The sequence below is a fragment of the Protopterus annectens genome, chromosome 14.part0, assembly GCF_019279795.1.
Source record: "Protopterus annectens isolate FY-2018-M chromosome 14.part0, PAN1.0, whole genome shotgun sequence".
Lineage (NCBI taxonomy): Eukaryota > Metazoa > Chordata > Ceratodontiformes > Protopteridae > Protopterus > Protopterus annectens.
The window spans coordinates 503,089,209-503,377,566 of record NC_056748.1 but is presented as its reverse complement, the minus strand read 5'-3'; the positions used below and the strand labels follow the sequence as shown (position 1 = coordinate 503,377,566).

Sequence of the window (288,358 nt, the reverse complement as noted above, 5' to 3'; positions counted from 1 at the left end):
TACAGGATGATATGGGATACCAAGGGCCTTCTAATGACAATGGTGTTAGAAGAAGTGAGAGGTTGGCGAACCAAAATGAAAGGTGTACCAACAATAAAGACAGAGGCAATAATGCTGAGGTTAATGAGAGGGTTCCTCAACAACAAAATTTTCACCTTGGTGCCTCCAATCAGAGGGCATCGAACAACAGGAGGAAAGGAGCCAGGAGGAAGAGGTGGTAACACCAGGGAACATAAACCTTAACAATGGTCTAGATTGTAAGATTCTGGCTAATAAGAGTGGTGACTTTAATGTATTTAACTACACTGATTATTATATCAGTAGTGACATTATAGAACTACGGAACACCTTTGTTCCTTCCTCCCATTTTGACTTGGCACATACGTTAATTGACCTGAAAATGTTTGTTAGGAAAATCAATCTGTCATTACTATTGGGTAATGACCTTGGCCAGAAGTCTGAGCTTTATGTGTCAAGTGTCTATAACCCGCCACTACACCCCACCTTGCAACTATTTGAAAAGGTTACTGAAATGGACTTGAGAAATCTGAACAGACAAACAAATAGGTTTGTTCGGGGGGAAAAGAACATTTCAAATAGTGAAAAGGAGGAATTCCAGTTTTTAAGAAGGGCTCCTGTGCACTTAATGAAACCTGACAAAGGTGGGGGTATCACAATAATGACCAACGAAGACTACAACTGCAGAATGAATCACATACTAAATAGTGAAACTTACACCAGAGTATCCCTAAACGAAATGAATGGGGCATACCAAAGGGTTAAGGGCTTTATTGAAGAGCTCTATGTGGAATCTAGAATAGATAGGGGAACCTATATATACATGCAGCAACAAACACCTAGAACACCGGTGTTGTTCGCATCCCTAAGATCCACAAAGACATCAACAACCCCCCCATGAGACCATTGGTGGATGGGAGGAAGAGCATTACGTATACTTGTAGTAAAGTTCTTGACAAGATCTTACAGAAATATGTTAAAAAAGAAAGTCAAATAACCAAAGACTCATGGAGTTTTTTGGAAACTATTAATGCAGTTGACTTTTACCCTGATTCTTTGTTGGTCACTATTGATGTAAAAGATCTATATTCATCCATCCCTCACGATATAGCGATGGAATGGGTCGGTGAAATGTTGAGAATTCTAAATGCACCAAATGACGAAATTCAATTGGCGGGGGAGTTAATTGACACTATTCTCTCATATAATTTTTTGATGTTTAACAACGACCTATTCCATCAAAAATTGGGGTAGCCATGGGATCCCAAGTGGCGAGTATAGCCAACTTAGTTATGGCGTATTGGGAGAGGAGAAACATTCTAACAGCAAAAGCTACCTTGTTGAAACTAGCATTATATTGATGACATCTTTCTGATCTTTAAAGGGACAGAATTAGAGATAAAAGATCTAATGTCGACTCTCAATACTAGTTTTCTTTCATTTACCTATAAATTTAACAAGGACAGGATAGACTATCTAGACATAGATCTGAGAAAGGACTATACTAACAGGAGATGGCTATCTAAAATATACCGTAAAGAGATTTAACTCCATGCTGCACTATTCACCCTATGCACCAGAAGAAATCGGTGTTGAAGGGGCAGCTTGTTAGAGCAGCACGGATGACTAGTGACGATGATGACTTTATGGAAGAATGTGGTACCCTAACTCAATTCTTCCTAAAAAGCTGAGTTTGTCCTTGAAATCACGGACGAGGTTAAGCACAAAAGAAGGTCAAAGGAATATGTCCCATTGCTAAACAACGCTAATACAAATGGGGATGGGACAAATGTACTAAGGGTAATGGAGGAAAACAACTCACACTTCTTCCATGGTTTCAGTTGCACATTTAATTTAGATTCACACTTGATTAGAAATATATTTCTGAAAAATTGGGAGTTCCTGTGTAATGACAATGAACTCCAAGCTATTTTGCCACCAATGCCTAAAATAACATACAAACGAGGAAAAAACCTGAAGGAATTACTGGAGACGCTGGTTCCATTAACAACCCATTTAGGGATGTTCAAGTGTCAAATGTGCAAATACTGTAAACACATTGATAAAGGACAGAACTTTGTGATAGGAGACCAGAAGTTTCGAACTCACTCTAAATTTAATTGTAACAGCAGACTAGTGGTATACTTAGCTAAGTGCTCGTCTTGTCCAGCATTTTACATTGGGAAGACCGATAGGAGACTTAACGAGAGGATATCACTTATACAGTATTAGGAACAACAAGATGACTAATGCCTGAGCAAGGCACCATGTCGACAATAATGGCCATGATTTTAAATTTAGAGTAATAGACCAACAAATAAGGGACATAAGAGGAGGCTACGACTCTCTAAAATTAGAAAGGAAAGAACTGCTTTGGCAGTTACGGACTAATGCTAACCAAAAACCTGGTATTAACGAAATGTCCTCTATTGCATGTATTCTAAAATTAAAAAACCTAGAGAGGTGAACTTGTAGACATTGAATACTAACTTGAGGCTATCAATTATGATATGAGGAAAGGTTATTTTAAAATTGAGGACCAACCTAGTACAATATAATGATAGATAAAACACATGCACTATCGAGTGGAGAGAACTAAACACAAAAATAAAAATAAAAATAAAAATAAAAGGGTTCATGATAAGTGAACTCAAAAGTCTAGGAAATGACATGTGTTTCAGGTTACTATCAAAAGAAAACCTTCTACACTCAACAAACATAACAACAAATTTGAGTTCATTTAGATTTCCACCCAGTGACAATGCGTGCCTTATAGACACAAAATGTTTGGACATAAATGTTTGTACACGTTAAACTCGTATGAGAAAAGAGGGGTTTAAATGGATACATGTCAATAGGTGGAACTTTTCTATAGTTAAATACTTATACATATTTTTTAATGTATACATTTTTTGTATATTCTTTATGTATATTTTGTACTTTTTACTTATTTTTTACGTATTTTTATTTATTTTTTATGTATTTTTATGTACCTTTATGCATATTACGCTTATTCTAGAGTTTTAACGTCTGAGAAGCGGACATATAAAGTGATGTTAACTTTATGTTTAAGTCAACTACATTTTGAGGTTAACTGGCTTGTCAAAAGTAGGGGTACGGACTTGTGCAATAACTACATGTGGTGTTTTCGATGTTTTTTAACAATACTAACTTGTAAATTGTACTTTTAATATTACTGCCAAACTGCTTCTTTTGGCGCTTTGGAGTGTTGCTGGCTGGTGGGGTGGATTTCTGGTGGTTTAGTGTAACACCAACTACCAGAAAACCCTACAGAGTTACTTTAAAGTTAAATGAGACAAGGGGGTGGGAAAATATTGAAGCAATCAATCCCTATAGTAACTATCTGTGAATTAAGGGAAGGACCAACCCATTAATTAAACCAGCTAGCATACTTATTGTGGAATTCCCATTGTTACTTGATGATTGTTTTTTACTTCTGAAGAAGTCGGATATATTCTCCGACGAAAAGTGTACTGAAATAAACGCACTTCAAGTTAATTAAATACGTTTTTAGTGAAGAGGACTGCCTGCTCCTGGTCTTTTCTATTAATAAGCATGTCGAGGTTTAAGTCTCCCGCCCTTGTGGCTCTGAGGGATCTAGATTTTTTGAGATGAAGCATGTTCATCAAATCTGGGTTTGACATGGCCTTGTATGTCAGGCATAGGTCACCTCTGAGCAAGCGGTAAGCAACTGAATATAACTGGAGTTCTTTCAGTCGGGCAGCATAAGACAGATTTTTGAGACCCTTTATCCTTTTGGTGAGGAACTTTTGTGGCCTCCAGCTGCTGCAAGTGTCGGGTCAGATACATTCCGAATGGGGCATTGTACTCGATCATTGGTCTGATGAGTGATGAGTATAGGGAGACTATGACTTCCCTTGATCTAGATGTGAATCCCTTCATGATAAGGTGGGCAATGTAGAAGGTCTTCCTAACTACTTTAGCAATATGAGTGTCGAATGAAAGGCTACTGTCAACCTAGGTTCCCAGGTCCCTAATAACTTCTTCTGTGTTCAGGGATTGCCACCTATATGGTAGCTAGGGGTAACCTTATTTTTCCCGAAGGGTATGACTATGCATTTCTTGGCATTTAACTTTAGGCCATGGCTCTGGCACCAGTTATCCGTTTCTGTGAGACCCTTCTGAAGGATATCTGTGTCGGATGTGTTTTCAACTACGGCGTTTGCAGTCATCTGCAAACTTTGTCAGCCATAACCCTCCTGTGTTTGCTTGTACTTCAGAAAAGTAGATGCCAAACAAGAGTGGGCCCAGGACTGAGCCCTGTGGGACACCACTTGTGACAGGCTTTGAGTCTGCCATGGCGCCAGCAACTCTGACCCTGTGGGTTCTGTCACTCAGCCAGTTTGCAAACCATCTTGTAATGTATGGGTTTACATTTAAGTTGATGAGTTTTTCAATGATACCCGAGTGAGGTATTGTATCAAAAGCCTTCGCCAGGTCTAGGTAGGCTGTATGGACTGCCTTTCCCTCATCAATGGCCTTGGTGACTGTTTCAAAGTCAACCAAGTTTAGAAGGCATGATCTGCCTTTGACAAAGCCAAACTGGGTTGGATCCAAAGTCTGCAAGTTCCCTATGTCTTTATTTATGAGATCCATTATGATCCTCTCCATGGCTTTGCAGATAAGGCTTGTCAAGCTAATGGGACGGTAATTTCCAGGGTCGGTGGAGGCACCGCCTTTGTGGAGTGGGACCACAGTCCGCCATTCCCTGGGTATGTATCCGGAGGTGAGACTAAGATTAAACAGCTGTCCTAACTGTGGGTTTAATTCCTCGTTGAGTTCATGGAGCACACAGCCGGGGACACCATCAGGTCCCATGGATGCTGTGTTCTTTGCCTTGGAGAGAGCAATTCTCACCTGGGCGTTAGAGATGTTTGGGGGGCTACAATAATTTGGTATAGATATCTCTCCTTTGGGAGAAGTTTGTACTGAACCTTTCAGCCAGTATGTTGGCAATGTCTGTAGGATCAGTAATCTTCACATCATTTTGAACTAATTCTGAGCATATCTGGGAGTTTCCTCCTAGGTTTCTGACATAGCTAAAGAATGCCTTATGGTTGTCTTTAGAGTCCTTAGCTATTGTTTCTCAAAATTAGCTTTGGATGATTTTATGAGAGCTCTTAGCTTTTTACTTATAGTGATCAGCAGTGTCTTACCTTTTAAGGATTTTGCTCTATCTTATAGTAGCTTTCTCCTTTTGTTGTAGAGTTTGTTTATGGCTGGGGTCCACCAGACTGGACGCTTGCCTTTGGTACAAAGAGTCTTTGTTTTGCTTGGGATTGCCTGATCCATGCAGCCCTGCAGGTGCTGGTAGAAGGCATTTGTAAGTGATTCAGTGGTTTGAGTAATGTTACCGGCTCAGGGGCCTTAAAGGAGACCACACTAGTCTTTAGAAGTGTGAAGTCGGCTTTCGAGAAGTACTTTACTGTGTCTTTTTCATTTCGGGTGGGGGCGGGATGAGGACCTCCAGCGAGATTAGTTTGTGATCAGATCTCACCAGTGAGGGGTATACTTCCGGCGTTGAACATTGTGCTCCCATGTTCGTGATGATGAGATCAAGTATGTTTTCTCCTCTTGTGGGGATGGTGACTAGTTGTTCCATGGCATTTGAGTTTATGAATTCCAGGAACTTTTGGGCTAGAGTGTTTGGGCTTGAGTAGTGTTCCCAGTCTATATTAGGGTAGTTGAAGTCACCTAGTATGATGGTGTTCGGAGATACATTTATCCCCTCCAGTGTTTTCAGGAAGGCCATATGAGGTTCCTGAGTTTGCGATGGTGGCCTGTAACATGCTACAAATTGCAGAGCAGTCTTGCCTATGGTTAATTGCACCTGGATGGTTTCCGATGCATCGTGCGATGCCACCAATCTTGAGGTGTGGGTGTCCTTGATGAATATGGATACCCCTCCTCCTTTCTTGGTATTGTCCAGGTTTTGGGGCCGAACGCATGATATGAGGTAAAACCTGATAGTGCTGGGGTGCTCTCAGGAGCCTTGAACCAGGTTTCTGTCACAGCACAGACATCGATGTTCTCCATACTGAGAAGGGCCTCGCATCTTGAGGTTGAGACTTCTGGCATTGAGCAGCATTACCCTTAGTTTTTTCTTTGTTTTGTTCTAGGGTGGTAGGTTTAGAATTTGAGCCTTGCCTAAAAGGCACTATGGGGTGGCAAGAGCCTTTGCCAAAATCCGGAATCCCAGGGTGACAAGTGCAAGCCATCCCTTGAAGCAGTGTGGCTTGTCCAGCATGTCATCCCAGGCAGACAGACATTGGATCCCCTTTGAATGACACCAGAGTTTAAGCCAATTGTTAAAGCTGATCATCTTATCTCTGTATTGTGGCATCATTCTTGGTGAAGGTAGGATACTGCTCAAGGTCAGGGTCATACCTGCTTGGGCTACATAATCAGAGAGCTCCTCTATGTCTCTTTTCATGTAGTCCAAGGAGGTACGTCTCAGGTCGTTAACACCAGCGTGGACAATGATTGAGTCGTACTTGTACCTGCTGTTGAGAGACCTGAGTGCATGCATTATGTGGTGGATTCTAGCACCCGACAGACAACTTACTGTGACCTTCTCCTTACTCAGTCTGGTGAGCGGGACTTCAGTGTGTCTGACTATGGAGTCACCATCCTGTTGCACCCCTCCATCTTACAATGTTTTTCCATGGCTACCCTTATGTATGGGATTTTCATATACCTGTTCTGACTTTCCATAGGTGGATAAGCTCACAATCTGCCTTACCATAACATAACATGACAATGACATGACATGGTGCTGTGTCCCCACTCATATTTACCTAATGTTAACTATCTCATTGTTATTACTGTCCACCATAGGTACTGATTACAATGCCAAGGTACATCACTAAATAATTGTTCTACAATCAGTGAGTTAAAGCTCTCTATTCCTTAGACTTTCATCTGCATTCTCATGCACAATGACACCAATGCTTTATAGTCTGCTAATAATGGCCTCACAGCATGGTTATTAGGCTAATGAGTCAGTTTTATGTCACTGTCTCTAACACCATCATGATGCAATATTGTATCTAGTCTAGCTGGTATGAGTCCTATTCAGGAAGATCGTAAGGAACAATTATGCTCTTGCACATAGTCTGGGTGGACTGTAGTACCACAGGACATCACATAATGCCCAGATATATATGTCTTTATGCCTGGGCCTCACATTTCACTCTGAATGAATCAGTACAGTGGCCACAGCATACACAGGTGCTGTTAATTGCAGGAGTCCTACATAGGTTCATAGGTTCATAGGTAAGTACTAGGCTATCTGCCTGAGGGCATCTGTAAGCCTAGCCAGAATGTATTGGCTTTTGCTGCTCCCTCAGATTAGTTCCCTGTGCCTCTGTCCAGCAGAGCCATTAGTTCTGTGTGCCTCTGTCCAGCAGAGCCACTGCAGTGATCCCTGGGGTAAATTTTCTGTTTCCCATCCACTCGTCAAGATTTCTCTTGAAGAGTGTTAGTGAGGGGCTCTGCCTAATGTAGATTGGAATCCTGTTCCGAAGCATGGGGAGTCGCTGGGACAGGAATCTATCCCTCCAACATGTCCTATTTATCATTGTGGTGAGGTTTAGATCCCTAGAGCATGTGGTTCTCGGGGATTTGTTTTTTTTTTTTTTTTAGGTGGAGCATGTCCATCAATTCTGGGTTGGACATGGCCTTGTATGTCAGGCAGAGATCACCTCTGAGTAAGCGGTATGCAACCAAGTACAGCTGGAGTTTCTTCAGTCAGGCTGCATAGGGCATCTGTTTGAGGCCAGTAATCTGTTGGTGAGGTACTTCTGTGGTCTTTCCAGCTGTTGCAGGTGTCTTGTAAGGTACATCCCAAATGGGGCACTGTACTCTATGATGGGTCTGATGAGTGATGAGTAGAGGGGCACAATAACCTCTTTTGTTCTAAATGTGAACCCTTTTGTGATTAGGTAGGCCAAGTAGAAGTATTTTCTAACCACCTTGGCAATATGATTATCAAAGGAGAGATTACTATCTACTTGGGTCCCCAGATCCCTTATTACATTTTCTGTATTTAGGGGACTACCACATATGTGGTAGTTATTGGGTACTTTGTTTTTTTCCAAAGGGGATAACTATGCACTTTTTGGCATTTAGTTTGAGGCCATGATTTTGACACCAGGTGTCCGTCTCAGTGAGACCCTTCTGGAGGATGTCTGTATCAGCTGAAGAGCCAATTATAGCCTCCAGTTTGCAGTCCTCTGTGAACTTGGTCAGCCATAGTCCTCCTGTGCTTGCCTGTATCTCTGAGAAGTATATACCGAACAGGAGGGGTCCCAGGACTGAGCCCTGCGGGATGCCACTTGTAACCAGTTTAGAGTCGGACCTAGAGCCTGCAATTCTCACCATGTGGGTTCTGTTTGTGAGCCAACTGGCAACCCATCTCGTGATGTAGGGGTTTATATTCAGGCTGGTGAGTTTGTCTATAATACCAGAATGGGGAATGGTGTCAAAAGCCTTTGCAAGGTCTAGGTAGGCTGTGTGGACCTCCTTTCCCTCATCTAAAACCTTGGTAACTGTCTAAAAGAAGTCCACCAGATTTAGGAGGCATGATTTGCCCTTAACAAAGCCAAACTTGGTAGGGTCCAATGTTTGGAGGTTCCCAACGTCTCTGTTAATGAGTTCCATGATGATGTGCTCCATAGCCTTGCAGACCAGGCTAGTCAGGCTTATAAGGCAATAGTTCCTGGGGTCCATTGTGGCTCCACCTTTGTGGAATGGGATAACTGTTGCTGTGTGCTACTCTACGGGTGCATAGCCTGTAGAGAGGCTGAGTTTGAACAGTGTATTTAGGTGAGGGGTTAGTTCATTTTGGAGTTCGTGTAAGATACAGCCTGGGACACCGTCCGGTCCCATTGAAGCTGTGTTTTTGCTTTGGATAGGGCTGTTTTAACCTGTGTGTCAGTGATTGCTGGGGCTCTACATTCTTCTGGTATGGTTATGGGGCCTTCAGGGGGTGAGAGGGGGTGAAGTTTGCACTAAACCTGTCTGCCAGATGTTGGCAATATCAGTCAGTTCAGTGTATTTTGTGCCATTCTGCACTAACTCAGAGCAGATCTGAAAGTTTCCACTTAGGTTCTTGATAAAGAATGCTTTGTGGTTATCTTTGGAGTCCTTGGCAATTTTTCTTTCGAAGCTAGCCTTGGATGATTTTATGAGGGATCATAGTTTCTTGCTGATAGTGATCAGGGATGTCTTTCCTTCTTGGGATTTTACTCTTTTCTGCACTAGTTTCCTCCTTCTATTGTATAGCTTGTTTATGGCAGGGGTCCACCAGACTGGTTTCCTTTTCTTGGAGGAGTGAGTCTTGGTTTTGCTTGGGATAGCACAATCCATGCATTCTTGCAGGGACTCATAAAGTACCTTTGTAAGGGATTCAGCAGCTTGGACAGCATTGTCCTTTAGCATGGGGTCTGTGAACCTTTCCACCTTGGTGTTAAGTAATGTGAAGTTTGCTTTTGAAAAGTTTTTCACAGTGGTTTCCTTGATTGGGGGTGGGGGCGGAATGTGGATATCCAGCATGATTAGTCTGTGGTCTGATCTAACCAGCAAGAGGTTGACCTCCGGTGTAGAACACTGGTTGTCCATGTTGGTGATGACCAGGTCCAATATGTTGTCACTTCTGGTGGGAGTGTTGACCAGTTGATCCAGGGCGTTCGAGTTTATAAATTCTAGGAAGAGTTGGGCAAGGGAGTTTGTGCTTGAGTAGTTCTCCCAGTTAATGTTTGGGTAATTGAAATAACCCAATATTAGGGCATTGGGTAGGACCTTCATATTTTCCATATTGTCTCCAGAAATGCGGAATGGGGGTCCTGGGTCATGGTGGGTGGTCTGTAGCAAGCTACAATTTGAATTGCAGTTTTGCCCTTTTTTAGTTGCACATGGATTATCTCTGAGACATTGTGCTATGCCACTAACCTGGAGGTGCTAAGAGGAGCAAGATATTATTGTTCTTCCTATACAAGGATTTCCCTGAGCACCTGTTGGGGCTGTATGATGGCCCTTCTTCAAGGTGGATGAGCTTGCCAGGATGGTGAATAATTTTGCTACTATTGCCTGTTTTGATGATCAGTGCAGCTATCTGCAGTGGTGATAATTTGTTGTGCTTCTACAGTGGGAATCAGAAACTGGGGGGAGAGAGAGGGGGCAGGATAGACAGACAGGCTGGTGGTATTGTGGATTTTTTTTTCTTCTCTTATTGTATTACCTAGTGTACCTTTGTGCTGAGGTGTGCATGCCTTCTTTTACAGCAGCAAAGGAGTAAGAGCTGAACATAGCTTTATAGGTTCATAGGTGTGTACTAGGCTAATGGATCTGGAGCCTTTACAAGCCTAGCCCGTAGAAGTGACCTGGCATCATGCTACCCAGTGTTAGTTCCCAGTGTCTCTATCAAGTAGAGCCACTGCAGTGATCCCTGGGGTGAACTTTCTATTTCCCATCCACTCATCAAGATTTCTCTTGAAGAGGGCCAGTGAGGTGCTCTGCTTGACATGTATGGGAAGTCTATTCCAGAGCATGGGCAGTCTCTGGGTTATGAATCTGTCCCTCCAGCATATTCTGTTGATTGTGGTAATGAGGTTGAGGTCTCTGGAGTGTGTGGTGTGGAGGGATGCAAAACCTTTGGTAATGAGATGTGCCACATAGAAGGACTTTCTAACCACAGTGGCAATGTGGTGGTCAAAGGAGAGGTTGCTGTCAACCTGTGTCCTCAGATCTCTTATAATGCCTTCAGTGTTCAGTGGGCTCCCATCAATGTGGTAATTAGTGGGAACTGACTTTTTCCCAAAGGGGATGACGACACATTTTTTGGCATTAAGCTTAAGGCTATGGTTTCGACACCAGACATTGGTCTCAGTGAGGCCTTTCTGTAGGATTTCTTCATCACTTGGGGAGTTAATAATGACTAGATAAACAACCACAAAAAGTAGACTGATAAACAAAATCTAAATAAGTTCCAGGCAGGCAGGTAGATCGGACTCCAGGTATAACTTTAAACCAAAATAAATGTATTTGTATAAAGTGCTTTTCATCCAGTTCTATACAAGAACTTCTTTAGATACACTGTTACTAAAGAAAATGCTGTTTAAAATACCCTCCCTTACTAGTCATGTGATTTTTGCCCTTATTTCTGGAAATACTATATAGGTGTTCATAAATCCTTTCACGTAATTTTCGTTCTGTTTTTCCTTTATAGACTTGAAATATTTTGGAGAACAAAAAATTAAATTGTATAAGAATCTGGGTACTTTTAAATGTGGTGGTTGCCCCTATTGTAAATATATAGAAGAAGGGCATTATGTAGAAGTCAGGGGCATGAAACTGAAGAACAATAATAGATGCAATTGTCAATCTAAAATGGTTGTGTACCTGGCTAGATGTCAAGAATGCCCTTCATTCTATATTGGAAAAACAGAACGAAAATTACGTGAAAGGATTTATGAACACCTAAATAGTATTTCCAGGAATAAGGGCGAAAATGCCCTAGCAAAACATGTCACTCTGAACCCAGGGCACACTTTTAAATTTTGGATAATACAGCAGATGTGGCCTAACTCGAGAGGTGGTCCAATGACAGTATTGTTGGAATTATCTGAATTGCTGTGGCAAATACTCCTGGATGCATATACACTAACAGGTCTAAATGAAGTGTTTTGTTCACAGCATCTTAAAATTGAAAAATTTAAAAAGATAATATTTATGAGTAGTTGAATAGGAATTTAGATTTTCATATTCATGTTTTTACTCATGTTTAACATTTATTTGTTTTAAAAAAGTTTTCGTATATGCTTTTGTATGAGAAATGTCTGAGTAATATAAGTGTTGTTATGTAGAGGGTACTTTAAATCCTTGATTGGTCTTTTGATCACATGACTAGTAAGAAAGGATATTTTAAACATCATTTTCTTTAGTAACAGTGTATCTGAAGAAGTTCATGTATAGAATTGAATGAAAAGTGCTTTACACAAATACATTTATTTTGGTTTAAAGTTATACCTGAAGTGTGGTCTAACTGTCGGCCTGGAATTTATTTGGATTGAGTTAATAATGGCTCCCAGCTTACAGTCATCTGTGAACTTGGTTAGCCAGAGTCCCTCCATGTTGGCCTGGACTTCTGAGAAGTAGATGCCAAATAGGACAGTACCCAGGACTGATCCCTGTAGGACTCTACTCGTGACTGGTCGGCAGTCTGACTTGCAGTCCTCTACTTTCACACTGTGGGTTCTAGCTGAGTCAATTTGCAACACACCTAGTGATATAGGGGTTGATGCCTAGTTTGGTGAGTTTATCAATAATTCCTGAGTGGGAAATGGTATCAAAGGCCTTGGGCAGATCAAGGTAAATTATATGAACTGCCTTGCCCTCAACCACAACTCTGGTGACTGACTCGAAGAAATCAACCAGGTTGAGCAGGCATGATCTACCTTTCACAAAACCAAATTGCGTGGGATCTAGAGTTTGGAGATTCCTTATATCCTTGTTAATTAGGTCCATGATGATGTACTCTATAGCCTTACATATCAGACTAGTCAGGCTAATGGGGTGATAATTCCCAGGGTCTGTAGTCACTCCCCCTTTATGGAGAGAGATGACTGTAGCAGTGCGCCGTTCGGTAGGGGCAAAGCATGAGGAGAGGCTGTACTTGAACAGGGCACACAGATGTGGTGCCAGTTCACTTTGTAGTTCATGTAGAACACATCCAGGGATATTGTCGGGTCCCATGGAAGCTGTATTCTTGGCCATGAACAATGCAGCTTTAACCTGTGCTGCAGTAATGCTGGATGCCTGGCATTCCACCGGTATTGTGATTGGTCCTTTAGGGGGGAAGAGAGGGGTAAAGTTGGCACTGAATATGTCAGCCAGAACATTGGCAATATCTGTTGGCTCAGTATAGGAGATACCATTGTACAGTAACTCATAGCAAACCTGGGTATTGCTGTGGAGATTTTTGATATAACTATAGAAGGCTTTGTGGTTGTTTTTAGTGTCTGCCACAATTCTGCCTTCATAGCTGGCTTTAGAAGTTTTGATGAGGGATCTCAACTTTTTATTGAGGCTAATAAGGGAGTTTTTCCAGTCTTGGGACTACACCTTTTTCTGCAACAGTTTCTTCCTTCTGTTGTATAGTTTATTAATGGCAGGGGACCACCAGATTGGCTTCCTTTTTTTGGAGGAGAGCGTCTTGGTTCTGTTGGGTATGGCTAGTTCCATGCATTTATGTATGTGTTCATATAGTGCATTGGTGTATGATTCAGCAGTCATGCATTGGTGTATGATTCAGCAGTCATGCATCTATCTGCCCTTGAGATGGGTGCAGTGAAGATAGGCACCTCTGTTTTTAGGAGCCCAAAGTCAGCTTTGGAGAAGTTTTTCATGGAGGTTACCTTTGTGTGTGTGTGGGGGGGGGGGGGTGTGGGTGAGATGTGGATTTCCATGGTGATTAGTTTGTGGTTGGATCTAACCAGGGACTAATTGATTAGTGTAGAGCAATGTTTGCCCATGTTAGTAATAACCAGGTCAAGGATGTTGCTTCCTCTAGTGGGGATAAGAATGAGCTGGTCCGGGGCTTTGGAAATGATGAATTCCAGGAAGCGTTGGGCCAGTGTGTTGGTGCATGAGTAGTTTTCACAGTTGATGGAGGGGTAGTTGAAGTCACCTAGTATGAGAGTGTTGAGCTGGACCCTAATAGCTTCCAGGGTGCTTAGTAACATGGAGTGAGAGTCTTCTGATATGGTAGGGGACCTATAGCAGGCTACGACCTGAATCACCGTCTTACCCAATGTTAGTTGTACCTGAAGTATCTCAGATGCATTATGCTGGGCTACTAGTCTGTAGGTGGGATATCTTTTATGAATATAGAGACACCACTGCCTTAGGAGCTTTGGTCCATGTTCTGGGGCCGAAGGGTGTGGAATGAATTATAGCCTGCTAGCGCAGGGGTGCTTTCTGCTACTTTAAACCAGGTCTCCATTATAGCCCAAATGTCAATGTTCTCCATTTTGAGGAGTGCTTCGAGCAAGTGCATCTTGAGATTTAGACTTCTAGCATTGAGCAGCATGACCTGAATGGCAGCATGTTGCAGAAGGTGGGGTCAATGTTCCTAAGAGCAAGCTGGATATATGATGTGTGGTACTGCACTGCATAACTGAAACTTATTGGTACTGTAAATGTGCACTAATATATTGTTTCCTTATTGTTCTACAGGTCCAATTGTGGTCAAAGTGAGATGATCAATTCTTCTGTTTCCTAGTTGCATGTGGTTGTCAGGTAGAAGGATGAAGATCACACTGCTGAAGCTTATATGTAGGGATGGATGATGATGTAGGATTTTCTACTGTCAGCAGTTCAGAAGGTTCACCCATCATGTTTTGCTATCAGTTGCAGATGTTAAGGTCATCTAAAGAATGCTAGCTGCTATGCACTTGCTTTGGCACCACCTCCTGGGGCAGCCTGCTGAGTCCTGTATTTGGCAGGCCTTCAACAGTGGACCACCAGAGGTGCAGCCACAAAGACAAATGATTGTTGGGTATTGCCCCGAGTCACACTGGCATCTCTACATGGTCCCTATCCTATTCTCTATCTAGATGTTTCCCTCACTATTGTATCACTCCATGTACATTGCCCAACCCTCCCCATCATAAGTTCTCAATCATGTGTCAGATTGTTTGCCTCCATTACCATCCTTATGTTGTGTGTGTTTACACCCCCCCCTTTTGTCTGTCTACATTTTCTGCTTATTTGTATGTCTCTTCTCCCTCTAGCCTTTAACTTACCATTTATTCTTTTTACTTCCCACCAAGCCTTCTTCTTTATATATTGATAACTGGGCTCTCTGCCACACACACACACACACACACACACACACACACACACACAGACACACACACACACACACACACACACACACACACACACACACACACACACACACACACACACACACACACACACACACACACACACACACACACACACACACACACACACACACACACACACACACACACACACACACCTTTCCTTTCCATTCTATGGCTTATGATTATCCTATCTTGTCTTCCTTTGTTTGCTATTCTCCTATTGGCTACCTTCCTATCTCATCCCTTTTCTTCCTCATTTCAACGATGAACTGCTTTGGCACTTTTCTCTGCCAACCACAGTGCATTATCTGGAATGGCAACTAGGTAGTGCTCTTTGCTGTACATATCAGCATGGAACTGGAAGCTCTCTTTTACTATGCAGTCTCTTTTTCAGTATGTGAGTGTTACACTGGCCCTGTTACATATCTAATTAGCATTTAGGCATGTTGCTCTACATTACTAACTCCATTTAGTTCTGTGCATACATGCAACGCTTAGTGCTGGCAGAGTTCTCCAACCACCCTGAATGTATTTGACTTCACAACTAAAATGCAGATGCAACTTGCACTCCTGACTGAATGGCCAGGACAAAATCCAAATTGCTCTTACTAAAGCAGAAGATCAACTATTAGATGGTTTCCTTTTCAGCATTCTGGTATATGCTTTTCCAGGGAAGCTGAGAACAATGTTTCGTCTATTACTTGAAAACATCCTGCTTTCCTCTTTTGTAAAAATGGGGACCACTGCATCAGTTTGACATTCCTGAAGTACTATCCCAATCTTCCACAGAGGATTGTAAAGGTGTATTTACTAGGAAACCCCAACAAAGTCAAGCACCTTCCATATTTATAGACTGATCTCATCCTCTCCAGAAGCCTTGTTACTGCGGTACTGTTTAATTACCACAGTGATCTTATCTTTAGAAATGGATCTAATCTCATGATTTGCTTTGCTTCCTTTCTTTCCAGAAGTAGGCATGTTGTCTGGATTCAGGAATTCCTCAAAGTGTCCATCCACCTCTCCAGAATGTCCCCACTTAAGGTCAGCATTTCTTCAGCCTTGTTGAGAATAGCCTATGCAATATCCAGGCTTCCTAATAATATTGATTTGCAACTCAACAAAGCTGAATTTCATCACATCAATGAGATTTTCGTGGTTTGTTTTCTAAAAAAAATTCTAAACTGGGAGGGGCACACTAACTTATGTACATAAACTCCAAGTCACATAATATAAAGGTAAGGGGGGAAATGACATGAAACATTCATCAGTGTAATGAGATGTGGCTTTGATGAGTTTTGTCAAGATGAATAATTACATTTTCCAATATTCTGCTTCATGCTACCTCTCAGACATTAGATGTTTACCAGAATGAGAGGTTGTCTAAAACTCATTCTGCACAACCTCTTAAAACCTTTCCCGCATCCAAACCTCCTCTTTGGTAACTATTATAGTTGTTTTCTTTTTACTTGTCAATACCGATCTGCCATACCAAGCAAACACTCCCAGCTCTAGTGTCATACTTGGCATCTACCTGCAGGTACTATGGTTATTGCTATGACAAGTAAGGATCTTGCTCCCTGCAATTTGATTGGCATCACACATGACCCCCATCCTTCACCATGTAGGTGTTGAGTACAAACTGCAGCTGTAACTATTCTGGAGGAGCAGTGTGGATTCTTTCCTGATTATGGAACAGTGACAAAATGCTTTTATCTTGCACAGATATTGAAAGGGGGAATGTGAGATCACTTTTTCTGTCTACTTATGTTTTATGTACTTGGACGAGGCATATCACTATGTACCCTGGAATGCATTATGGGACTTCTATAACAGTACAGGGTCCTAGGATAACTGCTGCATGCCATCTGGTTTGATTTTGCTGTGACCACATTCTTGGCATTAAGATGGACACACACAAGGTAGGCATAGGATTCTGACAAGTGTCTTGCCTTCTGTCCTGTTTGTCATTTTCATGGTAAGAATAACAAAAAGTAGCTAAGGCTGGCGAGTATGCTTTTTGAGGATATAGGGACTGCCTTACCATTGTCTGCAATGGAGAGTGGGAGTCAGTTAAGGACGTGAAATGCTACAGCATTTAAAGCGTGTATAGATTTTTCCACTCTTGGGACAGGGGGAGGGGGTTGAAAGGTAGTAAGCATCATGAGGTTGTCTCCTACCCAGATGATCTGAAGTCAATGTTAGATGAAAGAAACTTTGCAACAGGAATACATGGTTGTACAGACAAAATTTTACTGTATGTATACTTGGTTATGCAAACTGCAGAGAACTGACATATATGAGATATATTAAGTATAAACAGAGGAGATCATCTATATGGGAAAGATCAGGTCGAGGGTTCATATGGGGATAATGAGGCAGGAAAGGTAGCTTGAGGCAGAAATGAGTAAGCATGAAAGATCAAAGGGACAATCAAATCATTCATTGCACCATGTTTTACTATCAGATAAAAATGAAACATTTATGGCCAAAGAGGAGTAAGAAACTGAGGGTGATGGGAGTATGGAAGAACCCATAAAAGAGGAAAGGAATGGAATTGGGAAGGGTTAGGCTGGGGAGACTGAATAGGTAAATTAAGCAGGGGAGTGCAGTTGACAGGTAATGGTGTCGAGCAGGGGTACCCAACAGGTGGCCTAGGGCCACAAACCGGCCCACCAAACCATTTTATCTGGCCCTCAATGTGTCCTATAACAAACTGTTTTGAATGGACAGATACATATTGACATAGTAATGTGCCCCCACCAAACCTTGCCAACTATGGTAAGTGGCCCCTGAGCCAAAAATGTTGGACAACCTGGGTTGAGTGTTGACATAGAAGGTGGGTGATAGAAGACAAAGATTATTGACGAGCTAGGAAGGATGGTAGGAAATGAACATGAAACTGTCTCAAGATATAAAACCTACAAGGAGAAAGCAGGTAGGCTAAATTTTAGAGGTGTTGTAGTACTTGACAGTGACTGTTATAAGGATGGAGATAAAGGGAGAGTAGCACTGCTGATTGCAAAGAGGCTGAGGTAGGTATCAGACTAGGTGGAATGGAGTGGGTTATGTAGATACATGCTGCTGAATGTTTGCTTGGAGTACTAAGGAATTGATCATGTTTTTTGAGGCGTTATTGGGAATATCTTTCTAGCAAAGCTAGCTGCAAAGTTATCAAGATTAAGGAGGTATAATTATAGTGGTATTGTGATAGGGGATTGTAATGTACTTCTGAGTAGTAGGTAAGATAAGATATTTGGGATGGAAAAGCCTACTACTGTTGTCAAATGAAGTGCATCAGCAGATGTGGTAGATGGATGTTTGGGGAAGAGAGAGATATGGAAGAAGCAGTTACCTTATCAAAGAAGGTCAGCTGTTGGGAGTACATTTTGATTGAATAATTGGGGCTGGAGGACTTGGTTTCAACTGGTCTGTTATACAAAGGGTCATCTAGTCATGTTCCCTTTGAGGGTGGTTGAGATAATACAGCCTTGGTGGAAATGTTAATGATATGAGTTCAATATGGTGTAAAAGGGTAAAATGCTTAAAAGTTGTAATTGGACAGCCTAGGAGGCTAGGGATTTTGTTGAAGTACATCTATTGTGTCATGCAGAGGAAAGATTAAAGAAGTGAGAGAGAGCGAGAGGGGGCATAGGAGATAAAAAGAAGAGCATATTGTGTTTATTTTGAATGAAATATGAGGCTGCTTCAGAGGAAGTTAAAATGGAAGTGGTGGAGAAGGAGTTTCTAAAGAAATATACATGGCTAAAGGGTAATAACAAAGGTGAGATATCCATTTAGATGGTGGTAGAAGAAGCAGGAAAGTAGAATCTTGGTGGCGTGATGGGAGTGCAATAACCACCTGAAGGCAAAAGGAGAAAAAATAGAACTCTGATTCTGACAGATGAGGATGATAGACAAAATACTTGCAGTGAGGGAAATTTAAGGATTCTTATCAGAGGAAAACTAAAGATTGAAAAGCAGAACAAATATGCAGAAGGCTGTCGTGATACACAAAACTGGTTAATAGCTATAAATAAAGGAGGAGGGATGGGTATGCTACATTATGTGACATATAATATTGATTTTAGTATTACCTAAATACAATAAACATTGATGGGAAATAATTTGGGGAATGTGTTATTAGACAAATTAACAGCAAAGTTAAAAATGAGCTGAACTTTATCCAACTACTTTTACTGTATTTGCACTTATTCCTGCTTTATTTAACTTTTTGCTGCACTTTTTTAAATTGTTCAGCTGCATTTAATCATGCTGTATTTATTACTGCTTATCAGCAGCCTGATTACATTGTAACTGTTATTTTAAGCCTCTTAGTTCTGATTTAAGTACTTTGGCTCCAAATTAGTTATCTTACATTAGGAAGGTTTGCATTCTGCACTCTTGTGGCAGAAGAGGTTAACCTATGCCCTTCTGAGCTAGGGATTGCTGGTGTAAATCTTATTGTGCCTTTATTTCATTGGCTAGAGGGCTAACTTGTTTAAAATTTGAATCTCTGTGCCTGAGGTATTTGTAGATGTTTGGTGACCACGCTACTTGAGAAGAAGAGTGCTGCTGGTTTCTGCTAAAATCTACAAAATCTAAGACTTACATTACCATATGCATTGTTTCAGCACTTGTTTTTTGCTCCATTAATTGAGTGTTTCTATGTTGAAAATCTGCACTTTTTTACCTTTTTTACAGTCTTCTTAGAACTGCCTTTGTTCCACTTTAGTGAGAGTAGAGGGGACAAGAGTCATTTTCTGGCAGGTTTCTATTAGAAGACCAAAGACGCATTCAATGCATCTTGGTCAAACTTAAAAGACTGAAACGGCAAAATATCGAAGCGGCTTTTAAGCAAATTCTTTCCCTGGGAAAGCTTGGTCGCTTTGTTACTTTGCCGTTTTTGGCACTGTAGTGCAGTCTCGAAGTTTGGTATATTTAAGTACGGGGTGTGTGGGGGGCACTTAATGTTATGTTTAAAGTGTTTTGTTTTTTATTTTATTTTTTTTGTTCTGACAGTTCGACATTGTAAGCTTAATTAATCACTGTTCGCTTTTTTAAGCGTTCGGTGATCTAATATAGACCCTTTTCTGGCACGGGATTGTGTAAAAGAAAGAAGAATGTGCTGTTTTTGATTGGCCACAGGGCTTTGTTTGTATGTTTTTTAATTGAATCTCCACTGCTATTTAAACATCTCAGTTGCGCAACTGTTTGCTCATAATCTACAAGCTTTGAGGTTTTTGGTGATGTTCAGCGACCATCTACTTGAGAAGAATGTTGCTGGTTTCAGTTACAAAAGCTATGAGTTACATTACCATGTCTACTGTTTTGGCATTTGTTTTTCACATTGTTTTTGTCACAGCTGCATTAACTGAGTGTTTCTGTGTTGAATATCTGTACTTTTTCACCTTTTTTATGGTTTTTAGTTTGAACTGCCTTCATTCCACTTTAGTGAGAGTAGAGGGGACCTGAGTCATTTTCTGGCCAGAGACTGTGTCAGACGTGTCCAACCTGCAGCCCGCGGGCCGCATGCGGCCCTCAGAGCTCTTCCATGCGGCCCTCAACCTCTAACTGCAACATCGATGTATGCATGCTACAAAACACTTTGTTTTGTTTTGTGATTTTTGCTCCCATGACCTGTAACGCTAATGTCGGTGTCCGCATGCGCCAAAGCACCCTTCTAGTTTTGTTTTTGAGCCAAAAAAGGGTCAGTGTGTTTATGCCATTATTTTGTGCCAAACAATCAGTGTGTGTGTGTGTGTGTGTGTGTGTGTGTGTGTGTGTGTGTGTGTGTGTGTGTGTGTGTGTGTGTGTGTGTGAGTGTGTGTGTTCTCGCTGAAAAGGGACTCATGTATGGATTTGCCGCTGTTGCCTTTGAAAGGGACAGCAATTACCTGTGTTAATAGGTAAGTATGGAGTGAGAGAGTGCATGCATGAAAGCAGAATTGTATGCGTGAAAGTAGAAGAAGAGTGTGTGTGTGTGTGTATATGTGTGTATATGTGTGTATATGTGTGCATGACAGAGAGAGACGCATGCACAAAGAGGCTAACAATGATCAGTCTACCTACTGAACACAAACAAGTTAGCTCACAAATATATCGTACATTAAAAAGTACACTTTCATTAAATTGCAGCTTTCCTGACAAGGGAGAGTGTTGTATTGAACATGAACTCATACCTCTTAACTGTATGGATTTTCAAAGAATGTTTGGATTTTTGCCTCATCTTCCAATTTGTCTCTTTTGCTTAGGAAATAAAAGTAGTCATCCAATGTAATGCAGTTCCAGGGAGTAGGAATGAGACAGCAGCCTAGTGTTAATGGGTCAGTAGTGGACTGACTATGTGGGACTGTAGCATATAAAGTTGTATTGTTTTTTCTGACAAGCAAAAAAGCACCTAGTACTGTTTTTTCATTGGTGGGTTCTAAGCAGTGGCAGATTGGACAACAGTAAGCATAGCTTTGGCGGATCATCAATACTGGCAAATAAAGTGGGTACAATGTTGATTTTTAAATGTTGGGGATTTTAGTGTGTATGTGTGTGCTTATGTGTTGGGAGTGCTGCAACAGTAGATGATTATTAAAGACAGAGACTTACGGACTGTGGAGAATATGTTTCTTTATTTCAAAACCTAACACTTGGGTACGCATGCCAGAAGTAGATTTTTTAAGACATAGCTTCTTGCCATTTACAGTGGATGGATATTTACATTTAATGGACAATGTATTAGCGTGGGCCTGTGGGGTTCTGAAGGATGCCAAGTCTACCACTGCCAATGTCTTGTAAAGTGACCTGGAAATGGATATTGGGATGTTACTGAAAAATTATAGTAAGTGGGCTTAGAAATATAGTTTAATTAAACAAATGTACTTTCAATTTACAGGCCATAATTTAATTTATTTCAGGTAGTCCGGATACTGGTAGATTGTATACCATTAGACTTAATTAGGGAGAGCTGTCATTCTGGGGAAACAAGCAGCCCTAGTTTTAGTGAAAGCTCTGTGGTTGCTTGCAGGTAGGAAGTTGCAGGATGTTGATGCAATGTGTTTTATTTATTATTTTTAATGCATTTGTCATTTCAAAGCATGGTTTTCTTTGATGCAAAATAAGGCAGGACTGAATGAGCCATATAATGTTTAACTGACAATAATGGGATAGAAAGATTATAAGTGATGTATAATGTTTGCAGCTATAGTTGTTTCAATGGTGTCTGTGATGCATAACTATTTTTGGGCCTGTGTCCCACTTTTATTTATGGCTTTGTCCAGATTTCTTGCTCTAAGGTTGAGAGGTATGGTTCCATACTAAATCAGAAGTTGTATTTACCTTGGAAGACTTTTCGGCATAATTATGAAAAACAGAGCCTTTTTAATATCTCTGCTTATTTCCAATATAAACTGCCATGTAACCTTGCAAATAACCTTCTTATTAAGCTACTTTACTTCTTTTGGAATTAACAGGTATGATTCATCTGTTCCGACATAAACATAGAGTGCTAATGTGACTTTGATTTCTTGCAGCACTCTGTGGTTTACATAATCACAATAACTTTTCTGTGTTTCTGGGTGTGTAATCAATTTAACAGTTTTAAAGATGTTTTCCAAAAATAAATAAATATATAATAAATAAATAATCCTCTCTACTATTTGAGCTATTGACAAAGTCTGGGAATTTTTTTTTTTTCAAAAGCAAAGGTCAGCATTACAGTTCAGTAAACTGTCAGTCTGTGAGTAACTTCTGCACAAATTAAAATGTCTGAATGTCAAATGGCTTTAGATTGGAGGGAAATTTATTTTTATTTATTTTATTTTACATTTGTTTACCGGGAAAGTCCGACTGGACACAGGTCCATTTTCAGCAGAGGCCCGGGGAGAAAAGCTCCAAAAATAACACAAAACAATATAATACAATACATGAGAGAGAGAGACAGCAAATTATGGATGTAGTACTCATACAATATGGCAGAGATTACATCTTGGTAACAGTGAGAATCATTGAGGTACAGAATAAACTTAAAAACATTTTTTTTTACAGTTATAATTACAGCAAGGCAAATATCAATGAGTTAAGTTTTTAGGAGAAAGCTGTTTGTACATAGCTGAAGCTCTGAAACAATCTTTTGGTATGGATTAACCTGGGGATTGACACAAGTTTTATGTTTACACCAGTATGTAGCATTATAGTTTATGGTTTTCTTATTGATTTACTTTTTGTCGAGCAGTTGTTTGTTGATTTATTGATGGTCCTTCTGGTGGTGGGAAATTACATGGATGAATTCATCTCTATTATGATTTTTTTTCAGATATTTTGACTTCCAGACAATGTCATTCAGTGAGTGGGTGTCATGTGATTACTGAGGTTGCACATTTTAAAAGTAGGGGCTTTTTTTGTGTGATGTGTGTGTGTGTGTGTGTGTGTGTGTGTGTGTGTGTGTGTGTGTGTGTGTGTGTGTGTGTGTGTGTGTAAGAGAGAGAGATTTAATATGTATATACTGAATATAATTTTGCAAATGGAATTCTTAGTAAACATGCCCCTCTTCTTGGGCAACTAGACTTGAGTAACCAATGTTAGATTTTAGCCATCCAGCTGGAAAAGGTTAGTAAGCGGATTTTCCATCTGGTTTGATGAAGGCTATGCTACTTACCCAAGGACTACATTTATGGCTAGCCATCCAGCCATTGTGTTGCTGAACTACATTGTTTGATAATGAGAGGAGCTTTTTACAGAAGTTGAAGGTTTTTGTGTCAAGAACCTGTCCATAAAAAGTGGCTTGTTTATGTTGCAGTGAAGGCTGTGGTCTTTGTAGTGAGCGTTTTAAGTATAACCAGTATTTCTGAGGTAGAGGAAGTCTCTTAAGGCAGGATCTTTCTTAGCCTGGAAAGCAAGCCAATGATGAAATTTATAGGGGCCAGTGAGAGACAGAGGAAAGCAAGAAGCTTTTTGGTCTGTTTGGATAACTAAGTGAACTTAGTCCTTTGACCTTTTTTGTCAGAAATGGTTGTAGTCTTTCTTTTGGCAGGGTGTTTTGCTGAGGCACATGCCAAAAGGGGCACTGCACTCAATAATGGCTCTTGTAAAGGAAAAATACAGGGATGTTATGATGACCTTGTCCCTGGATGAGATACCCTTACTAATGAAGTGGGCCATGTAAAAAGCTTTCCTTTTGGCAGAGTGTTTTGCTGAGGCACATGCCAAAAGGGGCACTGCACTCAATAATGGCTCTTGTAAAGGAAGAATGCAGGGATGTTATGACCTCCTTGTCCCTGGATGAGATACCCTTACTAATGAAGTGGGCCATGTAAAAAGCTTTCCTTACAATGGAGACAATGTGGTGGTCAAAAGTCAGGTTTCTATCAACCTGGGTGCCCAAGTACCGTATGACTTATTGGGGCTTACAACATTGTTATTAATGTGATAATTTGTGGGGACATCACTCTCCTCAAAGGGAATGATGATGCATTTTTTGGCATTTAGCTTGAGGCCATATTTCTGGCACCAATTATTTGTTTGGGTGAGACCTTCTTGTAGCTTATTCAGAATTGTTTTATTAAGTCAGTAATGTGAATTCTTTACTTTATTGCATATTTGTTGGGTTATTTTTGTGGATTATAGTATTGTAGGACTGCTGATGTTGACATTTTATGTAGCTGGACTGCTGCAATTGTTTTCCCAGTGAGAAATGCTAGTGCTGTGTAAAAAAAAAAATATATATATATATATATATATATATATATATATATATATATATATATATAAACTAAGATGTTAGAGTTAACTGTTAGATTAGAGAATTAGAATGAGAATTAGAATTTTAAGGCAAATATTAGGCGTTTATTACATTTATTCATTGTTCAAATGCACCTACAGTGCAGCCAGGAGGTTGACTGTGGTCTTCCGGAGCAACAAAAGAGTTAACTGTATGATATATTTTATATGCGGACCCAAGAGCATTTCTGTTCACTCAGTGAGGCCCCAGCAAGCCAAAAGGTTGGACACCCCTGAAAGAAGAGTGTGCTGTTTTGATTGGCCACAGGGTCTTCTTTATGTTTGTTTTTTTCAAATCTCCTCTGCTATTTAAGAGCCACAGTTGCACAATACTTGGCTCACAATCTAAGAGCAAGCTAACACATTACCATATCCACTGTTTTGGCACTTACTTTTCACATTGTTTTTGCCACAGATGTGTTAATTGAATGTTTCTGTGCTGAATATATGTACTTTTTTACCTTTTTTACAGTCTTAAGTTAGAACTGCTGCTCTTCATGCATTGGCACCTAGCAGTTCTCTGTATAGACACCAATATCTTGTAGCGTAATTCCTCCTTGAATCTGTGCAGACACTGATCTCTCTCATGGTGTAAATTTCCCTTAAAATACCCTTACTGTCTAGACTGTTATTTTTTAACTATTAGAGCATCTAATTTGTGTATAGCTGAGTGTTGCTAATCAAGTTCCTTGTGTTACTGACCTATTCAACATTTAAATTTCTGTCACCCCTCCCTAGTAGTCACTAGCCATGGATATGCACTTCCTGACTCTCTATGTGACCATTCTGGTTGAGATAGGTACTCTAAGGCATTGAGGCAATTGCCTTATGTACACTGATAACCCACTTATTCTTAATAAAATGGATAAAGTATGCAAGAGGTATGAATACACTTTAATGCTGGAGGCAAAACTCTCTCATACAACCAAAATTAGTCGATAGAGGTTTTTAGTGACATTTGCTCCATATCTAGCACACAGGGTAAAGACCCTACACATAAACCTACTTATGCTAATGTACTTACAGGTAACCTTCCTAAAAGAGCTCCTGCACAGCACATTGAAAAAACAGGTCTTCAGTCATCATGTAAACACTCTGTTACAAAGTCACCCACAGCTACACATAGTAAGACTATAGCCAATGCCTCTATTATTAAGTCCTTAAGGCAAATCAGCACACAGCCGGATATCCTGGTTATTGGTGATTCTGTAGTGAGGCACACCAATGTCCGCCTCACCAGACTGAGTAAGGAGAGAGTCATGGTTAGCAGCCTTTCAGGGGCTAGGATCTGTCATGTAACTGCAGGTACCAGTATGACTCTGTCATAGTCCATGCGGGTGTTTATGACCGTACTTCCCTGGACTATATGAAGTGAGACATGACTAGGCTCAGTGAGTATGCATCTCAGGCAGGTATTAGCCTAGAACTGAGCAGCATACTAACTTCTCCAAGGATGATGCCATGTTACCAACAAAAGATGATTGATTTTAACAATTGGCTTAGCTTCTGGTATCAGTCCATGGGAGTAAAATATTTGATGATCTGACAGGACATGGTTGACAGTCCATGCTGCCTTGCCAGGGATGGTCCGCATTTATCACCTCTTTGCTTTTAGATACTGTCAAAGATCTTTTCCACTCCATAGTGCATTTTTCTAGGTAATTGCAAACTGATAAACCTCACAACTTAAGTGAACCTATGAAGAAATATCTGAAGGTGGTACTGATCAGTGCTAGAAATCTTGACAAGAAACTGCACTCCTTGCAAGTGTTCCTTGACATGGAGAGTGTAGATATCTGTGTACTAATGGAGACATTGTTTAAAGTTGTGGAGAATACCCCTGCAGGGCAAGGCTATAATGTCTTTAACAAATTTAGACCAGATACTGCAAAGAAGGGAACTAAAGGTGGAGGATTCTCAGTCTATATTAAAATCGATCTCACATCCAAGCTAGTTAAAGTGTATGACCAACTGGAACTCATACATGTGCAACTCACCATACTACTTATCTCAGTGTACTACAGTCCCTCACTATTCACCCAATATGATCTTCATGGGAGATCAACTACCCCTCTATAGATTGGGAATCCAACATACCTTCGAATGCGCAAGCCCATATATTCCTAAATTTTATTAATACCAACATCCTGGATCCATTCCCCTACCAGGGAAACAAACATCCTTGACCTTGAGCTAACAAACATGGGGGAGCAGTGTTCCTCACCCAATGTAATGTCTTCTCACATTAGATCTGACCATAAGGCAATATTGCTTGAAATAAAATTTAAATCTGGGGAACCAGCAAAACCAAAAACCTTTAGGGACTATTCCAATGCTAATCTAGCTGTACTAGGTGACACCTTGGCTAAATTTTCAAGCACCCCCAAACTCAGTAAAGACCACAGTATATGCTGAGCTACTTACAAAATCCCTGTGCAGCCATATTGATAGCTGTATAGAGTGAGCTGTGCTCACTGATATTAAGAATAAGACAAACTCAAAAGATAAACCACTCTATGGGTAACAATATAAATGGGTTATGATGGAGAAGCCTTGGAGGAAAAAACCTAAAATACAAAAAGCCCCTGACCAATTTAACAGGCAGCTATGAGGGTTAATTAAGACTTCAAAGGCTAAAGTTGAAGAAAAAATAACTTCTCAGGCAAAGGGCAACCACAATGCTTTGTACAGCTATGTCTGTAACCTCAAGGTAAACATGCAACAATGCACAAAAATTATTGTAAATGGCATCATCCACACTGAACTGGAGGCCATTGCCAACATTTTGGCTGACAGGTTCAGCCCAAATCCCATCCCCCCCCTTGATAGTTCAAAGGAAATACTGTATATCACAACCCCCTTCAAACATTATTAGGGAACAGGTCATCATTGCACTTTCCAAATCCTAAAACACTGCATCGATAGGCCCTGATAACATCCCAGGATACTTACTAAATAGCATGAAACATGACCTCTCCAGTCCAGCTAAATCACTTTTCAACTGGAGACTGCAGTCAGGTTTTGTGCCAAAGGAATGGAAGACGGTTACAGTCATTCCCCTGCACAAAGGAGGTCCAACCACCAAACCGGGTAACTACAGGTGCATATGTTTGATGAGCATCATACATAAGGTCATGGAAACAATCATCATGGGCTTGATAAACAGGGACATAGGTAACCTGCAAATGCTGGACATGTCACAGTTCAGTTTTGTTAATGGAAGATCATACCTATTAAATCTGGGGACTTCTTTGAGAGGGTCAGCAAAGCAAAGGATGAGGGAGTGATGGTCCCTACTCCAGACCAGTAATCAAGGAACCTGGGAAAGGCTGGCACAGATTTACCAGCTGTGCCCCATCTGCCCAGACTATAAGGTAATTATGCTGCCACTAGTCAGCTACTCTAATGCTCTTACAAGGGTACCCAATTATACTGAGCAAAATTAATACTTTTACAAATGGTAGAGTTTGACCAAAGCAGCAAGGGTTGCAGGAGTGGCCACGGTGTAAATTAAATAAGCATAAGCACTCTTATGATGTTAAAAGTATTCTCTAAAAGACCAGCCACAATGATAAGTATAGAAATATTTAATAATAAATAATAAAATAGAAAACATGAGAATACTGAATATCTAGTTAGAATAAGCACTAGAATTAAAATCACAGGAGATTCACTCAGATGCAGAAAAACAATACTTAACTAATCTCTCTATATTTTCCTGACTGACTAAAGAATTATTGTTCCCTAGTTAAGTTACTTACTACAGCAAGGCAAGATGATGAGTGTTGAGTTGCTCACTATAGCAAGGCAAGATGAGGTGTGTGGTTGTGGGAAATATCTTTGAGAGATATTTCCTGTCAGGTTCTGAAAAATAAAGTGAAAAATAAAGTGCTGCTGTGAGAGTTCCATCCTACCTCTCACTAATATCTAAAGAATCATTTCAGTGCTGGTTATAGAATGACATCACATCTGGTCACCTGACCCTGGTGCAATACACAGCCAGAACTTTGCTAGGATCTGTTGCAGCATCTGAAAACTATGATACAATTTCAAAAATGTCGACCCTTCCAGGGTAGCAACCAACTCGCCCATAAGGACAATACAATAAGATTCCTAGCCCTGGTTTTCCCAGACATTTTTGTCTCTGGCTGGAATCAGACCTGTAAGATAAAATATTTATGGCCTAAACCAAACCATTTAATTTTCAACCTATTTTTCAAAATTTGCTATACTGAGATTAACCTCTTCTCTTCCAGAATTCTCTGCTAACACACATGCATTTATACAGTTATAATAATCCTGTCTGACATGCATGTATATCTATTTTCTTTCCAGCAGGACCCATTGTAGATGCACTTTTAACACAATCAAACTTTCAAATACATTTTTAACAGAAGTATCTGTACACATCAGTGTAATAGTCAAATAACATAAAATTCTTTACAATATTCCAGCAAGCTATGCTGGCATATGTTGCACAAGCACTGCCCTACTCTGTCTGGCATAGTTGGGACTACCTCATATCATCACAGAGGGCAAGACTGTGCACACAGTGTACCTCAACTTGGCCAAGACATTTGATACAACACCCCACTCAGGCATTATAGGCAAGCTGACTAAATTAGGTATAAACCCTTTTATCACCTGCTGGATAGCCATCTGGTTCACTGATAGGACCCAGGAGGTCAAAAGAGGTGAGACCACCTACAGCAAGAGACCAGTCACTAGTGGAGTCCCCCACAGCTCAATATTGGGCCTACACCTTTTTGGCATGTATTTCTCTGAAGTAGAAGGAAATGCTAAAGGTTTATGGCTGACTATGTTTGCAAGCTGGGAGTTATTATTGACTCATCCCACAGAAACTAGCACTCTTCAAGATGGCCAGTCTCTGACTAACAAATGGTTCCAAAGCTATGGTCTTAAACCGAATGCTAAGAAATGCATAATTTTACCCTTTTGGAAGTCAATCATCCAAGCTAATTACCATGTAGATAATATGCCCCTATTAGTCAACCCAGTGGTCAGGGATCTGGGTACATATGTAGGCAGTGGCCTTACCTTTAACTACCATGTGGCCATAGTGGTGAGGAAATCCTTTTATGTTGCACAACTTATAAGTAAGGGCATGGAATCTAGATCCAAAGTGGTCACTTTCCCATTGTACTCTGCTCTTATCAAACCAATCATAGACTACAATGTTCCCTTTGGTATGTAGCTGACAAGGTACTTAAGAATCTCCTGCATATTTGTAAGTCAAACAGTACCAGAAATACAAGGTCTGTGGACCTGAATTTTGTCTGTGACTTGAATAGAACATGCTGGAGAGACAGATATGTGTCCCAGAGACTGTCCTTCCTGTGAACAGGCTTCCCATCCATGTGAAGCTAAGTTTGCATGTTACCAAATTTAAGCATAACCTAGACCAGTGGATGGGGAATAGGAAATTTACATGGAGCTTGGAATCCAAATACCTTATGGACAGTGTTAGTTTATAAATGCCTTGTCCTCGGTGTCCTATTTGGATATAGAATGTCATTATTCTTTTAGGAAAACTTGGCTACACTTAGAAAGCCCCCCCCCCCCAGGTTGTTAGCCTAGTACTAATCTGTGAATCTATGAAAACGGTGATGAATAAAATGGACAGTGGGACTGGAAGGACTAAATAGTAGTTTGCAATTTAGCAATGCTAAAAAGGTCACAAAGCAAAAGGCACGACAAACAAAGTAAAACAGGATCTGAGGAAGTCTAGTCACAGACTAGATGAAAAATGCTTCATCATATTGTGCATTTATTTTATTTTATTAAAGTCCAGAGGTGTTTGTTTGGATTCCAGCTTCTTGTTTTACTTTGTGTTTAATGATAAAAAGGTGATATATATGAAGTAAGTTAGTAATAATAATAATAATAATAAAGGCAAATACAATACCATCTCACTGGGAAAACAGAAGAAGATGAGAAAATGAAAAAGAGGAGAAATATGCACAAACATAAGTCAAATGAAAAAGTATCAATATGTGAAAAGATTTAGAACAAAGATAGGAAATTAATGAAAAAAAATAAAGACGGAGAGAGAGGGGAATGAAAAGCTGTATGCAGAAGGCATCATATAATAAAATAGATATATATTAGATCATTAGATGAGAACATGTCAAAGCAAAAACTTGTATAAAGAAAAACAAAATTATACAATACTTGCTAGAGATGTGGAACATTATGTATCTTTAAATATGTTCTTTGACTATACAAAAGTAAAATATTTATGATTTATGCTATGTGCTAGGAGAATAAATATTTCAAACACAGAACAGAACTGTGTTGGACTGTTTTCTGTACCGTAAATAGGAAGAAATATTAGGACGGACAAAAAGATAAGAAAAAAATACTTACTTAAGGAGCTTTAACTATATCAATTCATAGCTAAATAATGGAAATTAAATTTTGAATACAAAAAAAAATCTACACATAAAAACATATATTTAAACTTATGGGAAGAATAATTAAAATGTACACACTTCCACAAAGGTTTTGTGAGATGAGCAATAATTGGAAATAGGTTGTGGAATGCTTTAGAAGAAACAGAGATACAAATTTACCTTAGAACAAAATTAATTTCAATCTTTAGATTCTGTATATATGAAATCAGTTCTTAAAATAGTTAAGAAATATGTTTTTAAAAGTCCATTAATATCAAAATGGATTTTTTTGTGTTTTTATATTGTACATATGTCTAGATTTAAGGAAACTCAGAACAATGTTAAAATTAATTTACTAAAATGGAATGGATTAGTATTATGGTCTGATTGCTTTGAACAAGGAAAAGCTAAGTTACCACAATATTTAATGAAAGAATGTAAGTTGGATGAATGTACTAACCAGTTAATATTATCCATCAGTAAAAATTTAATTAATTTGTGGATAATTTGAGTGAACAGGAACCAAACATTATTCTTCCATTTTATAAATACTGTTATCAAAGGTAGATTGACATACAAAGGAAGTTCTCCAAGCTATATAAGTTAATTAGAAATAATAATAATAATAATTTTGATGCAAAATTATGGAACTTTTTAGATACTGGTGTACTGAGTTACTTAATAGCTGATAAGCATAAAGCTTTGTCACTTAAATTAGTTAGTCAAACTTCTTCAGGTTTATACTGGAAAGCATTTATGTGGAAATATACACATTGGATGTTTGTTATTCCCTATAAAATCTTAGTGAAATGACTTCTTCAGTTGGTTGGAGATGTAGTAAAGATGCAAAAGCTGATTGGACACACATGTTTATGGATTGTGAAAAATTAAACATATACTAGGGTAAGAGAAGTATGTTTTTAAGGGGTTATAGTCTGATTGTTGTTCTTTAACTAGATCAGTAATACTAATGAATGTTCAACTTTTTGTATCTGTAAAAGCCAAATGACCAAAACAATGTTGGGTTCTGTTGAAGGTTGCCAGAGAAATTATTACAAAAAACTGGAAATCTAACTCAGTTCCTATGTTCAAAGTATTTTTTAAATTTAACAGCAATGTTATGTAAAACTGAAAAAGAATGATCAGAATAAGATCTATAAATCATGCTAAGACCTTTAGTTGTTGGAATAACCTTGACATGTTGCTACTGAAATACCAAGATTCTTAATGCATTTACTGTATAAGATCACCTTGATGATTCAATGTGTTCCTATCATTGTATAACAATATATGTGAAGCTGAATTTCTTCCTTTCTGTGTATATATTGTAAATACGTTAAATTCTTAAAAAAGAATAAACAGTGATATTTTAATATATATATATATATATATATACACACACACACACACACACACACACACACACACACACACACACACACACACACACACATATACACATATATAAGTTTCTTGCAAAGAGCTTGCATATGAATTTCTAATACAATTAATCTATGTGTCTTGATTTCTTGAGTGGAGTGGCTGTTATTTATTTATTTAATATTTGTTTATTGGGAAAGTCCGACTTGGAACGAAACCAGTTTTCAGCGAGGCCCAGGGAGAAATGCTCCAGATGCATGTCTCTGTAATGTCTTTATAATTCTGTGCCTCTGTGCTTGGTTTGGGACTTAACCTTTTTGCTGATCCTTATTTTTGCTGTGGTACAGGAATTTACCAGGTTTTAGATGGAGCATTCACTATTGTAAATGCAAGACACATAAATATGATGCCTACAAAAAAAAGTGTAAGTTCAAAAGCAAAGATTACAAATCTTCACAACTATCTGTACTTCCATTAGATCAGCCACTGCAACTTACAGAAACTAAGACCAAGATTGCTGCAACTTGTAGTAAAGGGAATGCTCAAAGGTACCACTTTCTTAGACTTCATATTTATTTCGGTCTATATTAAAAGCTCTAAGAGGTGTTACATCAAACATCTCTTCAGCGACATGTAAACACCGACTGCACTAAACTGCAAATGCTCAAAACAGTGATTTCTTTCCCTGGGAAAGAAATCGCTAGCAGCAAAAACACATACACACAATTTCAAACATAACTAAGTGGGGGCTTCACCCCCACACCCCCCAACATGGGAGCCTGTGTCCAACCCCCCTAACTAAATATACCAACTCCGAGATCACACTACAGTGGTGTAAATGGCAATGTCATGGCTCAGTCCAAGTGATTTTTTTCCCTGGGAAAAAAAATCACTGACCTGAGCCTTTGCTATTTTCATATTTCGGTCTATATGTATCAGCATTTTGCCGATTTAATATAGACCCATTTATTCCCTGTTTTGCAGAAATAGTGCCAGTGTTTTATTGATCAAAACTACAGTCATCCCACTTTCAAAAGGAACCTTGGAGGGAGGCAAGTGTGTAATATCATCGCAAATGTTCAGTAGTAGTAGAGGAGAGTGAAGCTTCCAGAGATAAACACAATCAATTTGAAAACATTTGCTTGAAGGTATAGCCAACAGTACAGGACACCATAGACAGGAATGAGAAGAGAATATGACAGAGATAGTTGATGGATGATGGGAAAAGTAGGTTCACTTTTAGAAATGACTGGGTGATCAAGAAGATGCTGTTTGTAGCAAGGTGTATCCTGACTTGGCAATGGGCTTCCAGAATAAACGAATTGCAGAATTGGAAGAGCAAAGCTGTAGGTACAAAGGTCAGAAAAAGGATGGAGAACCTTGATTTTGGCTATAAAGCAGTGGCTAGTAATGTGGCAGTTCAGATGAGTTTGTGTGTGACTAATATGATTAAGTTCATGTATTTATTTATTTACTTATTTATTCTTTGTTGACTGAGTTGGTCCTACTATACTAGTGACCTTCTTTTAATGGAGTCCATAAGTAATATTTATACTACTAAGGGAAGTTTGGCCAGGACATTGGGAACTTTCCCTACTCTATTCCAAAGGGGGATGCATTTGTGTGTGACATATTTTGCTTCCAACTTCTGTTCCAGGTATGAAGGTGGTGTGGACAAGCAGGAAGCAAGGGAAGTACTGATGGAGCAGGAGAACTCTTTGGGAAATGGTGATGGTGATGGTATTTCGGGTGCTGTCAGTCAGACAGCAGATAAGTTTATTGAGTTGGAAAATGAGAAGGTGTGTGAAATGAATAACGGAGTGATGAAGATGGTAGGAAAGGCAGTTGAGCCTTTTCAGAAGCAGTTAAAAGCAGTGAATGTATCTTAGGGAATTCAGAAAATATCTTTCAGTAAAAACCTTTTGAGTCAGAGAGTACTACACAAGAGTGTGTTTCTGCAACCCTCCATTCTGGAGGGTTGTGGGGTGATATATTGCTAGGCATGGTCAATGAAAGTGAGCCGGAAGATGGTAAGGACATGTCATGGTAAGAGATGATAGACAGGATACAGAACGAGGAAGTACAGCAGAGTGGAGGCATGAAGGCTGAAAACATCATATACAGAAATGGTCAAAGAAGGAATGCATGGTAAGAAAGAAAAAAAAGAAGTAGGTTTGAGGAAAAAGAAATTGTTTAAAGTGTGGATTGAACAGAAGGAAGATACAGAAATGGACAGATATAAGGTATGGAATGAAGTTATTAAGACACTTAGGGTTAAAACTAATGAAGTAAAATAATTTATTCATATTAACAGAGAGAGTTTTTGTGACATTATTTTCAAGACTGGGCAGATAATGGAAAGATTTATAGAAGAATATGAAAAAAAAGTTGTACGCCATGGAACTTATATATGTACTTAAGTCCTCTTTTACGAAAACTAAGAAAAAAATTAATATTTAATTTAGAACTGAAGTGAAAAAATAGACTTTAAAAAATTTGATTATATTTATGTAATGCTGTACTGAATTTATCAAAATTGAATGACAATAGAGGTTTATGGACTGGGGTGTGGGATTGTAATGTGATATTGAAACTGGAAAAATGACGTTATTGTACATACTCTAAGTGTTATTAATGTTGAAGGTGATAAAGGCCTGGTTAGATATTGGGAACAGCTAAAAACTTGCTTTTTGTGTGGAAAATGGATCATTTAATTAACAAATGTGAAAAAAAAGATAATATTTTTCATGTAGTGGCATGGGACATGATGCAAAAAGTTCTGAACCATAATGTTATAAAGGTAAAAAAGTGGGACATTTGGGGGGTCTGAAGAAAAAGAAGATGAATTAGTTTTGGAGATAATAGAAGAAGTGAAAGAACAAGGTAAGAAGGATACATTTATTGAAAAGGAATTAGAAGTGGAAAATGGGAAATAAAGACAGTATTACTGATAGAGAACAAATAATACAAAAAGGTAAAGTGAAAGAAGATTTTAACATAAAAACGTTGACAAAGAAGAGTAAGATTTAAGAGAGCGTGATGATGTTAAATGGAATATAGTAAAACAAAAGAAAAATTCAATTGGTAAATGAGTCAGAGAAAGGAAAATGAAAGCTATAGAAGCTTTTAAAAAAGAAAGCAAAAGAATGAATACATATTGTTTAAAGTAGAGGTATGTGTAAAGTTTTGTCATTAAATGTCAATAGTTTTAAGAGGTTGGAAAGAAGGATATGAATATTGGAATGGTGTAAAAAGCTAGATAGTGATGTTAATATATTAGAAGATACTAGATTTTTGACAAAGAAAGAATTCAAACTGCAGTATGGTATGGAAAAATGTGATATGGAATTTTGGGAAAGAGATCTGCTCAGGAATACTGGTATTATACAAATATGCAATTAAAGTGTTAGATGCCACCTTTGTCATAAAAGGTAGCATTAGTTTTATGTATGTAACATGGAGGGAACATGCTATGAGAATTATTCAATATATGCATATGTAATAAAAAAGACAGGGAAGAGGTGTTTAGAAGAATAATACAATATGAAGCAGTTAACACGGAGATAATTATAGTATGAGACTTTAATTGTACTTTAAGACAGCAAAACAAGAAGACTTATGATGTTAAATTAGTGAAGGATATCATAAAATATGGACAGTTAAAAATATGGAATCCAGAGACTTGGATGTACAGAAGAGGGAAACAAAGAACAGAAATAGATTTTTTTATTGCCAGAAAGCTTAGTAATAGTTAAACAAGGAGTGTTATTGACAGGGTTTTCAGAATACAAAAAGGTATAAAAATAATAAATAAAGTGAAATGGGATGCTAAAGGGAGAAAAGAGGTTATGACATTATGGCAAGATCATGTAGAAATGAGACAATTTTATAAAGATTGATCAGAATGGTAGGTCATTTTTTTAATTGAAGTATAGAAATGTGACATGGGAGAAAGAGAAGATATATATATATATATATATATATATATATATAAATGGAAAAAAATGAAATATAAGAATTTAAACAATGACATGATTAATTGTCTGGAGAAGAATGATGACATTTTCTTATTAAGAAAAAATATATGATTTAAATAGGAAAAATAGAACATTTATTGTAAAACCAAATATATTTTTGAAAGGGAAAAGAGAAGAAATTGCACCATATTTAAGTAAAATAATTAAAGAGAATAACACTGTAATGAGGAAAATGAAAGATTTTTCAGGTAGAATGCATAATATACAAGAGGAGATTATGACTGTAGTAAAAGAAGATAAGACATTATTTAAAGAGCAGATAACAAAGAGATGGAACAAGTGGAAGGTATGTACATTTTCTTACATGGAGAATAAGGATTTAGAAAAAGATATAAGAATAGAAGAACTAGAATAGGCAGTAAAAGTAATGAATTTAGATTCAGCAGCAGGACCAGATAGAATAGAAGATATATATATATATATATATATATATATATATATATATATTGACTATAGAGCAAAATAAATGGTTTATAAAGGTATTAAATGAATGGTTAAAGAAAGGTTTCATGTATATAGAGCTACAAATAGGTATCATCAGGTTTATATGGAAAAAAGGAGAGAAGGAAGAAATATAGAATTGGAGACCAATTGTGTTAAATAATATGGATTATAAGATTTTTATGAAAACATTACAAAAAAGGATGGAAAAGTGGGTAATGTTGTAAATGAGCTTGTGTTTGGCATTAAATAAAAAAGTTAGATTTATTGTTAATAATTAGGGAGCTAGTAGGTGGTATAGTAGTTAGAAATGTTCAAGCAAAAGTAATGGTAGAAGATTTAACCAATGCAGTGGATTCAATTCATCACTCAGTATTGTGGGATATAGTTGATAGATATAATATAAGTAAGACCTTTAAAAATGTGCATGTCAGCATATACGTATAATATAGTAAAGGTTATGATAAATGGATAGCTTAGTGAAGATATAAAATTAGAAAAGGGTATTAGACAAGGGTGTCCACTGAGATGGATGTTATGAGCTATATTTTGAATGAAGGGATACAATACCCATTTTGTTAAATCACACAGATGATATTATTATAGCAAATAATGAAGCAAGTATGACTACAGTGAGAAAACAATTGCAAGAAATTATTCAGGTTATTGGTTTCATATTAAATAAAGACAAAAGTCAGGGTTTAGGTTTGAGGGAAAGATTAGTGGAATTAATTTCAATAAGGATAAAATTAAGCTTCTTGGGATAAACTTTAAGAAATGAATTGTAAATCTGATATGAAAAAATAGAGAAAATAAAACACTTATGTTTGTTTTGGAAGTATTTTAAGCTTTCTTTTAAAAAGAAAGTTTATTTAATACATTCTGTACTGCTAGCACCAATTACTTATTTAGCTGGTCTTTATACTCTTCTATTAAACTTAGAGAAAGATTTATATAATATAATATTTTATTTGGGGATTGAGGATGAAATATGTAAAAATAAGGATGTTGTATGTGAAAATAAAAAGGGAGGTTTAGGGTTAATAAACCTTTTAGTATATATGTTCTCATTAAACTTATATGCATTAATGAAATGTTTAAAAGAAAATGAGGGTTTATTATTAACAAAAGTATTAAGTGTGAAATATAAAACAGAATGGTTGATCTTTTTTAGTTTAAGAAAAAGGATGCTTTATTGTAACAAAGAAATGGAAAACTATAAAGATAAGATTATATTGTAGAAATTGAATGTGAATGAGATTTTTAATAAGAGAAATAAATGGCATGATATGATTATGGAAAAATATTATAGGATATATCCTTAGAAGGGATTAAACATTGAGAAAAGGAGCATGATTATAGCAAGAATGAAAAGATGCAAAACACATATAGAATGTCAAGACTTTTTACAGAGATTGTCTATACAAAAATTACCAGTGAAGGCAAATATGCCATATAAAAGTATGAAAGACAATGTTTGTTTAAATTGTGGGGAATTTGAAACTCGTGAACATGTTTTTTTTGGAATGTAAAACATAAAAAACATTATGGAGAAAAATTATAGATAAGAAATTTGTGAATGAATTTAAAGATGTGAACAATTTAAACATGGATATAATTGAATTTGAATATTATAGGAATAAAAGTAAGAAAGAGGTTGAAAGTCTCAATAAAAAAAATATTTGCTGTATTATGTCTGACCTGGAATCAGGGAGTTATGGAAATCATGCTTAATGAAAAATGGTACTTAGCAACGGTGTTGAAGTGGGGGTCTAAAATGAAAAAAAAAAGTATGTAATTTATATGATGAAGCTAAATGTAAAAAGAAGATATGATTTGTAAATAAATATTGTGTGTATATGGGTCTACTTTAGTAGACTGAATGTTCACTTACCCGACTTTCATGCTGCCGAAACGAAAAGGCCGACAACTGCATTTTTAAATCGAGTTGCTGACTACTGAGACTTGTCTGCATATATCAACTGGACACAAGCTGATTTAAGTTTATTTTTCTCTGCACTTATTTAAGATTTGAGTCAATAAATATTGTGTGTCTTTGATTCAGTAAATATTGTGTCTCTGTCTCTCTGCAGTTAAGTTGCCTGAAGTGTGAAAAAGTGTAGCCATCTGAGCTCACTGAAAGTTGTTAGACTGCTTTGGAATTCCTTTGCTGTGTTAGTTAGATTGGGGGTTTCTGCTAGCATTAAAATCTATTTTGATTACATTTCTAGTAATCATTTTAAATCGAGTTGCTGACTACTGAGACTGGTCTGCATATATCAAACTGGACACACGCTGATTTAAGTATATTTTTCTCTGCACTTATTTAAGATTTGAGTCAGTAAATATTGTGTGCCATTGATTCTGTAAATATTGTGTCTCTGTCTCCCTGCACTTCATCTGCCTTACTGTATTTGTGTTTCTTCCTACTTTATTACCTTATTTTGCTTTTGCCTCTTCTTAAAAGTACTCAATTGAATTTCTTCTGCTGCCTTTATTACTGCTTGTTAGTAGGCTGATTAAATTGTAACTGTTATTCTAAGGCCCTAGGTTTAAGCACTTGGGCTTTAAACCAGTTGTTTTACATTAAAAAGGTTTGTGGTCTGCACTGTTGTGGCAGGATAGATAGCGTACATCCTTTTAAGTTGGAACTGCTGATTGAAGGCTCAGTGTTTGTTATTCTAAAAGTGTATTAGTTCTGGGTTAAGCACTTGGGCTTCAGGCCAGTTATTTTACATTAAGAAGGTTTGTGGTCTGCACTCTTGTGGGAGGAGAGGCTAGATTCTGCCCTTCTGAGCTGGGAATTTCTGGTTAAAGGCTTATTGCGCATGCTTACTTGAACTGTTTCTTTCTGAAATCGGTACGCCTTGTTTGCTGTAGCATAGACTAGATTCAGGCCGGCTGGATCTAGCTTTGTTTGTATAACTTGTGCACTGATCCAGGCCGTCTTTTTTGGAGAAGGTTTCTCTGTACCCTAGTGGCAGGACTGTGCAGTTAGAACTTGTCTGATTGAAGACTGCTGGAACAGAGCTCAATTTTAAGCTTTTTAACTGGTTAATTGGGTAAAGTGTTGTTTTGATTGTATCTGCTGTATTTTCTGGAATATATATATATATATATATATATATATATATATATATATATATATATATATATATACTTGTTTCTCTCCTTTCTGAACTAGTATAGTCCAGTTTTCAGGTTATTGCTGAATCCAGGGCTGTGTTACAAGTTTCTGTGTTGCCATACCTTACTTGGATAGAAGGAAGTTTCTCTGTTCACCTGTGAGAGAGGGGAGCTTTGAGCAGGCTATCTGTCCCTGGAGGAGTGGTTTCAGCTCAGAAGTTAGTAGTTTATTGGCCATTTTGGGCTAATTTTGATTATATCTGCTCTATTTTCTGAAAAAAAAAACTTGTTTCCCGCCTTTCTGAACTAGTATAGTCCAGTTTTCAGGTTATTGCTGAATCCAGGGCTGTGTTACAAGTTTCTGTGTTGCCCATACCTTACTTGGATAGAAGGAAGTTTCTCTGTTCACCTGTGAGAGAGGGGAGCTTTGAGCAGCATATCTGTCCCTGGAGGAGTGGTTTCAGCCCAGAAGTTAGTAGTTTATTGGCCATTTTGGGCTATTTTCTATCTCTTTCACTTCCCTGCTATAAAAACCTCATTTGCACAGTTTTTACGCTTGTATTCCGCTTAGCAAGTGCCTTCCAGGTGTTCTGCAGAGTCTACAGCAGCAGAGAGACAAAAGAGTGACTTTGGAATGATTAAGTATCACTTTTCTGCTTTTCTTGCTGTCTTAACTAATTCTGCCTAAAACGCCAGTTTTTTTAGCGAATCTGTGATTTAAAAAGTTTGTTATTGCTACATATTGTACTTATTTGCTGCTTGCACTTGAATTAAGTCATTTTTTTGTTTAAATAATCTGTTTAACTGTTGTAGGCTACACACTAATGTGCGATAGCCTTTTCTGTGCATTTAAAGTGTTGTTTTGATTGCATCTACTCTATTTTCTGAAAAAAAAACATATACTAGTTACCCGCCTTTCTAAACTAGTATAGTCCAGTTTTCAGGTTATTGCTGAATACAGGGCTGAGTTACAAATTTCTGTGTTGCCCATATCTTACTTGGATAGAAGGAAGTTTCTCTGTTCACCTGTGAGAGAGGGGAGCTTTGAGCAGCCTATCTGTCCCTGGAGGAGTGGATTCAGCCCAGAAGTTAGTAGTTTATCAGCCATTTTGGGCTAATTTCTATCTCTTTCACTTCCCTGCTATAAAAAATGCATTTGTGTGGTTTTGTGCACCGGGGAGCACCATTTAGCTAGAGTTAAACTATTCTCGGCTCCACAAAGTCTCCTCTTCAAGTTTTCCCTTGGAACTAGACAAACCTTCAACTTTAGCACTCAAGCCATTCATTTCACAGTCAAGCACTTGCTTAAAACTCATAGCAAGCACTAATTAACCCTAGCACTAGACCCCCCCTATACTGTCCAGAAGGACAAGGCTCTCTATTTGTCCCAACCAGCCAATCAGAAAAACAGATTACTCTACCTATTCAGGCATGTCTAAAGAGCAGTTTCCGGTGTACTCTCCAGTCCAACTGGTGAATCTGGGCATTTTGAGGCAATGTTACAACTGCCTCATGTACACAGACAACCCTCTCCTCCTACCACCAAACACTAATATATGCAAGAGATGCAATTATACAGCCAAACTGGAGGCAAAACTCTCTCAACCCAAGACTGGAACTGACAGTCAAGAGGAGAAAGGTAATACTTGAAACACACCACCAGTCTCACACAGACCTAATAAACCAACACCGGCAAATAACACACATGAATACATGAAAACATACTTGGAGGCTCTAAATAAAAATCTGCAAAAGCAACAGCGACCTCCAAAGCAGACATCCAAGCAACCTCAACACCCCATCACCAACCATGAAACACATACTTCACATAATCAGTGTGCCACGCAATCACAGCCCTTAACGCAAAATAACATACCCAACACACTAGTAATAGGCGACTCTATAGTCAGGCATACTGATGTCCCACTAACTAGGCTGGACAAGGAGAAGGTTACAGTTAACTGCCTGTCAGGTGCCAGGATCTGCCACATAACACAAGCACTCAGGTCACTCCAGAACAAGTACAAATACAACTCTGTCATTATCCATGTTGGTGTAAATGACCTGAGACGTACCTCCCTGGACTACATGAAAAGAGACATGGAAGAGCTCTCTGATCATGTAGCCCAGGCTGGTATGACCCTGACCCTGAGTAGCATCCTGCCCTCACCAAGAATGATGCCACAGTATAAAGAAAAAATGATCAGTTTCAACAATTGGCTAAGTTTCTGGTGTCATTCAAAGGGGATCCAGTATCTGTCTGCCTAGGATGACATGCTCGGCAAGCCACTTTGCTTCGCAAGAGATGGCTTGCACCTGTCACCCTTAGGCTTTCGAATACTGGCCAAGGCTCTTGCTGCCCCCATAGTGCCATTTTTAGGCAAGGCTCAAAAGACAAACCCACCACCATAAATAGCACAAGTAACCAAAAACTGAGGGTAATGCTACTCAATGCCAGAAGTCTAAACCTCAAAATGCACGCACTCAAGGCACTCCTCAGTATGGATAACATCAACATCTGTGCAGTAACAGAAACCTGGTTTAAGGCTGCTGAGAGCACCCCAGCACTACTAGGCTATAACTCATACCATACCTTTCGGCCACAGAACCAGGACCGAAACACAAAAGGTGGGGGTGTATCCATATTCATCAAGGATACCCACACCTTCAGGTTAGTGGTGCAGCACAATGCATCAGAGATCATCCATGTGCAACTAACAATGGGCAAAACTACAATCCAAATTGTAGCTTGCTACAGATCACCCACCATGGCCTGGGACCCCCATTCCACATTTCTGGAGACACTGGGAAATATGAAGGTCCTACCAAACACCTTAATACTGGGTGATTTCAATTACCCAAACATAAACTGGGAGAACTACTCAAGTACTAACTCCCTTGCCCAACGCTTCCTAGAATTTATAAACTCGAATGCCCTGGAACAACTGGTCAACACCCCCACCAGAGGGAAAAACATATTGGACCTGGTCATCACCAACATGGGCGACCGGTGTTCCACACCGGAGGTCAACCCCTCACTGATTAGATCAGACCACACACTAATCACTCTGGATATCCACATTCCACCCCCAATCAAGGAATCCACCATGAAAAAATTTTCAAAAGCAAACTTCACATTACTTAAGACCGAGGTGGAAAGGTTCACAGCCCCCATGCTAAAGGACAATGCTGTCCAAGCTGCTAAAACCTTTACAAAGGCACTCTATGAGCATCTGCAGGAATGCATGGATCATGCTATCCCAAGTAAAACCAAGACTCACTCCTCCAAGAAATGGAAACCAGTCTGGTGGACCCCTGCCATAAACAAGCTATACAACAGAAGGAGGAATCTAGTACAGAAAAGAGTAAATTCCCAAAAAGGAAAGACATCCCTGATCAGTATCAGCAAGAAACTACAATCCCTCATTAAATCATCCAAGGCTAGTTTTGAAAGAAAAATTGCCAATGACTCCAAAGATAACCACAAAGCGTTCTTTAGCTATGTCAAGAACCTAAGTGGAAACTCCCAGATCTGCTCTGAGTTAGTGCAGAATGTCACAAAATACACTGAACCGACTGATATTGCAAACATTCTGGCAGACAGGTTTAGTGCAAACTTCACCTGCCTCTCACCCCTAAAGGGCCCATAAGCATACCAGAAGAATGTAAGGCCTCGTCAATCACCAACGCACAGGTTAAAACAGCCCTATCCAAAGCCACAAACACAGCTTCAATGGGATCGGACGGGGTCCCAGGCTGTGTCTTACAAGAGCTCCGAAATGAACTAACCACTCACCTAAATACACTGTTCAAACTCAACCTCTCTACAGGCTACATACCCATAGAGTGGCACACAGCAACAGTTATCCCGCTCCACAAAGTTGGAGCCACAACGGACCCCTATCGCCCTATAAGCCTGACTAGCCTGGTCTGCAAGGCTATGGAATGCATCATCATGAAACTCATTAACAGAGACATTGGGAACCTCCAAACCTTGGGCCATACCCAGTTTGGTTTTGTTAAGGGCAGATCATGCCGCCTAAACCTGGTGGACTTCTTTGAAATGGTTACCAAGGCATTAGACAAGGGAAAGGAGGTCCACACAGCCTACCTAGACCTCGCAAAGGCTTTCAACACCATTCCCCATTCTAGTATTATAGACAATCTCACTAGCTTGAACATAAACCCCTACGTCATGAGATGGGTTGCCAACTGGCTCATGGATAGAACCCACGTGGTGAGAGTTGCAGGCTCTACATCCGACTCTAAACTGGTTACAAGTGGCATCCCCCAGGGCTCAGTCCTAGGACCCCTCCTGTTTGGCATATACTTCTCAGAGGTACAGGCAAGCATAGGAGGACTATGGCTGACCAAGTTCACAGACGACTGCAAACTAGGGGCCATAATTGATTCTCTGGCTGATACAGACACCCTTCAGATGGGTCTCACTGAGACGGATACCTGGTGTCAAAATCATGGCCTCAAGCTAAATGCCAAAAAGTGCATAGTCATCCCCTTTGGAAAAAACAAAATACCCGTGAACTACCACATAGGTGGTAGTCCCCTAAATACAGAAAATGCAATAAGGGATCTGGGGACCCAAGTAGATAGTAATCTCTCCTTTGATAATCATATTGCCAAGGTGGTTAGAAAATCCTTCTTTGTGGCCCACCTAATCACAAAAGGGTTCGCATCTAGAACAAAAGAGGTTATTGTGCCTCTCTACTCATCACTCATTAGACCCATCATAGAATACAACGCCCCATTTGGGATGTACCTTACAAGACACCTGCAACACCTGGAAAGCCCACAAAAGTACCTCACCAAAAGGATTACTGGCCTCAAACAGATGCCCTATGCAGCCCGACTCAAGAAACTCCAGCTGTACTCAGTTGAATACCGCTTACTCAGAGGTGATCTCTGCCTGACATACAAGGCCATGTCCAACCCAGAATTGATGGACATGCTCCATCTAAAAAAAAAAAACAAATCCCAGAGAGCCACACGCTCTAGAGATATAAACCTCACCACAATGATAAATAGGACATGCTGGAGGGATAGATTCCTATCCCAGAGACTCCCCATGCTTTGGAACAGGATTCCAATATACATCAGGCAGAGCCCCTCATTAACACTCTTTAAGAGAAACCTTGATGGGTGGATGGGAAACAGAAAATTTACCCCGGGGATCACTGCACTGGCTCTGCTGGACAGTGGCGCAGGGAACTAATGGCTCTGCTGGACAGTGGTGCAGGGAACTGATGGCTCTGCTGGACAGAGGCACAGGGAACTAATCTATGGGGGTGGCAAAAGCCAACACATTCTGGCTAGGCTTATAAATGCCCTTGGGCAGATAACCTAGTACTTACCTATGAACCTATTACACTGATATCCTGGGACACTGACTTTCCACTCTAGGTAAGTAACCACTTGGCCACCATGTTGAACTTTGTTAGTTACCCCCATGGTAGTGTGATCTTGGAGTTGGTATATTTAGTTGGGGATGTGTGGGGAGCAAAGCCCCCCACATGGGTTGGTTTACTTTGCTAGGGTTTTGCTTTTTTTTTCAGGATGGCCAAGCAGTTACTTACCTGGAATGAAAGTTGGTGTTCCAGGATGTCTGTGTTATGCAGTTGTTGGCCTTTTTGACTGAAGCAGACCTGTGTGTGTGTGTGTGTGTGTGTGTGTGTGTGTGTGTGTGTGTGTGTGTGTGTGTGTGCGTGTGTGTGCGTGTGTGTGTGTGTGTGTGTGTGTGTGTGTGTGTGTGTGTGTGTGTGTGTGTGTGTGTGTGTGTGCGTGTGCGTCTGTGTGTGTGTGTGTGTGTGTGTGTGTGTGTGTGTGTGTGTGTGTGTGTGTGTATATTATCCATATCTATATGAATCCACTTCAGTTGATTGGCCTTCCAAAATGCCAAATGTCATATGGTCAAGGGCATATAACTGACATTTTGGAAGGTTGAACACTGTGAATGGAGATCGCTGTACACAACGGAATGGGTAATTTGCCATTTTCCTCAGTGTAGTGCATTCTCAGAGTTGGTATATTTAATTAGCAGGGGGTGTGAGGGTGCAGTGGTATGACAAGGAATTACTCAGGACTCTAGCACACCAAGAAGAGGAGGAAATAAGTGGAGTTGAACAAGAATAGCAGCAGCTAAAAACAGCATGTGTTAAGAAAATATATGGCCAAGCCAGGTATGGAAATAAGGGACATAAGGAAAGCTGGTGGTGGAATGCAGAAGTCCAGGAAGTCATCAAAAGAAAGGAGTGCAGGAAGAAGTGGGAGATAAAAAAAAGACTGACAAGGCAGGGAGGACTACTGGCTGGCTAACAAAGAAGCTAAGAAAGAAGTTGCAATAGCAAAGAATAGGGCATTTGAGGCACTCTACCAGCTTCTGGAAAGTGACTCAGTAAGTGGCACTAGAAACTATATCAGGTTGCAAGGCAAAGACAGAAATATAAAGAAGGTAGTCAGACATCCTTCATAAGGGATGCCAGCAACAACTTGCTCACCAATTCACAGGGCATCAATGGCAGAGTATTTCCAGCAACTTCTGAATGAAGGAAACCCCACAGAAGCTGTCCTGTCCCACAAACAGCCTATGATGAGAGAAGAAGAGGAGCCCACCCTAGAAGAAGTAAGAACAGCAATAAGGAAAATGAAGTCAGGGAAAGCAGCAGGGTCAGGTGAGGTCACAGAAGATATAATAAAGAAGCTGGGTAACATAGGGGAGAAATATCTCTTGAGGGTATAATAGCAGTATGGAGAGAAAGGTGTATCCCAGATGAGTGGAGAATAAACATACTCGTGCCAGTTTACAGGAACAAAGGGGACATCCACAACTGTGGGCAGTACAGAGGCATCAAACTTCTATCACATTGCATGAAGTTCTGGAGAGGATGATTGACAAATGGATACATAGACTACTAGAATGTAAGATGGGAGATGAGCAGTTCAGATTCAGATCAGGGTGCAGCACAATTGACCAGATGTTTGCAGTGAGACAGATACTTGAGAAAAAGCTAGAAATGAGGAGAGAGTCCAACTGGGCATTCCTAGACTTGGTGAAAGCATATGACAAGGTCCCAAGAAAGCTGATCTGGGCAGTACTGCAGTGGTTTGAAGTGCTAGAAACATTGGTAGAATTAGTATAGGCTATGTACAAGGACCCAAAGACTCAAGTACAAACAGAGTACAGAGGGGAATCCCAATGGGATTGAGTGTACACCAGGGTACAGCTCTGAGCCCACTTCTCTTTATACTGGTAATGGACTACATTAGCAAGTAGGTTGGAAGGGAGAGATCAACAAAGTTGCTGTATGCAGACTATGTGGCATTACAGGCAGACTCTGAGCAAGAACTTCAGCAAAGGATAGGAGAATGGAATGCAAAACTGAAGGCACATGAATGAAACTAAGCACAAATAAGACAGTGGTAATGGCAGCAAATTCTGAAAATCAGAAGAAGCTGAGACCTGAGATAGAAGGGAAGATAGTGGAACAGATAAACAACTTCAAGTATCTGGGGAGAGGTAGTTGAGGAGAAGGGAAGTCTGAATGATGAGGTTAAAGCTAGAATCAGAGGGGCTGCAGCCAGCTGGCATAGAGTGTCAGGCATAGTCTATGACAGAAGAATGCCAAAGAAGCTGAAAAGTAAGGTGTACAAGACAGTTGTGTGACCAGTACTACTGTATAGTACAGAAACCTGGGCAGTAAAGGCAGAACATTTGAAGAAGCTAGAGGTGATGAAAATGAAGTGCCTGAGAAGGGTAGTAGAATGCACACTGTGGGACAAATGAAGACATAAGAGCAGATGCCAAAGTAGCTCCAATTGCAGAAAACATCAAAGTGAACAGATTACGGTGGTTTGGACTTGTGCAGAAAAGCAGAAGACTATCTGGTGAGGAACATTTGAGACAGACAGGAAGAAGGTAGGAGGAAGAATGGACATCCAGCCAAGAGGTGGATGGGTTGTGTGAGAGATCTGAAACAGCCAGGCATGAGTATTGAAGAAGGCAGGCGTGTGGAACTGAGTCAAGCAAGATGAACATGATATCCTGACCCCATGTAGAAAAAAATAGGAAAAAGGGGACTAATGATGATGATGATTATGATGATGATGATGTGGGGGTGCAGGAGGGCTTGCCCCCCTACAAAATGTAAAAAAAAATGGTTTTATTTATTTATTTTTTTGTTTCGACCTTCTGAAATCTCAGTTATATGACGCTCGGCAATTCAGGAGGTCGATCAACTGAAGGGAATCCATGTATAGGATTACATTTAAATTGCCGAGTAAAGTTTTGGTGACCATGGGTTGTCGAATGGCATTTGGCTAACCCATGTTGCTGATCCTTCTCTTGTGCGAGTTCCGTTTAAGCAAATGCTTAATGCATTTGCAAAGATGAGGTCGGTCATTGAAATAGAGATCATGGTGCAATGGGGATCGGCAAATGTACCCTTTTCCCCACTGTAGTACAATCTTGGAGTTGTAATATATATTTTGCAGAGGGTGTGGGAGGCACAGCCACCCACAGGGGGTTGCAGGGGGGCTTGCTCACTGCAAAATCCTCATGTTACATTTGGTGCAGTGTAGGACTGCATTCTACTAATGTTGACTAAGGTCAAATTTGCATATTAATATGCGGATTCGACATTTTGCACATTGGTACACTTTATTTTCGGTTTTCCAAGTCAATGTTTCTGCATTTCAGCAAGTAATTGAAAATATATATATCTATGTGTGTCCATGGTTCCACTTGAAACCATTGAATGTTCAGAACATCGAAGTTCTAATCATCGAGACCAGAACATCAATGTTCAGAACATCAAAGATTCAAAGTGAACCACAGAAAAAGAAATAAACATTCAAAAACTATTTTATGCAGGGGGACTTCGCCCCCCTGCACCCCCATGTGGGGGGCTGTGCCCCCTACTTTAATATTCCAACTCCAAGATTGCACTACAGTGGGATAAGGGAAATCTCCTGTTTACCGCTATATGTGGTAGCTAAGCGGAGATTTCCATTTACCTGCAATGCCAACACCCAGATGGCACACACACAACATGCAGGGCACCTTGCTGCCCTGCATATACACCCAAAAATTACCATTTTTACTTATCTGGCACTTCCACTTTGAACCTTTGATGTTCTGAACATCGATGTTCTGGTCTCAATGATTAGAACTTCGATGTTCTGAACATTCGATGGTTTCAAGTGGAACCGTGTCCACTATATAATTTCGAAATACTGAAATCCCAAATTTCAGTATTTCAAAATTATATACCCTACTCCCAAAATCACGAAACCCCAGAAGTGGAAAATTCAAAATCCTGAAGCTTGGAGATGTTGAATTAGCACTTCTGGTAGTGCGGTGTGTGAATGGATGGGTGGAAGTTTAGGTAAGTATGTATGTGTAAGTGTGTTGGTTGGGGGCTTTAGTGTGTGTCAGTGTGTGTTGTGACTGATGTGTGTGTGTGAGGGACTGTAAAATGTGTGGGTGTGAGTTTCCTTTGTGTGTCTGTGCAATTTCGAAGTTAGTATATTTAAGTAGAGGGTGCAGACACCCACGGGGGGGGTGCAGGGGGCTTGCCCCCTGCTTATCTGTAATGTAGGGTTATATGTTTGATTGTGGGGGGAAGTTGTGTGTATGTGTGTGCTGTATGTGTAGTGTACGTTCGGGATTTTATATTTCGCGGTTATGGGGTTTTGGGATTTACTGTTTTCATCTATGTAATTTCAAAATACTGAAATTCGGGATTTCTGTATTTCAGGATTACATAGTGAATCCATATATATATATATATATATATATATATATATATATATATATATGTATATATGTATGTGTCTAGGACTATTCACTGAAAGCACATTTCACTCAAACACATTTGACTGTGCACAATTCACTGAAAGCTCAATACACTGAAAAGACAGTTCACTGAAACACATTTCACTGAAAGTTATATATGGCCTTTTTCCCACTGTAGTACGACCCTGGAGTTAGTATATATAGTAAGGGAGGTGTGGGGGGGATAGCCCCCCCCACCTATTTTAAATGTTTTGAAGTATATACATGGATACTTGCAATTGCAATAAATTACTCTTTTCTGAACTTAATATATATCCAAACTATGTGGGGAGCTACGCCCCCCCACACCCCCTAATGTGGTGGGCAGTGCCCCCCACACCCATCTTACTATATATACTAACTTCAGGGTTGCACAATAGTGGGGAAAAGTCCATATATAACTTTCAGTGAAATGTGTTTCATTGAATTGTGTTTTCAGTGAATTGAGCTTTCAAGGATTTGTGCACAGTCATTTGACTTTCAGTGAAATGTTCTTTCATTGAATATTCCTAGACCCATATATATATATATATATATATATATATATATATATATATATATTTATATATATAATTATATATATATATATATATATATATATATATATATATATATATATATATATATATATATATATATATCATGTAATTAAGTATTGACTGTGAAATACTTATGGATTATGTAAATAAAGAAACCCTACTCTTTGGAACTGCCAGATGGTGCCTGAGGGCCCATACAACAACAAGAAAGAGACCTAAGAGAAGCAGCATCATGGAGGAGTTGGAAAGAAAATCTCTGGAGAGTTTGGAGATGGGAAATGAGAATCTGGAAAAAAAATTGTTGGATATGGAGTTTCAGAATGTAAGCAAAGATTCCTGTCTGGTGGATGTTAAAAATGAGCAGCATTTAGCTCTTTCTGTGGAGAAGGAAGTAATCAACTCTGTTGAAGTGATGCAGATAACAGAACTGGCATCAGGAAGACTTGCAGATGATGTTCTGTTAAAAAAAACAATACTCAAGCAGGCTGAGCCAGGTGGCAGATAACATTTTTCTGAAGTGCTGAGGATTGTAATGTAGAAAAGGAACCAGGTGATGTGGTACCAGGTAATGCAGCAGTTAAAACTTATTCATAAGTTACAGAAAGTAAAAGAGGAAAGTAGCAACATACTGAGAAAGTGTCTGGTTTTGGAGCAGCAGGTAATACAGTAACTAAACCATATCCAGCAGTGACAGTAGGCAAAAAAGGAGAGCAGCAACAAACTGCAAGCAAAACTGATTTTAAAAAGAAGAGAAGACCAACCGTGAGAATAAAAACCAAAAGATGGCATTGTAATAGACAGATATTATGTATGGAGCAATTTGGTAACTGTTCTTCATTTTAAAGTTCAAGAAATAAAGTGTTTTATGGATCCCTATCAGATGATTTGAGTTTTCAGAAACTCAAACTTCATGTGGTCAAGGCCATATGATCAAGTTTCAAAAAACTTGAACATCAAAAAAACCACACACACAAATATCTACCCCACCACACCCCTTGCAGATGATATATACCAACTCTGAGATCGCACTACAGTGAGGAAAAGGGTACATTTTCCAATTTGCACTTAACCACAATTTCCATTCAAAACCTTTGAGTTTTCAAAAACTTGATCATATGGTATTGACCATATGAATTTTGAGTTTCTGAAATCTCAATCATCTGATAGGATCTGCATTTTATAATTAGTGGGGCAGAGAGTTTTTGTGACTTAACACTTAGAACTGAAGGACTGATGATGAAATTTCTAGAACTGTGTAACAAAAGGGCATTTATCTGTGGAACAATTATTTTTCTGGTAGTAACTTTATTGTTGAAACAATGTTACTTTGCTGTTTAGAACTGATGAACTGAAAAAGGACAATGTAAAAAAAATACATGTAGGGTCTATGTGAAACTGTTGATAATATGAAAATTTGAGATGCAAAAATCTTATGGAATGGAGAGTGAAGGTTGGAAGCTGTTTCCAAGTGTGGAAAAAAAAACATGGTGAAACACTTTCCTAGTGTTATTTTTGTGGCTAGCCATACAGGGACAAGAAGATAGTCTTGGCCAGCCTAAATCATGTTTCTTTTGAGGAGAATAAATAATAAAAAGAACTTTGTAGCTTTCCTAAAAGAAAAGGAACTTAAGCATTGGTTAAGTGATGTGTTATGTGCCTTTCAGGACATATATAGTAGTTAGTTGTCAGTCTGATGAAGTTCTTTGTTGTGAATGAAAGCATTTACTGAACTGTTATTTTATTAAATCTTTATTTTATTCAAAGTTTGTTGTTTTGTTTTGTTTATTCTTGTCCATTAGTAAAGACATTCATTTACTTGCCAAAGCTTTTCTTTGAATTTCCAGGGATAACAAAGACAGGTGAATTGCATATAGTAGTTAGGAAAAATTTTGCGATGAATGGATAAGGAAAGATGTAGGAGAGATTATTGGAAGTTTTGGTAGTTGTGGATCCAGGGTCAAAGGTTGGAAGAAGAAAAAGAAGAAGAAATATGATTCTAAAGGCAACTTTATGAGTTTGTTTTGGCCATGGCATTTAATAACCCACTTCAGCCACTTACTATTTAGAAGGGGTTAGAGGAATCAAGCAAATTATATGAAAGGGAAAGAGATAAAGAGTGATTAGAATAAGTGAACAGGCATAGATGTAGGGACAGTACTGGGCAGATGTAAGACAGTAATATCAGGTAGGCAATAAGGATGCTGGATGTGTGCCAGGTAGGAGATTTTATTCTCCCGCTCAACAGCAAAATGTGGGTATGGTGAAGAGCATCTTTACTGAAAGTTAGAGTAAACATGAGTTTCTCAGAGATGACTGGATACAGAGTTAAGTGTCTGTGAATTTTATTTTAATTTAATAGTGACCCTCAACCAAGCACAGCAGGACTCAGTGCTACTCCTGTAATACTACCTGAGAACTTTTCCTTAACAGACCATGCAACTGCACTCTTCCCCCTCCCTGCCTGACTGCTGTAGTACTGTGGTATCTAATCAAACCACAGTCACCTGGGTTGCAGATACGGCTCCATCACTCTGCACCACATATCCAGGGTGGGACAAGTTTTCATAGTGTAGTAAGTATTAGTGACAATAGACTTAGATGCCATACCTCTGTATATAAGTTGCAGAACATAGAATGATTTCCTCAATAGTGTAGACACACGATGGTCAAAGTCTAGATTACTGTCTATGTGTGTCCCCAAGTCCCTGACTATGGGGTCAACTCTTAGGGGTATGTTGTTAGTATGATAGTTTCCAGGGAGGGATGATTTCCCAATGGAGGCTATTATGCATTAATTGGCGTTTAGTTTTAGTCCATTGCTGTGACACCAGTTGTTTGTCTGTATCAGCCCTTCCTGCAGAACATTTGTGTCAGTGGGGGATTCAACGACAGCTTCTAATTTGCAATCATCTGCAAATATAGTTAGCCAGAGGCCATTGGCATTAGCCTTCAGAGAAGTAAATGCCAAAAAGAAGCAATCACAGGACTGGTATCTGAGAGACTCTGCTTATGACTGGCCTCTTTGTAGAGGTGGACTCTCCATTTTTAACTTCATGGGTCCTTTCTGTGAGCCAGCTGGCTATCTACTGGGTTACATAAGGGTTTCTACCTAACTTCTTGGATTTGTTAACAATGACTGAGTGAGTTAAAAGTGGAGTATTCTGGATTAGAACCCTGGCTTACCTGTGTTCTGGCCATGAGCTTACACTTGGTTCCACAGGGAAAGCTCTATACACCCTTATAGCCATTAATGAATTTCATTCATTTTTTTCCTTGGCAGAGGTTGCATTGTAAAAAGTAATTTTTATTTTTGTACCGTTGGAAACTACTAAATAACCATATAGGTGTGCATTCAGGCCTTCCATCCATCCATTTATGTAAAATTAGAAAAGTTTTCAGTTGTCATGAAACAGACCATTCATTAACATTTGTAGTACAAACCTAGATTGTGTTGTAGATACTCATTCCTACCATTTCAGGCTTTGAATACTGATTTCCAGATTTCCTGTTCTTTCAGCTGGTTTAGGACAGTACTAGTGAAATGAGGCTCACACATCGGCTGCACTGTATCTGAGCTGTAACTTAGTCCATATTCAGGTGACCCTATCTCATTAAGAATAGGTTTTACTGCCCTGAAAATATAACAACCATTAATAATCATACTGCTTAGCCATCTAAGATGATCTACAATTTCCATTGTGAAAGGCTGTTGTAAAAATGTGATTTCTAGCTGTATATGTAGCACTTTTTTGACAAATGTGATGTACCTTTTTTTTAGGTATGCTTGACTGTACAGCATGTCCAGAAGATCAGTGGCCAAATGAAAGACACGATGGTTGTGTGCTAAAACACATTGAGTTTCTGAGATATGAGGAGCCTTTGGGGACAGCTATGACTGCAGTTATCATCCTTATGTCAGTCACCACAGCTTTTGTTTTTTGCATATTTATTAAATACCGGGACACTCCAGTAGTCAAAGCAAACAACCGTGCACTTACCTACCTCATCCTTCTAGGACTCATATTTTGTTTTCTTTGTGCTTTGTTGTTCATTGGTCAGCCAATGAATCTCACATGTCCACTGCGCCAAATTGTTTTTGGAGTAATTTTCACCACCATGGTATCTTCTGTTCTGGCAAAAACCATTATAGTGGTCATTGCCTTTAAAGCAACAAACCCCAGGAGTAAGTTACGAAGCTGGATGGGATCCAAGACACCTTATTCCATAGTGTTTTTCTGCACATTTATACAAACTGTAATATGTATCACTTGGTTACTGGTTTCTCCTCCTTTTCCAGAACTAAATATGGCAGCTAAAAAACAAACTGTGATATTTGAATGCAATGAGCAGCAAAAAACATTTTTCTATTTGATGCTGGGATACATGGGCTTTCTAGCAACTGTAGCTTTTATGGTTGCCTTCCTAGCACGGAAGTTACCCGATTGTTTTAATGAGGCAAAATATATTACCTTTAGCATGCTGCTGTTTGTTAGTGTCTGGCTGAGCTTCATACCAGCATACTTAAGCACACAGGGAAAATATATGGTTGCTGTGGAGATATTTGCCATTTTATCTTCAAGTGCTGGTTTGTTCAGTTGCTTATTTTTTGCCAAATGTTATATAATTGTATTAAGGCCTGATATAAACACAAAGGAGCATCTCATAGGCAAAGGAACATTCAGAAATTAAACATAAGTTAAAATGCTTAGCCAAAACGTTTCTTATGTAGCACACTCAGTTATCTACACAAACATAAAATAAAGTTAATAATATTCATGAAAAAAGTAATAATAGCATAGCCATCTCAGTTGTATTTTTAGTACTTCTTTAGTGATATTCAAATGTACCAAAATATGCAGTGTGTTAGTTGCCTGCTAGTAGAGATAATGGAGGAGAAACACTGGTCATATTTTTAAAACGTCGGTGCTTTATTTTCTTTAGCACTAGCTAATTTTGAATACATTTTTAATCATGTAGCTTGGAGATAATATGATAACCACCTTTCTGACCATCTAAGCAATAATTTATGCTACAATTCAAAGTTGTTTTTAGGTATCTTTTAGCATAATGTAGCCACCCTTCTGTCAGGATGAAAAAAAAAAGGAAAACATAAGTTGCATCACAGGCTGCAAATACAGCATTACATATGCTCAGAATGTTCAGATTTAGTTTCTATTATAAGTGAACTGAAATGAAGAAGGGAAAAATTATAGGGTGAATTAATTGTGGCCTTGTGTGGTTCATTACTGTAAGATGATTTTTTAAGTGTCTTATGCATTCACATTTTTAGCATCATTTTACATTAGTTGTTAATATGTCAGAGCACCGTGGTTTTAAGATCTAGATTGTATATCTGGATGGGCAGGGAAGGTGTTATATTTAGTGTCTATATTATAAGAACGAACGCTTAAAATTTCGAACACATCTTTGTTGACACGTTTTAAGTGAATGATCTTATAAGCGAGAGCTAACAAAGTTGAAACTGACATACTCGAAATATTTTAGTTGTCCAGCACCAATCCCCCACTGCCGCATTGCACATGAACTGCAAACACAGTAAATTTCACTTGTAATGAACACCCTGAATATACGCTACAGTCCTTCCTGTTTGTAAAGTAAATGAAGTAAACATACCAATTGCCAACAGTAAATCTCCAAAATTATACTTGACCAAAATGGCACTTTACAGAAACACAAACCAGTTAACACACATACACTAATTTTACTCTAATTTTTGTAGGGGGGCTGTGCCCCCCACACCCCCTGCTAATTATATATACCAACTCCGAGATCGCACCAAAATTAAGGTAAACATGCATAATTCATAATGCACACATCTTTATGTCACTGCTACATTTGCGTGTGTTGGCCAACTATGATATTTCGAACTTAACGTTTTAGATCTTTAGAGCTTTTGCTTATAAGAGCATTTGATTAAAACATATCGACAAACTGGTGCTCAACATTTTAAGCATTCATTCTTATAATATAGACCCTATATTTAAACTGCAATCGTTCACTATTTTATTGGTTCTGATGAAGTCCTGAATATAAGTGGGATGAAAGAGCTTAAAAAGGTTTTTCACTATATTCTATTTTTATACTATATTATTTTTAAAGTGTAGTTTTTTGTGTATTCTTGGTATGTTCATTAAAATTGCTCAGCAACTCTACTTGGACCAGTGGGTAGGTTGTGGTTTGGTTATTTTGCATTGAGTCTTGACCTGACTTATTCCATTTGTTTCAAAATTTTCTTGGTTATTTGGAAGTTACCAGTACATGGTTTAAAGCCACAGAAAGTACACCAGAAGTACAATGCTAAAGTGTCTTTCACACATTCAGACCATCACCTGCACAGAGAAAGACTAAAGGTAGAGATTTCTTGATCTACATTAGCATATCTCAAGATTCGTTGAACTGGATGATAACCTGGAGTTTCTTCACATGCAAATCATCTTAGATAGAATCACTTATACCTTAGCAAGCTATAGGTCACATCTATGTCTCAAGAATCCCACAACTCTTATGTAGACCTACAGGAGGCACTCTTCATCCAACAAAATGCTCTATTCATGGGAGACTTTAACTACCCCTATATAGACTGAGGAAATATACACTGCCTCCAATTTGCAGGCACAATGTTTCCTGGACTTTTGTAATGCAAATGCCCTTGATCTGTTAGTGTGCACTTCAACCAGAGGTTCAAACATACGAGACCACCAATACTGGGGAGTCCTGCACCTACTCCCCTGTATGACATCCTCTCTGGTGAGGTTGGATCACAAAGCTGTCTGATTCAAAATAAAAATCACTTGTAAAACCAGTAAAACCTGTCAAAGTTAAAAACGATTCTAAATCGAGCTACATACTATTAAGTGAGAGTTTGAAAAAATTCAGTGCCCTGCCCAATCCACAGTTTACAGCAGCCTGTGCAGAATTATTCACAGAAACACTTTACAAACATGTAAATGGCTGCATAAAGGCTGCTGTACCTACCAGAAGTAAGCCAAAAACAAACCACACTGGTGGAATCCTAATCGTAACAGGGCATATAACAAAAAGAAAAATGTCATGCCCAAAGTCAAAAGGAGCAATTCTCATTAAGACAAAAGCTCACTAATAAAACTAAACAGGAAACTAGGAGGACTACTTAAATCCAGCAATGCTAATTACAATGTCAAGATAGCTTCTCGGGCTAAAGACGACCACAAGGCCCTCTCCAGCTATGTCTGAAACCTCAAAGATAACACACAACAGTGGGCAGAACTGGTAGTAAATGGTACCAACTTCTCTGAACACAGTGACATAGTGACTCTGCTGGTCAACAAATTTAGCTCAAATTTTACCAGCCAGCCACCCCTTGCGAAATCCCTACCAGTATAATGCCCCAGGTATGAGCATGATTAGTCATAGCGGCACTCACTAAGAGTAAAAACACAGCCTCAGTGGGGCCGTATAATATCCCAGGTTCCTTCTAAATAGCCTGAAACATGACCTATCAGGACCACATGAGTCACTTTTCAAAACCTCCTCAAACCATCCTCAAAACAGGATATGTTCCAAGCGAATGGAGTATAGCAATGTTTAGCCCCCTAGACAAGGGCGGACCATCAACAGACCTGGGAAACTAACTTAGTCTGACTAGTCTAATATGCAAAGCCATGGAATGAATTATCTTGGAAATGATCAGCAAAGACATTGCCAACCTACAGACACAGGACCTATCCCAATTTGGTTTTGTCATAGAAGGCCATGCCTACTTAACCCGGTAGACTTCTTTGAGAAGGTAAAGAAGGCAATGGATAAAGGGAAAACAGTGCATACCACCAACCTAGACCAGACTCAGGTATTTTGGACAAACTCACTGAACTATGCATAAATTCTTATACAACTTGCTGGATTGCTAGTTGGCTCACAGATAGGGCCCAAAAAGTTTGGTTTTGTATGACCACCTCCACGAAGAGGAAGACCACCAGTGGAGTGCCACAAGGCTTCATGTTGGGCATCTGCTTCTCAAAGGTTAAGGTTAATGTCAAGGGCATCTGGCTCACTAAGTTCACAGATGACTGCAAACTGGGAGCTATCATAAATTTTCCCATGACACTAACATTCTGCAAGAGGGTATTACACAGACAAATGACTGGTGCCAAAGTTGTGGATTAAAATTCAATTAATAGAAATGCATTATAGTACCTTTTGGGAAAACATCTACCCAGTCAAATTACTCCATTGATAAGAGAACCCTAGGAATTGACCCAGTAGCTAGAGATCTTGGGAACATATATAGATGGTAATTTGGGCTTTGACCAACATGTAGCCAAGGTAGTACAAAGAATCATTCTATGTCACCCAGGTCCAAGGAGGTTATAGTAACACTCTGCTCATCCCTTATCAGACCCATCATTGAGTACAATGCTCCTTTTGGTATGTATCTGACTAGGCATATGCAAAAGTTGGAATTCACACAGAGGTTCCTCACCAAGACAATCCAGGGTATTAACATAGTATCCTATACAGACTGCTATAGAACCCTGTCTCTATACCCTGTCTCCTATAGGTTGTTGATAGGTGATCTGCGCTTGGCATATAAAGTTTTCTTAGATCCAGCCCTGACCGAGCTTTGCACAAAAATTGAGCAGCACCAGAAACACTATATCCAGGAATTTGAACTTTGCTTGTTACATGAATAGAACATGCTGGTTCAAAGGACCCCCTTGCTTTGGAATAGGGTATCCATCGATATTGAGCAGAGTCCATCCCTAACCTACAAGTCCATCCCTAACCCCATTCAAACGTAACCTTGAGTATTGGATGGGAAATCAAAAATTCATCAATGGCCTGGCATCCATGTCTCTTATAACATAACCCCCACATAACATTTTAGCATACCTGTCCTAACAAATATACCTCTTCTAACAAACAGAACCCCCAAATTAAGATCACATATTATAAGGGAATGCAACTGGGTTGGGTTGCATAGCTAGGCTTATAAAAGCCATGAAGGTCATCAGCCTAGCATATACCTTTGAACCTTTGAACCTTGCTGTGATTATTACCATGTTACTGTGTCTGTACAAATTCAGCATTTATAGCTCGTTTCTGATATGGAGATGAAATTGAAGCCTAGGAGCTTAATAAAATCTTTAGTCATTGAGTTAGTATGCATTGTTTGCTCTGTTATGGTCTGACACATATTACAGAGTGCAATATTAGACTGGAAGGATGGTTCAGATTTTGAAACTGAAGATCATATTTCATGAGACATAACATTTGAGATGAGATACCCAGAATCTAATATACATTGTGGAGGCTACTTTAGTGGAGGACAAAAATCTTGTATCCTCCTGAAAAATAAAATATGAATTTTAAATACATTTCCACTCACTAAAAGTAAAGCTGAAAGATTTTCTAAGTGAATTTTAACTCATTTCTTTTTGCCTCATTGTCTTTCTTTAAATGATTATGATAGGTTGAGTTACTTAATCTATTAATAGCTAGCAAAAGCTACATTGCATACTCATGTTTCTTATTCATTCACTAAACAGGAGAAAAGTATGCAGTGATGCAGCGTTAATGCCTTTTTGTAAGCTAGGTCTTTTGCTCCTTATTGGTATCTTTAGGGCTCCATTTCATAATGCTGAGACTCAAAAAAGCGAGCCCTGAAATGAACAAAAATTAAAACACAGGAGAACAGTGAATCACAAACATTGCTTTTCTCCATTAAATTATTTTTTTACAGGGGAACATGCTTCCCAGCACCCTGCATGGGGGGTGCACAAGTTTCCGCCCAAATATATATATATACCAACTCTGAAATCACAACATCTTGGAAAAATGGGAATATTCTGAGGAACAACAATTTCGGACTTAGCATACTTAATTCTGCATTTCAATTACTGAGTTTCATTATACTGGAACTCACACTAGTGAGTCTCAGCATTTGAAATGGTTACCTATTTGCAGTAACTCCACCATTTATTTATTTTTTTATGACAGCAACACTGAGACTCATGAAACTACTTATTAGAGAAGTGTTGCTACATCACTGGCAATGCCAATATCCAAAATATTGTGTATGTACATAACTGAAGGTCACTGAGCACCATTGAAAAATTCTATTGTTTGCCTTTCAGGCTGATGGTATCTCAGTTTGTTCTTGGATGCACATGCAGTTATTTTCAGGAGTGACTACAAGCATAATGCAAACAATTCCTGGTGTAATTTATGCCCTATTATAAACACACTGGGTATCGTATTCATAGTCTGTGACTTTGCAGCTACTTAGCAGTTATTTGTAAGGAGCAGCAATACGTGTATGCAAATAACCTAAGTGAAGGTTATTAGAGGTGAATAGTAAAAGTAAAAGCATTTTAAAAAACACACCTACTTATCACAAAAAAATAAAGTAACTAAACTTAAGTGTTAAGGACATAAGAAGTAATACATGAAAGCTGCAGGGTTCGTATTACTTTATATGTATTCAGATATTTTGGATAGATGCTACTATGTGCAGCCAAGCTTGGAAGACCTAAGCAAGTGGTGGACTGTGCAGCTTTTCTGTTAACATTTAAAAAAATACAGAGGTTTAATATGTTTTATATAGGAATATCCTTATTTGGACACCCTTTGGATGCTTTATAAATAGAAAGGGGGATGCAGAAAAGATTGAAAAAAGGGAGACAACAAATAGGGATTCACAGAAGGAAGACATCAAGAGGATTGTGGTGGAGGAGGTGGGAGTGGAGAAGTACAATGTTTTTGGTGGGGATAGCCCCCCCCCCCCATTTTTGCTGTATATATAAGAGAGTAGTGCGGTGGTAAATAGTTAAGAGGGTGTAGGAGAAAGGATAAGGGAAGAAGGGCTGTGAAGGTGATAGCAGGACTCTGAGTTTACACAGCCTCTAACATTTCCACTGCTGGATGATGGCGCAGTGAGGGACCCTGATGTTGCCGGGGTAGGGACCTATGTTGGTACAGTGGCTCGTACTAACTGGGACATACACGTTGAAGAGTGGGCCTGAGTGGCTGAATCAGTCTGCTCACCACCTCCTGTTCAGTGAGGCTTGCTAGGCTGCCATGTCCCAGGGTGCCTGCAGGGCAGGTGCCACCACTCTGATCCTGTGAGGATTTCCCCAGATGGGCAGAGCATGAGCACTCCCTAAACCTGGAGGGTGTTACTGGGCTGCTTCACAGGATTTTGAATCTGTAAAAAAATTGGCATAAATGGGACAACAAGAAAGTAATAAAACAGAAAGGAATGCATAATTAAAATATGAAAAAGTCAGAAATGTGGAAGGGAGACAAAAGTGAAAATACACAATAAATTCACTCATCTCATTACATAGCAATGAATTTCTTACTTAAAAAAAATAATTGTATAAATCTTTATTGAAGTAAAACAGAATGTGAAGGAAGTGCCTATGCAAACTTTGGATGAAATTTTTTTTTTCTCAAAAAAAATTTTTATTAATTATATGAATAGCAAGACAATTAAAAGATTATACATAACAAGAAGGCATAAATGAACATATAACAATTTATCTAGTGATAACAACCTTCATGAGATTTTGATAAGTTATTTAGAAATAAAACATACACCATATGTACACTATATACAAGTTAGGCAACCTGAGAGAAAAAAAAAATTTAACATTAACTATTTAATATGTTTAGAACCTTTTCTAACACAACCTTTCTAATAGCTTTTTTTTTTTGGACTTCCACCTAAGTATCTTTGAGCATCAATAAATTTAAAAGCCATTTTCTGGAAAGTAACCCATTTTAATTTAGAACGATCAATCCAATTTTGTATTATATAAAGTTTTAGTAATGAGCAAATAAAAATGATAACATGAATATCAACTTTTGAAAGATGAATCAATGGAATATGTAGAATAGCAAATTCCCGTCAACGTGGATTTTGATATCCCATTTTCTGCAGTCTGACTTTCAAAGATGTCCACAATCTGTGAGAAAAATGACAATACCATAGAATATGAAGGAGGTCTGCTTGGGGATGAGAACAGCATGAACACGAAGGGGACTTATTTGGGTTAAATTTGTTTAATTTGATTGGGGTAAAGTAGGCATCATTATTAATCATTAATTGTGTGTATGCTAATTTTTTAAAAGGGATAAATTCCTTAGTGTGTCTAATAGCCAGGACTTTCTGAGATTCTGACAATTGGGAATTATAATTCAACCAAACATTATATAAAAGACAGTTGTGGTCCATCATTAAAGAATTAATTAATTTATATGAGTTTGAGAGCATTTTATCAGATGATGAAAGTATTTTGATAATCGTGTTAAGGTTTTTCAATTGTGAGTCTATGGGGACCAGAGATACAAATTTGTTTTTAATTATTGCTCTTAGTTGTGTAAGAATTGGTGAGTAATTCCAGTTTACTTTCAATAACTTATGCCAGTCAGATAAAGACAAGTCAAGATATTTCAAAACATCTCCTACTTTTAGATTTTTAATTAAAGGATAGTTTGTTAAGTTCAAAAGTTTATTGTCCAATAATATATTTGGGTTTAGATGAATTGGCTGAACATGGTGCGAGATCTTTTCTAGTTTACACATTTTGAGTAAGGTTTGGAAATCTCTAATCTTTTGTTTAAATACTGTAGATATATTTTTAATAAATAAACTATCCAGAGAGTTAAAGGGAATAGCTTCAGGATTTAAATTATTAGAAATGACATAATTATACCATAATTTTATCCATAAAGAGTGATTTGGATAAGAAGTGTTATTGAATTTAGAGATAGTAAGAAGTTTATTGGATGAGACAATCAAATAATAGAGATAGAGATTAGGTAAACCCAAACTTCCCTTGTCCTTCAAAAATGCCAATCTAGAATAGGAAATTCTAACAGATTTAGGGAATCATATGAATTTTGCCAAAGCTTTATTTACAGACTCAAAAAAATTTTTTGAAATTATCTGATCAGATGATGAGAATTGGTAAAGAAATTTAGGCAGAATATTCATTTTAATAATGGCCACCCTTGAAAGAAATGAAAGGTTTAGATGCTTCCATCTGTCCATATCAGACAATATAGAGTTCCATAATTTATTAATATTATTTTGAAAGGAAGATTTATTATTGTGTTCTAAATTGATTCCTAAATATTTTATATTATAAGTAAACTGAAAATGATCGTCTGGAAACAAAAAGATTTGTGTGCTAAATGATTTAAGGGAAAATATGAGTTTTGTAGAATTTAAAAGATAGTTGGAAACCAAAGAAAAATAATCAATAGAATTCATTATTTTTCTGTAATCAGATAATGGAGTTTGAAAGTAGATTACTAAATCATCCGCAAAAGCAGAGAAATGAATATTAGTATTAAGAATTCTAGGGATGTTATGAAAAGTATTTTGAGCAATAAACAATAGCAAAGGTTCTAAGTAAATGTTGAAAAGAAAAGGGGACAATGGACAACCCTGTCTTGTTCCTTTAGTGATCTTTATCGGAGCAGAAAATTGACCATTAATGTATAGTCTAGTAAACATATTCTTGTATAAAATTTTTTAAAAATTTATAAAGAATAAGGGAATATTAAAACATAACATAGTTTGAAATAGAAAGTTCCAACATACTCTGTCAAAGGCATTTGATGCATCTATAATCAAAGCATATATAGGGTTTGGATTTTTCTTAATGAGATGAAGTATAGTCTCTAAAGATAGAGTATTATCCCAAGCATGTCTCTGAGACATAAAACCTGATTGATCTGACGAGATAATTGAGGGTAAAATCCGTTTCAATCTGTTAGCCAGAATAGATGACAGAATCTTAATATCCACGTTAATTAAAGAAATGGGTCTATAATTTACTGGGTCAGATTTATCTTTATTATTTTTAGAATTAGAATGGTTTTGGATGTGTTCCAATGAATATCTGAGATATCATTAACTCTTATATGATTGTAAACTTTAAATAGAAAGGGAAGAACTACCAATTTGAAAGTTTTGAAAAATTCTGGAGTAAAACCATCAGGTCCCGGAGATTTACCCAATTTAAGATTATCTATTGAATCCGAGATTTCTTGTATCGATATAGGGGTAGAAAGTAGTTTTTGCTGATTATCATTAAGTTTAGGGAACTGCAAAGAGTCTAAAAAGAGTTTTGAGTGATTATCTTTAACAGAATTAGAAGAACCTGAATATAACTCAGTGTAAAGAGAGGTGAAAAGTTGAATAATCTCTTCATCAGTATTATATAATCTGTTATTATAAGATAAAGATGTAATATTTGGATTTCTGAAGTTAACTTTAATAATTCTCGCTAACAATTTAGATGGAACCTGGGCCCACTCTGAATATGAAGCAAGTAGCTTTTGTTCAGCTAAGGAGAGGTTATTTTGGTGAAGCAGAATTAAATCTTTCTGACAATCAAAAATTTGTTTTTCTAAAGTAGCATCATAGTTCAGACTAAGATGATTTTCCAACGAAGAAATTCTTGATTTTAAGAATTCCTCTTTCTTAAAGTATTTTTTTGAAAAAAGCAGCTTTACTAATAAATAAACCTCTTAATCTTGCTTTACATGCAGCCCATTGTATGTCATAAGGAATGTCTGATGATTCAAGACTATTCACCATTTCATTTAGGATTTCTGAAGCTTGTTTGCAAATATCTTCATTTGACAATAAGTTATTATTTAAGGTCCACTTATTAAATATAGTTTTATTTTTGATATTGGGTTTTATGTTCAATTTTAGTGAAATTCTTGAGTGATCCGAAAAGAATCTGGGTTCTGTAGTAAAGTCCACAATATATTTTGAAATATAATCTGAAATTAGAAAGAAGTCTAATCTGGACCACGAATGATAGCACTTAGAATAATAAGTATATATATCATTCTTGTTTATATTTTTAACAGTGCGGAGGGGATCTATTAAATTATATTCTGTCATCAAATCATTTATAGCCAGAGTAGATTGAAGATTATAGGTGACAGTGGAGCGGGAACGATCAATTACAGGGTTTATAACTGCATTCCAGTCACCACCCACTATAATATGATGATCCTTACAGGATGCAAGAATAAAATTTTTAAAATAAACAAATGTTGTGAATTACATGGGCCATATAGATTTAAAATTAATAAGGGTTTGTCCAAACCAGCAATAGAAGCGGTAAATAAGCACCACCTCCCCTCATCATCAAATTTCTCATCAATAATATTCCCAATGAATTTTTGTTTAATGATTATAGCTACACCTCTGGAGTTAGATGAGTCACCTGAAGCTATAATCTTTTTGATCCATTTTTTTAACTCTTTATTCCAATCAATACGTGAAATATGGGTCTCTTGAATAAAACAAATGTTAGCCTGTGATTTAAAGATCATATGAAATAATAGTGACTTTTTCGCTTTATCTTGAATGCCTCTAACATTCCAAGAATCTAAAATTATATCAACAGGCATATTCTACAAGTATAATCATTATTGATGCTATAAAAGTGAACTCAAGATGCAAATCCAACACAACATTAAAAAGAAGAAGAAAAAAAATAAAAGTAAAAACAGTCTTTAAGTATTCAAGCAAGTCATCAAATAACATTTGTTGAAAAAAAAAGAAAAAAGTTTTTTTAAGAACCATGAAATGTATAATAATAACCTTTATCCTAACCCTAGTGCCTACCCACCAATCCCCCTGTGATAAAGGAAGAGCAGAAGAACATGAAAAAAACATTGTAATTATAGATAATAATAACCTCAAGTTAGAATACAAATTACTCAAAGGAAGCCTAACATAACATAAAGTCCGAGTAATACTACTAAAAATATATACAAAATTAACTAATTTCAAGACGTCCAACATGCTTAATCCCTACTTCTAATACTAATCTAAAGCTCCTATCCTTAAATTGAAATTTATAGTGATTAAATGTATTTCCTCAAGTATTTCAAGAGAAAGAGAAACAAGTAAATAATAAATAAATCACACTCTGCTTAACTAGAACACTCTATCATAAGAAGTAATACAATTAAAACTGAAAGATATGTAAGATAACATATATAAGTATAACAAAACCAACTGGTAACATTATAATATAAGTAAATAAGCATAGCATTACTGAACTAAAGATAATAGTCATGCACTATCTACTGAACCTTCTTTAGTACTTTAGTGATAATTTCATTAATCAACATGACCATTAGTATGATAAAAGCACTGATACCTGTAGAATGAGTATTTAGTTATAGTTCAAATAAAGCAAAAAACAACTACCAAGCAATCATATCTCAAAATGAAAAACAATTCAGTCTGGAGATGCATCTATTAACTAGATAATAATAGTACAGGAACTATTCAAAATGAAATATTATAAGCTGTAAGGTTTTAACACTAGTTAATACACATGAATAAAGTATAATTATATTATTAAATAGTAACTTAAACAGCATCATATATATTGGACTGAATGTACAACAATGTGCATACATATAATTTTAAATCTACTTTTTGAATATTTTACTAATGACTCTGTTAGGTTATGTAGCCATACTATTCTTCTAAGCTATAGATGTAACATAGCAAAACAGCATGAAAAGACAAGGCTTTTAAAGTAAACATTTTGAACATCTAATTAAAACAGAAACAAGCAAGCTAAATGCAGTAAATCTAAGGGCTTAAATATATACATGTAGATTCAGCTAATCATATTAAAGATAGTTATTTCAAACCTTTCAAATAAGTAAAGGCTTTCTTAAGCATAAACTACTAATCATAAATATCACATCCAGCCTCTGAGAAGAGAGAGAGCAGAGAATAGAAAGAACATGAAACTTTCATATGAACTGGTATACTTTGTAACATTTGTCAAATTAAACACTTCAGTATAATATAAAATATTGTATGAAAAAATATTCTGAATAGGAAAATATGTTCATTTCTTTACACATCCTTTAGAATTTAATATATAAAACTAACCTGTTCATTTGTTTCCAGAAACATTTTCACTCTGCTTTATGAAAGTAGCAGCTTGCTTTGAAGTCATGCAGACACACTAAAAGTCACTGAATATATTATGTGACATGAATCTGTTTAAATTTAAAAAGCAACCTTCATTTATGAAGAGAAAACACTTTAAATAATAGCCAGATCTATTAAAAAGTTAGTGTTATTGAATACTTGTTGAAAACAAGCAGACTTGTGTATTTGAAACTGTCCTTCTTTCCTCACAAATGATGACATCACCATCCATCTCAGAGAGACTGTAGTGTGCGCATGTTCATGCAGAGCATCAGCTGGAACTCTGAGGGGAAGATTTTCTTGCTAGAATGTTGAGATGGAATGTTTTTCCCTCCAAAAATCATTTAGCTTACACAGAAGGCTGTAACTCCAAAGCTTGTAGTACAATTAACATATTATCTATTTACACAGCAAGCATATGTGAGAGAAAGAGAAAAAGTAAATACAGGAATTTAAATGCTTCTATTAATCCACACAAATCTAACAAGCATATATCCTGTCACTGCACACTGTCACACCAAATCCATCATGTGTAAATTACATGACAAGTTCTTAAGGTAATATAATTATGTCACACCAGAATTACAAATCATGTAACACAAATACTGTCAGATTAAAGTAAAGAAAAGATCAAACCTTATTGTAGTTCTTTAACAGTAGAATATTAAGATACAGTGTCAGGAAGCTTTTTAAATGTTTTAAGAAAAATGTCTTTTGCATCTTTAGGATCTGAACATACAAATCTTTTGTCATTAGCTGTGAAAGACAAGGTATTAGGATATGCCATTCGAAATCTAATCCCTCTTTTTATCAAGTCAGCAGAATAGGGGGCTAGTTTTTGTCTATTTAATTTGATCTGTGCAGGAAGATCTTGGGAAAATGATAGTTTGTGAGACTTCCATATGAATTGTTTCTTTGTTTTAGCAGTTTCTAGGATCTGGAAAGTGTCTTGAAAGTTTAGTAACTTAGTATAAATTAACCTTGGTGTGGAAAAATCTTGCTTTGTACGCAGTGCTCTGTGTGCTCTCTCTACAATTATAGATTTTGAAGAAGCTTCACAATTTAACAGTGTTTCAAAGATATTTTTAGTCACAGATAACAAGTTTTTATTGTCATAAGATTCAGGTAAACCACGAATAATGATGTTATTTCGACTCCTGGCTTCCAGATCCAATATTTTAGCTTGTAAATCTGAAACAGTTTTATCTCTAGATTTAAAGTCGCTTTCCAATAAGTCTGTTTTAACCTCCAAAGCTAAGATTTTATTTTCAATAGTAACAATACTATCGTTTATTTGCTTTAAAGATTTACTAAAGTCTGCAAACTGTTCTGAAAAGTTTTGTATAGCACTTTGGATTGGTTTTAATGCTATTTTTAGTTCTTCTAAAAGGAAATTTGAGCCATTTAAATCTTTATTACTTACATTAAAAGTTTCTGTAGGTTGTCTAGATGATTTCAGTCTTTTGAACCTGAATCTTTTTCAGGAGAGAGCATTGAAGTATATTTGGCCTTTGTAGGCTGAGTCTCCATGGAGTCAGATTTTGTAGCCATGCCCAGAAATGGAATGCAGTTAACAGGATACCAGGAACCAGGAACAGACTGGAGCAGTAGGAGTCCCAGCAGCAGAGAAACCAAGAATGTTCTGAGGTAAAATAAATCCCAGGATAATAATTCCAGAAGAAAAAATAATCCAAATGCGTAGAAAAAGATTTATAAAATCTTTTAGTATAAAAATTTGAGGAAAAAGGTTGATGTAAAGTTGTAAAAAAAACCCAAAAGTTAAATAGCTGTGAGGAGCTCAGAGAGTAAGGACTAGACTAGTCGGCGGCCATCTTGGAATCAACTTTGGATGAAATTTTATGGTTAGTACTTATATGTGTGCTTAAAAGGAGAGTAGAGTGGCATAAAGATTTGGTGGGGTTCATATGTCGTAGTCGATTACACAAGCATAATGATTATATTTGTGCCTGGTACACATTTGTTCGTAATATAGTACTGAAAACAGCCTTTATAAATACTTAATCTTATAAAATCAGTTAAACACAGAGTACTGCAGTTTATATATTGACATATCCTTTATATTTGGTTGCATTAAAGTACTGAATGCATTATACTGCTTTGTTTGCCATGCTTTACAAATGCATTTCCTATATATATATTAATGAAATCAGTTAAAGGCAGAACACTGCAATTATATACTGACATACAGTGGATATAAACAGTGTGCATACCCCTGTTAAAATGCCAGGTTTTTGTGATATAAAATAAAATGAGACAGCAATAAATCATTTCAAAACTTTTCCCACCATTAATGTGACCTATAACCTGTACAATTCAATTGAATAACAAATAAATCAGTTAGGGGAAGAATATAAAAAATAAAAAATGTACAATAAGCTGGTTGCATAAGTGTGCACACCCTTAAACTATTATTTTTTTGAAGTACCTTTTGATTTAATTACATTTGTATATTTAAATGAAATCAGTTAAACATACAACTTACTACTTAATTCATGCTTACAACTTTCAACAATTCTTGCTGTTCTTCGTTGCCTGTTGCCTGTTGTAAGCAATTTATTCCTCAGCTATGAAGAGAAGACATAAGACATATCATGTTTACCTGTATTTTACCTTTTTTTCTTAATATTAGTTTTACCGCTAGTACTTATTTGGAAGGCATTTCAATCACTACAATACTTGCTTAGTATGCATTTATTGAAAAATATATTACTTTCTAAATTCTCATACTTTGCCAGTCTTCTCTTTACTGCAAGTTATAAGGTAATTGTTACAATTTTAGTGAAATGGTGTTTTAAAATATTATGCATTGCATGTAACGTCTCTGAATTGTGTTCACTGGAAGGTGCACACACAGAAAAATATAGCAATTCATGAATGTTTTCACTTACTTAGTAGCACAAAAGTGGGTGCTTTGATCATTTTCTTCCCTAAGAATTCTAAGCATATAAAAGGATGATTTAATAATGCATATAAAAGAAATAAAGAAGTAATATAACTGGACATTTGTCATTGAAGAATGTGCTGGACATTCTCTTGACACTGTAAACCTCATCTCCCCCCACTGAAATAGACAAGAGGCTAGGTGAAATACCAAGCCTCAAGGATAATGTAGCAAGACCATACTTCTCAGAGAGGGCGGTTGAACAAGTTTATGTGGACAATCATGTTAATATTAGGGAGGTGAGGGTCCCACTATTTTATACTGCTGATGTCAATGTCATTACAGACATTATTAGGAAACACTGGGGGATCCTGACAACAGATCCAGACATTAGACAGATTATAGGTGACACACCAAATTTTCTATACAAAAATAAACTTAATCTGAAAAGGATGCTCTGCTATCCAAAAGATTTGGTGGTATCTGGTGGTTACCTTAATGGATCAGTTACAAGTCCATGTGGACACTGCAATTTTTGTGAGAGTATAAATAATAGTGGCTTTTTATACATCCGGACACTGGACACAAGTATGTATTCAGTGTTAAGGCTGATTGCTGCACATTACATGTTGTATATTTAGCACAGTGCACATATACACAACAAGTTGTATATTTAGCACAGTGCACATCTTGTCAATCATTCCATGTAGGGAAGACTGACAGAATGCTGAAAGACAGGATCAGAGAGCATCTTTGCCATATTAGGGTTGGCTCAGAAAAAAGTGCACTATCCAAACATGGTTGACAACAGGGTAGTTTACATATATTTAAATTTTTAGTCATTGGAATGGTTTTCCCTAACAAACATGGTGGTGATATTAGGAATCATACAGAAAGCAGGGAAGTTAAATGGATAATCAGACTAAGGGCAGATTGTGGACTAGGTCTTAATGACAAAGTCCCATTGAAACCCATACTGAAATCAAGAGCCCTGCAAGTTAGGTAATTCCCTCTGTAAAATATATTGACCATTTTTATTATGTTTATTACTATGCTGAAGTTTCCTCAAAGTTATTTTTCTGATGCTGTACTAGTTTTTTGACATATTTTTAAAGTGTATGTTTTTAATGTCTACTGTCTACTGTCTCTTTAATGTTTGCTGCCTCAGTGGAAGAACTCTTTTTATTGTTTAATTGATTTCTTTATGTGATTGGCTTTTTATAATTATATAAGTGGATGAAAGGGAAGCTTGTGTGTTTTTTTTATTTATTTATTTTACATTTGTTGACCGGGATATTCCGACTGGATGCATATCTATTTTCAGCAGAGGCCTGGGAAGAAAAGCTCCAAACATACAAACAAAAACATACATGCATACTACGGGTTTTACAAAGTAACAGTGGAGAAAAGCTCCAATTGTGCAAATAAAAACATACATCCCAAGCAACACATAAATAACAAGCAGATATTACAAGTAAGCATGGTGTGTCCCTCAAGAGGGATCCACAATTTAACAGTAAGTAGTAGAATATAATAAATAATAAACAGGTGGATTACAGCAACACTTTATTACAAAGAAATGTACAGAACAAGATTGCCATTGCAAGCATTTGTGACCAAGAAGCTAGTACATTGCTGTTGAGTTAGGGAGTTGTTATGGGTATTAATCAGGGTTGGTACATGGACAGAGCCAGTGCCTTTTATAATACTGTTTGAGGAATTTTTTAAAGAGGCTTAGAGAGGGTTCCAGGGTAATGTCTGCTGGAAGTAAGTTCCAAGCTTTCCCAACGGAGTTGGGAAATAGGGATTCACCAGCTGAGTTATTAGCTTCCAGTGTTTGGACTAACAGCTTGTTGGATGAGCATAATGGTCTGGAGTTACTATATGGTTTTATGATAGTTTTAAGGGCGGCAGTGTTTTCGGGTTGGTTGAGAATTTTATGTGCTACTATTAGCAGATTGAACTGTATTAAGCTTGGCAGTTCTAGCCACCCTAGGAGATTGAGGTTGTGGCAGTGATGTGTTCTATATGTTGATCCAGTGGTGAATCTGGCAATATGGTGGTAACAATGAGAGAGTTTGGTAAGCTCTGAATTGTTTAGGCTACAGAGTATAGAGGAAGCATATAGAAGGGTGGAGAGAAGATGAGAGCGGGCGATAGTGATCCTAGCTATAGGGGTTCGAAAAGGTTTATTTCTGTATAGTGCGCCGAGCTTTTTGTTGATGGTTTTGATAGTCTTGTTGATGTGCAGGTCGAATTTGAGATTATTATCTACTATTGCCCCTAAGAGCTTGGTTTAGATATCCGGTGAAATAGAGGTGCCATTGTTTGATGTTATAGTAAAAGAAATTGGGGTGGACCTACAAGTGGGGGTAAAGAGTAACAGTTTGGTCTTATTGGGATTCAACAGAAGATGGTGATTAGACAGCCACTTTTCAACCGTGTTGAATGTACTCTGGGTTAGGGTTTACAGGGCTGTTGTGGAGGAGGCTGAGCAGATCAGAGTGGAGTCATCTGCATATTGGATGCAGGATGCATCTGGGATGGCAGTGTGTAGATTATTGATAAAGATGGAAAAGAGTAGAGAACTTAAAATGGAGCCCTGAGGAACTCCAAGAGTGAGAGGTAACAGAGTGGATAGTTTGCCCTGCCAAAGTACTGCTTGTTGTCTGCCATTCAGATAGGATTGGAACCACTGTATAGTGTGGTTGTCCAGGGAAATAGATTTCAGAAAGTGAATGAGTAACTGGTGATTGACCATATCAAAGGCCTTTGAGAGGTCTTGGAAGAGGGCTGATGACAGCAAGTTATTATTTCTGTTTAGATTTATGGCATTAGTGAAGGAAAGGAGAGCTGAGGTGGTGCTATGATGTGGCCTAAAGCCATGCTGAGAGACGGCCAGTATATGGTTTTGAATGAGATGGTTCATAATTTGTTTTTGAATGCACTTTTCCATTGTTCTGGCCAGTGATGAAAGAATGGCGATAGGTCTATAATTGGATAATTCTGTTGAACTTCTACCTTTGTGGAGTGGGATAACATGGGATATTTTCCATATTGGGGATATAGAACCAACAGTTAGGGACGTGTTGATCAGGATAGATATGGGAAATGCTATAACATCAGCAGCTATGTTTAAGAATTCTGCTGGGAGCAGGTCAGCAGATAGGGTGGTGAGTTTCAATTTTTTGATTAGTGATCGAATTAGAATGGTAGAGACAGGTTGGAAGTTGAAGGGGGGATGAGTAGTGGGTGTGTTAGTGGAGGAGCTAGTCAAGGGTGTATTAGTGGTGGAGTTAGAGTGTATGGGATTGAGTTGGTTAGCAAGAGATTGGATTATTTCAGTGAAGAAATTATTAAAGGCAGGTGGTTTTTGGGTGCAATTTATTGGGGTTGGAGTGGTAGATTGACCTGGATGAAGAAGCTGGTTTATAGCTCCACAGGACTTTTTGGGATTGTTTTGGTGCTTTTGCTGCAGGTTTTGGTAGTGTTTTTTTTGTCTTGTTGAATGGATTTTTTTGTGTCATTCCTAAGTTGACAGTATTTTAGTTGGTTGGGAGGGGCTTTAGTTGCTTGCCAGATGGCCCAGGCCTTATTTCTGAGTTTGATTTTTAGTTTGGTTTCCTTAGTGCACCATGGTGCTTTATTTGTTTTGGTCTTAATATTATGAGATGGGGCATGGGAGTCCAGGATGTTTAGAAATTTAGTATTAAAATATGCCACTGCCTCTTCCAGTGGTATATGTTTTAGGATTGACCAGTTGACTGAGTTAAGTTCATTTTGGAAATGTACAGGATTGAAGTTTTTGGTATTTATGACTGTTCTATAGGTAGGTTGATGGGAGTTCTCACCCTTATCCTTAATAATGTAAGTTAGAGAGTGATCACTTAGGTCATCAGGAAGGGTTCCAGATTTATACAAGTGGTGGTGACTATTGATAAGAATCCAATCAAGAATACTTTCTCTATTGTTGGGTTTGCTGATCCTAGTAGGCGTAGTTATAATTTGACTGAACCCAAAGCGTTTTATGTGGGTGAAAGGGAATTCAGCTGCACAAGTGGACCAGTCAATGTTGAAGTCACCAAGCACAATGGTTTCTTGGGGGTGGTTAGTAGATAACCATTGAAGGATATCTTCTAGGGTGGTTATATTGTTCCCTGGGGGAATGTAGATACAGACAATATTTATGCATTTGTTATGGTTAATTCGAAGTTTAGCTATAAGGATTTCAGCATTATTAAATTGGTGTGGCTGTATGGAATCTCTATTAACACTTAGTGTGCTTTTGTAGAGAACTGCTACTTCCCCTCCCTTTTCAGTAGTGCGGTTTAATTGGTGAACATTATACCCTGGTGGTAATATCTCATCATCAGCAGTAGCAGGTTTTAGCCAGGTTTCTGTGAGACACATTATGTCTGGGGAATGGACTGCTAATAGGGCGTGTAGGTCATGTATTTTGTTGTTTATGCTTCTAATGGTTAGGTGAAAGGTGAGAAGAGAGTTAGTGGTTCTATTAAGTGGTGGAGTAATGGTGGGAGTATTGTTGTAGGAGTTAGTGGCACTATGAGAAGAAGGGCCAGTGTTGGGATGTATGTCCCCGTCTATTATGAGGTTGTAGTGAAGTCTGATAATGAGTTTTAGAAATTTATGTAGAAGTTTTAGATAATGTTTGTTTTTGGGGTTGGAGTTTAGGGTTTTATGGTTAGACAAAGCCCTATGGTGAAAGCGCTTACCTGTTTCTAAAGTACTGAAGGTTTTTGCTTCAATAAAACAGCTTTAGTTTATGCTCTGGTTGTTTTTATGGTTCCCTATTATATTGGTGAAAGTTTAGCTTGTCAAAATGCGAAACATCGACAGCTAAACTCCGAAATGGCAAAGCCGTGAACAGCCACCTAAACAAATTTTTTTCTCAGGGAAAAAAATTCACTTGGCTGTTACAGAGAATTTGCCCTTTTTTCCAATGAAGATCGATCTTGGAGTTAGTATATTTAGTTAGGGGGGGTATGGGGGCACAGCACCCCACATGGGGGGGTCTGTGGGATGAAGACACCCACTTAATTAGGGTTTAAAGGCTTTTGTGGTGTCCATCGGCCAAGCACATTTTTTCCACGGGAAAAAAATTCGGTTAGGTGGCTGTTCGTGGTTTTGACATTTCGGAGTTTAGCTGTCGATGTTTCGCATTTCGACAAGCTAAACTTTTGGCAGTATAATAGCGAAGCATTTTTACATGGTCCTGTGTTGCCTTGGATTGTTCTGCTGTTATCTTGTCTTATTTTACATTAGAATACTTTTATTCAGCAGAACATTTACTCTCTTGGGACTTTCCTTGGTATGTTTAATTTGACCCAAAACAAAAATAAACATACTTACCATAGAACTCTGAGCTTCTCAATGCTACCTTGTCAAACCACTCAGACAGCTGATTGGGTCTACTGTTCTATAGGTTGTTGTGCCTGTGGCAGGACTTTTGGCCAGAGCAGCTGATCCCTGTCAGGGGTGACAGGTGTTCAGCCAACTCCTTTTTCCAATCTGAGTCACTTGTGCATGCCTAGATCTTATCCAGTTACATCTCCCTAAGAAGATGTACTATTATCAGGGTCTCCTTGTCTCACCAGCTAGGAGTATGGACTCATGCTTCTAAAGGTGATGCCACTTTTGTGAGGTACATGATCCAGATATATGAGTAGGGCCGTGGTTCATAGGTTTAGATCCACTCCCTCTGGGATGTAACATCATCTTAACCAAATCCAGTTAACCAGAGGACATTAGACCAGGTACTGTTATTACTGTTAAGTTATAAATCTAATTTGTGGGTCACATCTGCATTGCACAGCTAGGCTTATAGGGGCCCTAATGGGTATCAGCCTAGTATACACATATAAACCTATGAAGTTTGGTTTAATCAAAACTAATTTGTTACATACATGCTTTTTTAAAAGAATACATTCACATTTAATTTGTATGTTGGATAAAAAAACAATATGCAACCATACTTTTTCTTTGCAATACTTAATTTCTGGGCATTTCTTTAGCTAGCTTTTTTGGAGTATTATACCTGCATGTCATTTATTCATTCAGCAGAGCAGCAGTGATTATTAATTTTTTTTTGGGGGGGGTGCAGAAATACATATTCCTACGTATATGATTAGCAGCTTTTATTAAATACTGAGTGGAATGCTGGCAAGAAATGATTACTTTAAACACATGACACTGTTAATAAGTGAACCTTCTACATCTGCACAGAATGACAATGAAGGTAGTAAGCTCCACACTTCCTTAATAAGCATATTAATATTATTAGTAATATTTTCAAATAATTTTACAGGGTCAGCAGCAGAAACAAACAGCTCATATATATCACTAAATGACATCATCAGCAGAATGCTTGCTGAAGATGATGGTGATAACATAGTTATGTTTATGAAGCATCTGAGGAAAGTGGCACACAGTCCCCAAGTTTAATGGCAGGATCTCACACTTCACAACATGTTAGTATCTCTACAGGAAGTGACAGTGGAATACAAAGTCAAACACATGCTGACATTACAATCATACAGGAATAAAACCTATGCACTTCCACACCAGTATCTGCAAACCCCAATAAACATTTTGTGAATTATAGCAAATATTCACAAGTAACAATGTTCACAGTGACACCTTTACGAAGGGGAGGCAGGTACAGGACTTTATTATGGCTACCCCAGGAAACATGTAAAGCATTGTCTGCCCAGCAGCAAATATGCTGTGAGATTGTTAGGGCTCATAGCACTGCCACAGATAGTTTGTTAGGACTTATAGTACTGCCATAGATAGTTTGTTAGTGCTCATAGCACTGCCACAGATAGTTTGTTAGGGCTAATAGCACTGCTACAGACAGTTTGTTAGGGCCCACAGCACTGCCACAGATAGTTTGTTAGGGCTCATAGCACTGCTATAGTTAGCTGGAAATGGTCAGAGTCTTCTAGTGTATGTATGAGTATTTCCAGCACTACTTGTAAATGACACAGAGTAAGGTTAATGCCATGATCACACTGATGCATAGTATGATGGCACAACAAGCACCCATAGCCACCTTCATTCATACACTAAATAGGATCTATCAGACTCAATTAGGTGTCAATCTTAGAAGAGGAAGTGGTCATGGTATTGTCCGAACATGTGGAGGCAGATCAAATGAAACCACAAATTCTTCTCAAGAAAGTCCTGTAATTAATTTGGTGGTAGAAGCACAACAAATTTCATGTAGACCATGCCAACATTCATCTACATCTAGCAGAACCTCTCATTCGAGGTCCTAATCATATTCCTGAAGCAGTGTCAGATCAGATTCTGCAGGATCACCTACATGAAGTAGGTCACATCAAACTAACTCAATAACCAGCTCTCATTGCAGTCTCTTTTCAAAATCACTTCCACTATCACCTAGCCTATCTTTAGGGGAGATGTATGACACATTTGACCTTGACTTACTGTGATTCAAGTGAGACTTACAAACATAAAAGGTCATTAAAAGGGGGGTGTTTAGCACACTTTTCAACTGCATGCAATTCATTGTTGTAGTGATACTCCTTAAAACCTCATGGGACTGTGAAAAGAAATCTACATGTCAGAACATATGATTGCAGTCATGAACTCCAATGATCTATGCATTACCAGTTACCTACAACTTAAAAATAGTAATACTCAAGTTTTCATGGGAACACAGTAATGAAAAGATACATATTAAAATGTGTATCCCACCATTTAAACAAACACTGCCAACCACTTCACCCTCACCACTACTCAAATGATGATATTTTGGTCTCTGACTGCACAAATTATTGTATATGTAAAATAAAATAATCTGATGTGTGGTACCTCAACAAAAATCATACTTTAAACTGAGATAACAATGTATAATATAAAAAATAATTTAATACAGTTTCATTCAAACGAAAGGTATGCACTTATGTTAAATACTGAACTATTCAAGTAAGTTGATTATTGATTCATTAAAACAGTTGATAAGGGTCCATATTTGAACTTTGGCTTGCATGGGTGGGTGGTGTTAAAATTTTATCCCATTTTTAAAATATTGTCATGGTTGATCACTGGGGTAATAATTAAAGGAAAATCACATATAATTGTCCCAGGTCATTAATGCTTTGTTCAAGGCAATGTTCATATGAATGATCCTATACTGTAACTTTCTGGAAGTGTTATAGAAGTTTAAATTTCAGATGTAAATTTAAAGGACATATTTCATTTTACCACTATTGACCTCCATATTAGGAAACTTTCAAGATGGTGAATGAACATGATCAAACGTGGATATTCAGCAGTAAAATTAAATCATTCTGAGAGGACCTTAAAAGGACTAATTCAACTTAAATATGGGATAGACCACAGCAGATGAAAGTCTATTTCTTTGAGTATTATTTGGAACTTTAGAATTAGCAGGGGATTACAACAAGCCCCCACTCCAATTGATAATACAGGATGCGATAAAGAATGAGTGAGACCACGTGGGCAGCCAGTTTCATAATGAATTAAATACTGAAGATGAGTAAGCTGGATGGTCTGCCATTCTTATTGTTAAAGAATAAGTAACACTAACATCCCCTTTAGTTTAGATGCAGCCAAGGCAACTACCACTCCAATGGACCTCTGGATTTATACAACTAAAATGCTAAATAACTATAATTGTATGAAGAAATTGGACCACCGATGTTGCCCCATAACATTCACATTCCCATAAGGTTAACATAATCTAGGAACATTTACGCATCCACCGCACCCTCCCAACTGAATCACAATTTTTTTCTTTCTTTTGTTAATCCGCCTCAGACACCTTGACCTCTCAGAACATAGGTAGGAATTAGCATATAGTCTGAGATAATGCAGATTAGAAGGGTCCTTGGGAAAGGTAATAACCAGGAAAATCAGCCTCCAGTTGAACATGAGCCATGAGTCTGCTAAATAAGGCACCTCCACCTTGCCAAGACATACTTACTGCCTTTGCTGGAAAGGATGGCCACATGGATGCTAAGCTTTACTGAAAGTTATAGTATAGGATCTTTCATATGAACATTGCCTTAAGCAAAGCATCAATGACCTGGGACAATTATAGGTGATTTTCCTTTAATTATCACCCCAGCGATTAACCATGACAAAACTTTAAAATTGGAATAAAATTTTTAACCCTGTCTACCCACACAAGCCAAAGTTCGGATATGGACCCTTATCAACTGTTTTAATGAGCCAGTAGTCGACTTACTTGAATACTTTAATGGCTAAATCCATGGTTAGAAATGGAATACTCAATTCCAAATAGGGGAAATAATGTAATTATCTTTTCTCTTAATTTCTCTCTATATAAATACTGACGTAATGTAGTAAATAATGGCAGATCTGATGAAGACAATAGCAAAAGACTGGCACATCTTAGTAGACTGATGGTAGATCTCCTGCTCCATAAAATAAAGACCATGAGAGACATGAGTTTTTCTTAGAATAATTTAGTTCTAGCTGTGCATGCAAGATAACTATTTTCAGAGACTGGATTTTTTTTGGCAAAAACAATCTAATAGACTGTTTGGAAATCAAGTGTTAAATCTGAAATAAATAATAAAAAATGATTGTGAATATGTTTCACAAGGTATGGATTGAATTTAAGGAGCATGTAACATGGACAGTAATGGACTTCTATTATAGTTTATTATAATATAGTGTATCGAGTATGAACATTATAACAAGTTATAGGAATTATATGGTTGGGGACAACTTTTGTAATTGTGATTGTATTATATCTATGTATAAGATCAAATAAGAACTATGACCACCAACACCCAGACACACAGGGTTCCACTCACCATGACACCATAGAGGCTTCAGTTAAAATAAACTCTCCCCCTCATTAAAGACAACCTTCCCCCTCAATCCCCCTATGATGTCAGTGGGAATCTCCAACCCTATAGCTTCCATAAAAATCCCCAGTAAAAGCTCTGCTTCAATCCTACTGTACTCCGTCAACTAAGGAGTGCTCACCTGCCAATAAAGGAGCTTCCACTACTGAAGAAAGTGGAGTACTCATTTTTATTTTTATTTTTTATTTAGTTTCTTTCTAACTTAAGGGCTATAAACAAAGCTCATTTAAGCTCAAAAGGGCAAAACAGAATTCCAGACAACAAGATCTCCAGACCCAATTGGATGGACAAGACCTAGAGACATTAAAGGAGGCACCAACTACCCAGGGAGTTTTTCCCAGTCGAGACTCTCCACACCACAGTACTCAACAAAAACAAAAAAGATTCGGAACGGTAGTCGGAACCAAAAAATAACATGAAAATGTCTATTCAGACCTTTAGGCAATCTTCCAAGAAGGAAAGAATTCCAAGTAATTCCAAATCAGGGAATAAAGTTGATAAAACCTTTATTTGAACAAGATAGGGTTACGACACTCAGTTTTATCAACTTTATTCCCTGATTTGGAATTACTTGGAATTACTTTCCTTCTTGGAAGATTGCCTAAAGGTCTGAATAGACATTTTCATGTTATTTTTTGGTTCCGACTACCGTTTTGGAGCTTTCATTCAACGCAAGGTCTGAATTAGACTTGACCAGTGACTGGGTTTTGCTTGGACTGTGTGTCGCATGGTTTGACTCTGAGCAGTAACCTCCTTTTTATATATTTGTATGCTGAAATCTTTTTATTTCTTGCTTGGAGTCATTCACTTGCTTGTGGTATTGTGTTTTATTCGATATAAAAACAAAAAAGACAAGGTTATTCATTTATGTTTGCACTTAGCTACCCACATGGTTACTAAGGATTATGCTTGCCATTTATGGAGTACTAGGTCTCAGATTGGGACCTTGTTTTCACTTTACTTTCTTACCCAGGAAAAGGGGTACCATTTAAGATTATGCATGTGTGTATCGTGTGTGTGTGTGTGTGTGTGTGTGTGTGTATGTGTGTGCATGTGTGTGCATGCACTGGGAGCTATTATCAACTTGAGCAACCCCCCTCCTATGTATCCCCTGATATAATGGTTCAATCTATGTATATAGTGTCCCAGGTCACAAAAACTCAAAAAGAGTGTATTTAGTAACAGAGTCTGTATACCCTTTGCACTCAAACACAGACAGGTAGTCAGGTAAGAGGGAGTAACCACAAGTAACTTAATGCCAGGCATGTAAATTGTACTTACATATACACACCCATACAACACACACACACCCTCAAAGACACACACACACACACACACACACACACACACACACACACACACACACACACACGCACGCATGCACACAAATGCTTTTCAGATTTATGCCCTTATGTCCTTGGGATTATAATATAACAAGGAAAATAAAATATTTATATTTGAAAACTTAAATGATGAATAAAAATATCATTGTAAGGCCGTGCCTTATATAAACTGCCTGCCCATAAAGAAAAGAGATAGCTTTGTTTCAAATTCATTAACATTTAAACTACTTAACAGTGTTGACTGTCCCCACTAACAAATTAACTCCACTTGAACCCATCCATAATCAAAAAATCTTTCTCCAAAATCAGCCCAACAACTGGAATGTACCACCACATCATACTAGATGCCCTGTTGATTATGTATATAGTTAACACCTTACTGAGCATCAGGCTGAAAAGCATAAGTGTACTGCTTCCATGATCCTGGACAAACTATGACCTAGATTTCCTGATCCTCATATTCTACTAAAACAGTGACTGTTTCCATATTTAAAGGATTTTAGTTATTTTAAATGTTTTATATTTTATTTATTTATTTATTTATGGACATTTGTATACTGGAAAAGTTATCCATTTTCAGAGGAGGCCATGGAGAAAAGCTCCACAATAACCTTGATAAGATCCTAGCTTGAAAAAAGACTTCTGTCTTCAGAGTTACTACCAGGTAGAAAGATGCAGTTTCCCTGGCTTTATTCCTTATTAGAAAAGGGTCTACATTGAAATATAGAATATCACTGATTCAGTGGTACAATACATCACACACATTACATAGAGATGCAAGAAATCATAAAAAAAATCAAAAAAGTCCTCCCCCCACTAATTAAATTTACTAACTCTGAGATTACACAACAGAGGAGAATAAGGAAAAACACTTACCCCACTGTTAATGATCTTGCAGTAACAGCCATCAGCTTTCCCAGAACCCAGCAGTCACACACACAGACACATAGACACACACACACACACACACGCACACACACACACACACACACACACACACACACACACACACACACACACACAAGTATGCATTCAGACTCATGCACACACTGTTAAATGTGTACTTATTCACACATATTCAAACAAACATGATCCATTTTCACTTAATTCTACATACATCCACCAAATAAATTTGAGATAATGCTGAATCCAGCAAAAATTGACCATCTGACTTTCAAACAAATGAAAGGCACAAATGTGCAAGTACAACAGTAACACTGACTGAAAAGGTGCTGAAATAAGTCTAAACTGTTTACTTCAAATGGACTTATTGGTTCTATTCTGTTTTATAAGGACTGAACAACAATAGAAGGTAAGACTTTGTAGTAAAATTAATTTTACTTATCTTGCATACACTAAAACTTCTTGCCTTATAACCTCTTCCACACTAGAGATGCAAAGGCATAAATGGCACTTCTGTTTTTTTTCATGCAGAAAGCACACTGTCACTCAATTACTGCAACATTTGTTTAACAAATGTAATAGCTGTTGGAAGTAATGCCATTGGATGTTCAGTTCCTCAAGAAGTGACAACTAATATATACATTAAAACTAAACTACAGATTGACAGCAAGGTATGAAAGAAAACTGCAGTTAATGGTGATGATAACTTTTTGCTGTTATTTTGTCAATAATCATTCATTATTTGTACTCCCTGGACCCTCAGGCCATGAATCTGATTAATGAATGAATAAATAAACTAATTCTTTGTTTTGTATATCTTTTTTTATTTATTATTTTTATAGCATCAGACACAATGAGATATAACAATCCAATCAGAATCACGTATTCAAACAAAATAAGAGAATATCTATGAATGAATAAAAGATAACCTTAAAAATGTTAATTATATTTTAATATGCCAAATTATCATACAGTGGAGATAGTAAAACTAATTCTCTTTTAGAAATCTATGTCTGGAAATGTACAATAAAGTTGAGATAAAAAAAAGATCTAGATAAAAAGTAAGAAAATTCAATAAATATGGAGAGGATATGATAATTTAAGGCTGAAACCCAAAGCCATCCAGATGAGCCACAGGGTTCTGTACTGTCCTCCATAGTTTTCTTATATTTATTAATAAACTTCCAAAAGGCCTACCTCAAACTCCCATCATTCTATATGCAGAAGGCATGGTGATTTACAGATCTATCACTTCTGCTTCATTTATTCAAGACTAAAAAAAGATCTGAATACAGTGACTGGCTAAATGCTCACAAACTCATACTCGGAACTAAGAAAGCTAAGACCATGCTTTTTGAAACACCAAAAAAGATGGCCAAAATTCCAAACAATTGAACTGCTTTCCATTTTAAACAAGAACCTATTGAAACCATTAAATATTACAAGTCTCTGGACATATGGCTTTTGTTTTAATGCTCAACTTTCAAAAGGAGGTCAGATTTACTAAGACCAAACTAACACTGTTTTGCTCTGAGCCAAGAAAGTAACACACATTCTCTCACCAAAAGGGAGAAAAGCCATTGGTAAAAAGTTACATTATCATGACTTGAGTGTGGTTTACCAGTAAGTGGTACAGCATAAATAAAAGATTACAGTGCATCACTTTTTGTCCTAAAGAGGGACGATTCTTTAAATGAAGCATTTGTATATCATTTCCATTACTAACCAGAAAACCTATATGAGAAATCAATGCACCAAAACTTAAGCTCACTCTTAGCATCTACCACCAAACTGCAACCCTCAAATTCAAGAGCACATTCCACAAAAAATTAATTCTCTATTTTCACCCAAAAGCTTGGATTTCCATGCCTCCTTATATTAAATCTATCCTCCCCTTCTCAAGTTTTACCCAGAGCTCCAAACCTTCCTAACCAAACAAGCTCATTGTAACAGAGGTCACCAACATCCCATCTCTCTCTCTCTATCAAAGCATCCTACCTCCTGGACTAAAGTGCACTTTGAGAATTCAGATGTTATTCCCCCATTCCCAACTTCTTTGCCATTACTCTCTTCCGGTTACACTTTTTAATCCTTCTTCCTACCCTCCTCACCTTCTTCCCAACTTTTCCAGTTATCTTATCTTTCACTCTTTCTCTTCTACTATTCCCTTAGATGTATATGTATACTTTTTTTTGTTTACCCCTCTTACTCCAAGTTACTAGCCAGTTCTCTCCTGTCTTCCTTGCATAATTCAAATGCCTGTTCTGTAAATATGAACTATCTTCTAAAAGTGCATATAGTCGCAATACAACTCTAGAAACAATTTGTTATTGTAACAATGTAAGATTTAACCTGTTGCTGCTTCTTCTTGCTTTTCTTTCACTTTGTGTACAATTGTTATCCCAAGGCTGAACTTGAAAATGGTCCAGGTGGAGCAATGCTAACCCTGGTTAACAAGTACTTATTATATTAAATGAAAATGTGTCAAAACATCATTTAAATTTACTGACTTTAAATGTACTTACCTTGAGATGATCTTTTATTTCATCTGTAAACACAGAAATAAGTTAAGTCAGCACCTTCAGAACATTACTTGTTTATTTATCAGTTTTCAGAAAGACGTTATACTAAGTTTCCATCTGGCATTGGCATCTGGCAGGTTTTCAAAAGAATATACATATGACCTCTAAGATTTATAAAATTATTCAATGCTCACAGTAATTGCTAACTGCTGGTAGGTCAATTACTGTGTCTCTGAGAAAATGTGGTTCATAGACAGCTATGGCTGCGTTGAAAAATACTTCATTATTGGCTCATTAGCATCTCTGAATCAAAGTCTAGAAACTGGGTTCCTATTATTTTAGCGAACTCAATGAATTGCGAATGCTGTTTAGTCGAACGTCATTATGCAAAATGGCAAAATACCGAAAGCACAGAACAGCAATTTTTTTTCCTAGGGAAAAAAATAACTGGGCTGTTTTCGGGACTTTGCCATTTCCTCCACTATGGTACGATCTCGGAGTTGGTATATTTAAGTAGGGTGTGTGTGTATGTGGGGGGCATAGCCCCCACATGGGTGTGTGTGTGGGGCGAAGCCCCCCACTTTATTTTGTGTTTTGATTTTTTTTTTTTTTTTTTTTATGGATTAGCGATTTGTTTCCCTGGGTAAAAAATCCCTGATCCATGTGTTCGACATTTTGGTTTTTCGGGGATTGAGGGTCGATTATATAGCATTCACAATTCATTGCATTTGCTTATATAATATAGACCCCTTGAAACCACTAGTACTACATGACCTGAAGGTGGCATTATTATCCCAAGCAGCTCATACATCTCAATGGCATAGGTACTCCCTACACTGATGCATGCACACATTCCCAGGTCATTTACACACACACACACACACACACACACACACACACACACACACACACACACACACACACACACACTTAACCTACACTATTTCTTAAAATTGAATTGGATTGATATTAGATAGGTTACTACTTGTTGGACAGACTTCTACTATGTTGTTATAATGTTTCTGTATGCTGGCTGCTGTACTGAACAGACATCCAGTACATTAGACAGACTTCTCTGAAGTTATAATGCTTTTCTGCATGTTTTATATTGCAGTTTTACTCTTCATTTGTACTGTAAATTACTTCTTTGTCTGCCATTACTTTGTACTCACTTTTCAAGGGATGAGCCTGGAAATAGTCTACTTGGATCAGTGCGCTAACCCAGTCAACAGATGACTGATAGATAAATAAATAAACAAAAAGAGCAACTAGGAAGATAAAGGGTCAAAACTGTGGATGATACAGCCACGCAAGTCAGGCAGGTAATCAAAAATGTCTTCATACATACGGGAACAAAGCAAGTCGAAAGGATAGTGCACTCAAGTCATATGGATGGAGATGAGAAGATATAAATGTTGAAAAAGGCGAAGTGACTGAATAAATATTTTTAATTATAACTTGAGAAGGAAACACTGTAGCTTTATCACTTCTATTTGAAAAAAGGTGTCAAATTTTCAGGCAATGAGCAAGAAAGTAAATAAGAAAAAAAAGTAAAATAATAGACAAGTCACAAAGGCCTAATAGGATTTATCACAGAAAAGTGTGGAGAGAGCTATGACCACCTCTAAGCAACAATTTTCAGCAAATCATATAAAAAGTATCTGGTTCCTGAAGACTGGAAGAACCATTGTGATTCAAAAGTTAAAACTAGTTTAAATGCAGAAAATAATGAAGTGTCAGTTTCACCTGTATGGCAAGAAAGTTCACTGAAATAATGTTGAGAAAAAGAATTTTGTAATATGTGAAAGTTAATGGAGCAAAATAATTAAAAACAGCATGGAAGGTAGTGCCATAGAAATTTAAAAGACATTCTTTACCTATAATCCAAGGGATATACCAGAAAAGGGTTATAGGCGTTACCTACTTCACATAGTAGAACATGAAATGCTGCAGATAAAATCAGGATGACATTAAAGCAGGCCTCAGCACTGTAGGGCAGTTAAGTTGTTATGTGACAAAAATAAGAAAACACAGTCTATTAACATGGAAAGATGGTTATCAATGGAAACAACAAGGGGCAGAAGTTTGGCTGATTTCATTCAACAGCTTTAGAGATGACTTTGGAGAAGGACTGAAATTAAAAGTTTGTTTTTCTACCAATGACAAAATATGTACAAAAGAGGTGCTAGGAAGACAGGCAGAAAAAGGACAGGGAGGATGGGCATGATACACCGGGAATAAGATCTTAAACATGGCAACGTACGTTCAGTGTAACAAACCAATTATTCATTAAAAAGCAGAATCTTGTGACTGCAGTACAAAGATGCAAAGAAAACAAAATCAACAACAAAAGTTACAGTACATAGACACAAAGAAAATAAAATCAACAACAAAAGTTACAGTACATAGTCACAAAGAAAACAAAATCAACAACAAATGTTACAGTACATGGTCACAAAGAAAACAAAATCAACAACAAAAGTTACAGTACATAGACACAAAGAAAACAAAATCAACAACAAAAGTTACAGTACATAGACTCAAAGAAAACAAAATCAACAACAAAAGTTACAGTACATAGACACAAAGAAAACAGAATCAACAACAAAAGTTACAGTATATAGACACAAAGAAAATAAAATCAACAACAAAAGTTACAGTGCATAGACACAAAGAAAACAAAATCAACAACAAATGTTACAGTACATAGACACAAAGAAAACAAAATCAACAACAAAAGTTACAGTACATAGACACAAAGAAAACAAAACCAACAACAAAAGTTACAGTACATAGACTCAAAGAAAACAAAATCGACAACAAAAGTTACAGTACATAGACACAAAGAAAACAGAATCAACAACAAAAGTTAAAGTGGATCTAGGAATCATTATATAAGGTGATATAAATCTCAGCAAGTGATATAAGATACTGAGATTTATAAACAGGGCAATCACCACTAGAAATGAAAAAAATGCTAATCCTCTTTACAAATAGTTGACAATCCAAGGATATATCATGCAATGAATGGTAAGGTAGGCATCCTGTTTTCTGAATATTCAATCACTGAAATCACAACAGTTGAATATTTTTATGCATATTAGCTCTACTGAGTAATCTAAGTTATATGAGCCATTTTTCTCCTTTACTAGGAATTTTTGATTCCCCCCAAGGTTGTATGATCATGGAATTAGTGTATATAAGCAAAGGTTGTTGCAGTGCACTTTGATTCCCTAAAAAAACAACGGTGTTGCCAGTCAGAGTTTTGGTGGGTACAGGTTTATAGGTAAGTATCATGCTAGCTGCCCTTGTGGGCTATATTAAGTCTAGCCAGTTTTCCTTTTTGTGCTCAAAATAACCTATCCCATTAGTTTATTGATTGGCCTTACATATCCTATTGTTGATAATTTTATATTACCCCTAATGAGAAAAACTGGGATTATACTATAGATAATTTGACTGGACCCATGCGTGGGATAAAACATTTAGGAGCTACCTTTGTCCATTAGTAATATAGAGGGCAGATATGGGGTAAATCTTTTGTGCCCCATCCATAGATCTAAGATGCATTTGAAAATGGAGAGGGATGAACTTTGTTTTATATGGATGGGGAGTCTGTTCCCACAGCTGTGGTATCCCCTGTGAGCTATACCTGTCCCTTCAAACCATTCGATTGATGTTGTAGAAGAGGTTTAGCTTCCTAGACCAAGTATTTTTGATGCCATTTGACTTGCTGATGTGCAGTAAATTAGTCAGTAATGGGTCAGAGGATGCCTTGTATGCCAGACACAGATCACCTTTTAGAGTATAGTGACAGGGCATTGAGTAGGTCCATGTAGAACATGCTGTTTGGGTCTTGTATACTTTTAGTAAAGTATCTCTATGGGTCTTTCCAGTTGTTGCATATGTCTCGACAGATGCATGTCAAAAGGAGGCATTATATTCAATGATTCGCCTAATGAGTGTTGAGTAAAGGGGGGCAATGACATCCCTAGATCTAGGCACAGTTCCTTTGTTTATAAGCTGTGGAATATAGCAGTACTTTCTTACAACAAAAGTTAGGTCACTGTCCAAATAAGTTCCAAGATCCTGAACGTATGGGTCATCTCTTAGGAATGTATTGTCAATGTGGTATTTCCCTGGGGTAGAGGACTTCCCAAAGGATACAATAATGCATATTTTGGCATTTAGTTTCAGTCTGTGATTTTAGCACCAGGTATTTATTTGAGACAAACCTTCCTGCAGGATAGCCAAGTCATTTGGGGATTCAATAACTCCTCTTAGCTTGCAGTCATCTGCAAATATAGATGCCAAACAGGAGACGTCCACAGAACCCTGGGGGCTCCACTGGTAACTGTTATCTTTGTAGAGATAACCTCCCCTATTTTGATTATCTGCCCCCTATCTGTGAGCCATTTGGCAATCCAGCTTTAATGAGTTTGACACCTTTAATGTTCTGTAAGGGATTTATAATCCCACCACTTCTTGCAGATTCTTGGCAATACCCTATAAAGTTCATCATAAATTCTGAGCCATTACTGTAGGACATAAACACCAGAAAAGTAGCTGGCATTGTCTCCCACAGCTGCTACATGGTGTTGGTTTACTTATTTACTTATTTATAGTTTTCATTTGTTTGCCAGAGCAGAGCACTGATCACAAGGACCATTTATCATGCTCAGCCCATGGTGTGCCACCAGAACATAAAACAGTAAATATCATTATAAATTTAACACATGTAAATGAATTATAACAGGCATTTAGTCTCAGAACAGAGAGATTATGGACTATGTAGGTAAAATATTAAGCAGGAGAAGCACAGATAAATTCAGGAAGAGAGAGTGAAAGATGCAACAGCAGGCTTAGGTTGTGAGCAGGGCTGTCCTTAGCAACTGTGGAGTCCAATTTGGTGAGACTCCTAAGTTGACCAAACTACCTACAACTCCAACTGCTTTCCACCTTCTGGTACCCTGGATACAAGGTTATTTTAAACTAATCAGGAATGCATGATATTGCTATATATTAAAAAGAAAATAACATACTTAGCATCTTTTATTTTATTAAAAAACACAAGCTAAAAAGACCATGTTACTCTGAAGGAAGCTCAATTGAAACATGAAACCTGGTAAAACCTTCCCACTCATCACATTCTTCAGGGCTCATCTCCACACACCTGTGCTGAGTTGCCAGGATGTCTGGACAATTGAGTATGTGAGGATGGGCTTGGCTGTTGTGGGGAGTTAGTGGGCCAAAAAGAACATGGACATTTTCTAAACTCAGTTATACGTTTTGAAATCATAGTACCCCTTTCTTCCTTCACGGGTTTCTAATCATCTCCTGCACCTGCTCTGAATTGCTAAGTCTCTTGCCTAATTAATTTTCATACCTTGCTGCAGTCATAAAACTGTTCAACATCCTCAGAATGATTCATTAATCATAACCATCCTCATCTCAGGTGTCTCCTTAAGAATAACCTTCTTTCACACTTATAACACACTTACAGCTATTTCTGAAAGTTTATTTTTATTTACTTAATTATTTGTTAAACCATAGCTTAGACCACAAGAGCAACAGTAAAGATTACATGCAGAGGAACTTTATGGTAGCCTCTAAGCAGCATGTTTTGGCATATGGGAAGTAACCAGAGTGCGTTAAGGAAACCCATATTGATCTAGGGAGAATGCACAAAATTCAGTTTGTTTAGGTTTCTGCAACACACTCCTCTCCAAATCTCCTCCCCTGTTAAGCCTTGACATTTTTTACTTTTAAGTTTCTATTTTTCTGCCCCCCCCATTTTATATGTGAATCTGAGCCTGTTATCTTTTTACTTAACTTTATGAGTCAAACTGTTTTTTTTTTTTACTCCTTTCCTGTTTAATAGAATAATTGTTATGTCCATTTCTGTCTCCATCAACTAAAAATACACACCCTGTGTTTCTTTTCTCCTGGATTATTTGCTCCTATCTGCATCTGCAACAAGTGTTTCTCTATCATATCATTGTTCAAGTAACATTCAGTCATATGTCTTGGCGATTAGAAGTTACATCATAGAACAGTATCTCTTCATTTTGTGTTTGTGTTTATTAGTGTTTGTTTTCATTCTGCCTGATGCCAACTATTCCACATTTATTTTTTGTAATTATATTTATTATAAACCAGTCATATACCACACATCAGCAAGAGAAGCAAAAGAAAACACAGTACCAGTCAGTTTTTGTATTAAACATGGTCTTACTATTTTTTGCAACAGCAACTGGAAAAATGGACAAAACCAAATGGAGAATCCATCCTCAGCTTTGGGTTGAAAACCCAGGATGCACACCCAGGAAGAGCAACTAACTTCTAATGGAGAATGAGCAGCTAAAACAGACTCATATGAATGTCACAGAGTTGCATCACTAATGACAATAATAATATACTAGATTCTCATGCAATGCATGGCAGGAAATGTAGTCCAAACCAATGACTAGAGTCAAAGCTACTACAGAAGGCAGGCCTTGCAGGTCACAGAAGGCATAATTACCCTACCATTGCCAGTGAGGGGGGGGCCTTGAGGCTGAGGTCCTATTGGACCAAATAGTTCAGCAACAGGTGTTAGTAGTGGTGAAGAAGATTGGGAAGTAGAGATCCAGAAGATGGGGCTATTGTGGAAATATTTGCAGTGCTCCTGTTTGAATAGATGCTGTTTTAATTCTTTCTGGAAGTTCCTGATGGATGAGATGGATTTTAAGTTTTTAGGAATGCAAGTGGGGAGAAGGTGTACTCAGCACATTTTAGGTGGGAATCTGGATTTTGTAGGTGGGGAGTAGAAATGACTAGAGATCTAAGGTTGTATGATAGAAAGGGTCTCTTAAGAATCCTGTGTGAGAGAATGGGAAGCTTTGCTCAAAATGAGCTTGATGAGAGAGAAGAAAAGCTTAACAGTTATTAGTTTTTGGGGAAAAAGAAACTGTGTAGGTATGTAAGCATGATGGTAGATGGGGAGGGCGTTTGTAGCATCTTATGAAAAGAATGAATGAGTTCTTGAAGACACCATTTTAAAATATGCATATACTAGATATGTAACAGCTCAAAAGATATACAAAGGAACATATTTTCACAGAAAATGGTAAATGTCTGCAGTGATCCTCCTCTAAATAGAGGAAGGAGAAAACAGAGACAACATGCAGGAATCCCAAAGATAAACATATACCTCAGAGGAGATACAAAGAAGCATAAGTTTCACAGAAAAGATGGAAAATATCTACAGTGACCTTCTTGTGAAGAGAAATGGGAGAAAACAGAAACAACATGTAAGAATCATGTGGATTATTATATAACATGGAGCAGCTACAATTGAACAAATTGTTTTACGTAAAAGATGATAAATATCTACAGTGACCTTCCAGTAAAGGGAATAGGAAGGAAAGAGAAACAACATGCAATAATCCTTTGGATGAGCATATGACATCATTTAGACATTGGAATAAAATTACTGATTTAGCTTGTTAAGTCAGAGCACTACCTCATTCATTTGCTAGGAAAACTTGTAGATTCTATGAGTAACGTAGTCACTATTTTCTACCATAATGCAAATATCAATCCTTCTATTGCTTAGGGAGATAGCTTCTGCATAAAAAGAAGTATATGTAAATATACCTGACTCTGTGACTGTCATATGCAATAATTTGCTCTTGAGGTAAATTTATTGGCATCCATATCTCAAACCCATTTGGGTTATGATCATAACCCTCTCTCTCTCTCTCTGTATTTATATATATATATATATATATATATATATATATATATATATAATATTTTATGGTTAAGCAGTCCACCATGGGTATATGGGGTTACTAAGTTCTGTTTCTGTTGCACATCAATAGTGAGAAGCTGAGCATCTATAAAATACTGTGAGGAGTTTAAAACATCACATATACAATCAAATACATTATCAGGTCACCTTTCACTACTACCTTTGTGTGTACAACAACAAAAAACTCTCAGCACTAGCAATGATTCTTGTGCACTGACAGTTATGTAATACTGTATAATTAAATGAAATATCTTATCTTTACATTGTGATAATGCCATGAGTATCTTCCTTTAATTTAACTGGGAATATATTTTAGGAGGATAACAAGTTGGCAGATTTTTAAAAATACCTTACAGAGTACTTTCCTAGAAATGTGAGAGCAAATGGCTATAACTAATATTGCAAACAAAACTTTTGTGATTGTTGCAAAACAGAAACTCTTCTATACTCCAAAATTTAGAAAAACTTCATTTGGCACAAAAAAGCAACTTTATTAGAAATGTAGAGAATAGAGAGATGGTGGAGCCAAGATCCCAAAAATATAAGTATAAATGTAGATAAAGAGACTTGTAGGCTGGAAATTAAAATAATTGAAATGTATTACAAAACACAGATTTAGGTAAGCGCTTTTGAGGCAATCCTCTTCTTCAGACCTTAATATAGAAATAAATTAGCACACAAGGTTTAAATAAAACCAATAACCAATAAAAATTCTTTAAAAATCAGTGACGCAACCTTTTTTTTTTCAAGAGAGGTTTTAAAGATACTGTACTGTTAAGACCAGGTGATAGGTATGCCTTAAAGTCCACTATCCACCTTAATTCAGCATATTCAGTTTCACTGTTAATATCACCTTCTCTAAGGCTCACATTCATTTTCTGCAAGACCAAGAATTTAAAATTGTGCTGATCACCACAGTCTAAGACATGCTTAGCTAATGCATTAGTAAGTTTGCTGTTCCTGATATCATTAAGATGTTCCATCACTCTTTCCTTAATACTTCTATTGGTTTTACCAATATATAATGCACTACAAAGATTACACTTGGCAAAATACACAATGTTTTTAGTAGAACAATCTGCATAAAATAAAAACTCTACAGGTTTCTGATGTACAGGGTGTAAAGTCATGCAGGTGGACCAAATGTTATTGCATATTCTGCAGTTTCTACATGGGAAAGTCCCACTACATTGTGATACAAACCTCTCACATGTTTTATTCTGTTTATAGCAGAGTTTATTTTTCAAATTCTTGCTATTTTTAAAACTACAACTGAGTGTAGAACCAACAACCCGGCTAATCTCGGGGTCAGTGAGAAGAATGGACCAGTTCTTTTTAATGTTGTCACATGTCTTGTAGACATCATTAGAATGGAATCTAGATTTATTATTAATTATAGGACTCTGTTTCCCAGTGGAATGAATTTGGAAATTTGATTACATTTATAGATTTGATATAATTGTATAAAATGATACTGTTGGTATTTAATTGAATGAGTAATTGATTTATTGTATTATTGATCAATTGTTTAATTACTGTGAATTAAATGGGTGTATATATACTGGTTTAAGCAATGTGATGATATTCCATGTGAAGGCGAAGGCCGAGGTACCAGAATTGCAGTAAAGAAAAATCGACAAAAATCCAGTTTGGCTGCTCTTGTTTGTGTTCTTTTTGGTGTTGGAACTTATTTTGGATGTTCGCATCCTAAAGTGTTTTTTCAAGATGAATAGTAATGGAGCAACAGGAGCAGCTGGAGCACCGGGGGTCACCATTAGGACCCCAGTCAATTTGCATTTTTCTTCCATTTGGAAAGACAGGGAAAACAAATTTGCTTCATCTGACCCATGGTCTCATTTTCCCAACGAGGTAATAGCACATTTTGGAGAACTTGAAAGGTTAATGATCAAAGAGGCAACTCTTTTTTATGACATTAGACTACTTGAAAAATATGTTGAATCTAATATCACCCCTAGGGGTCTCAGGGTGGACCGCTTGCCTGCTTATGACTTTTCCGATGAGGATTCTGATTTATTCGAGGAATGGAAGGATGTGTCCTTAAAATGCACCTTGGGCTGGTTAAAGATACTAATTAAGCACAACGGAAGAGCGCTTACCAAAATTCGTTCAGACATCATGAATATGCAGGGTGAGCTGTTTTCTAAATATTCTGAATCGGAATGTGAACGTAGTATTGTTGAAATAACTACTAAAGTGTCTAAAATTGAGCAGCAGGTGATTTCACGTAAAAAGAAAAAGTTTGCCAGGGATAAAAATGATTATACAACTGGTAAAATCTTTTCGTGGCAGTATAACTTTAAGAAGGGGCGGGGAAGAGCACCTTTGAAGAACAGCAGAAACAGATCGCGCGACCCCAGGGACACTTCTGCTTCCTCTATGGAAGCCAATTCAACAAACAGAAAGAGTGTGTCCTTTGAGGACTTAAACGCTGAAGGAACTTTAAGTTCGGATGGAATAGCTGAATCGAGTACTTCAATGAATGAAGGATCAAACCAACGCAAGGGACAAAATTGGTGTTTTCAGTCGAGGGGAAATAGGAAATAGACATGGACTGACTGTTAACAGGTCTGTTACAAAAAGACTCAATTCTCCTTTTGTTCAAAATGTTCCAGTTAATGCACACAATGTAGTTTGCACAGATGGTGGTTTAAATATTATCAATTTATCTGAATGTTTGATTACGGATAACATGAAAAAGGTTTTGTATAAGGGCACAAAGTTTATACCCACACACATTCCGTCCTTGGCGGAAATTTTATTGGAAGTCAAGAACTTCTGTAGAAAATTACGTTTAAAAGTCTTTTTTCATAGCAAACGAAATGTTTCAGACACTGATGAAAGTGATAATTCTATCTTAGAGAGTTCTTTAATGGACATTTCTATTTATGAAAATGAATATGTAGATATTTATGAAAGGGACAAGGAAGATAGTAATGTGGGTTCTGTGTTTAATACGGGTTATTGCAAATTTAACGTTCCAAAAGTTCCATGTGTTAGTGAATTTAACCCATTGTGTAATAACTTTTGCATTAACTTGTTTGAAAAAAGTATTAAATAAGCAGATTACCAAAGAATATTTTTTGTTTAAAAAAATAAATGAGGAAATATAACTTGTGTAGAGAAGAATGGCAAGCTTTGTGTGAAATAAGAAGGATGAGTGATGATTTCATTTTTTTGGAATCAGATAAGGGAGGCAATTGGGTTGTGTTTAGTAAAGAAAGATGCAATTCAATAGCCTTAAATATGTTATCAGATAGAAATGTGTATGTTTCATTATCTACAAATCCCATAACAGAATATAATGATGCTTTATTTCAGCTTTTGGAAAGAGGTGAAAGGTTAGGATTTTTTTTCCCCGGAGGATGTTAGAAAGTTATTTATAAAAAGTCCAAACAATGCAAGTTTTTTCATTTTACCGAAAATACATAAGAATTTGATAAATCCCCCTGGACGCCCAATAGTGTCAGGCAGGGGGGCATTCTTACAAAATGTTGGTATTTTTTTGGATTCAGTTCTTAAACAACATTTGAAAAGAATTCCTTCACATGTTAAAAACACTAAAGAAGTTTGTGATAATTTCAGGGGGAAAATCTGGCAAGACAACTATTATTGGGCTAGTGTAGATGTAATTTCTTTGTACACTTCCATTTCCATAAGATGGGGTTTGGAGGCCATATATATTTTCTTAGGGGAAGGACCTAGGACTCATTTTATAATTTCACTTTTAGAATTTTGCCTTACACACAATGTTTTTGAATTTGACAAAAAGTATTTTTTACAGAAAGAAGGAACAGCTATGGGTGCTAGTTTCGCACCGTCCTATGCTATCATTTTCATGGGATATTTTGAGAATTTATTTATGCATACAAATAAGTTTTTTTCAGGACAATGTATTAATTTATAAAAGATTTATAGACGATCTTTTATTTTTGTGTAGAGGAAATCCTAATGATTTTGATGAGTTCATTTTTAGTTTAAGGTCAAATCCATGTGGCTTAGATTTCACTTATACAGTAGACACCAATACCATCCAATTTTTGGATGTACAATTTTATGTTGGTTCAGATGGAAAAATTGAACATAAGCCTTTCCACAAGAGCACGGCAGTGAATAATTTTTTGCATGCTACTAGCATGCATAGTGTTCATTTGATTAGTTCATTGCCCTTGGGAGAATTCAAACAAATAGCGGAAAATACGTCTGAAGTTATTAATATTTCAAGGGAATTTGATATTATCTGTCAAAAGTTAAGTGACAGAGGTTATTCATGGGACAATATTCAAACACATAGATCCAAGGTTGAAAAAACATTAAACATCAAAGATAATGGACGTTGTGATAAGTATAAAAGGAAGAGAGTTAATGAATCATTATATAATAATCGGATCAGTTTTATGGAAATGGATAAAATATTTTTCGTGAATAGATTTTCTCCCTTTTCTTCAGTTTTGAAAAAAACTGTGTTAAATATGTGGCCCATTATTATTAATGACGAATTTTTAAAAAACATAATACCAAATAATATAATTTTCTCTTATTCCAGATGTAAAAATTTGAAAGAACTAGTTAGGAGCAAGGGCAAGAGAGAAAAAGTAAGTAATGCAGGTGCTTTTGCTTGTGGAAAATGCAAAGTTTGTAACAAAATTATTAATTTGGATGGTCAAAAAATCAATGGGGTGTTATATCAAGCGCTGGATTATTTTGATTGTAACTCCTTTGGGGTTATATACATTATAGGATGTAATTGTGAGGATAGAAAATGGTATATAGGACAAACTAAACGTAGGGTCAAACAAAGAATCATGGAACATTTAGGAGACATTAGAAATAGCAGACTGGATAGTCCCGTGGCTAGCCATTTCCATCAATTCCATGGTGGGGAATGCACGGATTTTAAATTTAGCATTTTGGCTAAACCTTATGGGGGAGGGGAAGCAAATATTAATTTTCAACGTAAGTTGTTAGATATGGAATCTAGATTTATTATTAATTATAGGACTCTGTTTCCCAGTGGAATGAATTTGGAAATTTGATTATATTTATAGATTTGATATAATTGTATAAAATGATACTGTTGGTATTTAATTGAATGAGTAATTGATTTATTGTATTATTGATCAATTGTTTAATTACTGTGAATTAAATGGGTGTATATATACTGGTTTAAGCAATGTGATGATATTCCATGTGAAGGCGAAGGCTGAGGTACCAGAATTGCAGTAAAGAAAAATTGACAAAAATCCACTTTGGCTGCTCTTGTTTGTGTTCTTTTTGGTGTTGGAACTTATTTTGGATGTTCGCATCCTAAAGTGTTTTTTCAAGATCATTAGAAAAAGTAAGACATAGCGTATTGACAGGTAATGAAGATACTTGCTTATCTGGGGGTACATTCATTAAGTGCTCATCTGAGTAGTAAGGTTTGGTTTTGTGACTTTCATGTAAGTCTGCTTCAGCTATCACTCTATCAATATCAACCCTCTTGTATCCTCTCTCAACAAAGTCTGTGATGAGATGACTCATAGCATGTGTTAATTTTTCCCTGTCTGTATGCAGTCTCTTGCAACATAAGACTTGGTTCTTGACTATATTCTTAGTAATGTGCCTAGGATGCATACTGGAACGGTGAAGAATGTTCTTCCTACAGTCCTTCCTATGTATCCTTGTCGAGATGTTGCCAAACATATTTTTGTTAACATTTACATCTAGAAAGTTGATTTCCTCTTTGGAGTAACTAAGGGAGAAGAAAAGGTATCCAGTGGTGTTATCAGGAAACTTAACAAATGTGTCCAATTGTGTCTCATCACCATGCCAAGCAAAAAAGATATCATCCACGAAACATTTATAAAACATAATGTGATGCTTGTACATGTCAGAGGTATACACCATTTCTTTCTCCCATTGAGCCAAAACAATATTGGCATATGTATTGGCACATGCTGTGCCCATAGCAACTCCCACTTTTTGAAGAAAGAACTCTCTTTGAAATAAAAAAAAACATTGTTCTCAAGAATCAAGCCTAGAAGAGCACATATCATATTGATTTTGGTATTGCGAAATTGCTCTCCTTGATAAGAAACTGCCTGACATTCTCAATCCCTTCATCATTGGGGATAATCGTGAACAAAGAGTTCATGTCCATAGTAACAAAAATCACATCACTTAAATTTACAGCTTGTTGAGTCTCAGCCCAGTCATAAAGATGTTCTAAAAACTGCTTGCTGTCATGAAGGACAGCAGTTATCTTATTCAACACAAACCTTAGCTGTTTTTCTACATATATAGACATTGGCTCTGTGAGCCAACCTCTTCCTGATACAATGGGTCAAAAGGGGGGATTACTTGTATCCTTGTGCACTTTTGGAAGACCATTAATTGTTTGTAAAGTTGGATGCTTTACACTAAAATAGTTAAAAAGACTATAATCTATTTGGTCAGTCATAAGCAAATCATATAAAAAGAAATTCGGTCTGTTGATAATACCATTAACCTGAAACTTCTGTAAAATGATATACACTTTTTCATCATGAAGCATATTAAACATCCTATCCATATAGTCTTCAGTATCAAACATGACAATTCCACCCCCTTGTCTGCAGGTCTAATGACTAAATATTCTGCATTAGTTAGTGTTCGTAGAGCCTCATTCTCTTTGATAGTCAAATTATAAAATCTATTACTAGGTCTCAAAATAGCTGTTTTCCTAAGGTCATCTCCACACATCATTACAAAGGCATTCATAGCAGGGGAATTATTAGGAACAAAGCAACTTGGTTTCTTAAAAATGCATCCATCAACATTATTCACATTATTATCATAGGTTCATAGGTTCATAGGTAGGTACTAGGCTATTGACCCTAGGGCCTATATAAGCCTAGCCAAAGGTACCCTGGCTTTCTCCACCCAAGAAAATTATTTTCCTGTGCCACTGTCGAGCAGAGCCACAGAAGTGATCCCCGGGGTGAATTTCCTATCTCCCATCCAATCATCAAGATTTTTCTTGAACAGTGCTAATGTGGAGCTTTGTTTGATATAGATAGGTAGTTTGTTCCAGAGTATGGGAAGTCTCTGAGACAGGAATCTATCCCTCCAGCATGTTCTGTTTATTGTGGCGATGAGGTTTAGGTCCCTAGAGCATGTAGCTCATAGGGGTTGGGATTTCTTTAAGTGGAGCATGTCTAAAAGCTCTGGGTTTGACATAGCTTTGTGTGTTAGGCAGAGATCGCCTCTGAGTAGGCGATATGCAACGGAGTAAAGCTGCAGTTTTTTGAGACGGTCTGCATAGTGCATCTCTTTGAGGCTGGTAATCCTCTTTGTGAGGTATTTCTGTGGCCTTTCCAGTTGTTGTAGATGTTTTGTGAGGTACATACCAAAAGGGGCATTGTACTCGATAATGGGTCTAATGAGTGACGAGTAGAGGGGAACAATGACCTCTTTTTTCCTGGATGAGAAACCTTTTGTGATGAGGTTTGCCACATAGAAGGATTTCCTGACTACTGTGGCGATGTGATAATCAAAGGAGAGACTACTGTCCACCTGTGTCCCAAGGTCTCTTATCGCACTTTCGGTGTTAAGTAGACTACCACCTATGTGGTAGTTCATGGGTACTGAGTTTTTACCAAAAGGAATGACAATGCACTTTTTGGCATTGAGCTTGAGGCCATGGCTTTGACACCAGACATCTGTCTCAGCAAAGCCCTTTTGTAGGATGTCCACATCTTTTGGAGTTTTGATTATGGCTCCTAGTTTGCAGTCATCTGCGGACTTTGTTAGCCAAAGACCTTCTGTGTTGGCCTGTACTTCAGAGAAGTAGATACCAAACAGGACAGGAGAGGACCCAGGACTGAACCCTGTGGTACTCCACTTGTCACTGGTCTGAAGCTGGATTTGGAGTCTGCTACTTTCACAGTGTGAGTTCTGTCAGTGAGCCAGTTGGCAACCCATCTTGTGACATAGGGATTTATACCTAGTTTAGTGAGTTTATCTATAATTCCAAAGTGGGGGATGGTGTCAAAAGCCTTGGCAAGATCTAGATAGGCTGTGTGAACCACCTTACCCTCATCTACGACTTTGGTGACTGCTTCAAAGAAGTCTATCAGGTTTAGGAGACATGATCTGCCTTTTACAAACCCGAACTGGGTGGGGTCCTAAGTTTGGAGATTACCAATGTCATTGTTTATAAGTTCCATGATGATACGCTCCATAGCCTTGCAGACCAGGCTTGTTAGGCTAATGGGGTGGTAGTTTCCGGGGTCTGTGGTGGCTCCCCCTTTGTGGAGTGGGATAACTGTCACTGTGCACCATTCAGTGGGCACATAGCTTGAGGTGAGGTTATGATTGAACATGGTACTTAGGTGGGGTGCCAGTTCGTTCTGTAGTTCATATAGAGCACAGCCTGGGATGTTGTCAGGTCCCATGGATGCTGTGTTCTTGGCTTTGGATAGTGTGTTGTTTACCTGTGCAGCTGTGATTACAGGAACTTTGCATTCTTCTGGTATAGAGATGGGCCCTTTAGGGGATGACAGAGGGGTAAAGTTAGCACTGAACCTATCTGCCAGGATGTTGGCAATATCCATTGGTTCTGTATATTTAGTGCCATTGTGCTGTAACTCAGAGCAGATCTGAGTATTGCCATTGAGATTCTTGACATAGCTATAGAATGCTTTGTGGTTGCCTTTAGAGTCAGTGATGATTTTGTTTTCATAACTAGCTTTGGAGGATTTTATGAGGGATCACAGCTTCTTACTGAAGCTGACCAGGGAGTTTCTCCAATCATGGGCTTTTCCTCTTTTTTGCAACAGTTTCTTTCTTCTGTTGTAGAGTTTGTTTATGGCAGGGGACCACCAGATTGGCTTCCTTTTTTTGGAGGATAGCATCTTGGTTCTGTTAGGGATTGCACAATCCATGCACTTGTGTAAGTGCTGATAAAGTGCATTTGTGTTGGATTTAGCAGTCATGCCTCTATTGTTCGTCAGCATGGATGTCTTGAAGTTTGCCACTTCTGTCTTAAGAAGCGTGAAGTTGGCTTTGGAGAAATGTTTTACTGTGGTTTCCCTAATGGTGGGGGAGGGATGTGGATGTCTAGGGTGATTAGCTTGTGGTCGGATTTGACCAACGAGGAATTGACCTCTGATGTGGAGCACCGGTTGCCCATGTTGGTAATAACCAGGTCTAGGATATTGCTGCCCCTGGTGGGGGTGTGGATAAGTTGATCCATGGCATTGGAATTTATGAATTCCAGAAAACGTTGAGTACAAGATTTGGTACATGAGTAGTTTTCCCAGTTAATGGTAGGGTAGTTGAACTCGCCCATTATTAGGGTGTTAGGTTGTACCCTAATATTTTCCAGTGTATTAAGAAATGAGGAGTGGGAATCCTGGGACATGGTGGGAGATCTGTAGCAAGCTACAATTTGGATTGCAGTCTTGCCCAGAGTTAGTTGCACTTTGATAATCTCGGATGCATTATGCTGAGCAACTAGCCTGGATGTGTGGATATCCTTAATGAATATGGACACGCCTTCGCCTTTAGTGTTTCGGTCCAGATTAGGTGGCCGAAAGGTGTGGTATGAATTATAGCCTGGTAATGCAGAGGTACTCTCTGGAGCCTTCAACCAGGTCTCTGTCACTGCACAGATGTCGATGTTCTCCATTTTATGGAGTGCCTCGAGAGAGTGCAATTTGAGGTTTAGACTTCTAGCATTGAGTAGCAATACCCTCAGATTCTTCTTGCCTGTACCTGTTAGGGTGGTGAATTTGTCATTGGAACCTTGCCTAAAAAGGCACTATAGGGGTGGCTAGAGCCTTAGCCAGTATCCGGAATCCCAAGGGCGACAGGTGCAGGCCATCTCTGGCAAAGCATCGTGGCTTGTCGATCATGTCATCCCAGGCAGACAGATACTGGATCCCCTTAGAATGACACCAGAAGCTTAGCCAATTGTTGAAGTCAATCATTTTGTCCTTGTACTGTGGTATCATTCTTGGTGATGGCAGGATGCTACTCAGGGCTAGGGTCATACCTGCCTGGGCTACAAGATCAGACAGCTCCTCCATGTCCCTTTTCATATAGTCCAAGGAGGTATGTCTCAGGTCATTCACACCAACATGGACAATGACAGAGTCATATTTGTACTTGTTGTGGAGTGACCTGAGTGCATGCATTATGTGGTGGATCCTAGCACCCGACAGGCAGCTGACAGTAACTTTCTCCTTGTTTAGCCTGGTGAATGGAACATCAGTGTGCCTGACTATAAAGTCACCTATGACTAGAGTGTTGGGTACGTTGTTATGCCTAATGGGCTGTGGTTGAGTAGCACACTGAGTTTGTGAGCTATGTGTCATTTGGGTTGTGTTGGGGGAGTGGAGGTTGCTTGTGTTTCTGCTTTGGAGGTCCCTGTTGCTTGGGCATGTTTTTACTGAGAGCCTCCGTGAATGTAGGTGTGTGTTTTGTGTTTCTATGTGTGTGTTTTGGTGGTGTAGGTTTTGAGGGACTATGTGCTGAGTGTGGTGTGCTGCAAGTGTTTAACTTCTCCTCTTGACTGTCTAGTCCCATCTTGGGTGAAGACAGCTTTGCTTCCAGTTTTGCTATATAAGTGCATCTCTCACAGGTTGTAGTGTTGGGAGGTAGGAGGAGAGGGTTGTCTGTGTACATGAGGCAATTACTGCATTGCCCCAAGATGCCCAGATTCATCAGGTAGACAGGAGAAAACACAGGGGGCTGACCCTTAGACATGCCTGGATAGGTGCTTATTTGTTAAGTAATAGAAACTGTTTTCCTCTAGACAGTGAGGAAAGTTGAGTGCTGTAGTAATTTGTAGCTTATTTAGTGCCTACAATAAGTTCTGAACAAGTGCTGAAACAAACAACTGGCTAGTTCTAAGAAACAAAATTAAACTAGAAGGCTTCCCTCCAACACAGAAAGGCTTGCATCCTAGAAACCTACAAATAGTCCTGGACACAGCAAATCTATATCCAGGCTAGACTACCCACAGGAAAGGCAGGAAACAAGCTTAGAAAAATGTTTTTTTTTCTTTTAGTGGAAAGAGAGAAAGGAGTAGCAGAAACTAAGCTGATTGGCCTTCTCAAATGTTCTCTGTGTACTGGGTAGAATGAGGTAATGACACTAGACTGGGAGGAGGGTCCCAGATCAAATTTACACCAGGGGCGGGCAACTGCAAAGCCACCAACTATAAAAACACTATACCAACAGGGAGGGAGGGTGGGAAAAAAACTGCAGAAATGTTTCTCACAGCTGAAAAGCAGCAGTGAGCCTTTAAATGAAAGTTTTAAACAGCTAAAGGAGCCTCTAGAAAAAAGAGTTTAACTGCAACAAGTTATCAGAAACAAACAACTCAACAGATGCTTAATAAAAGTGGACAATTTCCAGTTAATACCTCACACACAGTGAAACTAGCTAGAAAAATACACAGTACACAAAGTGCTATAAATAACAAAGAAATAAAGAACAAAATAAACAAAAAACAGGATACTTAATGTTATAAATTATAGCTCCGAGTTTGCTCAGTGTCCTTCCTTCGATTAGCTCAGTGTGAAATATCAGAACACTGACAACTGAATTTCTTAGGTAACAGAAAATTGAAACCTGAGACAGCTTTTAAGAAAGAAATCTCAAAAGAACCAATGAGGTGCTTAGTCTAAGCTGTAGTCCAGGTGACCTCAGTCAGCCAATGACCTCAAACAATTCTCTCTCAATGAAATGCCTGATGGCTTTGGCTAAACCAAGATGGCCCTGAATAAGTGCTCAGACACACAGCCTCCACAAACACTCGGACCAAATACAAGCCTGAATATGGAAATGCTACAAATATCCTCACTACGTAGAACAAACTGCAGAAATGTTTCTCAAAGCTGAAAAGCAGCAGTGAACCTTTAAATGAAAGTTTTAAACAGCTAAAGGAGCCTCTATAAAAAAAGAGTTTAACTGCAACAAGTTATCAGAAACAAACAACTCAACAGATGCTTAATAAAAGTGGACAATTTCCAGTTAATACCTCACACACAGTGAAACTAGCTAGAAATATACACAGTACACAAAGTGCTATAAATAACAACGAAATAAAGAACAAAATAAACAAAAAAAAGTATACTTAATGTTATATATTATAGCTCCAAGTTTGCTCAGTGTCCTTCCTTCGATTAGCTCAGTGTGAAATGGCAGAACACTCACAACTGAACTTCTTAGGTAACAGAAAGTTGAAACCTGAGACAGCTTTTAAGAAAGAAATCTCAAAAGAACCAATGAGGTGCTTAGTCTAAGCTGTAGTCCAGGTGACCTCAGTCAGCCAATGACCTCAAACAGTTCTCTCTCACTGAAATGCCTGATGGCTTTGGCTAAACCAAGATGTCCCTGAATATGTGCTCAGACACACAGCCTCCACAAACACTAGGCCCAAATACAAGCCTGAATATGGAAATGCTACAAATATCCCCACTACTTAGAACAAAATGCAGAAATGTTTCTCACAGCTGAAAAGCAGCAGTGAACCTTTAAATGAAAGTTTTAAACAGCTAAAGGAGCCTCTAGAAAAAAGAGTTTAACTGCAACAAGTTATCAGAAACAAACAACCCAACAGATGCTTAATAAAAGTGGACAATTTCCAGTTAATACCTCACACACACACAGTGAAACTAGCTAGAAAAATACACAGTACACAAAGTGCTATAAATAACAAAGAAATAAAGAACAAAATAAACAAAAAACAGGATACTTAATGTTATATATTATAGCTACGAGTTTGCTCAGTGTCCTTCCTTCGATTAGCTCAGTGTGAAATGGCAGAACACTCACAACTGAACTTGTTAGGTAACAGAAAGTTGAAACCTGAGACAGCTTTTAAGAAAGAAATCTCAAAAGAACCAATGAGGTGCTTAGTCTAAGCTGTAGTCCAGGTGACCTCAGTCAGCCAATGACCTCAAACAATTCTCTCTCACTGAAATGCCTGATGGCTTTGGCTAAACCAAGATGTCCCTGAATATGTGCTCAGACACACAGCCTCCACAAACACTAGGCCCAAATACAAGCCTGAATATGGAAATGCTACAAATATCCTCACTACTTAGAACAAACTGCAGAAATGTTTCTCAGAGCTGAAAAGCAGCAGTGAGCCTTTAAATGAAAGTTTTAAACAGCTAAAGGAGCCTCTAGAAAAAAAGAGTTTAACTGCAACAAGTTATCAGAGACAAACAACCCAACAGATGCTTAACAAAAGTGAACAATTTCCATTTAATACCTCACACACAGTGAAACTAGCTAGAAAAATACACAGTACACAAAGTGCTATAAATAACAAAGAAATAAAGAACAAAATAAACAAAAAACAGGATACTTAATGTTATATATTATAGCTCCGAGTTTGCTCAGTGTCCTTCTTTCGATTAGCTCAGTGTGAAATGGCAGAACACTCACAACTGAACTTCTTAGGTAACAGAAAGTTGAAACCTGAGACAGCTTTTAAGAAAGAAATCTCAAAAGAACCAATGAGGTGCTTAGTCTAAGCTGTAGTCCAGGTGACCTCAGTCAGCCAATGACCCCAAACAATTCTCTCTCACTGAAATGCCTGATGGCTTTGGCTAAACCAAGATGTCCCTGAATATGTGCTCAGACACACAGCCTCCACAAACACTAAGCCCAAATACAAGCCTGAATATGGAAATGCTACAAATATCCCCACTACTTAGAACAAACTGCAGAAATGTTTCTCACAGCTGAAAAGCAGCAGTGAGCCTTTAAATGAAAGTTTTAAACAGCTAAAGGAGCCTCTAGAAAAAAAGAGTTTAACTGCAACAAGTTATCAGAAACAAACAACCCAACAGATGCTTAATAAAAGTGGACAATTTCCAGTTAATACCTCAAACACAGTGAAACTAGCTAGAAACATACACAGTACACAAAGTGCTATAAATAACAAAGAAATAAAGAACAAAATAAACAAAAACAGGATACTTAATGTTATATATTATAGCTCTGAGTTTGCTCAGTGTCCTTCCTTCGATTAGCTCAGTGTGAAATGGCAGAATACTCACAACTGAACTTCTTAGGTAACAGAAAGTTGAAACCTGAGACAGCTTTTAAGAAAGAAATCTCAAAAGAACCAATGAGGTGCTTAGTCTAAGCTGTAGTCCAGGTGACCTCAGTCAGCCAATGACCTCAAACAATTCTCTCTCACTGAAATGCCTGATGGCTTTGGCTAAACCAAGATGTCCCTGAATATGTGCTCAGACACACAGCCTCCACAAACACTAGGCCCAAATACAAGCCTGAATATGGAAATGCTACAAATATCCTCACTACTTAGAACAAACTGCAGAAATGTTTCTCACAGCTGAAAAGCAGCAGTGAGCCTTTAAATGAAAGTTTTAAACAGCTAAAGGAGCCTCTAGAAAAAGAGTTTAACTGCAACAAGTTATCAGAAACAAACAACCCAACAGATGCTTAATAAAAGTGGACAATTTCCAGTTAATACCTCACACACAGTGAAACTAGCTAGAAAAATACACAGTACACAAAGTGCTATAAATAACAAAGAAATAAAGAACAAAATAAACAAAAAAACAGGATACTTAATGTTATATATTATAGCTCCAAGTTTGTTCAGTGTCCTTCCTTCGATTAGCTCAGTGTGAAATGGCAGAACACTCACAACTGAACTTCTTAGGTAACAGAAAGTTGAAACCTGAGACAGCTTTTAAGAAAGAAATCTCAAAAGAACCAATGAGGTGCTTAATCTAAGCTGTAGTCCAGGTGACCTCAGTCAGCCAATGACCTCAAACAATTCTCTCTCACTGAAATGCCTGATGGCTTTGGCTAAACCAAGATGTCCCTGAATATGTGCTCAGACACACAGCCTCCACAAACACTAGGCCCAAATACAAGCCTGAATATGGAAATGCTACAAATATCCCCACTACTTAGAACAAAATGCAGAAATGTTTCTCACAGCTGAAAAGCAGCAGTGACCCTTTAAATGAAAGTTTTAAACAGCTAAAGGAGCCTCTAGAAAAAGAGTTTAACTGCAACAAGTTATCAGAAACAAACAACCCAACAGATGCTTAATAAAAGTGGACAATTTCCAGTTAATACCTCACACACAGTGAAACTAGCTAGAAAAATACACAGTACACAAAGTGCTATAAATAACAAAGAAATAAAGAACAAAATAAACAAGAAACATGATACTTAATGTTATATATTATAGCTCAGAGTTTGCTCAGTGTCCTTCCTTCGATTAGCTCAGTGTGAAATGGCAGAACACTCACAACTGAACTTCTTAGGTAACAGAAAGTTGAAACCTGAGACAGCTTTTAAGAAAGAAATCTCAAAAGAACCAATGAGGTGCTTAGTCTAAGCTGTAGTCCAGGTGACCTCAGTCAGCCAATGACCTCAAACAATTCTCTCTCACTGAAATGCCTGATGGCTTTGGCTAAACCAAGATGTCCCTGAATATGTGCTCAGACACACAGCCTCCACAAACACTAGGCCCAAATACAAGCCTGAATATGGAAATGCTACAAATATCCTCACTACTTAGAACAAACTGCAGAAATGTTTCTCACAGCTGAAAAGCAGCAGTAAGCCTTTAAATGAAAGTTTTAAACAGCTAAAGGAGCCTCTAGAAAAAAGAGTTTAACTGCAACAAGTTATCAGAAACAAACAACCCAACAGATGCTTAATAAAAGTGGACAATTTCCAGTTAATACCTCACACAGTGAAACTAGCTAGAAAAATACACAGTACACAAAGTGCTATAAATAACAAAGAAATAAAGAACAAAATAAACAAAAACAGGATACTTAATGTTATATATTATAGCTCCGAGTTTGCTCAGTGTCCTTCCTTCGATTAGCTCAGTGTGAAATGGCAGAACACTCACAACTGAACTTCTTAGGTAACAGAAAGTTGAAACCTGAGACAGCTTTTAAGAAAGAAATCTCAAAAGAACCAATGAGGTGCTTAGTCTAAGCTGTAGTCCAGGTGACCTCAGTCAGCCAATGACCACAAACAATTCTCTCTCACTGAAATGCCTGATGGCTTTGGCTAAACCAAGATGTCCCTGAATATGTGCTCAGACACACAGCCTCCACAAACACTAGGCCCAAATACAAGCCTGAATATGGAAATGCTACAAATATCCCCACTACTTAGAACAAACTGCAGAAATGTTTCTCACAGCTGAAAAGCAGCAGTGAGCCTTTAAATGAAAGTTTTAAACAGCTAAAGGAGCCTCTAGAAAAAAGAGTTTAACTGCAACAAGTTATCAGAAACAAACAACCCAACAGATGCTTAATAAAAGTGGACAATTTCCAGTTAATACCTCACACACAGTGAAACTAGCTAGAAAAATACACAGTACACAAAGTGCTATAAATAACAAAGAAATAAAGAACAAAATAACCAAAAAAACAGAATACTTAATGTTATATATCATAGCTCCGAGTTTGCTCAGTATCCTTCCTTCGATTATCTCAGTATGAAATGGAAGAACACTCACAACTGAACTTCTTAGGTAACAGAAAGTTGAAACCTGAGACAGCTTTTAAGAAAGAAATCTCAAAAGAACCAATGAGGTGCTTAGTCTAAGCTGTAGTCCAGGTGACCTCAGTCAGCCAATGACCTCAAACAATTCTCTCTCACTGAAATGCCTGATGGCTTTGGCTAAACCAAGATGTCCCTGAATATGTGCTCAGACACACAGCCTCCACAAACACTAGGCCCAAATACAAGCCTGAATATGGAAATGCTACAAATATCCCCACTACTTAGAACAAAATGCAGAAATGTTTCTCACAGCTGAAAAGCAGCAGTGAGCCATTAAATGAAAGTTTTAAACAGCTAAAGGAGCCTCTAGAAAAAAGAGTTTAACTGCAACAAGTTATCAGAAACAAACAACCCAACAGATGCTTAATAAAAGTGGACAATTTCCAGTTAATACCTCACACACAGTGAAACTAGCTAGAAAAATACACAGTACACAAAGTGCTATAAATAACAAAGAAATAAAGAACAAAATAAACAAAAAACAGGATACTTAATGTTATATATTATAGCTCTGAGTTTGCTCAGTGTCCTTCCTTCGATTAGCTTAGTGTGAAATGGCAGAACACTCACAACTGAACTTTTAGGTAACAGAAAGTTGAAACCTGAGACAGCTTTTAAGAAAGAAATCTCAAAAGAACCAATGAGGTGCTTAGTCTAAGCTGTAGTCCAGGTGACCTCAGTCAACCAATGACCTCAAACAATTCTCTCTCACTGAAATGCCTGATGGCTTTGGCTAAACCAAGATGTCCCTGAATATGTGCTCAGACACACAGCCTCCACAAACACTAGGCCCAAATACAAGCCTGAATATGGAAATGCTACAAATATCCTCACTACTTAGAACAAAATGCAGAAATGTTTCTCACAGCTGAAAAGCAGCAGTGAGCCTTTAAATGAAAGTTTTAAACAGCTAAAGGAGCCTCTAGAAAAAAGAGTTTAACTGCAACAAGTTATCAGAAACAAACAACCCAACAGATGCTTAATAAAAGTGGACAATTTCCAGTTAATACCTCACACACAGTGAAACTAGCTAGAAAAATACACAGTACACAAAGTGCTATAAATAACAAAGAAATAAAGAACAAAATAAACAAAAAACAGGATACTTAATGTTATATATTATAGCTCCGAGTTTGCTCAGTGTCCTTCCTCCGATTAGCTCAGTGTGAAATGGCAGAACACTCACAACTGAACTTCTTAGGTAACAGAAAGTTGAAACCTGAGACAGCTTTTAAGAAAGAAATCTCAAAAGAACCAATGAGGTGCTTAGTTTAAGCTGTAGTCCAGGTGACCTCAGTCAGCCAATGACTGCAAACAATTCTCTCTCACTGAAATGCCTGATGGCTTTGGCTAAACCAAGATGCCCCTGAATATGTGCTCAGACACACAGCCTCCACAAACACTAGGCCCAAATACAAGCCTGAATATGGAAATGCTACAAATATCCCCACTACTTAGAAGAAACTGCATAAATGTTTCTCACAGCTGAAAAGCAGCAGTGAGGCTTTAAATGAAAGTTTAAAACAGCTAAAGGAGCCTCTGGATAACTTTCAACATTGTATTCCTAGCAAAGAAATTAATATCTAAGATGGTATCTACCAAATTCATACCACAAGCTGGTATGAAGGATAATCCTTTGTTAAGGACAGAGAGTTCCTCTTTGGTAAAAGCAACAGACGATAGATTAAAGACCAGGTCATTTATCTGCGAGCCCATGTGTTTGGGCCTCTGCTCTGCGGTGCGGGGTTGGAGTCTATCCTTCCCCATCTCCTGCGACTTCTGGTCCTGCTCTTGCATACATCCTGCCTTATAGGCAGAGCCTTGTCCAAAAAAACGTCTGATTTACGCAGACATTCAGCCCCCTTTTTCTCTTGTAATCCTATGCTTACTGAATTACCATTGTTGAAAGAAAAAGTTTTCGGTCTAACTACAGGTGCATTGACAGTTTGTTTTACTGTGTCCTTTACCATATTAAAATCATTAACTGAATTCTGACTGCTATGCACTTTTTCAGCATTTTGAGTCATAGAGTCATTGTCAGTGTCATTAGATAATACTACTACAGCATCATTATCGCAGATGCTGTATGTATTTACACTGTTACCCATAGAAACAGCTGCAACATTAGAAGCAGTGGGTGAAGGCATATTCTGTTTAGAAATAATAACATCAACTTTGGTGTCTATCTCTACAGTGCCAAATACTGGTGGCATTTCAGTAGGATTAGTTAAAGAGTCTTTATGTTTAGAAAGATCAATGTTTACTTTACCTTCATGTTGACGATTATTAACAGCCGCTACGTCAGGGGTATTTTCTACTCCACGCACTTTTGTGCTAGCCGGAAGATGGTTTTGTGTTGTTCCCGAGCTTAAAAAGCTGCTGCCTCCTTCAGTTAGTTGTGAGGTGTGTGCACCTGCTCTCAGACTGCTATTTACTGTTGAATCAGGAAGAAGTGCTCTTTGTCCTGCCCCTTCAACATTCCCCTACATTCCTATAAGTCGAATCTCCCTCGGCCAAGAGAAGACATTCCCAGCTTGAAAATTGGAGAAATCTCTACGGAGTTTCTTCGTTTTCTCCTTCTCCATTCTCCTTTCGTATAAAGAATCATTTAGAAGGACATCATTGAGGTGCTGAACACAAATCTCATATGTATAGGAATCCACAAGCATATTAGTCATATTATTAATGTTAGTGGATAAAGAGTCTTCTTCAGGCAAAAATAACTCATTTATTAAAGTCATATAATCAATACTTAACTGCAAATTGAGTATTTGCCATCTTTTTAAACGTTCTGGATATCTATCCCCATAGGAGGGCATTTTTAGTACCCTGAGCCCTCTGGGTATCCCTTTGTAGAAGATAGCAGAAAAAGAAATTCTGCTATAAACAGAATAAAACATGTGAGAGGTTTGTCACAATGTAGAGGGACTTTCCCATGTAGAAACTGCAGAATATGCAATAACATTTGGTCCACCTGCATGATTTTACACCCTGTGCATCAGAAACCTGTAGAGTTTTTATTTTATGCAGATTGTTTTACTAAATACATTGTGTATTTTGCTAAGTGCAATCTTTGTAGTGCATGCTATATTGGTAAAACCAATAGAACTATTAAGGAAAGGGTGATGGAACACCTTAATGATATCAGGAAAAGCAAACTTACTAATGCATTAGCTAAGCATGTCTTAGACTGTGGTGATCAGCACAATTTTAAATTTTTGGTCTTGCAGAAAATGAATGTGAGCCCTAAAGAAGGTGATATTAACAATGAAACTGAATATGCTGAATTAAGGTGGATAGTGGACTTTAAGGCATACCTATCATCTGGTCTTAACAGTACTGTATCTTTAAAACCTCTCTTGAAAAAAAAGAGGGTTGCGTCACTGATTTTTAAAGAATTTTTATTGGTTATTAGTTTTATTTAAACCTTGTGGGCTAATTTATTTCTGTATTAAGGTCTGAAGAAGAGGATTGCCTTGAAAGTGCTTACCTAAATCTGTGTTTTGTAATAAATTTCAAGTATTTTAATTTCCAGCCTACAAGTCTCTTTATCTACATTTAACTTTATTAGAAACCAGGAACAATGTGTAAAAACCAAAAATGAACTAATGCCTTGGCATACACTTTCAAGGTTCAAAAGTTTTAAACACAGTAAAGAACTTAAATAGTTCATCAATTGCAAAATCACTAAATAGAGGAATAGAACAATAGAATGCACCAGAATGCATATGAATTTAAAGAAACCATAAAGCAAAAAGAATTCAGTTAAAACAAATGAGTTCATAGAATAACAATAATTATAACAGCAACAATAATAATAATAATAATAATTTATTGGCATTTGTTTACTGGGAAAGTCCACTGGGCAAAGAAGAACCCATTTTCAGTGGAGGCCTGTAGAGAAAATCCCCACAAAGGCAGTTAGTATAACAATTCCATAATACTGGAACAGTTTGTATTAACATAAAGCATAGTCATAACAGGCATTATAAATACAATAAAGTACAATATGAAACTGTAGGTGGTACAGAGAAATAATGTAAAAACACAAGACATAGAAGTAAATCCAAGGAACATATTCTAGTACACTCAGTCGTTAGTGTACACTCCAGAGTAGACTCTGTTGTGAGTGTGGAAGTGCTTAATATAGGTAGAATTAGAATAATTATCTAAAGGTATATATGTTAGTAGTGCCTTCTGTGGAAGGTTGGGCGCCAGGCAGGCAACTCAACACTGTAAAACTCCACTGCCAATCATGAGTGGACAGGTGATCCACTGTGGCAACCCCTAACCGGGAAAAGCCAAAAGAAGAAGAAGATATATGTTAGTAGTTGGGAGAGATTAGTAGTAGGAGCGAAGCGTGTGGAGAAGTAATAGAGTCATGTTTTGGAGGAATGAAGTAGAAAAAAAAGGTTATTTGATGTAGAGAAGAGGAGTCAAGTCTGAGGAAGATGGAAGTTAGAGCATCTACAGTGCCAGAGGGTGGACAGATGGTGTTTCAGTGCTATTTTGAAGGAGGAGATGTTACTGATAGTCCTAATAGCTAGTGAGAGTGCATTCCATAGTTTGGTGTTAGAGAAAGTGTAGAGCATTTGACCTGCTGGGAGTTTTGGTGTGCCAACTTGCAGGAGAAATTGGTTTTCAGATATGAGTGATCTATGTGGTTGGCAGTGAGTTAGGACTGGCGATAGAGCTGGGCAATCTGAAGGATTATATGCAATTTTATGTGCTGTGGCTAGTTGCAGGTGTGTTAGGTGATGTGGGAGTTGAATTCAAAAATGCACATATCCTAACTTCTATGAAATGAAGTTCCAAGATACTTCCAAAGCTGTTATATTAAATATTTCATATGTAATTAATTATTAAGGAATTTGGTTGCAAAGTTTCATAAGTGAAAATAACCAAGCCCTTTTCTGTAATAACATATCAGAATGATCTAAATATAAATTAGAACATGTCAAGACATACATTATAAAGAACCTCAATAAATCTGAATTATTATTATGATATTTGATAAAATGTGATGCTACATGGCTGGTAAGAGAATTATTTTTGACATCTTGGATGTGTTCACGTATCATCATGCTAAGTTAATATACGGTCTTACCAATGTAAACTTATTATAGGAACAAAGTAACCCTGGAACATTGAACAGCTTCCCATTAATGACGTGCAGACTTCATGGATTTGTGTTTTATAACTATATTATAATTACTCATATGAATTACCTATATATCTGTTAAGGCCTTATAAAGTGTAATACTATTGCCTGGCAAAAATTAGTTACTAGAAAATAAAAATCAAAATCTAAATGAACTGTAATTCAGGTAATGAATATTGTAAAGAACTGAACTGGGAGTGGGAAATTTATAAAAATGGTAGTAGCAAATTACATAGAAATTAATGGAATTTGTGGGAAGAATACATGCAGAGTAATGTTCAGGAGGAGAAAGAGTCAAGTTTAAGGGAAGGCAGGAAATGAGTAATTTATGTAATGATGGCATGAATGATAAATGTTGAAAGGAAAGAAAGTGTATGTAATGAACAGCACAGGAAAATGAGAAAAAGTTAATAAGGTTTGTTTTCTTTTCTATTTATGTATGTGTGCCTGTCTTCAGTGATAATTTAATAAAGGTGTTTAAAAAATAATATAGTGGAGTAGATTATGTCTGTCCTGAAAAACATGTTTATTCTGTTTTTTTTTGCCTTTGGACAGACTGAACATTATTATTATTACTGAATGCATTCATTGTGATAAACATTATTATTTTGTAGAGTATGGGAAGAAACATTATAAGAATGCAAACTGATTATGTTGGAACATAATGACTATGTTATATGAACAATAAAGTGTTTATGCTTAGTCATGCAAATAATAAAGTACATATATATACAGCCTCCCATTGTGAATGTACACAGCATGATCTCAGCAGCTACAGTTCTTTACAATGCCATACTGAATAATTTATTAAGGTTATTCTTTAGCTATACCATTTAGAAACACTTCTATGAACTTCTAATTTTCTTGCTATATATTTCTCTTTATATTTGTGGATAAAAAATAATTTTGTTACATTTATGCAGTTTGTGAACTCATTACTGGAAAACCCTGTTTGGAGTAATTTTTCATTCTATCTACTTTCTGTAACCACATACACAATTTAAGGTCTATTCTTTATGCTTTATATAAAAGGAATTGAAAAGGTTTGGTAAGATAAATGTACTTATTTTCAACAACATGTGCAATGTTTTCATGTATATTTTTATTTATGATTAATACATATATACCATTGCTGTTCAGCTTATGCTCAATTTGCATTACTACTGAGACACCCATATTGCGTGCATGCCTGCTAAAGAAGGATAAGATGGAACTTTTTTTAGAGAAGGGGATATTCGCATAGGTGGGATATTTTTGGTTCATTCAAAATCCTTGTATGAAGAATGCAGCTTCAAAGAGCAGCCTCAGCCTATAACTTGTCTAGGGTAAGAGACATTTTGTTTTAAATTTCTTCTTATACGTGCATCACAAATCTATACACATGTGCATGGATGCAACTATATAAAGATACTTGTATACACATTCACACTTGCATACATGCAAGGACACAAAGCCATGTCATTTGAAATTATTACAGTGATATCCGTTTTATAGTCATTAATCACTGGGGACTGAATAAAATAGGAAAAGTAGAGAATCTAAAATCTGGAGCATATCATTTGCTTCGTAAGTGTGACTGAATATAAAGATAATATGAGAAGGCAACATGCCAGCTGCCTGTTTGTGGAGTTCTTTTGGGCACAGTCAAGTATTTGTAAAAACTATTAGTACAACACAATCTGAAGGAACTCATTGCTAACATCAGAACCCCTTGAAAAATAAATTATACCAAATATGTTATGAAGAAAGATAAATAAAATTATCTGGAATAGTATTAAAGTGGCCAGCTGTTTTAATAATATCTTACTTAACAGATACATAATGGATATAAAATATTTACATTTAGTTCTCCTTATGGCAGTTACTTGAATGAGTGGAAAAAATTCCTGATTAATGGCACTGGTATCACAGGAGCAAGTAATAAATATATATGTAGCCTTGACCTGAGTGAAAATACTCAGTACATATACCCATTTTATGTTTGGGTCATACAAATGATGACTATTTGTATTTTCCTGGCTGACGTTTAAAAGTAGTTCCAACTGCCAGTTGTTGAAATTCTGTTATGCTATTATATAGGTTGTGAGAACTTACACCACTGAGTAGAAGGGTATATACAATGAAAAGGGTGTCATGACAGCATTTTTATGAGAGTGAGCGAAAGAGAGGGTATTTTGTCTCCACTCATCATGTTTACAATCTGCATATGTCATCAATCACCAAAATCCAGCACTATTTACACACACATATGCACACACGCACACACACACACACGCACACACACACACACACACACACACACACACACACACACACACACACACACACACGCGCACAAACAAACAAATCACATTAGAAATATTCCTGCACACCCTGTGGGAATCCTCAAATGATGTAAACACAAGGAAAAAACTCTTACTTTAGTAAAATACAATAAATAAATAAGTAAATGAAATTAAATGGACTATCATGATCCTACACATTTATCTATTGTTAACATATACCTCATTAGACTAGTATGACAATAGCAGAACATTATCAAAAACAATAAAACAAAATTACAGGATACACCAAAACTACAATAGAAAAGTATCTAATAGATAACCTTTTCTTAAAAAAAAAAAAGAAAAAAAACTCAAATAACCAATGTAAAGCCTTATTTAGAAGACAAATTGTGGGGTTATTGCATTCCATTGCTACACAATCATTCTTTAACAGTTCAACTGTAAGGTTTGCATTGAAATTCCTTAACATACATTGTACCATCTTACATAGCACACACATACTGTATGCCATATAGTTGGGCAAACAGTTAAATGAAATACTGTACTATATTATCTGAGCACGAAATATTACATGTGTATTTTATAGATGTTTTATGGAAAAGGACACAGCTAAAGAGCTTTTCCCATTACTAATATTTTACACAGAAACAGTATTGTTTAGCTGGGAAGGGCTCATTGTTGAGGGTTTTGTACTGCACAAGGGTTCTTTAAAAGAGTCTTTTATAATGTTTGCGTAAAAGTTCTATGACCTATAAATAACTGTCAGTCTGTTTCACCAAAAATGGACAAGTTATACCAGATAACAGTAAATAAAGTTTGTGTAGTTGTGTACGTGGGTGTATATATGTAGGGTGGGAGGGGTTGACAGAAGGCACTGAAGATCTATGTGCTGATTCACTCTGTAGTCCAGGGTAAGATGCAATTCTGTGCAAGTCTCATAAACAGACAGTGTTACTAGGTCACCAATGAGGCATAGGCCTAATGGATTTACTCAGTTAACAAATTAATTAAAAAATTTACTTTGTGAGCTATGTCAGACTTAAAATTGTTACAGATACATGAGAAAACACTTTTAGAAACTAATTCTTAATTTCTCCTTTTGGAAAACATCTGCTGTAGAATCATTCATTGCAATAATAATAATAATAATAATGATTTCTAAAATTATGGTACATCAAACAGTAGGAAGCTTTTATTGTTTGTTGTCATTTATTTATTTATTTATTTAGCTGACATTTGTTAACCGGGTTATGCCAGCTGAGCACTAGCCCGTTTTCAGTGGAGACCCGAGTAGAAAAGCTGCAGTAATACATATACAATTACAACACATATACAATTCTATTATAACAAAGGAAAAACAATGTGCAGCTCAAGGAGGTACACCAAGAAAAATTTATTCCAGGACAATCTGACTTTATACAGAAATAATAAAATACTAATGAACTACATGTACAAAAGTTAATGAGAAAATGTATGTGTTATCTTATTTCTTGTAAGCCCATATAAAATCTTAGAAAACTGGGTAGTAGCACATGCTCTTATTTTTTACCCTTATCTTACATTGCTTTTCTTGAAAGTGCAAGTACCTTTTAGAAAAACAAGGATGGAATGAATTCAGTTTTTATTAATAAAATAACGAAGGAAACTGAATAATACCAGTTCGAAAATAACTATTGTACTCCTGAAAATAATTTGTTAGAAGACAAATACATTATAAACAAAACACAACTGGGGAAGTATTTCAAATTATGTTACCTAAAGTAAAACAAAGGTACAATGTTATTAGATTATACAGATTCTTTGATGTTTATATTAAATAGTGTTCATTAAATTTTACGAAATGGAGCAATACTAGCTCACACTGAAACTCTTCCTCAATGTGGAAATCTATTAACTTTACTTAAAAATGAAATAGTCATGTTTCAGAAATGTTTTTGTTTGAATTTTTTATTAAAATTGTATCAGTGACATTTGTCAAATGGACAAGAAACATTCATATCAACCATAACCCTGAAAAGTGATTTCTAAAGAAATTGGCCTATCCACAAAACACATTGCTCAGCAATATACATATATCCAATTTCTCATTGAAAGAGATACATTTAACTCTGCCTAGTGCAGGATAATAAAGGAATTGTTAGAATTAAAAAAAAACTCTTTTAATCAATAAGGAATGTGCCTGAAACAATTCCTGAAATTATTGCACTTAATAAGTGAAACATAAAAAAAAAAAAAAATATTCCATGTAGGACATTTACATTTGTCATATACTTTCTCCTTTGAATTATACTAAAATTCTGTTTAACCATTGTACATGGAGTAGAGATAATCATGTTCCACTCTCTTGAAATCACACCGTTGGGTATATACATAAGCTAGCTCTCACAGTACTTATACCTGCCTACTGTCCCAAACATTATGACCTTGTTCAGGCCAAAAACATTCCCCTCCTATGATAATTATGCTGATACAGAAGCAAAATATTCTATATCTTTTTAGCCTGATATGATCAACATTTGGTGCATGTACATTCCCAAAACTTCTGAATAAAGCTTGGAACATTTTTTTGTAAATTTTTCTATGTTCTCTAAATACTTTATGAGAAGCCAGATGTCATTTTGTAAAATGTACACATACCTGCCCAAGTAAAGGCCCATGTCTTTAAATTATAAGTATGCTTTCAGGCATCTTCTCACCATTCACCCATTAAGTACAAATTCTTGTATAATTTCCATCTATTCTGGGGCTCTGTTATATTCATTTACCCTTTTATATCGTTTAAATCCATGTAGACTATATGTATTCTACCTTTAATTATACTGCCCCATTTCTGCCAAGGGGTCATCTCTACTTCAAACTGAAGTGTAATTTTATGAAATATCTTGATTATTGAATACATTTTAGTATACGTGTACTGTAGAATAGCAGGTGTGCTGTACTTTAAAAAGTATTTCCACAATCTGTGTGTGCATATAAATACCAAGCACGCGTTAGCTTCAGTGTCATTTTGAAAGTACAGCCAGAGTGTTAACATCTATGTACATGATAGCTAGTTTGTTTATAAGTTAAAGTTACTTAACCTCATTTATGATGTGTTTGTATACAATAAAGCTGCTTGAACAAGAATCAACGACACTCACCTGTTTTGTCATGACCTGGCGAGTGACATGGTGTCAGAAAAAAGATGGCAAAGACTATTCTTTAGAGCCATGAAGTGCAGAGGTAATGGTGAAGACAACCTAAAAGAACCAAGAGCAAAAAAGGCCAGAAACAAGTCAAAAGTAAAGAGAACACACACAAAATTTTTTATTTATTAAAAGAGGTAAATTAGAGCATTACAAGGGCACAATACATATGGTTAAGCAAACGAATAGCACAGAAACATTTATTAAGCAAACAAGAAACATAAAAAAGCTCATTGATAAAATGAGTATCAGAAAAGTATATAAAGGGTACAGAATTACCTCAGAATTGTAAAACGAGCATGTTTAAAATAAAATGAGCATGGTTAAAGTGAAACAAACAACTTTAGAGTTAAAACGAGCACAAGAAAGTGTAATGGGCATGAAAAGAGATTAAATGAGCAAAATGAATATAACAAAAGAGTATAAAGGGTACATTATGAGATTAAATGAGCAAAATGACTATAACAGAAATGGCAGAAAAGGGCACATTGAGTATAAGTAAAGCAGAGATGACTGCATGTGTTTTTGCAAATTACTGTGTTTTGGCATAAATTGCCACTTCGCATTGACTGAAGCCTTGAATAGCATAACTAGAGTTGTTTGAAGTATTTCAAAGTGTGCAAAAGTGGTTATGTATGTGCTTATTTCTGTGCATTTATTCCAAATAGTTGGTTATGTGCAAAGTGCAACTATTTTGTGAAGTGCAGTAAACTGCAGCCATTTCCAAAATTTCTTGTGGATGGGTGTCTGTTTGCAGAGTGCTACAATTACAGACTGTTTCTTGCACTATACAGAGTTGTCTGGCAAATTGCCATTTGGGGGAAATTACAGTGTACTGTGTACTGTTTATTCACAAAGTGGAGTTATTTTGAGTTGTTTCTCACTCTGAACTTCTTCTGCCCAATACATTCACAAATTGCAATTACTTTGAAACAGTTTATTTGTAGAGTGCCATTACTTTGAGATAGTTTATTCACAAAGTAGAGTTACTTCAAAATGTTTCTTGCCCTCAGTTTTTATTGCCCAGTTCATTCTCATTGTGGAGGTGTTTGAAATGTTTCTTAAAATTATGTTAAATAACGTTGACAGTAAAATGATGATAAATGGCTTTGGCATTAAAGCAATTACAAGATAAAGGCTTGTACAGTAAAATAATGATGATAAATGACTTTAGCATTAAAGCCACTACAAGATAAACGACTCATGTAGCAAAGTAATTTTAAGTCAAGTGTTTTTTTTTACAGTAAAGAGATTTCAAAATGTTACAGTGCCCAGGAAACTTGTTTTGTAAAATTCAGTTATACAAAGGCTCGTGTTATTACAAGTACTAACATACATTTCAAGCACATGTATATTTGTATGTACAAGTGTGTGTGTTCATGCATATTTGCAAGAGTCTTCACTGAGATATGTTAATATGGCAGATGGATTTCGCAAGCCACAACCACTTGTGTTTGATCAGAATATTGCAGAGAACTGGAGGATATTTGAGCAAGAATACAATATATTTATACAAGCAGCTTATTCTGATAGAGATGCATGCATCAGGGCATTCATTTGCTGAACTAGCAGGGTCAGAAGCAATTGAAAGGGAGTGTTCATTTGTCTATGCACCAGCAGTGTATGAATGTGTAGGAGAAACTTGTATTGTTGTGCAGGCTAAATCAAGGGAAGACCCCGAATGTTTGAAGTGCAAATTGAAAGAAATGTGTTACTCCCAGACTAATGTTACACTAGAGAGGAATTTGTTTTATACAAGAGATCAAAAGCAAGGGGAAACTTTTGAAGCTTATATTACTGACCTGAGAAACAATGCTAAAATGTGTAGGTTTGGTGATTTAAAAGATGAGTTAATAAAGGAAGGACTTGTGTGTGGTATTAATAATGCTGCTATGAGAAAGATTTTGCTTCATCACAGTGATTTAATGTTGAGTAAAGCCATTGAGATTTTTCAGATTCATGAAGTTACAGAAAGGCACACAAATGTGCTTGCTAGTGATAAGAGCATGGTTTCAGTAAGCTCCAGAGCTAATGTAGACAGCATGCAACATGTGACAGGCAAAAGTAGTCCTAAACATATGGCAGCAATAGCCCCTGTAGGACTTCCAGGTAAAACCTGTAGTCTTCTAACACATTCCAAGACCAGTTCAGTTAAAGGAGCATGGTCAGTGGACAACTAAGGGTACATACGGCAAAACAGATGTTGCTCAGTACAGCATGAGTAAATCCAAAAATCCCAAATCAAGCTTTATTGTAAACTGTCACAGCTGTGGTGCCAACCTTGAATCCAGAAGACAAAGGTGCATAGCATTTGGCCAGCAATGTCATAAGTGTAAGAAATGAAACAATTTTCAAAGATTTTGTAAATTGAGTAAGCCTCACACAGTTACAAAGAAGGGTCACTTCAAAAAGCAAGTTAATTAAATAGACCGATAAAAGTCTGCTTTCTATGTAGATGACATGTCAGTAATTGGTGAAAGGACTGATGCAGTACTGATAGCTATGCAGCATGGTTAGAATAAGCAAAAACACTTTATTCAGCTGCTTTTACAATATTTGTGTTTCCTCCTCCTATTCTATTATTTCAGCTTGTTTTTTCTGCTACTTGTTCTCTAAAGTGTTCAAATCCATCTTCTCTGCTGCATTTATTACTGCATGTTTTTAGCCTGTTTAAATTTTAAGTGTTATTCTAAGCCTCTTAGTTTTGGTTTAAGCACTTGGGCTTTAGGCATATACCTTAGCTCTCCCTAGCCTCTCTCCCTCAGATTCTGACCAATATGGATGGAGAATGTCCTACTGTTTCTCCTGCCAGCCAGGTTGATTTGGGCATCCTGAGACAGTGTAGCAACTGTCTCATGTACACAGACAACCATCTACCTCTACCACCTAGAAACACAAGAGATGCAATTACATAAAGAAACTAGAGGCTATGCTCTTTCCCTCACAAGCCAGTATATCTGGCACTGAAAAGGTTTTCAATACAATCACTACACCTCAGACACCACTAAAACTACACAACACACACCCACATATGTGGAGGTTCTCAACAAAAACAAACCCAAACAACATATTAGTCATAGGAGACTCCATTGTGAGACACACAAATGTGCCTCTCACCAGGCTGAATAAAGGGAAAGTCACAGTTAGTTGTTTGTCAGGTGCCAGAATCCACCATATCACACACACACTCAAGTCCCTCAACAATAGGTACTGTTATGACTCTGTCATAGTCCATGTTGGTGTGAATGATTCGAGATGTACCTCCCTGGACTATATGAAGAGAGATATGATTGCGCTCACTGAATGTGTGTCCCAGGAAGGTGTGTCCCTAGCCTTAAGCAGCATTCTACCATCACCCCAGAATGATGCCTCAATACAGACAGAAAATGTCTGACTTTAACAATTGGCTTAGTTTCTGGTGTCACTCCAGGGGTATCCAGTGCTTGACAGCCTGGGAATATATGATCGGCAGACCATGATGCTTTGCTAGAGATGGCCTGCATCTGTCTCACTTGGGCTTCAGGCTTCTGGCAAAGGCCCTTGTCTTTTCCATAGAGCCTTTTTTAGGAAAAGTCATGATGTCGATACTACCAACATAAAAATTTCAACAAAACGCAAATTAAAGGTTATGCTGCTAAACGCTAGGCATCTAAACATGAAACCACTAATTTCAAGCATTCTTAACCCTGGTAGATGCTAACATTTGTGCAGTCACATAAACCTGGTTCAAAGCTGCAGAGAGCACCCCGGCCTTACCTGGTTACTCATCCTATCATACATTCAGACCCCAAACTGTGGGCAGCAAAGCCAAGGGAGGTAGAATTTCAATATACATTAAAGACACACACACCTCCAGGCTGGGTAGACAGTATGATGCACAGGAAACACTCCAGGTGCAGTTAACCATTGACAAGACCACTATTTAAATTATAGCTAGCTGCAGGCCCCCACATTTGACTCAAGATACCCACTTCACCTATCTGAACCTCTTCAAATCTATCAAGATTCAACCCTTTACCCTGATCATGGGTGACTTTAATTACCCAACCATAGACTGGAAAAACTACTCATGCCAGAACAGAAATGCCCAGAGATTTCTCAATTTTATCAATGCAAATGCCTTGGAACAGCTAGTCAGTACCCCCACAAGAGGGGGTAATATCTTGCACTTGGTATTAAACAACATGAGTAACCACTGCAGCACCCCTATGGTATTATCCTCCCTGGTAAGATATCACCACAAAGCGGTCACTTTTGAAGTCACCATCTCCCCTGACCTACCCTCTAGCTAGGGTCAAACAATAAAAAACTTCTCCAAAGCTGATTACAACCTCCTGAGGGATGGTATAAACAGCTTCACAACCCACTCCCCCATTGGTGGAACTGGCACTAATGTCCAAATCTACACCAAAGTACTACATGAGCATTTATATAGATGCATGGAATCAGGAATACCCAACAGGACAAAATCATCGTCTGCAAAGAAGAGTACATCTGTTTGGTGGACATCAGCAATAAATAAACTATATAAACAAAGGAAAACATTGCTGTCCAGGACCAAGAAGGAGCAGGTGCCCAACTGGAAGCAATATTTTCTTAGCCTGAACAAGCAAATATGAGCACTAGTGAAATCCTCTAAAGCCAACTGCGAGTCCAAATTGGCCGCATGAGGTCTTTTTCACATATGTCCGCAATCTCAAAGGAAGCGGCCAGATCTGTTCAGAACTGGTGGTCAAGGACATCACATACACAAATGCTGTAAATATAGCCAATCTACTGGGTGACAGATTCAGCAAAAACGTTTCCCCTTTGCCCCCCATCAGGAAATCAGGACATCCCCAGTACCTGCCCCCCACCCCTTATCTCTAGGGAACAGGTCATCACTGCCCTCTCAAAGGCAAAAAATATAACCTTCATGGGACCTGATAACATCCCAGGCTGCATCCTACATGAACTCAGACCTGAACTTGCATCACCATTAGGCACCCTATTCAACCAAATCCTGAGTACCAGCTTTGTCCCTGCCAAGTGGAGGACAGACACTGTCATCCCTTTACACAAAGGTGGAGCATCCATTAATCCAGGAAATTATAGACCCATCAGCCTAACTAGCCTGATCTGCAAGGCCATGGAATGGATTACCATGGACCTCATTAACAGGGACATTGGCAACCTCCAAACACTTGACCCCATACAGTTTGGCTTTGTCAAGAGGAGGTCATGTCTGTTAAATCTGGTCAACTTCTTTGAGACAGTCACCATACCCATGGACGAGGGGAAGTCAGTGCACACTGCCTACCTTGACCTGGCCAAAGCCTTTGACACTATTCTCCACTTGGGCATAGTAGATAAACTCTCTCAATTAGGCATCAATCCATATGTTGCCAGATAGGTAACAAACTGGCTCACTGATAGAACCCACCTAATCAAACTAGGGGAATCCACCTCAAGCAGTAGACCACGTAATGTGCATCGTACCACATGGATTGGTCATGGGGCCTCTGTTATTTGGGATATACTTCTCTGGGGTGCAGGCCAAAGCCAGTGGGCTATGGCTGACCAAGTTTGCAGATGGCTGCAAGGTGGGCACATTCATCAATTCCCCAAGTGATGTGGACGTCCTCCAAGAGTGTCTCACCTAAACAAATGACTGGTGCCAGAAACATGGCCTCAAGTTGAATGCCAAAACATGCATCATCATCCCTTTGGAGAGAGTGACATCCCCACATATTATCACACTAATAACAATGTTGTATGTACACAATCAGTAGTGAGGGATTTGGGCACCCAGGTTAATAGCAACCTGACTTTTGGCCACTGTGTTGCTTCCATTTTACAGAAAATATTCTACATGGCTCACTTCATAAGTAAGGGTATCTCATCCAGGGACAAAGAGGTCATAAGATTCCTGTATTCTTCCCTTATAAGGCCAATTATTGAGTGCGATGCCCCCTTTGGCATGTACCTCACAAAGCACATGTAACAGCTGGAGCGACCACAGAGGTTCCTCACCAGTAGAATCCAGGGCCTCAAACATCTACCCCTGCACAGATTGGCTAAAATCCCTTTCCCTCTACTCAGTTTCATACAGACTCCTCAGTGGTTACCTCTGGCATACAAAGCAATCTCAAACCCCACCTTGATGGGACTTCTCCATATCCACAAGTCAAGCTCCACTCGAGCAACCCATACACGCAGTCTCAACTTGGTCTGTGATATCAATAGAGCTTGTTGGCAGGACAGATTTGTGTCCCAGAGACTCCCCCATCTGTGGAATAGACTTCCTCTCCATATCAAGCAGAATACCCCATTATCCCTTTTTGAGTGCAACCTGGATAACTGGATGGAAAACAGAAATTACACCCCTGGGATTCCACCTGTGTCCCTGCTGGACAGGGGCTTTGGGTGCTGACTTGTCTAAACATGGGCTAAACTCTTGGCTGGGCTTATAAGGGCCTTAGGGCCAATAGCCTAGTAACCTCCTATGATCCTATAATCCTCAGTTGGACAAAATGGTGCAACAAGGTGTAATTTGTCCAGTTACAGAACTTACTGAATGGGTCATCCATGGTAGCAGCTCATAAAAAAGGCTCAGGTGACATCAGAATATGTATTGACCTGAGAGAATTGAATAAAGCATTGAAGAGACTGCATCATCCCATGCGTACAGTTGAAGAAGTTGCAGCCCTGATATGTTTTTTTCTGTATTAGAGGCAAATAGTTCATTTTGGCAAGTGATGCTTGATCATAAATCTTCATTACTGACTACATTCAGTACTCCATTTGGAATATATAGATTCATCAGGATGCCATTTGGAATAAATTCTGCAAGTAAAGTCTTTCAGAATGCAATGGAGCAAAATTTTTCAGGTTATTCTTGTGCCATAATAGTAGATGATATATTGGTTGGTGGCAATGGTGAGGCAGAGCATGACAGAAATCTTAAGAGAGTTCTAGATAAATCATGTAAAGTGAACTTAAAACTCAGTCCTCTGAAGTGCAAATTCAGATTACCAGAAGTTACATATGTAGGCCAATTGTTTACAAGTATTGGCTTGAGACCAGACCCGTCCAAGCAAGCAGCCATTCTTGAAATGCCAGCACCAGATAATGTGCAAGCTCTACAATGTTTTCTTGGTATGGTCAGTTACTTAGACAAGTTTATACCAGACATCAGTGAGTTGACAGCATCTTTGAAAGAGCTCACACTTGATCATGGCTAGATCAGCACCAGAAAGCCTTTGAAGTTCTTAAGCAGAAAATTGTTACCCCACCAACATTACGATTCTATGATGTCACTATACCAGTAACTCTTTCCTGTGATGCTTCATAATTTGGTTTAGGTGCAGGTATTCTTCAAGAAGACAGGCCAGTAGCCTACACATCTAGAACATTTACCCAGACTGAAATGCAATATGCTCAATTTAAAAAAGAACTTTTGGCAATAGTGTTTGCATGTTCCAAGTTTCATGATTATATCTATGGTTGAGAAATCCAGATTGAAACTGATCATCTACCTTTGGTCACTTTTTTAAAGAAGCCTATGCATTCAGCTCCAGTGAGATTACAAAGAATGATGCTTAAATTGCAAAAGTACAACTTCAAAATGGTCTCTACGAAAGGCAAACTTCATTATCTGGTGATACCTTATCCAAATTGCCCAGAAATACAGTGGAACAGCTTGACACATAGAATTTTGACTTTGATGTCATGGAAGTATGTCATTTTTCTACCACAAGACTTGAATTGCTAAGAGATCGTACAACGACTGATCCAGTTTTGCAAAAGTTTGATCACTATATCCGTGTTGGATGGCCATCAAAGCAATCTAGTGTACCACCAGAAGTGCAATCTTTCTTTCCTTACAGAGATGAGTTGTTGATGAAAGATGGTATTATTTTCAAAGGTCCTAAAATTGTTGTTCCATTGTTCCTGATTCTTTACAACAAGAATATATCCAGATTTTGCATTGTGGTCACACAGATTCTGAATCTACTAAGAGAAGGGCGAGAGGACTAGTGTTTTGGACTTCTCTATTGAAAGACATTGATAGAGTCCTTTCTTCCTGTTATGTGTGTAATAGTACTGAAGCACATTTGCAAAGGGAGACACTTCAGCTAAGTCAAATCCCTGATCTACCTTGGTCAATTGTAGCTACTGACATATTCGAGTGGAACAATCAGCATTACTTAGTATTGGTAGACTCTTATTCAAATTGGTTTGAGATCGATCTACTACCTAATCTCACTTCTACTACAGTCATTACTAAGTTGAAACACCATTTCTCAGTCCATGGAAGTCCACAGAAATTACTCTCTGACAATGGTACACAATTCACAAGTCAATTGTTTCAGACATTTGCCAAAGAATGGGACATGTTACTAGTAGCCCAGAGTATCTGCAATCAAATAGACTTGCTGAACGTGCAGTACAGAGTGCAAATCAATTACTTGAGAAGTAAAAGTGTGACAAAACCGATGTTTTTTTGAATTTACTCAATCTTAGAAACATACCCCATGATGATATACTTGGCTCACCTGCTCAGAGACTTCTGTCTAGGCAAACAAGAACAACATTGCCTATCAGTTTTAGTTTGTTGAGGCCTAAAGCTAAGAACAACTAAGCAATCAAAGCCCAGTTATCTAGAAAGCGTCCCTTTCAAAAGTCCAGCTATGACAAGTCGAGTAGATACTTCACATAGCTGGGTGTTTTTTGCCAATGTTCTTTCAAACCTAGAATATTTAATAAGACTGTTGCCTCTGCATTTCTGATCTTCAGTTTGGGAAAGCTTTGGTTCCTTGTATGTGTGAAGAAATGGCAGGGATGCCTTTTTGTGATATAGTATTGTCATATAACTTTAGTATGTATTTTACATCTGTTCTTTCTCAGATTAAAACTGATTCTTTGGACTAGATATGATTGCATTGGAGAGAAATCATCAGTATCTTTTGTACAGACTAGCATGCTCTCTTGTGACCACATATGATCTTAGTTCATCTGCTTAACCAATTTCCGTAGCTTTGGGCTATTGATTCTGAACATTGGCAAGATAATGGAGTCTTACTTTGTCTCTTCTCTGGAGGGTCAATAGTATTTTCTTTAGCATCTGACTTCTTGACTGGGTAAGTGCAATAGAGTCAGTTTTGCACATTAAGCATTGGACACAACTTATTTGATTCATGAAGGTAAAGTAAGAATGTATTTATTATCTGACTGATGATCTCTGTGTTGGGCAATCTTTTATCTTCACCTGTTTCAGTAAATTCATTTCTTAACTATATCAGTGTGTATCTGGAATTTTTTACCCTTTTCCTCTTGTCAATAATAATTATGATATTACTCAAGAACCTCTAGTCCTTATAGGACTGGTCTGTCCTTGTATATACATTATGCATCCACCCTCAGACAACTAAACAACTTATCCACATTTTAAAGACATGCTAAAACAATGCTTTAAAAATACTTGGCTCTGTTTTTGCACCTCTCAAGGCTAGACCTCCCTGGCCCCTGCACATCTACATGACCCCTATATACCTCAACAATGTAAATTTTCAATGTAAATTTCCTTCTGTCTTTTTATACCTTCACCCTTGTAGCCACTTCTACTATCTCCATTTACCTTCTGACATGTTTCCTCTTCAGCAAAATTCAAACTTATATCACTGCATTCTACATCTACCTCAACTTCACCATCACTTTTTGTCTCTATATCACTTAGCAATTATGCACACTACTTACCTTTCTTCACTTACTCTCAGTTTTCTACTCTTATCACCTCCTTTCTGCTTTCTACTCATATCTCCACATTCTCAATTATTTCTCCTACCCATAAAACTAAAACTGTAATTTGACATTTAAATCTCAGCATGTATGTCAATTTGTCATATATTAATACACATGACTCTATATTTTGCTGATTTAAGATTTTTCCCTAGTATGGCTACATTTATTGTATGTCTATATTGTAACTTTAAGCTTTACATTTTCCTGTTGTATAAAATTGCCTATTTTGTGACTGGAACTTTTCCCCGCAGTCCTCCACTACAAAATGGGCTAACACAGCTGAGTCTGGCTACCCTGGTCAACAAAAGCAATAATACATAAGTAAGTAAATAAATACATCAATAAATAAATAAACAGATACATGATTCTGTTATGTTTGTTTCATTGCCTGTGATTAACTTTCAGGTCATATTTCAGTGTGATTAATAAAACTAATGAAGAGCTATCCTTTGTAACAAATCATAGAGCAAATATTAAATTAAAAGTTGGAGAGTCTTCTGATTTGGTCAGAAATCATACACTTGTAATTGGAGATGCAATTATTAGAGGAACTGATACTTGAATTTGCAGAGAGGATAATGAACATTGAATAGTGTTATGCTTGGCAGGAGCAAAATTACAGGATGTGAGAAAGGTCTTGGAATGCCTTAATGTAAGGAAGCATGTACCTGTTTTTATTCATGTTAGTACAAATGATCTCATTTGCAAGGACTCTCTGACTGTTAGTAGGGAAATTACAGCCCTTAGATAACGTAGCTCACACAGATGTTAGGATGAATTTTTCATAAATCACATATATTAAGTAGTCAGGTCTGCAGGAAATGAAAGGATTTTTTGGGTGAATACCTGCATAACAAAAGTATCCGTTTTAAAAAATGGAAATGTGTAGAGCATCTAAGCCTTATTTTGGGCACACAAGTTTAGACAGGATGGTGTGTACTTTTCAAGACAAGGGAAGAAAATTTTTTGCAGCAGTTATGTTACAATATTTGACTAACACAAGACAAGATTTTTGCCAGGTCAGACATTTAACACTTCACAGATAGCAACATTTGATGTATCTTTGATGGTTGTTAACACCAGAAGCATTAGTAAATAAGTTTTTTTTTGTTTGAAGATTTGCAAAATTTCCATAAGATTGTCGTTGTTTGTAAAACATGGTTAATGAGCAATGACTGGAAACCAGTTTTGCCAGGGTATAAATGTTATTAGTGTAACAGACATTCTAACAAAAAATCAAATGGAGCTGTTATGATAGGGATTAAAGATTGTTATGAGACATGTGATTATTAAAAGTTCAGTGATAATACCAATGCTGTAGATTGTGTAAATGTGACAATGAAGACAACACTAAAACATATAATAATTGTTAGTGCATATAGGCCATCAAAAGCAAGTGTTGATGACCTAGGGAAAGTCATACATTTCTTGCATACAACAAAGAAGGAAAAAGCATTAGTAGCTGGTGACCTAAGTTTACCAGAAACAGCCTGGGATAATATTGATTCATCAACATTAGTAAGGAAAGGATTTACAAAATTTGTTCAGGAACATTGCTTGAATGGAACATACTTGACATTGTTTGTGCACCAAACTAAATGACTGTTACATCATGTCAAGTTTTATCACTGTTAATGTGCAGCAATCATGGGGTTATAAAGCTTAAATTGCTGTTAGATAATTCTGCGAAAATGAAATCAAAACCAATGCACACAAGATTAAGAACAGATTATATGGAAGCCAAACAGTTACTGTGTAAGCAATTGGAGTGATGTTTTCAGTGGAAAAACTGTAGAGGGAATGTGACCCAAGAACAATTCCACATGAGCTTACAGTATGTTTATATCTGTTATATACTAGGTCATTTAAGTATGGTGAGATTCTTCAAGACTTGAGACATGCTTGATAAACCTATCTTTAAGGGAAAGGGGAATAGGATAAACCCAGAGTCATACAGACCAATATGTTTACTTTAATTTTATGGAAAAATAACAGAGAAGGTTATTTTGGATAAATTATTGTCAGAAATGAAAAGGGTTGGCCTAGAAACCATATATCAACATGCATATGTTGAAAATAGATCAATAATCACCTGTAACGATGCTCTATAAAAATATAATAACAGATATAAATGAGACATTTTGCTGTAATGAAATCTATACAGACTTAACTTCAGCATTTGATATGGTCATACACAAAATACTGATCAATAAATTAGAACAACTAGGTATTGATGTAACTTGATAAGATGGATAGCTGCATGGCTGGCAAATATGACAAGGCAAGTGCCATACAGCAATTAGACAGGTGAACATCTAGATTACAGTCGGGGTGCCCCATGGGGAACTATCATAGGCTCATACTTGTTTAGGGTGTATCTTTCAGCTCTATCTTTTTCATTTGAGATGTTCTACAGTTTGTATGCAGGTGACTTAAAATGGGCAAAATGATTATATGTGTTACAGGTAGGGCATGTCTGCAAACAAACTTGACTAAATTGACCATTTGGGCTCAGGAGAATAATATGCTGATAAATACATAAAAAGTAGATACAGAAGATTTGGAAGACATAGATTGAAAGGCGAACATTTAATGCAGCACACAATGATTGAAACTCTAGGCTCATTTAAGGACCTGGTTATATTTGGGTAGATCCCTCTTTGAGTTTTTCAGTTATATCAGCTGATTGGATAATGATAGTTATAGAGCTAAATTTTGTCTAAAAATGTATAAAGTCTAGGAAATCTGAAATGATGAAATCATTGTTTGTTAGTTACATTAGACCCACACTTGAGTATGGAATAACAATATGGTGAACATATAAGAAAACAAGAATGAATAATCAGGAAAGAGTACAGTGGAAATATACTAAAGGCATCCATAGATGTGAAAAGCTAAGTTATTCTGAAACACTAAAAGACCTGAACTTGTACAGTGCCTTGTATAGACATTTAAGAGGAGTCCTTATTCAAGTATATAGGGAATTTAGAGACAACTACCTCTGGCAATGTTTGGGGTTATCAAAACATAGCAGAGCATCATCAAACAACATATTCATTTATTTACTTATTTGTTTTCTGGGGTAGAGCACTGATCCCCATGAACCTTTTTTAGACTCAGCTCAGGAATGGTGTCTGGTTAAGTGAATTGCTCAAAGTCACACAGTAAGGCAGTGGAAGCTGAGGGAATCAAACCCTGCACCCCTGGACCACAGAAAGCAACTCATTAACAGTTCCTTAATCCTCTAAGCCAACTGCCAGACATTCTCAAGCCAACTGCCAGACTATGTAGAAGATTAGATAGGACTGAGAGGTGTACTAATTGGCTTCACAACAGAGTAGCTGATACATGGAAATGAGTACCAAATTACATTACGGTAAACACTATTTTAGATATTTAACAACCTGGGCACTTTTTATGGGAAAAACTGTTTTGGTATATTGGCAAGCTAGAAAGGCATTGTTGTCCATCCATGAAATTTTTGCATGTATGTATGAATTTATGTATGTATTTCTGCAAACTAAGTGACATGTTGTGTAATGTCATATATGTCTAAAGACTAAGTATGATTTGCAAGTGTTGTGATCTGTTTCACTATATAGCGCTTTGCTATAAAGATGCACATGGAATTTTTTTGCATTCATACATTATTGCTAACAATTTCTTCCTATGAGAGCCTTAACTAGGCTGGGTGCAGGTTCAAACTGCTAGGAGTGAGATCAGCAAGTGCCAATAGTACATGCATGCAATACTGCATTAATTTATAAAGCTGAAGGGATATCACACTTGCCCCATAGGGGTCTTAATTTAGAAATGAATTTAAGCTTATAATGTTTATGTATGGAAATGTATTTTACCATGGTTCTTTAAATATTTTTTAAGAAACAGTTAATTAATTGTTTAATTAATGTTGTTATAAAAAGTACTGCTGAATGTTGTGAATTTATTCCTGTGAAGGCTTGTGTAGCCGAGGTACCAGAAGACATTAAATTTCAGCAGCTTCCAGCTCCGGTGTGTGGTTGTTTCTTATATGGTTTTTGAATATATCTCTTGAAGGAGCTGCAGCATTTCCTTCAATTGTTTGTACCGAAAAAGATGGTAATGATTTTCTTTTTGCCAACTTACTACGTGAGAGGGAGGAAAAGTTGGCTCGTTTTGATCCATGGTCATTTTCTGAAAACTGTACATTTGATAAGAGATATGATGAGCTTAAGAGACTTATGATCAAGGAGATTTCCCTGTTTTATGATACTCGTCTCCTTGAAAAATATGTCAGCCTCTCTATGATGCCCAGAGGGCTTCGTGTTGATAAATTACCTACTTTTCGGAGGATGAGATGGAATTTTTTGAGGAGTGGAAAGCTGTTTCACTTCAGTGTACATTGGGTTGGCTTAAAATTTTGATTAAACGTAATTGTAAAGCTCTTGGCGCCATCCAATTACAAATATCAGCATTAAAGGAAGCTTTATTTAAAGATTTTTCCAGCGAGGTTTTTAACTCTACCATGAAAGACATTAAGGGTGAACTGGTTAAAGTAGAAGGTGAAGTCATTGAGCATAAAAAGAAGAAATTGAACAGAGATGTTAATGACTTTAAAAGTAATTTGGTTTACTCTTGGCAACGAAAACGGAAAAATGGTAGATTCCAAGGGAAAAATGCGGAAGTGAGATTGCGCAGTGTACGTAATTCTTCAGTCTCCTCAACTGACACGGTTGCCAGCAAAAAGAGTGTTTCATTTGAAAGAGTGGATTTGGTGAACTAATCAGAGGTACAGCTGGAAATGGAGCAGCAGAACAGAGGGAATTTTTGAGAAAACAACAAATGCAAGGGTAGAGCAAAGGGACACAATAGGAAATACTGAACTATTGACTGTCACTGATGAAACTATTGTTTCCTTTAACTTGGGACTTATTGCTACTGAAAATGTAAGTGTTACAGATTTACGTGTAGTTAGTCTTAGTGACTTTATTGTCACACCAACGATGCAAAAAGTGTTAACGAAAGGTGGCAAGTTTGTCCCAACTAAGTTTCCTGCACTTACAGATGTTTTGTTAGATGTCAAACGCTTCTGTCGAAAGTTATATTTAAAAGTTTTTTTCAACAGTCAGATTATTTCTAATGACATGGCTTCGGATAGAAACGTTAGTTTAGATGACTCTCTTTTGGAGTTATCTATATACGATTATGAAAGTCTTGAAAATGAATTTGATAATTTGGTTTCTGCTGATTCTGTTGAAACTCGTTTTTTTTTACTGGTTACGGTAAATTATGTGTACCTACTTTGCCTAGCAAAAGTAAATTTAACTCGCCTAAAAATCTTTTTTTTGGCCATTTTTGAAAATGCATTGTGTAAATAAGTTGAATTTGAATATGGTGAATTTATGAAACAACATAAAAAGTTCAATTTGGATAAATCAGAATGGTTAGCTATTAAGGAGATGAGAAGTGCTACTGATAATTATGTGTTATCCCAGGCTGATAAAGGGGGAAACTGGGTGATTATGGGGAAACTATGGGGAAACTACACTATTATAAAATGTTTTTTGACCTATCTGATGAACAGTTTTATACTGATTTATCTTGTAATCCAGTCTCTGAGTTTAATGAAGCCCTTTTGGAATTGTTAGAAAGCGGTGAGAGACTGGGCTTTTTATCTCAGAAAGATAGGAAGAACTTGTATATAGTTTCCCCCAAAGACCCCTTTTTGTATGCACTTCCCAAGATTCATAAGAATATCTTAGATCCTCCTGGCCAACCAATTGTTTCCAGTTGTGGTTGTTTTTTGGAACATGTTGGGATTTTATTAGATAGTCTCTTGAAGAAAGAATTGGTAAATGTTATCTCACACATTTGCAATACTAACTACCTATGTAAATTAGTGAAAAATATGGAATAGGGTGAAGACTTTTACTGGGCTACAGTTGACATAAAAGTTCTTTATACGAGTATCAAGACCCATTGAGGTTTAGAAGCAGTTGGTAAAATTTTGGGGGAAGGATCGCATTCATCCTTCTTGATATTACTGCTTGAATTTGCTCTCACTCATAACTACTTCCTTTTTGATAATAAAGTTTTTTTACAGAAAGAAGGCTCAGCAATGGGGGCGAATTTTGCCCCCACTTATGCCATTTTGTTTATGTCTTATTTTGAAACTACATTTATGTATACTCTAGAATTTTTCTGCAAATCAGTCATCTTGTATCATAGATATATAGATGATTTGATTTTTGTATGCAGAGGCAATACTCTAGTTTGGTAAATTTATTTATTTACTAAATCAAAATAATTTTGGGTTGGAATTCACATTTGACGTGAACAAGAGTATCATTCAATTTTTGGATATAGAGTTATACACAGATATTTATAACAAAGTTCAGTACAAAACTTTTAGAAAAAAGATATCCACAAATAATTTTTTGTATGCTAGTAGTGCACATCCACCTCATTTACCTGAGGCACTTCCCTTTGGTGAGTTTAAGTGCATCTTTGAACATACCTCTGAGATATATCTTTTGGAACAGGAATTTTGTGATGTTAAGGAAAGACTTATTGCTCGAGGGTATCCTGAGATTTATATTGAGAGAGCTAAAATTAAGTAAAAAAAGAATATTGGTCAAGGTGATTTTGATTATGCTCGAAGATCTTGTAGATCTGTGATGAGTCATCATGATGATGATGATGATGATGATCAAAAAATCTTTTTTGTGACCAAATTTTCACCTTTTTCTGAAATCTTGAAAAGGGTGGTGGATAGTTTATGGCCTATTGTTTGTTTTAATGATGATGTAGGCCATTTGTTCCCCAAAAAAGTGACTTTTTCATATGGTAGGTTCTCAAATTTGAAAGACCTACTTAGTTTGAGATATAACATCAGTTCTAAGGGGAACAATGTGGGCATGTTCAGTTGTGGGAAGTGCAAAGTATGCCCAAACGTTAAGAATATGTCAGGTAGTATGGTGAATGGTGTTAGGTATGTGGCTACAGATAGATTTAACTGCTTATCCTGTGGGGTAGTATACATCGTGGGTTGTGGTTGTACACCCCCAAGATAGTATATTGGTCAAACTAGACGTAAAGTGAAAAACGTATTCTTGAACATTTGGGGGATGTTAGGAATTGTAGGTTGGATAACCCTATTTCTGACCACTTTCATAAAGTTCATGGGGGTGTTAATGAATCTCTTTTTTTCTGTGTTTTGGCTAAACCTGACTGTGGTGATTATGTTCAGAAGTTGTTAAATTTGGAGAGCAGATTTATATTGAATTTTGGCACACTTGCTCCTAGGGGTCTTAATTTAGAAAGTAATTTAAGCTTATACTGTTTATGTATGGAAATGTATTTTACCATGGTTCTTTAAATATTTTTTAAGAAACAGTTAATTGATTAATTGTTTAATTAATGTTGTTATAGAAAATACTGCTGAATGTCGTGAATTTATTCCTGTGAAGGCTTGTGTAGCTGAGGTACCAGAAGACATTAAATTTCAGCATCTTCCAGCTCCGGTGTATGGTTGTTTCTTATATATCACAATGAATGCCAGTGATGAATTTGTGGTCAGAGGAGATGCAATAAGTGCTAATTGTGTGAGTATGCTGTAGTAATTGCAGCAAGCAGCTGGCAACAGTTACATTTATGTAGAGTAATACTTTTTTGAATAAAGAGATGTCTTCATACAAGAAGCAGTTTTGAGAGTCATACTTTCTATATTACCTACCTTTCTGTTGGGTGATACTGCAAAGGATCTTTTTACCACTATATTTGTTTGCAGAACATGGTACTTTAACAGGGACACAGCTAGTTTTGTTCCTGTAAGTCTAGATTTACTACTAATAACAGTAAGCAAATCATCCAACTTTTGACATGATGACACATATCACCAGTGTTATCAGGTGCTGTCTTTAAATATACATAGCATTTAGTACACTGTACATAATATTTGTGCTTTATCAAGGCATACTCATTTAAGGAATTTATTTTCAACTGCAAATGAATAAAGAATTCTAAAAGAAAAGTATAGTAAAAATCGGTTACCACAGAATTCAAACAGATTTTAAATCAATTTCTATGAGAAAAATCACATAAACAATATACAACTAAATATTAAATTAAGTATAATAAAGTCATTACTCTGACTTTACCAGTTGTGAAAGTTGCACAAAAGCTGGAGTTCCTTTACATCACTCACAGCTACTGCTCACTATCGCTTGTCACTCCTCTTTTTAACAGTAAAAAATCAATAAATTACAAATCAGCGCAGGATTGTTTCAGATAAGCTCTGGATTGTCCTCTCTACAGTCTCTCTGAATTTATAGCTGACCTAGCCCCTTGTAATGACTAGAGTTTGCCTGTCTAAAACATATCCCTTTCTACTAACAAACAGTAAACATTAGAGGTAAAACAACAAAATATAAATCAAAGTATAACTTCTTGTCTACAAGCTATTCTTTACTTCCTATAAAAATGGAACATAGTGGTAAAAATAAATATAAATCAAAATAAATCTTTTCTTACCAGGCAACTACACAGTCAATCTCAAACCATCAAAAGAATTGTTTCAGATGAGCATTGTTCTCTCTGCAGGTTGTGTGAGTTTTTATCTCTCTAGGCCTCTTGGGATGGCTAGTTTACCTCAGATAGTGAAAAATTAGGGGGAAAACAAGAAAATATAAATCAAAGTAACAAAAAATAAATTAAAAAAAATTGTCTCTTACCAGGCAACTGCATAGTCAATCACAAATCAACACAAGATTGTTTAGCTAGGCTCTGGATAGTTGTTTCTGCCATGAACCCCACCTAGGCTAAAACCAGCGCTGCTTGTAAGTGTCGATAGAAGTTCTCTGTATCTGTGTGGGGTGCTGGGGACAATGTAATTATTTTTTTAACATTCCTGCAAAACCTCAGCAATCATCATATCTTTTGTTGGGCTGGGGTCAGTGTGGTCATTATTTCTTTAAATTTCCTCACAAATTTCAGAGAGTCACTGTAGCCTGTACAGGAACACTGCACTATCTCTAGAAGTAACAAGTTGTAAACATTTCTGTAATCATTTTTTTTTCGTTTTCTTTACAATCAAACATCTGTTGGTGGATAAGGCCAATCTATAATCAAATGGTATAGGTTATTTAAAGCACAAAAAGGGAAATTGGCTAGGCTTAAAATAACCCACAAGGGCAGCTAGCCTAGTACTTACCTCTGAACATTTGGTGCATATATATGTGGTTTTATTTTACAGAACAAGAAATAAGCATGCTCTTTATATATATGTCTGATAGCAAATATGTTACATCCTGTACATCTTTTTAGTTTTGTCCAAGTCTGATGTCATTTGAGTACACAGAATGTGGCTAACTTTTGAGGGATTGGGGATGAGGAGGCATGTATAATAACATCAGCAGCTTGAAATATGACTCTGGGCATTTATGTCTTAATTTTAATCCCACTTTTAACACAAGAGTGGGATACATAGAAAGTCGCTACCTATTTTGAGGTAGTGGGTTGCAGGCAGATACTATTCACAGATACATGCATCTTAACAAGTGTTTGCTTTCTCAAGTTTATTGCAAGTAATGTTTGGTCAGCTTTAAGTATTAAAAGTTGGATGCAACTTATTCCTTCATTGAAACAGAAAAGTAGAATTGAATCTCTTTGTCATACTTATGATTTTTGTTCAGGCTGTTATTTTATCATAAGGCTGGGAAAAGTACTAAAATTCAGCCTAGAGCATCTATAAACCTATGGTGTCTGCTGCTTAGCAGACCCCTGCTTAATTTGGTTATTACAGGTTAGTCTCGGTCATTTAGGATTTGCTGAAAGGACGCACGAAAAAAACAGAGATGAAGAATGAGACTGAATTTCTATCCATAATTGTAGCTTTTGCTCAGGCAATCTTGGATAAAAAAGGTTGCTTAAAAATCTCTAACATGCATATAGGAGCATCTAGGAACCTCATGGATAAACACTGTTATTCCTACTACAGTTATAACAGTGTGGCCTGGTTAGTTTTCATATGCTGAAAGGATGCAAGTAAAAAACAAAGTTGAAGAGTAAGACTGAATTTCTTTCTTTGATAACAGTTTTTGTTAAGGCAATTACTGGATGAAAAGATAGTTTAAAAAATGTTAAAATGCATCTCCGAGCATCTAGAAAGCTCATAGATTCTGTGTTTCTAGCAACCCCCAGAGACTCAGCTTAATACAGTTATTCCCACTGCAATTAGTTTCTCTTCCTCCTGTGTTGATTAGTTAGGGCATGCTGAAAGGATGCAGGTGAACACTAAATGTATTTCTTTGATCATAGTTTTTGTTCAATCATTGGATGAAAAGGTTGTTTAAAAAACTCTAAAATGCATCTCAGACCATCTAGATAACTCATGGCTTCTTTCTTTGATTTAATCCCTGGCTTAATGCAGTTATTTCCTCCACAGTTGTCAGAATGCAGTCTTGCCTACAGAGAACATGTTGAATGAATGAATGAATGAATGAATGAATGAATGAATAAACTACAGAATGAATGAATGAATGAATAACTGTAGGAAAAAAACTGAAGAGTATAACAAACTGTGAGAAATAGGAAGTAAAAAAAAAAAAAAGTAAACTGTGTGGGGGTGCCCCCTATGGGTGGCCATACACCAACCGTCAATGCATTATTTTTTCTCTATCTGTATTTAGTCTGTATAAGAAGTCATTTTCTAAATCAAAGCAAAGGTAAGTTGTGGGAACATCTTGTTCATCTTCTTCTCCTACAAGTCTTGCTTTTTGAAATGTAATTGGCTTGCCTGAAGAAAAGTCAGTTTTGGGGTTTCTTCCATATCAGCCTGCTGTGGGGTAAAGGTTACTGCTTCTTTTCTTACCAGCACAGACACTAGAGTCTCAGTGTCTAGCTCAGTGATGGTGAACCTTTTGGGCTTGGCGTGTCAAAAATTCGGAAAATGCCTATCTTGACTTTGCTGGCATGTCAGCTCCCTGAACAAAAGACAAACAATTCTTTACATATTCATTTATTTAAAAAAAAAAATACAGTTCAATCATGTGTGCTGCTGTGTATTATAAAAATAAAAGAAAAATCAGTAACTTACAATACAGAAAATGATATGCGCAATGATAATTGGGCTTAAAACAGTGTACCAAAAAATTATCCTACTTTTAATACTAATTTTGAATTGAACTGAAAACATATGGAACACATTGCACTGGAATTTATAAACATCAACTGATGACTTTTGTTGCTGAGTTTTAATAGATAAGTGCAGGGTCACATATATCTTGTATTTTTGTTCATTCAGTTAATTTGGTAACTCAGGTGTTGGTGAACGCTGGTGTGTCACCCAAAACGTTGTGGCATGTCACCTTTGACACACGTGTCATAGGATGCCATCACTGGTCTAGCTCCTCTCAGAAAAGGCAAGTCATACGAGTACTGCTTGGTACTCCTACCTTTTTACCTTTTCTTGATTCCTTTCATTTTGAAACTGATAGAACATTCCATTCCTTTTGTTGCATCGCCTGCATTTTGATGCAGTGAGAGTATCATTCGAGCCATGCTCAAGGTTATTTGCTTCTCAGCTGCACTGTTTTCTCTTTTCTCTCTCTTTTGTGTTACTTTCCTTTTATTTTAGGCTGAATGAGCATTATCCTCTAACTTTTGTTTTCTTCTCTAGGATGCTTTTCTTCTAAAAAAAGGGTGCATCAGAATACATTTTATTTTCAGTTGTTTTTTCCCCTCCCAGTTAGACAAACATTGCCTAGATTCTTCCTTTATTTGAGTTTTCCATTTTATACTGACAAAAATGTGTTTAGGTCTGTTATCAGCTGCTAGATCTTCCTCTTTCACTACAGTAGTAAAATCTTTCTTACTAATAAATTCTTTCTCCTCAACACTCACTCGCTGCTTGGTCATTTTCATTTCTGATACTTCCCGTTTTAGCTGACTAGAATGTTTAGAATTCTGATTAGGTTGTGTACATTTCATACTTCCTGTGTTCACTTACTTCAGAATATATTATTTCACTAAGTGACACATTCTTTATACTTCTGCTAATCCTTCTTCTCCCTGCTTTGCCACACTTTCAATCTGCAATGTCACTGCTATTCTTTGTTTGGCAACATTCTCAGGCTGCAATATTTCATCATATAGCTCTCTTCCTTCTTCTGTTTGTTGATGCAATCTGCTCTGCCATAGGAGTGTGCTGATATATCTATTGAAACTCTCTGTATCCTTAGCCAAATTGTTGTATTGGTAGGGTTTTCTGACACTGTACCTTGATCTTTGTTGGATTTATTCACTCTAATGAATGTGTCTTGTAGTTGCTCTACTCCTTTTTCCAAGTAAGGCAGATTTATTTGTGTAGGCTTATCCACTCAGTCGCTCTCCTCCCCATGCCGTTAGTATGCTCAATCAAAAGGACTACCTTCTTCCCACTGTTTCAACAAATTTTTAAATGGGGAAAATCTTTCGCTATTATCATGCCATGTGTTTAATTGGGTGCTTCAGCAATATGAACTGTCTTTGCAAACACATTGGATTTGTCCCCGAGTAATGGTATATTGCTTCTTATCTACAAGAATGCATGTTACTTCAACAGCTTTGATAGTAAGGAATTTACTTGTATATAATACTTCCCCTTTAGAATGCCCTAATAAGACACTGCACAAAACTGATTTTGCACTAGCACAGTAATCAGTTGCAGTATCAGCCATTTTAACAAGTAATGTATCACATTCTACAGACATAACATAAATAGCAGTATGGCCATGGTTTTCTGATGTCACATTTTTAACTGTTGTAACAGTGTTACTGTCTCTTGTAAAATACTTAACTATGTGACTCTTTTTCCACATTTAAAACCCAGTATTTTTGTCAATATTTGTCACACATTTTACTACAGGGCCAGACTGCTCATTTTTACATATTGATTCCTGGCATAACAATCGTTCTATTAATACAATAAATCTTTCAGACTCTTAGGGTAAGCTTGATACATTCACATTCTTAAACCAGTATGTAAAGAACTGTTAAATCTGTCAGTGGCTAACATTTTCTACCACTTTAATATGATGACCCTCTAGATCGAACCACAAATTAGTTATATGCTTTAAGTCACATTACTAATTTCCAGCTATGAAACTTTTGAACTTGTGTCTCAGACGTAACAGCAGAAACTAATCCCTTTTTTAACTATTTTTCCTCCTGATACTCAGTCCTTTCTATGGTATTGAAGGCTTTCAGTAGTTCTCTGGTGAACTGGGCTGAAAGGATTGTGGCCCAGCTGGCTTACTCTCATCCCTCCTTTTGGGTGTACTACTCAAAGACAACAAAATGTATCTTTAGGTTCTCCTCCATGGTTAATTGATGTAGAGATGAAATTAAACTTGCTGTAGCTATTGAATGGGCTACTTTTGCTATTCCTTTGACTGCAGAAGAGATAGATTACAGCAATTGTTCTGCAGTTGTCATCTTGGAAGTACAGGTGTTCATGACAAAGGAAAAAACAAACTCCTAAGTACACACAACATGACTGTCTGACTGACTCTCTCCCATGTTACACAAACTTATAGTTAATTGGGTGGCTCCTGTATGTTGGCACTGTGAGGTACAGTCTGTAGACGTCAGCATAAGTAAACCAAATATGCCTGCATTCCGTACCAATGTAGATTATTAAAAACAGCTTAGACACCAGACTTAGAAAACTGTGTAATCTGTTATATAAGAATTAAAAAAAAAAACAGGTTCTTCACAAAATAACAAGTCTTATGACTTAAGAAAAAGTTCACGGAGTATATATTCCATACATGGATTACAGTCTCTGATCAGTGTTTTTTCTCTCAGCCTGCTGAGTAACTCTATCTTATGGACTTCTATAACAGAAATGATTTCCAGCTCTCCCTAATATCTTCCTTTAAGTCTTTCCTTACTTCTTTTTCTACCACAGCTTCTGGTTTGGAAGCCAAGTACCTCTCCAAGAAGGGCAAACACCATTCTGCAGTAGCTTTCCTGAGGCATCCATTTATACACTTTTAATTGCTTCATTAAATAAACCTGTTCTGGCTAATACAACAAAGATTCTCTCTTTTTTTAAAGAAACATGCTCACTATGGTAAAGGAGCATTCTTGCCTAAAGTAACAGTCTTTCATTTAGAACAAATTCACTATAATAATTCTATAAATACTATTTGCATCCATATTTGCAAACTTTTCGGTCACTTGTCCCAGTACATTTAATATATATAAATATTTAATGTGCATATATGTGTGTGTGTGTGTGTGTGTGTGTGTGTGTGTGTGTGTGTGTGTGTGTGTGTGTGTGTGTGTGTGTGTGTGTGTGTGTGTGTGTGTGTGTGTATGCATGTGTATGTGTATATATCTATATATATATATATATATATATATATATATATATATATATATATATATATATAATGTGTTTGTGTGTATGTGTGTGTGTTTGGTCAATAGCTGGTTAGATGATTGTTTATGACTCACTACACAGCTGATTGACAGGGGTCCAAAATCACTGGAATTGGGGAATATGCCCTTACCCCATGTCGGTGCGATCTCAGTATTAGTATATTTAATTAGAAGGGAGTGTTAGGGATGCAGGGAGAGCTTGCCCCAACAAAAATGATTTTTTATTTGTATATTTGTTTGTTTGTTTTTGCAAGCACTGAGACTGTTTCTAAGTGCATACATACTTCCTTGTCAACGAACAATGTTTTGATATAAAGGCACTGAAATTTAGCATGCTGATGATTAGTGTATTGTATGTATACAAATACAGCCATACACACACACACATATATATATATATATATATATATATATATATATATATATATATATAAATAGCTTACTTGGCTTGAATGAAAAAATAATGGTACTTCTGTGGTTTCTTTTCACCAACAACAGCAGCATGGTCTCTCACAGCCTTTGCAGAAACAGGCTGTCTTTAAAGTTTAAAGTTAAAGTTTCTAGCCATGTGTCTCAGTCAGACCCTAGTCACAACTCTAAGTTCACATAATTTCTATACGTATAATCCACAATTTAGTCTGAACAAGGATCTCACACTCCATGGTTCTAGGATTTTCCAGGGACGCCCCAGCTCACCAACTCCGAATCTCCAGTTGAGGAACAAACATCCTGATATTGCTGTTACCCTCTTTTACATAATAGTAATTATTGGTTTACTATAAAAACCTGGAAATCCACCGAGTCGAGTCATCACATCATTGAACCGGAATAGTGAGGATTAAAACATTTTTCAGCTCCCATCTCGAACCATGGTAATGTCAAGGGTTTGATATTCGCTGTTTTGACAATGCGCCCATTGACCTGCATGTGCTGTCTGGATGTCGATATTCAGTCTTCGGTATGGTAAGGTTCGATGATTAGCCTCCTGGAAAACCTGATTTTGATGGTCCATCATTCGACTGGGTGCATTTCTAGGTTTTCATAGTAAACCTAATTATCAATTAAAATCTATCTATTACTAGTGTCACTGTCGAATCGAAACCACAAACCCATGTGCAAAAATGAGAAAAGGGGTTGTGGATGGATGGATGGACAGATCTATTACTAGCTAGTTAATATAGCAATAACCCACACCTGGGTGTGGGTAATGCTAAATTTACCCACGGTTGGCGTGGTTTGGTCCCGAGGGCGAAGCCCGAGGGACCAAACAAAGCCAACCGTGGGTAAATTTAGCATTACCCACACCCAGAAGTGGGTTATTGCTATTATACCATGACATTATTTAAGAAAAGAAACTGTTACTTTTCTTAAATAATGGCATAGTATAATGCCTGTTTATTGCCCTTCCGCAGATGTCTGGCATCCGCGGCAGTTCTGATGTACTGCGCGCCTGCGCAGTACATCAGAGTTGTGGCAAAAGCAACGGAGAAAGCAAGATCTCCGTTGCTTTTTTTTTTGTGTGTTTCGCTATGTTAAATGAGTTTAACATAGCGAGACAGTTTTAAAATAAGCAACGGACATCTCCGCTGCTTATTTTAACTGTCTCGCTATGTTAAACTCATTTAACATAGCGAACACTCAAAAAAGCAACAGAGATCTTGCTTTCTCCATTGCTTTTTTAAAAAGCTGTCGCTATGTTAAATGGGTTTAACATAGCGAGACAGCTTTAAAATAAGCAACGGAGATCTCCGTTGCCTATTTTAAAGCTGTCTCGCTATGTTAAACCCTTTTAACATAGCGAGACAGTGTTTTAAAAAAAACGAGTTATACTAATGGAAAAAAGTCCGGGCGACCGGACTTTTTTCCATTAGTATAACTCGATTTACAACGGGCACGCTGGCCAATCAGCGTGCACGTTTTGGGGGGCTCATGGTATAATACAAAATGTTGCTTATCAGTCTGTTAGGAAGTTGCCACAATAAATACCACAACATATTTTCAAAGACATAAATTATCCATTTTCAAAAGAAACATGTTTCAACTACTTCCCTTCCAGAACAAAACCTGGAGTTTTAGACTCTTAACAATGGGTTGTAGAATAACCTGTCAGGCTTTTGAATATGTGTGCTGTCCTTTTAGTCACAATATATTTAAACGATTTGAGAGAGACTGGGCAGTGGCATAACTTTACATTGCTATCAGTCTGGCAACTTAACCAATGAAATGGGAAGTGATTCATTACCACACTGAAGTGTCTGCTTAACAAATAGTATGTCATGGCACAGAAGGCCCGCTTTATAGCTAGGTTCTCATTTTCAGTGGTGGAATATCTTGTCTCTACATTGCTCATCTTTTTGCTAACATAAACCACAGCGTGCCCCTTACCTTGAAAGTCTTGCAATAGTACTATACCCAAAACTACTTCTGACATGTCGGTATATATTGGGTAATCTCACTGGCAAAATCAGGAATCATTGCCACAGGTTCAGAGCAAGAATGTGTTGCAGATCATGAAATGTTCTGTAGACCTTATCAGAGCATTTCCCCTTGCCAGGTGCTTTCCTTCGTGTGATATCTGTCAAATGACAGGCAATAGTCACAAAATTAGTTATAGATGTTTTATAATTCCTAGTCAGACCAAGACAACCCTTCACTTCTCTTTTAGTGAAGTCCAAAGTTATATTTTTTCTATTGTTTTTCTACTTGTGGTTTTTCCACTTTTCTTCAGATAAGATATCCCAAGCAATTATCTTCCACTGCACCAACTTTGCTTTTCTCAGGATTTATAGTTAAGCTTGCCTACTTTGTAGGTTCTAGCACATTTTGCACTTTTTAAGTGAGACTCCTAGTCCTCTGAATGAATGACCATGTCATCCAAGAATGCAGCAGCATCTTGTAAGTAGGGCTTCAATATTACATCCATCAACCTTTGAAAGGTAGCTGGAGATCTGTGTACTTAAGCAGGTTATAGGTGAATATTAGGCTAACTGCCCTGAAGGACCATTTTAAGCTTAGCCAATATTCCAAGGTCAGAATTAACCCCTGTACCTTGTTTTTATAAGGTGAAGACCATCTGTGGTTACAAAGCCCATGTTTTCATTGGTAGAGGATGCAATTGTTATCTGCCCATAGCTCTTTGGCAGTTCTACTGTTGTCAAGTATCAGGCCTCCATATGTTCTCTTATCTACTCATCAATGCTAAGCATGGGATTTCTATCACAGTTTGAAATGCGTTTCAGTTTCCTAACGTCACTTCAGGATCTAATACTTCCATTAAGTTTAGGAACTAGCGCCACTGGGCTGTTCTATTCACTTTATGATTCTTCTAATATGCTCAGCTTGAGCATTTTATAAACTTTTTCACTTGCAGACTGTTTCTATGACTCTAGTACTGCATAAGATCATAGTATAATCTTCACTACATGTGTTGCTTGTGTTATGTTCTATCAGTTTAGCTCTCCCATGCATTTCTGAAAATGCACCTCTATTTCTTAAAACATTCTCTTATTTCCTGTTTCTGTCTTGTTGATAAAGATTGTTCAAAGTGTACTTCAGGTAAGGGTTCCCTGGCCTTTTTGTTCTGAACTTCAGCTTGCAAGCTGCCTGCGAAATTCTCTACTTCTTTCTCTGGTTTCATTATATTAATATGATAGATTTCCCCTATCACAGTCTTTCTTGGTTTTCTAACCTTATTACAGTGCAATGCATTTGTTATTTAGTTACCTCGGATTCACTATACAATTTTGAAGTACTGAAATGTCGAATTTCAGTGTTTTGAGACTGAATAGTCGAAAACCCACATACACGAAAACCCACAAGCACGAATACCACAACCCCGACCATTCACACACTCACACAAACCAAGACATAATCACACACACATACACCTGCCTAACTAAACAAACATAACAACACACAGAAACACACCTAACCTACCTATAAGCAGGGGGGCAAGCCCCCCTGCACCCCCTATGTGGGAGGCTACACCCCCCACTTATATATTCTAACTCCGAGGTCGTACTAAACACAAAAACACACAAAAAAACACCACCACACACACTCACACACACTAAAATCCCTACCCAATATCCTCAAACACACAACACTTACTTGAAACCCCAGATAAATCCACAAACCGCACCACATGTAAAAACCGCGACACCACAATATCGGCGGATTCAACATTTGTGGATTTGACACTTCTGCATTCGGCATAGTTTAGTTTCGAGTAACTGCACTTTCCAATATTCAGTCTCGATGTACTGAAATTCGAGATTTCAGTACATCGAGATTGTCTATTGTATCTGTTACCTCATATGGCCCCTGCCACTTGGCTGTTGATGGTAGAAGCACTAATATCTGATCTTCTAGGTTAAAATCAGTTAGTGCATGTCCTGGGCTTCTACATGTGTTTGCTTAGTATGGGCAAAGCCAACTTTAACCTAGTCTGCAGACGAATGTATTTCATAGGTTCATAGGAGATTGTGAGGCTAATGGTTTAAGAGGACTTACAAGCCTAGCTAGTTTTACCCAGATTTTACCCAATTTTCTATCCCTAGAGGAAAGATAACAGCAAGCATGGTGTTGTCTATTTTTGCAGACTGCCTCTTTCCATAAGGGACATGGGTACTACCCCAGAATTAAATTTGTGATTTCCCATCCATTGGTTCAGATTACTCTTGAAGATGGGCTCTGCTTTACATGAATAGGAAGCCTATTCCAGAGTAGAGTCAATACCTGGGACGTATAACTGTCTCTCCAGCATGATCTATTCATGTCAGAATTCAGGTTTAGATCTTTGGAGTGGGTGACCACCCTCCTGCAGTTAGTTTTGCGAATGGGCTCTGCCAGAGACTGTCTTGTAGGTTAGGCATAGATCACCCCTCAGTAATCAGTAGGAAACCGAATACAGTGATAGGGCTTTTAGTCAGTCGGCATATGACATGTTAGTTATAGCCCATATTTTTTGGTTAGAAACCTCTGAGGACACTCCAACTGTTGCAGGTGACTGGCAAGGTACTTACTAAAGGATATATTGTACTCAATTATTTGACTGATGAGAGCAGAGTACAGTGGTATTATGACATCCTTAGATGTGGATGCCATGCCCTTACTTATAAGCTGAGCCATATAGAAGGATTGCCTCACCACCATGGGCACATGAGGTCAAAAGTTCAGATTACTATGTATCTGAGTACCCAGATCTCTCACCACTGGGTCCACCTTTGGGGGGGGGGTGCTATCAATTCTGTAATTTGCAAGGATATTTGATTTTCCCAAATGGTATTATTATTATTATGCATTTCTTTATATTTTCTTTGCATCCATGACTCTGATACTAATTATTAGTCTACATCAGACCTTTCTTTAGGTTATCAACATCACTTGGGGATTCAGTGATTGCTCCCAACTTGCAGTCATCAGCAAACTTGGTCAGCTAAAGACCATCTGTACTTACCTTGAGATCTGAGAAGTATATCTCAAACATGAGGTGGCCCAGCTCTGAGCCCTGTGGTACTCAACTGGTCGCTGACCTCTTGCTGGATGTGGATTCCCCCACTCTAACAGTATGTGTCCTATCTCTAAGCCATTTGGCTATCCAAATGGTGACATAGTGGTTTATGCGAGATTTTGTGAGTTTATCTATAATATCTGAGTGGGGAGTTGTGTCAAATGCCTTGGCCTGGTCAAGGTAGGCAGTATTCACTGTCTTATCCTCATCCATGACCTTGGTGACCTTCTCAAAGAAGTCCACCAGATTGAGCAGGTAGAGCCTGCCCTTGATGAAGCTGAACTGCGTTAGGTCTAAAGTCTGGAGATGTCCTATGTCATTGTTAATCAGGCCCCACTCTAACAGTATGTGTCCTATCTCTAAGCCATTTGGCTATCCAACTGGTGACATAGTGGTTTATGCGAGATTTTGTGAGTTTATCTATAATATCTGAGTGGAGAGTTGTGTCAAATGCCTTGGCCTGGTCAAGGTAGGCAGTATTCACTGTCTTATCCTCATCCATGACCTTGGTGACCTTCTCAAAGAAGTCCACCAGACTGAGCAGGTAGAGCCTGCCCTTGATGAAGCTGAACTGCGTTAGGTCTAAAGTCTGGAGATGTCCTATGTCATTGTTAATCAGGTCCATGATTAGCTTTTTCATAGCCTTGCATATGAGGCTAGACAGACTTATGGGTCAGTAGTTTCCTGGGTCAGTTGATGCTCCTCCCTTGTGCAGAGGGATGACTGCTGCTGTCCTCCATTCTACTGGGGCAAAGCCTCTCTGAAGTGAGTGAGGCTGCTAGGTCATGTTTCAAGCTACTTAATAGGCACCCTGGGATTCCACCAAGACCCATTGATGCCATGTTTCTAGCTTTAAAGAGAACAGTGATGAACTGCTCTTTTGTGATAACAGGCAAAGGAATGGTAGGGGTATTTTATGGGGAGTGACCTGACGGGATGAGGTGGTAAAATTTGATCTGTGTTTGTTTCAGGATTAAGTGGCTGATTTTCTGGTTATTCTGGCTGAGTATAAGTACTGCAGTCTTCAGCCAACTCTGAACATTGTTGAATTTTACTTAAAATTTTGGACATAACCAAAAATGCTTTGTGGGTATATTTTGCTTGGGAGGCTATTTTAATCTTCTATTTAGCTTTTGAAGGCTTGACTAGTTCCCTGATTCACCTGTTGAGTCTAATGAGGAATGTTTTACTCTGCTGTATGGCTTCCCACTAACTTCTAGACATTAATTTCTTCCTTCTGTTGTATAGTCTATTTATGCCAGGAGTCCACCTTATGTCTTGTTTTTCCAGCTAGACCTGGGTTTAGATCGGTCAGGTACTGCCATTTCACTGGAGCTGTTTAAGTGGTTGTACAGGGCATTTGTGTATATTTTTGCATTTGTCTCTGTACTTTGGGGGTTAGTGGGAGTTTTAAAATTAACTATGCTATCACTTAATAGAAGGTAATTTGCCTTGGAAAAATTATTTAGGGTTTTAGGGTTTGACAGGGTTTCTACAGTTACATTTAATTCAAGGGAGACCGATTTATGATCTGATCATAACAATGAGGGCATTATGGGGGGGGGGGTTGCAGTGCTTCCCCATGTTTTTGATTACTATGTCAGGGATATTTGAGCCTCAGTGGGAGTGCAGACCAGCTGTTCCAGAGCATTTGCACTGACCAAATCCAGGAATCTCTGACCATGCATGCTAGTGGTCATATATGTTTCCCAATTCATGCAGGGGTAGTTAAAATTGCCCATGAATAGTGTGTTTGGCTGAATGGTAAGCGATTCTAGTAACTTCAGGTATATAGAAGCATTTTCATGGTTCATGGTTGGAGACCTGTAGCTAGTGATGATATGGTGGGGGATTTTGCCTGTGGTCAGCTGGACATGGAGTAGCTCAAACGAGAGGTGTGATTGTTTTTTATGTAAATGGAAAAAACTCCACTCCTTCAGGTGGTCTGAATGTGTAATAGGCTTTGTAGCCTTGCATGTTGGGGTGCTTTCCACAACCTTCAACTATGTCTCTGTAACTGCACAGACGTCAGCATTCTCCAGGGTGAGAAGAGCTTCCAAGCAGTGCAGTTTGTTGTTAAGACTCCTAGTACTGAAAAGTAGTACCTTCAGCTTGGCATTAGAATAATTTGTTATATTGATAGGTCTGTTGGATTGGCACTGCCTACAAAAGGTGTTATGGGATTGGCTAATGCCTTAGCCAGTATTTCAAAGTGTAGTGGTGACAGGTGCAGACTTTCCTTGGCAAAGCAGTGTGGTATGTTGATCATGTCATCCCAGGCTAACAAATACCGGATCCCCTTGGAATGACACCAGAAGCTAAGTCAATTACTGAAGTCAATCATGTTCTGTTTGTATTGTGCTATCATTCTTAGTGAGGGTAGAATGCTGTACAGTGCAAGGCTCATAACCCCCTGTGACACGTATTCAAAGAGGTCCATCACGTCTCTCTTCATATAGTCCAAGGAGGTATGTCTGAGATTATTCACACCCACATGAACTATGACTTAGTCATAGTGGTACTTATGGTTGAGAAACCTCAGTGCCTGCATGATCTGGCAAATCCTGGCCCCTGAAGGCAACCTGGTGAGGGAGCCATCTGTATGTCTCACGATGGAGTCTTCTATAACCAAGATGTTTGAATAAGTGGTGTTTCATCTTAGTGACTTGCTTGTGTTGACAGAGGAGTAGTTGTAGTAGATGGTGTTGACTTGGTTTTATTTGTGAGGAGTATCAGAGGTCAATGTACAGGAGGCCTCTAAGGTTTTGGTATGTTGCTTGTGAATACCTCCGCATATGTGGGTTTATGTGTTGAGACCTTAATTAGTGACGGAGATGATGTGTGTGTGCTGACAACTTGTTTGTCATTTGATTGGTCAGTATATGAGAGCAGTGTCTCAATTTTTGTAGTGTAATCATCAGCTGACTGCTGTACAATAATTCAAATGGATAAACCTAGTTGGAGCTTGCAATAGCTATCTGATTGCAAACAGTTGCAGTTTTGAACATTTGTATCACCAACTTTCCTAAGCATGAATGTCATGTCAGTATTTTAATAAACTTCTTTATGAATCCATCAGTCTGCAGATGGTAGACAGATGTCTTCAACTATCTCACTTTAATGCAGTGGCATACAGCAGTACCCTTGGCATAAAAGGGCTGTCTTGTTCAGTAAGTATTTTTTGAGAGATATTTACACTGGATAACAACAGCAGCACTTCTCTTGTAATAGTCATGGCATTAGCTTTGCATAATGTCACTGCGTCTGAAAAGTTTGCAACATAGTCAGTTAGATTTTACTTGTGAACCTTACAATGTTTATAGTATTTTCAAATGGCACATTTGGGATGGGCATTGTAGTGAGAAGACTTTTAAATTCAGGATGGGTTACTATTTTCTAGTATTTTGAACAAGAAGCACAGATGTGTTCTCTACTTCGTTATGCCAGAGCAGTAAAACTTAGATAGTACTCTTGCCTTAGCTCTCTTCATACTCTCATAACTGCCCAATATTTGGCATTCTGTAAGGCTTTTCTCCCCATACTTGATTTACTCTATATAAGATGTCACCTTTAGCTCACAAATAAAACAAGCAGTTAGAAGCACTTGGGAAAATCTTATGCACTATCCTTCCCTACAACCTTGCATATATTCTCCTTCTCCATTTTGCCCTCCTACTGTATAGGAATTTCAGAAGAAAATCTAATACTTTGCGTTTTTGGCTTACAGATGTCTGGAACTAAGAGTTTTAAATTCCAAAACTCTACATTTACCTGCTTAACTCACTTTTAATATTTCCTACCATTTTTACTCTGTGGATCCACACTCGACCCATGTTTTTATGTCTCTGTTTCAGTGCTAATATAACTTGTAGGTCTATATGCAAACTTCTGTCTGATATTGTTTTTTTATTTCAAAGTTTACTATAATTTCACTGACAGTCCCTAAACTGACATCTCTTACAGTTTTAGGGTTTTGTTCCTCTGTTACTGATGTATGTTTCTGCTAACAAACAATTCTTTTTACTAACTGCAACTGCTCTTTAGTAGCTTCTATAACAATTTCCATGTCCAGGTCCTTGGTCTGAATCTCTATATAAGGCTCATTGTCTTGGTCTCCACCTCAATGTGACTCCTCCTTCCACATTTGAAACAAATTATATTGTGTGCTTATCTTTGTTTCCAAGAAGATGATGGACATCTTACTGCAGTTTTAAACTTAGAAGTAGGCCATTCAGTATTGTGCATTCTGTCCTTATTTATTGCAAGTTCTGTAACCAAGAAGACCAGATACAAAATGTTACACTAAAGCTGGATTTAATATTTACAGTTTTCCGAGTATTTTACAGGACTTCTGCAGAATAAGTTTACATAATGAAAAAAATCAAGGAAGTTGTCACTTTAAATAGTTTTGCTATCATGTGAATAATTGCAAATCAACAATTTGAAAAAAACAACAATTGAGGTGACACACATGGTAGCAACTGAAATGATTTATTGTGGTCTTATTTTTTTATATCACAAAAACCTGGCATTTTAATAGGTGTGTATACAATTTTTATATCTACTGTATGTATATGTGTGTGTGTGTGTGTGTGTGTGTGTGTGTGTGTGTGTGTGTATATATATATATAACTTCGAAACCCATATGATCGCAGACCATATGTTCGAAGTTTTGAAATACCGACATTCTGAACAGGAAATCGCATATAGTGCAGACCGGGAGATTTCCCTTGTTCTCACTGTAGTGCGATCTCGGAGTTGGTATATTTAAGTAGGAGAGTGTGGGGGGTGCAGGGGGCAAAGCCCCTGCTATACACAGTTTAATGTGTGTTTTTTTTTATTTTTATGGGTCTAGTTCATATTTTCGAACATTCAAATGTTCGATCATATGGTCTTGGCCATATGAATTCAACATTTGAGCTGCTCGTTATGTGAAGTATATATATATATATATATATATATATATATATATATATATATACACACACACACACACACACACACACACACACACACACACACACACACACACACACACACACACACCTCTCTCTGTGTGTGTGTGTGTATATATATATATATATATATATATATATATATATATATATATATATATATATATATATATATATATATATATATATATATATATATATATAAAATAATAGACAATATATGTTATTTATTACTTTCCAACTCTTACCTTTGACACATTTGAGATGGACTCAATCTTGTGAATTATGTTACATTTAATCTTAAGTGCTATATCAATTCTGTATACTCTAACATACATTCCGATTAGCATCCTCTATCACAGCTACTTGCTGCTCCTGTAACTGCTCCAGAATTTGGTCAGGCCTCACCTGCAACTCAACATAACTTTATAGTAATTCCTTCATGGTCAGCGTCATCAGGAAACCATGCCATAAGCACAGCTGTTAGACGAGGATAGGAGTAGTAGTTAGTAGCCCAAATATGGTTTATTTATAAAAGCAGAAATACTGCAAATATCTGAAAATGGCAAGACAATGCACTTACCACCAGTATAAGATCCAAGGAAACACTGATGGCAAAATAGCCATGAAAACACAGATTTATTTTTCACAAAGTCACTGGAAAATTAAACTAATATCACTCTTGGCTTGAGCAAAACATAACACTAGCCGTGATGTCCAGCTATAGCTCACTGGACTGCCACCAATTAAATGAGATGTCTCGCTATATCCCATAGACTACCAACAGTTCCTTACTATCCTGGGTCAGTAACCAAGGAGCTTCAGACCTCATTACTGACTCCAATATGCAATTGTCACTTGAACAGAAGTGGTATTTCACAATTTCCTAAGAGCAGAACAGGAACACTCTCTATTTTCCTGGGACTGGACTATATGTCTGTCCACCCCAAATGTATTTTACAATGTGCCCCAGTTTAAAACTTCTGATACACTCATACTCAAAGTAAATTTAAATCTCCCACATCCAAACACTTCTAGGAAAGCCTGACACAGATTTCCAGCTATGTCACTTCCCAAAAATAATACAGTAATGCTGCCACCAATCAGAGTGTCTTCATACCCTTCTAAAGGGGTGTCCAAATATGAAAATTAAATATCAAAATAAATGATAGCTATGACCAGAGCAGCCAGACCTTCAAGGGGACCTGGGGAGTATCAAACAGGTATAAACACTCTCTAATCTCTAAAGAAAAACACTGATTTCCAGCCACACTGTAAAATAATGAAAAACATTTAATAATAAGGAAAATGATTAGAAGAATGTAGATTAATAGCTTTCAATAAACACCAGAACTCAGTTACCAGAAATATAAAATTAAACTGCAGGATAGGCATCCATTATTCTAGAAAAAAATGTATCTTAATAACTAAACTTTCCTAATCTAACTAAAGATTACTGTCCCTGATCTAATCTAACATATAGCAGCAAGGCAAAAGGCAGGCTTACAGTTTTTGGTGTGTTCTCTTTCATGGGTGTCCACTGACTGTGCAGCACTGTAACTAACTGTACTGTACCAACTGCTCGGCACTTGGCAAACTGCAGTCTTAACTGTCTTATTTTATAAAATAACAGTCAGCTGTTTGAAAAAAGTTATTTTTCTGTCAATCAGCTGTTTAAATAATCACTAGCAACCAGGAACATTCTAATCACATCAGTCACTGTTCAGCTGATTATACACAGTTTGTACTTTGTACTTTAGAATGTCCATCTCAAACATGTGTAGTTAGAGATGTATCAAAACACTGACAGATTCTTTAAACATTCTGTTTACACAGGGACATACTCAACTTTTAAAACTTATTTACATATTCACAATTAGACATGCTGTCATAGAATAAAAGTTAAAATGAAAATATACACAAATTTCCTGCAAGACATGCTAACACAGATGAGAGTGTTTTCAGTTTCTTCACACCCCCCCCTTATGATTGAAGCATGATTTTCAAGTGAGCCTTGAAAACCAACACTGGAGAAAAATTAGTCTACTGGGGAATATCAGCCCACTCCTCCCCTGGGCAATCCATTTGCATTAGCATTATTAAACCACTGCAGCATTTTTTTCTCCTTCTGAGGAAACTTGGCTAAGTACAGCCCCCATCCCATAATTTGGAGCATCTAACTGTACAATAAATTCTTTATTGTAATCTAGGCTGGCTAACACAGGGGGTCCTCCCAAAATCTTTTTTAGTTTTTGGAATGCTTTTTTACAATCTGTGGTCCACACTACCTTGTCCAGTTTATTCTTCCTAGTTAGATCAATAAGGGGTGCAGCTATGGTACTGTAAATGGGCACATATTTCCTATAGTACCCTGCTGTCCCTAGAAATGCTCTCACTTGTTTCTTAGTAACAGGAACTGGCCACACTTACATAGCTTCCACCTTGACCTAAGTTTACGACTTCCCAGTCTGTGTCATAAGTAAGTGACCTCTGCCATACCCACTTGACACTTACTGGATTTAATGGTTAATCCTGCCCTACTTAATCTATCCAAGACATCCCTCACATATTAGTTGCAAATGCCCGTAGCATAGTCCTCAATAAAGAGTTAAACCTCTCCACAGGACCATTATTCTGGGGATAGTAGGCAGTGATCTTTAAATGTATCACCCCACAACACTTCCACAGACAAGTCAGCAGGTATGACATGAAATTGGCACCTTGGTCAGTCAGTATTTCCTGTGGAAAAAATATTGTGCTGAAAATTTCTAGCAAAGCATTTCCCACCTTTTCGACATCAATATCACCTGCAAAAGAAATATTAGGAACTTTAGCTAGAAGTGGCAGACAGTAGGATCTAGGCTGTACTAACTGCCACACTACCTCACCTTCCACCCATCCTTTAGGAGCCCACTCTTTATACAACAAACCCTTGTTCCCTGTATACAGACTCTCCTCTTCCTTGAGCCTTAGGTTCTTCCTTAGTCATCTCCCTTAAGCTTCGTACTGTAGGGTCCATATGTTGAGCCTATTTTAACTGTACATCTGATACCCTCCCAATCTCCCCTTCTGCAGGAAGCCTAGTATCTTCTGACATTTGTACCTCACTGTCAATCTGGATATCATCACTCCCCTCTATCTTTCCATTTACCATGTCCAAGGAAATATCAGTGTATCCCAGCAGCTGTGGCTCACTTTCAGACTTTCTTCTACAAGCTAGCTCTTTCTCTAAAACAGCCACCACACTTGCCCCAGCTTCAGGTATGAGATCTGTCTGGTTCTCTCCCAGACTACCAGACCTATGTGTTGCTGCATGCACACAAAGCACTGCATCATCACAGTCATTCCCTACCAGGACATCTGCAGGAATATTCTCAAACACAGGCTCCCCTTCCACAGGAAGCCTAGTCACTTCCAACAGCTGCACCTCCCTGTCACTCTGGGTGCCACCACTCACCTCTGTCCTTGCAGTCACCATGTCCAAGGAAAGATCAGTACCCACCATCAGCTGTGGCTCTCATTCACACTTACTGCTACCTGTTAGCACTTTCTCTGAAACAGCCATCACTCCAGTCCTAGCTTCAGGTATGAGATCTTTCTGGGTATCTCCAGACTACTGGACCTACATGCCTTTCTCCAAGCCTGACTGCATGTCACTGTATGTACACAATGTACTGCATCATCAAAGTCATTCTCTATCAGGACATCTGCAGGAATATTATCAAACACACCTATTTGTTTGCTTCGTCTTCCACCCTCCCAGTAAAGATGACCTTAACCAAATGTATTTGGAATGGGGTCCCTTCCAATGCTATGACTGGAGTGGACTGCCCAAGATAAGTACTACTGTTCCCTAACCACTGCAGGCCTCACAATGGTTATATCAGAAACTGTGTCCCTCTTAGCAGTTACCTGTTTACCATCTCCTAAGATAGGATATACATTTTGGTGATAATTTGGCACCCCAGTTGTTAATAAACAACTTACCACTGGCAGTTTGTCATCACCACTGGCTCCCTCATCTTTTGTTTCTCACCTTCCCTTGATGGACATTTGACTGCTATGTGTCCCCTCAGGTTACACTTGAAGGATCTATTCCATAACTGTCCACTTGGATTAGTAGTTTCCCCCATTACTGGTGTATTCTGTTGGAGTGGTTTAGGCAGCCCATCATGCATTCCCTTATGTCCATGTACAGCACTGGGTATCCCTTTCTTATGCAGTGGTGCTCTGCTTGCCAAGTAGAGATCCTCTTTTCTTCCCAACTCCTCTGCAGAGTTGCACTCATGGTCTGCAAATCAGACTCTCATGTCATCAGACATAGTACTAAGGGCTTGTTCCCTCACCAAAAACTTTGCCAGTCCCTCAAAAGTGGTGACGTGACACCCACTCACCCATCTGTGAAAGTAAGTACTTAAGTCAGCAATATAATCACATATACTTTCATCTGCCTTGCATTTGTGTTCATGACATTTTTTTCTATAAGCTTGAGGTGTTAGTTTAAAACAGTCACACAAGCAACATTTAATTTTATCATAATTCAAACAGCCTACATCATTTAACTTTACTACAGCTTGAACAGCTTTACCATGGAGTAAGGGAGTCAGAAGGTAAACCCAGAGCTCACGGTCAGCATCATATTGTCTACATACCCTCTCAAAGATATTAAAAAAACTTTCAAAGTCATCCCCATTCTTGTACTGAGGAAAACGTTTACTGACCTTTATATCTTCTGGAGTCCGGTTATTCTCTTCCCCATTACCTCCATGACCCTCTGGAAAGGTTTGAAGCTCCATTTCATGCTGGTGCTGTCTCTCATTGTCCACTGCTTCTAAACACCTCACCCTCTCTGCTGATTCCAGTTCAAGACATTTGGCCTCCATTTCATGTTGATGATGTTTCTCTTTAACCTCCAATTTATATCAGCACTGTTTCTCCTCAGCCTCTAGACATCGCATTCGCTCTTTGGTCTCCAGACATTGGGTCTCCAGGTGCAGTTTCTGTTCAGTTTCCAAATGTCTGGCCTCCAGGCACAGTCTCTCCAACTTCAGACAGATTCTCAGGTCCTATAAAGAAAACATGGACAATCCTGTCTCAGCAGACTGCACATCACCAATTCTGAACTGGACATCCTCCCAATGGCTGGTCTGACCTGTGGCTGCAACCAAGGCTGAAATCATTGCATCCTTGGTCAGCTTGGCATGCACCAGTCTTCTGGCTTCACACCCCTTAGCCAAATGGATCTTTGTCAGCATGCTAAAATCTTCTGCTGACATCCTTGCCTGCTATCCAACTAAAAAATAAATAAAACTGTGGTGGATTAAAATTCTGAATGTTTACCTTGTGGCTGTTAAGAGAGTACACCTTAATGACACCAAATTCACAGGCTACTGGAATCCAATTAAAAATCCCACACCACTGACACCAATAATATAAAGTCCTGCTATATCGCACTGACGTGTCACCAATTAAATGAGACATCTGGCTATATCCCACAGACTACCAACAATTAATGTGACATCCCTTACTATCCTGGTCAGTAACTAAGGAGCTTCAGTCCACACTATTAACTCCAATATGAGACTGTCACTTAAACAAAAGTAATATTTTACAATTTTCCCCTAAGAGCACAACAGGAGCACTCTTTATTTTTCTGGGAATGGACTATATACCTCTGTCCAACCCAAATGTATTTTCTTAATATACACCTCAGAACAATGTGCCCCAGTTTAAAACCTCTGATACACTCACACTCAAAGTAAATTTAAATCTCACACATCCAAACACTTCTAGGAAAGCCTGACACAGATATCCAGCTATGTCCCTTCCTGAAAATAATATGGTAATGCTGCCACCAATCAGAGTGTCTTCATACCCTTCTAAAGGGGTGTCCAATTATGAAAATTAAATATCAAAATAAATGATAGCTATGACCAGAGCAGCCAGACCTTCAAGAGGACCTGGGGAGTATCAAACAAGTATAAACACTCTCTAATCTCTAAAGAAAAACACTGATTTCCATGCACAATGTAAAGTAATGAAGAACATTTAATAATAATTAAAATTATTGCAAGAATGTAAATCAATGTCTTTCAATAAACACCAGAACTCAAACACCGGAAATGTAAAATTAAACTGCAGGAAAGGAGCCCATTATTCTACAAAAAACTTATCTTAATAACTAAGCTTTCCTAATCTAAGTAAAGAATACTGCCCCTGATCTAATCTAACACATAACAGCAAGGCAAAAGGCAGGGTTACAATTTTTGGTGAGTTCTCTTTCATGGGTGGCCACTGACTGCACAGCACTGTAACTGACTGTACTTCTACAGCTGCTCATCATTTGGCAAACTGCAGTCTCAACTGTCTTATTAAAAAAATAACAGTCAGCTGTTTGAAAAAGTTATTTTTCTGTCCATTAACTGTTTAAATAATCATTTAGCAACAAGGAACATTCTAATGATATCACTCACTTTTCAGCTGGTTCTCCACAATTTGTACTTTAGAATGTGCACTTAACAATGTATCGAAACAGTGACAGATTCTTTAAACATTATTTTTATAAAGGGAAATAATCAACTTTTAGAACCTATTTACATATTCACAATTAGACATGCTGGCATACAATACACGTTAATCTGAGGATATACACAAATATCCTGCCAGACATGCTAACACAGATGACAGTGTTTTCAGTTTCTTCACACTAGTTATTATTTAATTCCACCATCAGTATTCTCACACCCTTTCCAGGTCCAGGCTCTTTTTAAAGTCCTAGGCTGTAGACTTCAATGAGACCCCAGTTGTAGATCAATGTTCATATATTTTCTCTAAATGTAATTCACAAGTTAGTGCTAACTATACTCTTACACTTCAAGCTTCCAGAGTCTTCTAGGTAGGCTACAACTCATCCACTCTGAACCTGTACTTGAAGAATGACTTTCCTGATTTTGTTGTAGCAGGCTACCCTCTTTTATGCAGCAGCAATGATCAGCTAGCTGATAAGGAGTGCTCCATTCCCTAGCTATGCTTGAGAATGTTACCACAATAGACAGTGCAACATATCTTTTAAAGACTTTACTTGTTAAAAAAAAATGTGTGTGTGTGTGTGTATATATATATATATATATATATATATATATATATATATGTGTGTGTGTGTGTGTGTGTGTGTGTGTGGGTATATATATATATATATATGTGTGTGTGTGTGTGTGTGTGTGTGTGTGTGTGTGTGTATAAACATGGTTTTGTAGTGTCACTTTAACAATCATCTAGAGTCAAGTTTAACATTGCTGGGTGTATAGCTATGGTGGAAAGCTGTTTAGTTGACCATTTATGATGGGCTAAACAGCTGGTTAACAGGTGTCTGAAATCAAACAATTGCCGTGGTTAGGGAATATGACCTTACTCTGTATTTGTGTGATCTTGGAGTTACTATATACATAATTATCAGGGAGGGGGCATAAGGAGTGTGCAGTGGGGTCTTGCTTGTTTGTTTGTTTTTTGCATGTGCCAAGGCTGTTTGTCAGAGCATGTGTAGATACTTTCAACATACATTGTTTTGATGTAAAGAGATTGATATTTAATGTTTCAATGATGATTGTCAGAGCATGTGTAGATACTTTCAACATACATTGTTTTGATGTAAAGAGACTGATATTTAATGTTTCAATGATAAAGGATAATGAGGGAAAAGTACTCACAAGTGAGGAGAGTGTGTTGAGCAGATGGAAAGAGGATTTTGAGGGGTTGATGAATAAAGAGAATGAGAGGTAGAGAAGGTTGGATGATGTGTGGATAGTGAATCATGAAGTGCAGTGGATTAGCAAGGAGGAAGTAAGGATAGCTATGAAGAGGATGAAGAACAGAAAGGCTGTTGGTCCAGATGACATACCTGTGGAAGCATGGAGGTGTTTAGGTGAAATGGCAGTGGAGTTTTTAACTAGATTGTTTAATGAAATCTTGGAAAGTGAGAGGATGCCTGAGGAATGTAGAAAAAGTGTTTTGGTACCAATTTTTAAGAATAAGGGTGATGTGCAGAGCTGTAGTAACTACAGAGGGATTAAACTGTTCAGTCACAGCATGAAGTTATGGGAAAGAGTAGTGGAAGTTAGGTTAAGAAGGGAGGTGCTGATTAATGATCAGCAGTATGGTTTCATGCCAGGATAGAGCACTACAGATGCGATATTTGCTCTGAGAGTGTTGATGGAGAAGTACAGAGAAGGTCAGAAGGAGTTGCATTGTGTCTTTGTGGATTTAGAGAAAGCATATGACAGGGTGCCTAGAGTAGAGAGGAGTTGTGGTATTGTATGAGGAAGTCGGGAGTGTCAGAGAAGTATGTAAGAGTGGTACAGGATATGTACGAGGGTAGTGTGACAGTGGTGAGGTCTGCGGTGTGAGAGACGGATGTGTTTAAGGTGGAGGTGGGAATACATCAAGGATCAGCTCTGAGCCCTTTCTTATTTGCAATGGTGATGGACAGGTTGACAGACGAGATCAGACAGGAGTCCAGTGGACTCTGATGTTTGCAGATGACATTGTGATCTGTAGTGAGAGTAGGGAACAGGTGGAGGAGACCCTGGAGATGTGGAGATATGCTCTAGAGAAAAGAGGAATGAAGGTCAGCAGGACTAAGACAGAATATATGTGTGAATGAGAGGGAGGACAGAGGAATGGTGAGGATGCAGGAAGTAGAGGTGGTGAAGGTGAATGAGTTTAAGTACTTGGGATCAACAGTTCAGAGTAATGGTGAGTGTGGAAGAGAGGTGAAGAAGAGAGTACAGGCAGGATGAAGTGGGTGGAGAAGAGTGTCAGGAGTGATTTGTGACAGACGAGTACCAGTAAGAGTGAAAGGGAAGGTCTACAAGAGGGTAGTGAGACCAGCTATGTTATACGGGTTTGAGACAGTGGCATTGACAAAAAGGCAGGAGTTAGAGCTTGACGTGGCAGAGTTGAAGATGTTAAGATTTGCACTGGGTGTGACGAGGATGGACAGGATTAGGAATAAGTATATTAGAGGGTCTGCCCAGGTTGGAAGGTTTGGAGACAAAGCCAGAGAGGCAAGATTACATTGGTTTGGACATGTGCTGAGGAGGGATGCAGAGTATATTGGGAAAAAGATGCTAAGGATGAAGCTGCCAGGTAACAGGAAAAGAGGAAGGCCTAAGATAAGGTTTATGGATGTGGTGAGAGAGGACATGCAGGTGGTTGGTGTGACATAGCAAGATGCAGAGGACAGGAAGAAATGGAAACAGTTGATCTGCTGTGGTGACCCCTAATGGGAGCAGCTGAAAAAAGAAGAAGATATATATATATATATATATATATATATATATATATATATATATATAGATAGATAGATAGATATACAGTATGACATAGTGCTGGTGGATGTCTTTAGATATAAGAACTAAAACAGGCAAGGAGTTTACAGTTAATGACGAATGGCAATACAGTGGTATCTTTAAAGGCTGATGCTCTGATTTTTAGCAAATTCATAATCTTTAGGTCTGAAGATGGTACTGGGAAGACTATAGAAGGAGATGCACATACATAAAGGAAGAATTAAGAACATATGGAGGGTATCACACCCACTTTTTATATCACTTCCTCCTCCACTTAAACACTGTCTCTACTGACTTAATTTATACTCAGTGCATTATCAAATACATACCTCAACATTAATTCCTTCCTTGTTCAATAGTTCCAAGTGGGGAGGTACCATTAAAATACTCACAATATCCTCACTATTTCCACTAAGTAACTCACCACTGTGAAAAAATCTTTTCCCTTAACCACAAGCACCACTGCTTCATCTGCAACTCCACCTATTCACACATCACCTAGTCTTATTCAGTCATGTTGCTCTTAAATGTGCTACTGCTTTACACCTTAATGAATCCCCTGGTATCCAATAAAACTATTTATCTACCAAAAACACTCACTGTAGCATCACTTACCTTAGCACCCTCTCACACACAGGAAAGACGTCTAACATTTTAAAATCATAGCTATCTCTTATCCTCAGATGTCAAAGTATACACTCGTCTCTTACCTACTTATCATATCAGACTTTAACAAACCAACCCCCACCATGGGAACGTCTCTAAATATGTATAACAATTTACTTTCATAATTTTTCTACTACTACTACTATTATTATTATGGAGAAAATTTAAAGTAAATTCCAGACCATCACAACTTAACCCTAGTCAAATCTACCACCACAATACCACCCTCTCCTGTGCATTTTAAGTATACAAAGTGTCAACAGCAAATGCAATAAAATCAGTGTCTTCCTGAAGATCCACTCACATGGCATCATTGCCATCTCTGAATCTTGGTAAAAAGACAGTCGTCCAAATCTCCACCACCTCCTACCCTTCTACAAATACTTTCTAGATGCCAGACCAGGCAACAGACAGGAAAGTGGAACTCTATTTCTCATTAAAACTTTCAAAATCCAACCAAAACATATTAATGTCAGCTATCAAGCATGAAATAAATGAAAGGATACCTTTTCATCATAGGCTGGTCTTAAAACTCTCCTCTCAGGCCTTCAACAATGTTTCTTTAAAACTGACACAATATCTAGTTCATCTCTAAGACAAATTCTTCCTTTAACAAAAAGTTTTCTTAAAAATATCAAAAACAACTGGCTGACCTCAGTGTTTAAGCAACTCTTAAAGTAATATGATAGATCATATAAATGAAAAATCAACTCCGAACTCAGAAAATCTAAACCATTTCATCACCTAGTGGAACATTTATAAACAAGCCATATGCATTAACACATCCATCTGTCTTAAATCTAAGCAGATCACTCTTCTAAGAATACCCAAACATTTCTGGGAAACAGTCTATTTCTTAACAAGACTTAAAACCAAGCATAGTATTTCCTTTCCTATTCCAGCTCTCCACCCCCCTCTATTTCTCCGTGGCACTTTCACTCTCCATTCGTCCCCCGCTTATATATTAAACTAATAAGAGAGAAAGACTTTGAACCTCCCTTAAACTAAATTCCACTAGATGCTTGCACAGGTTCTAACAGCCTAAATACCTGCTTCATTTATCTCAGCAAAGACTTCTTTATAACCCAACTTCTCATGTTCTATAATCTGTCTGATGACATCATGGGTCACATCTGCAAAATTGCTATTTTTAAACCTGTAGCAAAACAATAAAACCCCAAATCAAAACACTCACTTTTGGTCCCTATCTATTCTTCCAACTCTTAGAAAATTAAAAAAAATATATCGATCTCAATTATCTGATATATTCAGTAATATTACCTCCTCTTCTAGTAGAAGCATATTTTTTGACTGATGGTAGTACCATGACTGCAGTCTGGACATTTGAATATGAACAAAGGTGATCCTACTGGAGCCCTACTGGAGTCCTCTTTATTAAAGTAAAAAGGACCTTTAATCTGGTAATGTTTTCCATCTTCTTCACAGTTTAATTATGTATCAGCCCTGCTGCATTTCAAGAATTTCTTAACTGACAGACTCTTGACAGTGAAAATAGGCTCTTCCTTTTCCGATCAGGCTCCTTTACTTAAATAAGTTCCTCAATAGTTCATACTACCCCCCCCCCCCCTGTTGTTCTAAATCTTCATACAAAAACTCTCCTATGACCTTCCCCTCCTGCCTTTGATTTTATATGCCAATGATAAGGTCATTTACATATCTCCCTCTTCTCTTTCATTCATCCTGTAATGATGCTAGCATTACCTATACACATTAAAAAATAACTAGATAAACGTCTTCTCAACCTCAATAAAACAAAAACTATCCTATCTGGTACCCAAAAAAAAATATTAAAACTTCCTCGACCCTGGATATCAAAGATAAGAAAAACATTCCACCTGAAGTTTCTTCCACCTTCATATATCTAGGTATCTGTTAGAGACACTTAACTTCAAATCTCACACACACACACACACACACACACACACACACACACACACACACACACACACACACACACACACACACACACACACACACAAAGAATATCCAAGTCTTACTTTTCTGGGCCAAGAACATTTCACTTTCCTGTTGAAACCAGCTACAAAATGTGCAGGTAAAGGAGTTGTTTTAATCCACCTTGACTACTGACTTTTCATAATAGCAGCTGCCCCTTGCAAGAATGTGGCAGTACTTCAAGCAATTACCAATAAAATATTTATTTTCATTAATAACTCTCCCCCCTCAAGGAGACAACTATATCACTGAAAAAAGCCTCAAGGTTACCTGTACGACAGTGAGATGATCTGCTACTAGGTTTACTTGTCTTCATGTTCTTCCATCTTGAAATATATTCCACTGTAGTGACAAAGCTCATCCCTAAATCCTCCTACAACTCAAAAAGCCTATCCTAGATCTCTACCACTCTACAACCTCCAGCAAACAGGGTAGAAAGCACAACTATACGTTCTTAGTTCTAGCCCCTAAACTTTGTGAATCTCTACTTCTCTAGCTAGAAGACCTTTTCTGTTGTCCAGAATTTAGGATACAGTTAATATCAAACCTTCAAATACAAGCCCGGTTTCAATTCTTACAATAAGTGCACATTACCTAAATAATATATTCACTTGTACTCAATCCACCAACTCTAACTCTGTTCCCTTTCATCTCTACTCACTTTAGAATAACATATCAACTTCCAGTCTCACTTTTAAATAATGTGTACACACTGTTCAAAGTCTATACACACCTTGCTAAGAGGCACAGTACTCACTCTATAGTCTGCCTTTGTGGTCCTTAATATGCATTATCTGCAGTATCTACTCATTGCTCATCAGATATTTTCTCTTTTTATTATGTTTGTCCTTGTTATGTCATATGGAAATCAATGTTGTCTATTTTTTTTTTTTTGCAATATCACCCTTATTATGTGTTTGTCTACCTTATTTTATATGCATATTTGTATTGTTTGGTTTTACTGTGATTGTCTTCACCTAGGGTGCACCTGAAAATGGTTCATTGTGATCAGTGTAGTACTACTGTAAACAAACTTAGTAAACAAATAAATAAATGCATACATACATACATAAATAAATAAATATGTAAATAACTATTGCCTTTGACTTGAACAGTGAAAAAGCCAGAAGAACTGGAATATGAGAAGAAAATTAATTTTGACTGAAGACTCAGCTTAGTATGAAAAGTATTTTATTTTTTTCTTAACTTTATTTATTGCAAATAACTATGAGTTGCAAACTAAAAATGTGGCTACATATGCCAGAAGGCATATAATTTGAAATGGAACCTATGCTGAACAGTGTTTAATGTATTTAAGTATGTTTTATGTAGCCCTCATAGAGAATTTTTGTTAAGTCAGTTAAACTGTTGTGTTACTGTGTTATTTTACAGATTTCATATCAGAGTTTATAGAGACATGCTTGGCATGGTTTTTGCAATAAATGAAATTAATCAGAATCCTAATATATTACCAAATATCACACTTGGATTCCAGATTTATGATTCATGCTATTCGGAGAATCGAGTGATTGAAAGTGCAATAGCATTGTTGAGTGACACTTCACAACCAGTTCCAAATTACAGTTGTAAGCAACGTCTACCACTGGCAGGCATCATTGGAGAGCTGATGTCATCTTTGACAATACCCATGGCGAGATTACTGGGAGTCTTTCATGTGCCACAGGTATTCCACCAATTATGTCACTCTGTGTATTGCATGCATAATGATCTGTTATGTAATATACTTCATTGACAGAAAAATGTAGTTTCTTGTAGCCTACTTAGAGCTTCATAAACACTAAACTCTGTAAAGCATTTATGTAAAGAACATTTACAAAATGTATGCCTGATGTTGTATTGACCATACTAACCTGAATTTGAACCTTGCTGGCTGGACCAGGGAAGACTACAATTAACCCCTGTTGAGATGTCAGTATTAGTTGTTTCTTTTAATTCTGGTTATGGAACTGAAATTCATTTTTTATTCAAAGAAATTTGCATGCAATAAATTCAGTTTGACAATGCATATGTTATAAATTATCTCTACAAATGCCAAGATCTCAAATAGTTGGAGCTCATAAATTTGAACTCAGAGTAATTCAAAAACCTTAGCTTCAACCAACATATTAAATGCAACCCACCAAAGGGAGTAAGTTGCACAATTGTTTCAAGATACACTCTAAAAATAAGGGAATGGGGTCTGTCTTCCTAAAAGATTCTGTTAAGGTAGGAGAAGAATGTACAATTCATAATATCAGTACTAAAAGTGACTGTGTACTGCTCACAATCAAAATAGACTGTGGTCAAGTCCTAGTAGTGGGAATATATGTACCCCTGAAGAGTTCAGTCACTGCTTTATCCTATATCCTTTAAGCTGCCAGCAGAAGATCGTATTAGGTAAAATAGACTTACCTGAGAGTAAACTGAATACTTATGATCATAGTACAAGATTTAGAGGCATTTTACTTTTTATCAAATTCATTAAGAACTGACTCTATTCACTGACAAGCCTACACATGGATAGGGTATCTTATGTATTGTTTTTTGACAGACATTATACGGAAATAGATTACATTTTACAACCCGACTTTCAAGCAGTCACCTCCTCGTTATTAAAGCAACTAATATGCATAATAGATGTGTTAACTAGGTTGAACAGTGCATGATAATAGAATCAGTGGCCCTGCAGTAAGATTATAAAGTGCTATAGTGGGCTTAAACAGCTAGAACTTGTAGGCAAAACTTGAAAGATGCTTTGTAGGATTTAATCAACATGAAGGTCTTTTCCATCAAAACAAACTTAACACAGTAAAGAAAAAGAAAGGTGGTCATAGTATAAAGTTTCCTAATAACAACAGCAGATTTTTAATAAACTGGAAAAAATATAATATTGGAAATGTGCTCAATCTAGGAACAAAGTTCTGAAGTAGAGCTGTAACTCCTTATCTTAGCTAGTGGTTAAAATATTACTCTCTTAAAATGATCTATTATCATACTGTAAAGATTATAAAAGGTCCCAATATTAATGATGATGTCCAAATATAGGTACACCTGAATAAATACAATAACCTGACGTACAAAGAAAAGTTTTCTTGGCAAGGAGCATGTCCACCTGCCACCCTAATGTACATGGCAAACACCTCTTGACTCATGTTTACTAATTCCAGCATTACACAACTGTGGAAAAAAGAGAATATCCTAGAAAAATTATAATCCCTGAAAGCATTGTAATAGAAACAGTGCTGGCAATGGTTTCTGATGTGAAATAACAATTGACTGGTTGTAATTTATCTTGCTGAAATCAATAACATAAAACTCGGACCATTTTTACACTTGACAGCTTGATAGGAAGCCATTAAAATCATTTTATAACTATATTAGATAAGCTAAAGCAAGTGATACTCAACCTTTCATCATATTTGACTATGGGGGAGAAGTATAGTTGCTGGAATCAAAAATATTTTTATTCATACAATACCATGTGGCAATTGTTGGTAGTATTACTTGAAGGTTAAAAACACATAAATGCTTTAACTTAATCACGCCTTTTTCATCCACCACCGGACTTCCTCAGATGTAAAAAGCAGTACAAAAAATTTTATTAATTAAAGGTGCGATCAATTAATTAATTCAAGATTGAATCATGGGTATAAGGGTATATATATATATATATATATATATGCCCTATCGCCACAGACCCCTAAATCACTTAACCCACCCTACTCGCACCCTCCCGTCAACCACCACACCTTACTTACTCCTTTCCCACGTCCCCGTCCTCACATCCTACTCACACATGTTGTCCCCCCCTCGCGTCGTGTCTGCATTGTGTGTCGATCCGTCTCTGGTCTTCTGCATTGTCCTTCTTCTGCTTCACTTTCATCCTTCTCGATTTTCGATTTCTTCTTTCTCTTCTTCTTCTCGCTTCTCGGCTTCTCGGTGATGTCGGTATCGATATATATATATATATATATATATATATAGATATATATTGGGTTATTTTTTATACTGCTTTTTACATTTGAGGAAGTGTGGCAGTAGATGAAAATGCAGTGTTTAAGTTAAAGTATTTAAGTGTTTTTAACCTTCAAGTAGTTTCATTAAAGTTAGTTTTTGTCCTGGTTCGGTGTCTGGTCTTTCAGCAGTGCTGGTGTTTTTTTTTTTTATTTTTTATTTACTGGTTTTTACACATCAGTGTTTTTCAGCACTGTTTTCTTTCTCCAGTATGGTTGGTTTTAATATAACAGAGTTACAAAGGTTGTCATTTTTACAAGTATAATACAATGCACTATAATACAAAGTGACCAAAGAAATAGTTAAGATTGTCTAGTAAGAGAACTGAGGTTAACTTGTTTAAATTAGAAGAAGAAAAGAGAAACAGAAACAGAAGCAGAAGCAAAGGTGAGATAAATAGGAAAATACACAAATATAAAGGAGATAAAAGAGACAGTAGTTAGTTGAGAAAAGGATCATTAATAAGTTGACAAACAGTGTCAGAGACAAGTGAGGAAGAGAGTAAAGACTGGTTAGTATGGAAAGAAATATGTGTATACATCAGAAGAGGAAGTATGTGTAAAAAGTTAATAGTGAAAGATATTTACAAATTACAAATAAGTATTTGAAGCATATGTACTTAGGTAGCAAAACAAGTTAGTAAGATTTTCAGTAGTGGAACAGGAGCTGGCGATAAGGTAGTGGAGAGGGATTGTAGGTCTCAGAAATTAAAATGATGATTGCTGCAAAAAGTAAAAGGAGTGGATGGCTGCAAGAAAGTGGGGTGAGGGATAAAACCGGGGTTAGAAGAGAGAGGTGGGATGAGAAAGAAACTTGGATTATATGATGAACTAGCCTGTTGTGGAGCATGAGCAGAGCCAGCAATTAGTTTGAAATGTTTTGAAAGAAGTTTTGAAAATGTAGATATTGGGGGATGACCTGATTGTTATAGGTAGTGAGTTGCAGGTTTTGCTACAATGTACAGTATAGGGAGTCTCCTGTAGATTTTTGTGGGCTTGTGTATAATAGGAGTTGTCTCTCATTTGATCTTAAAGGACACTGTGGGGTATAATTTTGCTAAATTATACTAAGAGCTTTGCAGGCTGAAGTACTTTTTAATAGTTTTTTGTGCTGTGTGCATGTAAGATGGTGAGGTGGTTCTAAGAAATGTAGTTCTAGTGCAGTCCAGTGGTGGCTTTGATTAGATTAGTTTGCAGCAAAGCATGCAATCTTGTTATAACATTGCTCAAATTTAGTTTATAGAGAGATTTAAAGGTGTTTGTAAGGATAAGTACTCTATACAGAAGTGATGGTACTAGACAAGTTTAATCAGGATTACTTTAGTATTTGTTGTGAGGAAGTTTTTTTTTGTTCTGTAGAGCATTCCTATCTTGATTTTTTTTAAAATCACATGTACAATATTTAGGTCAACTTTTAGGCAGTCATCTGTGGTCATACCGGCTAATTTAGTATGAGATGCTTCTTCAATGTCAGTGCTGTTTAGGGAGGTCATTTTGAAGTTTCTTTTGTTAAGTATATGTGAGTTGGGAAATTCAAGAGTAGTTTAGTTTTTTTAGGGCTGAGCAGTAATTGCTGCAGCATCTTTCAATGGAGTTAAAGGCTTCTTGTATTTCACTGGGTTCCTTCTTCATGATACTTCAGAAAGCAAAAATGTGCCTTACTGCTTAACTAGAAAGGGCCTTTATTAATCCAGTTTGCAAAAATAAGGGTGACACACTGAAAGTTAAAAACTACAGCCTTATAAATATGCTGTGTGCATATGGCAAACTGATAGAATGACACTGTGACGAAGAGCTTGTGAGAACTTGATTAGAGAAACTCCTTGAGGATTTATCAACATGCCTATATAATAGCTAAATCATCTAATATTTGTGATCAATTCTTTGACAATAACAAGTTAAATGCTATCAATGCAAAGCTTCGGGTCAAAGTTATTAGACTCCACTCTACAATCAGTAACATGGGCTGGTTCCATCTATAATCAAAGGCATTAAAAAAAAATCTTTAGACCAGACGGCATCACAACTTAAGTGTTACTATACTTAAATTAGGATTACTTGCTTCTGTAAGACTGGCCTGGACCTGCATTTTTTTTTTTATTCTAGCTACCTAGCAGCGTGAACATTGGCTCTAGATGATTGTCACTGTTGATGCGATACCCTGACCCCATGTGCAAAAGTGGAAAAAGGGATTGTGGATGAATAGATGGATGGATGGATGGATGGATGGATGGATGGATGGATGGATGGATGATGGATGATGGAGGGATGGATGGATGGATGATGGATGGATGGTGCTTTGCTCAAGCATCTCTGGCTATGCAGTGTAGTAAACCAGAACAAAAGACACTCCACATTGCCGTCAACATGTCTATTGTCACCAGTGAGAACAGCTCCAGATTATGAGAACTTTCTTTTGGAGCTGGGCATTTTTAAAGCAGTAACAGACCCAGAGAATTTATTTGAGATCAGATATTGGCAGTGAAATATAGACTTGTAGAATTAAGCAGTCAAAATTAATTCACAGGAAAAGAACATTTGGTGTGAGGAAACCCATGACTGTTCTCTTATTAAAATGATGTATTTTGTATAAGGACACTAATTAAAAAAAATGCCCTTGTTCTCTAAGACAAGTAGTTTCCAAGGCAGGAAGTTCTTCCCTTGGGCTGGAGATAGAGATTATTTTGGTATAGATGTCCACAGGTGACAGCTATGCATTTTTTCATGTCTTAAATGCTAAGTTTTACTATTTTACTTCAGTTTTGATTGTACTGCAGATTGACAGTTAGGTGTAGAAAATGCAGTCATAGGTCTGATTCAGTTAGCCTTTATTTGCTGACTGTATGCCACTTATCCAGAGAGTTCTTCTTGATACCCGTCAAAGATATAAATGTTTTTAAAGGAGTTACCTGCTGAAAAAATACATAAAGTAAAACTATAGAGTGACTGGAGTGACTGGTTTACTCTGATATAATAGCTGACTTGAGTGATGTATGAGTTTATTACTGCATGCAATATATATGCTGTTTTTTTTATAAATAAGTAACATTTTTATAACATTTTCAGTTATGTCATAGGCAATCATACATCTTTACAAATGAAAACAAACCGTATTGACATACTTTTAGTTGCAAACATTATATATCACTTATAATCTATCCAATCATTGTCAGTCAAACATTACATAGCTCATTGAAACCCTGACTTCTTTTAAGTCTCATTCCTCCTCCAAACTGTTATTCTGCATGTAGTTTTCCCACAATTCTCATTTTTATTCTATGTAATTTATTTCTACTCTTTTCTAAAGATCCTATTTCCAGTTGTTTTATCTCTGTTACTATATTCACTACCTTTAGAACAGCTGGTTTAGACACCGATTTCCATTTTTTTAGTAACTGTTTTTTTGGCAGACATCATAATTAAACTCAGCAAGACCTTACTATGTCTATGGAATTCCAATTATGTATCATAGCTCAAAAAATAATTTCCTTAGTTATACCAATTTGCTCACCCAGTATTTCTGATAGAGTAGTCTGTAGGGAATTTTTAAAGTCTACCAGCTGATAACACTCCCAAAATATGTTTCCAATTACCCCTTTCTTCCTCATAACACTTTCAACATTTGCTATCTATCGGAGGAAAAATTCTTTAGAGTATACTTGGGGTATAAAATACTTATGTAAGCACTTCCAAGCGAACATCTTAAATCTTCTAGACTTTATTGTATATTTTTGAGACATACATATGTCCCGTATTGTTTCTTTGAGAATTGCTAATCCACTCTCTCTTCTCAATCCTTTCTAACCTCCTTTGCTTGATCTCTATAGTTATCATGCAATATTTGATATGATCTACTAATTATCCTTTTTTTAACAGGATCTTCCATTCTAGATTCAACTGAAAACTCTACCAGTTCTGGTCTCCCACTTAGGATCCCCCTATTTCTGTTTCTTTGCCTGTACTCTATGCTTGATAGAGAAGGCAATCTCTAGCCTTCAGTCCAAATGAATTATTGGCCTCTTCTCATTCTATTACCTTTCCCATTCTAATTATTTGATCCCAAAACCTTGGCTCCTTTGCCATTTTTCCCCAATAAATTCTAGCCCCATCTTGCCTATTGTCTGTATCCCTAGCTTTCTGCTTGTGCTATGTTTAGGAGCCTTAACTGTGTAGCTCTGAAATACCACTTCAAATCAGATAATCCCAAACCACCTTGCTGTGTTGGAAGAATCAGCTTATCCCACTTGACTCTTGCCCTCTTCCCCTCCCAGATAAAATCCTTCAGCTCTTTGTTAATTGCTATCCACAACATCTCCTATTGTTGATAAAAATATGCCTGAACTGTGAACTGTGTATAAACTAAAGGTAATATAATCATTTTAACTGCTTGTATCTTGCTATCCATATCCATAAAACAGTTTTTGTATTATCTTTTGTTTAGTCTCTTCCAACATATCCTTAGCTACCACAACAGAATCCGTTTTAATCCATACTCCTAAGTACTTCATTTTATCATGTTCCAATAAATATGGATATTGCTGAACTAATTCATGTGTGTGTACATTACTTACAGCTATTGTCTTTTATTTAGCTTCATTAATTTTGTATCCCAGAAAGACTTGAAACTGTCTCAAATGTTCCACAGCACTGAAATGTCCTTTTATGGTTTTATGCATAAAATAATATCATCTGCAGAAAAGTCAACTTTTCTTGACTACCATACCAATTATAGCCTTGAATTTCTGAGTCCCTTATTTTCTTTCCCAGTGGTTCTAAATATAATGCAAATAACAAAGGGGAAAGAGGACACCGTTTCTTAGTTCCTCTGATGTATATGCATTTTTTAATTCCTTATTTAGGATATACAACATAAGTTCATAGATTTATAGGTGCTTACTAGACTATTGATCTATGTTAAGAAGCCTAATATTTAATTCCAGAAGTAGTATTTAGTCCTTATAGTTTGCATACAAATAACCCAGAAATGGGCAAAACAAGGATATGTTCGGACATTTACATATTGTAACCAGGTAGTATGAAGCACAAAACACTCCACTGGATCCACGACTGGCAAAATTTAATAGTGTAGACACAAAGATACATAAACGTTAAAAACAGGTACATTTTTGTCACCAACTTCTTCAGATAAGCTAAACACACCACCACCTTCATTTAAATATCATTTCACAGTTAACCTCACCCAATGAAAGCTTGCAATGACTCACAGTTCCTAATTGATTAATTAAATACAATACAAGTTACTGCAACCTTCAAACTTCATTTACATATTGTCCCAATCTACAAGGGATAGGTTTAATTAATCAGTTGTGAATTTGTGGTTACCCATTCATTCATCCAAATTACATTTGGATAGAGCAAGAGAATTACTTTGCTTTATGTGGAGTGGAAGATGGTTCCATAAAAGCAATATTCTCTTTGATACCTACCCATCCCTATAACCGAGAAATGCTATGCCAGAAAAAGTCAGTATGCTAAATATCAATATAAGTGAATAAGTCCAAACACGTTTTAATGAAATCACAGCTAAGCATGCTTGTCCTTAGGGCAGTCAGGACTTCATCAGAACTGACAGAAAATTTGCAACTCACCATTAAATAATATTCAAAAAGCTATGTGAGCAAAATCATGTGGTAATGCTTTCCACCCCTCACTCAAACCTCTCTTTAAAGTACAGGTTTCTCATGTTGAAGTTAACTTTTTAGATGTCTCATTAAGAAAAAAAAAAAAACAGATTGGAAAGAAAATTTTGTTCAAACCTATACCAAAAGCCAACTTTCTCCAACTCATATCTTCATGATGACAGTAACCCATATACTGCTAAAAGAGAAGTTTTATGAAGGGCCAGTATGTTACACTGGCAAGTATGACCTCTGATTATGACACCTTTATTAATAAAAGCAATAACCTATGTGGTATGAGTTTATAATGTAGTTACCCTACAAAACCTTTTAGAAATGATCCAAGGTGAAATAATGAATGCTTGGGGCTCAAAATACAAACCAGTCTTGGGACTAGGTAAGGGATGTGCTGAGCCTGAGAAGACTGAAGGTGCAAACTGTGAGAAGACAATGACGTTAAAATACAACAATGAATCTGGGGGGATAAAAAACTTTTTGAACAAAAACTGGAACATGATTTCCCACTTTCCAGAAGTGGCAACACATTGGGGTGATTGACTGCTTATAATATATAAAAGAGGCAAAAACTTTAAAAAGAGGTTTTATGAGGAGTGGAAAGCATCCCATGACCAACAAAAAGGAAGAAACATATACATGTGGGATTTTCCACCAGTGCAAGTATATTTTGGAAGGCAGCAAAATTACTATTACTGCCTGTAACAAAACCTACATGTCTAGTAAACATTTTTATTGTGGAAGCACTGGTCTTACATATGTGGCCAGCTATTTGTTAGGTATCTCTTTTTACACTGGAAAAAAGCATTCCCTTACACGTGAGACCTCAGATTTTAAGTTTTTTTCTATTGGACAATGTTCTCATTAATATCAGAGGCAAGAAACCAGGATTGAGTACAGGGAATTAATCTGGCAGGTAAACGTTAGACACTGGTTCACCCCCAGGGCTTAATGACAATATATATATTGATATTCAGCATACTGAAGCTGAGAGCTGCAAAATTATTATAACTTTTAGTCGTGTACATGACAAAATGCATAATATTTAAATATTTTTATATATATATTTTTAGCATTCAGTTTCTTTATTTATTTTTTTGACATGTATTCTTCTAGTGTGATGTCATATGACTTTGATCGAATAACATTTTTTTAATTATTTAATGGTGGATTACAATTTTCTTGCCAGTTCTGATGAAGTCTTGACTGCTCTAAGGATGAAAGTGCTTAACTGTAATTTCATTTATTTATTTATTTATTTGCATTTGTTAACCGGGTTGGTCCAGCTGGGTAAGAATTACCCTTTTTCAGTGGAGACCCAAGGGGAAAAGCCCCAAACAGACATACAAATACATATGAATAGAGACAAATTAACAATATTACAGAGGAAAACAATATTATGGGTACAATGGATAAGAAAAACAAACAATGAAAGTTTGAGAATATGAGTAAGGTAGGCCAGAGGCATGCAAAGGATTTTACCCTATTTCTGAATATTTGGACTTATTCCAGCACAGTATTTATCACTTATTGGTGTTTATTGCTATGCTTTCCACTTTGATTTTTTTATACATACCTATTCCTCTAACATGATCTATTTATTTTGCAAAATAAATTTAGACCTCTTGAGTGGATTTTTATGATACCACTGGACTTGCAAATGTGTAACAGGTATGACAGAACAGGGTTTGTTGAAGCTCTATATATGAGGTACAGGTTCCTCTCAGTAGCCCATATGATATTGAGAAGAGGGACAAAGTTTTGAGATAGTCTGCATAGTTTTTACTATTTAGGCCACTGACTTATTTAGTGAGAAAGCATTGTGACCATTTCATTTGTGACAAGTGTTTGGGCAGGCACATACTGAAATGGACATTATACTCAATGGTCAGCCTAATGAGTGCCAAGTACACTGGAAAGATCACTTCCCTGGATCTAGATGGAACATCCTTAGATATAAGCCGTGCAATGAAAAAGGACTTCTTTATAAAGGTGGATACATGGTGATCAAAGGACAGATCATTGTTGAGAAAGGTTCCCAGATCCCAGTATAGGATCAATTTTAATGAGCCTGTTGTCACTGTGATAGTTATAGGGGGAGTCATGCATGCGAAATATATGATTACACAATTCTTGGCATTTAGTTTTAGCCCATAGTTTTAACACCAGGCATTTGTTCAGGACAGGTTGTCTTGCTGTCCTGTGGGGAAGCTATGATGGCACCAGGTAGTCATCTTCAAATTTGGATAACAACATCCTCTTAGCATTAACTTTTCCCTCTGAGAATTAAATGCTAAAGAGGAGTGGCCCAAGGAATGAACCCTGGGGGCACATTGCTATTGACAAATCTTTTGGAGGAGATAGAGTGACCAACCATAACTTTCTGGGTTCTATTTGTGATCCAATTTGAAATCCAGTGAATTACACAGGGATTGACATTTAGTGGGGAGAGTTTATCTATGATAATTGAGTAAGAGATATTGTCAAATGACTTTGTAAGGTCAAGATATGTCAAGCTATGTGATGTACCTTGTTTTGCTGTTGTCTATTGCTTTGGTAACCTGCCTTTTACAAATCTGAACAGGGATGGGTTGAGAGTCTGTAAGTTACCTTTATTCTTTTTATTAATTCCATATACATACATAAATATATTTTTTATTTATATATGTGAAAGTGCTTACCTTTTTAATTTTATGAGCGAATAACCTTTTTTTATAACTCCTGGCACAGTTTTAGTCCATTGGTGTTTGCTGTTACACATTTTCATTTTTATTTTCAGTGGTTTATTTATCTCTGGTAGAAAAGTTTTTGTGGGTGTAAAAAAAGAGAGGCTGTACAAATAAGTGAATGCTCATTAGTGTGAGTCGCATATGGTTGAATTTAGTTTCATATAGTGTAAGCAAACAGGAATATGCAAGAAAATTAATCTTTGAATGAAAATGTGGTAGTTGTAAAAATGTGTAAGACTGTGTTATACCAGTTGGTATGAATATAAAAGTGTTTGTAGGTTAGGGTTAGAGTAAGGGATAGATTCAGTATCGTGCATGTTATGTGTTATATATGGTGTTTTCCCCTCTGCCCCCCCTTACTCATGTATGCAAATCCTAACTGTAACCCTCACCCTACACATTATTTTACTAAAAACCCTTTCCCTAATAGTACCACTATCAAGATGACACTTGTTCTTGGTTTTGTAGCTGGGGTTTTCTGCTAAAAGGCTTTCTTTTTTAGTGGTAGAGAAGTATTCAGTGTTTTGTGATTCACTCTTGAGTTATGCCTTCTTTTGTGATTTTCTCTTTTTGTTCTACCATTTCTGATTCTCTCTTTTGAGTTTTCTTTTCTACCTTTCATGATGTAGTCATATATGTATACATGTAGTCATTCATTTGTTCAAAAAGGTTCAAAGATCCCCAAAATGAACAAATCAAACCAAACCATCAAAACACACCTCATCGAACCTAGGAATTGAGCTGCTCCCCACCTACAGGACTTCTGCTTTCTTGGGTTACAGACAAGAAAAAGGAGCATTGACTGTCTTGCTTCCCTTGCAGACCCCTGTTAGTGTCCATTCCCTTGCAGACCCCTATTAATGTCCATTTCCTGGATGCAGTGTTAAGCTTCATCTCTCCTTCACACAAGAAAAAATGCCACATTTTACTTTGCCATTCAGCTCAATAAAGACTGGAGAGATTCTGGTCCATGCTATCATAGGTTCATGGCTTTATAGATTAATATTAATATTAATGCTAATCTTAATAGCTGAAGGCCTTTATGGTGACAAGGTTAGACTATTTTCCCCTTGGACAGCTGGTCATTTGCATTAACACCATGCATTAATTTGTGGTTACCTGTTCAGTCACTGAAGCTGGCTTTGAAGGTATTCAGGAAAAACTTTGCTTGATCTGAAGAGGGAATCTATTCTGAAGATAAGGACGGCACTGAATAAGAAGCATATTGCCCCATCAGGTTTTGTGGTTCTTAAAGTGGAAGTTTAAGTTTTTGGATTGTGCGATTAAGACTATTTGCTGTCTGAGGGTGGAGAACACCAAAACTCTGTTGTTGTGCAAATCACTAAGCATGTATCAATTCCATGCCCCTCTCATTTCACCTCTTGTTATATATAATTGGAAATGACTGTAATTTCATATCACAAGCCTACAATATAGGCATTGTTCTTATCTGATGAATTTGCTTGGATCTAGAACTTGATTCTACCCTCAGACCATGTTACAGTGATACATGCACATTGATTATCTTGCTTGGATTACTGAAATGTTCTTTACCTAGGGCTCTTGGATAGAGATCAGGCACACCTGCAGTGTGTGCACAATTCTGGGTTTGTGACTGTAAGGCCTTCTAGAGAAGTTTCCTAAAGCACCACCCTTTTAGACAAATGTAGTTAAATCTGAGTAGGTGTGCTAATTTACATTTTCTCCGCTTTTTCTTAATTTTGAATGTTTATGCCTGGCTTGAGCCCTCTGCTCTTTCTTTTATGTTATTATTAGTCCATTTTTTATCATGTTTTTTTTTTCTGAGTATTCTGTAAAATACTGAAGTAATAAGCATTTAAATACAGAAAAGATTGACCTCCTATTTCTTCATAAAACCAGTTACTCTACAAATACCTGCACTAGGGACCTATATCTACACTCATAGATAAACAAGGCTTGCTTGAGTAATAGGTTCTTAACTCAACATACTCTCAGCCTATTGAATAAGTTACTATTACTGATCAAACATAGTATTATTTTGGCTATCTTTAAGGCTAGGCTTGATGATTAGATGGGTAGATATACATCTGCACCATGGTTAAAACGTACAGCTCCCAATTGATTTGGGAGTTGGGCACTATTAAGCACTTGATAAGGGTGGTAAGAACTTTTAAGTGTGTCTTTTTAAATATGTATATGGTAGGATATATTTTGGTCCTGTAATCACTTGGATAGTCTTGTTACTATGTTCCTATGTCATTAACTAAATAAATAAACAAATATAACGTGATAACAACAAGTGTTAAAACTACTCAAGGTTAGAAAGTGCAATGATGACATAACTGTGCTTGGAAAGGCACAGACAATGCAAGATTCTTATTACTAGCAGTATCACAGGCTTGCAAGGAATGGGTTAACAGTAACAAAAAATACATGAATTTGACAAGCAGTGATTAGAATTTTATGTTTTTATATTTTCATACAAGGGGATGACTCTATGAAGGTAGAAACTATCAAAAATGTACCACCACCTGAACACCTCACTCTTATAAGACTTCTGCTGGGCATGAAAAACTCAGTGCTAAGCTCATACAACATTTTTGTTGCATTACAGAACAACCAAAATATTTGATCAAGAAAAACACACTTTGGCTGTGCACAGAGACACACGATAAAGAGCTACAAAAATTAAAAATATCAGATCAAACTATGTCTGAAACAGCTAAAAGATTATGCTAAACAGTTGGATTAGGTGTCATATAGACAAAGATAAAACATACCATGACCATTACAAGTCCATAGCATATTCTAAATGAAAACTGAAAGAGAGAAAAGCATTATTCACATTGTGAAATCATAGTCTTCAGTAGGAGTATGGCACTGTAACACCTCTGACAAGAGGATTATGGACACCGGTTCACTGTCATAAGTGATCATAAGTCAAGGGAAATCATTAATGGAAACCAAAAATCACCAGCTTTAATTTCTCCAAGTCTTTTAGGTTTCTAATACCATGACCGGAATTGACCCCATTTCTAAGTCAAAGTATGGTTTAAGTTTGCAAAATTAGTATTGTTTCAGTCTTTGATGTTAGTCAAAAGTGCTCTTCGGAGCACTCATAATGTGCCCAGAAATTACTCTGGGACTGAATCCTTTTGCAATTCATATAGAGTTACACGTATCAGTAGCATATTTAAATATGACTGTAAATTCTTTTTACAAGACCCACTTCTTCTACTGCTATTGTAAATGTCTAGGTATCCTTTCACATTGCTCTCATTTCTGCCTGCAAATCCTGGTATTTTAAGACTTTGTAAGACACTGTAATCACTGGGTGTATTAATTTCAATGATCAATGCTATTTCAGTCTACAAATATTTATATACTCCCTCCTACTCAAGTTCTTTTATATCACATTCCTGTACCAAACTGATATTTTCTTGATGATGCAACTTTCCTGCTTTAAATGTTGCTTTTGCACATTTGGCAACACCAAATGACATTGCTATATCATCTGAGAAAGTTTTGACCACTTCCAGTTATGCTTTCAGCTACTCATCTGATGAACTATACAGTTTTAAACAATCCACAAAAAGAAGATGAGAAGTCTTTACACTTTGTTGTTTTCTGGGATCCAAAATGTAACCATGGCCTAATCTGTTAAGTGGATAGCTTAATGGGTTAAGGGCAAGACAAAAGTACAATGGTGACAAAGAGCCACCCTGGACTATCCCCCTTTGAATTTTTATCCCTGGGATAATCTCTTGTCCTTTATCATGGCTTAGCTGCAAAGCAGTTTGCCACTGTTTGATGGTCACTGCAATGTAATTGATCAGTGTAGGGTGTATACATTTGTAAGCACTCCTTTATCCATGAATGTGGAATGCTGTCAAATGCTTTTTCTGCAATCTATCCATTCCATACTTAGATTCTTCCACTCTTTACAATTCTTTATTATGACTTTATTTAACAACAAATGATCCTTTGTTCCATATGATTTTCTTTTGTTACCCTTCTGCCCTATTGCCTTGACTGAGTTTTCTTTTAAATGACTATAGACTCTGTAAACATCAATTCCAGTATATAGTTTTACATTGTCAGATAGCAAGTTATTAGTCTATAGTTGTTAGGATTGCTTACAAGTCAATTCTTAAGGAGGAGTATTGTTTTTTCTGTTGTTAACCAGGTTGGCGTCTATTTGGGATGCACATATAAGTAGTTCTTATTCAGGGCTAAATCTATTTTTTTTCTTAAATTTTTTTTTTATTTTTCAAATACAGTTGAATAAATTCCATAGTATTTGTGTATAACATCTTAAATAACTATGTACACTATTTACATCAGCCTGACACTATAACAGAGCTCAATATATACAATTACTTTATAGGTATAACAATCCAGTTATCAGAGTGTATCTGTTCAGTTATTGTAAAGTGTCAATCAATGATAAGACTTTTTCCATGGATTGTTAATAAATGGCTTAGGATGAAGCCTTAATTCTTTAATTTTAATTTCCAAGCATGCTGTAGAAGGCTTCCAAAGTCGGTATTGTGTTGGTATTCCATCTTCTTGTTATACACTTCCTTGAGATTGCAAGTATTGTCCAAACTAGATACATATTTGACTCATTCAAATGAGGGCCTTTGTACACACATTTAATAATGCTGTAGCTTTAGATAAGTTTCAGGATTCATTAAATAAAGCTTGTAAAAAGTTTTTAATACCATTCCAAAATGGCTTAATTTTAACACAGTCGAAAAAAATGTGATTCCAATCTGCATTATGTTTTTGCTCACAGCTCCAAAATATTCCCTTTGTGAAATAATTAATTTTAATAATTCTATCTGGAGTTAAGAATGCTCTGTGCAAGCATTTCCAATTAAAAACTTTCCAGTATTGTGTAAAGGATGTATGTTTTATTAATAATAAAATATTTGATTTAATTTCTTCAGTTAGCTGTAATGAGTGTCCTTTTGTTATATAATTCCAGTATGAAGATTTGGGTGTTGTTTTATAATTTATCAATATCTTGTAAAATTTCTAAATACTATTTCTCATGTCATAATCATTATGTATGATTTCATATGGGTATTTTGTAAGTTTAGGTATTTCTTTAAATGAAGAATTACTAATTATTCTGCATAAATCTTGCGAATACATCAGAATGCTTTGCATAGTTAGCCAATTTTGTTGTGGAATTTTTGTATGTTGTTTATATTGTTTGCATATCCAGAACTTGTAGATCTTTGATACATTGAAACCAACAAAAAATCATTTCTGTTCTCAGAAATTAATTATTTCTCTGTATATTTTATGTGGATAGCTCTATGTCACTATGAATGGTGTTAAAAGATCAAACCAGATTTATAAATCTATTTTTGCATTAATAATTTTCCTAAATGAGTCAGTATAATAAATAATCATACAAGTTTTACTGGGCTTAGTTATGTTATATTGCATACTAATACATAATGTGCCATGGCAAATTGTTATTATCTGTTATTTGAAATTTTTTTTGTAAATCAAATTCATTTATTGATATTACAATTAGTAATTCCTTCCAATTTGCAGAATAATTTGGACTTATCCAATCTGAGATTGTTTTAGATAGTGTTGCTTTTATATTTGTTTCTATATCAGGAAAATGTAATCCTATCTGTTTCCATGGTCTGATATGATGTATTAAAGCTATTCTGTTTCCTTTGGGAAGCCATAAAAATTTTATTAGGCATGAGTTTATTTCTTTGAGTATAATCCTTTCTTGTAACAGTTGTATTGCCAAAGGTATATATAGAATCTTGGGTAGTAAAACCATTTTTATTAACTGTAGTCTATCTTCAAATGTTAATATTATTTTGTTCCACTTTTCCACAGAGATTTTAATTGTATTGATGATATTATTATAGTTTTTTGAGACTAATTCATTATTATCCTTGCATAACTCAATTCCTAGATAGTTTAAGGTAGATTCTTGTTTCCCTATGATGTGATTCCCCTTTGTCTCTTTTCTTTATTTAAAAATAAAAAGTTTGATTTTGATTTATTGAAATGGAGTCCTGAAGTCCTCAATTAAAATATCTAATTCTTCTAAAGTCTTTTTTGCATTGGATAATGTTAATAACATGTCATCAGCAAAGAGCATTACTTTAGAATTGTATTGCACATAAACATCTACTCATTTGATTTTTGTATTGTTATGTATTGAATCTGCCAATATTTCAATAGCCAAAACAAATAGAATCGGTAACATGCAACATCCTTGTTTAGTACCCTTTGTTATATGTATAGATTCAGAGGTGAAATGACCTAGCTTAACATACACTAAATTATTTGTATATACATTCTTTAGTAGATGAACCAAGGATGGAAGAAATTCAAATAACACCAGAATTTTGAATAAATAGTCCCAATTTAGGGAATCAATAGCTTTCTCTATATCTAAGCCAATTATGAGTGTTTCTTTATTTTTTTTATTAATATAATCTATAAGAGAAATTATCATTTTAATATTGTCGTGTGTGTCTATGATATAAAATCCAGTTTGATCATTATTTATTGTTTTGGATAGTGGTATTTTCATTCTGTTAGTTAGTATTGTCATAAATATCTTAATAAAGATGTAGGTCTATATGAGGTACAGAGGTTTGGGGATTTGTTTTCCTTTAGGATTGGTGTGATTAAGGAATATCTCTAAGAGAATGATATTAAAGCTTGTGACTGAATTGATTGAGTTTTATGGAAGAGGGATAGTATCTTTGAAGGAAAAAGTTTATATAGTTCTATCATTATACCATCTATACCTGGTGCTTTATTATTTTTACCCTCTTTTATTGTATCTGTAATTTCTTTGTAGGATATGGGTGCTTGCAGATCTAGTTTTAATTCTTCTGGTATTTTTTTATATTAGAACATTTTTCATCTAGATTTAATTGATCGATATGTATATTTTCTTTTTGGAAATGTTGCATATAGTGATTTCTGTAGGCATCAAGAATTTCACCTATATCCGAGACATTTTTCCCTTTATTTTCATGGAAGATACTTTTAATGTTATTAGCTTTTGATTGTATTTTGATTCTTGTGGATAAATTATGTAGATATTTGGGAGAAGTGGCCAAGGTATTAATTTTTAGTTTTTCTAAAGCTAAACTAGTTTTATGTGTTAGAATTTTGTTGTATTTATTGTTTAATACTTCTATTTTCTTTTTCATCTCCAAATTATTTTGATATTTTTCAGCTTTTACTGACAAAAGTTTGCATTGTAGATCTAATAATTCAGAATCCCATTCTCTGATTTTTTATACCAAGTTAGGGTTTTACCATATATGTAAGCTTTTAATGAGTCCCATATCATTATTTTATTTATCTCTATGTTGTAATTAATATCTAAGAAGAACTATAATTCAGATAATAACCAGGGTTTGAACTCTTTAATTTTAGTTTTATATGCTGGAATTCTGGAGTTAAAGATTAATGGTTTGTACCCATTTTGAAGTTTTAGTATCAATGAATTGTGGTCTGAAAAGGGGCATAGAGTGATTGAGAAATTAATGATTTTAGAGTGTAAGTCATGGGCAGCAAATATTTTATTATTCTAGTTTGGGTACTAAAGCTGTGATCTTGATGGGAAAACAACAAAGATTTATCTTCTTTAAATTTGAAAGTATCTACAAGATGAAATATTTCTACCCACTTGTTTAAAGCTTTTGATACAGCAGATATACGCAGTGGTCTTTTATTTGTAAAATTTCCTCCTAATATTAAATTGCTTTTATAATTATTGGAAATGAAATCCAAGTGTTTTAACAGTTCCTGATCCAATGCCTGGGAACTAGTATAGATTGGCTGGGGTCTATATTCTGTTATTATATTTAACTATTACTAATGCCGTAAGGCCTTCTTTATCTTCATACTTATAATAAATAATTTTTGGGTTAATCACATTTGTTTTCCATAAAATTTTACCCTGTTTGTCTTTGTCTTATAAGTGGATTGTGCCAAAATCATATATTCCTTAGGATTCCATTTGTAATTGTCATTTGTTTTGAAATGAGTTTCTTGAAGGAAGACAATTTCTGGTTTGTTCAGTTTTAAATATTTCAGTAGATTTGATCTCTTGCTAGGATTGTTTAAGCCATTGGTATTTAAAGATAATAAAGTTAAATCCATCTTAGGTTATTTAGACTGTATTTTTGTTTTATTGTGACTATTAAACATTTTCCTCTGATAACTATAAAGTATATGTTTGCGCTTTTAAAGGAAATATCAGTTTTATACTTTGAGTGTTTACCAATAAAGTAATAGTTTGATCAGACATATTAAAAATGTTTTTGTGAAATAAATTTAAATTAATAAATGTTGACAAAACTAAGATCCGCACTAGCCATGGAATGAAAATCATTCCTAATCTGATGGATAAACCTAAGTCCATCAGATTATCACTCATACCTTGACGATCCAGAACATCTAAGCTCCATAAATTGAATTATCATATGGAGAATATTTGTAATAGGAATAAGCAATTTGTATATTATTTTGAACATAGTACTATTGTAGATTAGACAGAATTCTAATTCAATATAAATGTCTACTTATTGTATAAGCAATTAATATTTACTTGAAAAATAGATGACAAGCAATTCAATCATAGTAAAGTAGGATATATCATATATATAAAACCTCAATTAAAGATTATAGCACACAGTTATTTAACATATTCACCCTTATTGATGAAGTCTTTCAAAACTTATTACTTAATATAAATAGATGGTAATGATATTTATACCTAATGTTTATAATACAATGTATTTTACTGGATATATCAGATGTCATATTTCATTGTTTACCAGCATTTAAGTAATCACTTTGTTTGTTGCTAACTTACTTAAAGCATCAGGTTTGTTTTATGTAAACAGTGATGAAAGTTAATGCATTTTAATTATCAGTGCATCCCTCTTCCGCCCATTTCCTACACATAAGGATTTTCATATCTGTCATTTCTTATTATAAAATGAGTGAAATTATAGGTTAAAAGCAACAAATTCACTTATTGTGATTAATGATTACAAGTTCCCTTTCCATATTCAGAAATTGCCATTTTATGGCATATACTGAAAGTTTTTAGATTTAAATAGCAACATTCTATTTTGTATAATCAGCAAAGGTTAAACTGAGTGATTATTGTCAATTTAATACTATTTGTTCAGAATGTGATTGTTACATTCTGTGACATTCCTAGTTCAGGCTTCTGTTGTTTCCCTTAAACAACTTTGTCAGTGTGATGTCATGTATACAACATTAGTTACCTTGGTAACAGCTTAAGTATTATGTCAAGATGTGTTACAAAACCACAATTCAAGTTAAAGCAATTATATGACTTGTTATGCATATTTACTTATATAAGAAAATCATCATGCTTCCCCTTGATGTTCAATATAGTGTATGTCATTTATGACAAGTTAAGACAGTAGTGTTGATATACACAAGCCCATGTTATTAAATCCTGTCTTTAATATCTAAATTCAGCAGACTGCTTCATCTTACATGACAATTATATATTTTATGTCTAGATTTACTAAAATCATACATTATATGACTGTGTGTTTTTTTTATCAAGAATTAACTTAATGAGCTAAACAAAGTGTTGGAAGACCATCAATATGTGTACATGTGGTTTCAAACAGGTCTATATTAGATCATTGAAATGGCAGAATTTCGAATGATCTAATATCAAACCCAATATCGCAAATGCTGAAAACAGTGATGCTGCACAAAACTGAATTCTTTCCTAGGGAAAGAATTTGGTTGGCCGTTGTTGTGGCTTCGCTGTTTTCAGTGATGTGGTGGAAAGTTACGGGTTGGGTTAAGGTAAGTGTGTGATTGTGCAGATGTTCGGGTTAGGGCACAGGTTGGGTGAGTTAGGGTTAGGACACGGGTCAGGTAAGTGCGCGATTGTGACAGAATTTGGGGTTAGTGGTGGGTTAAGTGAGTTAGGGTTAGGGTGCAGGTGAGGTGAGTGTGCAATAGTGAGAATTTGGGGTTAGGGGAGGATTAAGTGAGTTAGGGTTAGGGTGCAGGTGAGGTGAGTGTGCGATAGTGACGGACATTAGGGTTAGGGTCTGGGTTAAGATAAGTGGATAGATAGTAGTGTATGTGCAGTGTAGTATAGGGATAGATGTAACTTTTAAATGTATGTGTGTGGATTGCTGCTTTTTAGTGTGCTTGTGGTGTGTGTGTGTTTCTCGGAACAGCACATTTTTTCCCTGGGAAAAAGTTCACTGTTTTGAGGTTTCGATATTGTTAAGGTTCAGGTTTTGCAGTTCGACATTACAGAATTCAATAATGAGCCATTTCAATGATCTGATATAGACCCGTTTAAAACAGCCCTTTTATTATATATATATTTTTAAACTGAAGAACGTCATTACCGAGAATCATCTTGGAGGCTCCTCAGAGCCGTTAAGCATTATTGTCACTCTGGCTCCATTACCATAGCAACCTGGGAGCATCTGTTTCTGTTAATGTGTCTGTGTACTGCATACCAGAGGCTTGTGATGCATTCAAGCAAAGCTTCACTTTACTGCAACTTCAAATCTAAATTCCTTCCCTTTCAGTGAGGCAGCAGCCAGAAAATGAACAGAGACCAAAAGATCAGGAAAAAAAAAAACCTCCCAACAAGCCGCCACAACAAGGGAAATGCACTCCTCCAGCCCTCCCACCTCCCACTCAGCAGATGTGCAAACAAACCATTCTCTGCCAGAATATCCCATATCACAGTTCTAGCCACCCCCTTCCAAAACACCAAAAGTCTCTTCCTAATGCACAAGCATCAGTAAACCTCGATCACAAGCCACAACCCACAGCTTCACGGAGATGAAAACGGCAACAAATCACAGCTGTCAGACACAGCTCCATCCACATACACCATGTCAGGCTTAATCAAACAGCACTCAAAGCTATGATACCTGCCATAACTGATATTAATTATGTTTAGACAGAATAATAATGACATTTGTACTAGCTGCCAGACGCAGCTGCATCCATGCACACCATATCAGGATTGATCAAACAGCACTCGTAGCTGGGATACCTGCCATAATTGATAATAACTATATTTAGACATAATTTGTTACTATTATTCAACCAGGATATACATGACATTTCTAAATCATACTTTAACTGAAGAAGGCATTAGTCTCCATGACAGCATTTTTTTTTCAAAACACTCTACTGTTACTGCTATTATGTATGATGTTAATTTGTTACATCTGAGTCTGAACTCTAATAAATGGTACCTTGTTGAATTAGTTAATTAATTACTTAAATTATTATAAGTAAAAACAATGAAAAATAAACAAGATAAGAATTCACTGAGTTCAAGTAGGGGAATAGAAATTTATATGTTTATATTATACGTTGCTTTGTTTGGCTTATATATAATGTAAATAGTAACCCATCTTGACCTACCTTTGTTTGTGAAGAATTACTGGACTCTTTGAACATTCTGAATAAATCATTACTGTTTCTCAGCTGTTTAAGAAACCCTCTTTTTTTTAAATAAAAATAGATGACAAGTGATGTACCATATCAGTTAATACTTTGAGAGATGTAGTTGTAAGAGTTATTTTTTGGGACAGCTATCTTGGAATCAGTTTTTTGTTTCTTCCTTCTAGCATCAGTCCAAGGATTTGTTTCTTTTACTCTTTTACGAGTAGGGGCCATCCATTCCATTTCTTCTGGGATAGACACTATGTTGTTTTTGATGAATATAGTAGCTTCTTCTAAGTCATTAAAGGTTCTCATCTCTTTGGCAAAAAGTATTTTATCTTGGCTGGAAAGGCCAGCTGTGCTTTAATGTTGTTTTGTTTCAACAGTTTTATTATTGGCCAGACTTTTTTCCTTTGTTCTAGTATTCTGGAAGAATAATCGCTGTCAAACCTTATCAGGCATTGATTGTATTTTAAGGATGATTTTCTCCAAGCAGATTTTAATATTAGTTCCTTGTGCAGAAATTAAAGAAATTTTATAACTATGGATCTAGGTGGAGTATTTGCTGAGTTAGAAGCAGGTTTCTTCAGTGCTCTATGCGCCCTTTCAATCCCAAATGAAAGTCCCTCTTTCAAGTAAAAAAATTCAGGAATCCAGGTTTTTAAAAATGAAATAATGTCTTCTCCTTCAGTGTTTTCAAGCAGACCAAAGATCCTTATGTTGTTTCTCCTTTCCCTGTTTTCTAAGTCATCTATTTTGTTAAGCAGCCATGTATTCTGTTTAAGAAGAAATTCTTTTTGGAATTCTTCATCTTTGAGTCTCCACTCAATGTCATTTAGACAAGTCTCTGTATTTGTTATTATTGTATGGTGTTGCTGTAATAGTTCCTTAAGAGTATCAGTCTATTTTTGAGAATTTAATTTGAGGTTTTCCAAGTAATTTTTAAAGCCATCCATCTTCAAAGATAGTTCCTGTAATGTAGATGTCATCAATTGCAGTTCTTTTTTGAAAGCAGCATCTGGATGAGAATTCCTTGAGTTGTTCATATTCAGTGACTCAATATATCTCCAAATTACTTGACAGGAAAATTTTTGCATATCTCCACCAAAATTGATACTTATGTAGTTTAATAGTTTATCTATAGATTTCTTATATTTTAAACTTGAAAATAATAAAAAAAATTCCTATATTATTATACTAGTTTATGGAGCTCTCAAAATTCACTTCTCTCAATTAGGCATCTAGGCTCTGCCCCTCTTCAGGGATAAATATTCATGTAAAGATGTTTGTCCCGGTCCCCTTCAATAAACACACATCACACCAAATGACACTTGACGACCTTTATTAATTTCCATAACATAGTTTTGTTCACCCAATTCATTAATTACAACTATTCATAATATAATTGATTCTTAACACAGCATAACATCCTTGTAATGTTAATCAGGGCAGCATACCTACTCACCCTGCCCCAGTAAGCAGCGTCCATACCTCTGCTTGCATACTTTACTTATGAGAACCATTTTTGTAATGTTAATCAGGGCAGCATACCTACTCACCCTGCCCAACAAGCAGGGTCCATACCTCTGCTCCCTTACTTTACTTATGAAGCTGCGTCCCATCTCACTTCATACACCATCCATTGAATTACCTTCCACCAAATAAGCAGCATCCTTACCTCAGCTTGCTTATCTATTCAGTAAGCTTCCTCCAACTGCTCATTTTCCTTTCCCCAGATCCTTGCAATGAACATCCAGACACTAGAGGGGGAACAGAAGAGGGCAAGACTACCCTTCTTCTCCACCAACCAGCCTGACCAGGCTGTTCCCCCTTCCTTCTACCCAAAATTGTTCAACTCACTACTTCCCATACAGGAAAGAGTCAAGTCAAACATCATTCAGTGTACCCATCATCTGTAAAGTGCCTTAGAATCCTGTCGTAAACCCAACTTGCCATACCATCACTGAAACACACCTTAATGAAACTAAATAAAGTAGGATTACCATGACCACACTGTACCACTGAAACATCCACACCAAGAGAATACATACCCTTCTAGGCGCTTCCTTCAAAACTGGCCCGACAGTTTTTCCCCTTGGCCCCCTACCTACTTCTTTCTTACTTGCCCCGTATACCAATGCAATAATCAGCTCCCACTAATTAAACTCAGAGCTCTAACATGCATTACTGAGGTGATTACTCAGACCCTACTTGTGCCCCATTCCAGTGGCAAGAACATCCATCCTATCAAAACCTCACCTTACAAATCCCATTTTCAAGCCACTGCATGATCCTTTGGCAGTTCAGCAATCTGCAAAGAAAAGAAAAAAAACAATAAATTCTATGTGCACACATACCAATAATTATTTAACATGGAGGCACTGACAAGGACCTCTGCCACCCCATCAAGTGTTTGACACCAGCCCCCCCCCCCCTTTTTTTTTTTTTTTTTTTTTTTTTAATACTATGACTCATATCCCCTTGGACAAGAGTGATAAGTGCTACCCACAGAAGAGAGCCGAACTTGTCTAACTTGTAACCATCCCCAAGCCAGTAGCCTAATAATTCCTATGATACTAAGAGTGCTGTGCTTCCACTCCACCTACCTGAAACCACGTCCACATTGATGTGCCTTAGCAAGCACCAAATAAAATGCCTTACCTGTAACCTCATCCAGCCGACTGCAGGAATGTTAATCTAAAATACTGAACAGTTAATAGAACAACTTGTACAACCAATTAACCCTGAGATCCCAAACTCAATGCCTGTTCTTCTCTGACTTGCAGTGTAAATCCTCTAACAAACTCAACAACTTTAAAATCCACTTACTTCCGTCAGTAACTGTTGCCCATTTGTGCTCCCCATGTGTAACCTCCTCGCTCGCCACTGCTTCCATCATCTGAGAATTCACTGTGTATCGCCACAACTGGTACTCGGCACACCACCATCTACAAAGAAAAGGACAAAATTAAATCCTCTAATATGTAAAGAGAAGGCTCCACCTGATACCCACCTATTCCAAATTATAGCCACAGTGTTCCAATACGCCATTTGAATTCCTCATATCTCCTAGTATCTGTAAAATGAAAAAACACAGATTAATCACCTTGCCTTAACAGAAAGAATATTAAACAACTAAACCCCCAACATAGGGACAATCTTCCAAATATTACTCTCACAAATTTAGAACTGCTAGAACAACTGGTTTGGGAACAGCATGAATCTCAAAAGGACAGGTCTGAAACTCACATGTCTATCATCTCCCCCCTTCCATCCTTCATGATTTGCCACTAACTTGCCATAAACCACAGTTACATGAGAATGGGTCACTACAACTATACACATTCTTTTCATTAATAACCTCGTCCTCAGATAATGAGCGAATATAATAGAGAACATCTAAACAGATTCAAATAGTAAAATAAGTGCCGTATCCTAAATCCAACTTTCCCAGCTGCAAAATATAGTCCAATACTTTGCTTACAAGGTTCCAAATGACCAACTTTGCATAGTATGCCACCTTAAAGCTGAACTTACCACTTGAATGAGTAGCCATGCTTCTATTCATAACTAGGAGCATAGCTCCAATCCCCATCCCCTATGTGAGGTATGAAAGCTGGATATCTCCCTGTGTAAAAAGGCAGACTGTAGCCAGCAGCATTGTTTAAAATCACATATCAACATTATGGACTGAAGCTGGACCCCAAAAGCCTACCTGGACACCCATTAAGTGGAGGACTATTGCAAATAGGCACTAAGTAACTACAATACCTCTCAACCTCAGAGCAAGAAATCTGACCACATCAACATGAAGTGCAAAGCACCAAATAAAGCCAATCTTTAAATGTGTGCTACCTACTTAGAAAGCTAATGGCGCAACCAGGTTTACATCGGCATACCTTTGAAAACCTGAATCCGATGTATGTCATTATTTGTTGACTTTAATCCTTAACCATCCACCAGCAACATTGTGCGAAAGCTGTATTGTTGAGAGGTATGAAAGAATATCCAAAACAAACATGGGGATGCACTATGGTGTGAGATCCCCTTAACCCTACCGATATGATTCAGCAAATTACCCCCCCACCAGGATCCGTGCTTGTTGAAAGCCTTGATTCCCCAACCCTAAGTAAACTGGTGCTGTTACTGTGCATGCATGTACTTGAAAGAGATGGCCACTTCCACTCACTGAGAGAGAGAGCAGGGACATGTGGAGCCATGGCGGGGAGAGGGGAAGCAAATAGTATAAACTGAATGAGGGGAAACCCATACACGCAGTTGGCTTTTTCTTTTATTATGTGTAGCAGTCTAGCCAGCAATATGCAGTAACCAGTGGTATAAACTACTTGTTAGCAGTTGTTGGGCAGTGAAGCCCTGAAACACCTGTAGGGAAACTATTCTGCTGTAATTTGTTGTTGTGCTTGTACTTGTGTGTGCAGACGTGTGGTTATTTCCGCCAAGAAAATTCTGCCAGACAAGAAAAGTTAACAGCTCGCAAAATGGCTATTAAGTTTATGCTTTCATGAACTACAGTTGAAATTGTGACAGTTTGTACAACTCCATATTCATCGTACTAAATTTGACAGCAATTATGCAAACATACAAATTAAATATATATATATAAAGTTAAAAAAACTGTTGCCATACGTCAGAGCAAGAATACGTGACACAACAATTTTTGGCATTGATGGAAAACTTAGCAGTTATGCCGGAACAATATTTGGGTACTTTGGATGTACAGTCGTTGTATACCTCTATACCACATGATGGTGGTATTGAGGCAGTATACTATTGGATGTCACAATCAGGATTGTTTTCAGTACAAGAACAAGAATTTTTGATTAAAATACTACAGATAGTCCTGGAACATAATACTTTTACATTTAATAATGTATGGTATATACAGGTTAAAGGTACGGCTATGGGGGCAACTTTTGCCCCCACATATGCTGACCTCTTTATGGGGTATCTTGAAGTACAATATATATATACAATTCCTGATTGTTTCAAAGATTTGCTGATTATGTGGCGGAGATATTTGGACGACTGTTGGGTAGTGTGGGGTGGTAATGATGAACAATGGCAGCTGTTTGTACAATACTTAAATAGCAATAGGTATGATATCAAGTTTACAGGAGGAATACACATCCAGGAGGTCCAATTTTTGGACGTAAACATTATTAAGGGTGAGTCTGGTTTGGTGTATACTGACCTCTATAGAAAACCATATTCTAAGAATGGATTTCTTTATGCTAACAGCTGCCACCCACCCCACACTATCCAAAATATACCTAAGTCCCAATTTCTAAGGGTGAGGAAGATTTGCTCTTCAGAAAGTCGATATCAATGTCAAGCAGTAGAACTTAAACAAAGGTTCCACAATAGGGGATATGGCAACAGACAGATAGAACAGGCCTATAATGAGGCATCTTCCAAGGATAGGACTCAGTTACTGGTGGATAGGGAACCGAGGGGTACTAGTCAATATGTAAGGTTTATAACAACATATGGAAGTAATACTTTCCATATTCGAAACATATTGGCTCAGCATTGGCACATATTAACATCAGATGGGTTCTTCAGTAGATATGTAGATAAGGAATGTCATTATGCATACAGGAGAGGCAAAAATTTGGGTCAGCTTTTTTCTTCTTTCAAAAAAGGAGCAACAAACAAGGTCACTAAAACTGTCACTGTGGGGAGCACTTTTTGTGGTAATTGTAAATATTGCAAAGTCATGGCCAAAACAAAGTCCTTCACTTCTGTCAATACAAAGAGAGTTTTTGATATACGCCATTCTATTACTTGTAATAGCACTTGGTTAATATATATGGCTGTGTGTCAATGTGGTGCTTTTTATGTGGGGCAGACTTCTTGTTTATTTAAACAAAGAATTGCCCTTCATATTAGTGATATAAAATGTGAACGCACAAGGAGTGCTTTATTCAAACATAAATTATCACATACAACAGCACATTTTGTATTTATAGGATTGGACATGGTAGATATACCTAATATAAGTGATTACAGAAGACATGAATTATTGACACAGAAAGAAAGAAGGTGGATAGTACAATTGGGGGCATTGTTTAAGCCAGGACTAAATGACCATTGGTGATTAATTAGTAGGGCATGACGGATTTGGATCTTCCCAGACATGTAAACATATATGAATATATTTGTATATGTATATATACTAGTGTATGGGAATATATTTCACAATATATTTTTGTATATATATATATATATTTAACTCTTCTATTTCTTCTGGTTTATGGTCAGGTTGAATCTAATGGTAAGGAATAATAACAGTGGTACATTTTGGGTCTTTTTTGAATAAAAAATTATGAGGTAAGTTAGATATAATTTTACACATAGGGATATGTCTGGTAGTTATTAGTGATTTAGGCTTAAAAGGTTAGGGTTATTTAGAAACAGCACTTAGTATTTGGTCATACAAATACATATTATAGTTTTAGCCAAATAGGTGCTGCACCTTTAAATCTTCAGCAGCTACAAAGGGATATAATCCGGGCCTTGGCAGTGATTATACGCACACTGAAGACGCTGTGAGCGAAACCGGCCACCGGTCTGTGCATCTGTGGGCAGATTTGCCTAATAAAGTGGTTAAACTCGTCTGCTGTTACTTTTTTATTTTATCTTGAGTGCTGGAGCGTTTGTGGATTATATATATATATATATATATATGTGTGTGTGTGTGTGTGTGTGTGTGTGTGTGCATTGCATGAGCAAGCACACAAAATAAGACATATGTATGATTTCTGTTACTCAAATGCATGTGTACCAATAAAGGTGCTAGTGAGCATATGTCTTATTTATCAGGCTTAATTTAAGGGCCAGTGCAGCCAGTGCCAGTGTGTGAATAGAGTAGTTATGCATTCTGGTTTGAGCTGCTCATGCAATGGGTTATGTCATATTCCACTACTGATTAAAATGAGAAGTAATATTAATCAAGGTTGCGGTACTGGATATATATAATGTTAGCTTCTCCTAAAAAAGTAGCTGACAATGTTTGTTAACCTTTAGAGAATCTCGTTCCAGAGGTGTGATGTGGAATGCATCCTGTATGAGTATATACGTAGCATTACAACTAGATTTTCCTCCCAGTAGGCCTAGAATAAGGTATGTCTCAACATCTCCCTTCAATGATTTTATTGCAAATGATATTTTTCAGTAAAGGATTTCTGTTGATAATAAATTTTAGTGGTCTTGCATAATTCATTATTTTCTGCAAATGCTTCCAAGACTGAATACTTACCGAAATAACCGCTGGCATGCCGATGTACTCATCTCACCACTCAGCATACTCCAGGAAACAGGACTTACTCGGCAGACCAGAAAGATAACTTACTTGCTCCCTCACAATGGTCATTACTCTGAAAGCCCACCCCCCAGTGCCTGAAAGCCAGCAAACATAAAATGCCAACATCTGTTCCCTAACAGGAAGTCTTTCATCAGGATTCACATCTTAAAATATGGGATAATATCTTATCTCAGGCATATACATAAATGGAAGAGGAACCGACATAGACAGGGAGTGATTAAAATGCTTTTTTTTTTTTTAAGGTACAGTCATCTAGAGTTGTAAAGTGCCCTATAAAATCCCCCTATGGTCAAGAGTCCTTAACAGCAGGACATTCAGGTCCATCTCACTGAACAAAGCAGAAGCACAGATGAATGTCCTCAGCACGCCCATCCCTCTGCACCAACTGCCATCTCGACAACCCACTAGTGGTCACCACCTCCAAGGCTAAGCTGTGGATACTGATTTTGTTCAAATAATGGATGTTTCTGTTTACCTGCTTTTCTGCAAACATGCATTCAACTCCATTGCCGGCCAGTGCTTAGCAGCTGCAATGATCCCTTGCTGCCACTGCACATGCGTCTAACCCCACTACCACAAACTGCAGCAAAGAAATATCAGCTCAACAACTCCCGCGAAAAGGAAGCCCTGGCCACAAAACACTAAACCAACAATGGATACCAATCTAGCGGATATGATGTCACTTTAAGGCCTGTCATAACTGCTTCCCCATAGAACAGATAACCGGACCACAGTAGCTCAAGCAGAGTTACAAAAAGCAACTATAAGTTCCAACAATCCACGAACCAAAGGCCACAAGGCTAAAAAAACACAGGTTTATTGTAGAGTAAACACTCAGAGCTCCACACAGAACAACAGGTTTAGCGTTTTCATCTGCGTATAGCAGACTTCTTCAGAACCACCTGGTACCAATTAATTGATTGCATAAATAGCAAACTTGGCGCCAAAAAAACTGCCAATACCATTCATTTCAATAAAATATTAAGACATACAATGTGAAAAATATCTGTAAAAATCCAAACTGTAAAAAGTACCATATAAATGTATAAAAGCACCTTCCATAAAAATGCATAACTATACATAAACTAACATATATATGGGTTCTAAAACAAAGTATGGATATATGCCCATAATATACTCATCAATAAAATAACTCATAAATAACACATAAATAAAGAATGATCATCAATAGAAATGACCTAATTAACCCACACCTTAGCCACGATCCAAGAGAAGAAATGGTTTAATACTTATACTATCGTTTAACCCTGGCCAGGTGGTGGCATCACAAAGTATCTGCCATTTACTTTGTAAACAAGACAAACCTACCTTCCAATTACCCCCATAATCACCTACATCAATATTATCGATGATTGTAAATGTAAAGGAGTGTTGTAACCCTTTTTCGCTAACATGTTTGCTAAGTGCATTTTTCATGTCAACTTTTCTGATTTTATACAAATGTTCGTATATACGGGTTTTAAGCTTCCTTTCCATCTTGCCAACATAGAAGGCTTGACAGAAAGAGCAAGAGGCTAAATAAACCACTCTCTTGGTGTTACAATTCCCTTTCCTGCTGTGACATACTGTTCTATTCTTGTTGTGAAGTTTGGTAGTCTTGTTTTCATTTATATACTGACATTGACTACAGCTACCACATTTGCTAGTGTGTTCCTGTTTGTTCTTCAATTTATCCTTTTTCTTAACACCTTCAATAATTCTTTTTAAATTAACAGAAGTTTTATACACGCAACTCGGACGGTCACCTAAGAACGTGCCAATACCGTCAGAAGAGGTAATCAAATCCCAGTGCCTGTTCAAAATTTCCTTAACTAGGTTCGAATAAGGATTGAACATTATGACACACACGTTTCTTCTACTGTCAGAAACATGCTTATTGTTATTCTTATCTATAAATTTGTTGCCCAAAAGAGGAACATACATTTTCCCCCAATTGTTGATCACATATTTGGTCACTTGCTCCAACATAGTATCCGGATATCCTCTACATGAAAACATCTCAGAGATGATCTTCATTTGGTCCTCCATAATTTCCCTCATGGAGGACATGCGTGCAACTCGAATGCATTGCCCTTTGAGTACATTCCTAAAAATATGAGGAGGGTGACAACTACCGTATTGGATGTAATCATAGGAAAATGTCGATTTTCTATATATTTTTGAACCAAAACCATCACCTGTATTACAGATGTATGTGTCCAAATAAGGTATACCCGACTTTTCAATTTTGTATGTAAATCTTAGAAACTTTGTAGTATTATTTAAGTATGTAATAAATCTGGGTATATCTTCTACAGGGCCTTTCCAAATAATGAATAAATCATCCAAATAATGGGTGTATAGGGCAATGTGCTTGTAATATTCACTTGGTATAACAAACATGTTTTCCCACTCAAGCATGACAGGATTAGCGAATATGGGGGCACAGGATGCCCCCATAGCCACTCCCCGGGTCTGTCTGAAATATTCTCCATGAAATTGTATATAATTGTGGGCAAGTACAAGCTCCATCATGTCCAAGATAAGGCAAATTCTATCCCAAGTGAGTTCAGAATATTTCCTCAGACTGTTGCCAAAATATTCAAGACCAATGGTATTAGGGATACAAGAAAACAAGTCTTGGACATCGATAGTGAGAAACATCAAATCAGAAGACCACAATTCCGGTGTTATTTTGCTGAGAAAATCCCATGAATCTCTCATGAGATGGGGGACATTGTTATATACATGTTTACACCAGTGGTCAATAGTTACCCCTATATTGAATGTTTTAGATGTAGAGCCGGAGATAATAGGTCTAAAGGGGGGATTGTCAACACTTTTGTGAATTTTAGGAATGCCAACAATGTTAGACATCCTGGGGTATTCATTTCTTATAAAAGTGTACACTTCATTCGTGATACGGTTGTCCAATAGATATTCCTCAATAGTCAAATCAATTCTGTGGTACCCAATATTAATTTGGTTTAAAGAAACCTCTTCGTAGTTTCCAGAATTGAAAAGAATATCATGAATGGCCTTACAGTAACTGATGGTATCACATATGGGCATATATCCATAATTTGTTTTAGAACCCATATATATGTTAGTTTATGTATAGTTATGCATTTTTATGGAAGGTGCTTTTATACATTTATATGGTACTTTTTACAGTTTGGATTTTTACAGATATTTTTCACAATGTATGTCTTAATATTTTATTGAAATGAATGGTATTGGCAGTTTTTTTTGGCGCCAAGTTTGCTATTTATGCAGTCAATTAATTGGTACCAGGTGGTTCTGAAGAAGTCTGCTATACGCGGATGAAAGCGCTAAACCTGTTGTTCTGTGTGGAGCTCTGAGTGTTTATTCTACAATAAACCTGTGTTTTTTAGCCTTGTGGCCTTTGGTTCGTGGATTATTGGAACTTATAGTTGCTTTTTGTAACTCTGCTCGAGTTACTGTGATCCGGTTAGCTGTTGTTCGTTTTATCCAGTTCTCGAACTGTTTGGTTATTCCCCATAGAACAGGGCATTTCCAAACCCCAATAACAGGCTGCATGATTAAAGTATATATCGGCCAATGTAGGATGCACAAATTAAATCACCCCCTAACAAAATCCACACCCATAAGTATAACACTCCCAAAAACTACCCTTGCAAAGTTTCAATCACACAATAACTCAGCACCAACCACTACCACTGAGCATGGCTACTTACCAACCTTTCCCTTTCCTCATGCCACCCACTCAAAATTCAAGGCCTACCTGTTCCACAGCACCACCTGGTCATTGTGGACGTCATACTTGCAGTAGCAAGTTCATGCCAAAATGTGATTGCTTAACTCAGCTACACTAGATTGAAGCCCCTCCCCATCCTTATCTCATTTCCTCCCAACCATCCTTGCCTACACTTAACCCTTTCACCTCCCCAACCCACCTAACTCCCCTTAATATCCACCTAACCCCCCCATGAAGATGTCCCGGGACAACTTGGTTTGTGCCAAACTTCATTAATAGTTTTAGCCAGAGGTTAAGTATTTGTAGCTGGGCCTGGGATTTTCCATTAAGGAGCTTTTCTTAATTTTGTTTCATTTTCTACGGCCGTTACTTCATCTGATTTCATATCCTGTACATTTGAACTTTTTACTGTTTCTTTCAGTTCTTCTATCCATTCAGCATCATTGTTGTGTTCCACAGGGTCTTCATAGATATTTCTACAAAATGTGCCTGTTTATTCTTTTTTAGTCGTGTGTCTATTACTTTTGTTCAATGAAACTTTTTGGGGTCATCAATAAATTGTTTATTTTGTGCTTTTCCTTTACGTTTATCTGCATATTTTCTAAGTTTTTCTGCCTGAGCAGATATCTTTAGTTCCTTATTTGCAATAGTGTATGATAGATCCTGGTCTGCAGCAGTAGCGTTGTCGCCTCACACCAAGAGGTTCTTCGGTTCGATTCTCGGCTGGGGAGCCTTCTGTGTGGAGTCTGCATGTCCTCCCTGCATTCGTGTGGGTTTCCTTTGGGTGCTCCGGTTTCTTCCCATGTTACAAAGACAGGTATCTGGAGCATTTCTACCTGGGCCTCCACTGTGAATCGGCTTTGTTCCAAGTTGGACTTTCCCGGTAAACAAATGTTAAATAAATAAATAAAATATCTATCTTTTAAGTATTTTGTTGATCTGTTCAAATTCTATACTGTTCTAACAGTGATACTACTCATCTTAATTGCTTTATAGTGTTATCTATTTGGCATTTTATAACTTTCTTTCCTTTATTGCCCTGTGTTTTTGTGTTATTAATTTAAACACAAGTAATCTCCGTGATATCCCCAAAGTCTCAAACAACCCACTAAACAAGTATAGTGGGTCCAAAAACAAAACAGTGTAAGAGCAGTGTAAGATGGACTGAAAATCTTCCACACAGAGAAGTTTCTTACACTGTTATGTTATTAATTTAGCTGCACAGTAATATATCCTATTTACTTTTGTTATATCACATGAATTTCTGTTAATCGTCTTGATTACTGTGTTCATAGGTTCATAGGTTCATAGGTAGGTACTAGGCTATTGGCCCTAGGGCCTATATAAGCCTAGCCAAATGGTACCCTGGCTTTTGCCACTTAAGAAAATTAAAGACCACCAAACCTTTAGCCAACTTAGAAATACTACAAAAAAGCCATCCTCTTAGATAAAAAAAACTTTTACTTCCAACTACAGCAAACTTACCAAAAGAAACCACAAAAGTTTTGGACTAGCATTAACAAACTAATATACCCAGGTCAATCTATCGCACCTAACCCATAAGGTTCTAATCCTGAGAATCCCACACACACTGCTAAATGCCATCTAAACTCTTGCTAGTCAACTGTCTCCAGATACCTCACATCTGCCTACATCTACTACAAGCCCACATCCATCATTTCAGTTACGAGTTTATACTTCCTTTATTTGCTCCCTTCTCCAAAAACTAAAACCTACCACCTCCTCAGCTGACCAACTTCCAGCAGAATACCTGCAAAAAGGAGCTAAAGCCATAGCCTGTCCCATTTCCATTCTGGTTAACAGAACCATAAGTGAAGGAACTATCCCATCTATCTGGAAAATTTCTCTTATCATCCCACTACATAAAGGTGGGAACTCTGACTTTTCTATCTATCGTACTATAGCTCTACTATCTCCTCTAGCAAAAATAATGGAAAAAATGTGTCCATAAGCAACTACTTGACCACCTACTCCAAAATAACTTACTTGCCAACTGTCAACATGGATTTAGACCTGTCCACAGCACTGCCCTGCTATCCTTCACAGACTGCATTAACAAAAACAATAACAACAATATTCTTTCCTCTGCAGTCTTTATTGATTTATCTAAAGCTTTCAATATGGTTAATCACCAGCTCCTTTTAAATATACTGAAATCCCTTTCACTTGAACCTCTAGCCATAAATTGGTTCAAATCTTACTTAGGCAATAGACAGGCTGTGCTATCGGATAATAATCTGTCTACACACCTCCCCATTTCCCTTGGTGTTCCTCAGGGATCCATATTAGGCCCACTCCTCTTTTCCTTTTTTATTAATGACCTTCACTCGGCAATTCCTCACGCCACCTGTATTTAATACGTAGATGACTTCACAATAATTTGTTCAGCCACTTCACCAACTGAACTGCAGTCCCTTACCCAAAAAACATTCAGTACAGTAGAACAATGGTTTTTAAACCGCTGCATCTTACTGAACCCAAAAAAAACTAAACTTTTACTTTTCACTCCAATCCGAAAGTCCACCCCAATAAATTTCACACTTCTATCTAATAATGGCACACTCGCATCTCCCGACCCAACCACTAAACTCTTAGGAATAACAATAGATAGATCATATAAACAGCACAATAAAAACAGTCAACAAGAAATTGGGGTCCCTGTGTAGAATCAAACCCTTTCTTACACCAGTAGGCAGGACCGCTATAGCCGGAACTCACTTAATCTCCACTCTACTCTATGTTTCACCTATATACACTAATCTTTCTAAAAACAACCTTAACAAACTGGCAATCTCTTATAATAATATTACTAGATTTGCCACTGGCTCTCCTTTTAGAACTCATCAGTGCCTTAATCTGAAGCAACTAGGATGGCTAGAGTTTCTAAACCAGCTTCAGTTTCACCAGCTTGCTATAGCCCATAAGACCCACATATCAACCCACCAGTACTCCAGTACTCACTAGTCTCATTACAACAATCTTAAAAATTTACGCTCCTCAAACAAACTGCTTATCAAATACTAGCATATTCAACAACTTGGCAGGGAGAGACTCTATTCTCTAATACTGTTGGAAAGCACTGGAATCTTCTACCCACTGAACTCATATCTGTCTTCATTAACACTTTTTAAACAGAATCTACAACTATTTCTCAGTACACATTGGTTACGCCCCTGTACTAAAGCCCTGACTAACTTTCTTTCTTTCTATACACTAATGAATACTCTTCACCATTATAGACTTATACTTAAAGAACCAAAAGACCATGTTATTGCAATTTAAAAATATGTCTATATATATATAGTAACATCTCTTGTACATTACCTTTTACTGTTTGTGTTATGCTCACTATGAGTATTGTATTTTTTTTTCATTAACAGCTGTTTTAAGCGTGGACTGTTGCAACATTCTATATTGTATTTTGTACGTTTCTTGGAGCTTTTCTCCCCGGGCCTCTACTGAAAATGGACATGTATCCAGTTAGACTAGCCCAGTCAGCAAATGTAAAATAAATAAAATTACTGTGGAATCCAACCTCAGCCAGTATATTTGGCTGTCTGTGTTCTTTTCACAGTACTCCAGTTTCATGGAAAACTTTCTCTTCATTATGCTAATATGCCTTGACAGTTGAAATTGTGTTGACCAAAACCTTTGTCTGTTACAAAAGATTCACAGTTCTTTGCCCCTCCCAAAAAAAAAAAATGATCAGAAAGTTGCACAATTCACATCAGTTATATGGATATGGTTAACTGCTTTACATCATGTTTTTATTGCACGTAATACCACAAGTCATTGCCTCTTTTTTCCAAAGGCTCATTCTTCTAGACTAGTTGCTACATCCCAAGCCTTTTTCTGAAATGCATATCTGGGTAATATTTTTACAATAACTTTTGTAACACTTTCAAAATACTGTGCAAGCTGGATGTGATTTCCAAGTTCGGGTCTTCCAGAGGCCTTTGTCCTCTTATGAGCCTTTTAGTAAGGGTTATATTCCCTTAAGGGATTAGTTTTAGGGCCTTGTCCTGGTCTTTCCATGGAGGGCCATTCTTTTTGCATATACAAAAGTTTAGTCCTCAATATAAATCATCTGTAATATTCCCTTCCTCAGATGTATGTGTAGTGCTATGGTAGTAAGCATTTCACCCTTAATACATCTTGCTTCATATCTGAAGATGCTTGCCACTGATATGCATTCTCTAGTAAGGAGGGAGTGTGGCAACCTGGGAAAGTTTTATGTGCTGAGTAGTCCTAATGGCTATTGGTGTAACTGTGGAACTGCCTTTTCATATCTGCTAAGTGCGTGCATAGATTTCATAGTTTTAATTTATCTTTCTGGTTTCTTCATTTGTACTGTAATTGTAGGTTACATATTAATCCTCCTATTTTATTATTGCTGCTTTGTTGCTACAAACTCAGTTTTTCAGCTTTGAAAACTTACAAACTGTATATAATTATGCACTTTAAAATAATAGTTCAGATTGATTATAGAATATGTATGATTCAGTGTTATGTCCATCATGAAACTGTTCGTTCTTCCCACTGTTCATTTGTTTAATCAGACTTCTAACATTTTGGGTCTTACTGACTTTCTGTAATTGATTTCTTTCATTGATGCTAATATGTCAGGCCATCTCTATTAAATCAAGCAACTCTTCCTTTAGATCATTTTCTTCTAAACTGAGGGCACATTCTTTGTTCTCCGTTTCCTGTAGGCATTCTACAGAAAAATCCAGAACATCCTCCTGTTATATATTCTGCTCAGCTGCATCCTGTATTATGCATTGTTTTTTCATATGGGAACTCACTGGGCTATCACTCCACAACATTGACTGCATTGGAATTGTTGCCGTTTCCTGCTCCTTCCCTTGCTGTGCAACTCCAATTGAACTTTTGTACTGATTTCCTAATGAAGGCTGCAGAGTATCTTCATGTGGGAAGTGATCAGATGCTTCCCATTGCTTCTGTTTCTCCTTAGTTTGGTGACCCATTGTTCCGGCATGCTGTGACCTTACCATTGTTGGATTGTCTCCACAAAGTCCTTCACTTCACAGGTAATATATAACTTCAGTTTCTATTTCTTTAACCTCTACATTACTAATCATCCTTTCTGCTTTCCCCTTTTGTTTTTTTTTTTTATTTTTTTGTATTGTGAAATTTTCCATATAATTTTACATATGTGGAAGCCTTTGCCTATATTTCTTTTCAAATATCTTTGGTACTACTTGTTTTGTATCTATTAGTTTTGCTTTCTCCTTTACATAAATATTGCAGCATATTTCCCATGTTCACATTTCTTCTTCAGAAGTCTCCTGGTTCACCTGTTTTTTATTACTTTGGGGACTCACTATTCCATCATACTTTAACATAACCTGTATTAGACTTTCTACGCTAGATCCTTCACTTTACAGGTAATATATCACTTCAGTTTCTATTTCTTTAACCTCTACATTACTAATCATCCTTTCTACTTTCCCGCTTTGTTTTTTTTTTTATTTTTTTGTATTGTGAAATTTTCCATATAATTTTACATATGTGGAAGCCTTTGCCTATATTTCTTTTCAAATATCTTTGGTACTACTTGTTTTGTATCTATTAGTTTTGCTTTCTCCTTTACATAAATATTGCAGCATATTTCCCATGTTCACATTTCTTCTTCAGATGTCTCCTGGTTCACCTGTTTTTCATTACTTTAGGGACTCACTTTTAACATAACCTGTATTAGACTTTCTACACTAGATCCTTCACTTTACAGGTATGCCATAACTTCAGCTTCTATTTTTTTAATGTCTGCTTTAGTAATATTTTGTTCTGTATCGCCCATTTGTGATCTTATTTTTTGTATTGTGAAATGTACCATATCTGGATGCCTTTGGTTATATTTCTCTTCAAATTTCTTATAAGCTGATTTTTTTATATTGATTAGTTTGGCTTTCTCCTCTGCACAAATATTGCACATTATCAAATCTCTCTTTCTTTCCCATGTCCATGTTTCTTTTTTATACCTTTCAAAAATCTCTAGGTTTTGTTTTTTCATATTTTTGTGCTTCCTTAGTCATTTCTTTTTCCAAATGGCCCACCGTTTCTTGATGTGTATAATGTTTTTCATGCATCTGTTGTATTAATGAACACAAATTTGCATTTGAAGCTTTCAGTTTTTCTTGTACAGATATTCTTTCCTCTTGCTTCTCACTCTTAATCTTTTTGAATATTGTCTATCTGGAAATTTTGGGCTTCTTGCATAGTAGTAGCAATACATCATTTCTTTCTTATCCTCAATAGTCCACTCTATCATCTTTAGGACTCTTTTTTGGCATGTCACTTGTGCTTTTTGTGGGCTACTACTTCCTTCTACAACAGGGGGTCATCCTCCCCCTGAGCCTGGCCTAACCTCATTGTAGGAGTGCTTCTGTGTCTTGAGACCTCTACTGTCATTTATATTCAGTCCTGGCACCAGTGTGCATACCAGGATTGGGCACTTTTTTATCCTGGGAGTTGTGCAGCCAGCTGTCATTTTTATTTTTTAACTTACCTCTGTCCATGATATATGTTATGTAAAATACAATCTTTACATCAGTGTCATATTGGTGAGATTTTGTAAAAACAGGGTCCACCTCATGAAGATACTCACCAAGACTTGAGGATGAATTCAGTTGCAGCAAGACTAATCTTCTTTGGTTGCTGATTTTATTGTGTCTCCATTTGGACCCCCAAATCAAGTCTTAAGACTGAGCGATAGAGATGAATGTTTATTTATTAACTCATTGACACCTCATTATCATCATTGTGGGGTGTCACACCTCTAGAAGCCTTCACACTTTCTTGCATTATGGAGATTTTCTGAAAAATCAACTTAAATAGCATAAGATAAGCAAACTAAACTATTCTGCGAACAACAAAAACTAATAAATCCATGCAAATAGCAATGTTATCAGTAGAAAGTATTCTTTACACTGATAATAATTGGTGCATTCATAGTCTTTTCATGAATATAATAGCATATTATAATGTACACAAACCCATACTTATATTTTTGCTTTACTTTCACAAATTGTTAGATATTTTGTTGACCAAACATAACTTTTCACATGACAGCAAGAAATTCCTACTTGAGTGTTTACTGAGATATTTGCAGAAACATGAAATCATATGCTTAAATGAATAATTAGCGCTATACATAACAGTGAATATGTCTCAAGATGTGCAACTTACATTGAAAATATTAAATACAGTTTTCCTCAAAAAAATCTAAGGTTTCACCTGATGCCATGCAATAGTTTGTAAGTCACTTGTTTTTTGAGGTATTAAGTACATATGGAAATATTTCTTATTTTCATAATTACTAACACTCATATAGCAAGATCTCCAGTATAGTGTGATACAAATGGATATTGGCAATTGATTTTCCTTTCTTCCACCATGGCATTTGATGCTATTCCCCTTAATAGTATGTAGGTCTCTCAGTTCTGAAAACATAAACATCAAATAAAAATATAAATAAATAGCAAGTGGCGAAGAATGATTAGTTTGTCTACTGCAGGGCATCTTAGATTAACCATCTTAATAGCATGTTATTAATAACTTGTTGCCCTTTTCTAATGCTGCCTATTATTAGCTGGTACGTCACTTAGTTAAAGTATATTAGTCATGTTCTAAAGCAAGTGTAAGTAACACAAATTTGGAACTGGATATAACCTCCTTACTATATACAAAACCAAATTATACAGATTTTGATAAAAAAATTGTGTTGTTTTTGCATTTTATTTAGTTAGTCAGGATGTTTTTTTCAATATTTTCTCAGAGCTGAAAACCCCCGCCATCACATCATGAAAGACTTTACCCATAATGCCTCATTGCCTAAATTTAAAAGACTACTGTGCTTCCATGTTAAATGCATCTTAAGTAGTTTCTCACATTCTAGAAAGGCATTTTGTCAACTAGTTCTTCCAGGAGGAACACCTCACAATGAAAATGAACATATGATGATGTAGTAGGGAAACTGCAGTGTAAATATGAAACAGTTCCTCTATAGAGGTAAGCTATTTTGATGATCCATAATGCTTTGTTGTTGTATGTAAATCTTTGTTTAATACCCACCATGACATCATCTTGTGAGTATGCTTATACAGGAAAAATGAATGAATAATGAAACTAAAAAAATCAGAAACTCACAATAATTTATATATTTTGTATGTACACACAGACACACACACACACACACACACACACACACACACACACACACACACACATGCACACACACACACACACACACACACACACACACACACACACACACACACACACTTATAAATACTGATATATCAAAATATAGATACTCACAATATTGACACCAAAATATTGACAGTTCATAATATCAACAATACCTAACTGAAAAAGCTTACATTAATTTAATGTAAAAAGTCATGCACTATACATTTGCAAACAGTTTGCATTCAAAACAAACAAAAGAAAAACAACATCTGGAAAAACATAAGCAGTGGAGTGTCTGAACAGTGGTAGTATTACAGAAAGGGTTTTTCTAAGGTATGGTGCAGTGTTAGGTTAAGGGGTAGGGTTATGATTAGAGTTAGGGTCAGCATGCATCGAAAGGTCACACCTTACTAATGTATGCTAACCCTATTCCTAACCATACCTCTGCCCCTAACCATAACCTGGCACATTACCTTAGAAAAACCCTTTCTATAACACTGCCACTACACAAGACAGACACAAACACATGCATGATAAGTGCACGTACACAGTATTAAAACTGTCCCCTTACCTAACCTTTCCATAACCCTAACCTGCAAACACTCACACAAACATACTCCCACTCCCATCAACCCACTTACCTATTTGTTGATATTCTGAACTGTCAGCATTCTTAACTATAGGTGAAATTAACTATTTATCTTCTGATAGTGCTCTTCTTACTGTTGACATTCTGAATGGCAATCATATCATTTTATGGAAGAGAGAACTAATAACAGAAATATAACTGATCTTAGTCTTTTGAATCTGCTGAAAAAAGGTGGTCTAAACTGCCCAGACAAAGAGGAAAACCATTCAGCAGAGGACTGGGTATAGCATGAACTCACCATGGTACTGTGTCTTTTGCCAGATTGCATAGTTTGCCAGGAACTGCTATTACAGGAAAAATAGCACAGAAAATGGATACCCCTTTGCCAAAGAGGTCACGAGCCAACCAATGTGGGATCTAGCTGGCTGATGTTGCTTATCCCCACAAATCTGAACTGGGGGGCATGTTGTATATTGTTACCTATGAACAGTGCAGAGCTGCATTGTTGGCACAAACTGGGTGGGGCAGCTGACACCAAACAGATGCACAGATTGGTGAAAGCCACACCCTTTCTAATCAAAAGGGAGAGCTAGAACCGGGGGGAGGGGGGACAGAGAGATGGCCTCTTTTGGAAAAATGAGATAGATGACTTCATGAAGACCACAGCCACAGACTGAAAGACACACAGGCTGGGGGCCTTATAAACAAAGACACAAGAATGAAAGAAGAGACAAATGAAAATCTTTTGATTTGAACTTTCCAACTCATACTGAGTTTGCTTAATGCTGAATAGTCATTAGGGACTACAATGTTGAAAGTATTATTTTTTATTTTGCTAAGAATAATGGTCTCAACTGAGTTCATGGTGAAATTTGAAAATTTGGCTAAGATCCATCGATACATCTAAATGCTTAAATAAAGCTGATTGTTTTGTTTTACAAATAGAAAGTTGATGTATTCTATGAAACCTATGGCAGCTTTAGTATGAATAGCAAGTGTTGATAGACACAGTTTAACTTTTCGTTTTACTTTCTCCAAATATATGCTTTATTCAACTTTCTCTCCTTCAGAAGATTAGTGTTAGTGCTTTCCTTTTATTTGAGAGAATTATTTTGCTTTCACAGATTTGTTACAAAAGTATAATTTTCTTGTGCCAGCTTAGCATGAGAGGCAAGGATTGATATACATTGTTTTACTTTACTACTTCCTCCAAATACTTCTTTTGGACTGCATTTTTAGTTTGCAGATGTTTAGATGTTTACACTTAGTAGTTATCTTAAGGTAATTATCATATTCCAGTACATATTAATAATGTGTTCATTCATTTTGCACTTTTCCATCTCCAGGATATGTTATGTACATTTAAGTCACAGCTATTACATCTGTATATTTATTTTTTATGTTATCTATTTTACATTTGTAACTGGGTAGACATTCTGGTCCAGTAACCCTCTGGTCAATGCCAACTGTATTTATTTCAAATTTCAGATTTTTTTGTTGTATAAGCTGGGATATTTGACTCAAGAGCTGGAGTTTAAATATAATTCCTGACATTGTTTTCAGCCTCTTGGCATTGTGCTTTTACTAACTCATTTAGAGCTTGCACACATGCATTGTGAACATTTTGTAGCTCCTGCCAAAATTTTACCTTCTTATCCTGTGTACATATAAAGTCATCCTGGGTCTGAAACTGAGTTATTTTTGTCTTTTGAGTTTTATCACTGGGTAACTTTGCTTTTTATTTCTCCTTTGGGCTTACAAAGTCACTTGACTTGTGACATTTTATGTGTACTTTTATGTTTAAATGTTTCAACTTATAGAGAAAGTTCAGAGAGTCTTTTTGAAAAGGCAACTATTTCTTTGTTTTATTTTTGTCATTTCTTTTGCCACTCAAAGTTAGCCACCACTGATCTTGGACAACTCTCTGTTATTTTATTTTACTTTACAGAAACCATATGTTCCAACACTTCCATTAATTCTTTCTTCTTAAAAAGAGATACCCCTGGCTGCTTTAACATTTTTGCATTCTTTGTTAATGCTTTGACTTCATCTTACAAAGCAATAAAGTATTTCTGAAGGACCATACCATGGAACTTCTAACTTGTGAATCATTAACGTCATACACTTAGAATACACAATTACATGCTTTAGAATCCCCTGACTTCTGTTTCCAGAAAGACAGCAAAAAAATTTCAGCATACCATTTTCTGAACATAGACTTTGCACTATCAGAAAGTTTTCCAACACTTTGTACATCAGCTACTGCATCACATCTCTCTCTCTCTCCCTCACATCTCTCTCTCTCTCTCTATCTCTCACTCTGTCTCTCTCTGTAAATCCCTGTGGGTGAAGCACTTCAGATCATTCACTTTCACATGGGCCACCGTTAAATCAAAGTCTAATATTCTGGTTTAAGGGACTTTATGGCCCTTGTGATATTATAAACCCTGGCACTGGACAAGCTTATAGTCATCATGTTCCTGTCTGGTCTGATTAATGTGGAGTCTGCATGCTGAAATACAGTCTCCTATGACTAAAACATTTCTCTGTCTGGAAGCAGACTTTGTGGACCTTATAGTTTCAGGCCTGCTTTCTTAGAGACTCTTGCATGAGCTATGGGATTGTACTGTGTGAAAGTGGACAGGGAAGAGGTTTTGTCCCTTGTGCTGGACACCGGGATTGTTTGGACTCAGAGAAATATGATATTCCCAATGTAACTCTTAATTGGATACTGAGATAAGTTGAGTTATTTAACTAATAAAGACTGAGTTAAGATAAAAAATATTTGTATAGGATGTTTTGTTCTAATAACTACCAATGCAAATTGTTTTACATACTAACTTTATTGTATAACAGAGTGCAGTTTTTGTAGTTTTTTTATCATTACAGGGATTTTATGTCTGAATTTTCTTTATAAACTGCTAGATTCAGTGTTAAATATCCTGTAATATGTATTGCTGGTGTTTATTTTTAAAACTGATTGCATGCATAGCAAGCTGTAATAAAATATGCATTCATACTACAATATTTATTTCTGATAAAAGTTCAAAAATCTTTGTCAAATATGTTTGTCATAGATCAGCCCTGGAGCAATGCATCCTATTTTGAGTGACAAACTGCAGTTCCCTTCGTTTTTGCGTACAGTAAGTGGCAACCAGTTTCAGAATTTTGCACTGGCCCAATTAATAAAGAGATTTGGCTGGACGTGGGTAGGCCTGCTAACAGCAGATAATGATGTTGGTATAATAGGGAGCCAAGACCTCAAGACACAAATTGAGAAAACAGGAGGATGTGTTGCATTTCATGAAAAAATACATGCCCTTTATCCATATGAGAAATTTTATCATATCACTCAGCTTATAAGGCAATCTTCTGTTAATGTGATTATTATCAACAGTGATGAAGTACATACAAAAGCTGTACTGGATTCTCTTTATGTGCAAAATGTGTCTGGGAAAGTTTTAGTTTTATCAGTGTTGTGCATCATCACACCAGGCTTTTTCTCAAAAGAAACATGGAAATTATTAAATGGGACTATAGGGTTAGTACCCTATTCAAGTAATATGCCTGGATTTGAAAATTTCCTAGATAATCAACACCCTTTTACATTTCCTGATAACATATTTATTAAATCATTCTGGGAAATTGCTTTTGGTTGTAAGTGGCTAAGAAATTATGACAAGAAAAGAAATGATTCTGAAGACCTGATTCAAGGATTTTCAGTATGTGATGGAATGGAACAATTTAATAATGATCATCTTTGGAATTTATTTGAATTAAGTGATCTAAGTAATACTTACCAAGTGTATCTTGCAGTGTATGCCTTTGCACATGCTTTAGACAGCCTTACTTCTTGTAGCAAGGAACACGGACTCTTTGTTAATGGCTCTTGCTCTACCGGTCATGATATTCAGTCGTGGCAGGTAATGTGTTGCTTCCAAATTTCTAAGTTATTAATGTAGGAAATGAACATGGTAAATCATGTAATTATATATACATTCACCTACAACTTTTCAAGTGCAAATTAGAGAACGGTCTAACTGGTCAAGTTCAGCTTGGTGAAGATGAAGCTTTTAATCAACGTTTTCCATAGGAAATCAATACAGGTGCAGATTCTACTTGTGCACCAGCAGTGATTCCTTTTGTTTGGGAGATTTCTGCTTTCTTCATATTGGTGCAGCTGTAGGAATTAGTACATATTACTTTTGTGGGTGTGGGGGATTGCACCTGAAAAAAAAAAAAAAAAAAAAAAAGCAGTTGTATTTAATGCTCTTGTAGGGTTGAATACCTGACAAGTTGTGATTGGTTATTTGAGGCTTTGCTAAGTTGTAACTTGACAGATTGCAGTAGAAATATTCTCTTATATATATATATATATATATATATATATATATATATATATATATATATATATTCTTTAAATTCATATTTCTGTTAATTTGTACTTGTTTCTTTAAGGAATAAAGGATGACTACATTACTTAGACCAGTTTTATTTAATGAGCTAATGAAAGAAAAACATAAAAAAAGGAGTGAACCTGCAAAGAGCCACCCAAGTGGGCTGAAAGAAGCCCAGTTGGCAACAGTGTTTGCTCTTTGTGAAAGGGGTCTTCATGGCTTGATGTCCAGGCTCAGGGAGAAAGAGTTAATAACAGAAGAACTGGAAGGAGAAATTGAAAATTGTACCTGACAAAGAAATCCAGATACACTTAACATTGGAGACTGTTTCCCAGCAATTTAAGACTGAATTTAAAACAGAATTCATGGCATTTACTGTGATTTTGGTTAAATCACAACATTTTTTGGAAGAGCCTGCATTTAATTAAGTTTTTTATACAACTAGTCATCTCAGCTGCTTCATATACATATATATATATATATATATATATATATATATATATATATGTTTATATATACAGATACAGATAGATATATGGGTCTACTAAATTAGATTGACAGACCCAATTGTTGAAGTCACTAATGTCAACAGCAAAATGTTGACATGTCATTTATGCATGTGCCTAAAAATAACCTCTGCTCATCCCGATCTAAAAAAAAAAAAAAATGATTTTTTTGTAGGGGACCCAACCCTGGAAATTGTGTGATCTTTTATACATGTCAACTATCTGCGTAGTTATCCAAATTGTGTTGACTGAACAGATGTTACCCAAAGGGAAATTCAACCATATTTGGCATTCCCATATAGATAAACACACACACACACACACACACACACACACACACACACACACACACACACACACACACACACACACACACACACACACACACACACACTGTGGGCCTGGGTCTACCTGGGTGAGTTAAACATAGTGAAGTTGTACTTCCCATTTGCTGCTTTCCATAGTGCAGGTTATAAGGATATGCTGGCACATATATAATGTGTGTTATATGGATTATGATTAATAATTATGTCTAGTACTGTAAGAAATGGGAATGAGATTTGTGGTGAGTGGAGAAGCCATAAGGCATGAAGCTGACTTTCCTAATTTATTTATTTATTTTGCCTTTGTTTACCAGGAAAGTTTGACTGGGTTTAGCTAAACCCATTTTTAGTGGAAGCCCATGGAGGAAAGTTCCTCAGTTTTTTTTTTTACAAAAATTATCAAGATTGCATATAGAATGACAGTGTACAAGCAGTATTTAGTTATTTACAGGGAATATGATATTTTAAGCAGGGAACATAACTTTGCAGAGTACATGAATATTTAAGCAGTGTCCATATTCACAAAGCATATCACTCATATATATATATATATATATATATATATATATATATATATATATATATATGTGTGTGTGTGTGTGTGTGTACATATATATATATATATATATATATATATATATATATATATATATATGGTTCCCCTTTAGAATCTCGAATTGCTGAAAACTCGAACTCGAACTTCAGATGACTGAACCCAGAAGATCGAATTTTCAGAAACTCGAAATTCTAAAGCATAGGAAAAAGACATTGCAAAAATGTCTTTACAATGTTTTTGCAGGGGGGCAAGCCCCCCTGCACCCTCCACACCCCCACTACTTAAATATACCAACTCCGAGATTGTACTACAGCAGGGATGAGGGAAATCTCCCATTCTGCACTGTATGCAGAAGCACACAATGGGAGAATTTCCGTTCCACCGCTATAGTGCGGTCATGGAGCTAATATATTCAAGTAGGGAGAGTGCAGGGGGACTCGGCCCCCTGCAAACATGTAAGTAAACTTGTTTTTTTTTTTTTTCGTTGTCTTCCCTTCACAATTTTGAGTTACTCAAAACTCGAGATTCTGGGCTCGAGTTTATGAATTTCGAGCTTTCAGTAATTCGATCTTGTGAAGGGGAACTATATATATATATATATATATATATATATATATGTATTTATGGGTTTACTATTGAAGCTGTAGTGCTGGTGATCATACGTCAGTTGTGCGAAAAGCACTTTTCAAAGAGGGACAGTGCTGAACCAGACTAAAATGAATACACAATACTGAATGTGCAGTGTAATTCAGTAGTCTTAGTTTGGTATTGTGTGCAGAGATCACGGTACAGTGAGGAACAGTGAATTTACCTATTTCCTAACTGTAGTGCAACCTTGGAGTTGGCACAACCCCCCACATGTGGGGTGCAGGGGAGCTTGCCCCCCTGCAAAACGTAAATGCTAGCACAGACTTTCGATTCCATTTATATATCTTGGATTTTACAGAACTCTATGTGAAGTGTTTGTCAACACTGGAGCTCATTAAATGTACTTTTAAGCTGCTCATGGTTCAAGACACTGGTTGTTTTTTGATCATATGACTTGCATTGCAAACTGGGCCAAGAGGCCATTTGCATCTTGCCATTACTCACCCTTAATTCCTTGCCTCCTTTTTCAAGGAGGGACAGGCCAGTTATGCAGATGGTGAGTTTGTGAACACCCACTCAGTTATCAAACTCCTTTTAAAGGCAGATAAGTGTATCAGACTGCTTAAGTTGGAGAAGAAGTTTGTTCCAGTGAAGGTGTAGGTGCTGTGTGAGAAATCTATCCTTCCACCTTGTTTTGCTGATTCAGTAGATTTAGGTCTTGGGCCCTAGGGTTAGTAGGACAGTTTGATCTACAAAAGTATAAGAGTTCTTGGACTACTGGATCACGTATGACTCTATAAATGTGAGTAGTCTATAGACTACTGATTATAGGAACATAACCTCCAGATCTTTTAACCCCTTGATTTCTTTTAATTAGGGACCTTTGTGGTCTTTCCATTTGCTTGATATGCTTAGAAAGATACATCCCAAAGTGGACATTTTATTCTGTAACAGACCTAATCAGTGTGGAATACAAGGAACTAAATAGACTTCCTTCGATCTTGAGGATTTATCTTTTGCTGCGAGTTCTGTCAGGTAAAAGGACTTCCTAACCACTGCTGCAACATAATGGTCAATCATGAGGGAGATATTCTCCCAGGTTCATAGATTTCTCACTACCTTTTCATTTTTAAATGGTGTGTTGTCTGTACTATAAGCTGGAGGGTGGGATGGATGGATTGCTTACCAAATGCTGCAATCACACTTTTTAGCATTTAGTTTGAGCCCATTTTCTGTACACCAGCTACTGACGAATGTAAGCTCATGCTGGAGCTCCTATGTGTCAGAGGATAACTTTATAATGACTCCTAGGTTACAATCATCCATAAACATTGTTAACTAAAGATCTTAATTTGTGGTATGAGAAAAGGTAGCTACTGAATAGTAGATGTCCCAGAATACATGCCTGGGGAACTGTAATGCTTACCTTCCTGCTTTCTGTGGATGCAACCACCACCCTCACCATGTGGATTCTGTCATTAAGACAATTTTCTATCAATCTAATTAAGTATGAGTTGAATAGGAGTCCATTTAGTGTTTTTATTATGTTACCATGTGGTAAAGTATCAAATGCCTTGTTAAGGTCCACATATGATGTATGGACACCATGCCCAGTGTCCATGGCTTAAATCACTCTCTCCAAGAAGTTATTCAAATTTATCAAACAGTATCTACCTCTGACAAAGCCAGGCTGCTGGGGAGTTGAGTTTGATACAATTTTTGATATCATAGTTTATCAGATCTGTTATGATATGTTCCATTGTTTAGACTCGTCAGACCAATGGGTCTGTAATATCCAGGGTCAGTGGTCAGGTTACTCTTGTATAGAGATATCATAACAGCTGTGTACCAGATCTGTGAGACAAAGTCAGTTGTTATGCTCAGATTAAAGAGATTTGGGAGAGGATCTGCCAGTGATTGTTCAGTGCTATTTATTAGGCAGCAGGTATGTTTTCACTTTCCATGAATGATGCATTTTTTTATTTAGAAGTGCCAGTGCATTGTTAATATCCACAAGATCAGAGATGGTACTGTCACTTTAAGTAAGCTCTCCACGGTGTTGAGTGTTATTGCTTATTTTCCAAAATAGCTAAAGAAGGATTTATATTTGTCTTTGGCATCTATTCTTAGTATAAGTTCATGAGATGCCCATGTTTTCTTGATGTTTTTTTTTCAGTTTCATTGCTAGATGAAGGACTTTTTTCTTTTATTGTATAGTTTGTTTATTCTTGTGGACCACCATGCAGGTTTGCTGTTAAACTTCCCAGTTTGCTAGATCTAGTTGGGATAGTTAAGTTTGTTGGGTTAAATCTCTGCAGTGTCAGCATTTTGGGTAATATTGCAATACATGAATTTCTAAAATTCCTCATAGAATTGTAGGATTTTTGTGTGTTTGAAGTCCTTGAATTCTGTGATATTTACATCTGAAGATTTAGATATTTTGATGAACAAGGTTACTTGTGTGTGGTCAGACTTAACCAGCAAAGGGAATAGCATGGGAATGGTATATACAGATGCTACATTTGTAAGGACCAGATCAGAAGTATTCTGTCCCCTAGAGGGTTCTTTAGCAATCTGATCCAAGGAATTCCTATTTATGTAGTCTTAAGAATTTCTGTGCATATTCTACATTGAAGGTATAGGTACCCCAGTCTATCACTGGGTAACTATGTCACTGAGGATAATAACATTCCTATTTATAGAAGTTTGTCTAGCATATGGATCTAACATGTTTTTTAGGGGTCATAGAGGTGGTCCTGTAGCATGCTATGATTTGATAGTTATGAAATGAATCTGTGTAAGTTCTGCTTGTGGTTTTCTAGGTAACTGTACTGAGGTTATGTGATGCAAATATGAGTACACCAGCACAGTTTCCATTGGGTCTAAGGGACTCAAGTGTTGAGGGCATGCTTTCTGAGCACTTAAACCAAGTTTCTGTAACAACACACACATGAATATGCTCCAAATGTAGGAGAGGCTCTAGGTCTGGTAGCTTGTTATTTACACTTTTGAGCAGGGCCACTTTGATGTGGTTCATTGCTTGGTTTGTTCTGGAAATTAGGTTGGGAGGCCCATTAGTTAGACTCTACCTAAAAAAAGCAATATGGGACAGCAAGTGGTTTTGCCAGTATGCAGAAGCGTTAGAATGAGAGGTGCAATCAGTCTTTGACAAAGCAAGTGTGGTTGTTAAACAGCTCATCCGTCACTGACACATACTGGACCCCCCTGGAATGAGTTAAAACCAGTCATGTTTTCCTTTTCTACATGTTTATTGAGGGAAACATTCCACTCAATACAAAAGTCTTACTTGCATTTGTGACATACATGGAGAGCTCTGGCATGTCTCTTTGCATATCCCTCTAGGTTTTGTGCATAGTAATCATACTTTTCTGGGTTAAGGGTCTTAAGAGCCTGTGGAACATTGGCTATCTTGGCTTGTGAAGGACAATTCATCATCATCCTTCTCTTGTCCAGCCTTGTGAGAACAGAATCGGTGTACCTATGGAGTCATCAATCACTAGTGCATTTTTATTTATGTTAGTAGCTTGTTTTAATGTTCTGGATTTAGCATAAGTATCACCTGGACACTCCCAACAGTTTGTTTTGTTGCCATTTGGTGCTGTAGTGCATGGTTTATATGGGACCTGCTTTTAATGGGTCTTGAAGACTTGGGCAAGGACTTTTTAACTGCTTCAACATGTGATAATTTGGCATGGGTTTGTGTGGGGCAGTGAGACAGTATGCAGTGCTCACAAGATGTGTTTGACTGTGAGAGTAATGTCTCCACTGTAGCTAAGTACTTGCATTTCTCACAACCATATAGTGTTGAACTTAGCAATAGATAAATGTCTGTGAGCATCAGTCACTTGTTATACTGCCTGAGTATACAAAGTGCCATGAGGCTGGTAACTAAGGGAAGAGTAGTTTTGCTGACCTTCCATGTTAGACCAAGGATACAAGGAAAGGTTAAAGTAGGGAAGTTAGATTTGTGTCACTTTCAGCTAGCTAGATGTTGGCCCTAATATCAATGAATCAAGTGGATGTTCACTCAGATAGCACAGGCAGGGAAAGTACAATCTGGATTTCACTGCTGCTGATATTATTGTTTATAATATAGTTAAAATAATCAATTAACTACAGTTTATGCACCAAAGCTACTTTTATTCTTAATACTTAGTTAAAATAAACAAATAAGTGGAAATGGATTTAGTACTAAAACACTATGTTCTAGTGCAGTACTCTGGCTGACTGTGAGAGCAGATTCTATGGTACAGTGCTTTGCAGACACTTAACTGCAATTTGTCCAGCTTGTACTTGAGTGTGGGACTATCTATGGCTTCTAGGAAAGAATTTGAAACTGAAATTGCCTGCATCTGACAGATACAGTGTTGTGTGGTACTGCATGGATCAGCACCCAGTGTAGTTAAACTGAGCAGAGAAACTGAAAGAACCAATAGAAAAACATTTTAGGATTTATCCAATAATGGCTACTTTCAGAAACTACAGCAATATATTCCTTGGCAAAGAATAATCACTACTAGCACTCAGAAAGCTATCATCCTGAACAAAAGCTATCCAAAACTGCAGATAAATGTAAAAACTGGGAGATGCACAGAGAACACAGTTAACTGAGCACTAGGTGATACTTCATAACACAGTAACAACCAGGTGACTCTTACACACACAGTAAATCAAATTTTAGTCCAACCAGACTAGAAAATAATAAATTTTTTGTTGTCTGCTTGATCAACCCAATGTCATCTCTATCTTCACTCAGTTGGTATACTTATTACTCCTCAGGCACTTTGGGCTGGACCCACAGGGAAAGCTCACCAAGACCTCTCCATCCCAGATGACACTGGGCTCCTAAAAGGGCAAATGTCCTATGGCACATTCTGTCTCTGCCACTGATCTCAACAGCTTTCTTTTTCAAGATTGAAGGTTGTCCCATACCCTCCATTGTGTAACAGCCAAACAATTGAAGAAGCAACAGTTGAAGGTCCACTTATTCCTCAGATTAAGCTTACCAGTCTTGTCCCTTCAGAACAGCAAGAGTCAGGTGGTAGGGAATGGGCCAGCTGGTGGGCTAAGAGGACCTTCCCTTCCACTTAACCCTGCAGCCCCTAACCCCCTTGCAAGATCCTTGAGGTCCATGATAGGTACCTGACCTTGGGGAAACATGCCTGCCTTCATACACACATATGCTATTCTCCTGCCTTGCTAAGTTTATTGCACTCCAAGACAGATTGCTGCTAGCAGGCCAGTGCTCCATGGGTACAACATCTTGTGCTCTCTAAAGGTGTGCTGAGTCAAAGGTGCCTCCATCCCAACAGGATAGGTGAACCAACAACATGTGAACACTCCTATCTTCCCTGGTTCATCCCATCCACTGCAACAGGTCATCTGGGGCAGAGGCAGGGCTTCATCCCTCTATGCTGTGATGGTGGGAGGGTGGTACTCTGCTTGGTTTTGATGTTCTGTGGGAGACTGGGCAGCACAGGAGCTATTTCTACTGAATGTTTACTTCAGTTGCCTCCAGAAGAGTTTTGGATTTCCATGGTGTCTGATTTGCCATAGATGTATACCATTTTTTGGCAAAATTGGCATGCACTCATTTCTGAGATTTCTGAATATGTTGCTGTCTTTCAGGAACCAAGACAATTTTAGTTTTGAAAAGGCTATGTACCATGACTTTATCAGTGACTTGACTTCAAATGCAAGATTCATACATGCTACACTTCCATTGAGAGACATGTCACTGTGCACTTTAAACAGTGCCATACTAACTGACAAGAATATTCTGAATTCTCAAACACTTCTGCACAGGAGACCAATATTTCTGGGATAGGTCATGAAGAAATTCTTCTTCCGAGAAGCAGTAGAAGCCAGTTTCTCAGTATGGAATGAGATGGTCAGTGTTGGTTACATGAACATCTAAATACAAAACGCTGAAGACTGATCATTCAGATATGCATGTATGTTACCTGCTGCAACAATCCTACATTGACAGTGGACATCAGTCCAGTCAGTGATGGTCTTGGAATCAGATTTAGGTCTATTCTGAAAAATAAGATGATAACTTGAGTGCAATGATCTCATGATCATTTTACATGAGAAGTCATTGTTTTTATTTATTTTTTTATTTTATTTTATTTTATATTTGTTGACCGGGCTAGTCTAGCTGGATACATATCCATTTTTAGCAGAGGCCCAGGGAGAAAAGCTCCATGCACAAATACATTAAGGCATTAAAAACTTAGAAAAAAATGACTAGCTTAAATTATACAGTATAATATGTAAAGAAAGTACATTTTGTGAATACTGTACAGAGACATTAGAGTAGATTTTGGAGCTAAACATGTCTTAATTCAATAGAGGGGTTACAAATACAATCAGGCAACAGTTAAACATAGTAATTAAGCATCAACATTCATTTGAGAGAAAAAATAAAAACCAATAAGTAAGAAAAAGAAAAATAGAGACTAGGAAGGACAAAATGCAGGTAATTTATGTTTAAATTAAATGAGATGTGAAATATTGTGTTTAAGGTCAGCCATTACATACATTAGTGCATGACCTAAAATACATTTAGACCACAAAAGAGCATGGCAAATATAGCCTAGCATGAGACAAAGATTGCAAGTTAAAACAGTTTCTGAAAAGGAATCTCACAGTTTTGATTGTAAACTCCACTTAAAGTAATAACACTACAGTATCCATTCTCAGGTGCACAGTAAAAATGCTGCATTGATAGGACAGCCTGGCCTATCTTTTCTGAAGAGTTGGCATTATAACTGGATGATTTCCTTTTTAGAGAGACATAATTTTTGCCATGATTCAATCAGGACAAATGCATCTAGTCTTGATAAGTTCATATGTGAGTTTGTTCTTCAACCACTATATTCTTACTGCACAAGCACTCTGCTGTGTCCTCCCAAGTACAGAGAAGTGACTGTTATTAACTCTGTATACTGCATGGCCAGTGTTATGCATGCCCCCCCCCCCCCAAAAGTAGGGATCATATTCAAATACTATTCAGTTTTTGTATTTCATCCAATACATATACTTATTGCATGACAAACCATTTTGTAATGGTGTATGCCGCTCACAGCTCTCAACTTTTAGGAACAAACCCAAAAAATAATGCGTGTGTGTGTGTGTGGGGGGGGGGGGGGCTAAGGGCTAAAGTCAGAAACAATATTAAAATACAACAATGATTCACTTAGAACATTAATAGTGCAACAGGTTTTCCATCAGCATGTATTTTCTTAAGAATAAGAAATATGCAATTCTAATGTCTGGCATTATTAACTAACTGTAATCCTCAGTGATTTAGCAGAAAATTAAACATTTTATGAGGGAGAGGGCAAAAATGAGGCAAAGCCAGGGACATTCTGTGAAATCAAGCACAGTTGACATTACGGCAACATCCATGACAAATGTGGCAGAAGACATGAATTTTCATGAGCTGCCACCTCCTGGGGTGATGGGGACAGGAAAACACGAATATAAAGTTTTATTCAGGAGGAGTGTTTATAGCAAGACGTATAAAATTCTCATGCACATATTGACTACAGACTGCTGATTAAACATCTCATTGACAAGTTGACAAGTAATTTCCCATAACATGTTCATATATAAAATAATGAGTGCTGGGCCATAAAACTATTGGGCTGCAGGATACGCTGAACTGCTGCTCAGTACACTATATATTTCCTGCACTATGCAAGCTCTATCGACCACAGTGCATAGCAGAATGGTGTGGATCGGCCACACACAGAAATCTATACATTTAGACATGTAGACTGACATACAGGATATTGTAACACATCACGCAGCTCTGACCATATTTCCAACTTTCTTTTGTTTTACTTTGTTTGACATGGCTTCTGTCTTTCACTCCCTGTTTCTCTTTATTAGTGACTGTTATTTTATTTCTTTTCATCCCACTTTTTTTTTTCTCGTTTAGACCTCTCATTTGTATCAATGGCTATATTTTCTACTCCAGTTTAATCAATACAACTGCATCAGACAGTAATGTAGTGACTGCATGGTGACATCCATTTATGTTAGACAATAGTGTACTGATGTACAATGACAGCCATGATATGTTGTGTGATTTTTCCACCCCCGCACTTCTTTGGCAGTACTCCCTTTTGCTCAAATCACCCATCTTTAACCTTCATTATGTAAAATGCCAGGATACACCATAAGTTTAGTCAAATAGGTTAACTTGTATTGTGAATAACATGATAGTGCATCCAAAACAATACTAACACTGCAGGCATCTCACATGCAACTGACTAGCTTAGATATACAATTCATTATGAGTTATATACAGTCTTAAATTAACAATACCATACAATTTTCTTAAAGTTTCTATGGCTATGTTACAAATTCATAACATATACAAACACTCAGTTTTATTTCAGCTATCAACGCAAATATTTTTTCACAACTCATACTGAAGTCCAGTCCCAGTCTTTAAGACACACATGAACCAGTAGAGGGCATAACTAGGTTGGAGCAAAAAGGAGTAGCTACCCAGGTGCAAGTTCCCAAGGGGCACAATCATCAGATGTGAATTGCATGGGAGTGAAGTAGTGGCAGATTAGATGAAGTGCTTAATGTGAGGTGAGTTTATGGTGGTAACTCTAGCAATCTGCTTGCTTCAGTTTTAGGAAACAGTTTAGAATTTTTTCATTTGTTATTCAACTTTATGAAAACGTTTTTTACTTCTCATCCTTCAGATGAGGGGGTGACAGTTTCAGTATCTACACAGAGTGCCAGATGAACTAGCTATGTCAACATTCCTTTCCCTGTGTTTAATACAAGACAGTGGTTAGTAAACAGGTATATAGGTTCATAGGTTGGTACTAGGCTATCGGCCCTAGGGCCTATACAAGCCTAGCCATAACAATTCCCTGGCAATTTCTTCCCACAATATTTACTTCTCTGGACCCCTGTCTAGCAGGGCGACTGACGTGATCCCCGGGGTGAATTTCCTATCCCCCATCCAATCGTCAAGGTTCCTTTTGAAGAGGGCCAAAGAGGCAGTCTGCTTGACATGTATGGGCAGTCTATTCCAGAGTCTGGGGAGTCTCTGGGTCAGGAACCTATCTCTCCAACATGTTTTGTTCATTGTGATGACAAGGTTTAGATCCATGGAGCATGTGGCTCTGAGGGATTGGGATTTCTTTAAGTGCATCATGTCCAACAGCTCTGACTTTGACATGGCCTTGTAAGTTAAGCAGAGATCGCCTCTGAGTAGACGATATGCGACAGAGTATAGCTGGAGTTTTTTTAGATGGTCAGCATGGGGCACCTGCTTTAGGCCTGTGATTCTTTTAGTGAGGTATTTCTGCGGCCTTTCCAGTTGTTGCAGATATCTTGAGAGGTACATACCAAACGGGGCATTGTATTCTATAATGGGACTAATGAGGGGTGAGTACAGTGGGACAATGACCTCCTTTTTTCTGGATGAAAAGCCCTTAGTGATGAGGTGTGCCACATAGAAGGATTTTCTGACTGTTTTGGCGATGTGGTTATCGAAGGTGAGATCACTGTCCACCTGTGTCCCTATGTCTCTTATCACACTTTCTGTGTTTAGTGTACTGCCACCTATGTGGTAATTCACGGGTACATGTTTTTTTCCCAAATGGGATAACTATACATTTCTTGGCATTGAGCTTGAGTCCATGGCTCTGGCACCAAGCATCTGTTTCTGTAAGGCCCTTTTGTAGAATATCCACATAATTTGGGGATTCAATAATGGCTCCCAGCTTGCAGTCATCTGCGAACTTTGTTAGCCAGATTCCCTTAGTGTCCACCTGTACTTCAAACAAGTAGAAGCCAAACAAGAGCTGTCCCAGGACTGAACCCTGAGGTACTCCACTTGTCACTTGTCTGGAGCTGGATTTGGAATTGGCTACTTTTACAGTGGGCAAAAAATGAGATGCTTTGTTAATATACTTTAAAATGTGTTTCCTTTAAATTTAGGTATTCACATTAGTGGGCTACACATAGATTTTTCTAGAAATTCATGCTGGAAGTAGTATCAGTGATCACCTAAAAGGTAGAGAAAAAGAACATGCATGCAGTCTTACTTTACTGTATGTAAACTGTGCATAACAAGTAAGATTATTTTGCAAATCCAAACTTATTAATTGTTCGTTTTTGTTAGTGCAGTACTTCAAGGTTTGACTCCCTGCTCTAGTGAAATTTTGACATATATTGCAGATATGCTAAGAACATGTAGTCTTCCCTGGGTAATGTGAAAATACATCTTGATTAATAAAAAAAAGAAGTTTAGGAAGAGATGTTATTACATTACATTTGTAGGCTGTCAGAAGGAGACCACAATTTAGTGTCCTTTAAGTGTAGTTAACATCACATCTTCCATCTATACCTACTTTTCTCCCTAATTTCTCTTCACGTATCATGTGCCCTCTTCAGGGTCTGTATCCTCTTCAGCACCCATTCTGGTACTCCATTCCATGGGTTCACAACCCCTTCTGAAGAAAAGCACTGTCAGTGTTCCAGCAAATATTTAATCCTACAAAATACTGCATTAACTCTCTTCTTATTCTGTTTTGTATGTTCAGGGTGACCTTTTCACATCTCTCTGACATGATCTTTTTTTTTTAAAACACCTTTATTGAATTGTCACTTGTGACATAGGCAAATTTACATTCATATAAAAGTAATTAAACTATATTAACATAACAAACATTATACTCCACATATATTGCTATATATCATATATAACCTGAGCAACATTACCTAAATTATTCAATTCCTGCCTTTTTTTAAACAAGAAACATCTTTATTAAACCATCCATTACTACATAGGCAATCTTACATTTATATAAATGTAAACGTATCACACTGACACAATCCTAGTTGCAAGCATTTTACATCACAAACCATACTAACACACTCCCAGTTGCAAATATTATACATAACTTATAATCTATTCAATCTTTCTCACTCAAACATTACATAGCTCATTTAAGTCCTGCTGCCTTTTAAACCTCATTCCTCCCTTGTATGTATTGTTCCCACATTTCCCATTTTTTTATGTATTTGCTCCTACCTTTTTCTAAAGATCTCAATTCCAGTTGTTTTATCTCTGTTGCTATATTCACTACTTCCAGTATAGTTGGTTTAGATTTAGAGTTCCATTTTCTGGTAATTGCTTTTTTGGCAGCCACCATTATTAGACACAGCAAGGCCTTACCAGGTCTAGGCAATTCCAATTTTGTATCATAGATCAGAAAAATCATTTCCCTCATCAGACCAATCTGCCCACCCAGCATCTTCGACAGTGCATCCCGCAGGGAATCCTTAAAGTCCACCAACTGACTGCACTCCTATAAAATATATTCCCAATTACCTCTTTCTTCCCCTTCACACCTCGAACATCTGTTGTCTGCCTGAGGATAAATTTTCTGGAATCTACTTGGGGTATATAAATATCTATGTAAATATTTCCAGGCAAAAATCCTAAATATTCTAGATTTTGTTGCATATCTGGGAGACAGTGTTTCTTTGAATTGCTTATCCATTCTCTCTTCACAATCCTGTCTAACCTCCTCTGATTGATTCTTATAGTTATCATGCAATATTTTATATGCTCTACTAATTATTGCTTTTTTAATGGTAGCTTCTGTTCTGAATTCTATTAAAAACTCTGCCAAAGTTGGTCTTTCATTTAGGACCCCCTATTTCTTTCTCTTTGCCTATACTCTGATATCAATCCCTGATAGGGAAGGTAATCTCTAATCTGCAGTCCAAAATACATTCTTGGCATCTTCCCATTCTATCATCTTTCCCTGCCTAGTTATTTGCTCCCAGTTCCTTGGTTCCTTTGCTAGTTTTCTCCAATAAATTCCAGCCTCCCTCTTGCCTGTTGTCTGTATCTCTAATTGTAATCATCCCTATTGGCAGAAATTACTTTTTCCATTCCCATGTTGGTTTAGTTCTTAGAATACTTTCTGCTACTTTACAGACTGTGAGAAATGTAGGTCTATTATAATCTTCTCTCTGTGATACTCCTACTGATTCTTCTGCTGTGCACACTACTGGACCCCCCCTTTCCTCCTATTTACTGTAACAAATATATACATTTTTTCAAAGCTTTGCATTTATTTTATATTCTTATATTTTATTTATCTTGCATATCACATTTCTTTTTTATTCTTATATTTTATTCTCCCGTTTATTGTAACAAATTTATACAGTTTCTCAAAGCTTTACATTTATTTTATATTCTACTTCCCTGATGCTCTACTTAATCTGCTTTTGAATTCACACAGATAAACAGACATCTTTAGGTCCTGACCTGGGATAGCTGGTTGATTGTTTTTCTCTTCTCACAGCTTTCTCCAAGTCCTGGTCCATAGCCTCCTCCCCTTTTCTTGTTCTCCTAACATAATTCTCCTGTAAGTTTCCTAGCCCTGTCAAACCTGTTTTCTCACAGCTTTCTCCAAACCCTGGCTCTTAGCAACATAATCTTATTGTAAGCTTCCCAGCCCTGTCAATCCTGTCTATTCCCTCCCTTTTCCTCTTGAGAGTTTACTTATTCATCCCCTGAGCTGTGGCACCATCTTTAAATACTAAAAACCTATGTCTGACTGCACTCTGTTTCTGTCTGTCCCACGAGCATCCCTCAGTAGTGTGCACAACTGTAAGTACCATTTGTACTTATGATTGTACTTACAAATTGAATTAAAAAACCTGATGTAGAAAGGCACCATCTTTTGACTTAGCTTTTCTGCCCTTGCTTCATAGGAATCCCCAGTAGAGTACTCGCTTATACCATATTCCATTCTTTTTTAATTAGTACTCTATCGAGTCATAATTTACTGCATGTCCCTTTCTAAAACCCCCTGGCATAACTACATTATTTTTCTACTTCTCCGGGAACTTCAGCTCCCCATTGGTGCATAAATAATAAAAACAAACAGAAAGGTAACATTCAAACCAAAACAATAGGCTGCCCTAGTTCTGTAGTTGCTAACCTTCTCACTAATTGTTTTCTGTTTGGCAACTACTGCTCCTCCCACAAGGTGTAACCCACTCCGTTCGCCCTTCGGGCTCACTCCACTCCCCTACCCTGCCCCCAAATTCCACCCGCCCCCCCCACTACCTGTACTTTTATACATCCACTGACTCCTCCCCACCCAACACCTCTCCAATCACAATACACCTAAGCTAAACCCCATCCACCTATAGAGCTACATCACCCCAAACATCCACCCCTCCTACAATGCTCTACATTACATCTCTCCCTATAACCCCATTTGCCCTACTAATCTCTCTGTCTCTCTTCTCTTACCTATCTCACACTTTTTCCAACCCTTGACATAACTCTCACACACACACACTCCACTACATCTTACCATCAACCTCACTTCCCATCCTACTCATCCATCTCACATGAACTCTTTACTTCTAACCCAATCTACTTTTTCAAACCAAAACTGCTCCCAACCCAACACCCCCTGTACTCCCCTCTTAAATATGTTACCAGAAAATCACTACTCTCACACAACCCAAGCTGCCATTGCCCAGCACACTGCCTCACTCTTCTATTCTACCACATCTCTCTCTCACTAGCTAGTGACATCCACCCCAACCCCAGACTCATCCCTAACATCAATCTCACCAAACCCTCCACTCAACCCACAAACTCAAAGTCCATTCATCTTACAACACTTAATTCACAAAGCCTAAAAAACAAACTCCCTAACCTCCATGCCTGGCTCTGCCATAACCACCCCGACATTAACTCTGTTTCTTAAACCTGGCTGAAAACCTATATAAAAGATAGCGAAATCCTACCACCAGGTTCCCAAATCATTCGCAATGACAGAGCCCACAAAAAAGGAGGTGGAGTAGCAATAATCTACCCCACCTTCCATACCATAACTCCAATAAAATACCAACCTTTGCCAGCACTGAAATTATAATAGGTTTACTGAAAATAAACAACCACAAGTCCATATGTATCGCTGCCCTCTATATTCCCCCTGGTGATGATATCAAAACTCTTGAAAACATCCTGACCTGGTTTTCCTCCAATATAAAAAATGAATCCTCTACACTCGGTGATACCAATATCAACTGGAATACTATTAACTCTGAAGCCCTGTCCCACACAATCAACCTGTACAACTTCTCCCAACTAATACTATCTCCAACCAGACCAAATAAAGACGGTACCTCTGGTACCATCATTGACTGGATCCTAATAACTCACACAAACCTTATCATCAAAGCTGGAACATTAAGTCAAAAAAGAGGCCAGTACCAAGAATGATAACTTGGTTTATTTTGAATGTAAAAAATCAGACCGGTTTCAGCACATTTGCCTTCATCAGTGATTACCATGCAACTAGGAATGTCATCCATTTATATATCCAGCATTAATTATCAATCAATCAATAAAGCATTTAAAGGCACAGTAGAGAAATAATAATATGTATCCCTATACATCATGAGAAAAAATCATGAAATAATTTTTTGGGAAATGCATTTTAAAATGTTACAAATGGTCATTAAGACCCAGGGAAAATAAAGCCCCCAACTTAACTATCCACATTTTGATTTTTCATTTAATAAACTGTGCCAACCCAATTTTTGAGATCTATCACCCCATATTTTATCAATGATACAAAAGTGGAATACCGCTGATTTGCGAGTACATACTTGTCTGTTAAGTTCATTGGTCATGCGTTTATTCCTGATGTCGCCTAAATGCTTTGACATCCTGATTCTAAATGGCCTGGAAGTCTGCCCAACATAAAATGAAGAGCAGGAACAGGTAGCTAAATAGACCACCCAGTCCGTGCTGCAGTTTGAAAAATATTTGATCCTGCATACGAATTTGGTATTTTTACTGGTAAACTCCATAGATTTTAACATGTATTTACAAAAAGAGCAGTGCCCACAGGAGAATGATCCAATCAATTTCTCTCCTGTGATAGTTAGTTGATCCTACATAGGGTCCCGTTCTGTCCTGGATTTATAATGGTTAACTCATTACATCAGAGTGACGCCTCCAGGTGCATCAGCAGTTACCTTCTACTGCTCCTCTAGGCATCATATGTTATTTGTTCATACTTGCATTAATAATTCCAAAATCATGCTACATACAAGGTATCAGAATATTTTATCTTGAAGCATACATGATGGCAAACACAATTGAATTGATATCTGACCTCTGTCAGTAAGTATTTGTTAGAATTGTAAGATGGTAACTTAATTTTTAAAGGCTCAGGCCACACCCACTAGGAGTTAAAGGTACACACTCAAAAGAGTTATACTGGACGGAATGAGTTAAGGTAAGATCCTAACGTTCTACCTCTACGATATGAGAACTTACATTCATCTGGAAGGAGATTAGATAGTTCCTCATTTGCCATGAGAATGTTCCAATTTTTATTAACTACATTTCTAATGGTGTGAATGTTCCTACTATATGTAGTTGCAAATCTGAGAATATTTTCTGATGGTGATGTTTTTTCATGATATTTTAATAATTCTGTTTTATCCTGCCCTGTGGCCCAGTTGCTGGCTGTTATAATATGTCCAGGTTTGTAGCCTCTCACCTTAAACCTGTGTATTAAATAATTTTTGTGATATTCTTAGTCATTCTGGGAGGAGAAAATCCTTTTGATACGAAGGAATTGGGACTTGGGAATATTCCTAATGATGTGATCAGGATGTAAGCTTGTAGCTTCAAGAAGACTGTTATATTGTGAATATTTTTGGAATACCTGAGTTGACAGTGTATTATCTGTATTTCTACAAATCTCCACATCTAGAAAATGAATTTGTTGATGGTGCATATTGAGTGTAAATTCAATACCCCACTTGTTATTGTTGAGGTATTGAACAAACTCCAAAAGATATTCTGTATCCGCCCGCCAAACTAACCAACAGTCATCCAGGTATCACCGCCAAATATCCATCTCACCCAAAAAAATGTCATGTAACTCATCATATATAAGGAATTCCTCCAAGTATCCCATAAAGAGATCTGCATAAATGGGGGCAAAGGATGCCCCCATAGCCGTACCTCGCACCTGCCAATAACATTCCTTCTGAAAATAGAAGATGTTTTTTGTAAGGACTACAGACTAACAATGTATTGAAACCAGGAGGATAAAGGTTTGCTTTCTGGAGCCAATATTCTAAAGCTTTAAGCCCAGCCCAATGTGGAATGTTTGTATATAGGGCCGTAACATCCAATGTACACATTATCCATCCTGGTTCCAATTGCGTATCACTTAGAATTCTGAGGAATTCAGTTGTGTCTTTGATCCTAGACCTAACCATTTTCAGAAGTGGCTGTAAGTACTTGGTAAGAAATTCTGATAAGGGTTCCGTAAGTTACCTGATCCTCTCAGCGATCACCTACCAGCCTTCACCGATCATCTCCCATCTCCATTGCATAAACAAAACCACTACATCCAAACCCTCAACCTCTCCTCTTTCAACACTCTAACTTTCTCCGAATGCTTAAAGCATACTGACTGGTACCCTCTAAAACCCTTCCTCTAGATGATGCCATTTCCTACTTTAACCACTCATTCCTAACCCTTCTCAATCAGCAAGCCTCCCTCAAACCAAACACATCAAAACCAATCCCTGCCTATGGTTATCAAAAGATGCTAAACTAGCTTTGCACCAAAGGGACAAAAAATGGAAACAATATCAAAAACATAAAAACCCTAACACCCTCCTAGAATATAAGCAACTATGAACCTCTACAAAAAAACTAATAATTAAAGACCGCAAAGCCCACTACTCCAAACTCCAGTCCTTGCACTCAACAAATCCCAAACAATTCCGGGACTCCAGCTCATCCATGCTGCATCCTGGCAACAAAGAAACCCCCTGCCCAGACCCCAACCTCAAAACAGCCAGCCAGTTCAACTCATTCTTCATTGACTGCATAGCTAAACTATCAGCCTTCTTCACCCACCTCCCCCTCCGGCCCCCACCATCACTGCAATCATCAACCTTCCTCCACATCCTTCTGCCTCAAGACAATCCCCACAATCACTATAAAAAGACGTCTCCTCAAACTCAAACCCTGTTGCAAAGCACTCAGCAACCTTCCACCCACCTTCCTCAAACAATCTGCAGACAGCATTACCTATCCCATCTCTATTCTTATAAATAGAGCCATACAAGAATCATACATCCCTTCTATCTGGCACCATGCTTACATTATCCCCCTCCACAAAGGTGGCAGAAATACTGATACCACCAACTTCAGGCCTATTGCCATCCTTTCCCCTCTTTCTAAAATACTAGAGAAAACAATACAAGTACAACTCATGGCACACCTAACACTAAACAATCTCCTCTCCACCACCCAACAGGGTTTCCATCCTGGCCACAGCACCATGACCGCCCTTCTTTCTTTTCTTGAAACCATAAACCTCGAACGCAACTCAGGCAAGTTCATATCCACACTATTCCCAGATCTGCCAAAGGCCTTTGACACCATCTCACATACCCTACTATATCCCAACTCTCCACCCTACACCTCTGTCCCACCACCATCACCTGGTTTTCCAGCTACTTTTCCAACCACCAACAAGCTGTCCAATGGAAAACTTCAACCTCCCCTTTCCTTCCCATACCTACAGGTGTCCCACAAGGTTCTGTTCTTGGCCCTCTTCTCTTCAACCTGTTCATTAACAACTTTCACCAAGCCATCCCAGACTCATCTATCATCCAATATGCAGATGACTCATCAATCATCTGCTCAGCCTTCTCCCCCTCCAAGCTCTTAGCAAAACCCAACTAGCCTTCTCCAAAACAGAAACCTTCATGCAGTGTAACCATCTGGCAGTAAATGCAAATAAAACCAAACTAATGTTTTTTCCCCTACCAAAAACTCCATTGACAAATCCACATTCACCATACAGAGCCAAAACAACACCCTCCTTGAAATCATTCCCAACACCAAGCTTCTTGGCATCATTATTGATGAAGAACTAAAATGTGACACCCACATCCACTCCACAATCAAGAAAAACCACCAAAAGTTAGGTCTCCTCTACAGATACATCCACTTCCCAAGCCCCTCTACCCATCCAACTGTTGCATCCACCTTTCTACTCCCCTCTTTTATGTATAGCGCCCCTCTTTTCACCAATCTCCATCTTGGCCTTTGGTCCAAACTTGAATCATGCTACCACAAGATCTCCAAATTTGCAACCAATTCAAAAAACTCATCCCACCGCTGCCAATCCCTCCTCACCATCAACTGGTTTGAACTACCCAGCTACCTCAGTTACCTACAACTCACCATTGCCCAGAAGCTCATCTTTAAACCTGCCAACTGCCCAGCTCTTGCTACCTCCTTAAAACCTTACATTCCCCACCGCTCACTCAGATCCAAAAACCAAAATCGTCTTTAGGTCCACAAACCTGCATGACCTCCTGGCCATCTACTGCTGTCCCAGTCCTTAGCTAAACAGTGGAACTCTCCCCACACACCTATGCAGCCTACCTAACCATGCAAATTTCAAATCTCAGCTACACTCTCATCTTTCTTTCAAATGGGAATGCCCTTGCCACTCTCAAACCTACCCCCCATTCCACCTTGCACTGACTAATCCAACTACCTCTACTATTACTTCATCCCACCCAAAACAATCCCTCCCCTACCAAAAACTAATTTTCTCTCTAATATCTATTGCACAATACTCTCCAATCTCAATTATACTATTACCCTCTCCATACATAATATTTTCCTCACCTACTAATGGCTAGTAGCTATATATTTTGAAATGATAAACCTACAATGGAGTTTATAACAAAAATATTCACTTTATATAAATGTTGAAATTCCTGTATTGAATTAAGTCTTTTCATTTTTGTAACATTGTGACAAGCCAGTTGCAAATATAATGGAACTTATCTGTAAATGTTTAATTAGCTGTATGAACTATGTCCTTTTGTAACATGTGAAATGTAACTTGCAATTATTGTGGAGCTTTTCTCCCCGGGCCTCCACTGAAGATGGGCTCTTCATGGCCCAGTTGACTTCCCCGGTCATCAAACTTAAATAAAATAAAAATAAATAAATAAATAAATACTTTATGGATATAATATTTTATATGATTATTGTTATTCTCCTTAAAGGCCTGCATCCAAAATCCCACACTCCCGGCATGATCTTGTGCAACCATTTCCTCCCTGTATCTTTTGGTCCCAAATGACAAAAGCTCTATATCATTTAGTTTCTTGTCATATCTCTTCCCCTGTAATCCACAAATATTTTTGGTGGGTATCCCTGGGTCTATATTATTTAGTCGAATGGCTATTCAGTGGATACCCATTCATTGAACACCTATTTGTTGAAGCCTCTGCAAACCAGTGGTTGGCCACCAACTGGAATGTGCCCTATCCCCACTGTAGTGCAATCTTAGAGTTGGTATATTTAGTTAGGGGGTGGGGGGCATAGACCCTCATCTTGGCAGGTTTAAAATTTTATTTATTTATTTTTTTGCAGTCACTTGGTTGGCCAACTGCTCATTTGTCCTACTTAAAATTTGCCATTCGATGAAGAGCATCTTCGACTAATAGATGTTTGACGAATGGCTATTCACTAAATGATATAGACCCGGGTTTCCTCTGCATTCCTTCTAGCAACAGGGTGTCTCTGTGTGACTTCCAGAACTGCAAACAGTTTTCATGGTGTCTATATCAGTTCTTCAAAACCACAATACACTGAACTACTTTTCAACAAAGAAAAACAGTGAATGTTCACATCGGTGAATGCATTACACAGGGAAAGGAGTTACTTGCCCAATATTGGAAAAATGCCATTTTCCCCACTGTAGTGCCATCTTGGAATTGGTATATATAAGTAGGGGGGTGTGGGGGTTACAGCCTCCCACCTGCATGTGTTTGATATACTGCGGTGTGTGTTATGAGTGGAATGTTGGGCAAGTAACTTCTTTCCCTGTGAAATGCATTGACCGATGTGAACGTTCACTTAAGTTTTTTTTTTTTTGTTGAACCGCAGTTTGCCAGGTTACAATTTCGATGAACTGATACAGAGCCATTCTCAGAATGTGATATTTACCACCACTTTTATTCTTATTATTATTATCCTTCCAATCTGCACCTGGTGGACCCTCCTGGGTATAATCAAAGCCCATAAATCCTATTCTGCTCTGATGTCAGACATGACACTTTCTTTCTATCATCTGGCATTTAGCACAGATGGTTAAGGCTATGGACTGTAGTTCCCTGTGGTACAGGGTTTGATTCCCTAAGCCCTTGTTTGTCTGCTATGTGACCTTGAGCAAGTCACTTAACTGGATGTTGCTCGTGAAAAGGGACTGTGTGGCCAGTGGGCCTACCTGGTTAAGAAATGGATATTGCTGTTATTATTATATTCCGTGAACATTTATTGATTATCATGCCACCACTAATAAGAAAAGCATCAAATGCAATTGAGCATTATCCTTTAAATTTGTGGGGGATGTAGACATAGTTTTGTATGTTCAAGTCAAACAACTGTTTTCCTGTCCCAAATTAATATTGTTCTTAGTGGTTAAGTAACAGATAGAAGTGGTGATAAACACTTATCTTTAAATTTGTCAACCATTTTTAAAACTGCAGCATGCTCCATTACTAGTTATAGGTATATTCAAGTTTTAATTTATTCAAGTTTTAATTTATTACTCAGTATTTGCATTGCTATTATTAAGTTAATTATGTACAGAAGATGAAAACACCCTGTATGGATGTTACTTTCTAGAGATCATCTTCATGTCTTCCTGCCTAGTTGTCTCTTTAGAACACGAGTGACCTTAATCATTAATCCTGAAACAAACAAAAAAAAGACTGTTTTTTTTAAGGCTAAAGCAATAACTATCCTATGGTTTGATGAGCAGATGTTATCAGTTAAAATCTTAATAAGATATCATCATGTTTTAATAGCTTTAAAGGGTAATACATCTTGAGTTATGTCTTTTCCATATGATTGTGAAGCAGCAGTATATAGTATTTTGAAATGATTCTGAAATTTCAAACATTACTTGTTTTAAATGCAGAAAAAATCAGTTTGACTATTTCTTCAGTTTTTTTTACAAAGATTGAGTTACTTCAAATGATCTATTGTATGATCCCAGTTATTTTCACTAGGAGTAATATATAATTACTGACCATGGGAGGGGTAAGGCCAATCTAACATAAAATGGAATAGGTTAATTTGAGCACCAAAGGGAAAACTGGCCAGGGATAAAATGGCCTGCAAAGGCAGCTAGCCTAGTACTTACCTATGAACCTATGAACCTAAGCTTCTGCATCAGTGATGCCATTTTCCCTAAATTTGCATTTTCTCCAGTGTACCTGTCAGAGAGAAGTGACATAAGTAAGATTAGTATCCTGAAACATGCAGCTAAGCATGGTCTACTGTGTCCTACTTTCTGTTTAATCAAGGCAGCCTTGAGCTTTCTTTTCATTCTGAATTCCATAGTGTGTGATCACATAGACCACTGTGGACAGGCTTCAAGAACGTATTATGCTCTGTGTGAGGGAGATTGCAAAAGTCAAAACAAAAATATGTCTGTTTTCTATTCAGAGAAAGAGTGTCTCTGAAGTGCAAAGCTAAAGCACAGAAGTGTGCAAGTTACCTTTTTTTTATGTTCTATGTATAGTGGCCTGAAGCACAATGTACATCTAACCCATGCAACCTACATTAGGGCTCTTAAGACCTGGGTGGGGATTGCAGAGACAGTACTGCAATGAGAGATGGGTTGGCAAGTACTCATTCATTACAGAAAATGGGACTTGATGGGTGTTAGTAACATTTAACCTACCCACATCCTAGAAGAAAATTTTTATCCCAAATAGCAAGGTCTTTTGCTGCTTTTATGGGGCATCCTGGCCCTTTGCCACTTTGGCAATATTTACATGGCATACATTATGTCATTTTTTCATAAATAATTCCATGGTACAAGGTAACACTTTGAATAAAGGGATGATTTGGAAGTGGTCACAGTAAAAGGAGGGAACAAGAGATCACATGGTGTCATTGTACTGGGATGCCCTTCATTCACTGAATTTCCACAGGACGTGCCTAAATAGAAGCACTGGAAAGGAGTATATATGTAACTAAATGGAGTACCACAGACTGAACTTCAAGAAGGATAGGTAGTTGAGTTTATATGCAACTAAACAGTGTACCAGAGGCTGAATCACAAGGAGAAGCTTAGAGGAAAGCTTAAAAAATATCATGTGACAGTGGGAACATGACAACTAAAGGAGCAGATGAGATTTTATTTTATTTCATTTATTTTGATCATTTCCTTTACTAGCTCTCCAAACTCTTCTAGCTGTCATTAGCACTTTTATCACCTCAGCTTGCAGAGCTTTATCACATCACGTCACCCAACAATAGAAGGGAGGACAACTCTTTCCATGGTGAATTTAACTTACTGTATCGCCATCTTATGCATTATCAGTGAGGGCTGGAAGTTAATTATCAGGTGGCTGGTATTCTGTAAATGGTAGATTTTACCTGAATGGCGTACAAGTTAGACTGTTTGTTCAAACATGCAGTGTATGCAGCATTGGTCCCATCTGTGCATTAATTACCCACTCTCTAATTCTATTCCTGTTATAGAGAGCCAGTGATGGGTTAATTCACCTAGTGCTACACTCAGGCTTCCATAAAAAGGTACTCCTATGGCAAAAAATCTCATGCTGTCCTTCGCGACAGCAGAAGAGACGGTCAAGCAATCATTCCTAAGTTTCCAAGCTCTTCAGGTCCAACAGCTGCTGTTTGTACCAAAGCCATCAGTTAGGGCTTAGTCAAGATCACAAAAGTATAATTTGGAATAACAGTAAAACAAAACAGCACTCTCTTGGTATTGTAATGTGAATACAAAATTCTTTGAATTATGAGGTTGTCTCTCTCTGGCAATTTATTGATCTGATCATTGTTGGTAAGCAGTGTGGATTATTTTATCTGCCTTAACACAACTTTCTTTAGAGCTCTATTATTAATCTTGTACCATACTGTTTTATACTAGGATGCAAAAAGACTCATAAAGCCTGCTTACTTAAAGACTCCTTTATGTCCTCAACTATTATAAACATTTTATTACACTTTGTAATATTACAAAATTACTCTTGCATTATAAAATGTGAATAACTTCTTTCCAAATATCAGTATTTAATCTGCTGGTGTAATGTGACTAAATGTCAAGTACTAGAATCATGACAAATAGTGCTGCATGGATACAAAACATGGCGAACGTTAGCATTATGGATGAAAGTGGGCATGCAAAACTCATTCAATAGGCAAGGGCAGTCAGGTAGTGAATTACATATCAAAAATAGAGGAATACTCAAGCTTTGAGACAGAAATTCACAAGTATAAAAAGGAAGAGACGCTGGTTGCAACTATATGGGTGAAGCTTCAAGGAGGTTATGTCATTGCTTCAGTATGACGAGATGGCTTGACAAAGTAGTGCAAAATTAGTAAGAAATGCAGATATAATGAGAATATATAAACTGTGAAACCTTCATGACTTTTAAGATGTTGATTTTTGATAACCATTGCTATCAGTATTAGGCATGAGAAAAAGGCCTTGTTGTCTGAGCCAATAATGCAATGTAATGGGATGACTTATTGAGCAAGATGAGATGGGGAGATGGAAGGACAGCTTTGCAGGAGTTTGTTCATTATTGTCATTATTAAGGATACAGTGTAACATTAGATTCACTTTGGGAGACCACAGATAGAAAATGGCAGGATATGAAGGAATATTAATAAACAACAGAATCATGCACTGACATAGGGGTAGCTCAAAAGTCCTAACTTGGAAGATTCCATTTGCATTCACCCATGTAGAAAGTAGAGACAGACATAACTTATAAAAAACATGCATGTAGCTTATAAATCTCAAGTGAGTACAGGATAAAAGTTTCTATCTAAAAAAAAGAGTGAGAAATTATTAGGTGTGACAAAGCTGGGATGGAAGGAGAATGTGAGACCAACAGAAAATATATGGCAGAGCAATAAACATGACAGACTCATGGAAAAAAAGATGCAAATGAACTAAATACTGCAATTTCTTGGAACTTCATATATATTTATGTAGCTTACATGGTAAAAAAGATGCAAACAAACCAAAAACTACAAATTCATGGAATTGCATATAAATGTTTATGCAGCTTATATGACTTTTTTAAATTCTGTCAGAATGGACAATAGAACATAATAAGCTGGACAGCAATATCAAAGGACTGGCTGGAAATATTTTAGCAAAATTTGTTGCCTTTAAAAACTTTCCATTTTTACTAAAAAAAAAGTGCTGCCCTTCTGTGAATACGGCTAAAATATAAAAAAAAGAAAAATTAGCTTTAGAACGAATTAAATGCTTTATATTAATTTACTTAGGTGCTCCAACATCTCAAAAGTGTTTCGTTTGTCACTAAAACTGGTGAAAAAATGCATTTTGATATCAATGGTGATGCAGTGGCAATGTATGACATCATCAATGTACAAATAAATGAACAGGACATGTTTAGAACCATCAAAGTTGGAAGAGTCAATCCTACTGCTCCCCAGGGAGAAGAAATGAGCATAAACATGAGTGCCATTTTATGGAATGAAATATTTGATCAGGTATGACGTATTTTAACAGACAGACATTATATCAATGATAATGCATGACAGGGAGAGTGTTAGTGTCCTAAATCAGAATGCCTACAAATACTGTGAGGCAAAGTGACAGAAGCAAAGGGATTCTTAATTACTGAATGAGCTGGCAAAAGAAAGTATCACCCAACAGAGAGTTGGTTTATTTGGAAAATAACATTTTGTGAAGCAAATTACAGTTGTTATGTGCATACTGCAAAATGCTGATTAATAAAATAGTCCTTTTATATATCACCAAGACAAGTATTTTAAACAGTCCTTTAGCAACCTTTCTTAAAACAGAATTTACTGGATAACAGACTTAACTTCTTCTTTGAAGAAAGCAGGTAAAATATTTAATATTCTCTGGCAGTGACGTCTTCAAATCTAGTGGGCCATGGCTGACCAAGTTTGCAGATGACTGCAAGCTGGGTGCTGCCATTAATTCAACTAGTGATGTGGACATCCTCCAAGAGGGTCTTACCAAAACAAATGACTGGTGCCAGAAACATGGCCTCAAACTCAATTCCAAAAAATGCATCATCATCCCTTTTGGGGGGAGTGATGTCCCCACAAATTATCACATTGATAATAAGGCACTAAGTACACAATCAGTCATGAGAGACTTGGGAACCCAGGTTGATAACAACCTGACTTTTGACCACCATATTGCCTCTGTTGTATGGAAAGCTTTTTACATGGCCCACATCATTATTAGGGGTATCTCATCCAGGCACAAGGTGGTCATAACATCCCTGTATTCTTCTCTTCTCTTATAAGACTGATTATTCAATACAATGCCCTTTTCAGCATGTGCCTCACAAAGCACATGCAGCAGCTGGAGAGACTACAGAGATTCCTCACCCAGAGAATCCAGGGCCTGAAACATCTACCCTACACAGATAGGTTAAAAGCCCTGTCCCTCTACTCAGTCTCTTACAGACTCCTCAGAGGTGACCTCTGTATGGCATACAAAGCAATCTCAGACCCCACCCTGATGGGACTGCTGCATATCGGCAAGTCAAGCTCCTCTCGAGTAACCCGCACGTGAGACCTCAACCTGGTCTATGACATCAATAGGACTTGTTGGCAGGAGAGATTTGTGTCCAAGATTCCCCCTTTTATGGAATAGACTCCCTCTCCACGCAAAGCAGAGTACCTCATTAAACCTTTTAAGTGCAACCTGGATAACTGGATGGGTAACAGAAAATAAACCCCTGGGATTCCACCTAGAGTATGTCCCTGATGGACAGTTGCATAGGGTGCTGACTTGTTGGAACATGGGGTAAATTCTTGGCTAGGCTTGTAAGGGCCTCAGGGCCAATAGCCTAATAACTTCCTCTGATCCTATGAAATACTTAATATTCTGTGGCATTTTACTCACCATTTATTATATAGACAATGCACTTTATAGTAGGAAAAAGTCATTTTTAAAACTCATTGTATTGGTTTCTATATGTAGAGCTAACGTTAGCAGCTTTTAATAATTTCTCTGATAATTTAAAAACAATTGTATGGGCTCTGAAAGGTTTCCTTGAAATTTGAGAGTAGGACTAATTTTCAAACAGCATTTTTGAATGACTCATTCATATGTAACTACCAAAAGTGATGACTTTCTTAACAAAAATGGATGAAAAACACTTATTGCCATTAACCGACATATCTTTTCTCCAAGAGCTGGCTATTTTGGTGCTAGTCAATTCAGAAGCTATACAAAACTAAAAGAGTTTGAAACATTTTCTTTGGCATTTGTTTCAAACATTTTGGTGATGAACACATCCGTTAGGAATTTTTGACCTAACACAATCAACTTGAAATGTGAATTAGGCTGAATAGGAACAGAACAAAATAACATAAAGTATCTTTTAATCTTTCCCCTCACACACGTGTACATGAGCAAGCCATGCTTACACACATACACACACGCACACGCACTTGCACACACAGGCATGCACGCACGCTTGCGAGCACACACACGCACACGTATGCACATACACTTGCACACGCATGCACGCATGCTCACGAGCACACACATACGCACACGCATGCACATGCACTTGCACACACGCATGCACGCTCGCGAGCACACATCAAATTCTATTCAATAATAAATGAGGTTATAGCATGTATATAGAAAACCAACCAAGCATACCTTCCAGAATGTAATATTTAAGTCACAATTCATATTATAAAGAGAAGCAAAACAAGTATGCAAAAAGTATGATACTTACCTTAAAACATCAAGAAGAACATGTGGTCTTTTGGGAACTGAATTTTGGGACATTGTGTTCCCCTTCCCTCATTTTATTACTGTACCCTCTGTCAGTGTTGTCTGTCTTCCCTCGCTATCCACTCCAACCCTCTTTCCTTCCTCATACTTCTTTTACTTTTGTAACCAGACTCCCATCACTTTATACAGGAAAAATGGGCAGGTATCCCACAAAAAATTTACCCCACCTTCCCTACCTCCATCCTGCTCATTCCTTAGTTATTCAGTTTATGTTGCACTCACTGTTTTCATCCCCTTTTCATCGCTTTCCAGTACTCCCATTCCAACCTTTAATCTGGCCAAAAATGAATAAACTCCTTCTTGGCCATTTAAATGTTTGACATCAGAGCCATGTTGGTGCCTGTGGACAGCTGACCAGCACTGCTATTACTCAACATGTAGCAAGGAGCTAGTCTGTCATATCTCATAACTCCAGCTATTATGTACAACCACTATTACACTACTTATGTTGGATTTACTGGTACCTGCGTACCAAATGTTAGTGGTGTTGTGTGGCACTTACCACAGGAAAAATGTTTATGACTGTGAATTTTTCAGCATCTCTCTTTACAATTACACTGCCAAGTATGTTTTTTGTATGAGTTTATATTCAGAAGGTGGTGCTCTGATGAATCCATGTTATATATTTTATTCTTGCATTCTGCAAGCATGTAGCACACAATTAATTTGTGCTTCCCTGATGACTTTTTCTCTGACTGTTGCTGAAGTTTAGCATGTAAGTGAAGTACCTTTGACATTATATGTGATTAAGGTTGTGCATTTGTGTCCCTTAGGGGCTGCATATTTTGGTGTCTTTCATTCTGCAAGTATGTGACACAATTTTTGTGTGTTTGCATGAAGTCTGTTATCTGACTGCTGTTGTAGCATGGTATGTACATGAAGTGCCTTTGACAGCACAGGTAATGAAGTTTGTGGATTCAGTTCATATAGTGTTTACATATAGTCACATGATTGTTACAATAGGATGGTTGTCTCATAACTATAGCATTATGGTACAGGTAAAGGGGTCAGACTCTGATGATATTATTAAAGTGTATTTTTTTTCACTGCATTTGTCCTTTTCTTTCTTCCCACCTTCTTTCTCGCTATCCTTTAAATTGTATGCATGTATTTATTTTATTTTCAGTTATTTTACTCTACTCATGTCATATGTCCAAAATCTGGAACTCCCTGCCATCATCCATAACCCTGGAATCTTCCCTATCCAAATTTAAAAACTCTATCAAAAGTCATCTAAACAACAAATGGCTATGTCCCTGCTCCACACCTGACTAATTTTCAGTCCCACTTCAATACTACTGTAACACTTGCCTTGTACACATTGCCTCTTGATAGGTCTGCATAGGCTTAGTACACCACAATAAAGGCAGTATGTGATTTTTTTTTTTTTCAAAACAAGTTTATTGTTTTAACATATAAGAGAAATATCATAACAATTTTATACAAATAATTAAAAATAGGTATTATTATAATATTCAACAAAACAACTAAAGTATTTACAAAGACATCCACTACAATCAGATCAATTAATTAAACTAAAATACTGTGCTATTGAAATTAGAATTTTTTTAACAAATTTTGTAAATTATCCCATACAATAAAATGTGATGTTTTTCTAGTTGTTCTCATTCTAATTGTGCTTATTTCCATATGACACATTATATTCATAACATTTTAAATTCATTGAACGAAGGAGGTGTATCTGAAATCCAATTTCTAGTTATTATTTTCCTAGCCACTGCTAGGATAGACCATAACAAGGGAAGCTTAATCTTTTAACACATTGAGGTACAGGTGTGTTGAATAATATAAGAGACTTAGAAATAATGAAATTATCTGTAAAAAGAGCCTGCAAAAATTCATTAATTGACTTCCAGTATTCTTTCAACTTCATACAGTCATAAAACATATGAGCCCAGTCAGCATTAATTTCTACATTACATCTCTTACATAGATTATCTTTATTATTAATTTTATTCATCATCAACGGTGTATAAAAAGATCTATGTAAAAATTTCCATGTATAAAGTCTCCAGACAATGGAAGATGTAGTTCTATAAGCAGATTCCAATATATATTGTTTATCTTGTTGAGTTGGTGGGTCCCCATTAATAGAGGTGAAATAATTCCAGTATGAATCTACATTGTAAAAAGTTTCTTGTCTGATAATTTTATGTATATATGAAAGTTTACCTTTATCAGAAACTTTATGCTGTAAATTTATTATCAAGTAATCAATCAGTTTTGGAATAGATTCTTTAACTGTTATAGACATTAGATCTATTCTATCAATGAGATGTTGTCTAAAGATCTGAACCTCTAACCAGCAAGTTTCTCTTAGATCAAATTCTTGTTTTAAGAAATCTAGATTTTTAACTTTATTATCAGATATCAGCTGATACCAGTACTTTAGATTATTATCTATAGCTAAATGAGCTCCTTCAGAAGTAGATGACATAAGCATACCCTGAGTATAAATTATAGGAATACAATAAAATTCCATTCCCTATACTTAGGGTGCATGAATATAAAGTTACGATAACTAATAATAATATTTAATGGGTAACAGACCATATGTTTAGGTGTAATAGGTGAAGTACAAAATTCCTTTAGCAACCACAACATGGAGTTATTTATAATCATATTTTATGTGTTAAGGAGATTTTCATGAAGTGCATACTAATTAGCTCCCAATAATCTTTCCATTTTGCGACATATGACCGATCTATTAATAAAGTAATAACTTTTATAATAGAAGAGATAATATATAAATTAAAGTCTGGAACAGAAATACCCCTTGAGACCAGCTATTAGTATGTTTCTTTAATGCAATCCTAGGTCTATTAGGTGCCCATAAGAAATTTAACATTAGTGTATTCAGTTTCTTGATAGTTATTTTTGTAGGTGAAAGTATTATTGATTGTATTAAGTATAAAATCTTGGGGAATATTATCATTTTAATAATTGTAAGTCTCTCCTCCATAGTAAAAACATATTATTCCAGGTATTAAAAAGATTTTGTATATTAAGAAAACAGGTATTATAGTTATTATATATAATAGATTTAATATCTTTAGATAGTATTATACCTAAATAAGTTATCTGACCTGAGTTGGGTACATATTTAGTAAAATCACTAATGAGAGTATTTTTCGTGTATATATAGGTAGTATTTTAGTTTTTCTTCATTGAATATTAAACCAGAAATACTTTTAAAATTCATCATTTTATCAAATAAAGACTGCATAGAAGAATTAGATCCTGCTGATGTAATTAGAACATCATCTGCAAAAAGTTGAATTTTTGATGTTGTATTTTCTTCTATTTCAAAACCCTCTATGTCAGTACTGTTTCTAATCAAATTAGCCCAAGGCTCCATTACTAAAGTGAATAATAGTGGAGAAAGTGGACATCCTTGCTTTGTACCTTTAAGAATGGGTATTTTTGTGAAACATATGTTCCTACCTTAATATAAGCCAGCGTTCCTTTGTATAAATGCTCAATTAAATTTACAAATGCATCAGAGAAATTTGTGCATTTCAGTAAGGTAAACAGATAGTCCCAACTTACTGAATCAAATGCTGAACCTATATCAAGACTAATAAGTGTTAAATCTTTCTTTTTCCTATTTGCAAAATCAATTAATGTTAAAGTTCTTCTTATATTATCAAAAGTATTTCTATTTACAATGAAGCCCGTCTGATCTATGTCTATAATGCCGGGGATAATTGTCTTCAATCTATCAGCAAAAATACTCATAAACATTTTATAATCAACATTAAGTAATGAGATGGGTCGATATGAAGAACATCTAGTTGGATCTTTATTAGGTTTTAAAATTGGTGAAATAAATGTATATTGCCAAGATGGGGGGGGTTATTAACTCAGTTTGGGCCAGAATAAAAACCTTATGTATTAATGAATATGTAGTTTTAGAAAGGATTTTATATATCTCTGGTATAATACCATCATTACCTGGTGCTTTGTTTGATTTAAGCTTATTTATTTGTGTAATAACTTCTGTATATGAAATACTCTTGTCCAATAGTTTAATCTGTTGTTTATTAAGCTTTTTTATTCATGTTTGTGGTTATAAACTCCTTTATTTTATCTTTAGGTTCCATGTTAATGTTGTTATGGTTAATCTTGTGAAAGTGATTTCTAAATTCATCCAGTATTTCTGGTATACTAGAAACATTCTTCTTTTTCCTTAGAGAAAAGATTTCTTTGATATGGTTTTGTTTATTCAATCTTTTTGTTTTATTTTTAAGTCTATGTAAGTATTTGGGGCTTATTGAATAAGACAAAACTTGTATTTCTCTAAAGTTATTTTAACTTTATGAGTTAACATTTCTTTGTATTTCTCATTTAGTTTGTTTATTTCTTCAATAACTTTCTTGTCCATAATATTTTCTTTATTATTATGTTTATAAGAGTCTAATTTACTTTGAATATCTAACAATTCCTTATCCCAAGATTTCCTTTTGTTATTATACCATCTGATACTTTGTCCATATAGATATGATTTTAAGGCATCCCAAACATAGACAATGGAGACTTCAGGAGTATTATTTATGTCTAGAAAATGTTGTACTTCTGAAAGTATATATTCTTTATAGTCTTTTAGCTGAGTTAAGTATGCTGGTATCCTTTTGATCTGAACATTATGAGTATTTTTTATCATGAATTCGAAAACAATTGAGTTATGATCAGATATAGGACATGAAATGATTTTGGAATTAATTAAATCTGTTACCATCTGGTTAGAAATAAAGACCCTATCTATTTTTGAATAAGTTTTGTATCTGTTAGAAAAAAAGGTGTATGGTAATGATTTTGACTCTATCTGATTATTAATATCATTCAAATGATAAGAATTAGCAAAATCATTTAAATGTTTTGCATTAGATGTAATTCTTCTTTTCTTTATAGTGGTAGTATCACTTTCATGTAGTATACAATTAAAATCGCCAGCTAAAATAATATCCCCTACAGAGAATGATATGATCTTATCAATATGATGTTTCACTGTATTAATACCAATTCCAGGTATCCAATATACATTAATTAAAGTGTAAGTCTTCCCATTAATTTGTATTGTAACCATACAAAACATTCCTTTGTCATCCTGATAAGACTTAATGGTTTTAGGAACGGGCATACTTTTATTCCATAAAATAGCCACTCCTCTTTTTCTGAGTGTGCTCTGAACTAACCAATACTGTATACTTATTAGTGGCTAGTTTATCAATATCTTTTTTCAAGAGATGGGTTTCTTGCAGGAAGACTAGATTGGCCTTGTGTAGATTAATGTATCTTATTAGGCTTGCCCTTTTACACGGATTATTCAATCCATTAATGTTTAAAGAAATTCCTTTTAAAGATGTCATTTGGCATTTTTAAAACTCAAGAATCTTATGATCGAAATAACAAATAACAAGATAAATAATGTTACATCTCCTCTTTTAGGTGTACCTTTAAACATAGCTGTATTTATTAAATCTCTTATGGGATTTTGTATAGGATTCAATTTTGTTTGTAGTGACAATGAGTGTACAAAATATATTGTGGATGTCAAAACTATATACATATAACAATGAACAAGTGAAAATAATGTAAGGATTAAACCTTGCATCCCGCCTGGAGTTGAAAACTCCAACTTAGAGCAGTATTTACTACTCAAGTTAACCCCTACCCTAAGCAGCAGTACCTCAGCTACCACCTTATCAATTTAATACTAGTTATATTTAACTGAGGTTAACAGTTTTCAATTCAATTATCTATCAAGACAAAACTACACATTTGGTAAAACAGCATCATATAAACTAAAATAAACTTTTTTTTTTTTTTTTTTTTTTAAAAACTGTTCATACTATTATATAGATCTATGTAATATATAACACTTGTATTCTAATAGCATTCAAATAATCTTAATGTTAGAAATCAAGAGGAGAGAAAATAATGTTCTAACATTCATTTAAATCAAAAACTTTGGCTAATATGATTCAGACATTACATGCATTAAGATGCATCTATTTTCTGTCATGTGAATTCTATCAACAGCTTCCAAAAATCTTGAATTGTTTGTATATGAGCATTTACTTAAACTCATTATTGTCAATAGAGTAAAATATTGTATTCATAAAAATTAATATAAATCATATTGCATAGTTATGCAGATTCTCAGAAACACCTGCGTTATTACCTAAAAAAAAAAAGCCATCACACACATAAACACAGACACACACACATACATATACACACACACATATACACACACACACATACCCACACACACACACACACACACACACACACACACACACACACACACACACACACACACACACATACATATACACATACACATATATACATACATACACACACACACACACACACACACACACACACACACACACACACACACACACACACACACATATATATACACATATATCTGATCTCACCGAGCCGTGCCCCTGCAGAGCACCATCCCACTTGCCGTCCCCAGAACAAATCTGTCCGCTTCACACAAAATAATGCACAGCAAACACACACTAGCAACCAGATTTTACAATCATGCTAACCTACTGCTTTAAAATATATCACATGACATTTCTTCCAGAATAGAGTTATAAGATTATTTATGCTTGTCAATCAGATGAATTAAATGAGTTATAGTAAAGTATATGTTTGGGACACAAGTTTTTAACACAGATTATTATGCTACTGTTAAGTAGATTTTCAAAAACATTTAAATAAATGTTTCATTTTCTATGCCTTCTAAAATAAGATATTTACTTGCTACAAGAAACTACATCATCTAAACTCATCATAACTGACACATTTTATGAATAGAGTATTTTTCCTGAATCTGTGGTGTGTCAGTGTGATAACCTTGTCAATGTTTATACTAACTGCTTTCAGTTTCTCTGTGAAAATTATGTGAGTGAAGCTTCTGAGGAAACTCATGGACACTGTGCATGAGACAGCCCACATCCCAGATTGTCTCCCTTAACATTTTGGCGGGAAACTTATTAAAACTTGTGGCAAACATTCATTTTGTCAATAGAGTAAAACATTGTATTCATAGAAATCATTACAAATCATATTGGATAGCCATGCAGACTCTCAGAAAAAAAGCCATCACACTCACACACACACACACACACACACACACACACACACACACACACACACACACACACACACACACACACACACACACACATATATATATATATATATATCTGATCTCACTGAGTTGTGTCCCTGCAGAGCACCATCCCACTTGCTGTCCCCAGAATAAATCTGTCTGCTTTATACAAAACAATGCACAGCAAACACATATTGGTAACCAGATTTTACAATCATGCTAACCTACTGCTTTAAAATATATCACATGACATTTCTTCCAGAATAGAGTTATAAGATTATTTATGTTTGTCAATCAGATGAATTAAATGAGTTATAGTAAAGTATATGTTTGGAACACAAATTTTTAACACAGATTATTATGCTGCTGTTAAGTAGATTTTCAAAACATTTAAATAAATGTTTCATTTTTATGCCTTCTAAAATAAGACATTTACTTACTACAAGAAACTACATCATTTAAACTCATTATAACTGACATATTTTATGAACAGAGTATTTTTCCTGAATCTGTGGTGTGTCAGTGTGATAACCTTGTCGATGTTTATACTAACTGCTTTCAGTTTCTCTGTGAGAATTCTGTGATTTGAAGATTCTGAGGTAACTCAAGGACATTGTGCATAAGACAGCCCACATCCCAGATTGTCTCTCTTAACATTTTAAGGGAAACTTATTAAAACTAGTGACAAACATTCATTTAGCAGTGTAAATGCATCTAAACATGACAGAACCTCCACAATGTATTCCACAGATCATCACAGCCTCTATGCAAGTGAAATTAAACTCAAAATTACCAACAAGCAATAAAACTCAGCATTCTTCTCCCAACTCAATTTTCATACAAATCCTATTATTCACTGTGCCCACACAGTCAAAAGCATTTCTATATATTAATAAAGAAAAGAAAAAGAGAGTAGAAAATAAAAGGGAGTGAGGCAGAAATAAAAAATGTAAGAGAAAGCTGTAAGAAGTATATACAATGGAATGTTACTTACTGTTTATATTAATAGAGTTAAAATAAAACATATTATTTACTCTTATTTAGTTCTGATTATTATTAGTTAAAGCATGACAGATTATTTACAAACAAGCATAAGCAGTATAATCAAGGAAGTATAATTAGAAATAGCATTTGAAGAACTTATAAACTTTTACAAGAAATAAATATGTTATTATTCTATTAATGATATTTTCATTACTGTTCTCTCCTGCCCTCCCCACCCTTTACCCACTACATAATCTAAATAGAATGTCATTGTTTAAACAAAGAAAATAATAAAAGAAGAAGGAAAAAAAGATAAAGATAAAAAATGTATCAAATTACTAACCTTACTTTTTCAGAAAGAAAACAAATCGAGTCACAGCCTGCCATTAAATCCTCAGGCATTTTGACTGGTTATGAAACAAAACATTTCTTTGCACATAGAGAATAACTTTGATTAAATCTTTTCCAAAATATTTGTGGCTTTCTGGAAATGCAGGAACTATATTCAAAAGATTAATAATGAACTAAAATGATGAGAGAGAAAAAAAACATATAACAAATCATTTGTTTTTAGTCTCTTCTTCTTCTCTGAAGTCTTCCAGGAAGCTTCAGTTGCCAATCTCTTTAATGAAGAACTAGCCCATTCCATTTCTTCTATTTTATCCAAAATCCTTTTTCTTTGACAAACAGTAAAGCAGAGTCTAAATCATCGAAGACCTTAGGACCATCAGGAAGGAAGATTTTAAGCTTGGCAGGAAACAGAAGGTATGTTTTAAACTGTGCTTTTTTAAGCTCCCTTATTAGTGGCAGAAAAACTTTTCTTTTAGCAATTACCATGGAAGAATAGTCATTGTCAAAATGCACAGTTGTCTCATTAAACTTAACAGGAGCTTTAGCCCAAGCAGATTTAAGAACCATCTCTTTATCAAAAGATGATAGAAATCTAACTATAACTGATCTAGGATAGTTTTTGTTAGAGTTGGTATTAGCTATAGATCTATGTGCTCTTTCGATACCAAAAGAGAATGCTTCTGGTAAATCTAAAGTTTTAGGGAGCCATGTTGTTAAAAAAGAAGTAATATTGTTACCTTCAATATTTTCTGGCAGTCCAAAAATCCTAATGTTATTGGCACTAGATCTATTTTCCAGGTCATCCAGCTTTGTTTGTAAATGTGTATTTTGTTTCAGCAGAAACTCAATGTTGATTTCCTCTTCTTGTATTTTATTTTCCATGTCATTCACAGCTTCTTCTATGCCTGTCATCTGGATCTTCTGTTGTTGCAGGTCCATATGTAACAAGTCTATTTGTTTTGTAGTTTTTCTATGAAAGTGTCTATTTTAGTATCCATTTTATCCATCTTAGCAGTAAGTTGCTGGACTATAATTATCAGAGACTGAAGTTCTTTCTTGATGCTGGAGTCTTGAGAATTTGTCTTACTGGAACTCATTTCAGACTGATAAACTGACAGGAAAATTTCCAAAGTAATTTCTGACAGGAATATTATTAAGATTTCCTTTCTTTTTTAGATATAGTTCAAGTACTATATAAAACAAACATATTTAGAAAGAAAATTACTTCAAGAATTAATTTTTTAAGTAATTAATTCCTGTCAATGTAATGAAATTGGTGGAGCTGAAGAAATCTGCTGCTATCCTGTGTTCATCCTTGGCCACGCCCCGCAGGATGTGATTTTTGATAGCTTACTTTATTATTGCTTGTAAATCTCTTGATCAGTGTTTATGTCACTGGATAGACTTAATATGTGTGCTCAACTAAATTCTCTCATTGTATTTAATTGAAATATATTGTGAACTTTGTCTGTACATATGTATCTTTGGAGCATTTCTCCCTGGGCCTACACTGAAAATGGACATGTATCCAGTTGGACTATCTTGGTTAACAAATGTAAAATAAAAATAAATAAATAAAATAAAAATTTTACATTTCTGTGAAGCAGAAGCTAAAGCAGTACCCCTGCCACCATTCTCGTTCGTTGCACCACCAGTAGTGGCTACTACACCAAAACCACCAGCAACGTCACAGTGAGTGGTGTCCCTATTTGCTGCACTCACTTCTACCCACTGGCAGCATCACTGCCTTTCTTCTGTGTGTCTGATGCCCCCTTCTCCATTGTCTTTCACATCTCTGATTGTGTCACCATCTTCCTCATGCACTCTTATTTATTTATTTATTTCCAGTTTGATAACCGGGGAAGTCCACTGGGCTCGAAAGCCCGTTTTCAGTGGAGGCCCGGGGAGAAAAGCTCCATGATAATACAATGAAGTAATACATTGCACACAAAAATACAAGCATACATTGATGATAATACATCGAACACAAAAACACAGCAGAAAGAGAGTAAACTAATACATTATTCACAAAAACACTCAGAGTTCTAATAGCACAATATTTTAACAATTCTTCAAAGATGAGGTACATTAGGCAGTATACATAAGAAAATCTTGTTTTTATGCAACTATAATGTTAAGTGGAGAAGTAAAGAAGAAGGAAAATATAGAATGAGTTTGAATGCAGGAGCAGGAATGCATTGGAGAAGTGAAGGAGAGGCAAAAAGTTAAAAGGAGAAGAGAGGTCAGGAGGAAGATGGCAGAAAAACAGATAGAGTAGTGATCCTTTTATGATAGAGACCAGAAGAACTCCTTAAGAAAAAGGCAAAAAGATTCAAAAGTGAGACTAAGCATACAGGTGGGCAGAGGGAAGAGCACCTAAAGGAATTAAAGGGTTTGGTCAGGGAGGGGGGAGGAGATAAGAGGAAGAGGGAGGGGAGCTAAGGAATGAGTCTGAAGAAGGGGAACCAGGGGTATGGCAGAAAGGAAATAGGATGAAATAAGATCTAGGTAGGGAGTATACAATTACATTTCCAATTTTGGGAAAGGTGGGAATGGAGAAGGGATTTGAACTGTTCATAGATTGTAGTAACTCTTAAGAGGGAAGGAAGTGAGTTCCATTTTTTTGCTGTAGTGTAAGAAAGTAGGAGTTGGCCAGGGGGTCGCTTGGGTCTGTACACAGATATGAGATTTTGGTGGCTAGATCTTAGGGGCCTTGGAGGAGTATATAAGGTCAGGCTATTGGATAATGCAGGGCAAGCAGTAGGGTTAAAAATTAGTTTGTGTGCAGTAGTAAGTTGGAGGAAATCGAGTTGATTAGGGAGTTCTAGCCATTGGAGCCTACGGAGGCAGATGCAATGGTGAGTTGAGTGGGGGGAGTTAGTAGCGAATTTGGCAATTTTATAGTAGCAGCTTTCTAGTTTTGAGGAGATAGAAGTGGTGAGATTAGATAGAATAGGGGCACCATATAGTAGAGAAGGGAGAAGGAAGGTCGTGGCGAGAGTTTGTTTTGTTGATGGAGTAAGAAAGTTAGCATTTCTATAGAGCATACCGAGTTTCTGATGAGTTTTTTTTATGTTTATTTGAATATGATTATTAAAATTCAGGTGTTCATCAATGGTAACTCCGAGTAGTTTAGCACAACTAGCAACTTCTATTGAGGAGTGGGAGAGGCTGGAGATTAAGAAGGAAGACTTGTCTAGAGTCATTGCTTTTGAGGGAGAGAAGAGAATGATGTGAGATTTGTTGGCATTAAGGGAAAGATGATTTCTGTGTTTTATGTTTGTGTGCTCCTAATCCTCTTGCCTTTCTCTTATCTCCCTTATTACCTTCCCCAACTTACTTCCTAGCTACTGCTGGAGGGACAGATTTATGTCCCAGTGACTGCCACATCTTTGGAACAGGCCACCAATTCATGTGAAACAGAGCACCTCTATGACACTGTTCAAATTCTTACTGGGGATAGCACCTACAGCCCTCCTGAACATGGGTAGTCATTACTAAATGCAGTCTTGGGTATTGACTAGTACCTCTACAGTAGTACATTGGGTTTATATAGCTAGGCTTAAAATGCTCTCTGGGCCAATAGTCTAATAATCTCCTACGATCCTATGATCCTATGTACCACCTTAGTAATGGGTGCTAACCCTATCCTTAATGCAGTTCAATATGTTGTTTTTTTGTTGAAGCAATATACTCACATATATATACATATATATATATGTGTGTGTGTGTGTGTGTGTGTGTGTGTGTGTGTGTGTGTCTGTGTCTGTGTGTGAGATTAATTGGGTCAAAAGATAGATCAGCCACTTGATGCTGAAATATAAATTCTTTTTCTTGCTGTTACTGCGCACATGAGCTCATGGAGAACACGACTGGGTAAGTGCATGATTCAGTGTCTCAGCAGTCACTACATGTGACTGCTGAGGCTGTGAAACACACCACTTGTGGTGATGTAGCAGCTGTTTATATAGCAGTCAGGACTACCTTTCTGCCCTTAGTGAAGGGTGTATGGTGTGTCATACAAGGGAACTGCACAACTTCTGAGAACTATAGAATAGAAAGATAGGCCAGTAGACATGTCCCATTACAATTAATGAGGAAGAGGTGATTATTGGGGTATACCATGGCAACTGTCTCTTGAGGCAGTCAGATTTCTGACATCTGGGACTGCAGAGCACTCTAAAAAGGAGTCATTCTAGAGAACTACCTGTGAAGGATGAGAACAGTCAGGAAGGCATTCCTGAAACCTACAAAAGGGAAGGGCGGTGTTGACCTGTACAAGATTTACATGAAAAAACAAATGGATTACCCTGTCTGTAAAGGGGAAATTACTATATGGCATCTGTATGTACAGCTTGTTTACTTAATAGATTTGGAAAAGCAAACATGTTTAAAGAATACTGTGTTGAAAGGAAAGATGTCACACTAAAAGGAACTTTGAAAAAATAATTTATCAGTGCATTTGTGACTCCATTATTTATTTATTTTATTTTGTTGTTACTCCCCCCTATTTTGCTAGAAGAAAATGTGTTATTTTTTTTCCTTCTTAATAAACTTCACTTTAAAACTTGAAAGATGATTCCAGTGACTTTTTTATTTCTGCAAGCATAACAAATTGCTAAATTGAAAGATGCAGTGGAAATAGGTGCAGTTTTATTTCTAAACTGTGAGTTTTTAAAGTACGTACCTGAAAACAAATGGTCTTCCTGAGTTGTTCTTACCCATTCTTTAAAGGAATGCAGTTCTTTCTGAGTGAAATTCAACAAACTGACTGTAGGAAAGAATTGGATTATTGAATCTTTTCTATCTATATCCCTTAAACTTTGTGAGAAGCATAGTAAAACATAAGAAACACTGTGCCTATATGGAGAACTGCTTTGAGAAAGGGGATCCTTATGAAAATGAGAAGGATTTAACTGATGACATTTTGTGTTTGTGAATTTTCCTGTGAAGTTAAAAACCTTTGTGCACTGAAACTGTAGCATTTGTGTTCTGTTTGGGCTGGAAACATTGATAGAGGTTTTACTGAAATCTGCTTCTAGTCTTCAAGAAAAAGTGTCAGTCACTGACCAACACATACTATAACTCCAAGAAAGAAAGAAAGAAAGAAATACCACCACCAATCAACACAAGCCCAGCCTCTAACAATAGATATATAATACTGAAAAACACTTACTCAACTTCCAACGGATAGACAGCATAATAACACAACCATCTGCCTCAATAAGAATCCTAAAATACATTGACTTCTGAATAAACTGTGAAAGGAAAATGATGTTGAGGCTTATGTGGTGGCATTTGAGAGATATGCAAGTAGGAAAACATTGCTTAAGTTGTGTGGGCCAGGGTACTGTTTTCATTTTTACCAGGGACTTATTGACAAAATACACGGATCTTGGGGATGCTGATACACCAACTGTTAGAAGATGACACAAGAAATTCTGATTAGGTAGTCAACTAGACATTTGATATGGCTAGACCATCAAGAAAATTAATGACTGATTTAAAAATATTTTGAAATTGTGACTAGACATTCATGGAAATAATGTCAATAAAATTCTAGAAGTATTGGATATAGACAGATTTAAACATATACTCCCTAATAAGTTAAGAAATGAGTGTTCCAGCATGGCCCTGAGTCTTTTGAATAGTTATCTATTATAGTAGAATACATGTTGTTAATGGAAAGTGCAAACACAAAGTTAGATGTGCATGCACCCATGGCTAATATTAAGCCATCTCTTATGTATGTAGCTTTGCTTGCAAATAAGAGAAACATAGTTACCATACAAGTTGATTTAAATGTTGTAGAACAGCTGTTCCCAACCACAGAAACTTTTAGGCAGGAAGTGAAACAAAAAAGTGTATGTGTGTATGTATGTGTGTGAGTGTGTTTATGTTTCTGTCTGTGTGTGCGTGAATGCTTGCATGAAAGCAGAATGTATGTGTGTGAAAGCAGAAGAGACTGTGTGTGTATGAGAGAGTGAACAGTGAGATCGATCGAGCAGTTATTTTATACTTGCTAAGCAGCAGTTTTGCTGTTTAGTGAGTGTAAAATAAAAATAAATGAAATGGAAAAAAGTGTGTGTGTGCGTGCGTGTGTGTCTGTGTGTGTGTGTGTGTGTGTGTGCGCGCATATCTGTGTTTCTGTTTGTGCATGTGAGTGAATGCGTGCATGAAAGCAGAACAGACTGTGTGTGTATGTTTCTGTCTGCATGTGTGTGTGAGTGAATGCATGCATGAAAGCAGAACAGACTGTGTGTGTGTGTGTGTGTGTGTGTGTGTGTGTGTGTGTGTGTGTGTGTGTGTGTGTGTGTGTGCATGCACATGCATACGAGCGCACATGCATGAAAGACAGAGGGAGAGAGAGAATGAAGACTGGGAGTGATCCCTGGCAGCAGCAGCAGTATCAGTTATTAAGAGGTGTGCATACCTCTCTTAACCTCTCACACAGTAAATCGAAACAGAGTCACAAATAATAGGGACAGATATTAAATATTGCTCGTATAAACTTAGAAAGTTGCTGGATTCAGAAAAAGGTTTCCATTATGTTTGCATACCTCTCGACCATACCTCTCAACCTCTCGCACAATAAATCTGGAGAGAGCCACAAATAAAATGGACAGATTTTAAATATTGCTCTTATAAACTTAGAAAGATAATACAAAAAAGCCAACATGAAGGCAAAGGATACATTTCCAGATTTATTCATACTTTTAATGTGTTTCAATGTTTTTAGGATGTGCTTATATCTTTAACTGGACAGTGTGATGTGATGTCATGTGAGTTGATGTATGTATTTAAAGTTACCTTTTTTGCTGTTTTTTTTTTATCTGAAGAAGTCTTGGTACTCCTGAGACAAAAGTGCCTAGTGTGAATAAATCTGGGGAATGTATCCTTTGCCTTCGTGTTCACTTTTTTGAATTATCAGTGTTTGTGAAACTTAGAAAGTTGCTGGATTCAGAAAAAGGTTTCCATTAGGTTTGTGTACCTCTAGACCATACCTCTCAACCTCTCTCACAATAAGTCTGGACAGAGCCACAAACAATAGGGACAGATTTTAAATACTGCTCTTATGAACTTAGAAAGTTGCTAAAATAAGTACTGAAAACCCTGCTTCCATTTCCAGCACCCTATCTTTGTGAAGCAGGGTTTTCTGCAATGACAGCAACCAAAATTAAATTACGGAGCAGACTGGAGATAAGGAACACACTTCGGGTGTCATTGTTTCCCATCACCCCTAGATGGGACCGTCTCATTGCAGGGAAAACAAGCTCAGAACTCCCAAAGTTCTGCGTTATGGTGAATTTTATTTATGCACTTTATTATACTTTATTTTTATGTGCACACGATGGCTGGTCCATGGAAAATTGTCTTACATTAAACCGGTCCTTGGTGAAAAAAAGGTTGAAGACCACTGGAATAGGGCATGTAGTGGAATACTGCATAGTTATACTATAAGTATAAAAAACTGCTAGTGTTAGCCAACAAGCTATATCTGAAATCATGTTTATGAAATGCGATAATGCCAAACGTTTAACTACTAGAAATGTAGACTCTTGTGGTCTTATCATTAGTCTGCTTTGTAAAAGGACTGTTGTGGTGGAAAGGACAAAGATAAAAGGGATTTTGGACTCACTCTGCATGACTTCATTAGATCAGAACATGTTTGTAAGAATTAAAAAACTAGTAAAAAAATTAAGTAATATGTGAACATGTAGACAGAAACACAGTATCCTGTAACACAGGTAAAATATTAAACTAGCTCTAGTGCTAAATTTACACAACATGATAATCATCAAAGACTTTCCCTAATTCAAAGAACTATGTAAACTATGGAGGAAATGCTCAGCCCAACATGGTCCCAAAAATGCATAACCCTGGTAAAGAAAGAAGTCTAGTACTAGACGATATAAAAGGAAGTAAGACTTGGTTCTTGGAGGAAGGTTAGATACACCAGATGCTGAGTCCTGCCAATTGAATCCAGCTGTTAAAGTAATAAGCAAGCCATTGTGGAGACAGATAGGGAAGGGCCCATAGTTAAGAATACACTAAGAGATGTAAGGACACAAACTGAGGAAGGAATTGTAGAGAGATTTAAACTTCTCCCTGCTACACCAAGACAGAATGATACTCAGTGGGTCTATATTATGTAATCGAAAAGTGAATTTGCCGAACTGCATCTACAGTCGAAATGCAGTTCAGCTAATTCACACTTGTGGGGGGCTGTGCCCCCATACCCCCAGTAATTATATATATCAACTCTGAGATTGTACAGGGAGGAAAGGGAAAATGTTCCAGTCATCACTGTACTCGATCTCGCCATCAACAGTTCGCTGAGCTGCATTTCCAATGTAGACGCAGTTCGGTGAATTCACTTTTCGATAACATAATATAGACCCACATTCAGCAACAATGGCAGGACTCTAATGGTAAAGAAATTAAAATAACTGTTGAGGAACATGGAGGGGAGAGTATCAGCACTGCTGGTGAAAGAAAATTAATTCTGTGAGTTACCTTATAAAAAGGATAAAGGAGAAGGAACACGTATAAATATTTACATGAGAAGAGGTCATAATCTCTACTTTCTATTAGAATATGATGCAAATAATACTAAATTGGCTGATCTCTAGATAAGCCATGTCAAAGTCAAAACTGGAAAGTGAAAAGATAATACAATAAGAGAAGTTAGAGTGAATGTAACAAGAATGGCTTGGGATACGAAGGAACCAACTAGACACACATTATGTCCATATTTTAAATTAAGAAAGTGCATGCTCTACAAGAAAAATAAATAAATAAAAAAACAAAGAATAGGTACTGATGCAGGTAATAGTTCCAATCTTATGTCTTTACCTGCAAACATTGAAACTTGGTATGAAGACCCTTAAACATTAAATACATCTAGCCAAAAATCTGGGCATCTAATAGCATAAAATTTTAATAAAAACACATTATCAAAGACCATGTACAAATTATAGATTTTAATGAACTGTAAGTCTAGAATACAAGGTCATTTATTTTTGCTGCAGAAAAGGGATATGCCATATGCATGTCCTCTTTCTTTAAAGTATTACTGCCACTGTGTTTTGGTCATGTAGTGTGGTTTATGTGTACCAGACAACTTCAAAAATCATGTGTGATGAAGGGAAATCCGAACATTATGTGAAGGATAAACCAAGCCTGAACACAGGGACATACCTTCAAAACTAGGTGCATCATGTGCAGGGGTAAATCAGGTCTGAAAATAGGAATGTTAATGCACAATAGCCACAGCTGAAAGGTCTGTTTTCAATGTCTTTTAGATCCCTTGAGATGAAGTTAGCACATAGCCGTATTTTATTTGGTCATCTAGCAAAGGATAAGACATATTTTCAGAGTTGCTTTTTAGAACTAGTTTAATCCAACACAACATAGTAACTATGCCTGATAAAAAAGTAAGAATGAAGACATACTGAATACTACAATCCCCACACTAAGCAGGTAAGACAGAACTAAAGAAAATATTTAAACTTAGAGGTGGGGTCATAGAAGAATCCCCAAATGAGTGAAGAGCCTCATTGCACAGGCAGTTTAAATTAATGGGTCTGCAGCTCTGCAAAAACTTCAGAAAATTAAACACATTTCCAAACTGGCAAATTACACTAGCATTGGAAGCTAAGAAAAATGTTCTTTTCAACATCAGATGGACTTTCCATTGCAATATCCTGTCTTTTGAGCTCCATAGAGTGCCTACAGAATTGCAGAGGTTGACAGACAAATTTCTTAGACCCCCATTCATACCTCTCAACCTCTCAGTGCAAAAAATCTGGACAAAGCCAAAAATAATGGGGCGACAAAGGCCCAAAAATAGGAACAGATTTTAAATATTGATCCTATAAACTTAGAAAATTTCTGGAATAACAGGTTTTGCATTGCTATGTACTTTATGAAGGACATGAAGTATGAAACTTAAGTATCTGTCATTATTTAGTGACTTCAGTCCTCAATGATTTGCCAGAAAAATGCACATTTTATGAGGAACAGACCTAAAATTTGAGGCAAAAATGAGGACATTCTGTGAAAATTTGGACAGTCGAGAGGTATGCCTCCATTCGAAATATGCAGCAGCTACCGGGATATTTTCTGAAGTATTAAATCCACGGTGGTGCAGCGGTAGCGTTGTTGCCTCACAGCAAAAGGTTCTCCCATTCGATTCTCGGCTGGAGTGCGGGGAGTGCCTTCTGTGTGGAGTCTGCATGTCCTCCCCGTGGTTGGGTGAGCATTCGAAAGACATGCGTAAATGGGCGTGCCTTCATTGAAGGTTGAACGTCGAGCTGGCACCTCGGCGTTCATCAAATACTACTGCCAGTCATTAGTGGACCGGAGTTACGCTGTGGCGACCCCTAACCCGGAAAAGCCGAAAGGCAACAACAACAACCTGGATATTTTCTGAAGACTAGGGAAGGCATCTCTATAAAGTTGAAGCCATTCTATATTCCCTGTTTTATTTTGGGTTGATTGCTAACCCAGCAAAGTGTAAATTAGACATGGTAGAATCCTGCTAGTTAGTCTATTTAATTGGACAAGGGATAGTGAAACCACAGGCCAAGAAGACAGAAGAAGCATACAACTGGGGAATGCAAACCACTAAGAAAGAGGTTAAGGATTTTTAGGGTTGGTTAGCTATTACTGCAAATTATTCTGAATTTTACCACCATTGCTTGTCCCCTGATTGACCTGAAGAATAACAAGGTTTAACCCATAAGATATCACTTTAGCTCTTAGATTTAGGAGAATGCTTCTAGTCCCCTCCCAGAAAAACAAGAACACTTATCCTTCAGCTCACTTAATTGGCTTGAATAAACTTTTAATAAACTTCTACAGAGCATCTTGTTCCTCCTGTTGGGAGGAGATTAGAAACATTCTCCTTGATCTAAGAGTTAAGGTGATATCTTCTGGGCTTAACTTTGGTACTCTTTTACATTTGTCCTGTTATAGTCTAGATCACATGGGGTACATCAGGCCCATCTGGAGTACTGTGGATTACTTGCATTTTTCTGATTGATCTGAAGGATAAAGGCACCCTCAAAGGGTAAGAGGACAGCTGCAGCAAAACTTGCATTTCAGCAGCTAAAAGATATACTGCATTCTGAACAAATACAAATAATCTAGACATGTCTGGGCAATTCTTAATGAAGACAGATGCCTTTGAGGTAGGCATAGCCATAATTTTGTCTCAGACTATAATGGGTATGAGCTTGCATCAGCTTTAAAAGAAGAATATTTTGCAGGTCTGAAAGTCATTATTCAGCTATGGAGAGAGATAATGCCTTGCCATAAAATAGGCCATCATGACCCCAAAGTACAATTTATTGTGCAGGGAATTTGTATTAACCACTAGTGAGGCTCTACTATCAGAAAAACTGCAAGCCACAATTGCCCAGATGGGCTTTGACCCTCCTGCCTTATAATTTTAAATTCTAGCAACATCCAAGCCGCCATCGTCTGAATGTGGATGGCCTGTATTTGGTTTCTTCCACCCCATCCAGTGGTGTTGGAACTAGTGGTTCTATAGTGTAGGAGATCATGTGGCACAGGGACTGCTGACCAGGTTGTATTGGATATTTGTATTCCAGCTTGGGCATGTCATGGAAGTCTGCAGGGAGCTATGTGTGAAGGATAAAAGCAGCCTGGAACATGTCTCTGAAACCTGGAGAGGGGATAGGGGCTGTTGTGGCCTACAAGAGAAACTAATGGAATTACCCTGCCTATATGTTGAAGATTATTGAAGGGGAAATATTGGTATCTCTAAGTGTTGTTTGTTTACTGGCTAGTTCTGAGAAAAAAAGTTTATTTAGGAATACTGAAATATTACAAACTGAAAAGATGCCAATTTGCTGATATTAGGTTGCTCAGTTTTTTTTTTCGGGGGGGGGCAGTATTTAGTTCACAACAGGCATATACAAGTGATATTTGTTCTAGTTGTCAGGTTCAGTCAATATCTGCTACACTTTGTTTTTATGACATTAGATCTACAACTAATACTTATATGTTAGAAAAAGTGACATTTTCTATCAGTATAAATGTTGCAGCAAAAAAAAAAAATGTTGTTCTGGTATAGCCAGACTGACGTAAACATTTGAGATTTAGCTGACTTCTTTCCCTCAGTGCTGTTATCTCATACAATGTGTTTGATAAGTCTGTATATCCAAGCATCTTGACAACAAAGTTGTATTCTTCTTCTTTCGACTTTTTCCTGGTTAGGGGTCGCCACAGCGGATCATCTGTCCGCTCATGATTGGCAGTGGAGTTTTACGGTTTCGAGTTGCCAGCCCGGCGCCCAACCTTCCACAGAAGGCACACACATGCACACACTCACACCTAGGGCCAATTTAGAGTGTCCAATTCACCTACTGCATGTCTTTGGGATGTGGGAGGAAACTGGAGCACCTGGAGGAAACCCACGCGACCACAGGGAGGACATGCAGACTCCGCACAGAGGGCACCCCAGCCGAGGATCGAACCAGAGAACCTCTTGCTGTGATATATTAAGTCTAAAAGCAACATACTGTCATTTATAGATACAGTCAGATTAAGGTCAGAATGGCTGTTAGAAATTGACAGCCTGCAAGATTTTTTTGAAAACCTGCATGATTTTTAAAAACAATCAGTTTAAAGTGAAAGTGTAACCATCTGTAATCCTTAGAAAAACATATATAAATGATATTAAAAATACTTTTCATTTTTGTAAAAATGGTGAGATCTTCATTATTATTAAATGTTTTGGCATAAAATTATATTAACATAATTTTAATAACAATTCAAGGTATAGATTATCCTTTGTTCTTTCAAGCAAAAGTTTTAGATATTTTATAGATAACTTTACCAGAAAAATATCCTTAAAATTTTCACAAGACTAAGGCTGTGATTCATCGGCATTTAGTACACTGCACAGCACAAATTAGCACATGTAGCAGCAACTTGTATGGTGTGGCTGTTTCAAAGGCACAGGTGCCACTACCATGCAATAATAAATATAACATTGTGTGCAGGTCATGTAAATGGTAACAGAATGTTGTGAAAATGAGGAATTGCATGCAAATATAGCACATGAAATGTGCAAATGATGACAGCAAGCATGGCAGAGTGATTCAGAAATGAATAAATCAGGTGCTCTGTGTAGCAGCAAAAAATATATATATATTCTGAACACTAGAGTTTTATATTTTACAGTCAGGTGGAGATGCTAGGAGCAGCAGCAGCTATACCAGAATAGCACATGTTAGTGGCTGTTATTAGCGCTTGAGATATGGCAAACAGTGGCCAAAGGTGCCATAACAGGAAGCACTGTCAGCACCTTACATACTACCATTTCACAGATCAGCAGATAGTGTACCTCTACTGTATGGACAGGAAGACCAAATATAACCTATTCAGACTGTATCACCTGTAAACAGAACTGAGGGGAATGCATGAATTGCTGATCTCAGTGGCACAACAATATGTACAGCATTAATTATTTTTGTTACAGGGCATTTACAGTGACCTATAAGGGACATGTTAGGGATGTCACATGTCAGCCTCATACATCATATACCAGTTCATTGACATTGTGCTGCAGCATGTGGAGGAACATATCTAGATTTCTGTAAGACTGTAGATGGGAGAAGCACCACTGTACACATGTTCTACAACATGCCTATTTCCCCGAGGTACTGGGAGCTATGCATTGCATGCATGTTGCCAATGGAGTTCCTCGGGGTCCACAAGGAGTGAGATACATCAACAGAAAGGGTTTTCAGTCCCTGAATTGCCAGATGCTGTGTAATAGAGATTATATACAATGGGTGTGTATGCCAACCAGGCTGGTTCCATTGTTCACATGTATGACACACATCTGACCTACAGTATAACAATTGTTGATGCAGGGGGACTTTAATCAAGTTAGTCTACTGGTAGGAATACATATAGATTAATTACACTGAGCAATATACATAGTTGACATGCAAGCAGGGAGCAGGCTACATGTCACAGTATGACCGTTGTGTGATCCAGTTAATTCTTGATCTGCCCTGTCACCTCTGATGATGACACTTATCCACACCCCTGGACAATGGCAGAAATGTACAAGACTGCCCATGCTGAAACACAGAATATGGTGGTGTGTATGTATGGACATCTCAAGGGATGCTTTTACTGCTTTGACACATCAGTCAGGGCACTGAAATTTGCAAGTGACACTTATAGCAAATTCTTCATGGCCTGTACCCCACTGAATAATTTTGTACTTTGGAAAATACTGATACAGCAGTGAAACATCCCAACAAGGCCCACCATAGCAATAGAATGAAGTATAAGAGCAGTGTGTAGACTTTAGTGACAACTAGTCAATGAGAGGTACTACAGGTGAGGATGAGGCAGATATAATGTATCACAGAGGTACCACAGATAAGCAAGAGGTAGATGTAATGCATCACAGCACTAACAAAGAGACAGTGTCTGGTTCACAACTGTGGACCATGACACAAGCATCACAAAATAAAATGATGCATGCATTATCACACTCAGCCTAGGTGAGGCAGTGAATGGACTGGCCATACTTATGCATATAGGGGTGGGCTGGCCACAATCATCATCACTTGCATCTGTAGCAGGACACAGTAACAGCAACACTACAAATATGGGATAAGATCATAGGAAGTAAATTAGATAGCCACGTACAGTGGCAGGAGACTGTGGAGAAATCAGGGATCATGTCCACCATTGGTGAGACTGATTTTTCACATTGTGACTGTTTGTAATATCCAAAGTGGTGGCTTGTGTTGATAAGGCTTGTTGCACTGTGTGGTAGGAAAGGTGAAGAGCTACAAGGTCATGTGCAAGTACCCTAATGAAGTGTCCCATGTCAGGGCCAACTGAGCATGAATGATGTCCATAAGTAGACATGGCACTCTATGTGCCCACAGGGAACACTGAAGGGTAGAACTATGGGACCACTCATTAGCATCTTGGTGAAGTATCCCAGATATTGAACCCGAAGAGTACTGATGACATCACCATGAGACTGCAGGGCTGTGCGGCCATAATTGATAGTGATGTTATCTGAATAACAGTCTGTGTAGCCTGAATTTGACTGGTCTGTCCACCTTGTATCCAGACACTCCCATGACTGTGAACTATATGACTTACAGAGGAAGACTGATGGGCAGTTGTCATGTGGCTCATCAAATCACCCAGGAAGGCAACATTTGCACAAGCAACATCAGCAACATTGACATGCAACTGTGCAGGTGTTGCATGTTGTCACACATACCAAGAAACACACATGCACCATTTTCATAATGCTGTTTAAAGCAGTTGTCTGTGTCTGGATCACTGACATTCATATTCATATTCATATTCATATTCATATTCACTAATTTATGCTGAGTACTGTAACCTGACCAAGGACAGACTCAAAGCCATGGCAGTGTTGCAGTCTCCCAATGTCTATCCCCTATAGTCAGAATGTGTAAGTTGGAGGCAGTGTGAATTCAGATTCTGTGTTGGCTGAAGACTCATGGAAAACACAGTTAACAGAATGTCTGGCATGCACTGGTGAGGTTGTGGAGGTTAGCCTGTATCTCTGCATGGGCATTTGACATGAAAGATGTGAGTGAGACCCCTCCCACAGTAGAGTCACAGACAGTTCAATGTGTCATCAGACAGTGAGATGTGCATGTTACCAGCATTATTAGTCAAATGTGACCTGCTGACATCAGACTTTGCCACATTTGGTTAAGATACATTTTGTCTGCTGTATCTTTGTCTAGGTGGTACACACCATGTGTGTGGAGAGCCTGTGATAACACCTCTATCTCTTGGGTAGTAAGCTTTTCTACCCATTGCCTCTTTCTCTTTCTCTCTCTCAGGGCCCCATGACAGGCCTTGTACATATATCTGGGTTAGATATGTCAGTCAGTGATTGCATATAATATGCCATGGATGTTATTTTATTTTACATTTGTTAACTGGGGGTGTCTGACTGAGCCAAAAGGCCCATTTTCATCAGAAGCCTGGGGAGAAAAGCTCCACATAGAAAAATTACAGATGCATTTAGATATTTAGACATGATCAGTATAAACACAAATTACAATAGACATGTTTTTACAGTGATATGCAGCACATCAACAGTTACAGTGGAGAGAACAAACAAGAAAATATTAATTTAAAATTTAAGGTAATTAATAGATTTGTGGTCATTTAACTATAGCTATTTCCACTTTTTTCTACTAAGTTTGGTTAGCAGGATACTGTAGTGATCTGCACATTCCGCCATGCATACACTATAGCAATGGGTATGGCTTCCCTGAAAGTCTTCCATCATCTGACTATTGACTCCATGTAGTAATATGCACATTCTGTTACACTCTTCATTATGAAGCATTGTTATACCTCAGCCTATGTAAGGTAGTCATCAAGTCCCCTGTGGCATGTTTTTGCCTAGATGCCGGATGCCCACCACATGTCTACCACTGCTGAGCCATGTCATTGTGCTAAGTTCCCACTCATGCATAGTCCATGGCATCTGTCTCACTACTGCTGCTATCTACCACAAGATTTGCTAACAGTGCTGAGATGCATTACCAGTGATTTGTCTTCCTTCACTAGGTGTATTTTAAAGTCCACAGAATTACTATGTAAAGCCCTGTTCTCCACAGATTTTCTTTTTGTACGTTTTCTGACATAAAAGGGTTCCTACATTTTATATCATGTTAATAGTGGTCTATCTGTGAAGCAGTTGTGGTTATGAGACAACATAGTGCCATAGCCTCTTAATCACTGTCAGAACACAAAGTGTTAACCACTTGTTTGTAGGTAACCATGCTAGGCATAGTGATAATGAAGTATATGACCACTATGCTCATGCACATAGCTGTGTACAAGCATAGTACTCCAGTACAACTCTACTGACATTTGGTTGCTTCCTGTTGCAGCATTACATTGCAAGTCACAACATATCTGACCATGCATCCATACACATGGGGTTATCAAATGAGCAAGACTGAGGGGACATAGCTTCCTTAGACACTGTGAACTGCAGGGTTCCTGCCTGTTGTGCCAGAGAGGGAAATATACTTTTGTTTTTTCCTGCATTTGTCCTTTGCTAGGTCTCTGCTGAGATGGTACGATGGCCCCTTGTGCTAGGTATATTTCTGCCATGAACTTGCTAAGATGGTGTGCGATGCCACTAGCATCATCCCTATTCTACTGAGGCATGTCATCATAGGTACAACCATCTGTGGCAGTATCACACTCTCCTGCTTCAGCAGTGGGGAACAGAGGTTAAGGAAACACAAACAGACATGTACTGTTATCATTTTTTTTTCTCTTATTGATTTATTACCTTGTGTACACATGTGCTGAGATATGAATACTCAGTTTTACTCTGCTAAAAGTGAGAGGACATTGCAGAAGTTGAGTGTGAGAATCCATGAAGGGGGTGTGCATGCCACATGTGCCAGTCCCCAGTGAAACTGCACAGGTATGTGTTCGATATGTGTGCACCACTGTGTTCTCTTTAACTTTTCCTTCTGCAGGTGCAGCCGTAGTTGAGGTAGTGGAGCACTTGTGGTCCTCTTGGTCTGCACTAACCATGACCTCTGTTGCTGGGTTGCCGTTGGTTGCCAGGTCTATCTCTCAGAAGGAACATGAAAGTTGTCTTGCTGAATGTAACCCAGTGGGATCCTGGTGGCCTCTGTGGCCACTTGTCAGGAGGCAGAGGCTTGTTTTCTTGTGGTAGTCAAGTAAGGTTTCCCATCATTTCCTGGTCTCAGTTGCCAAGGCTGGAGTGGACAAACATGCAGTTACAACTGCATCATTGCCTTGGCAGCATGGAGTACTTGCTGACATGGCTTGTCCAATCACTTGACTGGCAGGCCCTGACCACATACCATGTGAAGGATAGCCTTGCCCCATTGTCAGCTATGAAAATGACTCATGACTGTGAGTGCTGCTGTCAGGGCTAGTCTCAAATCCCTCTATGGCTCCTAACATATCTCCATCCAGATGTTCCTTCTATGTCTTTCCCTGTACATTGTTCATTGTCCAAAACTTCCCATCAACATCTGTCCACCTTCTAACCAGGAACAACCACAACCTCTTTCTACTTTACTTATAAAATTACCATGCAAACATGTTTACTATCACACCCACCCTTTCTTTCTATTTTACCTGTCCATTACCCTCTGTAAATACAACTTCATAAGTATCTCTCTAACACTCTACTGCCAGAGCTAACCCATGTATCACAACATGTACACTGCACTAGTCTGACTCTATACTTTACATTTCTGTATTGTTTAAATATCCGTTAAGCTCATCCAGGCCTATCTAATCTAGTAGCTATTGTACAACTACTGTAAATTAAGATATCTCTGTATAGAAAATGTCATTATGCTTATGTCTTTTATGTATTATTTCCATGTGGAGCTTTTCTCCCTGGGCCTCCTCTGAAAATGGGTTCTGTCCAGTCAGACTTTCCCAGTAAACAAAATAAAATAAAAAATAAAAATAAAATGTCTGTGTGCATTCACTGTTCATAGGTACATACTAGGCTATCTACCCTAGGGCATTTATAAGCCTAGGCAGAGTGTGTGTGGCTTTCGCCACCCCTTGGAATGAGAATACTATGCCCATTTAGGGTTTAGTTTACTGTGCCTCTGTCTAGTAGTGACACAGAGATGACCCCCGGGGTAAACCTACGATCTCCCATCCACTCGTCAAGATTTCTCTTGAAGAGAGTCAGTGAGGGGCTCTGCCTAACATGGACTGGGATTCTGTTCCAGAGTGTAGGGAGCCTCTGGGTTATGAATCTGTCCCTCCAGCACGTCCTATTTATTTCTGTGTTGAGGTTCAAATCTCTCGCTCTCGTGGCTCAGGTGGATTTGGATTTTCTGAGGTGGAGCATGTCCATTAATTCCGGATTGGACATGGCCTTGTGTGTCAGGCATAGATCGCCTCTGAGTAGGCGGTATGTGACTGAATAGAGCTGGAGTTTTTTCAGCCGGGCAGCATATGACATATGTTTGAGACCCTTGATCCTCTTGGTGAGGTACTTTTGAGGTCTTTCTAACTGCTGCAGGTGTCGGGTAAGGTACATCCCAAATGGGGCATTGTACTCAATTATGGGCCTGATAAGGGAAGAGTATAGGGGCACAATGACCTCTCTTGATCTAGATGTGAATCCTTTCATGATAAGGTGGGTAATATAGAAGGTCTTCCTAACCACCTTGGTAATGTGAGTGTCAAATGAGAAGTTACTGTCAACTTGGGTCCCTAGGTCCCTGATTACTTCTTCCATACTTAATGGATTGCCACCTATGTGGTAATTTGTGGGTACATTGTTTTTCCCAAAGGGTATGACTATACATTTTTTGGCGTTCAGTTTAAGGCCATGGTTCTGGCACCAGTTATCCATTTCTATGAGGCCTTTCTGAAGGATGCTTGTGTCTGCTGGAGTATCAGTTATGGCACCCAGTTTGCAGTCATCTGCAAACTTTGTCAGCCACAATCCTCCTATGTTTGCTTGCACCTCGGAAAAATAAATGCCGAACAAGAGGGGTCCCAGGACCGAGCCCTGTGGGACACCGCTTGTGACTGGCTTAGAGTCTGACATGGCTCCAGCAATTCTGACCTTGTGGGTTCTGTCCTTGAGCCAGTTTGCAACCCATCTTATGACATATGGGTTTACATTTAATCTGGTGAGCTTGTATATGATGCCCGAGTGGGGTATTGTGTCGAAGGCTTTTGCAAGATCAAGGTAGGCTGTGTGAACTGCCTTACCCTCATCAATGGCCTTAGTGACTGTTTCAAAAAAGTCAACCAGGTTCAAAAGGCAGGATCTGCCCTTGACAAAGCCGAATTGGGTAGGATCCAGTGTCTGCAGGTCCCCAATGTCTTTGTTTATGAGTTCCATAATGATCCACTCCATAGCTTTGCAAACCAGGCTCATCAAGCTTATGGGGCAGTAATTTCCAGGGCCGTAGAAGCACCTCCTTTGTGGAGTGGGACCACTGTTGCTGTATGCCATTCTTTGGGTACGTATTCTGTAGTAAGGCTGAGATTAAACAGCAGCCTTATGTGCGGGTTTAGTTCCTCTTGGAGTTCATGTAGCACGCAACCCGGGACACAGTCTGGTCCCATTGATGCTGTGTTTTTAGCTTTGGAGAGGGCGGATCTCACCTGGGCATCTGAGATGTCAGGGAGGCTACACTCTGCTGGGATAGATATTTCTCCTTTTGGGGGGGGGATTTGCACTGAACCTGTCTGCCAGTATGTTGGCAATGTCTGTGGGTTCAGTGTACTTTTTGTCATTTTGGACTAACTCTGAGCATATCTGGGAGTTTCCACCCAGGTTTCTAACATAACTAAAGAAGGCCTTGTGATTGTCTTTAGTGTCTTTTGCGATTTTTCTCTCAAAGTTGGCCTTGGATGATTTTATGAGTGATCGTAGTTTTTTGTTAGTACTGATCAGAGATGCCTTCCCTTTTGGGGATTTTGCTCTGTCATGTAGTAGCTTCCTCCTCCTGTTTTAAAGCTTGTTAATGGCTGGGGTCCACCAGACAGGATGCCTGCCTTTGGGGGAATGGGTCTTGGTTTTATTTGGGATGGCATGATCCATGCATTCTTGAAGGTGTCCGTAGAAAGTGTTTATAAAGGATTCAGCGGTGTGGGCTGTGGTTTCCACTGGCCCAGGGGCCTTGAAGGATACCACTTCAGTCTTAAGAAGTGTGAAGTCAGCTTTTGAGAAATTCTTCACTGTGGTCTTTTGTGCTGGGGGTGGGGGCGGAATGTGGATTTTCAGTGAGATTAATTTATGGTCTGATCTCACCAATGAGGGGTATACTTCCGGTGTGGAGCATTGTGTCCCCATGTTTGTGATGATCAGGTCTAGTATATTATCTCTTCTTGTGGGAGTGGTGACTAGTTGTTCCATCGCATTTGAGTTTATGAATTCTAGGAACCTTTGGGCTAGGGTGTTGGGGCTTGAGTAATGCTCCCAGTCTATGTTTGGGTAGTTGAAGTCTCCCAATATGATGGTATTTGGAAATACATTCATACTCTCCAGTGTCTTCAGGAAGGCTGAGAGGGGTTCCTGAGTTTGAGAGGGTGGTCTGTAGCATGCTACAAACTGTAGGGCAGTTTTGCCTACGGTTAGTTGCACCTGGATGGTCTCCGATGCTTCGTGCATTGCCACTAACCTGGAGGTGATGGTATCTTTGATGAATATGGATACCCCCCCTCCTTTTGTGGTTCAGTCCAAGTTTTGAGGCCAAAAAGCATGATATGAGGCATAACCTGGTAGTGCTGGGGTGCTCTCAGGAGCCTTGAACCAGGTTTTACTCACTGCACAGACATCGATGTTCTCCATACTGAGGAGGGCTTTGAGAGCATGCATCTTGAGGTTTAGACTTCTGGCGTTGAGCAGCATTACCCTTAGTTTTTTTCCACTTGTGTTTTCTAGGGAGGTGGGTTTGTCTTTTGAGCCTTGCCTAAAAAAGGCACTATGGGGGTGGCAAGAGCCTTGGCCAATATCCAGAAGCCCAGGGGTGACAGGTGCAAGCTATCCCTTGCGAAGCAGAGTGGCTTGTCAAGCATGTCACCCCAAGCAGACAGACATTGGATCCCCTTAGAATGACACCAGTAATTGAGCCAATTGTTAAAGCTGATCATTTTGTCTTTGTACTGTGGCATCATTCTTAGTGAGGGTAAGATGCTACTCAGGGTCAGGGTCATACTGGCCTGGGCTACATAATCAGAGAGCTCCTCTATGTCTCTTTTCATGTAGTCCAGGGAGGTATGTCTCAGGTCATTCACACCAGCATGGACAATGACTGAGTCATATTTGTACTTGCTTTGGAGTGACCTGAGTGCTTGTGTTATGTGGCAGATTCTAGTGCCCGACAGGCAGCTTACTGTAACCTTTTCCTTGTTTAGTCTGGTGAGCGGGACGTCAGTGTGTCTGACTATGGAGTCACCTATTACAAGTGTATCAGGCATGTTGTTTGGCCTTAAGGGCTGTGACTGTTTGGCACACTGACTTTGTGAACTATGTGTTGCATGTGCTATGTTTTGAGGTAGTTGACCAAACCACTCTCTCTGCTTAAGTTTATATTTTATAATTATTTGTCTGGCTCTGGCACTGCCACTTTCCTCTCTCATTTTATCATCCTCTCTATATATTGCAAATGGTGCTTTCTCTACCATAAAATAAAGATTGCCTTTTCTCAGTCTCCAGCTATCATACCTTATGATTTCTGTTGTGTTTTCCACTTCTTACTATTCTTCTGTTTCCTACTTTCCTGTCTCCAGTTTATATGATGGATTAGCATTTTGCTGTACTGACCCTTACTGGACTATCTGATTGAACATAGGTGGCAGATATGCAGTACTTCGCTGTGTTCGTGAGAAAGCATGATCTTTCTCTCATTAGTTTGCCTTGTCATTGATGCCTGGCAGGAGAGCCACACATCCTTCTGTAGCACTACTTACTTTTTAGACTTCCCTAGGTCTATTCTTCCTTTAAAGCAGTGTCTCCATTTTACTTTGAAGTCTTTTCCTCTGCATGTTGGTACTGTGCAACCTGACTCCATGTCTGCTTAGGTCTGGGCTGTGCAGGCTACTGGCTGCACCATTCCATGCTATGCAGGTGTGCAGTGCTTTTCTGTGAATCCCATACAAAATCAAACATTTTGAAGCTAAAGTTCTTTATACAAAGATCATTTATTGTCAAAACATTTATTAATAGAAGCACAGACATCTTGAAAATTGTCAATAATAAAAGGGTTAAGACAGTTAAAAGGGCAAGGATTAATCTCTTCCAGTATATAAAGTGGTTCTTCTTTCCACTGAGTTGTGTGACTCTCTTTTTGCTGTTAATGTGGTGGTGATATCAAGTTTGTTTTGTTGAAAAAGGAATAGTGTTTCAATTTCAAATCATGATGCAAGTAAGGTAACATTTCCATTAGTATTTATTTTCCTAAGACTTTGCACTCATTTTCAGGTGCCAACCTCATTATGTAGTGAACGTTGCTCAGTGGGATATCGAAAAATTGTGAAAAGGGGACAGCCAGTGTGTTGCTTTAACTGTGCAACATGTTCATCTGGAGAAATTGCCAATGAAACAGGTTAGTTTTTTTTTTTTATTTTCTTTTACAAAAAGTAGACAATGATGACAGAGCTACTTCAGGACTAGGCTTTATTATCTGATAAGAAACAATAATTCTTTCCACTGACAAAAATTTAAATAATGGAGAAGATTCTTAAATATGTAACAGATAGCTGTAAGTGAAAATATACTAGGAAAAAAGAACTGAGGAACTTTCAAATGAATGGGATGAAATATTTAATGATGTTTTTTCCTGGCATATTTTGTCCCTGTGACTACTGACTATGAAACCTCCACTTGATCAAACATTGCACATTTATTCCTTCACTTGGGGATTCACTTGAAGCCGAGACAAGAGCTGCCCAAGGGGAGGCATCTTTCAGACTGCTATAAGGGTGCTTGTGCTGTCATTTGCATCCTGGCAATGGCAGCGTTTTGAATGGTCTAACCCCACTCCCTTGACAGGGGATGAGTAAACTGCATCACAGATGTCACTCACAATGCACTCCTCTTGAAAAAGCACACTTCTCCACACTTGTTATACAGGCCGCCACCAATTGGTGACTTGGTGAGCATAAAACCCTGCCCAGGACAACTTCTGTGTCTGAGAGACTGTGACAATGTGTGCAGCTATCTCTGTCCTTCAATACCCCTACTATAGGCCTGCCCATCACCTCTGCCAGCATTGTTAAACACCAGACCCACTATAGAAACTTGGGTACCTGGACAGTAGTCAGGGCTTTATGACTCTACTGTACTAGCACTCATATAAATAATGATATTTTGTTATGAAGACAGCACTAAAGCTTTGCATATTAATGAATGATATCAATATTTTAAATGAGGTAACAGCAATTATTAAATTTCCTGTCAAAATTAACGAATAAGGAGATGTTGTTTGCATTACTCAGGCAATTTGCTGGGGAAGAATTCAAGTGCATATTTTACTACTTTTGTAAAGGGATTATACAAGTAGAAATAAAATGGATCATGCACATATTAATAAAAACAGAAACTGCCATACATCTTATTTGGTTTCGCTGAAAGTGATTTTTGCCTGTGTTTCCTTTGCAGATACAAATGACTGCCTGAAATGTCCAGAAGATCAATGGCCTAATGAACAGCGAGATAAGTGTGCTCTAAAAAACATTGAATTTCTCTCCTACAGAGAAGCTTTAGGGGTGACAGTGGCTACAGTTTCAGTTTCCATGAGTTTTACAGCAGTTCTCATCCTATGTGTCTTTATCAGATTTCGAGATACACCCATTGTTAAAGCTAACAATCTTGTTCTCAGCTATATCCTCCTCTCTGCTCTTACGCTTTGTTTCCTTTGCTCACTGATATTTATTGGACAACCAATGGAACTGACTTGTATACTGCGTCAGACTGCATTTGGTGTAATTTTCACCATTAGTGTTTCTATAATTTTGGCTAAAACCATCACTGTAGTAATTGCCTTCAGTGCAACAAATCCTAACAGCAAATTAAGGAACTGGGTGGGGTCAAAGATACCATATTCTATTGTTGTCTTCTGTTCCCTAATGCAGATCATTATTTGTAGCAGTTGGCTGTCTGTTTCCCCTCCTTTCCCAGAATTACATCTGAAATCTAAGTCAATTACAGTGATATATGAATGCAATGAAGGCAAAAGGTTATTCTTTTATTGTATGCTAGGATACATAGGTCTTTTGGCCACAGTTTCCTTTATAGTTGCATTCTTAGCAAGAAAGCTACCTGACAGTTTTAATGAGGCCAAATACATAACTTTCAGCATGTTTGGGTTTGTAAGTGTTTGGCTGTCCTTTATCCCTGCATACCTGAGCACACAAGGGAAATATATGGTCGCCGTGGAAATATTTGCCATTCTGTCTTCTAGTGCTGGATTACTAATCTGTATATTTGGTACCAAATGTTATACTATTTTACTAAGGCCAGATCAAAATGTTAAACAACGTTTAATAGGGAAATGAATAAAATTAAAGTTGGACATTATTTTAAGTGCTGTACATTACATTAAACTGATAAATTATAATATGCCATGCTAGCATTCTAATGTACAATACCTTTTGCTGATCTAATTTGCATTTTTCTTTATTCTTTCATGCCAGTGTTGTGGACAGCTACATAACACAGCTGAACAAATTACATGGTGTTGGCTCTCATATTTCAAGGAATTCCCTGTATGGCCTAACTGAATGTATACTGTAATAAACAAGATGGAAGTAATGTTTCAAATACCAAAAATGATTCACTGTCTTGACATAACATCTTTTTTACCTTTACTAAGCCTGGAGTCCTTTATTTTTGTATTGCATTTACCTCCCTACAATGATGCTGTATAAGAATGCCTGTCATGTTGAAAAGTTACGTTAATAAAACCAGTCATTATCTTATTATATTAAGTATTTTATATTATAAATGCATTTTTATTGAAAATGTAAACTTCATTAACAGCAATCAACAATACTTCAGAGATAACCAATACTTTTGCGGCTGCCCGCTTCTATTAAAACCTGCTCATTGCTGTGCCCTACCATTAAACAGACAAAACAACCCAGTTCCTATGTTTCACATTAAAAAATCCAACATATTTGGCATTAAACTAATAACTCTTTAAAATTATATAACTTAAACAACTAAAAAGAATAAAACTTGCTGCATCTAACCAATCTAGTATTACTGAGGCAATCCCTCTTTCTGTTTTGTTTTTGCTATCCTGCAAACTGTCCCCAAACAACCATTACACTTATCACTGCTTAACCCTTAAAGCCCTAACAAACAAATCTACCTCCTACATTATACACTCCATTACTTGCTTTACCTAATTGCCTGTAGGAGGTATTTGCTTATTCCCCATTCATGTAACAGCTTTCTTGGCTGCCAACATGCTGATCTATAATGATTCCCGGGTTCTACTTTCTCCCACTTTTTAAGTGTAAATTCCCAAAAAGTTAAGACTTAGGAGGAATACTAGTAGTAGATCCCCCAATAACTTTAACCATTTCTTCAATATCCTTGTGAAAATCTGCTAATCTCTCATATGCCAAAATATGCAGCCAATCTCCCATACACATCATATTGCAATGCCAGCATTGGCCAGATACATTTTGTATAGGCTAGCAGGAGTACAAAGCACATGTATAAATACTTAAACACAAATATTTTACATTCCTTGATCCCAATGCTTTACTGGGGAGCAGTTGTACCATTTTCTACTCCTCCTCATCTATCTCTTCACCTAAAAGAATGTACCCACTCATATCCAAGTCTTTTCTCTGCTCTAACCGTGAACTCTTCCAACAGGGTTATTTACCCAGAAATCTCATTCTTTCTTTTTTTAGCCCCTTTACAGAGATCTAACACCTAACACCCATTTAACCAAACCAATATTTTTTTTTTACATACACCGTTAGTAATGCTTAATAGACCAAGTATGCACTTCTCAGGGCATTACATTTTCCTGCCACTTTCTCCCATTTCAGAATCCTGTTATGCACTAATACTTTGTCCAAGGTCCAAGGTCTGTGTTACATTTTCCATTTAGCTCTTGTGGTACCTTGTCCAGAATCTCTCATCTTCTGCCCATCACTAGCATGTCTTGCCTCCATTCCTTCAGTTCTTCATTTGTAAATATTTTATTGATTTCTCTCTTATTAACATATCTATTAATGGGGACCCCTTCTTCTCTGCAGACCATCCCCACATCACGTCTTTTATGCCTTTATTCCCTAAGCAGGGGTATTTTGCCCTTAACATTTCTTTCCAAACATATCTTAAACCCTAAGCATGAAATTTTGCTGTCATAGCCAGTTGAACGACATTCAAGTAGTACGATAAATCTGGTACCCCTAATCCTCTCTTTTCCTTTGCCAACAGGACCTTTTCCAAATTAACTAAATCTGTTTCAACCCTAGATAAAATTTTGCATCCGTCTGTTAATCCTAAGATATCATTATCTGACATCTTCCAGAATGTCTAGCCTAAATATAATTTATTTTGGAATAAATGCAATTTTACTATCTGAACCCTTTGATCCAACTCTAAGTTCAAGTGCCTCCATTTCCCCAGTCTTTTTTTTAATATTGTCATTCCCTCTTCTTTTGATTTAGTCATAGTTTCTCATAAGTAGCCTTCAGTTTTATCCCTAAATACTGCAATTCACCTGCTACCCAAATACCTGGAAATCTCTCGCATAAGGCTGTCTATTCTGCAATATGTATCACAGTTACCTTTGTTTTCTCTTCATTTATCTTAAATCCTCCCAAAAAACAAATGTCTGTAATAAATCACTTTCTGCATGTCGTTCTTTCTAGGGTTCCACAAAGTGTCAATAACATCATCAGCACAGAGTGCTGTTTTCAACTTCAAACCCTCTCAACTACATCCTTTTATTTGGGAAGTCCAGAGCAACACTGCTAGAGGATCAAGGTAAAACTCAAACAAACTGGGGAGACTGGACAGCCATATCTTATCTTGCGCACTAGATAATACTAGTTGTTGTGAAAATTTCCCTTGCATCATTGTCTGATACACCCATATACATCTCTCTCTCTCTCTCTCTCACTTGATACATACATATATATATATATATATATATATATATATATATATATATATATATAAATGGATATAGATATACATATTGTCTCCATCAAATGTATGAAAGGACTATGGAAAACACATAGAATGCTATATTGGCCATCTTGGACACCTTGAAGAGCTACACCTAATCAACTATATAAATGTTTTTTTTCAGGCTCTAGCAACAGTAGAGCCTCTTCTTCTAGTAGAGCCTCTTCTTCTCTGAGTAAGTGATTAACATCCTCTTCAATCATCTTTCTTCAGGCACCCGATTTACAACTTACATGGCAATAATATTTCCTATTAGCCTAACTCATAACAACCAATTGCTACAAGAGAGCCTAGCAACAAAGTCCCATCGGCTACTTATCTCTCCCAACTTATTTCTAAAATAATGTATTCTCATGTGCTGTTACTCACAATGATTTATGCCCCAAAAAGCACCAGTCACATTTGCAAGTGTGACTTCTCACATTTATATCATGTGCTGGTTATCCATTACTTCAGCACTCATAATGCTAATCAAGGGATCTAGCTGCGAGATGTAGCCTTGTTTATTTGACAAGCTCTTTTACAAAGGCTCCATACTCCCTAAACATCTTAAAAGTACCCACCTGGGAGGAAATATACCCAGACAGTTTCAGTAGCAGTAGGAGCAACAGGATTCATTTAAAAGAGTTTACAATCATATTTAGATATGCTACCAATATGTGTAACTCCATATGAATTACCGAAGGAGTCAGTTTTGGGTGCATGGTGGCTGTTGCAAAGAGAACCTTTGGCTAACATCAAAGATTGAAACAATACCAATTTGAGGAACTTTAATCATACCTTAACTTAAGAATGAAATCTATTCCCATCACAGTATTAGAAACCCAAAAGACTTTGAGAAATTAAAAGAAAGAAAATAAGTATTAAAAACAGTTTTTACTTATCATTGTAACAACAGACTTGCCAATGCACATCAAAGTACATTTCTTTCCCTTCCATCCTTATTTCTTAAATAATGGCATAGTATAATGCCTATTTACTGCCCTTCCGCAGATGTCTGGCATCCGCGGCAGTTCATCAGAGCTGTGGGCAAAAGCAACGGAGAAAGCAAGATCTCCGTTGCTTTTTTTTTACTGTTTTCACTATGTTAAATGGGTTTAACATAGCGAGACAGTTTTAAAATAAGCAACGGAGATGTCTGTTGCTTATTTTAAAACTGTCTCGCTATGTTAAACCCATTTAACACAGCGAAACAGTAAAAAAAGCAACGAAGATCTTGCTTTCTCCATTGCTTTTTTTTTAAAACCTGTCTCGCTATGTTAAATGGGTTTAGCATAGCAAGACAACTTTAAAATAAGCAACGGAGATCTCCTTTGCTTATTTTAAAGCTGTCTCGCTATGTTAAACCCATTTAACATAGCGAGACAGTAGAGTTATACTAATGGAAAAAAGTCCGGGCGACCGGACCTTTTTCCATTAGTATAACTCGATTTACAATGTGCACACTGGCCAATCAGCGTGCACGTTTTGGGGGGGGTCATGGTATAATATAGTATTTGCATCCCAACAGAAGAATATGTCTTGGCCTTTCGTCTATGTTCACTGCAGTAACAAGAGGAGATAGCATGTTTTGAGATACAACACACTTCAAAAGACATTTTCTGTTCTTTGATATTCAGAAAAGAAAAATTCACACATTCTTCTAGTGAAGAGAATAGATTTTAGATGAATGGGAGACAAGAGATAGAAACAATGCATCATATTTTAACTGCTTTTATTAGTCTGGCATTGCTGCTGGCTTCACATTGTTAAAGCAAATTGAGCCAGGATTGAAAGAAATGGGAAAGATGGAAGTGGTTTGGGAATTTACATAAAGGGGAGATCAGATGGAAGGTCAAAGAGAGCCAAAAATGGAATATGAGAGCTGGCAGGCTAGGATCTAAGTTTATGTGCCCTGACAGTAGTGGTAGAAGGAGTAGAAGAGATGAAAGTGAACCATTTTGCAGGACACATTGGGAGAGGAGGATGAAAAACTGGAGGAGAGAATAAAGAAGTTAGATAGGAAGAAATACTTGATGTTTTATGAATTTTCAGTTAGCTTTTTTTTTTTGGTCATGGCTGGTTAAAACTATTAGCTTCCTATGGCTAGCAGCAATTGTGTGAGACAATTATGAAATGTCTGTAAGGGTTCTTACTTTCCCCACTATGGTGTGACCATGGAATTTGTATGTGTAAGCTTAGGAAGTATGTGTGGTTTGCTCTCCCCATGAAGGAGACATTTCTGGTGAGTAGGATGATGTCAAGTGTGAGGCTAACTTCATTACCCTTCAGTGTGTTTGCCTCAGATATATTATCTTGGGCATTAGAGATGGGCATAAGATTTAGCTGCAATAAATGTAAGATTGTTTATTTTTCTAATATATTAAAAAGACCTGTGATATTTCAAAACATATGTTAAGAGGAGGTAACACAGTATTAAGATCTAGGTGCAATTATTAAAAATAATTTTGGTTGTTGTCTATGTACACACAAAAATCAATATTGCACTTAGACAAAAGGGAATTTTTATTAAGAAATATTACCACCAGAGAAGAAAGTTGTCTAACACATTTATATAAAACATTTCTAAGACCTCTGCTGGAATATACTCTAACTCTTTCTGTCTGTATACTTCAGATCCTTCAGATCAACTAAATAAGTTATAATCTGTAAGGGGAAATTCTTTAAAAGGATTTACTCTGTAACCATAGAAGCTATCATTCAAATTCATATTTTCTGCATTATAGATATTGCTGGGAAAATTAATACTGGCAAGTAAATCATTGGAAAATGAAACCTTAAGACTAAAACATCTTCATAGCAGCTTGAAGATGAACATTAACTGTAACAGAACAAAATTTAAATCAGAATATTTAACACTACTTACACTGTTAATTTGAAATAGCTTACTACTACTCATTAAGGATTTAAAGATCCTAAATCTTTTTAAAAGAAACATGGACAGAAGGGCATTGTTAGAAGGCCTTTGGGCCAGGAAATTGAGAAAAAGGATGTTTCACATATATCTAAGAGATTATCAGACATGGTCCTCTTCTTTACTGATGGCACAAATGCAAATCAGCTGACTATTAGAGGACCAAAGAATAATTTGGAAAAGCTGACTAAGTTGGTAGATGCTGTTGGATTAGGGACTTACATTTTAAAGTAGTTATTAGACATCAGACAGGCTAAAGGGTAAAACAGGCCTAGAAATTATGTTTCATTTATGCATAAAAGACGGTTAAGCAGAAAGAAAGGATAAACTTGCTAGTCAACAGTTTATTAGAAAGGAAAGATAAGCATAAAATGTGCAGAAAATATAGGAATGCAGAATGTTCTTTTTTCAAGGGAAAGATAAAATACTGCCAGTTACAGAATGTTCCGCAATGGAATGTTAAATTAAGACAAAACCTGAAAACAAAGGAAACCAAGGCTAAGAGGGCATGTAAAGCATCACAGGGTTTTTGTATTATTAACATATCATTCAGATACAGTTAGAGAAGTCAGTTAAGGTTAGTTTGTTCAACCTGTTATTATAGACACTCAAGCCTGAGTACAGAAGACAAGGGAAATAAAGACTATATTAGTTTATGTTGTTCAGGACAATCAGAATATGACATGCAGTAACTTTAAATACTAATCATTTATCAGCACTGTTAATGAAGAAAGTATATGAATACTGAAGCCTCTTCATTGGGTCCTTTTGGTTTTTATCTTATTAATGCATTTACAGTTTTACTATTTATCCAAGAAAAATTGTAGACAGTAATGATAAATTATTGCAACATTTAGTACTACTGAAAAGCTAAATGACTTCAGCTGAAGAAACGATTATGGTAAGACAGTGGGTGGAGTTTCACTCACAGAACAGTATGTTAAAAGCTAAGGGTCATGAGAAAATGTAAAAAGTTCAACAGTTATATAGTGCAGAAATGCTCAGTGTTACATTACTATCAGTTTGCTTACAGACTTGCAAGAGCTTATTAGCTGTAAATGTTTATTTTATGCAGAAAAATGTAAATAAGGTCAGGACAATAAGCAATGTTATCAGTTTATCAGTTTATAATTGTTAAAATGTTATTTTAAGGACCTAATACTAAATACAATCAAGAACTTGTCACCCAGTTTTGAACAAGAAATAAAAAAGAGGTTTAAAAGGTCTAACTATAAAAAGGACACTTTGACATTAAAGTAAGCCTTCCTTTACCTCATCAGTGACTGGGACATTGCAGAGTAAAATTTGGCAAGAGCTGTGGTGCAAAAGTTGACTGTCTATGTGTTTCAGTTATTTCTTCAATGTTTGTTTAAAGTTAAAATGTATGAGTATGTATGTTTTCAGACAGTTATTTAACACTACTAGTTTGCAGTCTGTATATGTTCCGACAGTCAAAATGTTATCATGTTTTCAGACAATTATGAGTTAAAAGCAAGTATATATGTTTTCAGACAGTTGTACAGCAGTACTAGTTTTCAATTTATCTATGTTCGCACAATATTCTCACATTTTCAGACACTTGTACAACAGTACTAGTTTTCAGTCAGTCTGTTAAGACAATCAAAATGTTCTCATGTTTCAGACAATTTGTCAACAGTGCTCATACCTCTCAACCTCTTAGTGCATGACATCTGGACAAAGCCAGAAAAATGGGGGCACAAAGGCCCAAAATAGGGACAGAATTTAAATATTGTTCCTATAAACTTAGAAAGTGGCTAGAATAAAAGGTTTTGCATTATTACATATTTTCTGAAGGATATTAAGTCTGAAACTCAAATGTCTGTCCTTATTTAATATAATTTAGTGGCTTCAATATTCAATACTTTACCATAAAACCACAAATTGTATGAGGAACACACCAAAAGTATGAGGCAAAAATCTGGAAATTCTGCGAAAATCGGTACAGTTGAAAGGTACGAGTCAGTACTAGTTTTCAGTCTATGCTCAGACAATACTGACAGAAAAAGGTGTAAATATAACATGTACCAGTTTCAATTATGCTTTTAGCTGTGTTTAGTTAACATTGGCAAAAGGTATTCTTTTAGTATTAGTTTAGTTTCCAGAATATACACAGACATTTTAAATGTTCAGTATACGCTAATGTAAATTTCAGTCAAGATTCAGAATATGACATTTATACTCAGTTATGTGTTCAGTATAGTACATTTAAGTCAAATCTCAAAATATAAAAATAATACTCAGTTCACATTATTCGGTCATTAGTGTAAGAGTAAAGTAACATAATTAGATCATTTAGTCATTAGTTAAGGGTAAAGTGACAGACTTATTTGTAACAGGCTTATTACATTATTCAGTCATTAGTAAAGGGTAAAGTGACATAATTATTTTTACAGGCTTATTAAAATAAGTTATTAAATAATAGGTAGTAATACTTATTCAGTATGCAAGGTATAACATGGCAGGCTTAATTTGTTAATTCATTTAAAATTACAGTATACTTTACATAATTATTGTGAATTAGTCAGAAAGTTAAAAAGACACTAACATAGAATGCAAAGATATAGACCTGAAATACAGAAAGTATAGGTTTTAGTAAACTATTATAGCTCATAAATATTCATAAAAGTTAAAAAATGGTAAGTAGCATTATAGAGCAAATTTAAATGAAAATTTATAGACAGAAGTTAACACAGAAAATGGTAATTATGCTTCAAGACCACTTATAAAGTTACCTTTTTAGTGCAGATTTCAATTAGTCAATAAAAAGAAACAGTACAATGTTTAAAGATGTAAATCTATAAACAACAAGAAAAGGTTTCATTTGATATAAGAGAGGACATCATATTATATTAAGGCATCAGTTCATAAGGTAAAAAGCATAGGTAATAAACAGTGTAACTTTACCATTACAGCATACAGAAATATGAAAAAATAGGCAGGGTTAACAGTTTGTACTCTTTCTAACTTAAATAAAGATCCCCAAAGAGAGGTTAATCAGCTTTAAAAGCCAGAATTAAAATAATGTACAGGTTTTAAATATTGGTTTTATTGGTTTGGTTTAAATATATCACTCATACATCAGAACTTAGACTTAAAGACTCTAAAGACTATGACTCTAGGTAATATAACAATCAAATCATAATGTTAAGAGATTTTAATCCAAACAGGCCATAAATGCTCAAGTGACACCTAGTGGTCAGAATTAAAAATTGCAAGTTTATTCACCAAATAAAGAAAAGTGATTTCCTAGTTATAATTGAATGATAAAGTTAAAAGACTTCAATCCAAACAGGCCATAAATGCTGAATTGACACCTAGTGGTCGAAATTTAAATTGCAGTTTTGCCAAATACATTTTTTTTTCAGATTATGAGTCAGGTAGCATAAAGCTGTATACAGTAGTTAGCAATACAAATGTAAAATAACTACAGAAGTAGGTCCCTGTAAAAAATTTTCAGGGACCTCAGGGGCAACTGTTAGATTAGGGACTTCCATTTTAAAGTAGTTATTAGACATTAGATAGGCTAAAGGGTAAAATAGGCCTAGAAATTATGTTTCATTTATACATAAAAGACAGTTAAGCAAAAAGAAATTATTATCTTGCTGGTCAACAGTTTATTAGAAAAGAAAGATAAGTATAAAGTGTGCAGAAAATACAAGAATACAGAATGCTCTTTTCTCAAGGGAAAGATACAATCTTGCCAGCTACAGAATGTTCTTTAATGGAATGCTAAATTAAGACCAAACTGGAAAACCACAGAAACCAAGGCTAAGAGGGTGTGTAAAGCATCACAGGGTTTTGGTATTACTAAAATATACTTCAGACACAGTTAGAGCAATCAGTTAAGGTTAGTTAGTTAGTTTGACCTGTTATTACAGACACTCGAGCCTGTTTACAGAAGACAGGTCAAATAAAGACTATATTAACTTATGTTGTTCAGGACAATCAGAATATGATGTGCAATAACTTTAAGTACTAATTGTTTATCAGCACTGTCAATGAAGACAGTATATGAATATTGTGAACATCTAATAAAGCCTTATTGAATGAACTACAATGTTTGGAAAATTCATTCTGAAAAGTACATGAGACTTGGCCCATAAAGGAGAGACTGGCATCTGTTCAGCATGAATTTGGATAATTTACAGATGAAGGCTTTTGTCTCAGTCTCATCTCTAATTATGGTAAAGTATAGTCTTATCAATTCTTGCAGATACATCACAACAAAGGTTCATCACTGACAAATACAAAGTAGTATACTTGATTCACAACGCAAATGTGAAGCACTGACTGAGAAGAATGGAGCTTATGGTAACATAACTGGAAGAGGGTGTGGGGGTGTTAACCACATTGGAGAAGAACAAGAGCAGTGTGAGAAGACAGTGGCAACAATGAATAAAGTGGTGGGGTGCACCATCAAGAGGGTATACTCCAGAAGCAAAGTAATGTGGGTGGCTGGCTTAATGGTTAAAATATTTACCTCATAGGCACAATGTATGGGGTTTGATTCTCACCCTTAGGGAAGCTGGGGTCATTAGCCTGTTAATCACCTATGAATCTATGAACCTATAATGATTCCCAAATACAAGGTCTTGGTCAGATCACAACTTGAGTACATTATGTAGTTCTAGAGACTATGCAATGAATGGACATCATCCTGCCAGAAAGAGTTCAGAGGATATTCACCAAAACATCTATGAGGTACAGGTGAAAATATATAACTGATGATTAGGTAAACTAGAGCTCTTCTCATTAGAAGCCGTAGGAGAGAGCGGTGCCAGGATATTGATACACACAATCATGTTATGGAGATTTCAAAAAGCTGAGCTAAACATGAAGAATGGGGGATGGGCACAGACTTCAAATTGCAGTGACTAGTTGTTTCTGAGATCACTGAAAATACTTCACAGAGATGATGTGGTCCTTGGAACGTGCTACTGCTTTGGGTGATGGAGATGGAATCTTCAAAGGCATTCAAAACAGCATGGGTCAGGTAAAGACAAGGTTAGTGGAATGCTAGGGATGATGCAGATGAGAATGCTAAATTCACTGAAAGACAGACTATATAATCTTACGGTTTTCTTCATCCATCAAGACAGCATAATAATGTAATAGGTATCTAGTTCTCTGTGCTGCTATATTTCTTCTTCCCCCAAGTGCATATTATAAATTCCCTAGGTAATAATAACCTGGAATCTGTTTAGTTCTAGGTAAGTAGTAGTTGACTGAATCTTAACAACTCAGAGAAAGTAGCCATGGTTATGCGTGCCACTTAAATGAAATCAAACTGCCATCCCATAATTCCTGAATGAGGGGTATAGCCTGTACTTTATTAGTAAGGTC

The 288,358-nt window shown here is 37.2% G+C and overlaps 1 protein-coding gene across 1 annotated transcript; it reads left to right on the top strand.

Annotated features, from left to right (window-relative positions):
- Window positions 1-134,352: 134,352 nt before the first annotated feature.
- Window positions 134,353-277,418, top strand: LOC122788693 (extracellular calcium-sensing receptor-like). The gene is made up of 6 exons (XM_044055588.1): window positions 134,353-134,526; window positions 134,615-135,109; window positions 213,553-214,398; window positions 241,294-241,521; window positions 275,344-275,467; window positions 276,523-277,418. The coding sequence occupies exons 1-6, from the start codon at window positions 134,353-134,355 to the stop codon at window positions 277,416-277,418; spliced, it is 2,763 nt and encodes a 920-aa protein (XP_043911523.1).
- Window positions 277,419-288,358: the final 10,940 nt, after the last annotated feature.

Coding starts and splice junctions, on each gene's coding strand:
- LOC122788693 (XM_044055588.1), top strand. CDS start 134,353: ATGAAAGACATTAAGGGTGAACTGGTTAAAGTAGAAGGTGAAGTCATT. Junction 134,527..134,614: donor CGGAAGTGAGATTGCGCAGT/GTACGTAATTCT, acceptor TGAACTAATCAG/AGGTACAGCTGGAAATGGAG. Junction 241,522..275,343: donor GGAATGAAATATTTGATCAG/GTATGACGTATT, acceptor ACTCATTTTCAG/GTGCCAACCTCATTATGTAG.